This window comes from Phyllobates terribilis, unplaced genomic scaffold, assembly GCF_046119375.1.
Source record: "Phyllobates terribilis strain yellow unplaced genomic scaffold, ASM4611937v1 Scaffold_10__3_contigs__length_209671492, whole genome shotgun sequence".
NCBI lineage: Eukaryota > Metazoa > Chordata > Amphibia > Anura > Dendrobatidae > Phyllobates > Phyllobates terribilis.
Window position 1 is genome coordinate 70,801,983 of NW_027362770.1, and position 288,358 is coordinate 71,090,340.

The window sequence follows — 288,358 nt, forward strand, 5'->3', positions numbered from 1 at the left end:
AGTAAAACACGCCCTTTTACAAATTGGTGATTTAACCCCTCTCAACAAATAGCATGCTGGAGGAAACTTAACGGTTTTAATTCACTGAAGCTAATAGCCTCAGGGAAACATATCTCCCCTCCAGCACTTTACCAGTGACTTTGTCAGAATTGATAGAGACTAGTGATGAGCGAACGTGCTCGTCATTGCTCGGTACTCGCCCGAGCACCTCACTGCTCGAGATGCTCGGCGCTGGCTGAGTATTTCCGGGTTGCTCAGGCGGGAGCTCCGGTCTCCTCCCTGCATGTTTGGCGCTCTTTAGAGAGCCAATGAACATGCAGGGATTGCCTGCTATGCACTGTAATGCTGTAGCCATGTTGGTTGTGGCATTACAGTGATTGGCTGGCCGCACAGCATCATCAGGTCTATATAAGACCTGGCGCCACCATGCTCGTCACAGTCTACCCCAGAAACAGGCAGTGTAGGGAGAAATTTGCTTGTTTATTAGTTAGTGTAGGTGTGGCACCCTGCTGCGCACCGGTACCACAGGACCCAGGGTGCATGGACAGACTTCTCCACAAGAGGCCCTCATTACATACAAACACCTCCACCCTTCCACCTCACACCACCAGAGGGAGCCCGTTAGGGATATATATATGGAAGGTGGAGCGAGGCAGCTCAGTTTAGTGTTCAGTCAGACTGAGAGAGAGTCTGAGAGCGTGCTGACGCTGAGAGCAGCGAAGACGCAGCTCGTCTGCTGCTAAGTTCTGAGGGCCCCGAGTGTGGCCAAAGGCAAGAGGAGAAAGGAGAGAGGAGTTGAGGGGGCAGAGGAGCATCATAGGCTCACCCCGATATAGAAACTGGACACCGGGTCCACGCCTACAGGGTCCCTTTATAACCAGTAGGGATAACCGGCATCCCAGGAGAATTACAAGTCCCTGGCTGACCTGAAACTAGACCCATTACAGGACCAGGAACCACAAGGCCCCAGCGTCCAGGGAGAGTGGTTGCCAACAGAAGGTCCTACTACTGAGCGACAGGTGAAGGAACAGCATGACACATAGCTAGGCCCAGTTGCAGGCTGGCCAGGAGCATACAGACAGGGGGACACGGACCAGGAGGCCTTATACCCGCTCACTGGGGAGAAGCCCTGAAGTGCACCCATCCTACTGAGTACCCTGGACCGTACCTGACATCCGCACCAGTAAAGGTATTGAAGCGAATCCCCTGTCTCTGTCAGTTACTCCTGCTGCGCCATCCCGCCTGCACTACAAGCCCCAACATCACCACCCACCAAACTCCATACTGCCCCGGGGGCCCGCTCACCTGTGGGGAGCAGAAACATCCCAGCTGCCATCCCATCGCCCCCCGGAGGTCTGCAGCAGCGCTGGTAATCCTTACCAGGTACCACAGGTGGCATCACAAACTATTCATTTTATTTTCCTATCCAAGTTACAAATCCTCCTTTTTGGTTGACCGCCCTGGGCCACGGACCGGGCCAGCCACCGTGATTTACCCCACCAGCATCCATAGGCCCGGCTTCCGAGTACCCCATTGCCCCGGGGGCGCGTCATAGGTATACCAGAACATCTATATATATCCATCTGAACTAACAGTCCTTCTGAGGACTAATCCAGCTGCATCTATCAGTGGTGACAGCGGGAGTTAGGCAGGCAGAGTATGTGGCAGACTGCAATGCATATAGCAAGAGGGTCCATTGAACGTCCTGTGAGTCCAGGTATTCCACAACATATATATATATATATCAGAGCTAGGTAGGCAGGCAGTGTATATGCAGACTGCAGTGCATACAGCACAAGAAGCTCCATTCCACTTCTGTCTGCTTCTGCTGTTACAGATATTTCTAGAAATAGCCCCAGGTATCAGGGGACAGGGATAATTTTTTTTTTATCATAATCCTGATTACTTGCTTAAAAAGCAATCCAGAGAACACCGTCTTTCTGCTCCATTTGCTTGTTGCCACTGAAGAATACAGCCAGATCCTTTCCATATTACAGCGATAAAAATCCAGAAATTTGTAGTGAACGTGGAAAATATTGGCCTCCATTTAAATTTTGTTGTAGTGTGTTAGTGAAGTTATTGATACCAGGTCGCTGAGAAAAATAGTAACCCACAGGCCAGCTATTTAAAACTGTGGTTTTCCGTCACATGTATTGCTGAGGAGAGCCATAGGATCAAATAATTAATTAACCTCAAGACATAGGAGATTGAGAGAAAAGACCCATAAAGTGTATTATTTTACCTTAGATAAGCTTGTTAAGATCAAAAAATGGCTGTCATTTCCTGTTTCATTACACCATGCTTTGATATGCAAGATGGCAACTGGGCCTATGATTACATCCTGTTGTACATGTGGCAAAGGTGGAGACTTTATTTATGACTACACCCTATCGTACAAGGAAGTTCCGGGAGGAAGATGAATTCTATAGAAGGGCAAACCAATCACAGAGTGACATATCACTTGGAAACACCTGATCGAGACCACGCCCCCCGATGACCTCATGGACCAACCCTGATGACCTCATGGATCCGCCCATGGACTAACCAATTGCCCGATCCATTAACCAATGAATACATCTAGTTACTCCCATTCTAGGGCTAATTGAGCCCCTTTACAGAGTTTATATAAGTCTATGTTCGGGTTGAATAAAGGCACTTGGAGCTGTGCCATAGCTGATCAAGGAGAGCTTACATCCGACTGTGTGTGTCAGAAAATACTGCCATTTCTGGCCTCCATTAAAAATTTCTTTCAGTGTGTCAGTGAAGCAATTCACAGCAGTTTGCTGTTCAAACTGCTTACCTACAGGCCAGGTATTTCAAACTCTGTTTTCTCCGTCACACGGATCACATATACGTTGTCAGAAAATACTGCCATTTCTGGTCTCCATTAAAAATTTTCTTTAGTGTGTCAGTGAAGCAATTCACACCAATTTGCTCTTCAAACTACTTACCTACAGGCCAGGTATTTAAAACTCAGTTTTCTCCGTCACACGGATCACATATACGTTGTCAGAAAATACTGCCATTTCTGGCCTCCATTAAAAATTTCTTTCAGTGTGTCAGTGAAGCAATTCACCCAAGTTTGCTGTTCAAACTACTTACCTACAGGCCAGGTATTTAAAACTCTGTTTTCTCCGTCACACGGATCACATATAAGTTCGCTCCAAACTCAGTCATTTGTAGTGAGCGTGGAAAATACTGTCCTCCATTTAAAATGGGCAAGGCACGTGGCAATGGACGGGGAACTTGATCCCACACTTGGACACTCTGAAGAGCTATTCACTTTTCCATTTATAGATTCGGGCCTCTCGACTGGTCCACTTGAAGCGGGGCAAGAGGAGATCGCGGGTAGCGATGCCCAAATATTTGAGCAGCCACGGTCACTCGAAGGCGACGGTGGGAAAATGTCACAAGAGGTGGGCGATGAGACACAATTGCCAGAAAGTCAGGAGGAGGACCAGGGTGCGGAAGTGGAAGACGAGGTGGTGGATGATATAGTAACTGACCCAACCTGACAGGAAGACATGCAGAGCGAGGACAGCAGCACACAGGGAGAGGGAGGCAGGGCACCCCAACAGGCAGGAAGAAGCAGTGTGGTGGCCGCAGACAGAAGGCAGGCAACCATTTCCCGTAACACCAACACGAAGGAAGTTGCCAGTACAACTGTTAGGTCTTCCCGAGTCAGGTTGTTTTTTAAAGACTCTGCCGATAACCCCAAAAAGGCCATTTGCACCACCTGCCAGGCCAGCATCAGCAGGGGTGGCAAAATTACCAGCCTGACCACCACCAGCATGATCAGGCACATGACAGCAAAGAACCCAACTTTGTGGGACAAACCCCAGGGTCCAGGAACAGTGTCTGCAGGTGGCACCATTGCTTCTTCCGCTGTTGTGCATGCAAGCCAATCCCCTGTCCATGGTGCATGCGAAGATGCCTCCTGCCTTGCACCTGTCGTTGCGCACTCTCAAGTAGCAGCATAAGGAACTACATCCATTTCCTTGTCCCAGCGCAGCGTTCAGTTGTCCATACTCCAGTCCTTGGAACGCAAGCGCAAATATGCAGCCAACGCCCCACAGGCCACACTATTATATTCTCACATTTCACGACTGCATGCACTCGAAATGTTGCCTTTTAGGCTCGTGGAGACGGAAGCATTCCACAACCTGATGGCGGCAGCTGTCACTCGGTACTCGGTCCCCAGCCGCCACTATTTCTCCCGGTGTGCCGTCCCCACATTACACAAGCACGTGTCCCAAAACATTAGCCGTACCCTCAACAACGCAGTTAGCGGGAAAGTCCACCTAACCACGGACACGTGGACAAGTGATTGTGGGCAGGGACGGTACATCTCGCTGAAGGCACACTGGGTTAACATAGTGGAAGCCTTGACCCAGTCGGGCCTTGGGACGGAACACGTCCTCCCAATGCCAAGGATTGTGGGCCCTAGGTCAATCAGGGTAGCCCCCACAGTCTACAGCTCCTGCACCTCATCCTCCTCAGAATCCTCCTCCTCTTGAGCCTCCATCTCCGAAATGACCACATCAGTCACAAGCTGGAAGCACTGCAGCACTGCCTGGGCCAAGCGGCAACAGGCTGTGCTGAAGCTAATATGCTTAGATGACAAACCGCACAATGCTGAAGAGTTGTGGACAGCTCTGAAAGAGCAGGCAGATCTGTGGCTCATAACCGCTGAACCTACAGCCAGGCATGATCATGTGTGACAATGGCCGAAACCTGGTGGCAGCTCTGAGGCGAGGCGAGCTCACACACGTACCATGCCTGACCGATGTGCTTAACCTCATGGTTCAGCGGTTTCTCAAATCCTACCCGGAGCTGCCGTATCTGCTTGTTAAAGTACGCTGCCTGTGTGCCCATTTTAGCAAGTCAGCTACATCTTCCACCGCCCTTGCCATGTTTCTGCAGCGTTTGCAGCTTCCGGCTCACAGACTGGTGTGTGATGTCCCCACGCATTGGAGCTCTACACTGCTGATGTTGGGAAGGATTTGTGAGCAGAAGAGGGCAGTTGTTGAGTACCGGCATCAACAAGGCCGTCGGTATTCAGTTTAGACTCCACACAGAAGACTTCTGGAGTGGACATGGATGTCAGACATATGTACCATCCTCCAAAACTTTGAGGACTCCACCAAGATGGTGATTGGCGATGACGCCATAATTAGCATCACCATCCTGCTTCTCTGTCTTCTGAAATGCTCTCTGCTCACAATCAAAGAGGATGTATTGCAGGCGGAGCACGATGAGATGGAGCAAGGAAACATACAGGGTGATTACACACAGCCCAGCCTCATCTCATCCCAACGTGGATTGGGTGACAATGAGGAAGAGGAGGAGGAGGAAGGACTGGAGCTAGTTTCATGCACTATAGATGGTACTACCTGCACAGCTGTCATACGTCTGTTCAGCGTGGATGGCCAGAGGACAGAGAGGAGGAGAAGAGCATGGTCAGTCGTCCTCTTGGTGAGGACACGGAAGTCTTGCCTGTTAGTAGTCTGGCACGCATGGCTGAGTTTATGTTACGCTGCCTTTCCCATGACCCTCGCGTTCTAAAAATTTTGGGTGACAGTCATTACTGGTTGGTGACACTTCTAGACCCATGCTACAAGGAGAACTTTATATCTCTTATTCCTGAGGCGGACAGGTCTACAAAAATGGGGCTGTACCAGAAGGCCATTGTTACGGAACTATTAAAAAAGTTCCCATCTGAAAATGCTGGCGGCAGAGTGCACACTTCGTTGGACAACCAAGGAGTACAGGCGAGAGAGACACAACTTCAATCCAGCAGAGGCAGGGGAACACTGTCAAAGTTCTGGGAGAGTTTTCTCAGCCCCTCCCATCGCACAGGCACTGAGGCAAAGTTTGGGAAGATGCTGAGGGATCACCTTGCCAACCGTACCAACATCCTCCATGATTCTTCTGTGCCTTATAATTATTGGGTATCCAAGCTGGATACGTGGAATGAACTGGCTCTCTATGCCTTGGAGGTCCTGGCCTGCCCTGCCGCCAGCGTTTTATCAGAGCGGGTTTTTAGTGCCGCTGGTGGAATTATAACTGATAAGCGCATCCGCCTGTCAACTGAAGATGCTGACAGGCTGTCTCTTATTAAAATGAACAAGGGCTGGATTGGGCCAGACTTCTCAACACCACCGAATGATAGCAGCGCAACATAAACTCAAATCCAGTGTCTTTTTTTGGGAGGTGTATTCCCATGCATCTTTTCACACCCAGACATGGGTATATGCTTCCTGATTTTGGCTATTTGCTCTTGTCCTCCTCCTTCTCCTCATCCACCATATCACCAGGGTGACCGTGGTCCGTGATGCAACACCCACATAATTTTTTTAAAGGGTGTTTATGATGCCCGTAAAAAATTTTTTTTATACAGTATATTCATGTATACCCCCCAGGGGTAAATGTTTGTCAGCCCATACACTTAGTGCATGGGCATTACAAGTATAGGATACCGGCTCCTTTCTAATGGGAACATTTTTTCATGAGGCCCTCTACGTCTCTTCCAATGGGCATTGGAGTGCCTCCCAATTTCTGGCAGCCCTTGCATTCACCGCATAGGCCAACACTATGGGAGACCCACTTCCTAATAATGGGAACATTTTTTCATGAGGCCCTCTACGTCTCTTACAAGGGGCATTGGAGTGCCTCCCCGTTTTTGGCAACCCTTGCATTCACTGCATAGGCAAACACAAAGGAAGACCCACTTCCTAATAATGGGAACATTGGTTTCAGGAGGCCCTCTGACCTCCACGTCTCTTCCAAGGGGCATTGGAGTGCCTCCAAATTTTTGGAAACCCTTGCATTCACTGTATAGGCAAATACAATGGGAGACCCACTTCCTAATAATAGGAACATTTCTTTTCAGGAGGCCCTCCTCTACGTCTCTTCCAAAGGGCATTGGAGTAGGTCCAAACTTTTGGCAGCCCTTTAATTCACTGCATAGGCAAACAGTTTGGGAGACCCACTTCCTAATAATGGGAACATTTATTTCAGGAGACCCTCCTCTAAGTCGCTTCAAAGGGGTATTGGGGTGCGTCCAAATTTTCAAAGGGGTATTGGGGTGCGTCAAAATTTTGGCCAGCCCTGCCATTCACTGCATATCCAATAGCAGTACAGGAGACCCACCCTTTAGTAATGGGAAGAACAAAGCATAGCTGGCTGATGGCTCTCTAAGAATAGCGAGGGCCGACTGCTGGCCTTTTAAGAATAGTAAAGGCCGTCTGATGGCCCTAAAAAAATAGGCTTTGTGACTTTCAGAGTCCCGCCTTCATAAATGAAACAGGATGTGTCTGATGATGTGTTCACCACATTGCCAGATAAGGTTGTAAAATGTTAAAATGACATTTCCCGGTGAATGCATTTGTCACAGTTGAAAGCTCTTTTTATTGTTAGTATTTTTTTATAAATATAATAATATCAATAATTGTGTCTATTTTCTGTAGATCACTTGGCACTCTTTGTTTAGCTAGAGATTTATATCTCTCACACTGCATATTGAACTTTAATTATAATTGTTGCACTTTTTCACTTTTTAATAAACTTAATATTTTGAATTTTCATATATATTTATTTTAGCACTTATGCACTTTAATATTAATGAGACACTTTGTAGCCATTGGGTTATTTATATTTATATGCAAATTGTCTCTTCAGAGAGGAAGAGAACTAGAACTCTAGTGCCACCTACAGGAAGTAGCAATCCTAAAAGTGACCCTTTAACAAGCCTTATCACATGACTTAGGATATAAGCCAGAACCAGAAACTCAATTTGCAAACAAAGTGTTTCGGGGTACTGCCCCTCGTCAGTGCAGAGTGTGAGTTCTGGTTTGGCTGGGTGAGAGGCATCAGACCGGTATGTAAGGGGTAACATTTCTCCTTGCGGAGAGCGACATGGTAAGCATGTCCCAATTACTAGGGAACCGCAACACACCACTATTGAACCCAGAGCTGTGTCAAAATGTTGTTGGTTGGATAGCAGATAATGCTTGCAGTCACTTTGCCACCACCACCACCACCCTTTTTCCCACACGGTCAAGTCTCAGTAGCCATGAGTCTGGACCGCATATTCCTCACCCTGATCCTCCTTCCTAACACCTTGCCGAGTGCCCGGAGACAACTGATCCCACAGTTGGACACTCCAAAGAGCTGTTCACCTTTCCATTTATAGATTTGGGACTCTCGCCCGGCCAGCTTCAAGCAGGACAAGAGGAGATCGCATGTAGCGATGCCCAAATATTTGAGCAACCAAGGTCACACGAAGGAGACGGTGGGAAAGTGCAATTACTATCACAAGAGGTGGATGATGATGAGACACAATTGCCAGAAAGTCAGGAGGAAGACCATGGTGCGGAAATGGAAGACGACGATGAAGTCACTGACCCAACCTGGCAAGGTGACATGTAGAGCGAAGACAGCAGCACACAGGGGGAGGGAGGTGTAGCACCACAACAGGCAGGAACAAGCAGTGTGGTGGCCACAGACACAAGGAGGGCATCTGTTCCCCAGAACACCAAAGCAAAGGAAGTTGCCAGTATAACTGTTAGGTCTTTCTGAGTCTGGCTGTTTTTTAAAGACTCTGCAGATAACCCCAAAAAAGCCATTTGCAACATCTGCCAGGCCAGCATCAGCAGGGGTAGCAAAACAAGCAGCCTGACCACCACCAGCATGATCAGGCACATCACAGCAAAGCACCCGAGTAGGTGGGCCGAATACCAGGGTCCAGAACTAGTGTCTGCGGGTGACGCCACTGCTTGTTTCACTGTTGTGAGTGCACGCCAATCCCCTGTCCACGGCGCATGTGAAGATTACTCCCACCCTGTACCTGTTGTTGCACACTTGCAACTACCACCATCAGCAACCATGTCCACGTCCTTGTCCCACCGTCAGTTTTCCCTACCCCAGTCCTTGGAACACAAGCGCAAATATGCAGCCAACGCCCCACAGGCCACATTACTAAACTTACACATTTTGCGAATGCTTGTGCTCGAAATGTTGCCTTTTAGACTCATGGAGATGGCGGCAGCCATCCCTCAGTGCTCAGTCCCCAGCTGCCACTATTTCTCCCGGTGTGCCGACCCCGCATTATACAAGCACGTGTCCCAGAACATTAGCCGTGCCCTCAACAACGCATTTACTGGGAAGGTCCACCTAAACACTGACACGTGGATGAGTGCTTGTGGGCAGGGATGGTGTATCTTGCTGACAGCACACTGGGTAAATATAGTGGAAGCCAGGACCAGATGTTACATGTCCTCCCGATGCCGAGGATTGCAGGTTATGGGTCAATCAGGGTTGCCTCCACATTCTACACCTCCTGCAACTCCTCGTCCTCTTCAGCCTCCATCTCCAAAATGACTACATCAGTCGGAAGCTGGAAGCACTGCATCACTGCCTCGGCCAAGTGGCAACAGGCTGTGCTGAAGCTAATATGCTTAAGTGACAAACCGCACACAGCTGAAGAGTTGTTAACAGCTCTAAAAGAGATGTGTCTGTCACCGCTGAACCTACAGCCAGGCATGGTCATGTGTGACAATGGCCTGAACCTGGTGGTGGCTCTGAAGCGAGGCGAGCTCACACACGTACCATGTCTGACCCATGTGCTCAACCTAGTGGTTCAGCGGTTTCTCAAACCTACCCGGATCTGCCTGATCTGCTTGTCAAAGTACGCCGCGTGTGTGCCAATTTTAGAAAGCCAGCTACAGCTTCTGCTGCCTGTAACATACCTGGCGGCGTCCTTGCATGGTGGTCCATCTCCCACTGTGCAAGAGAGCGCACTTGATCTCCTGTCCAGAGTGTCTCTCTGGCTTCCCTCCATGCTGTCTGTTTGTGTCTGTCTCTGCTGCTTAAGGGCGGCGCCCGATCACTTCCTGCTTTTTGTACCTGCTGTGGGTCACACCCCTTGTGCGTCCTCAGCCTATTGCTGTCTGACACTTGGTATATAGCTCAGCAGCTCCCTTCTATCCCTGCCTGAGCATAAGTGTTTCCTTCAGTGTGTGCTTGCACTCTGAAGGTGCCAGGTCCCGTCCTTTGTTTCCTTGTCTGCCTTTCCTGGAGGCTGTATTTCCAGGCCTGTCTGAACTTAGTCCTGTATGTCTCCTGCTTTGCGGTATTAGTTCCCGTGTCTGAACTAAGTCCTGTATGTCTCCTGCTTTTCGGTATTAGTTCCCGTGTCTGAACTGAGTCCTGTATGTCTCCTGCTTTGCGGTATCAGCTCCCGTGTCTGAACTGAGTCCTTTCTGTGTTCTCTTGTCTGTCCTGTCTGAACACGCTCCTAGCCTGTTCCTCCTGCCTTCTAGGGGCCGATTACCTAGACCCGTTCCTGTATCTTGTCTGACCTGTCTGAACACGCTCCTAGCCTGTTCCTCCTGCCTTCTAGGGGCCGATTACCTAGACCCGTTCCTGTATCTTGTCTGACCTGTCTGTACTCGCTCCTAGCCTGTTCCTCTCGCCTTCTAGTGGCCGATTTCCTAGACCCGCTCCTGTGTCTGGTCTGTCCTGTCTGAACACGCTCCTTGCCTGTTCGTTCCGCCTTTTAGTGGCCGTTTTCCTAGACCCGCTCCTGTGTCTGGTCTGTCCTGTCTGTACACGCTCCTTGCCTGTTCGTCCCGCCTCTCTGGGGGCCGTATTCCCAGACCCGCTCCTGTATCCCTCTGCAGTGTCGGTCTCCTCCGTACACTCAGTTCCAGTCTGAACTCTCTCCTGTCCTTTACCTGTTTTGCCTCTATGTCCGTTCCCTTCCTTTTTCTGCAGAGTCTGAACTCGTACCTAACTCCTGCTTGTTGTCTCTGCAAGTACTGTGTGAGTATCTGGCTCTGTCTTTCCCTTCCTGTCTGTTCCGTGTGAACAGAGCCCTGTCCTCCCTGCTCAGCCTTGTCTGCACTCTAGCTGTGCTTGCCTTTACCCCCCCTGCCTGCATACCCGCCTGCCTGCATACCAGTCGTGCTTGCCTATACCCACCAGTCTGTGTGCCAGCCTACCAGCCTGTTCCTGTATTCCCCTGTGTGGGTCAACAGCCGTGTCCGGGGTCTGTCCTGGAGTAGCACCTGGTCCCTCTGCTCGGTTCCTCCTTGGTGCACTGGCGTCGTATGCCGTCGTGCGACCCTGGTCGGATCGGGTGAATACTTAGTCACGCCCCTCCAGGCATTCACTCTCCGGCACGGTCCAGTGGAATCACTACCAATCCCACGCACACGCCGCTTAGCCCGGGCGTGTGCATAACAGCATGCTCAGGCCATGGTTCCCGTTGAGCCCCACGGCCTTCGCCCTCTGAGAAGTTTTCCAGCGAATATATGCATTAAAATAAATAAATAAATTTTTTTCCTCTTAGCTGAGTTCCAGGCGAAATTACGCACCGTCCAGATGGATCTATCAGCTCTCGTTCCTGCGGATCCGCCACGTTACTATGGGGATCCAAGACAGTGTCGTGCATTTGTGGAGCAATGCATGCTACACTTTAAGGCCTACCCTCTCTACTTTCCTTCCGATTGGGCTAAAGTGGCCTTTATGATGTCTTACCTGGCGGGTGATGCCTTGGAATGGATCAACCCCCTATATGAAACACAGGATCCGATCCTCCGGGACCTAATGGCCTTCCTGGTGGCCTTTCTAATGGTCTTCGATGATCCTAACCCGGAGGCTCCTGCTGAAGCTTCACTTCCCAATATCCCGGAGCAGCCCCAATGGGTAATGTGTGTGGGTAGCGCAATAGTCCTCCAGCCCAATGAGACTACTGCCCACCCAGAATCCTCACAGGGTGACTACGCTTTCCGGAATACTTCTCTCAACCTCAAGAGGCAGTCCAGACGTGCTAGACTTAGAGGCAAGCCGTCACGCCAGGGTCTGTCCTCCCTGAGACCTCCTGACCCCAACCTTGAAGTCCCTACTGAAGCTTCATCTCCCTGTATCCCGGAGAAACCCCAATGGGTAATGTGCGTGGGTAGTGCACCAGTTCTCCTGCCCGAAGAGACTTCTGCCCATCCAGACTCCACACAGGAGAACTTCCTGCACCCGGCATCAGATGCTTCTCTCTCTTTAACCGGTGTGCATGTCCAAGGATGCTCCAAAGCTGTGGTTACCTCTGAGTCTGTGCACCTCTACTACCAGGCGGAGGATCCCCTGTTGCCTCCTGAATCCTCCGGGATACCACTCGATGACAAATGGAGAGAGACTTCTCTACACCCGGTACTCAATACTTTGTCCGCTTCGTCCTGTGAGCCTGACAATGGGTACCCCAAAGTGGTAGTTACCTCCGAGTCTCTACACCCCTCCGACCAGGCGGAGGATCTCCAGTTGTCTCCTGAACCCTTCGGGGTGCTACCTGGTAACGAAAGGACAGAGACTCTCCTATACTCTGTACCTGATACCTCGCTCGCTTCGTCCAGTGAGTCCAACCTAGTGTACTCCGAAGCAGAAGTTACTCCCGAGTCTCTACACCCCTCCGACCAGGCGGAGGACCTCCAGTTGTGTCCAGAACCCTTCGGGGTGCCACCTGGTGGTGAATGGACAGAGACTTTCCTATACTCGGTACCCGATACCTCGCCTGCTTCCTCCAGTGAGTCCAACCTAGTGTACTCCGAAGCAGAGGTTACTCCCGAGTCTCTACACCCCTCCGACCAGGCGGAGGACCTCCAGTTGTGTTCAGAACCCTTCGGGGTGCCACCTGGTGGTGAATGGACAGAGACTTTCCTATACTCGGTACCCGATACCTCGCCTGCTTCCTCCAGTGAGTCCGACCTAGTGTACTCTGAAGCAGTTGTTTTCTCTGAGCCTCTGCACTCTTCTGACCCGGCGGAGGACCTCCAGTTGTTTCCTGAATCCTCCGGGATACCACCAGATAACAAAGAGACAGTGACTTTTCCTCATTATGTACCTGATAACCCGTCTATTTTTTCCTGTGAGCTTGACAAGATGTACCTCGAAGCAGAGATTACCCTCAAGTCTCTGTCCCCCTCCAACCCAGTGAACGACTGGTCCTCGAATTCCCTGCGGAAGATTCTGGCAGGCCTGAAGAAGAGGGGGCGTAAGGGGGGAGGTACTGTAACATACCTGGCGGCGTCCTTGCATGGTGGTCCATCTCCCACTGTGCAAGAGAGCGCACTTGATCTCCTGTCCAGAGTGTCTCTCTGGCTTCCCTCCATGCTGTCTGTTTGTGTCTGTCTCTGCTGCTTAAGGGCGGCGCCCGATCACTTCCTGCTTTTTGTACCTGCTGTGGGTCACACCCCTTGTGCGTCCTCAGCCTATTGCTGTCTGACACTTGGTATATAGCTCAGCAGCTCCCTTCTATCCCTGCCTGAGCATAAGTGTTTCCTTCAGTGTGTGCTTGCACTCTGAAGGTGCCAGGTCCCGTCCTTTGTTTCCTTGTCTGCCTTTCCTGGAGGCTGTATTTCCAGGCCTGTCTGAACTTAGTCCTGTATGTCTCCTGCTTTGCGGTATTAGTTCCCGTGTCTGAACTAAGTCCTGTATGTCTCCTGCTTTTCGGTATTAGTTCCCGTGTCTGAACTGAGTCCTGTATGTCTCCTGCTTTGCGGTATCAGCTCCCGTGTCTGAACTGAGTCCTTTCTGTGTTCTCTTGTCTGTCCTGTCTGAACACGCTCCTAGCCTGTTCCTCCTGCCTTCTAGGGGCCGATTACCTAGACCCGTTCCTGTATCTTGTCTGACCTGTCTGAACACGCTCCTAGCCTGTTCCTCCTGCCTTCTAGGGGCCGATTACCTAGACCCGTTCCTGTATCTTGTCTGACCTGTCTGTACTCGCTCCTAGCCTGTTCCTCTCGCCTTCTAGTGGCCGATTTCCTAGACCCGCTCCTGTGTCTGGTCTGTCCTGTCTGAACACGCTCCTTGCCTGTTCGTTCCGCCTTTTAGTGGCCGTTTTCCTAGACCCGCTCCTGTGTCTGGTCTGTCCTGTCTGTACACGCTCCTTGCCTGTTCGTCCCGCCTCTCTGGGGGCCGTATTCCCAGACCCGCTCCTGTATCCCTCTGCAGTGTCGGTCTCCTCCGTACACTCAGTTCCAGTCTGAACTCTCTCCTGTCCTTTACCTGTTTTGCCTCTATGTCCGTTCCCTTCCTTTTTCTGCAGAGTCTGAACTCGTACCTAACTCCTGCTTGTTGTCTCTGCAAGTACTGTGTGAGTATCTGGCTCTGTCTTTCCCTTCCTGTCTGTTCCGTGTGAACAGAGCCCTGTCCTCCCTGCTCAGCCTTGTCTGCACTCTAGCTGTGCTTGCCTTTACCCCCCCTGCCTGCATACCCGCCTGCCTGCATACCAGTCGTGCTTGCCTATACCCACCAGTCTGTGTGCCAGCCTACCAGCCTGTTCCTGTATTCCCCTGTGTGGGTCAACAGCCGTGTCCGGGGTCTGTCCTGGAGTAGCACCTGGTCCCTCTGCTCGGTTCCTCCTTGGTGCACTGGCGTCGTATGCCGTCGTGCGACCCTGGTCGGATCGGGTGAATACTTAGTCACGCCCCTCCAGGCATTCACTCTCCGGCACGGTCCAGTGGAATCACTACCAATCCCACGCACACGCCGCTTAGCCCGGGCGTGTGCATAACACTGCCCTTGCCATGCTTCAGCAGTGTTTGCTGCTTCCAGCTCACCGACTGGAGTGTGATGTTCCCACGCGTTGGAACTCAATGTTGCATATGTTGGCAAGGATTTGTGAGCAGCACAGGGCAGTTGTTGAGTACCAATTTCAAAACACCCGTCGGTATTCAGGTCATCCTCTGCACATAAAAGCTCAGGAGTGGGCATGACAGACATCTGTGCCATCCTATAACACACAAAAAGCTCAAGCTCAAGTGGCCCAGCTTCAAAAGGAAGATGGATAAAATTTGTAGATAAAAAATGAATTTTATTTCCAATCTTTAAAATCAACAAATAATTAAAAATAATTAAAAAACAGAGACCTTCGGGTTCCATCCATCAACATCATGCATAGATAACAGGAAGCACAGCTTCTCAAATAAATACAAAATAATTGTATAACATAGTCCCATACAATATCAAAACGTCCTATATCAGCCAAAAGTAGCCAGGTAAATACACCCAAAGCTGCAGACTAAATGACAATACTGGACTCAGTTACTAATCTCAGACATAAAGGTGCAAAGTGCATATATCAGGGAAATTCCTTATTATGAATAGAGACAGCTGGATGTAGATAAACAGAAATGAGTAGATAAGTAGTGAATCAAAACCGGACTAGAGGATATATGTATTAACTCACATGAGGAGGGAAGGAACCTACCCCGATGACGCCGTTTCGCAAAGTGCTTCTTCCAAGGGGGCGTGTGCCATCCTCCAAAACTTTGAGGACTCCACCAAGATGGTGAGCGGCGATGACGCCATAATTAGCATCACCATCCCGCTTCTCTGTCTTCTGAAACGCGATGAGATGGAGCAAGGAACCATACAGGGTGATTCTACACAGCTCAGCCTCATTTCATCCCAACGTGGATTGGGTGACAATGAGGAAGAGGAGGAGGAGGAAGAACAGGAGCTAGTTTCCTGCTCTATAGACGATACTACCCACACAACTGTCATACCATTTGTTCAGCGTGGATGGCCTGAGGAGAGGGAGAACTTTCTATCTCTCATTCTTGCGGTGGACAGGTCTACTAAAATGGTGCAGTACCAGAATGCCCTTGTTGCGGAATTATTAAAAAATTCCCATCTGAAAACGCTGACGGCAGAGGTTACAGCTTCCTGGACAACCAAGGAGTACAGCCGAGAGAGACACAAATACTATCTATCAGAGGCAGGGGAACACTGTCAAGTTCTGGGAGAGTTTTCTCAGACCCTCCCATCGCACAGACCCTGATTCGTGGGGTACTTTCACAAGGAGGGATAATTTTTCAAAGATGCTGAAGGAGTACCTTGCCGACCATACCAACGTCCTCCATGATTCCTCTGTGCCTTATAATTATTGGGCATCCAAGCTGGACACGTGACATGGACTGGCTCTCTACACCTTGGAGGTCCTGGCCTGCCCTGCCACTAGCGTTTTGTAAGAGTGGGTTTTTAGTGCCACCGGGGGAATTATAACTGATAGGCGCATCCGCCTGTCAACTGAAAATGCTGACAGGCTGACTCGGGCTGGATTCGGCCAGACTTCTCAACACCACTGAATGATAGCAGTGGAACATAAACTCATTATCAGTATAGGAGAGCCACTCCTTAACAATGCTAACAATTTTTTGAATGAGGTCCTCCTCTACATCTCTTCAAAGGGGTATTGGAGTACGTCCAATTTTTTGGCAGCCGTTGCATTCACTGCATGGGCATTACCACTATAGGAGACCCACTCCTTTATAATGGGAACATTTTGTTACTGAGGCCCTCTTCTATGTGTCTTCAAAGGGGTATTAGGATGCATCCAAAATTTAGGCAGCCATTTTAGTCACTGCACACGCAATAACTGTATAGCAGAACCGCTTCTTTATAATGGAAACATTTTTTTTAACTGAGGCCCTCCTCTATGTGTCTTCAATTTGGTATTGGGGTTCTTCCAAAATTTAGGCAGCCGTTGCATTCACTGCATACGCAATAACTGAATAGCAGAACCGCTCCTTTATAATGGGAACATTTTTTTTTTAACTGAGGCCCTCCTCTATGTGTCTTCAAATTGGTATTGGGGTTTTTCCAAAATTTAGGCAGCCGTTGCAGTCACTGCATATGCAATAACTGTATAGCAGAACCGCTCCTTTATAATGGGAACATTTTGTTACTGAGGCCCTCCTCTATTTGTCTTCAAAGGGGTATTGAGATGCGTCCAAAATTTAGGCAGCCATTGCAGTCACTGTATATGCAATAACCGTATAGCAGAACCGCTCCTTTATAATGAGAAAAACATTTTTAACTGAGGTCTTCCTCTATGTGTCTTCAAATTGGTATTGGGTTTTTTCCAAAATTTAGGCAGCCATTGCAGCCACTGCATACGCAATAACTGTATAGCAGAACCTCTTCTTTATAATGGGAACATTTTTTTACTGACTCCTTCCTCTATGTGTCTTCAAAGGGGTAGGGAGATTGGGCAGCCATTCATTTTGTTAGATAGGTCAGTTGGCCGGGGGGGGGGTGAATGAGATGGTGGAAAGATGATGCATTCTGTTTTATCCATGTTAATTTTTACAAATCTAGCAGAGAAGAAAGATGTAATATACGACACACATTGTGGGATTCTCTATAGTAAGGAGGTGATATCAGGTCCAGAGAGGTAGATCTATGTGTCATCATCATAGAGGTGATACTGAAAGTCGTGAGACCATGAGCTGTCCCAGGCCGAAGGTGTAGATGGAGAAGAGCCTGGGTCCTACAACTGAACTATCACGGGGTTACCGTGACAGGTTGGAGCCATGAGACCTCTGCGCCGGTGGACTCTTGCTCCAACTCCGAGAAGAAGCACTTCTTCATTTTAAATGTATTTATTTCTTCCAGCAGAACAGGGGTTAAGCGGACATGTTGGATTTCCCTGTGCTCACAGCTGAGCTCAGTTAGCCACTCTCTTTCCCTTTATAACCTGGGCTCTAATACTAAGTCCTTGTCAGAGCTAACATTTGCTGCATGGCTAATGAGAGTGAGTAATTCTATGAGGAGTAAATTGTGACTGTTGTCTGGTTTGTATGCGTGGTTATTCCTTATCCTTCTCCATTTTGTTTTATTCCCCCTTCCTACACACCCCGGTGCTTCCTTCTGTTATATGTCAGAGAATATTTTGTGTGCCTGGAGTTTTCTGTTTATCCCTATCTGTGTTGCCTTGTTTGTCGGAGGGGTGTACTTTAGTGCACACTAGCACCCCTCTTCCCCGGGTGGGGGAGGAGAACAAGCGGAGGGCTAACTCCGCCGAGTTAGGGCGAGGGCGGAGGCCTCAGCATCCTCACCTTCAGAGGTATCCTGGGGAATAGGGCAAGTTAGGGGGTCCCCTAGTGTTAAGGTCAGGGTAGGAGCCCCTAATCCCTGGTCACCCGACAGCTATGTTGTGACATTAGCTTGCCCTAGAAGAGTGAACCGGTAAATATTCTTTAAAAGGGGGTAGTTATGGTGTCTATATGCTCCGATCTGGAAAGAGAGGTTGTTGACGCTCAGGGGGATGCCCCTGCTGCCTGTTCTCTTGGTAAACTGTTTGTTCCTGTAAATCTCCATCTTAGAGTCCTCAGCGAACATCACGATTTGGTGTTAGCTGGACATCCTGGTAATAAAGCCACTGCGGATCTGCTTACTCGGCGGTTCTGGTGGCCAGGTGCTCATAAGGATGTCCAAGAGTATGTAGCCACCTGCAATGTCTGTGCGCATTCAAATACCCCTCATACTCATCCATCGGGGGTCTTCAGCCTTTGGAGTTTCCCAGTAGACCTTGGACTCTACCCGTTTCGGCAGGGAATACTGTAATCCTTGTAGTGGTTGATAGATTCAGTAAAATGTCTCATTTTGTTGCTTTGCCGGCATTACCGAATGCCAAAACTTTGGTGCAAGTCTTCATCAGGGAAATAATTAGATTACATGGGATCCCGACCGACATTGTTCCTGATTGCGGGGTTCAGTTTCTCTCCAAGTTTTGGAGGGCATTTTGCACCCATTTGGGGATCCATTTGTCATTTTCTTCCACTTTTCACCCACAGTCTAATGGGCAGACGGAGCGGGTTAACCAGAATCTGGAGACATATCTCAGGTAAATTGTGTCTGAAAACCAGGAGGACTGGATCACTTATTTACCGTTAGCCAAATTCGCTGTAAATAATCAGTGTCAGGAATTGTCTGGTAAGTTCCTGTTTTTCGGGGAGTATGGGTTCCATCCTCAGATTAGTTCCTTTAATGGTAATCAACCTTCTGGATTACCGGAGGAGGAACAGTTTTCATCTTCTATTTCCACCATATGGTGGGGGGTTACTACTAACTTGAGAAAGATGGGCTCCAAATATAAAAGTGTGGCTGATCGGAGATGTTTGGTGGGTCCGGACCAGTGTGTGGGTGACTTGTTGTGGCTGTCCTCTAGGAACATTAAGTTGAAAGCTCAATCTTGGAAACTGCGTCCCAGGTTTATCGGTCCTTCTTATCAAATCATAGCTGTCGTTAATCCCGTAGCGTTTCGTCTTGCTCTACCATCTATCTTTAAGATCCATAATGTTTTTTATCGTCTCACCTCAAAAAATACAATGCATCTTCTGTATCGTCACCTCTACCTCCATCACCTGTCATTGTCAATGGGAATTTGGGGTTTCAGATTGCTAAGATCTTGAATTCTCGTGTTGTTCATCGGTCGCTTCATTATCTGGTACATTGGAGGGGGTATCGTCCTGAGGAGAGGGTACCAGCATCTGAGGTTCATGCGGCCAGACTGGTCTGGGCTTTTTATGCAGCTCACTCTGATAGGCCTGGTCCTGAGGTTCCGGAGGTCCCAGAGGACCCTCGTAGAAGAGGGGGTATTGTCACGGGGTTACGGCGACAGGTTGGAGCCAGGAGACCTCTGCGCCCGAGGGATCCTGCTCCAACTTCAAGAAGAAGCACTTCTCTTTCATTTTAAATGTATTTATTTCTTCCAGTAGAGCAGGGGTTAAGCGGCCATGTTGGATTTCCCTGTGCTTGAGTTAGCAACTCCCTTTCCCTTTATAACCTGGGCTCTGATACTAAGTCCTTGTCAATGCTAGCATTTACTGCATGGCTAAGGAGAGTGCGGAGTTCTATGGGAAGGAGTTTGGGTAGAATAACTTGTGACTATTGCCTGGTTTGTATGCGTGGTTATTCCTTATCCTTCTCCATTTTGGTTTATTCCCCCTACCTACACACACTGGTGCTTCCCTCTATTATATGTGAGAGAATATTTTGTGTGCCTGAAGTTTTCAGTTTATCCCTGTCCGTGTTGTCTTGTTTGTTGGGTGGGTGTACTTCGGAGCGCCCCTCTTCCCCGGGTGAAGGAGGAAAACAAGTGGAAGGCTAACTCAGGAGTTAGGGTGAGGGCGGAGGTCTCAGCATCCTCACCTTCAGAGGTATCCTGAGGAATAGGGCGAGCTAGGGCGCCCCCTAGTGTTAGGGTCAGGGTAGGAGCCCCTGATCCCTGATCACTGACAGCTGTGTCGTGACATGAACCTTAGGGGACACCGACACATAGGGGGTGAGATGAGGAGGTGGTGTGTGAGTGGGAGACACTGAATGTCCTGTCGATTAGGTATGAAAAGATCCAAGAAAGGGCCAAGTCTGTGATGCCGAGACATAAGAGTTTGTAGTAAGAGGTTATGGTCTACTGTGTCAAAGGCAGATGACAGGTCTAGGAGGAGGGAGACAGAGTAGTCTGGCTTGGATTTGGCAGTTAGTAGGTCGTTGATGACTTTAGTAATGGCAGTTTCAGTGGAATGGTGAGGTCGGAAGCCTGATTGTAAGCGGTCAATGAGGGAGCGGAAGGAGAGGTTGGAGGACAGTTCAAAATAGACGTGTTGATCCAGTAGTTTGGAGGCATAGGGGAGAAGTGAGATGGGGCGATAGCTAAGCATAGGATCGGTCAAGGGAGGGGTTTTGGAGGATGGGTGTGATCGAGGTATGTTTGAATCATGAGGGGAAGACGCCAGTTGTTAGTGCCAGGTAGAAGAGGAGGTTTAGGCTTGGGATGAAGACTGTGGTATAGTTTGGAATGAGGTGGGATGGTATTAGTGTTACATGCACGCCGCTAGGTTCAGATAGGGCGAGACGGGTTTCATGAATTCTTTGGAATTCTGGGGAACCGTTACTCAAGGCGACCATAGGCTGTAGCTTCTCTCAATCACACAATAGATTCATTTGCTAACCAGACACATCTGACAAGATTCTTTTTCAACAGTTTAACAGTGGAATTTAATCTGAAGCACGGCCACTGTAATTCAGGGATATTACAGCACAATCTTCATTACAGTACAGTCTGAGTTTCTTGAGCAACTGGCTCCAGTAACAATACAGTAGTTTCTTCACAAGGCACAGTAATACAGTATAGATTAGATCTCTTAGCAACACACTTCTATGCATACACAATCACAACCACAGACTTTTCCTTCACAAGGACACAATAGTACACAGCATTCTTTATCCTGTATTGAGATGGAGGGGGGAGGGTTTGATGAATGAGATGATCCCTGTGACACAATTCCTTCTAGTCCTTATCTTCCTGCCCGATATTACTCTGCACTGTTAATTCAGGGAGTTTATCTGACCTGTGTTTAGTTTATCTCCTGATCTGAATCCTGTTCAGTTGCCTTCTGTCAGATACAGATAACACACCACCACCTTTCTCTTCGGCTTCAGCCAGACTACAATAACAAGTTCCCCACAATCCCCCTGGGGCTCTGCTAAAACACTCCCTGTCTCCTGTGATTGCATTAACCCCTCTAGTTGCTGGATGCTTCTGAAGCAAAACACTTCCTGTCTTCTGTGCTTGTGTTATTTGTAACAGTTGCTGGATGCTTTGGAAGCAACAGCACTACTTCTGCATGTCACACTCTTCCCTCCTTTTTGAATGTCGTCCTCAACATTCGTCTTTATTGGTCAATCTGACCAACTCTGAGACAGTGTTGAAAGCTTAGTAACTATATATATAAATTTGTCATTGTCAAATTGGTATAACATTTCTAAACATTGATAACAACCTAATCTTACTACCTTTTTCTTGTAGGACTCCTGTAAGAAATAAACAATTAACACGATTAACACAATCAGCGTCTCTTCAGCTGGAGCTTTTCGTATGCCTTCAACCAGTTCTCTCTCTCACTAGGTCTTAACAGTTCTTGGTTTCTACAAAGTCTTTTAAGGAAAATCAAAGCATGAAAACAAGTCTTTCCACCAGGCAACATCTTCCATACTGCCTCTCGATGGTGAATACCACTACAACGGGCTTACCTTGTCAATAGGCAGAGATACCTGTTTCCAATCGACAGTCTTTGTCACTTGACTCGGTTCACCAAGTGTCTCATACGTCAGCATCACGGGCCTCCTCACTTCTCGAGTTGACATCCTCCTGGTGGGTTGTTCCTCAGATAGCACGGGTTCTTCGGGATACAGGAGTTTCTTCCGCACTCATTTCCCATGCTTCCTGTAGCATCGGCGTCTCTGCCTCCTGCCCGGCATAGACGCTGTCCCCCTTACCGCCGCGGTCTTGATCCGGTGTCTTCTGGCCTCCCTGCAGCTGCTGCTGGTGCACTCAGCTTCCCCGGCTCTGTGCTTAGGGCGCGTGTGCTCCCTCCCTCTTAAAGGGGCCACGCGCGTCGTCCTAAAAAGTCCCAGACCAATGGCCGGAGGACTTCCCCTATAGAAGGCACCTGCTCCAATATGGAGGTGCCCGTGCAAGGTTGTAGCTTTGTGTGTTAAACTCTGCTTCAGCCCTCAGGTCCCGCTGCTAGCCTGACTACAAGTCCTGCCTGTCCGCCAGGTTGACTACAAGTCCTGTCCATCAGCTTGACTACCAGTGTCCTCCCAAATGGTAGAAAATTCGCTGACCAGAGACACCGCAGCAGGGTTGTCCACAGCAGCGGAAACGGGAAACGGAATCCGGGGATGTTGACCGTAGACCACAAAGAACGGGGACTTGGAAGAAGATTCGCTCTCATGGTTGTTGTAGGAGAACTCGGCCCATGGTAGAACTGTTTGTTGCTATCTGGACGGTGCAGCACAGGAGCGGAAGAGAAGGCTTGTTTTAAGGAAAGGAAGGCCTCCTCCACTTCGGACGGCCATTCCTTAGGATTTGCTCCCTTTCAGGTGAGCGCAGAGATGGGAGCAGTCCGGGAAGAGAAATGTGGAATGAGGATACGGTAATAGTTAGCAAAGCCCAGGAATCGCTGAATCGCCTTCAACCCCTCCGGACGGGGCCACTTTAAGACAGCAGAGACCTTCTCGGGGTCCATCCGTAGACCAGTCTTAGAGATAATATAGCCCAGGAACGGAAGGGAGGTCTGCTCGAAGAAGCACTTTTCGAATTTAGCATAAAGGTGATTCTGCCTGAGCCTAAGCAGGACCTGACGAACATCCCTTCGGGGTGTGGGAAGATCCGGAGAGAAGACCAAGATGTCGTTCAGGTACACCACCACGCAAGAATATAAGAGGTCACGCAAGATGTCGTTAACTAATTCTTGGAAGACAGCGGGAGCATTACAGAGGCCGAAGGTCATCACACGGTATTCATAGTGACCATCCCGGGAATTGAATACCGTCTTCCACTCGTTTCCTTGGCGGATCCGGACCAAGTTATACGCCCCCCCCGAAGATCGAGCTTGGTGAAGATCTTCGCGCCTTTAAGGCGGTCGAACAGCTCAGAGATGAGCGGCAGGGGGTATTTGTTTTTGATAGTGATCTGGTTGAGACCTCTATAATCGATACATGGACGTAGTGAACCGTCTTTCTTTTTTACGAAGAAAAATCCAGCTCCAGCCGGGGAGGAAGATTTCCGGATGAATCACCTAGCCAGATTTTCTTCGATGTACTCCGACATGGCCCAGGTTTCGGCCAACGACAACGGGTAAATACGCCCACGGGGTGGAGTGGCACCGGGTATCAGGTCGATAGGGCAGTCATATGGCCTATGAGGTGGCAGTGTCTCTGCCTCCTTCTTGTCAAAGACATCAGCATAGGACCAGTAGGGTGCCGGTAGACCGGGTAAATTAGCCGGAGTAGATTGAGGTCGAGCCGGGCGAACCGGAACCAGGCAGGTCTTATGGCAATCCTGCCCCCAATGAAGCACCTCACCGGATTGCCAGTTCAGAACGGGTTCGTGTTTCTGTAGCCAGGGTAGGCCTAGCAAAAGAGGGTGAGAGAGTCCAGAAAGCACATGGAAGGAGATCCTCTCTGAGTGCAGCATTCCCACCTGCAGGGTTACGGGCTCTGTGACGAGCAAGATGGTCACCGGAAGGAGTCTTCCATCCAGGGAAGCGACTGCCAATGGTTCAGCCAGGGATTTGGTAGGAATCTGATATTTCTGTACAAGGGACTGGAAAATGAGATTCCCAGCGGCTCCGGAGTCCAGATGGGCGGTCTCAAAGAAGCGGTTCCCTCCAGAGGAGATAGAGACGGACAAAGTCAAGAACGGAGAGGATTTACTCTTGCCCAGGATGACCTCTCCGAGAGGTCCTAGACACTGGAGTTTCCCGGCTTCACCGGGCAGGAACGGATCAGGTGCTCCTTACTACCACAGTAGAAGCAACTCCCCTCGGCTTGGCGAGTTTCTTGGCGAGACTTGACCATCTTGGTCTGGTCGATCTGCATAGGTTCGGGCGAGCATGCCCGGGGAGTTGCTGGTGGGCTGGTAGGCACGGCAGATAACAGGCAGGTGCTTCTAGGTAAGCGGGCTGGCAGGCACGGCAGGTAACAGGCAAGAGCCTCCAGGTAGGCTGGCTGGTAGGCACGGAAGGTAACAGGCAGGTGCTTCTAGATAAGCCATCTGGCAGGCACGGCAGGTTTCAGGCAGGAGCCTCCAGGTAGGCTGACTGGTAGGCACGGCAGGTAACAGGCAGGTGCTTCTAGATAAGAGAGCTGGCAGGCACGGTCGGTAACAGGCAGGTGCTTCCAGGTAAGCGGGCTGGCAGGCACGGCAGGTAACGGGCAGGTGCTTCCTGGTAAGCAGGCGGACAGAGCCCATAGACAGACTGGCGGACTGGACTGTAGTAAGACTGTCGGGCTGGAGAGTAGACAAGCTGGCGGACTGGACTTGTAGTCAGGCTGGCGAACTGGACTTGTATTCAGGCTGGCGGACTGGACTTGTAGTCAGGCTGGCGGGCTGGACTTGTAGTCAGGCTGGCGGGCTGGACTTGTAGTCAGGCTGGCGGGCTGGACTGGTAGTCAGGCTAGCAGCAGGACCTGAGGGTTGAAACAGAGTAAAACACACAAAGCTACAACCGTGCACGAGCAACTCCATTTTGAAGGAGGTGCCCTTTATATGAGAGGGCCTCCAGCCATTGACCGGTGACTCCTTAGGACGGCGCACGGCCCCTTTAAGAGGGAGCGAGCGCGCGCGCGCCCTAAGAACAGTGCCCGGGAAGCTGCGCATGCCGGCAGCAACAGAGGCAGGAGTGCTGGAGGACACCGGGCAGGGAGCGTGGCGGTAAGTGGGATGGCGTCTCTGCCTGTCAGGGGGCAGAGATGCCGATACTACAGTGCTCTTTTAAAATCATCTTCAGCTGTTGCAAGGTCAATTGACTCTTAATTTGCAGCATACTACGGAGGTTCAGTCCTGGGCTGATCGCTTTCACCACCTCCTCAATGACCTCATTTGGCTGGTAGCCTTTCTATAAGCCTGCATCGATCTGGCGCAACAAGTTCATATAAGACAGTTTCTCTTTCTGTTTACACTCTCCAATCTGTCCCAGGATCTTGAATTTTTTCTTTATGGTGATTTGTGGTGTTAGAGAGGACTGTCTTACTGATTTATCTAACCCGAGCAGGGTAAAGGTTCTGCCTGAGTCTGTCACCCGTTGTGAGGTTTTGGTCGATTCCTGCAGGGCTGTTGTTAGGGCTTTGAATTGTTCTTTCAATTCCTGTAGTTCTTTCTGCGGAGAGAGATTCACGCTTTTGGTAATTGGTGCCGGCGCTCCATCCTCCAACTTCAATCTGGTTAGAAACTGTGTTAGCTCCTGGAGGAACGTCCCCATGACGTCTTCAGCTTCTTTCTCCCCCAGCTCATTTTTGCATTAACGGCAGTTAACAGTTGCCTGCGGTTGTGTGCTTTAGAAATCTGTTCTTCTGACATCTTTATATGTTCTGCTACTGTTCTCAATTCTTCACAGGTTAACTGAAGAAGCAGCTCACTAATTCTGTCCATTTGTATTTCCACATCCATTGCTGCTAGTGAGTTTAGGGCTGCTCCCCTTTAACTGGTGTAGCAGAGTTGAATTGAGGTGCTGTGTTGCTGTGTTTTTCCAGACACATTTCCTCTTCTCCCTCTACATGCTAATTCCTGCTCAGGATTCCCCGTACGGGCCACCAATGTTACACGCATGCCGCTAAGTTCAGATAGTGCGAGACAGCTTTCATGAATTCTTTGGAATCCTGGGGGAACCATTACTCAGGGCGACCATAGGCTGCAGCTTCTCTCAGGCACATGATAGATTTAATTGCTGACCAGACATATCTGACAAGAGTCTTTTTCAATAGTTTTACAGTGGAATTTAATCTGAAGCATGGCCAATGCAATTCAGGGATATTACATCAACAATTTTCATTACAGAACAGTCTGAGATTCATGAGCAACTGGCTCCAGTAACAATATAGTAGTTACCTCACAAGGCACAATATTACAGTCTCTTTAGTAGCATAATTCAGCATAGATTAGATCTCTTAGTAGCACACTTTTATGCATACACAACCACAGGCTTTTCATTCAAAAGGACACAATAGTACACAGCATTCTTTATCCTGCATTGAGATGGAGGGGAGAAGGTTTGATTAGGGAGATGATTCTTGTGTCACAATTCCTTCCAGTCCCTATCTTCCTGCCTGATAATACTCTGCACTGTTAGTTTAGGGAGTTTATCTGACCTGTGTTTAGTTTTTCTTCTGTTCTGAATCCTGTTCAGTTGTCTTCTGTCAGATACAGATAGCACATCACCACCTTTTTCATTGGCTACAGCCAGACTACAATAACAAGTTCCCCACAATCTCCCTGGGGCTCTGCTAAAACACTCCCTGTCTCCTGTGACTGTGTTAACCCCTCTAGTTGCTGGATGCTTCTGAAGCACAACACTTTCTGTCTCCTGTGCTTGTGTTATTTGTAACAGTTTCTGGATGGTTTGGAAGCATCCAGTAGATGACAAGCGCTGCGTCAAGTGGCCTCTGCTCCTCTTCCTCAATATTAACATTACACACAGTACAGTCCTCAGAGATGGCACCCTGATTACCCTTGTTTTTATCCACGTCACAACTCTCCAACCGGCCAACTGACTGTGGAGAAGCACAGATGGGTGAGGATCCCTGGGGATGGGCATGGATTGGTTGGAGAAAGAAATAAATACACACCAGAACATGTAGAACTAAACTAATATACTGTACAACAGGACAACAGGAGTTGGAGAACTAAACTACTAAACAGCTAAGGTTGGAGAATGAAACAAATACACACCAGAAATTGGGGAACTAAACGAATAGAAAATAGGGGTTGTGTAGCAGCGGCGTCTCTGCCCCCTGCTAGGCAGAGACGCCGTTCCACTCACCTCCTCGCTCCCCGCGCTCCCTGCTCTGCGTTCTCCAGTGCTCCTCTTCCTGCTGCCGACGCGCGCAGCTCCCCAGGCACTGTGCTTAGGGCCATGTCGGATTCATCCGGAAATCTACCTCCCCGGTTGGAGCCGGATTCTTCTTCGTTACGAAGAAAGATGGTTCATTACGCCCCTGTATTGACTATAGAGGTCTCAACCAAATCACGGTAAAAAACAAATACCCCCTGCCGCTCATCTCCGAGTTGTTTGTCCGTCTTAAGAGAGCTAGGATCTTTACCAAGCTAGATCTACGTGGGGCGTATAATCTGGTCCAAATCCGTCAAGGAGATGAGTGGAAGATGGCATTCAATATCCGGGACGGTCACTATGAATACCGTGTGATGCCCTTCGGTCTCTGCAATGCTCCCGCCGTCTTCCAAGAATTGGTCAATTACATCTTCCGTGATCTTCTTTACTCTTGCGTGGTGGTGTACCTGGAAGATATCTTGGTCTTCTCTCCGGATCTTCCCACACACCGGAGGGATGTTCGTCAGGTCCTGCTTAGGCTCAGGCAGAATCACCTCTATGCAAAATTCGAGAAGTGCCTCTCTGAGCAGACCTCTCTTCCATTCCTGGGCTATGTTATCTCCCAGACAGGCCTACGGATGGATCCCGAGAAGCTCTCTGCTGTCCTAAAGTGGCCCCGTCTGGTGGGGTTGAAGGTGATTCAGCGATTCCTGGGCTTCGCCAACTACTATCGTCTCTTCATCCCGCACTTCTCTTCCCGGACTGCTCCCAGATCTGCGCTCACCCGTAAGGGAGCAAATCCCAAGGAATGGTCACCCGAAGCTGAGGAGGCCTTCCTTTTCTTAAAGCAAGCCTTCTCCTCTGCCCCAGTGCTGCACCATCCGGACTGCAACAAACAGTTCTACCTGGAGGTTGATGCTTCCTCCTCCGGAGCCCAAAAGTCTTCATCCGGGAGATTGGTAACCTGCGGCTTCTTCTCTAAACTCTTTTCCTCGTCTGAGCGCAACTACTCCATAGGAGACCGAGAACTGTTAGCCGTTAAATTGGCGCTGGAGGAGTGGCGTTACCTGCTTTAAGGGGCTCTATACCTGGTGATCATCTATACGAATCACAAAAACTTGGCATATCTCCAGTATGCCCAAAGACTCAATCCGCGTCAGGCCCGGTGGTCTTTGTTCTTCGCCCGCTTCAACTTCGTCCTACTTTTCCGCCCGGCGGACTAGAATGTCAAAGCTGACGCCTTGTCCCGATCCTTCCTGTCCTCCGATCAAGAGGAGGAGCCTATGCACATCATCGACCCCTCCAAGGTGATGAATGTGGCCCCCTTGGATCTGACTCGTCTTCCACCCGGTAAGACATTTGTAGCGGTACCAGATCGTGAGAGGGTTCTTCACTGGGGTCATTCATCTAAACTAGCCGGCCATGCTGGCCAAAAGAAGACCTTCCTACTCATTACCCGGCATTACTGGTGGCCTACCCTGCGCAAGGGTGTGGTAGACTTCGTCTCGGCATGTTCGTCCTGTGCCCGTAACAAAGTTCCCAGACATCTTCCAGCCGGTCGCCTCCTGCCTCTTCCCGTACCTGCTGCCCCGTGGCAGCACATTGCCATGAATTTTATTACTGATCTCCCTGTTTCTGCCAGTTGTACAGTCATTTGGGTGGTCGCCGACCGCTTCTCTAAGATGGCCCACTTCATCCCTCTGCCTGGTCTCCTGTCTGCATCGGAGCTGGCCAAGGATTTCTTCCGTCATATCTTCCGTCTCCATGGCCTACCCCTCCACATTGTGTCGGATCGAGGGGTTCATTTCACCTCACGTTTCTGGAGAGCTACCTGTAAGCTACTGGATGTCACCCTGGATTTCTCCTCCGCCTACCATCCACAGTCCAATGGCCAAGTGGAGCGTATCAACCAAATCCTTACCAGCTACCTCCGGCACTTTGTTAACGCTCACCATACCGATTGGGTGGAGCTCCTACCATGGGCCGAATTCTCCTACAACAACCATGACAGCGAATCTACTTCTAAATCCCCTTTCTTCGTGTCTACAGTCAACTTCCTCGGATTCCGTTTCCCATCTCCGCCTCGGTGGACAACCCTGCCGCGGAGGCTCTTGTCAGCGAATTCTCCACCATTTGGGAGAATACTAGGTCCGCACTCTTCAGTCCTCCGAGCGGATGAAGAAACATGCTGACAAGAGACTTCTGGATCCGCCTCAATTCCGCCCGGGAGATAAAGTCTGGCTCTCTTCCAAGCATGTCCGACTCAAAATACCCTCCTATAAGTTGGGTCCTCGGTTCATCGGTCCATTTGAAGTTCTCAAACAATTCAACCCAGTGGCCTACAAGTTAAAACTCCTGGCCACCTTACAGATTTCCAACTCCTTCCATGTATCTCTCCTCAAACCAGTTGTGTTTAACTCTTTTTCCAACAATCCAGGTACTCCCCCTGCTCTGGTTTCCGCTGAGGATGTTTTTGAGGTAGAGAACATTCTGGCCACTAAGAGGGTAATAGGAAAAACCTTTTTTCTGGTGGATTGGAAGGGGTTTGGCCCAGAGGAGAGAACTTGGGAACCCAGGGAGAACATTCATGCCCCGCTTCTCCTTGAAAAATTCCTTTCTGGCCTAAAAAAGATGGGGCGTAAAGGGGGGGGGGTACTCTAGCATCGGCGTCTCTGCCCCCTGCTAGGCAGAGATGCCGTCCCACTCAACTCCTTGCTCCCCACGCTCCCCGCTCTGCGTTCTCCAGCGCTCCTCTTCCTGCTGCCGGTGCGCGCAGCTCCCCGGGCACTGTGCTTAGGGCGCGCGCTCCCTCCCTCTTAAAGGGGCCGTGCGAACCGTCCTAAGGAGTTCCCGGCCAATAGCCGAGGATCCTCCCATATATAAGGCATCTCCTCCAAAATGGAGGTGCCCGAGCAAAAGTTGTTGCACAATGTTTCTTACCTCTGCTTCAGCCCTCAGGTCCCGCTGCTAGCCTGACTACCAGTCTTGCCCGCCAGCCTGTTACCTGCCTGTTACCTGCCGTGCCTGCCAGCCCGCTCACCTGGGAGCACTTGCCTGTTGCCTGCCTGTTACCTGCCGTGCCTGCCAGCCCGCTCACCTGGGAGCACTTGCCTGTTGCCTGCCTGTTTCCTGCCGTGCCTGCCAGTCCGCCCGGACCTGTAACAGTTTGGAGAACTAAACTAATAAGACAACAGGGGTTGGAGAAATAAACTACTAAACAGCTAAGGTTGGAGAATGAAACAAATACACACCAGAACATGGAGAACTAAACTAATAGAAAACAGGGGTTGGAGAACTAAACTAATAAGACAACAGGGGTTGGAAAACTAACTGACTAAACAGCTAGGGTTGGAAAACTAAACCACTACACACCAGGGGATGGAGAACTAAACCACTAGACACCAAAGTGTCACTACACAGCAATTGTTGGAATCCCCAAGGCTTTCGGAACAAACCTCTGTATATAACACTTCCTCTAGTGCTTCTGCATCCTGCACCTCCTCCAGGGCCTCCACCAGCTCCCTCAACCCCTGTCTTACTGAGACACATGTTCCAACATTGCAGCGAGAATCCCCCCCACCTCCGTACTGCACAGCCAGGTCTCACCGCAATCAGGCAGTGTTAAAATTAATATGCCTTGGAGATCGCAGTCATACAGCTGAAGTTGTGGACAGCTCTCCAGGCCGAGTTTGAGTAATGGCTGTCTCCACTGAACCTGGAGCAAGGGAAGGCTGTGTGCGATAACGGTACAAACCCGGTGGCGGCCCTACGTTGGGGCAACCTCAGACACGTGACTTGCATGGCTCGCATCCTCAACCTGATGGTACAGAAATTTCTCTGCCATTATCCCGGCCTGGGTGCGCTGCTGCAGAAACCAAGGTCTCTGCGTGCTCACTTAAGACTATACAAATGAGCAGGATCTTTAGTATAAAAGCCAGACTACTAGACAATGAGCAAATGCCTTCATGATGATAGAGGCCACCATCTCCTTAGCTTGCTGGTACTTTTCTGTGAGCTTGTCTCCAACCAGCCAGGAATATCCAGTGAATGGCACGCCACGGTTTGGTATTAGCACCCAGTACCAGAAGCAAAGCCATCCACAATTTCCGTACCTCAGAAATTTTATTTGGTAGACTGGCTGAGCAAACATTAGTTTCTCACAAAGGAGCTGAAGACACTGAGTGGCAGTAGGTGCAAGTTTTTTCCAGCATGACCTGTTTGTTATTGTTAGATATCAGAGGGAGAACATAACTGTGCTTTGCCAAGGTGCCATATTGCATCTTAAGTCTTATAGACCCTGCACTTGCGGCCTTACATACTACAGGATGATGGGGAAGGAGACAGTAGGTCGTGGAATTGCATTAGCTCCGGTGGTGTTGAGGTGTGGTGGCAGAGAGACAATGGCAGGCTGTAGGCTGTCTTGAAGAGATGGGTTTTCAGGTTGTGTCTGAAGGATCCGAATGTGGTGGCTAATCGGCACAGATTGAGGCACAGAATTCCAGAGGATGGGGGATATTTTGTAGAAGTATTGGAGGTGATTGGGTGAGGAACAAATAAGTGTGGAAAGAAGGAGGTCTGGGGAGGACCGGAGATTACGGAAGGGAATATATTGGGAGATTAGTTCAGAGATGTATGGAGAAGAAAGGTTAGGGATGGCTTTGTACGTCAGTGTTAGTAGTTTGAACTGGATACACTGGGCAATTGGGGGCCAGTGAAGGGATCTTATAGATTGCAATCTTATGGATTGCTGAAGCTGGTCCACAGTAAAAAAAAAAGCAGCCATAGAGTGTCTGGAACCTTCCCACACAATTTTCTTAGCCAGAGATTCTTCTCGGCAGGGTTGGACTGGCCCGCCAGAGAACCGGAGACTCCTCCGGTGGGCCATGGCTTCTCCATCAGGAGAGCTCATAGCGCAAACCTTGCAGGTTGTGATGATGACTAGGCCATCCATCTCCTTAGTTGTCAATTACTTGGAATGCAAGCGCAAGTATGCAGCCACCCACCCACCCACAGGTCACAATACTAAACTGCCACATTTATGAACAGCTGCTTGCACTTGAAATGTTGCCTTTTAGGCTTGTGGAGGCGAAAGCTTTTCACAACCTCATGGCAGCGTTGGCCGGGTTTCCATATTCGGTCCCCAGCCGCCACTATTTCTCCCGGTGTCGTCCTTGCCTCCCACAAGCAGGGGTCCCAGAACATTACCCATTCCCTCCCTAGTGCACTTAGTGGGAAGGACCGCCTATCCACAAACATGTGGACAAGTGAATGTGGCCAGGGACGGTACTTCTCACTAGAGCCAGGCCACAGCAAAAAAGCAGCCATAGAGTGTCCAGGAACCTTCCCACACACTTTTCTTAGCCAGGGCTGCTTCTCGGCAGGGTTGGACGGGCCCACCAGAGAACCGGAGAATCCTCCAGTGGGTCCTGGCTTCTCCTTCAGGAGAGTTCATAGCGCAAACCTTGCAGCTGCTATGGGGCTCTTTAGTGGGGGAGAAAGGTGGTCCCTCACAATCAAATCCTCTGGTGGGCCCAATGTTCTTCAGTCTGACACTGCTTCTTGGCGAGAGTTGTATTTCACCACAGCCATATTCTTTAGCTCGGTGAAAGGACTGGCATAGAGGGAAACCGCATCTACTCCAGCTGTCATTTCTCCCAGGAAGTCCTTTAATGCAGCTTGTTGCATAAGCAATGGCAGCCCGTCCAACATCAGCTCACACTTCTCGGTGGTGCTTAGTCGCAGACAAACATCTTTCTTTACGCCTTGAATTTAATCACTACAGAGTTGGACAATGGCTTGATCTGCAATGCATTTAGAGAAATAACGTGCATAAGCAAAGCCATGGTTTAGGCCACTGAAGGTCAGTAAGCGAAACTCATACAGTTTTCCCACAGTCTGAAAGAGGGGTATCAAGACTTCCAAGACAGCCAAGACTTCCCTGTCCTCCCCAAGAGGACGACTGTCTATGTTCTCCTCATCCTCCTCCTCCACCTCATTATCACCCAATCTGCATTGAGATGAGATGAGACTGGGATGCATAGTTCCTTGCTCCACCTGCAATGCCTCCTCTTTAACTGTGAGCACCAAGCATTTCAGTAGACAGAGAAGCGGGATGGTGATGCTAATTATGGCGTCATCGCCGCTCACCATCTTGGTGGAGTCCTCAAAGTTTTTGAGGATGGCACAGATGTCAGACATCCATGCCCACTCTTCAGTTCTTATGTGCGGAGGCTGACCAGAATGCCAATGAGCGTGTTGAAGTTGTTACTCAACAACTGCCTTCTGCTGCTCACAAATCCTTCCCAACATCAGCAACGTTGATTTCCAATGTGTGGTGACATCGCACAACAGTCGGTGAGCAGGAAGCTGCATATGCTGCTGAAGCACTGCCAGGGTGGCGACAGCTATAGTGGACTTTCTGAAATGGTCACACACGCGTTGTACTTTCACAAGCAGCTCTGGCCGATCTGGGTAGGTTTTGAGAAACCGCTGAACCACTAAGTTCAGCACATTTAGTGCTCTTTCAATACTAATGTGTACCCCTGCATGGAGAACAATATCAGCACCGAAAAATTAAAAGATGAAATATAGCCTGCTTTATATACCACGGTACTAAGAAAACCAATTTCGATCATATCTTGTGTACCCCTGTGACAAAAATATCTGCACCAAGGAATTAATTTCACTACAGTAGAACTAGTGTAATGGTGACCAACAACTCTTCCAGCCAACAGCCAAACCAATAGAGAGAGAGACCCAATCAGGATTCTCCACATTTCAAAAACTTAGGGCCTAAACCCACCAAAGTGGCATCAATTTTACCAGGGTAGAAGTAGTTTAATGGAGACATAAACCTCTTCCATTACAGCCAACCCAATAGATGGAGACCCAATCAGGATTCCCCACATTTCCAAAAATAAGTGGCAGACAACAGCAAAGTGGCATCAATTTTAGTACAGTAGAAATTGTAGAATTAGGAATGACATGTCTTCCCCTAAAGCCAACCCAGTAGATGGAGACCCAATCAGGATTCTCCACATTTCCAAAAATTAGTGCCAGACACCACCAAAGTGGCATCAATTTCACTAGAGTTATAGTAGTATAATGGGGACTGACACCGCTTCTACTACAGCCAACCCAGCAGATGGACACACAAGCAGAACTGTTCACATTTAAAAAAAATAAAGCCTAAGACCACCATTTCCTTGGCCTACAGATTGGAGATGGTGGAGTTCAACCTCTTAGCTTGTCATGTGTAGGAGTAAACAATCTTTTACGTGACCACAACTGCGGGACAGAGGGCTGGCTGCAGTGCTGAGAGAGACTGAACCAGGAGAGAAACTGGAGTAGCTTGAATAAAAAATAGTCTTTATTACATACATAAATATGAAAAATAAGTATTCAAGTCATAGCATTAACATAAATGGGGATACAGAAGGAATTAAGTGGTAGCAGCACAAAAGAGCCTGTGACCCCCCATGCATCCGCTTTGTGCAAGTGGTTTGCGGGCTGGGGGCTCCTAAGGTAAGGCACCCATCATATTCAAAGAGAATGGACAGGGGACATTCAATCATACGTGATAATCAGGACCAAGAAGAGTCCATAGTAATATTTAAGAGTCCACAGTCCGAGTAGATATAAATTAAGAGAAAGAACCTTACCAGAGGAGGTAGAACACAGGACTAAAGTGCTGAGTGCAATAAACCCATGGGAGGGAGCGCGGAGTACGGTGAAACGGACAAACTGCTGGACTGTGAGTGAGGTGCAGGCGGAGATGTTACAGTGAATTGAGAAACATGTGGTGTGCTCAGTGAAACAAACAAAGCATGCATGTCAGCTTCTGTTACAGCTGATGGGCTCTCACTCAGCCTGACTGGAGCGAGTATACAACCGTAGATTCTGCGGTCGGAAACCTGCTTGACAATAATTGCAACGGTAACAGAGGAGGAGGAAGAAGCAGCAGATGCGTTTGATGGGGCGGCTGATGGTTGTTTATTGAAAACCAATTTTGAGTTAATCATGTTTGTGTACCCATTTGTGGAGAACAATATCTGCACCAAATAATTAATTTCACTACAGTATAACTATACAAATAGATGGAGACCAAAACCTCTTCCACTACGACACACCCAGGAGATGGAGACCTAACCAGGAGTGTTCACATTTCCCTAAATTAGGGCATAACAACAACAAAGTGGCATCAATTTAATGAGAGTAGATGTAGTTTAATGGAGATAGAAACCTCTTCCACTACAGTCAACCCAATAGATGGAGAGATCCAATCAGGATTCTCCACATTTCCAAAAATTAGGTCCTAAACCCATCAAAATGGCATCAATTTCAGTGCAGTACAAATTGTAGAATTAGGAAGGACACCTCTTCCTCTATAGCAAATCCAGTAGATGGAGACCCTATCAAGATTCCCCATATTTCCAAAAATTAGAGGCAGACACCAGCAAAGTGGCATCAATTTCACCAGAGTAGTAGTTTAATGGAGACAGAAACCTCTTCCACTACAGCTAACCAAACCCAATAGATGGAGACCCAATCATGATTCCCCACATTCCCAAAAATTAGTGGCAGACACCATCAAAGGGGCATCAATTCCAGTACAGTAAAAATTATACAATTAGGAACAACACCTCTTCCCCTACAGCCAACCCAGTAGATGGAGATCCTTTCAGGATTCCCTACATTTCCAAACATTAGTGGCAGACACCAGCAAAGTGGCATCAATTTCACCAGAGTAGAAGTAGTTTAATGAAGACAGAAACCTCTTCCACTACAGCCAAACCCAATAGATGGAGACACAATCAGAAGTGTTTACATTTAAAAAAATGAGGGCCTAAAACCACCAAAGTGGCATGAATTTCACTAGAGTTTAAGTAGTATAATTGGGACCGACACCGCTTCTACTACAGCCAAACCCAATAGATGGAGACCCAATCAGGATTCTCCACATTTCAAAAAATGAGTGGCAGACACCAGCAAAGTGGCATTAATTTCACTACAGTAGATATTGTAGAGTTAGGAACCTACATCTCTTCTACTACAGCCAACCCAGCAGATGGAAACTCAATCAGGAGTGAACCATCCTCTCCAGTTGTTCACCACGTGTCAGACTTGTACTCTGTTGTGCAGGTGCACGGGCTGGTCTAAAAAATGTGTGAAAGGACTCACAGAAATTGCTTCTGCCACTTACTCTACTGCTGCTGCTAATATTTTGGCTTTGACGAATTGACGTGCGGGAGGGTGGAAGTGTAGAGCTGCGATGAACTCTGTGTGCCTCACTGCTGGCTTGGGGAAAACCTATGTTAAGGTTGTGTAAAAGCGTGTTTCGATGCTCCAGAATTTGCGGGTCCCTTTGCAGGGCGGGAAGGATCTGGCAAAATTTACTCTTGTAATGTGGATCTAATAGAGTGGCAACCCAGTCGTCGTATTTTGAATCATACCTATATGGGGATCATGTTGTAGTGCTGCAAGAACGCACTCATATGTTTGCCTCTTTCCTGAGGTTCAAGCCCAGGCTGTGTTGGTGGCTGGGTAATTCTGATGCTTGTTTCCTCCATCCCAAACCGCCAAACACGAACAGAGAGGGGATGATTATCCTCTTCATGTTCTGACTGTTGCTCGCCGATCACCACTTCCTCTTCGATTTGTTCCTCGCCTTCACTAACACCTTCACTAATAGTTTTTCTGGTATAGCCAACCCCCCTCAATCGCAGTGAACCACCCTCCCTTGGCACCCTGAGATGTCCCCTAGTGTATGACGTTAGTAACGAAGAAAGTATTGTTTTAGTGTGGATGAGGCCTTTATAACATAGGAGATATGCTACGAACAATTTCAAACTGAGATGTCCCCTACTGTATCACATTAGTAATACTGTATCATATTAGTAACAGAAGAAAGTATTTTTTTATTGTGGATGAGGCCTGTATAACATGTGAGATATTCTCCAAACTAATTCAAACTGAGATATCCCCAGCTGTATAACGTTAAGAATCAAAGAAAGTATTTTTTGACTGTGGATGAGGCCTGTATAACATAGAATATATGCTCCAAGATATTTCAAACTCAGATCTAGCCTGTTGTATGACGTTAGTCACAGTAAAAAATAGATTTATTTACTCTGCATAAGCTGTGCATACAGCTGAATTTCACCGCCACTAAAATAGTATGTGCCTTTTAGCAAAGTGTATCACGTTTGTGACACCAAAAAATCTTTGGTGGACTCTGACTAGCAACAGAAAAAATAAAATTTTTTACTCTGAAAACAGCAGAATTTCACCGCCACTAAAAGCACTAGGTGGCTTATAGCAGAGTGTAACACGTCTGCGACACAAAAAATCTTTGGTGGACTGTGGCTAGCAACAGCAAAAAAATATTTGCTTTACTGTGCATAAAGTTGAAGTTCGTCTACCAAAAAAATGACAAACTGGGCTCTACAGATAGCTGAATTTTCAACCCCACAAAAACAAAAAGTGGCCTACAAGGGCTTGCTTGCTTTATCACATTAACAAGTGCCAAAATAGATTGAAGGTCAGCATGGAGCACAGTACAACGGACGCACAGCACTGTTCTGAGCCATAGACCCTGCTCTTTCTGTGAGAATCTCAGTAATTGCACAAAAACAAAAAATAAAGGTCGATTGAACAGGTACACAGCACAGTACTGATCTACACTATCTGACTTCCACAGAAGCGCCCATCTATCTAGCTAATATCTCTCATTACACAGGACAGAGCACACTGAGCAGCGTCTATCTCCTTCAGCCCTGAGGGAACATGGCCAGTTTTTTTATGGAGAGGACATGTAATTTCAGCAGCCAATTGCAGAAGCCCTTGTGCCTGGCACACTATGGATTCTTCCTGCGCTCTGATTGGCTAGCCGTGCTTTCCTGACTTAAAGTTACCACCTACAGGAAGGAAAAAAAAACAAAACAGTGCGCCGCTGATCTGACCTGTTTTGAGCTTTCACTAGCCCCCTCATTCATCTGACACATCTCCCCGCTCATCATACGCAGGCACTATGGTAGCAAAATTGTAAAAAACGCAGTAGTTTCCCCTCAATCACGTAACCACGTAAATTCGCCGAACGTTTCCGATTTTCCCAAATTTAACAAATTTTGCTTGCCTTTCCGATCACGAATCCGTATGTGCCACATTCGTGTCGAACTTAACATTTGAGATCGGATTTCGAACATATTCATTCATCACTACTCCTCTATGTGTTTTCAATTTGATATTGGGGTTTTTCCAAAATTTAGGCAGCCGTTGTAGTCACTGCATATGCAATAACTGTATAGCAGAACCGCTCCTTTATAATGGGAACATTTTGTTACTGAGGCCCTCCTCTATGTGTTTTGAAATTGGTATTTGGGTGTTTCCAAAATTTAGGCAGCTGTTGCAGTCACTGCTTATGCAATAACTGTATAGCAGAATTACTCCTTTATAATGGGAACATTTTGTTACTGAGTCCCTCTATGTGTTTTCAAAGGGGTATTGGATTGTGTTCAAAATTTAGGCAGCCGTTGCAGTCACTTTATACACAATAAATGTATAGCAGAACAGCTCCTTTAAAATGGGAACATTTTTTTTAACTGAGGCCCTCCTCTATGTGTCTTTAAAGGGGTATTGGGATGTATGCAAAATTTAGGCTGCTGTTGTAGTCACTGCATACGCAATAACTGTATAGCAGAACCGCTCCTTTATAATGGGAATATTTTTTTTTAGCTGTGGCCCTCCTCTATGTGTCTTCAAATTGGTATTGGGGTTTTTCCAAAATTTAGGCAGCTGTTGTAGTAACTGCTTACTCAATAACTGTATAGCAGAACCGCTCCTTTAAAATGGGAACATTTTGTTACTGAGGCCCTCCTCTGTGTCTTCACAAGGGTATTGGGATGCGTTCAAAATTTCGGCAGCTATTGTAGTCACTGCATACGCAATAACTGTATAGCAGAACTGCTCCTTTATAATGGGAACATTTTGTTACTGATGCCCTCCTCTATATGTGTTTAAATTGGTATTGGAGTTTTGCAAAATTTAGGCTGCCGTTGCAGTCACTGCATACGCAATAACTGTATAGCAGAACTACTCCTTTATAATGGAAACATTTTTTTTTAACTGAAGCCCTTCTCTATATGTTTTCAGTTTGGTATTGGGGTTTTTCCAAAATTTAGGCAACCGTTGCAGTCACTACATACGCAACAACTGTATAGCAGAACCGCTTCTTTAAAATGGGAACATTTTGTTACTGAGGCCCTCCTTTATGTGTCTTTAAATTTGTATTGGGGTTTTTCCAAAATTTAGGCAGCCGTTGCAGTCACTGCATACGCAGTAACTGTATAGCAGAACCGCTCCTTTATAATGGGAACATTTTTTTAACTGAGCCATCCTCTATGTGTCTTTAAAGGGGTATTGGGATGCGTCCAAAATTTAGGCAGCTGTTGTAGTCACTGAATACGCAATAATTGTATAGCAGAACTGCTCCTTTATAATGGGAACATTTTTTTAACCGAGGTTCACCTCTTTGTGTCTTCAAAATGGTATTGAGGTTTTTCCAAAATTTAGGCAGCTGTTGCAGTCACTGCATACGCAATAACTGTATAGCAGAACCACTCCTTTATAATAGGAATATTTTTTTTAACTGAGGCCCTCCTTTATGTGTCTCAAATTGGTATTTGGATGCATCCAAAATTTAGGCAGCTGTTGCAGTCACTTAATACGCAATAACTGTATAGCAGAACCGCTCTTTTATAATGGGAACATTTTGTTAGTGAGGCCCTCCTCAATGTCTCTTCAAAGGGGTATTGATGTGCATCCAAATTTTTGCCAGCCCTGCCACTCACTGAGTACTATATAACAGTATTGAAGACCCACTCCTTAATAATGGGAACAACAAATCATAGCCAGCTGATAGCCCTCTAACAATAGTGAGGGCTGGCTGCTGGCCCTTTAACAATAGTAAGGGCCGTCTGATGGCCCTATAAAAATAGGCTTTGTGACTTTTAGAGTCCATCCTTCATAAATGAAACAGGATGTGTCTGATCATGTCTCACACATCACATGGCCAGATAAGATAGTAAAATGTTAAAATAACATTTACTGGTAAATGTATTTTTCACCTTTTGAAAACAATGCAAAAGTGCAAAACCATATCAAAACACTACTTGTGAACATAGCCCAAGGTGTGGAGGAGCATTTTTGTTTTTGGTTATTTATTTTACCTTATATACAAGTCATTACCATGGAAAGGATGTTCCTCAACATTTTTCCAAGGAAAATCCATTTTGGTTAAGTTTTTGTATGTTTTATTGTGAGCCCGTAAAAGTAGTGTAATACTCTGACAACATTGTTCACAGCAGTGACCTGGGAGTCAGAGATGCTTCCAGGGGTCTTCCCCATGCTGTTCCCATGTCATGTCATTTGAGCACTATTCCCATCGATTAGGGCAATTTTTAGGCCCCCTGCAGACCGCCGGAAAAATGCTTGAGTTTCCCATAGACTTACATTGAGCTTGTTGCTCGGGTCGAGCACCCGAGAATTCCAGTTTACTCGACCCGAGCAATGAGAACCCTAGCATTTAAGTACTCACTCATCCCTAGTTATTATCTTTTAGAGATATTCCCCTTTAAGATCCTGTTATATATACTCACTATTATAATTATTCATAGGCTTAAATTTGCGGGCCCGGTCAAGTTACAGTGTAGTTTCTTCCAAGAGACATCACTCGTTAAATGTATAGTCATGCATAAAATCTCACTATACTGTATTAGGCTGTCAGTGCACATGTGCTGTTTTCCACCCTCACGAAATTCCCATGGTACGCCGATATGATGCCACTTGCGTTCCATGCTTGCGGGTCATGGCGCATATCCGGGAAGTTCCATCACATGGGAGGTGCGGTAGACGCATCACGCGCCACCACATCAGTCCTGATGCAGACAGGGAGCGCAGCGCGATTGGTCATCAGTTAGTATAATTAGGTAACCGCCCCTCACCCCGACACGCCCCCGGAAGAAGCGAGGTGAAATGTGCATCGGGGTGAGAGAGTCCTGTGGTCAATGTTTTTTCTCTTGATCTCCTAAGGTAATCTCTTGTCTTCTAAGGTGTATATATATACCTATAGCAGATTTATATCCTGGGACTTATTGTCACGGGTGTGTCAGGTGAGACAGAGTCGCTCTGGATCTGGCTGTAGAAGGTCACTGCACTTGGCATTGCAGATGCCTTATTGATCCTCTCATCTTTGTAGTGAAGCTTTATCCTACTACCTTAAGGACCCAGCGGCAAACTCCACCTCCTGCTGCTGATTGACAGACACACCCTTGCATAGTAGTTCAAAACTCTCAGCTCCAGTGAGTCTCCGGTAATAGTTCTATATACCTTTGTGCAGGCTTGGAGCACTAACAGTCGGCTAGCTTCTTCTCTGGTGCCCTTAGAGGACAGTTGGCATAGTCTCTCTGGTGTCTGCTCAAGCTAAGTGTATCCCCTTTGTTTGTCTACCTTGTTGTCTTTAGTTTGTAGTGGGGGCTGACCAGTGTTCACCCCGTCTCTTCCCTATGTAGGGCCAAGCTCTTGGGACATTCAGGGCTTAGGGTCTTGCTCGGCGATAGGTGTGGAACCTATATAAGGATGGTAGAGTAGGCAGGGTGATATTAGATCTGCTTAGGAGTCTTCACTACCTCTTTCCCTAATGTTTGGGCTTCTTCCCCCTCTTCCCTTCGTGTTGCACTTAGTGTTTCCCACACCTTACTGCTGTGCATAAATAAGAAAAAAAAAAACCTGACACGTGTTCTTATTTGTGTGTGGTTTTTTTGGGTGTGTTTTTTTTTCTCTCTCCCTTGGTTCATGGATCCCGTTGCAGAGCTGGCAAAGCAGCTGCGCAGGCTGTCTCTGGAGGTGACTGACCTTCGCTGCTATGAGGTTCAGCAGCAGCAACTGTGGGTGCAGGTCCCTAATGTTGGGGTCTCTGCGGGTAGGCCGGCCCAGCTAGAACCCAAGATTGTGCTCCCGATCAGATTATCAGGCGGTAGGGACAAGTTTTTTATGTTCAAGGAAGCTTGCAAACTGTATTTTAAACTTCGTCCTTACTCCTCTGGAAATGAGGAGATCCTCAATCCGGGGCATTCTATTTTCCACAAGGTTCTGTTTGTCTCTAGTCAGTGGAGGGGTATTTCAGGGCTCTAGCCCTCATCTATGATGACCCTGACTGAATCTCCTTGGCTGAGTCCAGCTTGCATCGCCTTCAGCAGGGGAATCAGTCAGTAGAGACATATAGCTCTGAATTCCTCAGATGGGCAACTGATACCAAATGGAATGACATGGCTCTTAGAAGCCAATTTTGTCAGGGCCTTACTGAAAGGTTAAAAGATGCTTTGGCAGTGTATGAAACCCCAGAGTCCTTGGAGGTCTTTGGCTATACGTGTTGATAGACACTTTCGGGATAGGTGGCTGAGACCACCTTCTCCGGAGCCCTATTTGACAGGGAAGAAGTCTGGGGGTGAACCAGTACTTGGGGAGGTGGAAGAAGGTTGAAGTACCCATGCATCCACAAAAAAAATGGCATGTGTTTTTTTTTTTTGGAAAAGAAAGATGGTGGTGTGGCGCCCCTGAGGGTTCGACCGCCACAGGAATGCTGCACTTCTTTAATGGAGTGTGGTGTTCCTCCTCTGAGGTAAGTCCGGTGCGATGGTAGTTACCTAGTTTTGCATCCAACACCACATTTCTCCACCAGAGGGAGCTAGTATGCACTAGGTGCTGCTCCCCTGGTTACAGGGAGACTGGGGAACACAAAGTGGTAGGAACCAGTTAGTGGGTGTGGGTGGAGGAACAGTTAGTTAGTTACACTTCTAATTTCATATTTAATAGTATGCCATCTTTGATCTTGGTTCTTTGGCGGTTCTTGGGCTGTCAAGCGGTCTAAACTACTGTGTGTAATGTGACTTCCCTCCGGGAGCGCAGATCCTGTGTGGGCCTGCATCGGTATGGGACACAGCCCTCGTACCCCGATCTTTGGGACGAGAGGAAGGTTGCAGACAAGGAATGTCTCAACCTGGCCAAGGACCAGGATCAAGAAGGCCCGGGAGCTTTAGAGTGTGGCTCCCTAGCAAATGGGTCCCGGGGAGGATGCAGACGGAGCGGAGCATGCCCCCTGTCCTCACCTACCTGATCTATTCAGAGGGATTCCGGCTGCAAGAGGGGTACCGGCCCCCGACACCCGACCTCGCACTCTATGTCCAGGACGGGAAAGCCCGGTTAGGCCCTGAGGATCCCGCCGGGCTTGGGATGGAGAGGAATTGCCCCCGAGCCATACACCTGAGAGGAGCTCAGAGGGAGACCCGGCCTATCTACACACGCACAGAGGGGAAGGGGTAAAGTCTGTAGTGCAGGAACACTCTGGTGTAGGGACGCTACCAAACACTGGACTTCCTCGGAGGTAGTCGGACCCCCGTCCCTGGTGGCCGCAGGACTCCGCGAGGAGCAGGGAGAAGCCTTGCGCTGCTTATGAGAACTGTGAGTAAAGCCTTGGAAATTCATCCCTATGGCCTCCGGACTGTTCATTACGCGCCATACCACGCGACGCGGTGCCCGCACTCCCCGCGCTACTACTACTACCCCCTTCATCCTGCCTTGCCTGCCCTGAGGCCACGCTCCGCCTGTGGGGAGCAGCGAGAACTTTAGTCGCCATGACATCGGGCCTCAGCGGACTGTAGCGGCGCTGGTGGCGCATCACCAGACACCACAGGTGGAGTAGTCGACAATTACCACTCAACCCGGAAAGCCCTAACATCATTTTCAATGTGACGGCCCTGGGCACGGAACGGGTCCAGGCCACGACTGCATCCCCGTTCTCAACATCTGACCCGGCTCCGAGTACCCCATCTTCCCAGGGCAGGGCTTGCGAGCGTCACAGTGGTCTACGTCCCTGTTTAGATTTCCGGGAATTGAATCAAATTACCATCCAAGATCCATACCTTCTTCCTCTGATTCCAGATTTGTTCATCCAGGTTGTGGAAGCTAAGGTGTTCTTCAAGCTGGATTTAAGTGGAGCCTACAATCTGGTTAGAATCAGTGAGGGGGATGAAAGGAAAACAGCGTTCAATACCCCTGAAGGGCATTTCAAGAGTCTGGTTATGGCTTTCGGTCTGACCAATGCACCTTCAATGTTCCAGCATTTCATAAATGATATTTTCCATCATTTGGTAGGCAGGTTTGTGGTGGTCTATCTGGATGATATCTTGCTTTAGTCACTTGATTTTGAGACACATCGGGGGCACATTAAACAGGTGCTTCAGATATTAAGAGATAAACTATATGCCAAGCTAGAAAAGTGTGTTTTTGGTGTCCAGGAGGTGCAGTTTTTGGGGTACCTTTGTCATCTTCGGGTTTTCGGATGGATCTGGAGAAGATCTGTGCTGTCCTTGATTGGGACAGTCCCAAGAACTTGAAGGCTTTACAGTGTTTTCTTGGCTTTACTAAATTTTTATTATTCGGTAATTGTGAAACCTCTCACTGACATGACAAGGAAAGGGTCTGAGTGGTATTTCTCAAAATTAGCTATCAGTTTTATTCTAATATAAGATTGCCATTTTAGGCACTCTGCTACAAGTGCTAATCTTGAGAAATACCACTCATTGAATACAGGTACAGCCTGAATGTATATCCATAACGACTTAGTACGAGTGATAAAGAAGGACACCTAGCATAAGCACCACCTATACTCTGGCATATACCCAGTGGAAGAGACCACTAATGCTTCTGCCATTTATACAGTTCTTCTGATTAGAACTAAAAATCTCTGAGTGAAGATTAAATACATGTATCACAGAGACTCTGGTCATTAATCTTTGCACCCAGTAAAGAAAAGCTCTCACTTCTACTGAACTCATTGATTGGTGTGCTGAGACCATCTTGTGGCCCAACCTGGGATCACAGTTAACTTAAATTCTCTGCCTTAAAGGGAATCTGTCAGCAGGTTTTGCTACCCCACCTGAGACTAGCCTGATTTAGGCAAATAAGCTTAACCCAATAAATGTATCACATTACTGGGTGCCGCCGTTTTAACACAATCAGATCTTTTAGATTTAGAATGAAGCAGAGCTGAGCTTTCTCAGTCCACACCAGGCTCTCTGTGCACAAAGTCCATAGACAGTGAAGTACTTAGTTGCTGGAAATGTTAAATCTCTGTAAATCTTTCACAGTTAGTAAACAACAGCACACACTTTGACAAGTTACAAATCCCTGAAATCTGTGTTTCAGGGTCTATATACTGCTGTTTTCAGATTACATAGCAAAACCTCCTGACAGATTCCCTTTCAGGCACAGAATTGAAGTTAACTGTAATCACAGGTTTGGCCACAAGATGGCCTCAGCACACCAGTCAATGAGTTCAGTAGGAGTGATCACTTTTTCACTTTTCTTTACTGGGTGCAAAGATTAATGACCAGAGTCTCTGTGATATATGTATTGTATTTAATCTTCAGTCAGAAAGGGATTTTCAGTTCTGATCAGATGAACTGTATACAGTTGTGCTCAAAAGTTTACATACCCCGGCAGAATTTTTCCTTTCTTGGCCTTGTTTCAGAGAATATGAATGATAACAAAAAAACTTTTTCTCCACTCATGGTTATTGGTTGGGTAAAGCCACTTCTTGTCAAACTACTGTTTTTTCTCTTTTTACATCTTAAGGACAACCAAAAACATCCAAATGATCCTGATCAAAAGTTCACATACCCCAGTTCTTAATACCGTGTATTGCCCCCTCTAACATCAATGACAGCTTGAAGTCTTTTGTGGTAGTTGTGGATGAGGTTCTTTAATTTCTCAGATTGTAAAGCTACCCATTCTTCTTGGCAAAAAGCCTCCAGTTCCTGTAAATTCCTGGGCTGTCTAGCATGAACTGCGCGCTTGAGATCTCCTTAGAGTGGCTCAATGATATTGAGGTCAGGAGACTAAGATGGCCACTCCAGAACCTTCACTCTGTTCAGCTGTAGCCAATGACAGGTCGACTTGGCCTTGTGTTTTGGATCGTTGTCATGTTGGAACGTCCAAGTACGTCCCATGCGCAGCTTCCGGGCTGAGGAGTGCAAATTTGCCTCCAGTATTTGTTGTTAATGTGCTGCATTCATCTTTCCTTCAACTTTTACCAAGTTTCCTGTGCCTTTGTAGCTCCCACATCCCCAAAACATCAGCGATCCACCTCTGTGCTTTACTGTAGGAATGGTGTTCCTTTCATCATGGGCCTTGTTGACGTCTCTCCAAATGTAACGTTTATGGTTGTGGCCAAAAAGTTAAATTTTGGTCTCATCACTCCAAATTACCTTGGAGTGAAGTTTTGAGGCTTGTCTCTGTGCTGTTTGACGTATTGTAGGTGAGATACTTTGTGGCATTTACGCAGTAATGACTTTCTTCTGGCGACTCGACCATGCAGCCCATTTTTCTTCAAGTGCCTCCTTATGGTACATCTTGAAACAGCAACACCGCTAGTTTTCATAGAGTCCTGAATTTCAGCTGATGTTATCTGTGGGTTTTTTTTTTGCATCCCAAACAATTTTCAAGGCAGTTGTGGCCGAAATTTTTGTTGGTCTACCTGACCGTGGTTTGGTTTTTCAAGAGCCCCTGATTTTCCATTTGTTAATCACAGTTTGAACGCTGCTCTCATGATCAATTTGTTGGATATTTTTTTGTATCCCTTTCCTGTGTTATACAGTTCAACTACCTTTTCCCGTAGATCTGTTGACAATTCTTTTGCTCTCCCCATGACTCACAATCCAGAAACGTCATGGGGATGAAAGATGCAAGAGTCTGTCTGGATCCCAGAAACTCACTCAGCTTTTATGCACACAAAATGATTACAAGCAACCAGGTCACAGGTGAGGATGTTACCTTTAGTAGCCATTCAAACCCATTTGTGTCAAATTCTGTGCATGTTATCAGGCCAAAATCACCAGGGTATGTGAACTTTTGATCAAGGTCATTTGGATGTTTTTGGTTGTCATTAAGATTTAAAAAGAGAAAGCACAGTAGTCTGACAATAAATGGCTTCACCCAACCAATAACCATGAGTGGAGAATTTTTTTTTTTGTTATCATTCATATTCTCTGAAACAAGGCCAAAAAAGGAAAAATTCTGCTGGGGTTTGTAAACTTTTGAGCAAAACTGTAAATGGTAGAAGCATTAGTGGTCTCTTCCACTGGGTATATGCAAAACTATAGGAGGTACTTATGCTAAGTGTCCTTCTTTATCACTCGGACAAAGCCGATATGGATATAGAAGTTGCCTACTTAAGGGAAACCTAAACATTCAGGCTGTACCTGTATTCAATGAGTGGTATTTCTGAGGATTTGCACTCAGACTTGTAGCAGAGTGCCAAAAATGGCAATCTAATACGAGTCTAAAACTATCTGTCTTCATGCTGTTATCTCCTTTTTATGAGGTCTCCCAAAGTCATACAGAGGAGCGGGAGGGCAGGGGTGTGGTGGTGATGGAATCTCAGCAGGGAAACTGTAAAGACAAGTCTGTGCTGATCCCTGCAGACTAGTGCTTGAAGATGTACAACAGTCGCCACACGTCTGCTAACAAGATGGCGATGGAGGAAGTTGCACAGTTCAGACGGCGCCCGCTACTCACTGGGTGAGAAGTAGCCCAGGCAGGGCTCTCCAGACCGTCGGGCCACTCTGCGCCGCCAACCCATGCAACACCCAAAGCCAGAAAGAGACCTCTCCTCGGTCCACAGCCCCTTATATTTTGATAAAGATAGGAATAGGGGAATATAATCCACACTTTACAATGCTGAATTAAATTAAGGATTACAGACAAAACAATGCAGAGTTCTCTGATATTAAATTATAGTTTACTGGTATATTAATCAATACACAGGCTTCAGTCTTACTAAAGTCACACCTTATTCTGTGTAAAAAGATAAAGTTAAAGGTGTAAATTAAACTATTTCACAACAGAATGTCCAGTATATCCATTAACAATTCAAACTCAACTTGTAACTTCAGATTTCATGCTACATCAGGGAAGAGGAGGAGTCACTCGAACTGGGAGGAGGAGGGGAAAAGAAACGAGAAATCATCATCCAGCAGCAGGAAACTGGCCCAAGTATAACGCCATAGAATTTTCCATTCCTTAAATGGCATGATAGTTAGTCAAAGGAATGCAGGACTTCAAAGGAGAATTGCGTGTACTTCGCTGGACCGCACACTCACCCAAGGGAGACAGCACAACAACTTGGATTTCACAAGAATTTTGATGATATTATGTACTGTATACTGTGGGATATGCAGAGTGTTTGCAATTTTAAGTTGAGAAACATTTTTCTGAAATTTTTCCCCAATTTTTAGACACACTTTGGGCAAACAGATATGGCAAGGAGTGTTCATTTTTAAAAGCTGTAGAATCAAGAACTTCCATAGGAGAATTTGTAATTTGATTAACAAAAAGTTGTTCATCTATTCTGTCTGTCCACCTGATTTGGACTGTGTAGTTATATTTTTTTTATATATTTATAATTTAGCAATTTAAAGTATCATAACCTCAAGTCTATTAGTTTGTTTTTTTCATTGAGAGAAATACATTTATTTTCTGATAATCCATCGTCATCTCTGCCGCTCTCTAGAATGAATTGATCGATGATTTTAGTGTTCGTGATCAGCCCAAGAAAGGGTATGTGAAAAGGAATTTGAAAAGTGGAGCATTTTTCTGTAATAACATTTCTTACAAAAATCTTGTACTATTGATTTAATAGAAGAATTTGTAATTTGTTACAATTCAAGAAATAAAGAAAACTAGTAATTTCCATGCAATCATTCTTTAATAGTTGCATAGTAACAATATTATTTGCCAGAGAAAATAAATAAACTTAGGCCATAGATTCCACACATTCCTAATAGACTTATCCATATGTGCTAAAAAAGGGACAAACTACATAGGGGCCTAAGATGCTGCTGTCACATGCAGCGAAGACTATTCCCACAAGTAGGAATGAATTCTAGCAATTTAGTGTTACCACAAACTCATGTGTTCATTTACTCCCACAATTGGGCATGTGTTACATACATGCATTGTTAAAGTCTCATGTGCATGCTGTGCTTGTCTATCAAGTTTGAAAAGATTCAGGTTTTTCATGTCTAGGGAATATCGGACGCTTGAAGCTCAATACAAGGAAAAAGAAAGATGAGGAACCAAAGACAAATACTAGAACAAAGCTTGCAATAGATAATCATACTGCTTAGACTAGGAAAAAGCAGTTGGGTACACATAATAAATAGAAATAAATTAGTTTAAATTAATGCATGTCAGTAAATAATTTATTGAAAAAAAATTAAACCAAGCTGTAAGACAAAAAGGACAGAATTCTGGCTTTTCAGATGTGTAGATAAATATATATTCATGTTAACATGTCCCAAAGGCAACAACAGCAAAGGGCAGTCCAACAAGCAGTTAAACAGGCATTTTCTCCAGAATCGTCCCTTCTCTCTTCTACAATGTATACTAAGAAAGGAAGAGAAAACAAAAATAGGTTACATTTTCAGAAGCTAAGTAGATTCAATTCTTAATTTACTAAAAAGGTTTCGCCACTTTCTGATTTTTGCACAAATGTGCAACACATTTGTGCAACTAATGTTTTTAAAAAAAATGTGCAGGAAATAGCCAGTAAAGTCTATTACTAATATAACAGTATTACGTGAGCAACATTTGAAAAGTGCTGGCCGTCATTAAAGGGGATATCCGGGACTTAAAAAAAAAAGGCATGTAGTTGCTAACAGAGGCAACTACCCGTCTGTAGTACCCAGCGCCGGTCATTGACCGCTCCTGCCAGAGATTCAGTTGCTTTCTGTCAACAGAGCAGCAGTTTCTCTTCCTGTTGACAGGGCGGGACTACTGGTGTCATGCTGATTGACAGCGGTCTCTTTGCTACCTAATTAGGGGAAGCCAGCTGTCAATCAGCATGACACCAGTAGTCCCGCCCTGTCAACAGGAAGAGAAACTGCTGCTCTTTGACAGGGAGCAGATAAATCTCTGGCAGGAGCGGTCAATGACCGGCACCGGGTACAACAGTCAGGTAGTTGACTCTGTTAGCAACTACAAGCCTTTTTGTTTTTTTTTTGTTTTAAGTCCCAAGATATCCCCTTTAAGTACAGTCTAATTCATTGAGCTTACAGCACTTCTTTCCGGAGTATTGACTGTTCATGGACGGCACATATGACCAGACATAGTCATTAAGTAGAAAACTGAATGAGCTCACAGTTGTAGGCATCCACCATCACAAAGGTTTCGGAGATCCAGCAAGCCCCTCAGCCTGGGCATATGAATCCAATCTACCAGAAAAAAAGCTGGCGTCTCTGGTAAAATCTTGGCAACTTTATTACATTTACATTAAAATCCTGTCAAAAATAGGACAGTGCCCTGGTGTTAGTACCAGATCACTGTCCTCTTTGTGACTGGATTTTAATTTAAATGTAAAAAAGTTGCCAAGATTTTACCGGAAACGTCAGCTTTTTTTCCTGGTATATTAGATAGTCATTAACTACCTTTATTAAACAGCAATGCTCACGGAACTGTGCATACGCTAGTTTCTATACAAAAACAGCTCTTTACAATAAAGGACATTGCTCAGTTAAGTCATTTTATTCTCTTACAACTATGTTATTTTCTGTACAGTTGTAAAAATGATTAAAAAGTGGTCAACCACTTTAATGGATTCAATTGTAATAACAATGGAATATTTAAAATTACATTGCTATACAGTGAAAATTGTAAAGCTTGGTTAAGTATTCTTAAACAGGTATTTTCATACAGTGAGTAAACAGGTTGGACTCTACCACAATTGTCTATCAAAAAGCCTGGTTCTCCAGAGCAACAAGACTAAAGAGTCCTATGTCATTCTAAGAAATTAAAGCACTTTATGGTAGCTAAAGGCAAAAATGACCATTTTTATAATTTTTTTACTTGAATAAAATGGGTTATATGGGACTTTTTTTTTTTACCAGTTGCCTCAGAACTAACAGACAGGTAGTTGCTAACAACCTGCTTGTTGGGTCCAGCGCTGATCTCTGCCAGCACATAGCGGTCATAGCCGGCAATTCTGCGGCTTCCGCTAACGTCACGTCAACAGAGCAGCGGCTCCTCTTCCGCTCTGCTGTTGGCAGGGCATGACTGCCGACGTCATGATTGACAGCTGACTCCCTGCGGCCTAACTGTGCGAAGCTGGCTGTCAATCAGAATGACGCCGGCAGTCATGGCCTATCAACAGCCCAGAAGAACACCTGCTCTGTTGACATGGACCAGCTGAATCACTGGCACCGGGTACAACAGGTAGGTGGTTAGGTTTTAGACCCATAGTAAATAAAATTGTTCTGGACAACCTCTTGAAGTTTAAAAAAAGAACCTGGGACACTTTTGAAAAATGGCTGTACCACCGCTTCCACAACCAAATCAATGCAACCAGAATTGTTAGTGTACGTAACATTAAGAGGTTTTCCAAGTGTTACTGGCCGACACACACGGACGAACTCAAGAGATGAAGGAGTTCAGGATACAATATTTATTGAACGGTTACAAGGTCAATGCGTTTCAAAGTTAACCAACTTCTTCCTGAGGACATAACCATACTGAAAGTTCATCCCAGATCGACAGTTATACTGTATATGCTGACGTTTTTGAAAAAAAAAAACGCCAAAAAGGCACATGACATGTCAAAGTTCAGCCATTGTCTGTTAGTAAAAATGTCCAGACTGAACGATATGTTGAAGTATACATGATTAAAATTATTTTGAACATTTCCAAATAATTCTTTAATTGCCGTAAATATAAGTAAAATAATATTGGATTTTGGTGAATAAAATGTCAGCGATTTGAACTGCTTTGGGGTCGTTATCTGAATCTCTGATTATGTTAATAGTGTGTGGAACCACCATGGTTGGTGGGTATTAGCGCTGAAAGAATGACTCGAGTGAGATTTTAAAGGAGGTGTCGTTGTGTACATTTTGCCTACATGCACTTTAGGAAATATTGCTGTAAACATTTTTAACCATAATGAAAAAGATCCATTGAGCAGTAAAGCTGATCTATATTAAAAAAATAATTTTTTAGCACTGAGATAAGAGCAAATGATAAGTATACTAGAGAATGCTATCAGAATCGATTGCTCAATCCTTTCCGGTACATATATAAAATGCCTAACAGTCCATCTTAAACACATTCAATATGACACTATATAACAGCCTTTTATTACCTCATTAATTGATGCAGTCAATAGCTCTTTGTTGTCTGTACTTTATTCTCGGAGGATATAGTCCACGATCCTCCGCTGGCCGTAATGCGCGCAGATCCACTTCAGTTTCTGCATCTTTGCATAACAACCATCTTACATGTGAGTCTATGATGGGAACTTTCTCACTGTAGTTCTCGTGCTTACGTCACCGCTGACTTACATTCGCAGGCGGTTCTAGGGACTTTAAGGCCAACACAAACATAACAGGATAAGTACTCTCAATGAATGTGTTCTCGTTTGAATTAGAGTAGCAGGTTCAGAGTTTGCGAATATTTAGATTTTAAAAACCAAAAAATATTTTTTAATACATATCAGATTACTGCTCTATGGATCTTTTTCATTATGGTTAAAAATCTTTAAAGCAATTTTTTCCTAAAGAGCATCTGGGCAAAATATACACAATGACACCTCATTTAACCGCTTCCCGACCGCCCATTGTACATAAACGTCGGCGCTGCCTGGGCTCTGTGCAGCGCCGACGTTTATGAACGGTTGGTGGTCTCGCAGCCCTCAGGATCCCCAGGGTCCTGCAAGGGCTACGGTTGCGGTTCAGAGCGACAGCTCTGACAGGGGACATCATCGGTACCTGATTGGATCAGGTCCCAATGATGTTAACCCTTTGGTATCTTCTACATGCCGCGATCTACAGTGATCGCGGCATTTAGAAGATAGTGAGAGGAGAGGGGGTCGTTCACTTACCTCTCCGACGGCCCACTGATGTCTTCCAGGACCTGCCATTGTTATGGCATCTGGAGGTCACATGACTGCCTCCGGATCTGCCATACATGGTGTCCTGATAGGCTCAATATTATAAACTTCTTTGAAGCACCTGGGGGTGCAAGGTGATCACCACACATCTAGATAAGTTCCCTAAGGGGTCTAGTTTCCAAAATGGTGTCACTTGTGGGGGGTTTCCACTGTTTAGGCGGCACATCAGGAGCTCTCCAAACGCAACACGGCGTCGGCTAATTATTCAAACAAATTTTACATTCAAATAGTGTAATGGATCTCCTTCCCTTCCGAACCCTGCAGTGCGCCCAAACAGTGGTTTTCCCTCACATATGGGGTATGAGCGCACTCATGAGAAATTGCAGTACAAATTGTGTATTCCATTTTTTCCTGTTACCCTTGAAAAAATAAAAAAAATTGGGTCTAAAGTAACATTTTTGTGAAAAAAAAGGTCATTGTTTTCTTCCACATTCCAAAAATTCCCGTGAAACACCTTCAACTTCTTGAATGTGGTTTTGAGCACCTTGAGGGGTGCAGTTTTTAGAATGGTGTCACTTTTGGGTATTTTCTGTCATAAAGGCCACTCAAAGTCACTTCAAATAAGATGTGGTCCCTAAAAAAATGTTTTTTGTAAATTTTGTTGGAAAAATGAGAAATCGCTGGTCAACTTTTAACCCTTATAGCTTCCTAACAAAAAAAATTTTTGGTTCCAAAATTGTGCCGATGTAAAGTAGACATGTGGGAAATGTTATTTATTAACTATTTTGTGAAAATTCAAAGTTTGAAGATTGCAAAATTTTACATTTTTTCACAAATAAACGCAAGTGATATCGAAGAAATTTTACCACTATCACGAAGTACAATATGTCACGAAAAAAACAGTCTCAGAATCAGGGGAATCCGTTTAAGCGTTCCAGAGTAATTACTTCATAAAGGGACAGTGGTCAGAATTGAAAAAATTGGCCTGGTCACGAAGGCAAAGACAGGCTCTGGCGCGAAGTGGTTAAAATCTACATGAAGAGTCATTCTTTCAGTGCGAATATCCACCAACCATGGAGGTTCCACACACACTATTAACCCCATTCATGACCGAAGCATTTTTCATTTTTGCGTTTTCGTTTATTGCTCCCCTTCTTCTCAGAGCCTTTTTTATTTTTCAGTCAATATGGCCATGTGAGAGCTTTTTTTTTGCGGAACAAGTTGTACTTTTGAACGACATCAATGGTTTTACCATATCGTGTACTGAAAAATGGGAAAAAAATTCTAAGTACGATTAAATTGCAAAAAAAGTGCAATTCCGCACGCAATTGTTTTTTTTGATTTTTTTTACCATGTTCACTGAATGCTAAAACTGACCTGCCATTATTATTCTCCAGGTCATTACGAGTTCGGAAATACCAAATATATGTAGGTTCTTTTTTTCATTTATGTTGTGAAAAAAAATACTAATTTTTCTTAACCATCCTTCCAAAGATGTTGATCTCTCTATTATGAGGGGTTTTGGGTGCAGAAGCACCAAGTATATGTCCCCGGATCTGCTTGACTTGAAGTCCTCAAACTTGTCCATGATTCCAAACTTGTAAGACACCCCGGAGTCATGAAAACTGAAGAACTATTGCTCCAATCTTTTTGGTGGCCTAATTGTAGGAGAGATGTGAAAAAATACCATATATTCCGGCGTATAAGACGACCCCCCTACTTTCCTGTTAAAATATAGAGTTTAGGATATATTCACCGTATAAGACTACCCCTTTTCCAACGCATACCAAACACCGGTAAAAATTAAAAAAAAACAGATTTGAATTTAACATGGTCCTTTTTTAATTTAAATTCTTATGACATGCAGGTATATAGCAGGAAAACTGTCACTCATAAACATAAGGCATACAACAACAACATTACTATCATCCATTTTCATCAGCGGCATACACCGGTACCCGACAATTTACAAAACAAAGAATAGAGCTTCACACATAGATTAGATAGATAGAAATATGTCAGTCACATATATATGAAGTACAGTGACATTGTTGCTTACTGTACTTGTCATTTAGTGGAAAGGATTTATTAAAAAATATAATAGTGTTTTCGTGCACTGTCTCTTTAAAAAAGCCAGCCGTAAATTCAGCATCTGTACCCGACAATTTAGAATAGAAGGAATAGTGAATCATACATAGATTAGATAGATAGATAGAAACATGTCAGTCACATATATATGAAGTACAGTGACAGTGTTGATTACTGTACTTGTCATTTAGTGTTAAAATAAAGGATTTATTTTAAAAAAAATTGGCGTGGGGTTCCCCTTAATTTTAGTCTCTAGCGGAGGTTAAGCAGACAGCTGGGGCAGATGTTTGAAGCCTGGGAAGGGGGTAATACCCACGGAGCTTCCCAGACTACTAATATCAGTCCCCAGCTGAATACCTAGCCTTTACTAGCTATTAAAATGGGGGACCCCCCCAAAAAAATGACATGGGGTCCCCCCTATTTTAATAGCTAGCAAAGGCTAGGCAGACAGCTGGGGGCTGATATTAATAGCCCAGGAAGGGTGCCATGAATATTGGCCCCCTCCCAGGCTAGAAACACCAGCCGTCAGCCACCCCAGAAATGGCGCATCCATAGGATGCGCCAATTCTGGCACTTTGCCTCACTCTTCCACGCTGCCCTGGTGCGGTGGCAGGGGGTAATAGGGCTGGGGTTCATGTCAGTGCCAGCTGCCATGAAGCCCAGGTTAGTAATGATGGGCGTCTATAAGACACCCCCATTACTAACCTACAAAGTGTTAAAAAGAAAAAACACACACTACACCAAGAAAAAAATAATTTATTTGAAATAAACCACACCATTTTATTTAATTCTTAGTTTACTAAAAAAAAAATAGTTACCTGTCCACGTTCCTGCGCTGATCTCCCATGCACAGCTGTCACATCTGGAGATGGTGACAGCTGTGCATGGCTGCTGTAAGCTCACACTGCCGGGAACACATCCGCTCCCGGCAGCGGGAGCCACTGACTGAGGTCGCCGGAGTGCATTCAGTCAGCGCAGCTCCGGAGACCTCCTTTACAGCACTGCTGTACCGTGGGAATTTCTCACGGTACAGCGGGGACGTAAAGCAGCTAACTGGAGCAGCGCTGCCTGAACTCCGGCGAACCCGCTTATGCAGTGACGGGGCTGCTTTACGGCCCCATCATTCTAGCGGAGGCAGCGGTTCAGAGCGGTCACATTCTATGTGGCTGCTCTGAACTGGAGATCTTCGTGGGACACTCGTGGACTACTACGGAGGGGTAAGGATAAGGTTGTGGTTTATTATTTTATATTTTATTACAGGAGATCGATGGCTTCGGGAAATTAGGTGTCTAGGTGAGTATAGGTGTAGTTTTTTATTTTTTACTTTATTTTAGGTGGCGATCGGCGGGGACAGGTAATGTATGAACTAATTTATTGTAGGTAACCACTGGCCACCAATGACATGTATTTAACATTTATTGGGGACACAGTAGGGCAATTTATATAGCAGGATCAGGCTGATGGGAACTACTGCTCCCATCGAGCTGATCCTGCTGGCAGGAGTGGACGGGGGACAGACATAGGCCGATGGGAGTAGTAGTGTCACATCGGCCTATGTCTGCCTGCACGCACACACCCGCACACATCGCACAGACACCGAGCACACATCGCACAGACACCGCACACACCCCCAGACACCGCGCACACCCGCAGACATCGCACAGACACATCGCACAGACACCGCGCACACCCGCACACACTCGCAGACATCTCACAGACACCGCACACACCCGCAGACATCGCACAGACATCACACACACACACTTGCAGACACACGCACAGACACCCGCACACACCAATCATGACGGGTCTGGGAGGTGAGGCTGACCTGTGAGACCGTGGGAAAGTTCATGTGAGTTCATGCAATGCAGTCAAGCATGAACTCACATGAACCCTCTGAGGGCACCGCGGCGACTTCAAATGAACAGCTGATCGGCATCACCTGATACCTCAGCTGTTCATTTGAAATAACCGGCGGGAAAGCGCAGCACAGAACGGGAAAGCCGGCGGTGAAGTCTTTTCACTGCCGGCTTCCCCGCCCGGGTCCTTCGCTCCCCGCTCCTTTGTGCTGCACTCCCCGCCCGGTCCTAACTTACGATCGGGATGGGAGGTGGCGAGGGGAGCGGAGGATCGGGGTGGGAGGCTGCGGGGAAGCAGTATGGGGCTGTGTGATTGTTTAAAAGCCGGCGGCTTTTTACCGCCCGCCGGCTTTTAAACAATCAGGAGAATTCTCCCACGCTGGGATGGCATTCTGATGACAGGCTGGATCTCAGCTGAGCTCTGCCATCCAGCTTGTCATCCTTCAGAGACACTGCAGAGCGCATGCATTATGGGAACTTCCGATTCCGGTATTCGATATTGTAAAAGTATCGGAATTAAGTATCGGAATTCCGATACCGCGAATATCGGCCGATACCCGATATTACAGTATCGGAATGCTCAACACTACTTGTCACAGAAGCGATGCGAACTTCCCAGCTCCGGACACAGCGCAGCGCTTCTGTGACAAGTGAAAGCTGTCGGCACAGAAGCCCTGCGCTGTGTCCGGAGCTGGGAAGACACTGCGATGTGTCAGAAAAGTTCGCTAGGTTCTGTCTGTCTCCGCTGCTGGGAATACGCTGCGCTGTGTCCCAGGCCTGAGAAGACACAGCGCAGCGATGTGTCAGTTTCAGCACAGAAGCGCTGACTGTCTGGACCTACCGCCGCCGTATTTTAACTCCCTCCACCTTATATTAACTCCCATATGGCAGGGATACGGCCACGGCAGCTTATTAACACCCCCAGAGTATCCCCGCATGTCAATTTCTGAAAGTTCAAAAACATTACCGGCGTATAAGACGACCCCAGACTAGACAGAAGATTTTTCAGTCTTCAAAAGTCGTCTTATACGCCGGAATATACGGTATATGTTTCTTCCTGTTTAACATGTGCATGGAACAAGATGCCATGATCTTTTCATTTTAGGACTCCTTAAACCTCTTCCAGTTCCATCCAGGCCTTGGGGATCAATCTCAATGGATTTTATTGTGGACCTACCTCCATCTAAAGAAATGACTTATCTTTAGTGTGGTGGATCGGCTCACAAAGATGGCCCATTTTATTCCAACTACAGGGACTCCTACCGCTGAACAAACCGCAGAATTAATGGTCAGAGAGATATTCAGGTTGCATGGAATTCCTGACAATGACATTTCTGATAGAGGTGTTCAGTTTACTTCAAAATTTTGGAAAACTTTCTGTATAGCTTTAGGAATTACTGTCAATGTGTCTACTGCTTTTCATCCACAATCCAATGGCCAGACTGAAAGAACTAACCAAACTCTTGAACAATATCTGAGCTGTTTTTTTATTTCTTACTTGCAGGATGACTGGGTGGACTATTTACCAACAGCATAATTCGCCTACAATAATTACAAACACAGTTCTACATCTCAAAGTCCATTTTTTGCTAATTATGGCTTGCATCCATAATTTTTTCCTAATCTTCCATGTAATACTTCTGTCCCTGCTGTTTCTGACAGGTTTACAAAGTTGCAGGAAGCTCAAAAAGAATTAATTGAGCTGTTACAGAAGACCTAAGCAGATTATAAAAAAAAAGTAGATAAACATCGCAAAGCCCCTCCTTCCCTTCAGGTCGGTGACTAGGTTTGGCTATCTACTGTGGGGTTTCTACTCACTTGGGTGCGTCGGGAGGCAAACAGGAGGCATGTTCATTTAAATGTCCATGTCTGTTTATTACGTCATAAACCAGGCAAAAGCAAAAGGAGTATAAACAGCCTTTAGTTCAGGCAAAAACAAAATAAAGAGTCCTTAAAACAAAGTCTCTAGTTAGCCAGTCCTGTGGGCACACACGTAGTATACCGTCCAGTACACTGGCTCAGTGGGGAGGCCACAACACACAGGAGGCCTTCTCCCTCCAAACACACAGACCATGTGCCAAACAATGGCCTCCTTTTTATACTTTAACCACACCCAGAGGTGAGGTATGTGGTAGCAAGACCCGCCCATCTTTCAAACTACCTGTAACCCGGTCCCAGGTACACCAAACAGTCCTCTTAGTGCTTATGTGCACTAGAGCAACACTCCGTGTTACATCAAAGAGAACAGCCATCTCTGTGATACATACCTCCCATCAACTATGCATCCGTTAGCCACCTTACACTACAAAAAACCTGAAAACAAACGTACTGTCGTCGAATTTGGATAAAAAATTCATAGGACCTTTTAAAATTTCTACACAATTAACCAAGTTGCCTTCCGTTTGAAACTTCCTAACAGCATGAAAATTCAATCTGTGTTCCATGTATCCTTGCTCAAACCTTTAAGTGAGAACTCGTTTCCAGGAAGAACTCAGCTACCTCCTCCACCAGAAATAGTCCATGGTGAAGAAAAGTACATTGTGGATAAAATTCTGGAGGAATATTACAGTATTTAGTGCAATGGAAGGGTTACGGACCAGAAGAGAATTCATGGGAACTGGAGTGCAACGTCCATGCACCCAAGCTTACAAGAGATTTTCATCAGAGACTTCCAGAGAAACCAGCACCTGAGATGTCCAGAGGCCATCTCGGAAGGAGAGGATTACTGTCAGGACTCGAACCCAGCAGCTCTTGTACACTAGGTGGCAACTCTTCCCTCTGAGCTATTCAGCTCGCTGGACAGTTCCTGGCTAAAATAGATTCTAGTACCTGTATTGTTGCGGAGCGTCTCCACCCTGTGTTGCTCAATGTTGTGCAATCAGGAACTCACAGGATTAAGCCACTCTATTTAAACCTGGCCTAGCACCTCCTCCTTGCAAGATTATTGAGCCTCTAGTCAAGCTCTCCCTTCTCCTGCTGCTTCATACAAAGATTTTACTGTTCTCCTGTGTACAGATTCCTCGCTTCCCCTGACTACGATACCTGCTAAACCCTTCAAGATTATACTGCTTACCCTGGCATCCCTGACTACGCTACCTACCGATGCTGCCCCTAGTGGTTGCAATACCACTACTCCAATCCAGGTCAGTTCCTAACACCGGAATTGGATGTGACTATCTGAAATTGTTAAGTCATTTATGGAGGTTAGATCCAGGGGCGTCTGCAAAGAAACTGAAGGCACTTTCAGCCTTTGGGCCAGAGAGAAGTCCATAAAATCCTCTGCTGCTCCGGAATCAATACCCGCTTGTCCTGTGAACACAGAGGGACTGTAGGAAACAGATGTAGGCATGAGTAAATTTATCTTTACTGGAGGAAAGCGCTAATCCTATGGCACTACCTCCTTCCACCCCTAGGGTCTGCAATTCTCCCAGTTTAGCCTTCAGTTTTGAACAATTTGTGCGATAATGATTCCATTCACCACAACAACAGTAACGTGACAGGATCTTTCAGCTGGAGATAATCTATTCCAACTGATTTCCATGGGTTTTCACATGTGCTAATTTTCCATCCTTTCTCTCCAAAGAACCCCCCCCAAAGGGTCACAATTCTACATCTGATTTGATAAAAAAATAATTTCCTTTGCTTTTTTTATGATTAATAACTTTTTGTACATAACATTGATCACCATAGTTTTTGGTGTAATACCTCTGGAACTGTTTTTATTATGGTTTTATATTCATTTTAGGAGTCCTTCTACAATTTTTGTTATTTTATGTTGTTAATAACTGTTTTTGATTACAATATTCAGCAAATATTGTATTACTTTCCCTTATTGTATAGTACAGTGGTGGCGAACCTATTCCATGCGTGCCAGAGGTGGCAAGCAGAGCCCTCCCTTTGGGCACGCACGCCATCCCCTCAGCACTAGCGCCGCTGCCGCCACTCTCCTCTGCGCGCGGCGTCCTATGATGCCGCGCATCGTCCCATCACGCAGCGCGTCATCCCATCAGACGGCACACAAGTTGAGGAGGGTGAGGGTGGCGCTAGTGCTGAGGGGATGGCGTGCATGCAGAGGAGAATGGCAGCGGCGCTAGTGCTGAGGAGGGTGAGGGTGGCGGTGGCACTAGTGCTGAGGATATGGCGTGTTTGCCCACAGGGAGGACTGTGATAAAGTACCTATGGACTTCCAAGGGCAATATCTAACTTATCTACTTTAGGTTTCCGGATTAAAATTTTTAGGTGAATGTTGAGGACAGGCTCATGAAGTGCTGTTTTGATACACTATTTATTTTAAAGGGAATCTGTCACCAGAAATAACGCTTTTAACCTGCAGATTAACAACGCTATTATGCTGCCCGACGCCTGCACCCAGCCAAATGCAGGGAAGAGAAAATAAACTGTATTCTCCCCGCCAGCATTCGGTTTCAGTCATGGGGGCGGCATCGGCGCTGGTTCAGTCACCGCTCTGAGAATACTGAGCGGCTGCTGTAACTGCGCCCCCTGCAGTGACTGACAGTCAGCTGCAATGCAGAGCCAGTCAGGACCGGGGGTGTGGTTACAGCGGCTGCTCTGTATTCTTAAAGCAATGAATGAACCAGTGGCACCCCATGTTTGAAACCAAATGCTGGCGGTGGGAGAATAAAGTTAATTTTCTCCCCACTGCATTAGGCTGCATGCAGGCGTCGGGCAGCATAATAACGCTACTAACCGCATATGGAGCATCATGTGGGGCCATTATACTGTATGGCACACTATGTGGGGCCATTATACTTTATGGAGGACTATGTGAGGCCTATTATACTGTATGGAGCACTATGGGGGGCCTATTATACTGTATAGACAGAAAAAACTAACCGGCACATCCAAAACAAGAAATAAGTGTGTACAGGTGCTTACTAGGAGCAGCTACCTCCATATACAACTAACAAATAAAGCAGCACTCTGCAACGCACAGTATGCAAACATGAAATATATGACATTTGAATAGCATTACTGCTGTAGAAAATAGAAATAAATGAGAAATATTAGCACATAAATTGGCTACTTCATGTGTACCTGGTAGCCATGGTAAGGAGTTTCTCGATACCGGGACCCTGCCAATGTGAACTCCTTTCTAAGAGACCAAAGTCTGCATGTGTATGGAAAGGCAAAATAGAGAGGAGTTCACATTGGCAGGCCAATTTATGCGCCAAGACTTCTCAGTTGTTTCTATTTTCTACAGCAGTAATGCTATTCATATTTCATATATTTCATGTTCGCATGCTTAGCGTTGCAGAGTGCTACTTTATTTGTTAGTATTATACTGTATAGAGCACTATGCGAGGCCCATTATACTATATGGAGGACTATGTCAAGCCCATTACACTTTATGGAATATCATGTGGCGCCATTATACTGTATGGAGCACTACGTGGGGCCATTATACTGTACGGAGGACTTTTTGTGGCCATTATACAGTATGGAGCACTATGTGGTGCCCATTATACTATATAGAGTATTTTTTGTGGCCATTATACTGTATGGAGGACTGTGTGGAGCCCATTATACTATATGGAGTATCTTTTGTGGCCATTATACTATATGGGGGGCTGTGTGGAGATTACAGTTGGAGAATCATACTATGATGGAGTCATCATTCTTTGTTGGGGGGATTGAGGGAGAGGGGTACAGTAGGATCATCATACTGTGCACATGGAGGAATTCACTGTGGGGGGAATGATAATAAAGTATGATGCAAACAAAAGTATCTGTTTTATTCAAGATTTTTCATCCTTTGTTATTATATATGTAAATTAGGCCATTGGGCCATATACTTTTTACTGCTCTTACATAAAATATTATATTATTCCACTATTATTTGACATCCTCAATTGTAGACATTTTTTTAACAAATATCAAGGTTGGCCTGCGACTTTGTCCAAGCTTTTAACTTTGGCCCTTTGTGTATTTGAGTTGGTCATCCCTGGCTTAAAGGTTTATTCTCATCATGATAAAGGATTAAAATTGCATAGAGGTTGTAAAAACAAACAACTTTGCAATTTTACTTTTGATCAAAAATCCTCTCCATTCTCAAGAACAGACCTCCTCTGCAATCGGTGGCTAGTATCTTAGGTTCGGAGTGCAGTGCTTACAAGCTCTTTGCTATAGACTCTAGAACGCGCTAATGTACAAGTTGTTTTTCTAAACGAAAACCTCAGGTTCAGTTGCTGTGTTGGGACTTGGCAATAAATGAGTGGGTTTTGGATTGCAGTTTGGGCACTCGGTCTCTAAAAGATTCGCCATCACTGGTACAGTATATCTGTTTCAGTGTATTATCCACAGTTCTATTGTTGTTCACGGTACTCATTTTTACTCACACAACCTCTTATTATAACCCAGTATTATTTCATTGGTTTACAGTAATGTCCATCTACTTTTCTTTGTTTCTTCGCAGTCCTGTGTGTTTTCATTAGTCAACAGCCATGTACATCTGCCTAGATCCCAGTAAAACTTAGATGCCTCCTCGTTTCACAGCTTGGTCAAACACCTAAAACCCCTGTAACTGCCTGGTGCTTTCTCATTGGTTTACGGCCCTATCCATCTTCCCACCCGTCACACAGTTTAGTATTATTCACTGGCTATCAGTCTCTATAACAATTGGTTACTTAGCAACCTCTTTTTTTATACCTCGTACTAACTTAAACAGCTCTCTATTTATGAACAAAAACTATTACCTTGTTTTACTACTTTATGATTCATTGAAGAATAAATATTAGTAATGGTTGTACGCATTCTTTTATTATATTTATACTCTCTGATTTTTACCACATCGCATTATTTGTATGTGTCCTCCCCTTTGTTGTTAGGGTTTCCCCGTATTTTTTTACCTATTGTTAACTGCTTTTGTCTATGGCTGTACATGTGTGGCCTAAGGAAAGTGTTGCTACGAAGCTGATACATGTAGCCTTGCTTGTAACCTGTTTTGTTGATCCAATAAAAATGGTGAACTATACCCTGGAATGATTCTCTACTTCAGCAGTGCTTTTATTCCCATTTTTTACATTTTCCTTAACTAAATTTCTATAAGATGGTGGTGCCCTGCCTAATCCGTGTGTATGAGAACAGCAGCAGCCTTAGATGGGTTTTCCCAAGAATAAAGTTGATTTTAATCAATAAATCTTGGAATGATAAAAAGTTCCACAATTAGAGGTGTTAAAATAAAATGTTCCTGTGCTGAGATAATCTTATAAATGCGTCCCTGGTATGTACTGTGTAATGGCTGTGTCTGACAGTGTAGGAGCATGGTCTGATCATACCACATCTCCTTAAATCTTTGAATCGCAGATATCAAGGCATCAGATTAGTTTATTTAAAGAAAACCTGTCAGCTGATACATGCTGCCGAAACCGTAGGCGTTTCATAGAACAACCTGCTTTTAATACCTGCTGGGAATTGAGAGGCAATGTGTACTAGTCGTACAGGCGGCTTCTCCCTGCCCACTGACAGACTAGCAAGCCTCTGCCTACGTGCGCATATAGGCAAAGGTTTCCCAGTCACTGTCAGCGGGCAGAGAGAAACCGCCGGGAACAGCCTTATATGTCTGTCTCTGAAATGCTGCGGTGTTTCAGAGAAAAACATGCTTTTAATACCCGCTGGGAATCAAGCCACAATGTATACTAGTCATACAGGTGGGTCCCCGGCGGCTTCTCCCTGCCTGCTGACAAAGGCTAGCAAGCCTTTGCTTAAGTGCGCGCATAGGCAAAGGCTTGCCAGTCACTGTCAGTGGGCTTGGTCTCCGGTGGCTATCAACAGCATGTTGAAATGCTGCAGCATTTCAGAGACAAAAATATATGGCTGTGATCATACAGCGAGTGGCTGATACATGCTGCTTGCGGTTTGGGCAACATGTTTCAGCTAACTAGTTCTCTTTAACTTTCTATGACCTACATTACTTGCCTATATATACTGCTTAGGAGGGTTAATTCTTATGACACATTCTCTTTAAATGGTGTCTTGTCCTGATGGTCCGAAATATCTTAGACCTGCACAAAATAAACTTTTGGCTCTTGTCGTCTAAAGCTTAGCTGCAAAATATACAAAGTATATAAAAAACAAACAAACAATTCAAGAGAAACTGTCACCAGGTTTTCCCAATATAAACTACTGCCAACGCCTTTAATGGCACTTTCATAGTAGTCTAGCAAGCTATTGACTCGCTCGGCTCTCACAGAGGTAGACAAGGGAACACTTCTTGGGTTAACCTCCTGCTGGTTTATTAGGACACGGCATAAACCACTGCAGGGTTCCAGAAAATAAACACGGCCTTTCCAGCATAACGAGAAACAAAACAAAAATAATGTATAGCACAGTTCATAAGTGAGCAGGAGTTCGCCTGCTCGGGGTAACACAACAAAGTTCATAAAATATCCTTCTGTGGAGCTCTCTGGCTTCCACACACAGTCTGGAGACTTCCTTCCCCAAACAACACCACAGAGAAAAAAAAAACAGTAGCTGAACATTTGACTCCTCTAGCCACACCTTTGAGATGGAGATATGGTGAGCAGGCGTCCCACCCATCTCACACCTGCTCACAAAAAACCCAAGCCAAGATGGCTGATTAACCTCTTCAACATCTAACATGCTGGAGACAAGCTTCTAGGTTTCACATCACGGAAGATAGCAACCTCTGTGACACATCTCCCCTCACATACATCATCAGTGACCCAGTCACACTGTATATAAGTCCCCAACTCCTCTACATACCCCAAAACATGTTTAAATATCACCCCATACCACGTGGTCTGGTCCGATGGGAATGACTGGTCTTGCTTTGTGGTCTTGCCTCCTCCTGCTTGCTTCATGTAGATAAAGCATCCCATGTCATCCACACAGTGTCCCCAATAGCACTCCTGTGCGGGCGTACTTCGGTCTGCCCTGCTGAGGGCAGAGCAAAGTACTGTAATGCGCATGCGCCGGGAAAAGTCAAAGAGCGCCAATGACCTGGTGGTATAGCCGGCGCATGAACATTACAGTACTGTCCTTAGCAGGGCAGAGCAAAGCATGACTGCACATGAGCATTTAATTCAATATTGTGTCATCTCTGAGTCATTTATGTTATATACTTTTATTTTTTAATCATTCTTCCTGTATAAAATCTTCATTCACTTTCTTTTTTATATGAACGAAAATACATGTGTATTAATCCTAACTGTGAGCACTTGCCTTCATCTCAGACCCTGATGCACGATTCAGCCCTGAGCTCATCTGGAGGAACAGCTCTGAGGATAACTATTGACAGATGTCTATTAAGAATATGGAAATTTCAATAAAGATTTTTTTTTTTTTTTTAATTTAAATGGAGGATATTTATACTGAAATTATACAACAGGACTGCATAGTCGGTATGTTGTTCATGTATGCGCAGAAAAAAAATTAATTAGGGTGATAAAGATAAGTCATTGCTTACTTACCTGTATTTTTTGGAGGTTCCATATACACTGGTGCTGGAGGTTGACCACTTTGCCAGCCATACTGAGGATATCCTTGATAATCTGGTTGCCCTGGCTGATATCCTGGTTGCCCTGGCTGATATCCTGGCTGGCCGGGCTGATATCCTGGCTGGCCGGACTGGTATCCTGGCTGATATTCTGGCTGCCCTGGCTGATTTCCTGGTTGCCCGGGCTGATATCCTGCAGGAACGGGTGGATAACCAGGATACTGAGGTGGGACACCTTGTGGCTGTCCATATGGCGGATAAGATCCAGGTGGATTAACCCCTGTGTATGGTGGAGGATTTTCATAATTCATAGTGAACTGTAATCCAAAAAAATTGAAAATAAGTGTTCAGACAAGGCTGAATAACATTCTACTTTCAAATAATTTTAATAACATGTTATGAAACACCAATCCAGTTTAGAGTAAAGTCACACTGCCCTGTCTGTTTGCCATGTGTGCAGTTTGTGGCACATACTGGATATCAAACGTATCCATAAGACACACTAGTATAGTTCTTTGCCTCTGTCAAGCTGATATAAGTACAAAGGCGTTCTGCAGAAAATAAATGTATACCATGCAGGATAGCTTTGTTTTTTTTTATACATGTGACCATTTAAAGAGAACCTGTTACTAGGTCAAAAGTGTCTAGGCATGGTTTTATTTTTTTCCTGTTGCTCCCATTTGTACTTCACTTTTTTCGCCATATTGTTCTTGAGATATGACCTTTTTATATTGTTTCATCTTTGTAACCATATGGCAGCTTATAAAAAAAACTATGGGGGAGGGGAGGTTGGCAGCGGAAATAAAGTTAGAGCAAACTGTCCACTTTTGACCTGATAACAAGACCTCTTTAAGTGGCGCATATCTCTGTATTAGTATACTGTACATAGAAAATGCCTTGAAATCTTCCCAACACCCTCCCAGCAAACACGGCAATGTTTCGATTTGCAGGGTGTCTATGTAATCATGGAAGATGGGGGACTACCGAAGGACTCTGTGTGTGCTATTTTGGTGCTCCTATGATAAATGTATATATAGTAGATTACAATAGCAAAGCAAAGCTGTAATTGTATTTCTGTAGAATAAAGTTAACAAGTCATTTTTTGTCACACAATATCATAAGAAGAAAACCTAGCAGCAATGACAAAATAGTTTAAAAGTAAATTATATTGCAAAATGTAAGGTGTCATTCAAAACAGCAATGTGTCCTGCAAAAAAACTATCTTAATTGAAAAGTAAAAAAGCTATGGCTCTTGGAGCATGGAGAGAAAATGGAGAAAAAATGCTTGGAGCATGGAGAAACAAAAACTAAAGTGAAAAATAATTTGACCATGGCAGAAAACTTATCAACCATGCTCCCGATGGAAAAATATATTCAGAGCTTCAGAATGTTATGGCAAGCGAAGACTGTTGATTATTTCTTTATTTACTAATGCCCACAGTGCGAATGTGCACCTCCACATTGCACTTATATCAACATGTGTGTCCAGCTCATTTCTTTAGTTTTGCTTTAGTTTTTTTGTACTTTGTACAGGGCTATGGCTCTAAGGACGACAGGGTAGACACCTGCCTAGTGCTCTAGCTCTTGCCTAAGGTGGGCGCACTTTGAAAAAAAAATATTGCTGAATGCCTACGACCGCAGGCATTCAGCGCAGTGACGGCCAGGGTGCAGAGACATAGTCGAGTAGTTTCAGTCACTGACGCCGGTCACCCTCTCTATGCCAGCGCCCTGGCCGTCGCTCCCTCCCTGCACTCAATTGTATTCGTATCCATGACAGGTGATATATTCAGCCTCCTGCTCCACCGGGAACTCCAGCAAGATGCAGGCTACTTCCGGCCTGCACCTTGCTGGAGAAGGCGCACACAGGGGATGTCGCATGGCGTGATGCAGTGACATCAACGCGCAGTCAAGCACTCACTACTGCACTTCATAGAAGAGGAGACAGAGGACAGGTAGCCTGCATTAGGTGAAGCAGCTTTAGCGGGGGTATAGTTATTACCAAGATTAATTATAGCAGAATCTAGCGATTGGTACAGGACGCATAAAAAACACTTAAAAACTAACTTTTAATAAATTCCTTTAAAAAACTTTATAAATCCTAAAGTGCAAAAAATAGTGCTCACACACGTGATGAGACAAATATCTCTGTGTACAGAGACCAGACAAAAGGAAGGTGCCTGTTTGATTCCTCTTTTGCCAAACATAGGGAGACAAACAGTCAAGTATTAACCTTACTCCCAGTTTATGGTATAGTGTTTTTTTATCTCCTCTTATTCATCTGTTTATAAAATACTAACAATCATGTAGCACACAGAGAAGAAAAAGGAATAAATGTATTAGTGCAGGTAATGCATCCACTATTTATCCGACTCAGGACCAACTTAGATTAGTGAGATGGGCCACACCAATGCACTGTAGTTTATCCAAATGCACTTAAACACAAAATACCATGCTAGAAACGGCACAAAATCATACAGGATGTTCACTCTGCATGCTGTTCCATCCAATGATCATTATAGAACGCACTGAAAATATGATAACCACACAGGTTTCTACATATCCTGAAGCATGACATGCTTGTAATGCCCCTAACATTATAATCATAGCACCAGGCAACAGCCCATGCAAACTCTGTGCAAACTTGTATATAAGATAAGGAACAATCTCACCCCTTATTTTATCTTGGCCACTGTCAGAGATCACTACTGTGGAGAAACTCTGTCCATTTACAGGAATTACTGATGGCTAAGTTGCCCTCAAAGCTTACATCCGACGCGTTTCGTCTAGTGTAGACTCATCAGGGGAGAATTAATTAAGGTCTGCCACATATGTAGCACCCTGAGGATTCGGCTGCTACAGGGGTATTGCACCTCAACCCAGAGGTGTGATATTCCACTCTCGGGTAAGGATGGAGTGTGGAACTGAGCTCGGTAGGCTGCATGCACTACACACATCCCATTTCCGAGGAGCAGGCCGACGGTACTCCCACTTAGAAATGTGCAGGTACGACCGAGTCTGTTCCTGGCTGGAGTGGGAGGGGGGTGGTACATCCCAAGTAGTGTAGGGGCAGATAGGGGGAGCAGCCTGGGTAAAGATAGGAGCTCATTGGGTGCTGGTCACCTGAGCTCACACATAGAGGGTGTATATAAGGTGGGCACCATCAGAGAACAGGGTCAGTCTGTCAGAGTAAGAAGCAGAGGTCCAGATGAGCCTGCAGAGAGAGAGTGGAGCAGAGAAGAAAGACCCAGAGAAGACAAAGAGAGGACTCTGAGAACCCAAATTCAATCCCCGGGTGAAGAGTCAGCAAAAGGGTACCGGATCCCAAGCTGGTGGGGGCAAAAGCACACCCTAGCCAGAGACCGGAGGCCGTGGGCAGCGTCTGCCACGGCCACCCACCACATCCACCCCGAAGGCATACCACGTGGAGGGTCAGGGAACCCAAGGCCAAGGGTGTCCCAACAGAAGGCCCGAGGGAGCTGGACCTAGGTGGATCACTAGTGGGGACGGCCAGAGGAAAGGACAGAAGGAGAGCTCAGGGTCACGCTCCGGACTTGCTTGGGGGTTGGCTGAATCAAGGACCTGGTGGACGCAGCACGGCTCGGGTGGTCACTTGAAGCTGGAGTGACCGGAACATCAGCAGTGAGTAAATACCCTAAACTGCACAACCCGACTCTGTCTTCATTTAACAACTATGCTGCACCACCACAACCCCCATCCTCTGCACCTGACCCCCTGAGGCTATACCCCACCCGTTGGGGGTTATACCACCAAAAGCTGCACCAACACCATCAGCCTCAGCGGACCCTGCTGCAGCGGCGGCCATAGTGACCGCAATACAACGGGTGGCGTAGTCGACATTAAGAACTTAATAACATCTGTAGGACTGCCACATACAACTGAGTTTGACACCCTGGGCACGGACCGGGTCACAGCCACTCGGAAGACTACAACTCCCATCTGATCCGGCTCCGGGTATTCCCCTAAAGAATATGGCCCAGGGGGCGCGTCACATACAGACAGCATCTTGAGATCAGTGCTTGCCGCTCAGTGAACTCATTGCATGTGTTTCTTTGAGCAAGACCGCGCCATCTTCGCTCCGCCCTCGGCATGTGATGCAAATCCGGTCTGTGGACCGCATTTCTGGCCAGTGAACCACATATCCGGGCGGTGGAACGCAAGCCATAGCGAAACTTCCAGAATGTGCGCTCCATCGTTCGAAACTTAGCTTACGGTCACCCTGGAAATGATGGGAGTATTCAGTACTCCATGAAAATCGTGCTGGCAGTAAAAAATTTGTATAGGCACAGGGGGGCTGACCACTATATTACAAAAAGAAGAACACTGATTTATCAGCCTTTGACCTAGGTGTTTTATGTTGAAAACCTATGGTCATACCCTCAAATAGCGTTTAGCAGGATAATACCTCTCAGGCAAGTATATTATGGCAATGGTTTTCAGAGGTGGAAACAATTAGGTCAAATTTTCCTCAAAAAAATGAAATGGGGGAAAAAAATAAATAAATAAATGAATAGATAAATAAGGAGCCACATGCATTGGTCAAAGATGTTGGCATTCCTGTTTTTTTAGAGTGATTAGGTGAACAAGCTTTTTTTTTCTTAATTTCTATAATACTTGGGCTTAAAATAAGGCGCTGTGCAGGAGGGGGGCATAAAATGACAGGCTATGCAGGGGGGCATAGAACGAGGGGCAGTATAGGGGGACCGAGTTAAAAGTTAATCATCAATTTTTCATTTTTTTTCAACAAAATTTACAATGTGACAAAATACCTAAAAGTGACACCATTTTAAAAACCACACCGCTCAGTGTGCTCAAAATCACATTTCAGAAGTTTGTTAACCCTTTAGGTGCTGTACAGGAATTAAAGCAATGTTGAAGGAAAAAATGAAAATTTTACCAAGAAAAAAAGGTTGCGTTATCCCAAAATTTTTAATTTTCACAAGGGTGACAGAAGAAAATGGACCATACAATTTGTTGTGCAATTTCTCCTGGAGTACATCGATACTCCATATATGATGAAAAACTACTGTTTGGGTGCATGTCAGGGCTTGGTAGGGAAGCAGCAGCATTTGACTTTTGCTGGAATAGGTAGCAGACGCCATGTCATGTTTGAAGAGCCTTTGCTGTGCCTAAACAGTTGAAAACCCCTACAAGTGACCCCATTTGGGAAACTACACCCCTCAAGGAATTTATTTAGAGGTATGGTGAGCACTTTGAACATACAGGTGTTTCACAGAATTTTATAATGTTGAGCATTTAAAATAAAGAAATAATTTTTTCCCACAAAAATTTTACTTTAGCCCCAAATTTTTCATTTTCATAAGAGTAGCAGGAGAAAATCGACCAAACAATCTGTTTAAAATTTCTACTGAGTACACCGATGTCCTATATGTGGTGGAAAACTACTGTTTGGGGATACGGCAAGACAGAGGGTAAGGAGCGCCAATTGAATTCTGGAGCTCAATTTTGGCTGGAATAGATTGCACATTCTATGCCGCATTTGAAAAGCCAAAACAGGAGAAACTGTATACAGGATATAGATAGAGCTGAACCACCCAAAAATAATTATAATGGCACTGTGCTGAAACCAAGAAAGGAGAGGAAACCGAACAAAACAAGAAGTATTTTCTTGGTAAAAATAGCACCATCCATACGATAAGAGACACTTTGAATATAAATGTAATACTTTATTAATCCAAGTGAACAAACAGCACACTCTTACCACAAAAAGCATTTTAAAAGCAAAACACAGAATAAACTGTTTTTGCAAAACATACAAGGAAATGTAAAGATGTGGACATGTAAGTGACGCGCCCCCTGGGCCATATTCTTTAGGGGGAATACCCGGCACCGGATCAGATGGGGGGTTGTAGTCTCCGAGCGGCTGTGACCCGGCCCCGTGCCCAGGGCGTCAAGCTCAGTGTTATGTGGCAGTCCTACAGATGTTATTAAGAGTTCTTTTGTGTCGACTACGCCACCCGTTGTGATGCGGTCACTGTGGCCGCCGCTGCAGCAGGGTCCGCTGAGGCTGATGGTGGGTGCGCAGCTTGTGATGATAACCCCCAACGGGAGGGGTATAGCCTCAGGGGGAACAGGTGCAGAGGATGGGGGTTGTGGTGGTGCAGCATAGATGTTAAAGGAAGACAGAGTCGGGTTGTGCAGTTTAGGGTATTTACTCACTGCTGATGTTCCGGTCACTCCAGCTTCAAGTGACCTCCCGAGCTGTGCTGCATCCACCAGGTCCTGGATCCAGCCAACCCCCAAGCGAGTCCGGAGCGTGACCCTGAGCTCTCCTTCTGTCCTTTCTCTGGCCGTCCCCACCAGTGATCCACCTAGGTCCAGCTCCCTCGGGCCTTCTGTTGGGACACCCTTGGCCTTGGGTTCCCTGACCCTTCATGTGGTGTGCCTTCGGGGTGGATGTAGTGGGTGACCGTGGCAAACGCTGCCCACGGTCTCCGGTCTCTGGCTGGGGAATGTTTTTACCCCCACCAGCTTGGGTTCCGGTACCCTGATGCCGACTCTTCACCCGGGGTTTTAATTTGGGATCTTAGAGTCCTGTTCTTCTATGCCTCTGGGTCTCTCTCTCTCCTCTCTCACTCTGGGTCTTTCCTTCTCCTCTGCTCCTGACTTGTTCTCTGCATCTGACCCTGTTCTTAGTTGGTGCCCACTTTATATACACCCTCTATGTGTGAGCTCAGGTGACCAGCACCCAATGAGCTCCTAACTTTACCCAGGCTGCTCCCCCTATCTGCCCCTACACTACTTGGGATGTACCACCCCCCTCCCACTCCAGCCAGGAACAGACTCGGTCGTACCTGCACATTTCTAAGTGGGAGTACCGTCGGCCTGTTCCTCGGAAATGGGATGTGTGTAGTGCATGCAGCCTACCGAGCTCAGATCCACACTCCATCCTTACCCGGGAGTGGAATATCACACCTCTGGGTTGAGGTGCAATACCCCTGTAGCAGCCGAATCCTCAGGGTGCTACATTCCCCCCTGGTAAATCACAGCACGTCCTCGGGCTGTAAGACATAACACCAAAAACATACAAATTTTTTTTTTTTTAAACATATAAAACATATACATAATAAAACATCATATAAAACTTTTCAGATAAAACATTCTCGTCGCCTCTGGCTCCTCCTCCGGTCACTGTGCAACTGTTGACCGGGCAAAGTGCGACAGTCTTTCTAGAAAAATGGTTTTCCCATAAAACCGGTAGGGGGCGCTTTAGGACGCGCAACTATATACAAGGATATGGCCGCTCTCAGTCCTCGGCCAGTTAAGGAGGGAAAGGGAATGGCTGCTCACAGTCCTCAGCCTGTGGGATTAAGGGTAAACAGTTCACTCAGCTGGTCCCAACGGGGACTATATTTGCAGTAACAGTTTCAGTTTCTTTATACCCCGATTGGGTAACTTATTTACAGCACCTGCTCTGCCGCACTCAACGGCGTCTTCCTCCTGCTCTTTGCTTATAGCTGGTGGTAACTTCAGACCCGTCCGGGTCCTCTTGCTCCTCCTCCTCGCACCGCAACTCCTCCTCCGTCAGGCGGTGTACGTGGAGGGCGTAAGGTCCTTTGGCACACTTGTGCCGGGTAAAGGTGACCTCGTCCCCGATATAAAGGTCACGACCTCTGTGCGTGACAAAGACGTCGCCGGGGGTGTTGTGGTCTCTGATGAAGCCCCACCCATGCTGCATGTTGAACTTAATTACAGTCCCGGTGGTGCGGGGACTGTGCGCTGCACGGGGGTCCCTCCTGGTTCGGCTCTTCTGCTCGGCGCTCCTTATTTGGGCCTGTTGTTCCCGGACCCGCCTCTCTCTCCGCTCCCTCGCAAACTCCTCGAGCTGCTGTCGGCAGCACTCCGCACGCTCCGCTGCAGCTGCCCTGGTTTCTTGAGTGAACCCCATTAGGTCTTCTCCGGTGGGGTCCCACTCAAACTGCGCTTCTGCTAGCGGGGGCGAGATCCTCTTAACGGGCTTTGGAGCCGGGATCAGGGGTTCACACATGGGCCTTGCCCTCTTTTGGAGCTCTTGTTCGTAGTACTCCCTGGGCCAGACAAAGGGCTGCCCGTCCGGCCATGTGTGTTGGGCGAACAGATCTTCTCCCAGATGCGGCACTTTAGGTTTTATGGGCGCGGTGGTGGTGGCGCCCGGGTTGCCCAGGCCTTGCGGCCAGGCCTGGGGCACCTGGAAGGTGAAGGGCACCGTTAATACGGCGGCGCCCTGGGCTACCTGGCCTTGCGGCCAGGCCGGAGGCTCCGCGGAGGTAGGGGGCGCTGTTGGTATTGCGGCGCCCGGGGGTACTAGGCCTTGCGACCAGGCTGGTGGTACTTCCTGCTTGGTCACGCTCGGGGTCGAGGCGTGTGACGTCACAGGGGTCGCGGCGGCGGCTTCCGGTTGGGGCCTAGTCTGCGTCGGTGACATGGCGTTTTCGGGCACAGCAGGGGGACTTTCGGGCTCTGCGACGGGGAGCTGGGGCAGGTGAGCGGTGTCCCGGCTTGGGGTGTAGACGTCCCCTTTACCTGCCTCCATGCGTTCGGCTCCCTTCTCGGCGCCGTCTCCGGCCTTTGGTCCTCCCGCGCCATCCTCAGAGGCAGTCTGTTTCCTCATCTTGGCTGGCGTGCTCCGGGTCTTGGTTTCAGCTTGCTGGGCCATCTCCCGGCTCCATTCCGCCAACGTCTCTCGCTGCACCCGGGCCATCCTCCGTGCGAGGCCCTCCAGCGCAGTCTGTGCACACTCCCGGTCTCGGGGGAGCTGTGCAAGGACCTCCACTAGGCCTAGAGGGGTCGTGGTGTCTAGCAGGCTCCTGACCAACGGGTCGGTGCTGCTCTGCTCTTCTTCCAGCAGGCTCCTGGCCAGCGGGCCGGTGCTGCTCTGCTCTCTGGACATCTCCGGGTGAGCTTCTTTGCTGCTCCTCTCCAGGCTTCCTGCCTCCGGGTGCGCTCGCTCCAGACTGCTCCAAGCGACACCCATCTTTGTTCTCTCCTTTCGTCTCCTCCCACCTCGAGGGCGGTCCCGGGGCAACTCGGTGACTGTCAGCTCCAGGGGTAGTTCTTTCACGCTGACAGACACCTCCAGCATCACAGTCTCTGTTGGTGGGGGCGGTTTCCACTTTTGGCGCCATTTTCTGTCCCGGCCCACGATGGGAGGCGGCCTCTCGCCCTCCTTTGGCACGCCCATAATGGCGTCCGCTGCTCTTCCAAGGCGGGAAATCTTCGGATTTGGCGGGAAGCGTCGCCCAGTGGCGGGAAACTCTGCAGATGGCGGGAACAAGCTGGAAATGGCGGACAATCGGCGGGACACGACCTGTGATGGGGTCCGATGGTGTGGACCCTCCGGAACCGGCGGGAGACTTCTTTCTGAGGTAAACTTGCACTTTTCTTCAGGCACGCAGTACCCGGGTGTTGCGGGCACGTAATCCTGCCGACTACGCCAAAGTTGACGCGCCCCCTGGGCCATATTCTTTAGGGGGAATACCCGGCACCGGATCAGATGGGGGGTTGTAGTCTCCGAGCGGCTGTGACCCGGCCCCGTGCCCAGGGCGTCAAGCTCAGTGTTATGTGGCAGTCCTACAGATGTTATTAAGAGTTCTTTTGTGTCGACTACGCCACCCGTTGTGATGCGGTCACTGTGGCCGCCGCTGCAGCAGGGTCCGCTGAGGCTGATGGTGCAGGTGCAGCTTGTGATGATAACCCCCAACGGGAGGGGTATAGCCTCAGGGGGAACAGGTGCAGAGGATGGGGGTTGTGGAGGTGCAGCATAGATGTTAAAGGAAGACAGAGTCGGGTTGTGCAGTTTAGGGTATTTACTCACTGCTGATGTTCCGGTCACTCCAGCTTCAAGTGACCTCCCGAGCCGTGCTGCATCCACCAGGTCCTGGATCCAGCCAACCCCCAAGCGAGTCCGGAGCGTGACCCTGAGCTTTCCTTCTGTCCTTTCTCTGGCCGTCCCCACCAGTGATCCACCTAGGTCCAGCTCCCTCGGGCCTTCTGTTGGGACACCCTTGGCCTTGGGTTCCCTGACCCTTCATGTGGTGTGCCTTCGGGGTGGATGTAGTGGGTGACCGTGGCAAACGCTGCCCACGGTCTCCGGTCTCTGGCTGGGGAATGTTTTTACCCCCACCAGCTTGGGTTCCGGTACCCTGATGCCGACTCTTCACCCGGGGTTTTAATTTGGGATCTTAGAGTCCTGTTCTTCTATGCCTCTGGGTCTCTCTCTCTCCTCTCTCACTCTGGGTCTTTCCTTCTCCTCTGCTCCTGACTTGTTCTCTGCATCTGACCCTGTTCTTAGTTGGTGCCCACTTTATATACACCCTCTATGTGTGAGCTCAGGTGACCAGCACCCAATGAGCTCCTAACTTTACCCAGGCTGCTCCCCCTATCTGCCCCTACACTACTTGGGATGTACCACCCCCCTCCCACTCCAGCCAGGAACAGACTCGGTCGTACCTGCACATTTCTAAGTGGGAGTACCGTCGGCCTGTTCCTCGGAAATGGGATGTGTGTAGTGCATGCAGCCTACCGAGCTCAGATCCACACTCCATCCTTACCCGGGAGTGGAATATCACACCTCTGGGTTGAGGTGCAATACCCCTGTAGCAGCCGAATCCTCAGGGTGCTACATAAGCACCCACCCTCCTCCAAAATATGCAATAATGTATAAGGGCAATAAATATTTCTAAAGAAATATCAAGATGTAAAGTGTATCAAGACAAAAGGAGCACCAATATAGAAAAGTTAAAAGAATGCAAAATGTGCAAATATACAATGAAAAGAACCAGATCAAGAATATAAACTTGTGACCTTTTGATATTACCCAAAACAGCAGAACCCCCACAAGTGACCCTATTTTGGAAACTACACCTATCAAGGAATTCATCTAGGAGTGTGGTGAGCATTTTTAACCCTCAGGTGATTCACAGAATTGTTTAACATTGGCCTGAGCAAATGGGAAATTACATTTTTTTCCACTAAGATGTTGCTTTGGCCCCAAGTTTTAAATTTTCAAAAGGGATAATAGGAGAAAATCAATGGCACAATTTGTTACACCATTTTTTCTGAGTACGCAATATCCTACATGAGGTCAAAAACAACTTTTGAGGCACAGTACAAAACTCTGAAAGGAAGAAGCGCCATATTGGAGTTCAGATTTTGCTGGAATGGATGGAAGTTGCTGTGTCACATTGGCAGAGCCCCTAAAGTGCCAGGACAGCAGAATCCCTTGATAAGTGATCCCATTTTAAAAACTACACCCCTCCCAATGAATTAATCTAGGGGTGCAGTGAGCATGTTGACACCCCATATGCATCACAGAATTTTATACCATTGGGCGGTGAGGAAAGAATAATTGCATTTTTACCACTAAAATGTTGTTTTAGCCTCGAGTTTTTAATTTGTATAAGGACTAATAGGAAAAAATGGACCTCACAGTACTTTTTCCATTGGCAGATGACGGACCTGAGTGGGGACTTGCTTTTTTTTTGTGGATTGAGGTGAAGCTTTTATTGGGGACATTTTGGATCACATTTATCTTGTGTTCTACGCTGAGAACTTACATCGGGGTTTCCATCTAAATCTCCGAATGACGTGATTCAGATGAAACCACAGAGGAATCCATGCACTATGAGGACGTAGAGAAGTTACTCTGGACTCCATCTGGCCTCTGTTCAGCGGTGTCCTTCTATTCAAAGGTGCACAAAACTGGTCAACCATGCTTTTATGCACGCTTATAAAGTCGAACACCGCTGGATCACAGGTCAGACAGCGTCCACACTGCCTCATTATAGGGAATTTTCTGACTGAATCACGTATTTCAGAGATTTACATAGAAACCCCGGTGTAAGCATTTAGCGTAAAGCGCAGGATAAATGTGCGACAAGCCTTACTACAATCTTTGGGAGGCAGACTGAACAAATTAACAGCAGGTCAAGAATTTTTCTATATATTTTTTATGTCATTCACCGTGAGGTATAAGTAATCAGACGGCTTTCTTCTTTATGTTGGTGATATTACAGCACTACCAGATTTATACAGTTTTTTTTTATGTTTGGCTACTATGACATGCTAAAAAACATTTTTTTTTTTTTGCAAAACTAAGCTTTTGCATCGTCATTTTTTTGAGAGATATAATTTTTCTATATGTCTGCCGACAGTCATGTGAGGGATTATTTTTTGAGGGACAAGTTGACATTTTGTATTGGTATTATTTTCAGGCCCTTGCAAGGAGAGGGGAAAAAAAAGGAGAATGGATCCTTTTCTATGCTGCCGAACACACCATTAGATGAAAAAAGCAATCCAGGAGGCAATGTGTGGAGAACTGCAGCTTTAATAGTCAACACATTTCAAAGTCTACTGAGTTCTTCATCAGGACAAAACCACATACGTGTCTTTGAACTTTGAAATGCATTGACTATTAAAACCGCAGTTCTCCACACATCGCTTCCTGGATTCCTTTCTTCATCTTATGGTGTCTTTGGCAAAGCAGAAAAAGATTCATTGTCCGTTTTTCCCCCCTCTCCTTAAATGTATACTTAGATCTGCAACAGACATTTTTCTGAGCTTTCTATGGTGTTGTGGTCCCACAAGCTCACCTGGGAGGCTATCGCTGCACCTACCATTCTCCCATCTTCTATCCGAGTAAGACACTATTTTGCGCTGTTGTCTTCTAGTTTTCTCCTACTGGATTCTTGGGCACATAACATTTTCTGATCACTTTCTATTTTGATTTTGGGGAGGCAAAATGAACAAGAAGCAGAAATTCAGGAATTATTTTTGGGGTTTTATTTATGCTGTTCAACATATGGTAAAATTGACAGAATAAGAGACAGCTTTATTCTTTGGGTCAGTAAGATTACAGGGATTCCACACTTAGATAATTTTTTTCATGTTTTGGCACTTTAACACAATGAAAACTATTTTATAGAAAAGATAGTTTTTGAATCTCTATATTGAGAGATATAGTTTTTTAAATTTCTCCACTGATCCCGCACAATCACCAAGACGTAACTGTATATTATTGGGCAAGAAAACCTTCCCGATCATGACGTATAGTCATGTCAAAGATGGTGAGGGGGGCTAAAGGGAGTCAGTAGGTTCAACCTTCCTAAGCCATCTGTATAGGCATGCAGGTCATAGGAAGGTGAATAAAATAATATCTAGATATCTGCGATCCGATATCTTATTCCAGAGATATCCATGTTTTTTTTATATGTAAATGAGTTGTTCCAGGCTATGGGCTGGACACTGATCAGCATGTGAATCTGGCTCCAGGGATTATTTTTAATGAAAGGGGGTGTTCCCAGTGTGAGAAATTTAAGCAACACAAATCAGTGGAAATGAACTTTGTCTTCTTACAAGCACATTTTCTGCAGAATTCACAGCTCTGCTGTATTGGAACAATATTGCCACACTGGCTGCCTGCGAGATTGAGCTATAGCACTGAGAGGACACCTGCAGATATGTCAGTGATAGTCCTACTAAGCAGAGAGCAGCCATTACACATCACACTGGTAACTCCCCATCATTTAAAATAATCTCTGGAGGCAGATTCACATGAAAATTAGTTTCCGTCCCACATCCTGGAATAGCTCATGTACATACACTATAAAAGTAATATGGATTTCTCTGTAATAAAACAACAGATTGCTGCTATCAAGGTATCATTTTATTCAGCTTCCTATGACCTACATGCCCATATTGACGGTGTAGGAGATTCGATTCCTTTAATCTTAATTTATTTTTTAGTCTCCTTATGGGACTTGAACCTGTAATCAACAGTATTGCAGTATAGAGTATAACTGATATGCTCCTATAATGCCCAATCCAATGCTGAGCTGCACAGCCACGGCAAGTTACAGCAGATTCCCAGCTGGCATGGTAATCCATCAGCTCGTTGAAATCAGCAAGAAGGCCATTTAGATTACTTCCCTACGATGAGCTTTTTGGCTATGAGCCCACGATGCAGAAATGCTCTGGATTTTTTCCTGAGCGTTTCTGCATCTCTCTGGCAGAAAAAACGCATGCGGATTGTACATGCGGATTGTACATGCGTTTTTCCTGCCACGGACAAGCGGATGTGAAGCGTTCTATACATGCATTTCCGCATGCGGGTTGACAAGCACTTTCCAAGCGATTTTAGCATCATTTGGAAAGTGCTCGTCAACTTGGTCACACTATATAAATCCATGCAAACGGCATGGATTTATATAGTGTGTCCGAAAGAATGGCAAAAAATAAAAAAGAAATCTATACCTACCTTCTGATGGCCCCCGGAGTCATGATTCGATGAGTCTCGGCTTGCCGGCAGCTCGCGGTACACTGAAGGACCTGCCGTCACATGACTAAATGACGTCAGCGCAGGTCCTTGAGTCCACCGCGATCTGCCGGCAAGCCAAGACAAGCACACTGGGGGCCATCAGAAGGTAAGTATAATATTTATTTTTTATTTTATTCTTTTTTTTACAGGTTCTATGGTACCCGGGTCCGGAGGAGAGTCTGCTCTCCTCCACACCCAGGTACCATCCGCACATTGAAACGCATGGAATCTGCATGTACAGATTAAGTGATGCGTAATCCATGCGTTCCAATGCAAGTCAATGGCGGCGAAAACGTAGCGCTTCCGCAAAATAATTGGTAGTGCTGCGTTTTTTTCCGCAATGATAATCCGCAGCGGAAATTTCCGCAGCATGTGCATAGCACATGCGGATTATCATTGGGGAACATGGCAGGCCTTCCACCAAGCGTTTTTTTAAGCGTTTCTGCAGCGGAATTGCCGCTGCGGAAACGCTTAAAAAACGCATCGTGGGCACACAGCCTTTATGTTGTAGATTTTCTGCAGCATTTCCGCACCTATTAGGTAAATTGGTAAGTTAGTCCAGCATGACCATCCACGTAATAAAACAAAACTTATTATTATTAGAAGACCATTAAAAATTAGTTAAAAGCAACGCCTGACACGTTTCTAGAGCATGAAGCGCCCTTAGTCATAGGATGATTTGCAAAAGTGAAATGACATGTGTAGCGTCCGCGTCCCTGCCTCCTGCTAGGCAGGGACGCCGTTCCCCTCACCTCTCCGCCCCGTCCTCCTCCCGCTCTGCAGGCAGCGCGCGCGCTCCCTCTCTCTTAAAGGGCACTCGCGCGCCGTCCTAAGGAGTCCCCGGCCAATGGCCGGAGGATCTCACCATATATAAGGCACATCCTCCAAAATGGAGGTGCCCGAGCAATGTTGTTGCAAAGCCTTTCAACTCTGCTTCAGCCCTCAGGTCCCGTTGCCAGCTTGTTTTCCAGTGCTGTCTACCTGCTTGCAATCCTGCGGTCCGACAGTCAGCCTACCAGCATCTGCCAGTCTGTCTATGGATCAGTCCGCCTGCGGACCAGGTAGCACCTGCCAGATACCTGTCTACCTGCTTGCAATCCTGCGGTCCGACAGTCTGCCTACCAGCACCTGCCAGTCTGTCTATGGATCAGTCCGCCCGCGGACCAGGAAGCACCTGCCAGATACCTGCCTGCCAGCCTGTCCAGAGACTCTTACCAGCTCACCTGGGAGCGCTCACCTGCTACCCGCCTGCTAGCCTACCTGGAGGCTTAGCCGTCACTTGCTGTGACCACCTGCCTGTCCAGAGACTCTTACCCTGCTGTCACTTGCCGTGACCACCCACCTGTCTAGAGACCCTTATCCTGCTGTCACTTGCCGTGACCACCTGCCTGTCGAGAGACTCTTTCCCTGCTGTCACTTGCCGTGACCACCCGCCTGTCTAGAGACTCTTATCCTGTCACTTGCCGTGACCACCCGCCTGTCAAGAGACTGTCCCCGTCACTCGCCGTGACCTCCTGCCCTTCTACCCAGAGACTATCCCTGTCACTTGACGTGACTGCCTGCCCGCTTTCCCTGGGAGCCACCCGCTTACTTACAAGGACTGCCCCTTTGTATAGTAGCTCAGAGGTTCCACCTCCCAGACCTGTTACAGTTTGCTCGGGCCATGGAACCTGGTGGCACCCAAGCTCCCTCGCTCTCGGACCTATGCCATGAACTATCCCGGCAGAGGTCCCAACAGGAGTCCATCCTGAGCCACCTGCGTAGTGTTAACTCCCGCCTGGACACACTGACTACCTCTTCGGGACCTGCTTCCAGTCGCACGACTCCTACCCCGGCAGCGTCGCTGCCCATCAATACCATGGCATCCCTTCCCGGTCCCCGCCTTTCCGCCCCGCCTCGTTTTAGTGGAGATCCCGGTCAGGCACGGGGCTTCATTAACCAGTGCACCCAGCACTTCGAACTTTTGGCACACCAGTTTTCCACCGACCGAGCCAAAGTGGCCTTCATCATGTCCCATCTCACTGGGGAGGCGCTGGCTTGGCTAAATCCTCTATGGGAGAGAGGAGACCCCCTGGTGTTCAACTTGCCAGTCTTTCTCACGGCCTTCCGGAAAGTCTTTGACGAACCAAGACGAAAGACCTCATCCGCCTCATCTCTGCTACGCCTCCGTCAAGGGAGTCTCACCGTGGGCCAATATGCCATACGGTTCCGTACCCTTGCTTCTGAGCTTGCCTGGGATAACGACGCCCTGGTGTTCGTCTTCTGGGAGGGTCTATCCGGTCGAATTAAAGATGAACTTGCCGGTCGGGACATTCCTACCACTCTCGACGACTTAATAACACTTGCCACCCGGATTGACATCCGGTTCCAGGAGCGTACCAAAGAGGTCACCCGTGAGAGGAGGTTTCCTCGCCTTGCTCCTACCTTCCAGAATCTCGTCACTTCCTCTGTTACTCCCCAGGCGCACTCACCCGAGCCTATGCAGGTCGACCAGACCAAGATGGTCAAAACCCGTCAAGAATCACGCCGTGCCGAGGGGAGCTGCTTCTACTGTGGCAGTAAGGAGCACCGGATCCGTTCCTGCCCGGAGAGGTCGGGAAACGCCTGTGTCTAGGATCGCTCAGAGAGGTCGTCCTAGACAAGAATAAACCCTCTCCATCTCTGATGCTGTCGGTCTCTATCATCTGCGGGGAGAACCGTTACTTCGAACTAGCTCAACTTGATTCTGGAGCTGCCGGAAATCTCATTTCTCAGTCCCTGGTAGAGAAATACCGCATTCCCACCAAACCTCTGGCTGTACCCTTATCTGTCGCCTCCATGGATGGGGGTCTCTTACCGCATCCCATCCAACTCATCACCGAATCCATAACTCTGCAGGTGGGAATGCTGCACTCTGAGAGCATCTTCTTCCATGTTCTGCCTGGACTCTCTCACGCCCTCTTGCTAGGCCTACCTTGGCTACAGAGACATGCACCCGTGCTTGATTGGCAGACTGGAGAAGTCCTTCGTTGGGGGCAGGACTGCCATAAGACTTGTTTAGTTCCCGTTCGTCCTGCCCGTCCTTCTCCTACACCAGCCAATCTACCCGGCCTACCGGTTCCCTATTGGTCTTATGCGGACGTCTTTAACAAAAGAGAAGCAGAGACATTACCCCCTCATAGACCATACGATTGCCCAATCGACCTGATACCCGGCGCTACTCCTCCCCGTGGGCGTATTTACCCTTTGTCCGCTGCTGAAATCCGGTCCATGTCTGAATATATCGAGGAGAATCTGCCCCGGGGATTTATCCGGAAATCTACCTCCCCGGCGGGAGCAGGCTTCTTCTTCGTCAAAAAGAAAGACGGCTCACTCCGTCCCTGTATAGACTATAGAGGCCTTAACCAGATCACGGTGAAAAATAAAATACCCCCTTCCGCTCATTCCTGAATTATTTGACTGTCTGAGGGGTGCTAGAATCTTCACCAAGCTGGATCTCCGTGGGGCGTATAACCTGGTCCGTATCCGTCAGGGAGATGAATGGAAGACGGCATTCAACACCCGGGACGGCAACTATGAATACCTCGTAATGCCCTTCGGTCTCTGTAATGCTCCCGCCGTCTTTCAAGAGTTGGTCAATGACATCTTCCGTGACCTTCTCTACTTCTGCGTGGTGGTGTACCTGGACGACATCTTGGTCTTCTCTCCGGATCTTCCCACACACCGGAGGGACGTTCGTCAGGTCCTGCTCAGGCTCAGGCAGAACCACCTCTACGCAAAATATGAGAAGTGCCTTTTTGAGCAGACCTCGCTTCCGTTTCTGGGCCACATAATCTCTCAGACCGGCCTACGAATGGATCCTGAGAAACTGTCTGCCATCCAGAAGTGGCCCCGACCGGAGGGGTTGAAGGCTATTCAGCGGTTCCTGGGCTTCGCCAACTACTACCGCCTCTTCATTCTGCACTTCTCTTTCCGGACTGCCCCTATCTCTGCGCTCACCCGTAAGGGCGCTAATCCAAAAGAATGGTCGCCCGAAGCAGAGGAGGCCTTCCTTTCCTTGAAACAAGCTTTCTCCTCCGCCCCTGTGCTGCATCTTCCGGACGGCAACAAACAATTCTTCCTAGAAGTAGACGCTTCCTCCTCCGGAGCTGGAGCGGTACTCACCCAAAAGTAGTCTTCCGGAAGAATGGTAACCTGCGGCTTCTTCTCCAAACTCTTCTCCTCTTCTGAGCGCAATTATTCTTTAGGAGACCGAGAATTATTAGCCATTAAGCTGGCACTGGAGGAGTGGCGTTACCTGCTCGAGGGGGCTCTTCACCCGGTAATAATTTACACGGACCACAAGAACTTGGCTTACCTCCAGAGTGCCCAGAGACTTAACCTGCGCCAAGCCCGGTGGTCCTTGTTCTTCGCCCGCTTTGATTTCATTCTTCATTTTCGCCCGGCATACAAAAAACATCAAAGCTGATGCCTTGTCCCGATCCTTTTTGGTCTCTGATCTAGAGGAGGAGCCTAAGCACATCATCGACCCCGCCAAAGTAATGCAGGTGGCCCCCGTGAATCTAAATCATCTTCCACCCGGTAAGACGTTCGTAACAGTACCTGATCGTGAGAAGGTCCTACACTGGGGACATTTGTCTAAGCTAGCTGGCCATGCTGGTCAGAAAAAGACGCTCCAGCTTATTACCCGGCATTACTGGTGGCCTACCCTGCACAAGGACGTAATAGACTTTGTTTCAGCCTGTGCGTCTTGCGCCCGCAACAAGGTTCCTAGACACCTGCCAGCCGGCCGCCTCCTGCCTCTTACTATACCTGCTGCCCCGTGGCAGCATATAACCATGGACTTTATAACGGACCTCCCTGTCTCTGCCGGTTGTACGGTCATTTGGGTGGTCGCTGACCGCTTTTCTAAGATGGCTCACTTCATTCCCCTGCCGGGCCTCCCGTCCGCATCTGAGTTGGCTAAAGACTTTATCCATCATATTTTCCGTCTTCATGGTCTCCCTCTCCACATCGTATCCGACCGAGGAGTTCAGTTCACCTCTCGCTTCTGGCGAGCCATGTGTAAATTGCTGGGGGTCACCTTGGACTTTTCTTCTGCTTATCACCCACAGTCCAATGGTCAAGTAGAGCGGATCAACCAAATTTTAACCAGTTACCTCCGGCACTTTGTTAATGCTCACCATTCCGACTGGGTGGATGTTTTACCGTGGGCCGAATTTTCCTACAATAATCACGAGAGCGAATCTTCCTCCAAATCCCCGTTTTTTATAGTCTACGGTCAGCATCCTCGGATCCCGTTTCCGGTCTCCACCTCGGTGGACAATCCGGCTGCGGAATCTCTTGTTAGCGAATTTTCCTCCATTTGGTAAAGTACCAGATCCGCACTTCTTCAGTCATCCGAGCGGATGAAAAAACAGGCTGACAAAAGACGTCTGGATCCGCCACAATTCCGTCTTGGAGATAAAGTCTGGCTCTCGTCCAAATATGTCCGGCTCAAGATTCCTTCCTACAAGTTAGGGCCTCGGTTCATCGGCCCACTGGAAGTTATCAAACAAATCAACCCGATGGCCTATAAATTGAAACTCCCGGCCAACTTGTGGATCCCTAACTCCTTCCATGCATCTCTACTCAAACCCGTTGTACTTAACTCTTTTTCCAAGTCTACAGGTACGCCTCCTGCTACGGTTTTCGCTGAAAACGAGTTTGAGGTAGAGAACATTCTGGCCACTAAAAGGGCAAGAGGAAAGACCTTTTTTCTAGTGGATTGGAAGGGGTTTGGTCCTGAGGAGAGAACGTGGGAGCCCCGGGAGAACATCCATGCCCCTCTAATCCTTGATAAATTTCTCACTGGCCTAAAAAAGGGGGGGCCTAAAGGGGGGGGTACTGTAGCGTCGGCGTCCCTGCCTCCTGCTAGGCAGGGACGCCGTTCCCCTCACCTCTCCGCTCCGTGCCCGGCGTCCTCCTCCCGCTCTGCTGGCAGCGCGCGCTGCTTCCCGGTCACTGTGCTTAGGGCGCGCGCGCGCTCCCTCTCTCTTAAAGGGGACGCGCGCGCCGTCCTAAGGAGTCCCCGGCCAATGGCCGGAGGATCTCACCATATATAAGGCACCTCCTCCAAAATGGAGGTGCCGGAGCAATGTTGTTGCAAAGCCTTTCAACTCTGCTTCAGCCCTCAGGTCCCGTTGCCAGCTTGTTTTCCAGTGCTGTCAACCTGCTTGCAATCCTCCGGTCCTACAGTCTGCCTACCAGCATCTGCCAGTCTGTCTATGGATCAGTCCGCCCCCGGACCAGGAAGCACCTGCCAGATACCTGCCTGATACCTGTCTACCTGCTTGCAATCCTGCGGTTCCGACAGTCTGCCTACCAGCACCTGCCAGTCTGTCTATGGATCAGTCCGCCCCCGGACCAGGAAGCATCTGCCAGATACCTGCCTGATACCTGCCTGCCTGTCCAGATACTCTTACCCGCTCACCTGGGAGCGCTCACCTGCTACCCGCCTGCTAGCCTACCTGGAGGCTTAGCCGTCACTTGCTGTGACCACCTGCCTGTCCAGAGACTCTTACCCTGCTGTTACTTGCCGTGACCACCTGCCTGTCCAGAGACTCTTACCCGCTCACCTGGGAGCGCTCACCTGCTACCCGCCTGCTAGCCTACCTGGAGGCTTAGCCATCACTGGCCGTGACCACCTGCCTGTCGAGAGACTCTTTCCCTGCTGTCACTTGCCGTGACCACCCGCCTGTCTAGAGACTCTTATCCTGCTGTCACTTGCCGTGACCACCCGCCTGTCAAGAGACTGTCCCCGTCACTCGCCGTGACCTCCTGCCCTTCTACCCAGAGACTATCCCTGTCACTTGACGTGACTGCCTGCCCGCTTTCCCTGGGAGCCACCCGCTTCCTTACAAGGACTGCCCCTTTGTATAGTAGCTCAGAGGTTCCACCTCCCAGACCTGTTACAACATGGTTATATATGGCAAAAGCCAATTGCTAACAAGCTGAAGGTTATTCGATTACATAGACAGAAGCTGTGTGATTCCAAATTGGTTCAAATACAAAGAACAATACTACATAAATTAGAGAAGCAAATAACAGAAATACACAGATCCATAGGATAGCATTTAAGTTGCCAATCATCTTTTTGGACATACTTTCGAACTCGGAGGGGGGGGGGGGGGTTAAAACTTTAGCAAATTGACATTAACCTTGTCTACAGTATGTCAATCTTCAGTTGGTTCAATTTAGTCTCATCATGTGATACAATAAGCTCCATTAATTTTAATGAACATTGGGATAAAATGTGATTCCAAAAAGATAAAAATTCCTCTGAAAAGAAACGTATGTTGGGATTTTTCTTACTCATAGGCCACATGGGATAATTTCTTTTTCTAAATATTTTTTGAGTGTACACCAACGGTAGATGTACTATTTGTGAATTTGCCATTAACAAGAAAAAAAACTTTCTCCCTTCCATAGGGCACAGTGCACACTATCAACTCTTATCAACTGTGATTCCAATCATGTTGTTTATTGCATTGAGTGCTGTCCCTGCAAAGCACGTTATTATATTGATTGTACAATAAGAAAACAAAAAAGAATTGAGGAGCACATTGCAAACATAAATAATAACAGTACATATTCTGGGCCAGTAAAACATTTTACAGTGGGATCTATCACAATTTTCCTTCCTTGGCCTAGGACTCACTGGAAGGGAAAATAAAACTTAGCTTTCATTCTTAAAATAAAAATAACCTAATTGACGTACAACATGGTGCACTCATGTATTTCAATTCCTAGAGTGACATACAGAATTAACAAGACAAAATAAACAAAAAAAATCAACCCAAAACTGCCCAATGTGATCTACTGTGATCATAAAACCAAATTGTCAGTCCCGACACGTTTCGTAGATCTACAGCAACTCATCAGGAGACAAAATTATAGATGATGGAGACTACAAACAATAAAAACATTTAAATATAGTAGACTCCAATCCTCTTATTTGTCTGTCATAAACACATTATGTTTTTCCTATGGATCTGTGTATTACTATTTTTATTTGCTTCTCGAATTCATGTAGTATTGTTCTTTGTACTTGAACCAATTTGGAATCACACAGCTTCAGTCTACGTAATGTAATTACCTTTAGCTTGTTAGTGACAGGCTTTTGCCATATATAATCATGTGATTTCACTTTTGCAACTCATCCTATGACTAAGGGCGCTTCATGAGCCAGAAAAGTTTCAGGTGCTGCTTTTAACTAATTTTCAATGGTCTTCAAATAAAATTTTTTTGTTACCTGGATTGTTGTGCTTAACTAAAATCCACCTCCCCTCCCATTCCTTACTGCAGCTGCCTTCACCAGTGGGATCGGCACCCTACAGTTAACTCCAAAACCGAATGAATATTTTTCTCAGTGTGAGGAGTTGTAACTACTCCTTTTTCCTTATTAGGTAAATTAGGTTACTTTCATTAGTTTCATTGGATTTTTGAGTGTGTTTTTTACATGTGTTTTTATCACAATTTTGATGCTGCATTTTTTGTTTCTTTTTGGTAAGTTGGGCTTTAAAAAAAGCTGCTTTCTGTTTGCTACTTCTTGGTATTTGGCTTTGACAAAACTTCATATGCAAATTAGATGCGTTTTTAGTGCGTTTCCCCCGTATAAAAGCATATGTAATTTTTTAAACTGAAGATTTTCTGCTTCTAATGCAACTGAATGGGGAAAATAAGTTCATACAAAACTTGGCATACTCACAATTGACAAGTTTCCGATTTGAAACACACACAGTAGGTCAGTTTACACTGTGTTAAAAAGAAGCACAGTGGGAATGAGATTTCTATAACTCCCATCCATTTTACTAAAACTGTAAGAGTTTTTGACACAGCAAAAATATGCAGGGTCAAAAACTCACAGAGAAATCAGCCTTAAATGCTGCTGCCATTGACTGGCAAGAGCATTTGAATGGTTAAACAGCAGCGATCAGAGCAAACTATTGGTGGCAGGGCTGGTTCTGAAACTCGGTCGCCATTTGCCCGATTTACTTCAGCTCTTGTCCCTGCTCTATACACTTCGCACGCATCCAGTGATAAAAATGTACATGTGCATAAAGGACTTCACCGAAATGGTGCTGTAGATTTCAATATGTCCCGACGCATGTGCCAATATGCACTTTCTCTTTTCTTCTAGTCCATATGTAATAGACATGCACAGATTGATTTCTAAGACGCCGAACACAGCGCTATACAATCAATATATGATGGGGTAAGTCATTACCTTATGCAATTATGCACATTTCAGTTGTAAATAGCAATCAATATAATTTATACTTTTCATGATTTGTGATGATAATTTAAAGTTGTTAAGCAGTTTATCATGATGTTTATACAATTTCATTATACACGGTCATAGAAAAAAATTAAATATTTAAATTCATAAGACATCTCCAGAGAAGGGAGGAGAGCTTACAATTAAATCTCCTTTTGGAAGCAGGACCTTACATTAAACATATGGGAAAGTGAGAAAAACTAAAACATAGGAAGCGCAAGCTTCAAGCTCCTTTTGAAGCAGTGGCTCCCTGAAGTGTTGAGGTAAATAAACTGGAAAAATCTTTTCTGGGAATCAGATCTGTTTACAAAAAGGTAACTTTTGTTGTCATCAAAGCATCTCTCATAGACACTCCATCTCCACGGTTCAGGTACGAATATTGGGGTTTTTAGTGATCCAATATTTATGGGTTATACATTTTCGGCGTCGTAGCGGACATGACACATTCATTCACATCACCGTGGGGCCACTAGAAACCCTTCAACTTAATATTGGTCAGATACATTATGTGAACCAGGTCATGTTTGGTCTCTATGTAAAGGTAAAATCAAAATATTATGTTAATATCTAATGCCTGGACCTTCAGAGGCGAAGATATCTTGTATGTTGGGGATCTCATTAAATCCTGAAGGGCTGAGAACATCACACAAACAGCCCCCTCATGAGGTCAAGAAGGGGAGGTGTGTGGGCGTAACTTAGAGCAAATAAAAATCAGAAACTGGGTTTGGGTCTGTGTTAGCCATTGGAAGACATAGTTCGCTGTGGAGGTTTTGTCCATTTTCTCAATCAAAGTGCTTCCCTCCGCTAAGCTCTGAGCCCTTTCTGTGACCAGGTTTAGTAAGTTTCTTTCGTTATCCCTTTTTATTTTATGTAATTGTATATATCATATTGTTTTGTTCCCATTTTGTATCATCTTGTATATTTTTAATAAACACTGCCTATTTTTCTGGATTAAATATAAAATGTAATAGCTCTGTTTCTCTTGCTCTGTAAACCGCACCCCTGAAGCCACACGCTACCTGTAACAGGTGTTCAATCGGCCAGTATAAACGATTGGTGGTGGCAGCTAGTGGTTCCTTTTTTGTTATTGCAATTCCATGGGTTGGAATCGGAGGTGTATATACCATAATTATGGATTATTTGTATTTCTGATATGTGAAATTCCATAATGATGTACACTGTGCCGAATTATTAGGCAAGTTGGATTTTAGAGGATTATTTTTATTATTGATCAACAACTATGTTCTCAATCAACCCAAAAGACTCATAAATATCCAAACTTAATATTTTTGGAAGTTGGAGTGTTTTTTTTTTTTAGATTTGGCTATCTTAGGAGGATATCTGTTTGTGCAGGTAACTATTACTGTCCCGAATTATTAGGCAACTTAATAAAAAACAAATATAATCCCATCTCACTTGTTTATTTTCACCAGGTAAACCAATATCAGTGCACAAAATTTAGAAATAAACATTTCTGACATGCAAAAACAAAAACCAAAAAAAATTAGTGATCAATATAGCCACCTTTCTTTATGATGACACTCAACAGCCTTCCATCCATAGATTCTGTCAGTTTCTTGATCTGTTTTCGATCAACATTGCGTGAAGCAGCCTCCACAGCCTCCCAGACACTGTTCCGAGAGGTGTACTGTTTTCCCTCACTGTAGATCTCACATTTTATGATGGACCACAGGTTCTCTATGGGGGTTCAGATCAGGTGAACAAGGGAGCCATGTCATTATTTTTTCTTCTTTTAGACCTTTACTGGCCAGCCAAGCTGTGGAGTAGTTGGATGCATGTGATGGAGCATTGTCCTGCATGAAAATCATGCTTTTCTTGAACGATACCGACTTCTTGCTGTACCACTGCTTGAAGAAGTTGTCTTCCAGAAACTGGCAGTAGGTCTGGGAGTTGAGCTTCACTCCATCCTGAACCCGAAAAGGTCCCACAAGTTCATCTTTGATGATACCAGCCCATACCCACCTCCACCTTGCTGGCGTCTGAGTCGGAGTGGAGCTCTCTGCCCTTTACTGATCCAGCCTCTGGCCCATCCATCTGGCCCATCAAGAGTCACTCTCATTTCATCAGTCCATAAAACCTTTGAAAAATCAGTCTTAAGATATTTCTTGGCCCATTCTTGACGTTTTATTTTATGTTTCTTGTTCAAAGGTGGTCGTTTTTCATCCTTCCTTAACTTGGCCATGTCCCTGAGTATCGCACACCTTATGCTTTTTGATACTCCAGTAATGTTGCAGCTCTGAAATATGGCAAAACTGGTGGCGAATGGCATCTTGGCAGCTTCACTCTTGATTTTCCTCAATTCATGGACAGTTATTTTGCGCCTTTTTTGGCCAACACGCTTCTTGCGACCCTGTTGGCTATTTGCCATGAAACGCTTGATTGTACGGTGATCACGCTTCAAAAGTTTGGAAATTTCAAGACTGGTGCATCCCTCTGCAAGACATCTCACAATTTTGGACTTTTCTGAGCCCGTCAAATCTCTCTTCTGACCCATTTTGCCAAAGGAAAGGAAGTTGCCTAATAATTAAGCACACCTTATATAGGGTGTTGATATCATTAGTCAACGCCCCTCCTCATTACAGAAATGCACATCACCAGATTTACTTAATTGGTAGTTGGCTCTCAAGCCTATGCAGCTTGGAGTAGGACAACATGTATAAAAAGTATCATGTGATCAAAATACTCATTTGCCTAATAATTCTGCACACAGTGTAGACCACTAGGAGGTAATTTTTGACAGAAACAAAATGTTTTAGATAAATGGTACGAATGATATAGCGTCATTGAGACCAGACGGTTTGACATTATTCATCTGAAATATCCATTGTATTTCCTTTCGTAGCACTCTATTGTCAAGGTCACCCTTCCTCACAGATAGCCTCACCATCTCTATGTCTTGAAAACGGAAACATCTTGCATCACCTCCGTGATGTGACCACACGTTTTGCAACAGTCTTATCCTCCCTCCTAATGATGTCACCAACATGTTAAAGAATACGCCTTCGAAAATGGCGTATTGTTTTACCCACGTAATTAGCAGGACAGGGACTTGTAATCAAATAAACCAGGCTCTGGTTGCAGGTGATGAAATCTCTGCACTGATACTTCTGTTTGGTGGACGCACTTAGAAATTTTGATTCACGACCTATATAATCGCATGCTTTACATGTCCCACATCTGTAAGTGCCTTTTAGGAAATTATGATTCAACCATGACATTCTTGGTTTCTCAGGCTTCAGGTGGCTGTGGACAAGATGGTCCTGAAAATTTTGGCCTCATTGATATATAACCAACGCATGCTCGGTGATGATTTTCCCAATGTCTTCATCAGTTTTAAGAATGGGCCAGTAGGTGTCAAGGAGTTTCTTCACTTCCCTCCATTTGTCATTGTATGTACCAATCATTCTAATACACATGTCCCTATCCTTCTCACATGGAGTTAAGAGTCCAGTTCTTGGAGTCTCTGAGGCATGTTGGACGGCATTGTTCAGAACCCATTCAGGGTATCCCAGTCTTCGGAACCTTCCACTAAGTTTATTGGATTGTAGATTTAAATCTTGTAAAGATGAGCAGTTCCTCCTAAGACACAAAAGTTGCCCCTTAGGGATGCCTCTTTTGAGGGGAGTAGGATAGTGACTCTCCCATCTTATGAGGTTGGTGGTCGCAGTTGCTTTTCGGTAGATACTCTGTTGACAGAGTACCATTCTTCTGTTTTATAATCTTTAAAGGAATGATATCTCCCTTTCCTGAATCCCAGAAGTGACCTTTTAAAGCAATATCATTCCTGTTCAATGCCTGCATAAATTCTACAAATTCCTCCACGTTGTCTGTCCAAAGAATGAGGAAATCGTCGATAAAAAGTAGCCATAATAGGGTAGAGTCCATCCATCTGCCAAAGGCCTCAGAGAAGACAATTCTCTCCTCCCACCAGTCCCCGAATAAATTTGCATATGTGGGAGCACATGAATCCCTATAGCAGTACTCCTGAGCTAATAGAAGACACGCCCATCGAATAGAAAAAAATTGTGCCCAAGTACAAAATTAAGCAACTATTATAAAGGTATTGTACAGTCGTAAATGCGTTGCCCTTGTTTCCAAGAAATGTTCGATGGCTAAACATCCCCTGTCATGGGGTACTGAACTGTACAATGCCTTGACATCGAAACTTGACAATAGGGTTTGATCCGGGACCACCACATCCTCCAATCTTCGCAAAACATCCATGGTGTCCCGAATATAGGATGGAAGAGACAGAACGAACAGTTGCAAAATGGATGTCACGATTGAATGTCGAGGCACTGTACAGTTCAATACCCCATGACAGGGGATGTTTGTCCGTCAAACATTTCTTGGGAACAAGGGCAATGCATTTACGTATTCTTGAACATGTTGGTGACATCAATAGGAGGGAGAAGCCTGTTGCAAAACATGTGTGGTCACATCATGGAGGTGATGCAAGCTGTCTTTGTTTTCAAGGCATAGAGATGGTGAGACCATCTGTGAGGAGGGATGACTTTGACAATAGAGTTCTACGAAAAGAGGCACAGGGGATATTTTGGATGAATAGAGTCAAACAGTCTGGTCTCAACGACGCTATATCATTCATACCATTTATCTAATCCATTTTGTTTCTGTCAAAAATTACCTCCTAGTGGTCTAGTTTCAATTTGACACGTTTTGTAACCCATTCGGGTTTATTTGTAACATATATAAACAATACACACTGCCTGGTCTTTTGTTATCCTCTATAACCAAAACTATATCCATTTGGGGATAGCGTAATTCCTTGTCCTATATTACATTATCTATCTGTGGTCAATGCTTTATCTGATCATTAATATCTGTTCCTGGAGTAGTCTGAGGCTGCCTATATTAATATATGCTAATGTAGCGCAGTGATTGACAGATGACCCATGCGCCGCTCTCTCTCGGTACAATTATTGGCCGCCCTTAGTCTTCCTGCTGAGACATTGGCCACCACAATAAATTTAAGGAGCACTTCCCCTTCCCAAAACCCCTTGGAAAAAGTACTTGAGAAACGGTGTCATCGGGGTTATTTCTCCACACGTGGATTCTAATCAGAATTAAACAGTAAGTTCACACAACCTTGGGCTGTGCTGCAGATCAGGAGGTATACATATAAATGCCTTTACCTTAGGCTACTTTCATCATATCTATTTATACTTACCTGGTTATTAACCATATATTGGCTTGTGAGGGTGGATCAAGGTGTATATACTTTATTCAACAATTGGAAAAAAGGTTTACAAAAGTATTACGCACTTTATTTAGTTTAGATTGGCACTTTGTTATTTAGTATCAAGATTCCATTTTTGATTTGAAATATACTTCTGCTGCATTGCACCTTATTTAACCTGTATTGTACTGTGTATATAACCTCTCTACCCCATCATCCCACGCTCCACCTGACGTTTATTTGTATGCACATCAGAATTATACAAATCTTTACCGTTCGGGGAAACCTATTGCCAATTTTTGATATTGCCCATAGCCTTTAGCTACAACATTTTTGGACTGGTTCACATGTGATTTTTTGATACAGACACTCCCTGCTACTTTATGTTTAATAATTGTTTTTAATATATTGTTTGAATAAAATTAATAATTTTAAGACATTTTCAGCATATATCTCTTCGTTAATCCTTGGATCACCCGTATCTTGGGTTGTGTTGTTATATTTAGTATGAAGTGGTATGCATTGATTTTGATATTTGGACATGTGCTAATTGCTAGGTTCTATCTCTGTTGCACAGTGACAAACATGGAGCTCTAGTATATATAAGATAACCTCTATCTAATGCACCTTATAGTATACCACTTAATAAACTACTACTATTTGTGTATTAAATTGAGATGCATCATTCAGGCTGCAGCCAACCATAAATACAGTGCTTACTGTATTTTTCAGACTGTAAGACGCACCGGACCATAAGACAAACCTAAGTTTTAGAGGGGGAAAATAGAAAAAAAAATGTAAGCAAAAAATGTGGTCATGATGCACTGTTATGGGGGAATGGGGGTCTGCTGCTGACACTGTTGTAGGGGTAATGTCCCCCAATTCTGTACTAATATACCCCATCCTGGTATATATACACGTCCCCCATCCTGATATATGATTCCCATTGTGGTATACATTGCCCCCAATCCAGGTAAACATGGCACCCCCCATCCCATCCTGGTATGTATGGCCTCCATCCCATCCCCATCCTGGTATGCATGGCCTCCATCCCATCCCCATCCTGGTATGCATGGCTTCCATCCCATCCCCATCCTGGTATGCATGGCCTCCATCCCATCCCCATCCTGGTATGCATGGCCTCCATCCCATCCCCATCCTGGTATGCATGGCTTCCATCCCATCCCCATCCTGGTATGCATGGCCTCCATCCCATCCCCATCCTGGTATGCATGGCCTCCATCCCATCCCCATCCTGGTATGCATGGCTTCCATCCCATCCCCATCCTGGTATGCATGGCCTCCATCCCATCCCCATCCTGGTATGCATGGCCTCCATCCCATCCCCATCCTGGTAGGCATGGCCTCCATCCCATCCCCATCCTGGTAGGCATGGCCTCCATCAAATCCCCATCCTGGTAGGCATGGCCTCCATCCCATCCCCATCCTGGTAGGCATGGCCTCCATCCCATCCCCATCCTGGTAGACACGGCCCCCATCCCATCCCCATCCGGGTAGACACGGCCCCCATCCCATCCCCATCCTGGTAGAGATGGCCCATCAACCTGATAGACATGGGCCTCCATCCTGATAGACATGGGCCTCCATCCTGATAGACATGGGCCTCCATCCTGATAGACATGGGCCTCCATCCTGATAGACATGGGCCTCCATCCTGATAGACATGGGCCTCCATCCTGATAGACATGGACCTCCATCCTGATAGACATGGGCCTCCATCACGCCGCACACATAAAAAAAATTAATTCTCACCTTACTTCTGCTCCCTTGCAGCGCTGCGTCCTCTCCTGATGCCAGCAGCTGATTTCAGCTTGTAAGCAGCGCATGACGTCACTGCCATGCGCCCCACACACTGACAAAAGCTGCTCGTATATTCACTGCTCCGCACGCGCGGGACTATGGGTGTGTGGAGCAGTGAATATTCATTCTTTTTATTAGCAGGCGCACTGTTAGCCACAGCTGCCGGCTCCTCCAGCGGCTCGGCCAGCACGTGTGCCTGCTATTAAAGAGAATGAATACTCACTGCTCTCCACTTTCATAGTCCAGTGCACCTCTGGGCACTGGCTTTAGTGCATAGATCTGGGCAGGACTATGGGCGTGGGGAGCAGTGAATATTCAGTGTTAGCTGCAGTTACCAACTCCTGCCTCCTGTGATTCACTCCTCCACTGTCACTCCCCTCTTTCCTCCCCACAGCCACAGCAATACTAAAAGGTACATCTGGACTATAAGACCAGTGTGGGGGGGGTCACTTTCCTTCAAAATTTTGGAGGAAAAAAGTGTGTCTTATAGTCCAAAAAATACAGTAATCTCTACCCCCTAGAGTGGATATCCTATATCTGTTATATTTGGGATACAGACATTAAAATAGGGCTGGAATCCACTGCAAATTGTTTTTAGAACCAGGTTGTCTCCAACTTCATTTAGTATGTTTCCTGGTAAGCTGCTCGAATTGGAGTGACGAAACACGTCAAGACAGAGATATTGTGTTTTAATATAGATCACTTAGGGATGGTTACTTGCTTTGTGTTATGTCTAGTCGATTCTATATATCATTCTACGAATTAAAACACATGAGTGCACCATGTTGAATCAAGTATAGGTAATCTAGATTTTATAAAAATTTTAAATAAAGATTATATTTTACTATCCCTTTCAGTGAGTCCAATGTGGTTTATGAGGACTGAAATAAACCAGCCGGACTTTAAATAGAAATGGTTCCTGTGATGCCTCAGATCGCTCCCAAGTGAGTAGCATTATTACAATATTTTATATTATACATATATACACACACACTCTATGATGTAAATATTGTGCAGGCAGTCTGGTTACCTGCAAGATCCTACATGTTGTTCACTCTCACAGGACATGTAAGACATAAGAGCAGCTGGCAAGGAGTTGCAGAAATCTCTATAAAAAAATACAGCACAAACAGGACAAAACAGCTTCCTGGCCCTGCTGTGTTGTCCGCTTTCCATGCTTTGAGCCCTCCCAGATCTTCTACTCTTTGACCTAAAGATGCTGAGGTTCTAGGAGTAAGGCCAAATTCACACGATCAGTATTTGGTAAGTATTTGACATCAGTCTTTGTAAGGCAAAACCAGGAGTGGGTGAAAAATGCAGAAGTGGTGCACGTGTTTCTATTATACTTTTCCTCTGATTGGCTTACAAATACTCATCTAAAAAACTGACCAAATACTGATTGTGTGAACGTACCCTAAGAAGAAGCCAGTGGAGGATACTGTACACGGTCAGTCATGCTGGGCATCCTTTACTTTTCTGTGTCTTTTGGGCTTTGCATCCGAGATTAGTAAGTATATAACACACTCACCATTGGGGCGTGCCCTACAGGAGGACAGATACACCAGAAAGTGAGCGCTTTCATTAGCCTGATGGGGAAGCTTTCATTGGCCAGAGTTCCTCTCTTCTTGAATTACATCCCCTTCTTCAGTGCCCCTCGTCCCGGCTCTGGTCTTCCGTGCACAGAGCAGAGCAAGAGAGCTGAAGAGGCCTGGGGCTAGTAGCGCTGTGACCAAGTACATAAAGTGCAGCACAGATTCATCTCCACTAAAATCTGAAGTCCTTAGATCAGGAATAGAACAGACATTTACAGGACATTTCATAATTTTGTCAAATTCTAATGAAAACATTTACAGCACATTCTGCATTGTACTAAAGAACCCAATTTATTAAATATTTTAGGAGTCGGAGTGGGTCCATTTTATACTGACTCCACGACTCCGACTCCACAGCTGTGAAAAGTCTTTCCTCTTGTGGTGAAAGTACTCACAGGGCATCGACAGCCTGACTTAAATACTATCTATGCATGGGACATGGACACGTTTTTCAAGTCAGAGACAGAGTGACTTGGGTCTCTGTGACTTTAAAAAGGGTTCCTTGTACTCTGAAATGTATTCTTATTTGAGACGAGGGCTGTGGAGTTGGAGTTGGAGTCAGTGTCCATTTTGGTGGAGTCGGTATAAAATGGACCAACTCCAACTCCACATAATAATAATTTGGGTACAGTAGTTCAATGCAGTTTGTGGGGAATATTTTTATCATAAGAATTTGGGAAAGTTATGAAATGTCCTAAAAATGTCTGTCCTATTCCTGATCTAAGGGTCTAGACTTTTAGCTGAGATGAATCTGTGCTACAGTAAATTCATCACTTAAACATGAGCCATGTATGAGGGAGTTGGAGTTGGTGTTGGAGTCATGGAAATTGAGGAGGTTTGGCTTACTGACTCCACAGCCCTGTTTCCAATAAGATCTTCAATATCTTCAATTTCACAACCATCGCCTCAATTGGATATTCCTGGCTACAGAATATCTTTCCTTCATCTGTATCCCGTTTACCTTCCTTCTTGTTGTTTTTGATACAATCAACTAAGGATCCAGGATGAGGCTGCATAACTATCCTAATGCAATTTTATGGTGTTATGCCCACTGAACAAACTTCCCAGATGAGTTTTCAACTTGCCTTTTATTTATATCTTTTGTGTGCATTATCACCTTGTTTGCTTTCTCATGTTTTTTTACATGCCTATTTGTTTATTACAGAACAGTCAATAGAAATGGCTTTTTACCCAACTTGTTATTTACCCAACTTGCTCTTATGACAGCTCACTGATAGTTCACTGATCTGCCTTCTATTTTACATCATGCATCTAGTAGTGAGGGGCTAGGTAAAATAGGAGGCAGGTCAGTAAAGGCACAGTGAGCTGTCATAAGAGCATACAGATGAATATGTAAGCAGAGCCTCAGACAGAGCGCCCCCCACAGACAGCCCCAAAGCACGAGAATATCATTATGTCCAAACTGAAAGTAAAGATTACAGGAGAACCACAGGATGGATTTCATCAACCAAGGCATCATTTTAATCAATGTAATGTTGCCCACATGACAGTGTACGTAGTTTACAGAGTACATTCCTGCTGACAGGTGAGCTTTAACAGGCGCATTCAGCTCTTAAGGCAAGCATGCATGTTGCTTTACCATTCATAATCTTTCTCTAAGAGCAGGTATATTGATTTATTTTAATTACTTATGTAGTGCAATCATATTTCTCAGCACTTTACAGACATCATCATCACTGTCTCCATTGGGGTTGACAATCTAAATTCCCAACCAGTATATCTTTGGAGTGTGGAAGGAAACCAGAGTACCCAAAGGAAACTCACGCAAACATGGGGAGAATCTAGAAAATTCCTAGCACATGTTGTCCTTAGTGGCATTTGAAGTCAGGATCCTAGCGCTGCAAAGCAACAGTGCTAACTACTGAGCCACCAGCGGCTAGCACTAAATTGTAAGCGTTCCTTTTTTGCTATCTAAACAATGGATCAAAAATGTAAGTGTGGACCAACCTATTTACCCCTTCCCTTTCTTTTTATCTTCACCCTTCTTCCTGACCAACATTAAATGTATTGAAAAAAAAGCAAAAAAAAAATTCTGCAGGATGTCATGTTAAAAAACCCCATAGTTGTGCGATTATACTGGTCAGTAGAATAATGTTATATGCAAAAAAGGTGAGAGGTAGGGAGGCACTACCTGATGAAATACAATTAACCCCTTCACCACCTTGCAATTTTCCGTTCTTTTGTGCTTTTGTTTTTTGCTCTCCTTCTTCCCAGAGTCATCATTTTTGTTTATTTTTCCATCATTATGGTGAAATTGCAAAAAATGTGCAATTGCACAATTGTTTTTTTGGGTTTTTATTTACCATGTTCACTAAATGCTAAAACTGACCTGCCAACTCACAACTTGATTCTCCAGGTCAGTACACGTACGCAGATTAAAAAAAGAACCTATAGATGTTTTTTAAGTCAATCTGTCACCCCATGTGACTTTTCAGACCACTAATATGGGCATACAGGTGATAGAAATGTAAATATATACATACAGGTGATTCTCACAAAATTAGAATATCATCAAAAAGTTAATTTATTTCAGTTCTTCAATACAAAAAGTGAAACTCGTGTATTATATAGAGTCATTACAAACAGAGTGATCTATTTCAAGTGTTTATTTCTGTTAAATGTTGATGATTATGGCTTACAGCCAATGAAAACACAAAAATCATTATCTCAGTAAATTAGAATAATTAGCAAAAAACACCTGCAAAAGCTTCCTACGCGTTTAGAAAGGTCCCCCCTCTTCCCCCAACAATCGTGGGGAAGACTTCTGACTTTACAGATGTCCAGAAGGCAGTCATTGACACACTCCACAAGGAGGGTAAGCCACAAAAGGTCATTGCTAAAGAAGCTGGCAGTTCACAGAGTGCTGTATCCAAGCATATTAATGGAAAGTTGAGTGGAAGAAAAAGGTGCACAAGCAACCGGTATAACCGCAGCCTTGAAAGGATTGTTAAGAAAAGGCCATTCAAAAATTTGGGGGAGATTCACAAGGAGTGGACTGCTGCTGGAGTCATTGCTTCAAGAGCCACCACACACAGACGTACCCAGGACGTGGGCTACAAGTGTCGCATTCCTTGTGTCACGCCACTCATGACCAATAGACAACACCAGAAGCGTCTTACCTGGGCCAAGGAGAAAAAGACCTGGACTGTTGCTCAGTGGTCCAAGGTGTTGCTTTCAGATGAAAGTAAATTTTGCATCTCATTTGGAAATCAAGGTCCCAGAGTCTGGAGGAAGAGTGGAGAGGCCACAATCCAAGCTGCTTGAGGTCTAGTGTGAAGTTTCCACAATCAGTGATGGTTTGGGGAGCCATGTCATCTGCTGGTGTAGGTCCACTGTGTTTTATCAAGACCAAAGTCAGCGCAGCCGTCTACCAGGAAATTTTAGAGCACTTCATGCTTCCCTCTGCCGACAAGCTTTTTGGAGATGGAAATTTCATTCTCCAGCAGGACTTGGTACCTGTCCACACTGCCAAAAGTACCAATACCTGATTTAAAAACAACAGTATCGCTGTGCTTGATTGGTCAGCAAACTCGCCTGACCTTAACCCCATAGAGAAACTAAGGGGTATTGTCAGGAGGAAGGTGAGAGACCCCAGACCCAACAATGTAAATGAGCTGAAGGCTACTATCAAAGCAACCTGGGCTTCCATAACACCTCAGCAGTGCCACAGGTTGATCGCCTCCATGCCCACACCAAGTATTGAGTGCATTTACTGAACATACATTTCAGTAGGTCAACATATCAGATTTTAAAATAATTTTTCAAGCTGGTGTTATAAAGTATTCTGATTTACTGAGATAATAACTTTTGTTTTGTCATTGGTTGTAAGCCATAATCATCAACATTAACAGAAATAAACACTTGAAATAGATCCATCTGTTTGTAATGACTCTATATAATATATAAGTGTCACTTTTTGCATTGAAGAACTGAAATAAATTAACTTTTTGATGATATTCTAATTTTGTGAGAAGCACCTGTACTTGTATGGTGAGTCACTCTGCCTTCCCGGCGCCTGCGCACAAGTTACCTGCTTCACAAACGGCAAGGAGTACTGCGCCTTGTGTACAAGGTAAATAGCGCAGGCGCAGGATCCGGCCACGGAAACTACACATCACAGGGAACTATGACGTGCAGGGGAGAGGAAATATGGAAATTAAGTTAATAGGCGGAGATTTCTTCGCATCCCCCGGACAGGAACCATGTCAAAACTAAGTTAATAAAAGCCAATTTCAAAGCAAACAAACCTCTAATATGGGACATATAGGTATGTATAAATTTATATTTCTATCACCTGTATGCCCATATTAGAGGTCTGAAAAGTCCCAGGGGGTGACAGATTCCCTTTAAGTGGTGAAAAAAAATTCCAAAGTTTGTAAGAAAAACCTATAGTTTCTCTATATTTTGGAATCTGGGGCCAGATCAGGGCTTATTTTTTGCGCGCCGAGCTGTCGATTTTATTGATACCATTTTGGGGTAGATACAATGTTTTAATTGCCCGTTATTGCATTTTATTGCAATGTTGCAGCAGCCAAAAAAAGTAATTTTGGAGTTTTGAGTTTTACTTTATATTTTGATAGATTGGACATTTCTACCAAGTATGTATATTTTCAATTATTTTTTTAATCTGTTTTATTTTGAATGGGGCAAAAAGAGAGTGATTTTAACTTTTATGTTTTTTTTTAAATTTTTTTACTGGCTTCAGAGACTTGAAATTGCGATCATCCGATCGTCTGTGCTACACATAGCAGAGCTGATGCCCTGCTATGTGTAGCATAAATCATGATTTCCTATGAACACCGACAACAGGCCGGTGTTCATAGGAGATTTACAATGACAGGCACATTGGTCTTCTGCAGACCCCCGGCTGTCACGACAAACCATCGTCAACCTGTGATCGAGTCACAGGGGTGCCGATGTGTTGGTCTTGTGAAGCGCTTCCGCCTGGTGCATGTTAAATTACGCTGTCAGAGACTGACTGAGGCATTAAACTTTTTAACAGCACTGGTTGGATCTCAGATCCACCCACAGCTGTTAGAGGCATATTACAGCTGATCAGATCAGCTGTCATGTGCAGGGAAAAATGCAGGCTCAGCGCTGGAGCCCGCATCAAATGCAGAGACAAGACCTTGGACGTACCCATGCATCCAAGGTCTTGAAGGGGTTAGGAGCATTCTGCAAACTCCAAATTGATTGACTATATACATATCATGCACAGTGCTCAGCATAAAGGACTACACCACCTATTAAAAGCAAGAATAAAATATTGGAATAACATAATATGCCATGTAAGAGCAGTAAAAAACACATGGCCCAATAGCCTAATTGAAATATGTAATAACAAAGGATAAAAAGCATTGAATAATACAGATAATAAAGTATGATGCTTATAAAAGTGCTCCCAAACACGGTAAGATACCCCCCACAGTGAATTCCTCGATAGTACCCTCCACAAGCACGGAATGCTGACCCAATCATAGTATGATTTCCAAACTGTAATCCCGACACTGCGCTCCACACATTACAAAGGACCCCACATAGTGCTCCAGAGCGTATAATGGGCCCCACATAATGCCCATACAGTATAACGGCCCCCACATAGTGCCCCACACAGTATAATGGCCCCCACATAGTGCATCACACAGTGTAATGGCTCCACATAGTGCACCATACAGTGTAATGGCTCCACATAGTGCTTTATAGAGTATAACAGGGACCTGCATTCTCCTCCATACAGAATAATCGGCCCATATTAAAAAAAATAAAAACTCACCTCTCCCTGTTCCCCCGCTGCTTCAATCTTGGCAGTGAGCGCTCTGAAGCTCTTCTCTGCTTGGCACAGTGGGCGTGTTGTAATGATGCCATCGCGCCAGCTGCACTGAGACGTCAGACTTGCAGCAGTTCATACATCATGGTCCAATGCGCTGGCATTGTAAACTGGGGTGTCTGTTCCCATGGGGTGCACTTGTATAATACCGGGCAGCCAGCCTAATCTAATAGTATGGGCGTAACTAATAGGCTGTAAGCCGGATACTGTGCACTAACCAAGTGTGAACAGCACCCTATCCAAGCTTTTTTGTGTGCAATTCAAATGCTAAGCAGTCACCCCATCCATGAAATGGTAGGTTGAGAATGGCTGTCTCATCAGTATCTTGCACCTGTGTAGCCACCATCTTTATTTAGGTCTGCTGCACCCTGGTAGTACATTTTGGTCTGATAATCTGAGCAGGTAAATACTGCTGATTATTTTGCTGTGTTTTTTTCTTCAATTTTGGGGGAATTTTAATTCCTATTGTGGTTTTGCTTTTTGTATTTATGTACAGTACAGACCAAAAGTTTGGACACACCATCTCATTTAAAGATTTTTCTGTATTTTCATGACAATGAAAATTGTACATTCACACTGAAAGCATCAAAACTATGAATTAACACATGTGGAATTATATACTTAACAAAAAAGTGTGAAACAACTGAAAATATGTCTTATATTCTAGGTTCTTCAAAGTAGCCACCTTTTGCTTTGATGACTGCTTTGCACACTCTTGGCATTCTCTTGAGCTTCAAGAAGTAGTCACCATAAATGGTTTTCACCTCACAAGTGTGCCCTGTCAGTTTTAATAAGTGGGATTTCTTGCCTTATAAATGGGGTTGGGACCATCAGTAGTGTTGTGCAGAAGTCTGGTGGATACACAGATGATAGTCCTACTGAATAGACTGTTAGAATTTGTATTATGGTAAGAAAAAAGCAGCCAAGTAAAGAAAAACGAGTGGTCATCATTACTTTAAGAAATGAAGGTCAGTCAATGCGAAAAATTGGGAAAACTTTGAAAGTGTCCCTAAGTGCAGTTGCAAAAACCATCAAGCGCTACAAAGAAACTGGCTTACATGAGGACCGCCCCAGGAAAGGAAGACCAAGAGTCACCTCTGCTTCTAAGGATAAGTTTATCCGAGTCACCAGCCTCAGAAATCGCAGGTTAACAGCAGCTCAGATTAGAGACCAGGTCAATGCCACACAGAGTTCTAGCAGCAGACAAATCTCTTCAACAACTGTTAAAAGAAGACTTTGTGCAGCAGGCCTTCATTGTAAAATAGCTGCTAGGAAACCACTTCTAAGGACAGGCAATAAGCAGAAGAGACTTGTTTGGGCTAAATAACACAGGGAATGGACATTAGACCAGTCGAAATCTCTGCTTTGGTCTGAGGAGTCCAAATTTGAGATCTTTGGTTCCAACCACCGTGTCTTTTTGCGACGCAGAAAAGGTGAACGGATGGACTCTACATGCCTGGTTCCCACTGTGAAGCATGGAGGAGGAGGTGTGATGGTGTGGGGGTGCTTTGCTGGTGACACTGTTGGGGATTTATTCAAAATTGAAGGCATACTGAACCAGCATGGCTACCACAGCATCTTGCAGCGGCATGCTATTCCATCCAGTTTGCGTTTAGTTGGACCATCATTTATTTTTCAACAGGATAATGACCACAAACACACCTCCAGGCTGTGTAAGGGCTACTTGACCAAGAAGGAGAGTGATGGGGTGCTACGCCAGATGACCTGACCTCCACAGTCACCAGACCTGAACCCAATCGAGATGGTTTGGGGTGAGCTGGACCGCAGAGTGAAGGCAAAAGGGCCAACAAGTGCTAAGCATCTCTGGGAACTCCTTCAAGATTGTTGGAAGACCATTTCCGGTGACTACCTCTTGAAGCTCATCAAGAGAATGCCAAGAGTGTGCAAAGCAGTCATCAAAGCAAAAGGTGGCTACTTTGAAGAACCTAGAATATAAGACATATTTTCAGTTGTTTCACACTTTTTTGTTAAGTATATAATCCCACATGTGTTAATTCATAGTTTTGATGCTTTCAGTGTGAATGTACAATTTTCATAGTCATGAAAATACAGAAAAATCTTTAAATGAGAAGGTGTGTCCAAACTTTTGGTCTGTACTGTATATGGTCCATACTTGTACAACAAATGGATTATAAACAGACTTAATTCAGATTAATGATTTAAAAGACAATCAAAAGTCATAATTCAATTTAAAATAAAAGTCACAGCATGCACAATCGGATTCATATTTTTTGAAAAAAAATTATCAATAAAGATGAGAAAAATGGATTTGTTAAAATGACCCAAAAGCGTCCGTTTTTGATCCATTTAATAGATCCATTATAAACTAATGAGTTTCAGCATCAGAAACTCATGTAATAAGAATAAGATAAAGGAACCCAAGCAGGACATAGGGACCTAAAACACGTATACGGAAAAAAAATACACTCAAAATTGACATCAAGATGTCCAATTTTCAGAACAAAAATTTTACAATTTTCGGTCCTGTGATTAAGGCCTGAAACCATCCAATTAAACAATGCATGGAAAGGCTCCATCTGTGGTATAGAACTAAACATTTCTAGGTGACTAGGTTACATCCATTCACTCAACATGGCTAAACTAGTATAATACTTGCTAGTTCTTTCTAGTCGGACAGGTCCAGAACTCCAAATCAACTTTATCATGGAGAGCAAAATAAATCCATATCCTTCATTCATACGTCTGCTCTACACAGAACACTTATTCATGATAATCTACGGCGCTGTTCCCATGTCTGTAATTATTTACAGACCGAGTGTGCACAGTTATAATATAGTAGACTCTAGAATTTAGAATTTACCAACTGTCATTTGCACGGTATATGACTAAATCTTAAAGGGATAAATCACTACTATCATATATCAAAACCAAAGAAACAAAAAAACGATCAGGCATCCAAAATATTCATATAATGTAGAAAACTTTATTCAAAATGATCAAATACAAGGAAAGGGCGAAGGACTAAAGATGCACACATGCAAAAAAATGGGCGTACGTACAGATAAACACCACTGATATAATCCCATATTGAAGACGCCATATAGTCAATGTAAATACAAATCATGACTTAACACATTCATATTGCAACATCCCATATGGCCCAAATAAATATCCCATATTAAGCATTAGGAATACATGAATTGCAGGTACAACCTTCAAATCTGGTCAGATGGAGCAGTGGGATCACTGAGTGCACGCACGGTCACCCCGATGCGTGTTTCGGCAGAAGCTTTCGTCAGGGGGTGGAATAGACATTGACAGACAGATTTAAAAGGGGGTTGTGGGCCAATGGTGTTGCAGCGTTCACCGGATATGACGCATGCGACGCCATAGTGACCGCGATGCCCGCCAGGTGTCTGTCTGAATCACATACTTCAGAGATTTACGAGGAAGCCCTGGTGTAAGCACTCAGCGCAGGATAAATGTGAGCTGAGCCTTACTACGATCTTTGTGAGGCAGAATGAACAAATTAACAGCAGGCGAAGAGTTAGTTTTATTTATTTTTTGCGAAGTTCCTTGTGTGGTATAAGTGATTAGACAGCTTTATTCTTCGGGATGGTGCAATTACAGCAATACCAGATTTATATCAGTTTTTATGTTTTGCAACTGTCACACACTAAAAGATGCTTTTTCTTGTTGCAAAAGCTAGTTTTTGCATCGCCATATTTTGAGAGCTACAATTTTCTTATATTTCTGCCGACAGAGTCATGTGATGGCTTGTTTTTTGCGGGACAAGTTGCCATTTTTATTGGTACTATTTTCATGCCCGTGACATTTTTTGATCGCTTTCTATTCCGATTTTTGGGAGGCAGAATGAACAAAAAAACAATTCAGGAATTGTTTTTTTTTTATGCTGTTCCGCATGTGGTAAAATTGATTGGGAAGGTTTATTCTTTGGATCAGTACGATTACAGCGATACTACATTTATGTAATTTTTTTTATGTTTTGGCAGTTTTACACAATAAAAACTTTTATAAAAAAATTATTATTTTTGCACCGTTGTATTCTGAGAGCTGTAGCTTTTTAATATTTTTGATTGAGCTGTATGGCGGCTTGTTTTTTGTGGAACAAGATGACATTTTCAGCATTACCATTTTTATTTACATTCGTCTTTTTGATTTATCGCGTTTTATTCCACTTTTTTTTTTCCAGTGGTATGAAGAGAAAGCATAGTTTGCCACTTTTTTTAAATTTTTCTTAAGTCTTTCACTGAAGGGTTTAACTAGTGTGACAGTTTTATAGATCTGGTTGTTCCGGATGCGGTGATGCCAAATATGTGTACTTTTTTTGTTTATTTTTTTCACATAAAAATGTGCATTCATTGGCATATATATTTTTATTATTAGCTTTTTTTATATATATATATATTTTTTTACTTAGTCCCTCTATGGGACTTTCACTTTTTTCACTGGTATAAAGCATTGTAATGTTTTATACATGTCAGTTCTTCACTGACAGAAGCTTCTTAGATCATGCTCTAAGCATGGTCCAAGAGGCATCCCATACCTTGGTGACCTGGGTGTCGTCATGATGGCCTTGGCGCCGATCTGAAGTGAGAGGGAGGGCCTCCTAAATGTTGCAATCACTCTAGACGGCAGCATTTAGGGAGTTAAGGGGCAGTACTGGCACCATCCCTGGCTGTTAAAGGGGTTTTCCCACAAACAAAAGTTCATTTTAATCAATAGTTCTTGGAATAATATTTTTTTCCACAATTGAATGTATTTAAATAAAATGTTCCTGTGCTGAGATAATCTTATAAATGTGCCCCTGCTGTGTACTGTGTAATGGCTGTGTCTAACCGTGCAGGAACATGGTCTGATCATACCACATCTCCTGGGCAGGGGAGGAAGCAAAAGAATATATAGATATTTCAGCATCGGACCGCAGCTGATTCTTTCTTTGAAGTAAAACATTTCTTAAAAACAGGCAGGGAAATGTTTTACCTCACAGAAAGAATCAGCTGTGATCCCCTGCTGTAATGTCTGTATGCTCTCTTGCTTCCTCCCCTGCCCAGGAGCTGTGGTATGATCAGACCATGTTCCTGCACGGTCAGACACAGCCATTACACAGTACACAGCAGGGGAACATTTATAAGATTATCTCAGCACAGGAACATTTTATTTAAACACCCAATTGTGTAAGTTATTATTATTCCAAGATTAATTGAATAAAATTAACTTTTGTTCACGGGAAACCCCTTTAATGCAGTCATTTGGCCATTAGCTTCGGTGAGCTCCATCTGTGATCGTGCGGGAGGTGCTGATATTTCAGCACCTTTTGCACGATCATGCTGTGATTGGTCAGTCTGAGTGCGGGGACCGATGCCATGGGTCCTCGCACCTCTTCCCATGTCGCTCAGCTGTCAGTGACAGCTGTCGGCACGGAACGGTCACCGCGTGTTTACAGTTTAAATGCATGATGGACATAGCACGTCATGGTGCAGGAACTGACACCCACTCATGATGTGCGATGTCTGTCATTGGTTGTAAAGCGGTTAAACAAGGACAACACACGGACTGTACACTGATGCCATCCATGTGCTGTACGTGTTTTTCATGGACCCATAGACTTGTCCCTTGCCCTTGTCATCAGTGCTGCCGGAAAAAAACGGACATGTCTTGCATGGACACACGGTCTGTGAAAAAACACAAACATGTGAATAGCACAATAGATTGTAATGGGTATGCGTTCTATCCGTGGAAAAAAATGGATACAACACATATATGCAACACAGACGTGTAAATGACTCCTTACAATGATAAATGGATCTTCTACTACTCATACAACCACTTTTCAAATACTGTATCCCCCCATATGAGCTCTGACTTCTTCCAGATGTCATTTTTGTCTGAAGGAAGTGAGAGTGAAGCGGCCCATTGCTGCAGGACTCAATGTGACATAACACCACATGAGCCCAGGGGGCCCCATGCTGACATTGTTAGAACGGCGCCGACACCAGTAGTGAGTATAAGCTGTTTTGTTTTTTCACATGGGGGAATATAGTAATATAGCCCTTTAACGCCTTGGATTTTTCCATTTTTGCGTTTTCGTTTTTTGCTCCCCTTGTTCCCAGAGCCATAACTTTTTTATTTTTTGGTCAATATGGCCATGTGAGGGGTTGTTTTTTTGCGGGACGAGTTGCACTTTTGAAAGACAAGACTGGTTTTTCCATATCGTGTACTGGAAAACAGGAAAAAAATTCCAAGTGTGGTGAAATTCCCCCAAAAAATTCCACAGGCTTTTTTTTTTTTTTAAATATTCACTAAATGCTAAAACCTGCCAATCTGTCAATATGATTCTCCAGGTCATTACAAGTTTGCAGATACCAAACATGTACAGGTTCTTTTTTATTTAGGTGGTGAAAAAAAAAATCCAAAGTTAGTAAAAAAAAAAAAAAATGGCGCCATTTTCAGAGACCCGTAGTGTCTCCATTTTTTAAAATCTGGGGCTGGGTGAGGGCTTATGTTTTGCACGTAGAGCTGATGTTTTTATTGATACCATTTTCGTGAAGAAACAATGGTTTGATTGCCCGTTATTGCATTTTATTGTAATGTCGCGGCGACCAAAAAAAATAAAAAAAATCGGGCGATTCATAACACGGCGATATCAAAGAAGTGTATTTTTGATTTTTTTTTTTATGGTTTTATTTTGAATTGGGGGAAAGGGGGGTGATTTGAACTTTTATGTTTATTTTTTTTTAAAAAAAACTTGTTTTTTTCCCACTGGTATCAATAGTCTGCTTAGGAGAATTTAAGCTGCAATCACCTGATCGCTTGTGTTACAAATAGCAAGGCTATGTGTAACAAAAGTACTCATTTGCAATGAGCGCTCATAGCAGATCGGCTATGACAACCACAGGGGTCTCCTGAAGACCCCAAGTTGTCATGCCAACCCATCGGCGGCTGGCAATCATGTGACAGGTGCGCCGATGGGTGGGTCTTACGAAAATCTTCCGGCGCGGCCATGTTAAATGCCACTGTTGGAATTTGTCAGCAGTGTTTAACATGTTAACAGCTGCGGGTGGATTACGAACTGTTAGGGGCACATGACAGCTGTCATGTGCAGGAAAACATGCAGGCTCATCGCTGGAGTCTACATCAAACAGGGGGACGTGACCTTTAACGTACCCATACGTCTAATGTCGTGAAGGGGTTAATTATGGGCTGCACATGGACTGCTCACTGGTGTCACTCATGTGCTTGAGTGTCACAGACTCATCGACTTGTATGGGTGATTTTAATCTGTATCTAGGATCAAAAACAGACATGTGTCAGTGATTTTTTGTGAACCACTCAGACATGTGAACGTCCCCTACAGACTATTAGGCCACGTTCACACTTTCAGTATTTGGTCAGTATTTTACCTCAGTATTTGTAAGCCAAAATCAGCAGTGGAACAATCAGAGGAAAAGTATAACAGAAACGTCACCACTTCTGTATTTATCACCCACTCCTGGTTTTGGCTCAGAAATACTCAACGTGTGCACATGAACTAAGGCGGAGTTCCCACAGTGAACTTTTGGTCAGTTTTTGATGTTGCAAATTTTCTGCAGCATTTTTACACCCATTAAGCAAGGTAGATTACTTGCATTTGTCAAAAATACACAGTGTCAAAAACTCCCCGAACACTTACCATGGGAACGTAGCCTTAGGCTGTGTTCCCGCAATGAGCTTTTGTTGAACTTTAGACGCTGCAGAATTTTTGTACCTATCATTTCATTTAGGTTACTTACGGCTTTCATTGCGTTTTTGGGTGCGATTTTTAAACATGCATTTTTATCGTGTTTTTTGATTCGTTTTGATGTGCCATGTACTTCCTGGTATTCGGCTTTGACAAATTTTAATTGCTAAACTTAGGTGCGGATTACACGCGTTTTTGATGCGTTTCCGCTGCGGAAATACACTAAAAATGCACATGTGTTTTACCTGCAAGTCTTTGGGGAAGATCCGCACAGATTGACATGTTGTGGATGTAAAACCCGCACCGCAGGTCAGTTTACGCTGAGTAAAAAAGAAGCACCGTGGGCAGGAGATTTCTAGAAATCCCATCCATTGGTGCACCTGTAAGACAGTGTGGTTTTGACCCAGCAAAAATACAAAAACACACCAAAAGCTCATCCTGGGAATGGAGCCTAATGGTTGTATGTTCTGTGCATTAGAAATAGAGAGAACAAGTCCAAGACTGCCGGACGTCCGGCCCCAGCCCTTTAGGAAAAAGACAAGTGACTTCAACTACAATATGGCCTCCCACGTTAGATCTCTTGCTGGCATTGTGTGACTTCTTCCTTACAGATCATAACCAACCAGAAGAGAATGCTACCATGTACAAATTGTAAAGTAGCTAAAGGGAAGGGTCTTGACCACTAGAGCTCTCATTATGTATATGCAAAGTGATGCAGAAAGAAAACAGTGCTGTCACCATGGCAACTAATAGTTCAGGGCCGGACCAATAAAGGACCTATACATTCTGGAAACGAGCCAATGTCACGTGAACTGCCTATTCCTGCAGAACCTGACCACAAGGGGGCAAACAGGCAGACATGGGAGCTGGACTGCAGTGGACAGAATGGAGCCCATGCATCTGGGTGTAGGTGAGCGCAGAGCTGCCTCCTCCTTACCTGCTCCTCTGTGACCTGCTGCAGAACCTCACCTCTCCCCACACAGACCTCCACTCACTGACAGCCCCGTCCGTACATACCTCCCGAGCAAGGAACGCACAGCCCCCTCCTCCATGCAGCGCACTAGTGGGAGCGTCCGGATTGGAGCAGCTCCTGGGAAGTCTCCTGACGTAACGAGTCTCGTGGTATAACCAGTCACGTGGCTTGTGTTTGCAGTTTCTTCCTATTTAGTGCATAGCTTTGCCGGGAGCGCGTCCAGCAATATCTCTGCCCTCACTGCGCGGGTGTGTGGAGCTCCTTACCCGGCTGAGAGGGCTGTGCGTGCTGCAGTGTGGGGGCATGGAGAGCTGGGTGAGGAGCAGGGCTATGTGGGCTCATGTACTGCAGAGAATTGCTGCACCATGTGTAGAGTCTATGGAGTCCACTGTGGATAGAAGAAATGTCAGGCTGCTGTCTGCTCATTAGCTGTGACTTCCTGGTACCACTTGCTGCTTCCAATAGGTGGCGCTGTAGAGTTCACGTCCTCTTCTTCTCTGAAGAGGCAATGTGTAGTGATGAGCCGGCCAGCTGGTCACTGCTTCTTACTTGATCGAGCTTCAGTGTGCACAAGGTGCTCATCACTTCCAGAGTCCCCACCCTGCGTCTTTGGCACTGTTCAGGGTATACTCACACGCAGGGCTGTGGAGTCAGTAAAAAGTGGACAGACTCTGATGCCTAAAATATATAATAAATTGGGTACAGTAGTTCAATGCAGTTTGTGGGGAATATTTTTTCATAACAATTTGGGAAGGTTATGAAATGTCCTATTCCTGATCTAAGGGTCTAGACTTTTAGCTGAGATGAATCTGTGCTACAGTAAATTTATCACTTAAAGGGAATGTGTCACACCCTGGGCGATATCAGACCTCTGCTATAGCCATACATGTGATAGAAAAGTAAATCTATACTTACCTGTATGGCCCATAGCAGAGGTCTGATTGCAGAGAAATCTGGTTTTATAAAGTCTTTTCCAGAGGCTTGGTGTCGGGGGGGACGCCAAGCAAACCCCTCCTATCTGCTTACTTTTCCCCTAAATCGCCGCCTCTGTGCTAAATTACCATATCCCCCCTCCCCTGCACGTCACAGGGCCCTGCTCTAAACTAAATTTTCTCTGCATTTGGTTGCCACAAATAATAAAGGCTGTGTCTGAGAGCAGGAGGGAGGTTCCCTGGTTAGGGACAATTAGCATACAGCACCTCCTGTCCCAGGCCAGTAGGGGGAGCAGGCTGCCCCTATAAAAGATTGAACTGGGGGCAGGGTTAGGGAGAACTGGACGACCTAGCTCAGGACTGAGACTAGTCCCAGAGAAGGAGGGACAGTTCAGCTGTAGCCGAAGAGTCCGTGAGGCAGAGGAGGAACTGCAAGCCAGGGACAGAGGCGACGAGAGCCGGTCCTGGCTGAGAGAATCACCCAACCGGACATTGGGGTCCAAGGCTGTCAGGGTTGTAAGCCCAGCGGCAGAGAACCAACTCGCAAGGGATTGCAGGTCCCTTGGCCTAAGAAGCCTGGAGGCTCCGCCACACAGAGGGACCAGTACAGCGAGGATAAAGCAAAAGGTACCCAAGGCCCAAGTCGCAAGCCATACAGGCGAGAAGTACACGGCCAGCTCAGGGACGTGGGCTATTACACCACGAAGAGGGGGATAGTCAGAAAGAGCATAGAGAGAACGGTAGGCCTACACACTCACCCTGACCAGTGGGGCTCGCCCGAATGCTCTCAGACACCCAGGCCCATTCCTAACTGGTACCACTGTTGGGTCATTAATAATATCTACAATAAAAGCCCAGAACTGTTTGAAGCGGACTCTGAACTCTTACTATTGCGGCCTGCACTATCACCCCCACCATCCACCTACACTACCCTGGGGCTACACTCCTCCCGTGGGGAGTTATTCTATCTCTGTGCTGCACACCAACACCAGCCCCAGTGGCCTGCCCTGCAGCGGCGGTTATCCCTGACCGCAATCCACTGGTGGCGTAGTCGGACATTTAAAGCACTGATTGATAGACTGCCACAATTTGGTCTGACCACCCTGAGCCACTGGATCGGGTTGCCACTACTACCCCCAGCGTCGTACAGAAGCCCGGTTCCTGGTACCCCACGGCCCAGGGGGCGAGTCACAATCAGACCTCTGCTATGGTATAGGTATAGATTTCCTTTGGCATTACAATGCACAAACCATACCTTAACCCCTTTAAAGCCCATGACGTACTAATACGCCTCTGTGCCCTGGGACTTAAGAGCCTGACCCGTATTAGTACGTCATCGCGATCGAGCGCGCACACAGGATGTGCGGGCGCAATCGCCGCCAGGTGTCAGCTGATTGTCACTGCTGACACCCGGTACTATGTGCAGAGAGCGGTCCCGCACCGCTGCCGGCACATTAACCTCCGCAATGCTGCGATCGAAGTTGATCGCAGCATTGCGGTGGCTAAGGGGAGGTGATCGGAATACTCACCTCCTCTTCCGGCCTCCAGCGCTGTCTGCCGCGGCTTCCCGGGTGTTGCCATGACGACCCTATGTCGTCATGACAACATCCGGGTCACCAGACAGCAGGAAGATTGTTTGGTCATGCGCAGTGCATGACCAAACAATCTTCTCACTGTGCAGTGCTGACTGCCTGCATGGCACAGGGTGCTCCATCCCTATGCTATGCAGGCGATCAGAATAAAAAAAGTGAAAGTCCCAGAGTGGGACAAAGTAAAAAAGTAAAAAAAACTTTCAGAAAGTGAAAAAAAAAAATTGTAAAAATATATTAAAAAAAAAATAATCCACCAAAAATAAAAATATAATGTACCCATCAATAAATATTATGAAAAAAAACCAAAAACAATAAAAGTACACATATTTGGTATCGCCGCGTCCGTAAAGACCTGACCTATAAAACTCTCCCACTAGTTAACCCCTTCAGTGAACACGGTAAAAAAAAAAAAAAAACGAAGCAAAAAACAATGCTTTATCATCATACCGCCAAACAAAAAATGGAATAACACGCGATCAAAAAGACGAATATAAATAAAAATGGTATCGCTGAAAACGTCATCTTGTCCCGCAAAAAACAAGCCGCCATACAGCTACATCATCCGAAAAATCAAAAAGTTATAGCTCTCAGAATAAAGTGATGCAGAAAAATTTTTTTTTCTATAAAATAGCTTTTATTGTGTAAAAGCGCCAAAACATAGAAAAACGATATAAATGTGGTATCACTGTAAACGTACTGACTCGAAGAATAAAGCTACCTTATCAATTTTACCATACGCGGAGTAGAATAAAAATAAAAAATAAAAAATTCCTGAATTGTTGGTTTTTGTTTATTCTGCCTCCCAAAAGCTGTAATAGAAAGCGATCAAAAAATGTCACGTGCCTGAAAATGGCACCAATAAAAACGTCAACTCATCCCGCAAAAAAACAAACCGTCACATGACTCTGTCGGCCAAAATATGGAAAAATTATAGCTCTCAAAATATGGCGATGCAAAAACTAGATTTTACAAAATGTCTTTTAGTGTGTGACAGCTGTCAATCATAAAAACCCGATATTATTCTGGTATCTCTGTAGTAGCACCGACCCGAAGAATAAGGTCGTCTAATCACTTATACCGCACTAGGAACGGCGTAAAAAATAAACGCTAGGGTTGGGGTTAGGGTTGTGCTAATGTTAGGGTTGGGGTTAGGGTTGTTTTTTTTTCAAAAGTAAAAAAAAAAAAAGATGACGATATGGCAACTAGTGTTAAACGCGAGTATCGTGGGTGCTCGAGTCTCCACCCCATATACTTTGCGGGCAAAAAAAACTCGCGGGGATTGCCTGCCATGCACGAGCGATCCCCGCATGTTTCTTTTGGGGTGTCTAATAACCGTGAAACATGCGGGCGGGGACTCGAGCATTTCACTCGAGCACGCGCGATACATGGTGCATACCTGAGTACCCGATGCAAACTCAAGTAGCGAGCACTTGCGCTCAAGACTAATGACAACTTATTCAATATGATGACCTAATGTCGTACCTCTGGGTTCAAAATGTTCACTATACCCCTTGATAAAATCCTTGAGGGGTGTAGTTTCCAAAATGGGGTCACTTGTGGGGGGTTTCAACTATTTAGGCACATCAGGAGCTCTCCAAACGCGACATGGCGTCCGCTCTCTATTCCAGCCGATTTTGCGTTCAAAAAGTCACACAGTTCTCTTTCCCTTCTGAACTCTGCCGTGCGCCCAAACACTGTATTTTAGCCACATATTGGGTACTGGCGTACTCAAGAGAAATTGCACAAAAGGTTTTTGGGTTCATTTTCTCATCTTACCCTTGTGAAAATAAAAAAATTGGGGCTAAAACATCATTTTTGTGGAAAAAGTTAGATTTTTTTTTTTTATTTTCACGGCTCCATGTTATAAACTTCTGTAAAGGACTTGGGGGTTCAAGGTGCTCACCACACATCTAGATAAGCTCCCTGAGGGGTGTAGTTTCCAAAATGGTGTCACTTGTGGGGGGTTTCTACTGTTTAGGCACATCAGGTGCTCCCCAAATGCAACATGGCGTCCGCTAATTATTCAAGCAAATTTTACATTCAAAAAGTCAAATGACGCTCCTTCCCTTCCGAACCCTGCCGTGCGCCCAAACAGTGGTTTTCCCCCAGATATGGGGTATCTGCTTACTCAACAAATTTTGGGGTCCATTTTTTCCTGTTACCCCTGCGAAAATAAAAAAAATTGGGTCTAAAGTAACATTTTTGTGAAAAAAGTTAAATGTTAATTTTTTTCTTCCACATTCCAAAAATTCTTGTGAAGCACCTGAAGGGTTAATAAAGTTCTTGAATGTGGTTTTGAGCACCTTGAGGGGTGCAGTTTTTAGAACGGTGTCACTTTTGGGTATTTTCTGTCATAAAGACCCCTCAAAGTGACTTTAAATATGATGTGGTCCCTAAAAAAAAATGGTTTTGTAAATTTTGTTGGAAAAATGAGAAATCGCTGGTCAACTTTTAACCCTTATAGCTCCCCAATAAAAAAAAATTTTGGTTCTAAAATTGTGCTGATGTAAAGTAGACATGTGGGAAATGTTATTTATTAACTATTTTGTGTGACATAGCTCTCTGATTTAAGGGCATAAAAATTCTAAATTTTTGCCAAATTTCCGTTTTTTTTCACAAATAAACGCAAGTGATATCGAAGAAATTTTACCACTGTCGTGAAGTACAATATGTCACGAAAAAACAGTCTCAGAATCAGTGGGATCCGTTAAAGCGTTTCAGAGTTATTACTTCATAAAGTGACAGTGGTCAGAATTGTAAAAATTGGCCTGGTCATTAACATGCAAACCACCTTGGGTTGTAAAGGGGTTAAACTTATCTCTGATTAAACAAAATTACACCGACACACTTGACTTGCTTGGAAGATTAATTGGCCACGGCCTTTATTAAAAACATATAATACAGGTAACTTCAATTAATAACGTAATAATTATAAACAACTGCAGCTTAGCCAAAGCTTATGCCCGTTTACATTACCTATAACTTATTGTCCATTCGGTTCTCCGAACAACTAACCCACCCGGCCATCTTGCCTGGATTAAGCAGGCAAGCATGGCCCCGCCCCACCCATGGCCAACTCTACCATCTCCTGTAGATCTAAATTAAAAATGTCGTTACCCACTTCAGACAAATGGGTCCACTCACTTCTGAATAGGCCTGGCAAGCCTCCCTCCAAGTCAGTGTGCCGAAAAGAAAAACCTCCAATAGATGGCATAAATTTATTCATGCACCTATTTACCCTTCTGCGAATTTTCTCACAAAATTTGAGATCCATAGATTTCACCCACACTAAACGGGGAACAATCTCAGAAAATATAATTTTGACACCAAAAAACAATTTCTTTAGCTCTATTAAACTTTTTTTCATTTGGAATAGTAAATCCACTGTACCTAATTTACCAAGATCATTCCCTCCTAAGTGCACAATGATTATAGCCGGAGACGGAGATCCTTCACTCATCATGGCAGCTTGCTCCAATAGTCCTTCCCATCTTTGCCCCCTGATTCCAAACCAGAAGATTCTTACGTTATCGGCAGACAAAGATAGATTCGGACCATAGCACCGCTGCTGCGCTCTCCACTCCGCCCAGTGCACGAAAGAATGACCTAAGATCTATACTGTTATACCTACAAAAACTTCAAACAAAAAGAAACATTAGTATACATCACTTCCGGATATACACCCGATAACATCCTGAACTCCATCTTCCCAATTTTTTGATTAAGCCCTCACTCAAACCCAGTCTGGCAGCCTCTGTCGCAGCTCCAATCCTAAAAGAATGAGTAGAGAAATATTTATTACCCATATTCAATTTTGACAAACATTTACTCAAAATGCTTCTGAATTGGTACTGAGTCAAAGGCTTGCCAGACTGGTGAATTAAAAACTTCTCACCTCCCAGGGGACGTAACCTTAAATAACGTTGCACCACGCAAACTGGACAAATACCTTTACCCGCTAAACATTGTAATTTTAAAGACATACCCTTACCGGCTTGATCCGTTTTGGATTTAGCAAGAAAAATTATTAATATCCCCCTCTTCAATGTAATATGTTGAAAAGCCAAACCTTCAATACCGTCTCTGCCCCTCGGCAATAGCTCGATTATACGCAGAGCTCCAAAAACAATAGTGCAGTTGCTGTGGAGAATAAAAGGGCTTCATAGTTATCGTAACAGCAAGAGAATGACACTGTACATAAATTTACCAACATTCCTGGAGAAATGGGGCATCTGCCATCCCGAACTACCTTCTCTTTCTTGTAACCCTTTAGCACCTGCTTTATTAAAAAATAATCGTTGCATGCCTTCTGGCCCATAACCTTCATAAAAAATGACACACCAGATAATGTTTTCATTACCGTGGAATAAGCGAGCCCTCTGTCAAAAAGCGATAATACAAAATGCAACACGGACTGCTCTGAACACCTATTAGCATCCATTTTCATTCTCCTACAAAATTTAACCCAAGAAACCCAAGCCGACGAATAACCTTTCCGTGTAGAAATGGCCATAGACCGCTGTAACAGCTCCATTAACCTAACTAAATCAATGCCCAGAGATACTCCGGACACTCCACTCCCCTCTCCTGGGTGCCTAGGGCGATACTGAAGAAACTGTTGAACTGCAAATGAGAAAGCAAAACAGCCACTGAAGGATCACTATTATCAACCTGTACCGCCTTCAGCCAAATATTCCACTTTAAACACAAGCACTAGATGCCTAAAAACTCTAATAACTTAACCACATTTGCATGACAAATGGTTCATGCAAGGACTACTCCTTTTCTACTAGATTTAATGATGATATTTCTATTAGCTAGCTGACTGCCCCAAACTACTTTAACCACTAAAATAGAAAATAGTTCTAACAAAACTTCATTCTTCAACACCCCTGTAGAAGAACAGGGCTGACGCCACAAGGCCTGGCCATTAAATGACTCTAAAAACTCCAACCAAACTTGTAGGTCCTCCTTAACTTCCTTTGTGACTCTAACATGAAATACAGGATTCCTGATTCCTGCAATATGTGCTCACAGGCATCTACAAAATGCTCTGCCCATAGGCATTATTATAGACGCAAAAGCTAAAAGTCCTAGCAACGGCTCAACCTCCTTCACTGTCACTTTCTTCCTACTCATCACTGCTAACAACGCTTCTCTACATTTAACAATCTTAGCTATTGGCAACCTAAGTTCCCCTTTACCTGTATCAATCACTATACCTAGATACTCTAAACAATTGGTTGGATGAATGTTTTTCCCTCCGCTAGCGGAATACCAAACTGCTTGCAAATTAATTGAAATGACACCAGTGAGTCGCCCGAAGTAGTGCGCTATACTGCCTTTCATGCACTGGCATGCTGTCACCCATTCTATAAAAGATGAAAAGGCCTCAAAATAAAAGCAAGATACCTAGCACCCCATGGGCCAACATTTATCAACATAAAAGAAACCGTTGAAATGAAAACCTAATGAATTAAAACCGCTAAGATGCAAAGGCAATAACCTAAAGGCTGATTCTATATTGGCCTTGGCCATTAATGCCCCGGGACCGAAACTTCTAACTATTTCAGCAGCCTTATCAAAAGACGTATATGTAACAGTACTTATACTGCTATCGTTCAAAGAGGTACCATATGGATAAGACAAGTGATGAATCAATCTGAAAGCATTCATCTCTTTCTTCGGAACTACACCCAGACGAGATAGCCGAAAATCTTTAAATGGCTGCTCCTTAAAGGGGCCCGCTACTCTTCCTTCAGCTAGTTCCTTTAACAATTTTTCTTCTACCACCTCTGGGTGCGGCTCTGCTTATTTCAAATTATTTACCCATATGCACCCTTTGCCTGAAAAATGTGCAAACCCATCAATTATTAACTTGGCCATCTTGCTGTTTGAGTACTGCTCTAACCATGGCCGCATTCTCTCCAGATTTACCGGTGTCACTGCTTTTACCCAAGTACTCCTTTGTGAAAGGTTGCCCACTTGCTTTTTTAAAGCATCTGGACATAGCGTGCGACCCTCCACAAAAGGAGCACTTGTGCTTGTATTTACACTTATTCGGCCACTTACATTGTGCCTCATTAAACGTAAAACATGTTCCTTTCCTAAAGGTACTAGTCTGAGCTGGTACATTATGCTGAACATTATTAGGTTTACTTGGCAGCATTAAATTAAGCCATAAACCTACATCTTTAACTCCTCATTTCAAGGATGGATATACTGCCTTCTTCTGGCGAAAGTTTTTGTCATAAAAATACCAGCTTAAGCTACCAAAATGTTTGTAAGCTTCTAACACTATCTCGACATGCTGGAAAAGGCCAGAGCACTTGCTGGGAAACTTTTCGCCCATCACACTGGCGTAAATACAAAAAGCCTGCAACCAGTTATTAAAGGACCAAGGTACCGGCCTACACCTATCCTCGTCTTTGTCCAGCCTTGCCAAAAATTCCTTGGAGGCTGGTAACAATGAATTCATTACGCCATATTTTTTCTTTAACTGTCATGGACAAATGATATCCCAGCGGCGAGACTGGACATACCAGAATCTCCTTGTAACATTCCTCACCCACCCCATTGACACCTGATGCCAATGGGGTTGCTATGGAATCATGCTCCCCCCCCCCCCCCCCCGCCAGTCTCTGGGCCACTGTCTAGGTGCCTCCAAACTCCGGCTACTCCTGTGGCCCCAGAGCACTGGCTGGCTGACATGACATAGAAGTGACAGCAGGGGGTTGCAATATATCCCTAAGAGATGACAACACTTGTGATAGCTGTTCTAATGTGTGATGTGCGACAGGTGGGCTATACTCACCACAAAACACAGGTAGGATCTAATTATATTAAATGTTATAAAATCATTATAGCTGCACCAATTTTGATTAAAACAGCTTGTTAGTGTTGCACATTGCATCACTAACAATGCTATGGGGGCAGTCTAGAGGGCAGCTAGGATGTGACAGGTTCCCTTTAACCATTAGCCATGTATGAGGGAGTCGCTGTCATAGAAATTGAGGAGTTAGAAGTTGGAGGTTTACCGACTCCACAGCCCTGCTCACACGATCCATAGTGCCAGCTGTTTGGATACAGCTCACCTGCACTGCGTCCAAACCGCTGTGTTGTACAGTAGAATCACAGTGGATGGGATTTCTAGAAATCCCATGCCTACTGTGCTTCTATTTGCTGCTGTGTAAACTCACTGGCAGCGAGGCTTTAGAAGGCGCAGCATGTCCATTTCTGTTGCGCAGATGCTAGTCTTCGCTACAGAAACTTCCACAATAAAATGGAAAGGATGCGTTAAATTCTCACGGTTCAGTGAACACATGCGGATTTAACTGTGTGATTAAAACACTGCTCTTTGGATGCAGCGAATGTACACTGCGTCCAAAGTGCTGCTACTTCCTGATAATGGGAACGTAGCCTTAGACAGCCAATAAACATGAGGGATTACTTGCCACTCACTGTAATGCGATAGCCATGTTGGTCGCATTGCGTCATCGGGTCTATATAAGACCCAGGACTCTATGCTCGTCACAGTCTACCCCGGAAACAGAGTAGGGAGAGGTGCTGCAGAACAAGAGACAGTTTTAGCTGCGGATAGGCCGAAGTTTGACACACAATTTTATTTCCTTAATTGACAACAACAGCCCTCATTAGGGCCAATTCTAATCAATATTAATACTGCTGTTAGCAGTAGTTAGGGAGAGATTGTGCCAGAGGCAGAGTGTAGGATAGGGTAGGGTTCATTGCACGTCCTTTCTGCTGCTGGAACTCATATCAATAGCCCTTCTCAGGGCTGCTAATGTTCTTTTTGCTCTTGATCCTGCAAATTGTTATGAAAAGAGATATTATACGCCATTTATACCGCTCAAGTTGTGCATTAAAAGCATACAGCCAGAGTTGGTTGATTGGAATAGCATTGCTATATAGTGCAAACAGTGTAAAAGTCCATCTGAGGTGTGCTAAATTTGCTGCGATACATTTACTGCAAAGTTTTCTCAACCTCAAAATACTATACGCCATTTAAACTGCGCCAGTTGTGAGTTGAAAACATACATCCAGACTTGGCCAGTATCCAGGGCTGTGGCGTTGGAGTCGGTGTCCATTTTGGTCGGAGTTGGTATAAAATGGACTGACTCCGACTCCTAAAATATATAATAAATTGGGTACAGTAGTTCAATGCAGTTTGTGGGGAAAATTGTTTGTAAGAATTTGGGAAAGTTATGAAATGTGCTATAAATGTCTGTCCTATTCTTGATCTAAGGGTCTAGACTTTTAGCTGAGATGAATCTGTGCTGCAGTTTATGTATATGATATGTAGTGAAGCTCCTCCTGTTCAGATAAGGAGGAAAAAAAACAGGGAAAGAATGCCTGCACTCATCTCAGAACTGCTGGAGTGAACAGGAAAGCAGGAGTAAGGTAAGTGCTTCTTAAAGCATATCTAAATTTTCAATAAACTGTGCCTAAATCAATAGTCCAGTGCATGTTGTCTCCATATGCTTGATGTTTTAGTTTTTTTTTCCTCTTAGCTCATGTTTGGAGAAATTAGCTGCTCTGATGACTTACAGTGCCTACAAGTAGTATTCAACCCCCTGCAGATTTAGCTGGTTGACACATGCGGAATTAACTTGGCATTGTGACATTTGTACTGTAGATCAGCCTGGAAGTGGGAAATGCACTGCAGCAAATTATTTTTATTTTTTTTTAAAACGTAAAAAGTTAATTCAGAGTGTCATTTATTATTCAACCCCTCAAACCACAAGAATTCTGTTTGGTCCCCCTAAAGTATTAAGAAGTAGTTCAGGAACCAAGAATAATGAGCTTCACATGTGTGGATTAAAGATCTCTTTTGCCAGCCTTTTCTGACTATTTAAGACCCTCCCCAAACTTGTGAACAGCACTCAGACATGGTCAACATGGGAAAGACAAAGGAGCATTCCAAGGCCATCAGAGACAAGATCGTGGAGGGTCACAAGGCTGGCAAGGGGTACAAAACCCTTTCCAAGGAGTTGGGCCTACCTGTCTCCACTGTTGGGAGCATCATCCGTAAGTGGAAGGCTTATGGAACTACTGTTAGCCTTCCACGGCCAGGACAGCCTTTGAAAGTGTCCTCCCGTGCCGAGGCCAGGCTTGTCCGAAGAGTCAAGGCTAACCCAAGGACAACAAGGAAGGAGCTCCGGGAAGATCTCATGGCAGTGGGGACATTGGTTTCAGTCAATACCATAAGTAACGTACTCCACCGCAATGGTCTCCGTTCCAGACGAGCCCGTAAGGTACCTTTACTTTCAAAGCGTCATGTCAAGGCTCGTTTACAGTTTGCTCATGATCACTTGGAGGACTCTGAGACAGACTGGTTCAAGGTTCTATGGTCTGATGAGACCAAGATCGAGATCTTTGGTGCCAACCACACACGTGACGTTTGGAGACTGGATGGCACTGCATACGACCCCAAGAATACCATCCCTACAGTCAAGCATGGTGGTGGCAGCATCATGCTGTGGGGCTGTTTCTCTGCCAAGGGGCCTGGCCATCTGGTCCGCATCCATGGGAAGATGGATAGCACGGCCTACCTGGAGATTTTGGCCAAGAACCTCCGCTCCTCCATCAAGGATCTTAAGATGGGTCGTAATTTCATCTTCCAACAAGAAAACGACCCAAAGCACACAGCCAAGAAAACCAAGGCCTGGTTCAATAGGGAAAAAGTCAAGGTGTTGGAGTGGCCTAGTCAGTCTCCTGACCTTAACCCAATTGAAAACTTGTGGAAGGAGCTCAAGAATAAAGTCCACATGAGACACCCAAAGAACCTAGATAACTTGGAGAAGATCTGCATGGAGGAGTGGGCCAAGATAACTCCACAGACCTGTGCCGGCCTGATCAGGTCTTATAAAAGACGATTATTAGCTGTAATTGCAAACAAGGGTTATTCCACAAAATATTAAACATAGGGGTTGTATAATAATTGACCCACACTTTTATGTTTAAAATTTAATAAAATTCAACTGAGCAATATAACTTTTTGGTTTGTAAGATTTATGCTTCTGTTCATAAAACCTACTCTCGTTTGCAGTTTGAAGGCGCTAACTTATTTGCATCTTATCAAACCAGCTAAATCTGCAGGGGGTTGAATACTACTTGTAGGCACTGTATATACTCTATACATAGAAAACAGTTTTTCCCCCTTATATTCTAACATCTCAAATTCGGAAATGCAGCAACAGGATCGATGAGGACATATATATTTTTGTGTGTGTTTTTTCTGGAATATGATTCAGCACAAACTTGCTCCCTCCCTCCTCCCCTCTTCATAGACTATGAAGAAATATGATGTGAAGCATTTGGTGAGCTGTACCCTGAGACAAGCCTGACATTGAAAGTTCAGAGTAAAGCTATCTAATAACATATTTGACAAACTTTATACTCATCACAGCAACCAGTTTCTTCAGGCCTTAGTGGAAAAAGTTCTGCACGATTATGAAATAATCCTGCTATTATAACTGATGCTTCAAACATGTGTAATGCATTACTGTAATGGTCCAGGGTGTGTTTTGGCTGACCATGTACCCCCCCCCTCAGGTGACTGATCACATGACTGTGACATCAGCACAGGTCCTGTGCGCACAGAAGGACTGATCACATGACTGTGATATCAGCACAGGTCCTGTGTGCACTGGAAGATATATAAACCGTGGTAGTTTTGAGACAGGGTGTGAAAGGCGTGAGGCCTGTGCCCTGTGTGGGACACCGTTAGAGTGTGAGGCCTAGTGAAGCCTGAAAGGCAGAGGCTGGATGTTATGTGTATAAACATACCAGTAGCCTTGGAAGGCAAGAGTCCTGGAAGGCAGAGGCTGGATGTTAGGTGTGAAAACATACCAGTAGCCTTTGAAGGTACGAGGGCTGGAGACCCCCATCTGGGAAGCCGTAAAGCCACAGCGGTGGCAGAACAAATCTGACTGAAGCAGCTAAAACCCGGCAAATGTAAAATACTGCTTTATATGGACCTTGATATAAGTGACTTTGCTGAAGGCTGTAACTGGAGCCAAGTGGGCCTGTCTGCCACTTGAAAGGCTCCTGGACACTATATGTATAATATGTCAGCGAGCCACTGAGTTGGACTTGGTTATAAGCAGTTATGAAGAGTAATAAACTGCTGGATTGTGAAATACTGGAAAAAGTGGCTGGAGTGCTTTAATTGACCCGGTGCAGCGAGTGTCCCCCAGCATGATGACTAGCACTGCCTTACACTAGAGATGAGCGTCAAATTCGAGCTGTTTTGGGCGGTGTTCGAGCCGTTCGGCAAACACGAACGATTTGAAAAAAATTCGCCTGTTCGATAACTGTTCGTGTACCAAAATCATAACTGGATTTTTTCTCAGTAATGATGAAAATTAATGTTAATACGCAGTTTGAGTGTACAGCGGGGCGGGGGGAGGGGCAGGGGATGGATCTCTGCAGGAATAATAAAGATCTCCATTTTTTTTTTTTCTCTTTCCCGCATTTACAGTGGGGAGGTGCAATCTGTCAGCCTATCAGCAGCGCACACACGGAGTGAAGTGCTTTTTTTCACACAAGCAAGGGCATGTGTCATTGGCAGTGTATGTCACATGTCCTTGCCCAGCCATTTTCCCCATCGCCACCATTTTCTCACTGCTGCAGCTGCGTGTTAGACGGCACCGCTGTTGCTGTGTGCGCTATACCTTGTTAATTTCAAGCCAATTTTCGCACAAATCTACAGATAGCTTGGGAGTAGGGAATAGTTGTGATTGCAGTCCTAGGTTACAGCATTTCCTACGACTTTTATCAGGCAGGTCAGTGCTCTTAAATAGATAGGTTGGGAGTAAAGACTAATTGTAATTGCAGTCCTTTTCAGGACTAAGTTACATCAGTTCCTATCAGTTTTTGCCAGGCAGGTCTGTGCCAGTGCTGTGCAAATTTTTTTTCACAGCATTTGGCTAAATCTAGCAAAGCTAATCCTTTTTGGCCTATTGCAGAGTGTGTTAGTCAGTGGAGTAGCCTATCTGTGTTGCAAGCTACACCACCTGTGTATAGAATACCAATTTTTTTACTGCACCTAGTGAAGTAAAACCTTTTGGGCATAGCATCATTCTATTAGTACATCTATACTGACCTCCATCAGGTTGCAAATTGAATATAATTTTAATCTGCATCTAGCTCTGAAAAAATATTTGGGCTTCTAGCAGTGTGTGGGACTTGGTCTATTAGTCCATCTATACTGACCTCCATCAGGTTGCAAATTAAAAATAATTTTTATCTGCATCTAGCTCTGAAAAAATATTTGGGCTTCTAGCAGTGTGTGGGACTTGTTCTATTAGTCCATCTATACTGACCTCCACCAGGTTGCAAATTGAATATAATTTTTTTCTGCATCTAGCTCTGAAAAAATATTTGGGCTTCTAGCAGTGTGTGGGACTTGTTCTATTAGTCCATCTATACTGACCTCCATCAGGTTGCAAATTAAAAATATTTTTTTTCTGCATCTAACCCAGCCAATAGTTTTGGCCTAATACCACAGTTTGGCCACTCAGCTCTGCTCGGTTCCCATCCATTGTTTTTTTGTGCAAACAACTCCAGAGTTGTGAATTAGTTAACCACCAAAATGAGTGGAAAAAGGCCTGCTGCTGGTGGAAAGGGGAATAGGCGTGTTGGGAAGGGGAAAAAAGGTTGTGTCCGTGGGGTAGGTGTTAAAGCAACAGTAACATCTGCAGAAGAAAGACCATCTTCCAGCCAAACTAAAATGTCTACTTCTTTTAGCGGACAATGTGATAAGATCCCTTTCTTACGGCCATGCCAATCGCTACAAATTCCAGATGAGGCACAAAAACAGCAGGTGCTTCAACGGATATCAAGTGCTCCTTTAAGTGGGCTCTCCTCCACATCAACTTCAACATCACAAATACTCCAGTCCTCAAAGGTGTCACCCCAATCGCACTTGCTTCCTCACAGCTCCCAAATCTCCAGCTGCCCGTCTGAGTATGAGGTAGAACAGATGGTTGAGTCTGCAGAGCTGTTTACTCATACTATAGCCTGGGAATCAGAGATCGGCTCCAGCGCTTCTGTGAATCCAGACGAGGAAATGATCTGCACTGATGCCCAGAATCTTTATGAGTCGGATCCAGGACCAGACGCAGAAGGTTCTGACCATAATGTAGACCCTCATTCCCAAACTGTAACTCCTGTTGGTGGAGACTATGAGGAAGACGATGATGAGACTCAAATACCTGATTGGAGCGACAACTTTAGTTTTTTGTCAGGGCAGGAACAGGTTGGCTCTGAGGACGACGGGTGTGATAACACACAGGGTGATGATGATGAGGTTGGAGATCCCACTTACTGTCAACCCTCAGTCAGCCAAGAGATGAGGTCAGCAGAGGAGGTGGAGGAGAATGCTAGTGACGACGAGGTCAGGTTGCGCCTTCCTGGACAGAGACGTAGTACTGGAAGCACGTCAACAACTGCATCCTCAAACACAACTCTGCCTCTCACCACAAGTCGTGGTGGCTCTTCAGGTCGCATGGGTGCTAAGCCTTGCATAGCCTGGGCATTTTTTCAGATCGATAAACATGACCCAACTCGTGTTATCTGTAACATTTGTCAGCAAAAGCTAAGTAGAGGCCAAAAAATACATAGTTTGAGTACTTCATGCATGAACCGGCACATGGACATGAAGCATAAGTTGCAGTGGGAAGCTCACTGTGCTACAATGCGGCCTAGCCGGCCGGGCCAACCACCGTCTGCCACATCTTGTGCATCCGCGGCCTCTTCATCCTCTGTGACTGGGGGGACAGCAGTCACACCTGTTTTGGGACGCAGACCTGCCACCTCTTTACCCGCAACAGCCAGCGTGATTGGCAGGTCATCATTTTCTTGGAGGTGGTAACACCAGCTGGTGTTGAGCGCTGTCCGACATCGATAGCACCACCTTAGGATCAAGGCAACCTAACATGTCCGCCAACATCTTCCTCACAGACCGGCAGTTTGCCGGGGACACCCTTATCAACCCCATCTAAGCACAACAGCCCGCCCTCGGTCCCTCAGATGTGGACAAGTAAAAGACCATTTCCTCCTAGCCATGAGAAAGCTAAGAGGTTGAATTTCACCATCTGCAAGCTCTTGGCTACAGAAATGCTGCGTTTCCGCCTGGTGGACACAGAGGATTTTCGAGACCTTATGCCCGTCGCAGTGCCCCAGTACCAGATGCCCAGTCGGCACTACTTCTCAAAGAAAGGTGTGCCTGCGCTCCACCAGCATGTCGCACACAACATCACCGCTTCTTTGAGAAACTCTGTGTGTGACAGGGTGCATTTCACCACAGACACTTGGACGAGTAGGCATGGACAGGGGCGTTACATGTCGCTGACTGGGCACTGGGTAACTATGGTGACAGCAGGACAAGGGGCTGCTGTCCAAGTCTTGCCGTCCCCATGAGTTGTGCGTCAATCCTCTTTATCTCAAAGTTCCTCCACTGCTTCTGCCTCCTCAACCTCCTCTCGGTCCTCCACCTGCACCCAAAGCCTGTCTGGTCATGCCACAAGCTTTCGAACTGCGCAGAAGGGATCCTGCACATCTCCTTACTATGCTGGCAGTAGGGCTCAACGTCATCAGGCGGTTTTTACTTTGAAATGTCTGGGAAATGTGAGTCACACAGCTGAGGAGTTGTGGTCAGCTCTGGAGAACCAATTTCATGAATGGTTGTCTCCACTGGACCTGAAACCAGGGATGGCCGTGTGCGACAATGCTGCAAACCTGGGTGCGGCCCTTCGCCGGGGCAATGTCACACACGTGCCTTGTATGGCTCACGTGTTGAACCTGGTTGTCCAGCAATTTTTAGCCCACTATCCCGAACTAGATGGCCTTCTGCAGAGGGCACTTTCGCTGTGTGCTCACTTCCGCCGTTCGCATCCCGCAGCTCAGCGACTTACATCTCTACAGAAGTCGTTGGGCCTGCCACTTCACCGGCTAAAATGCTATGTGCCTACCCGGTGGAATTCAACTCTGCACATGTTGCAGCGACTGTGGCAGCACCGACAAGCCCTGGTGCAATACGTTCTGACGTATAGCCTGGGCCAACGAGATCCAGAGGTGGTGCAAATCACGCTGGAGGAGTGGTCTCGGATCAGGGACCTATGCACCCTTCTGCACAGCTTTGAAATGGCGACGAAGATGTTTAGTGCTGACGATGCCATTATCAGCATGACTATTCCAGTGATTTACATGCTGGAGCATATGTTAAACAGAATTCGGAGTCAGGTGGTGGCAGAAGAGGAGGTGGAGGAAGTAGAGGATCAGGAGTTGTATGCGGAAGGGCTAACATCTGCGAGGTCCAGACGGTCGGCAGCACCAAGGTGGCAGGCATGTGAGGGTGGGGGAGATGGTTTTACCAGGGCGCATGGTAGCAGCCAAACTAGTGAGGAAGGTGCAGGAGCCCAGGAAGAAGTGGAAGACTCATCAGATGAGGGAGACCTTGATCACATTTCTGTTGTGCGAGGTTGGGGGGAGAGGACAGAGGAAGAAAGCATGATTGTTACCTCGCCACCAACACAACAGGGACTTGGTGCTCCTGGATGCGCAAGACACATGAGTGCCTTCTTACTGCACTACCTGCAACATGACCCTCGAATTGTGAGAATTAGAAATAATCCTGACTGCTGGGTTGCCACACTGTTAGATCCCCGGTACAAAAGTAAATTTGCAGAAATTATTCCTGCCATAGAAAGGGATGCACGCATGCAGGAGTATCAGCAGAGACTGTTGCAGAATCTTACATGTGCTTTTCCACAAAACACCAGTGGTGCACGTAGTGAATCTCACAGTTCCAACTTGCCAACCGTGGGACCGTCGAGTGTTCAGCACTCAAACCGTAACAGAACCACAGTATCTGCTGGTAACATCAATTTTGCGGAATCATTTCACCACTTTTTTAGCCCATCCTTTGCAAGGCCACAGGAGACAAGAAGTCTGACACATAGTCAACGCCTAGAGACGATGGTACAGGAGTATCTCCAAGTAAACATTGAAGCCATGACTGTGTCACTGGACCCTTGCTCTTTTTGGGCTTCCAATCTGGATAAATGGCCGGAGCTAGCCACTTACGCCTTGGAGATCTTGTTATGCCCCGCAGCCAGCGTTCTGTCTGAACGCGTGTTCAGCGCTGCTGGTGGTGTGCTGACAGATAAGCGCACGCGGCTCTCCACTGACAATGTAGACAGACTCACGTTCATAAAGATGAACAAATCATGGATCCGAAACGACTTTTCTACCCCTGTGTCATCCTGGGGAGAGTAAAAGCTTGATGATTGGTTAAAATCATCTCACCAACCGTTTTAAGCTTTCAAATTACTAATCATGTTTATCTGTATCTTGGCTGGAAAATAATTTGGGCTTTGTAGCAGTGTGCAGTACTGATTCTATTAGGCCATCTATACTAAGCTCCATCAGATTTAAAATTACTAATCATGTTTATCTGTATCTTGGCTGGAAAATAATTTGGGCTTTGTAGCAGTGTGCAGTACTGATTCTATTAGGCCATCTATACTAAGCTCCATCAGATTTAAAATTACTAATCATGTTTATCTGTATCTTGGCTGGAAAATAATTTGGGCTTTGTAGCAGTGTGCAGTACTGATTCTATTAGGCCATCTATATTAAGCTCCACCAGATTTAAAATGAATAATAATTTTTAGCTGCATCTTGCCTGGAAAATAATTTTGGGGCTCCAAGATGCGCAAGACACATAAGTGCCTTCTTGCTGCACTGCCTGCAACATGACCCTCAGATTGTCAGAATTCGAAGTAATCCTGACTACTGGGTTGCCACACTCTTAGATCCCCCACACTCTTCAATCAACCTTTTCATTTTAATAAAGACCAAAAAAATTGTCATTTTTGAAATTATAAGCATTAGCAGGTTATTACAAACTGAAATCAAACAGTTTTCAACTCAAAACTTTATTCTAGGTGATGTTACATTTGCACATAGGACCCCTTGTTCGAAAGGAGCTTCTGAACTCTCTCGTCCATTGAATTTGTCAGGTTTTGGATGGTTTCTGCTTCAATTGTTTTGCATGAGGACAGAATACCCTCCCAGAGCTGTTGCTTAGATGTGAACTGCCTCCCGCCATCATAGACTCTCCTTTTGATGATGCTCCAGAGATTCTGAATGGGGTTGAGGTCAGGGGAGCATGGGGGTCACACCATAAGTTTGTCCCCTTTTATGCCCATATCAGCCAGAGATGCAGATGTGTTATGTGCAGCATGAGACGGTGCATTATCATGCATGAAAATTATCTTGCTGTGGAATACACGGTTCTTCTTCTTGAACCATGGCAGGAAGTGCTGTTTGAGAAACTCCACATACATTATGGAGTTCATCTTTACCCCTTCAGGGATCCTAAAGGGGCCGACAATCTCTCTCCCCATGATTCCAGCCCAAAACATTACTCCACCTCCTCCTTGTTGGCGCTGTAGCCGTTTTTGCGTGGGGTGTCCATCAACCAGCCATCCTCCACTCCATCCATTTGGACCATCGAGCGTTGCACGGCACTCATCCGTAAACAAAACAGTTTTGAAATCAGTCTTCATGTATTGTTTGGCCCACTGGAGCCGTTTCTGCTTGTGTGCAGTGGATAGAGGAGGTCGACAGGATGGCGTACTCACAGCTGCAAACCTCTGAAGGACCCTGCATCTTGTTGTTCAGGGGACGTTGGAGGCACCAGCAGCTTCAAAAACTTGTCTGCTGCTATGACAAGGCTTTTTTGCCGCTGCTCTTTTAACCTGACGTAATTGCCTGTAGGAAAGAGTCCTCAATTTGCCCTTATCAGCACGCACACATGTGTACTGTGAATCAGCTACATACTTCTTGATTGCCAAGACACTTCATCCTGATCATCGCACAATGTTGATTGTAGTCATGCCTTGACCTAAACACTCCACAATTTGTTGCTTCTCAGCAGCCGACACATCCTTTTTCTTTCCCATTTTGGCAGAAAATGTAGGCTGATTAATGATGTGGGACAGCCTTCTTAAGTAGTCTTGCCTTTCATTGGACACACCTGCCAAACTAATTAGCACAGGTGTCTGCAATTGCTTACAGTGATATAAAGAGCCCTGACACACATCACCATGAATGAGTTTAACTGACAAACAAACAAATTCTTCCCTTATCACTCCTAAACACTTTTTGCATAATAATTTGGAACACAGTGTACATGTGCTTTTCCACAAAACACCAGTGGTTCACCTTGTGAATCTTACAGTTCTAACTTGCCAACCGTGGTCTGCATGGAGTTGTTCAATAAAGGGCCCAAAATTAAGATAACATAGACGGGAGAGGTCTCTATGAATAGGAATTCCTAAGTATTTGATACCCTGTGAGGGCCAGGCAAAGGGAAAGTTGGACTGGATGGAATCCTGTATGGATTTGGGGAGGGAGACATCGAGGGCCTCAGACTTCGCTGCATTGATTTTAAAATTTGACCATGTAACAAAGTGATCTATTTCAGCCATAACAGCAGGGATGGATATATGTGATTGAGTGATATATACTAGGACATCATCAGCAAATAGAGAGCACTTGTACTCGGTGCCTCCCACCTCAATCCACCTAATATTGGGGTTATGGTGAATTGATGAGAGCAGGTGCTCCGTCACTAGGATGTATAAGAGAGGGGACAGAGGACATCCCTGCCTTGTCCCATTGGTGATTATGAAAGGTGATGAAAATGTTCTGACGCGCCCCCTGGGCCTTGGGACACCCGGAGCCGGACCCTTTTTTGGTGGATGCTGGTGGTTGTAGTCTCCGTGGCGGCGACCCGGTTCCGTGGCTCAGGGTGGTCAAACCAGTGGCGGAACTATTTATGTGGTTTTGATGTTTAAACGTCCGACTACGCCACCCGTGGATTGCGGTCAGAGTGAACCGCCGCTGCAGGGCAGACCGCTGAGGCTGATGTTGTGGGTGCAGTAGAGCGTAGCATAACTCCCCACGGGAGGAGTATAGCCTCAGGGCAGTGTATGCGGAGGATGGGGGTGATGGTGCAGGGCAGCAGCAGTAATGACACGGAGTCAGTGATGCAGTCCAGGGCCTTTACTCACAGTTCTTATTATCCAGACCACTTCTGCAGGTAACGTCTGCCCACGTCGTACTGTGCTCACCAGATGAGGGGCTCAGACAACTCCCAGATAACTTTGGAGCGCTTCACAGGACCCCCTTTGTGTGTCCTTTGTCTGGCCTTTCTTACCAACCCTTCTGTCCGGCTGCCTCGGGCCTCCTCTTGGTAAACTTGGCGCCAGTTTCCCTGACCCTATGTGGTGCCTTCCTAGCGGGTGTAGCGAGGGGCTGCACCACATAAAATGTCACAGCCTCCGGTTTCTAGCTGAGGGTCGTTTCCCGCCTCCACTAGTTTCGGGGACCGGTCTCCCCCTTTGGCCTGACCCCTCCACGCAGGTGGATTCGGGCGTGCGGTGGCGACTCGCCCGTCCGCACCCCTGGGATCCCTTCGTTCCTCGTTCCTGGAGCCTTCTCCGCTCCTCTTCCTTCCTTCTCCCTCTTCCAGGCCTGGGCCTCTGTTACTAGGCCCGCCTCCGGAGCAGAGCTCATGCAGAGCCCCTGCTCCCTGTCACTTCTGCTCAGACTTCTCTGCACTGAACTAAGATAGTGCCCACCTTTTTATACTCCCTTCTCAATGCACCCAGGAACTGCTTCCTCCCTGCTCCTGCACTACAGGGTTCCCCTTCCTCAGTGTTCCCTCCCCCCACTCCAGCCAGGGACAGGGACTGTCGTGCCCAACTCAGGGGCATATTGGTCGCCCTGCCCCATGGCAATGTGGTGTAATGCATGCAGGTGTCGGGTCCTGATCCACACTCCATCCTTACCTGAGAGTGAGATATCACACCTCTGGGTGAGGTGCAATACCTCTGTAGCAACCGAGCCCTCAGGGTGCTACAGTTCCATTTATCTTCAGCCTAGGTGACGTATTGTGATACAGGGCCGTGATTTTGGCTATAAAAGGGTCCCCTAGACCCCTACCCCAAGCTTTTTAAGAGAATCATATATGGCGTGCCAGGAGACTCTATGGAATGCTTTCTCAGCATCCAACGAGAGTATCTAATTACAAATTTTTAACTGCATCTAGCCCAGGAAATACTTTGTGCCTAGTAGCAGTGTCTGCTAGTCAGCGGATTATCCCGGCTGTTAAGCAAGCTACACCACCTGTAGTTTGGACACTTAATTTTTTCAAAGGAAATGCTTCGGGACCACGGGATACTCAGTGAAGAGCATCAGGAGGCACCCCAAGGCATAGGGGCTGGGACTGGCGGTAGGATGCCTTGCTGCGGACAGCCGAGCTTGATCCTTATAAAAGCTTTTTAACTGCAGCAGCTTTAGTGGGACGCTACTGGAGCTGGAATTACGCGGCTGCTGGCATGAGACTTGCCCTCCAATAGATCCTTGTAAAAGGATTTAAAGTGTATTCATTCAAATTAGAGAGACAATTTAAATTAAAAAGCTTAGAGCTGCCTCCACCACAGGGGGGCTCGCTCGACCCACCAGCGGACAGACACCAGTATTGGGAGAGGGGGGCTGGCCGTCAGGGTCCACCGCGGCTCTGGCACAAACCCGGCAACACGGAGGTGGCACGGGCAGGAATGGACTGGCCGTGTCGGCTTCTCACTTTTTGGATTTTAGAAGGGCATGACATGCCTATATCTGTGTCTCCCCCTCCTTTTACTCCTCCACCTCTTTTCTTTTCGCATGACTATATGTACTTGTCACCTTTTCCATGTGTTAGTTATGTCTTCTGAGCAGTTTGTCAGCTTTTGGACACCTTTGAAGGTGTTTTCTATGTGCTTCTATGTGTTTTTGTTTGCCTGCCATTGGTTTTAACGGTGTTCGAAGGTGTTCGACGAACAGTTCGACGAACAGTTCGGTGAACACACGGGTGTTCGACGAACCGAACCGAACTCGAACACTACGGGGGTGGCTCAACACTACCTTACACATGATAAGTAAAATTAAACTGATGACTGAGAATAATGAAGGTAAACAGCAGCTAGAAGAACATTTTAGTTTCAATATGTTGGAGATGAAAGGCCACAGTCCTGTTCCCTTAACGGAGGAACAAACAGATATTACTACAGAAGAACAGCAAAATAATTCTTTCCAATTAGATGATCTTGTTGAAGCTGCTTCACACCTCTCTCCTATTCATCACATGCGCTGTGTTGTGCACACGCTGCAGCTGGCAATAAGAGATAGTCTGCAAGAGGGACATTCTGCAGCTCTGATTAGCAAAGTGAGGAAATTGGTTATTGCCGCCAGAACCCCTAAAATTGATTCCATCTTGAAGAGACGTGCTGGAAAAGAGGCAATTGCGGATCAAGCCACTCGGTGGGGCAGCAGCCTATTTAATGATTGAGCGATTGCTTGAGCTGAAACCATTTCTTGATGATATAGCCAACCCTCAGGTAAAACTAAATGAAGGTCAATGGACACAGGTGGCTGAATAGAAGGAATTGCTTCACCACCCATTTACCCTGACTAAAAAATTACAATCTGAGGATTTAATTCCTGGCATTTTTATAAATGAGTGGAAGAACTTGTTTTGCCTGTCTCAAAGAGGAGGTTTATCGCAGGTGGCATTGCTGCTTCAATGAAAGAGAGAGACACTGCTATCTAATATATACTTACCTTGTAATGTCTTCACATCCTGTTCCATCCAGATCCCAGAATTCCAAACAAGGAAATTTCGCCGACCGCCATATTGGGACTCCCAAGTGATGGGTGTCTCAATATGGAAACCGCTGATGGTACCGCGCAAGAGACACACACACACACACACACACACACACTCTGTATACACCGTACGCACCACCACACACACACACTGTCTACTCTGTCTACGCCGTACGCACCACACACACTGTATATGCAGTATGCGCCACACACACTTTATACGCTGTGCGCATCACATACACACTATATACGCCGTACGCATCACACACACAGACACACACACACTATATACGCCGTACGCATCACACACCCACTATATACGCCGTGCGCAGAACACACACACTATATACGCCGTACGGAGAACACACACTATATACACTGTACGCACCACACACACACACTGTATACGCCGTACGCACCACCACACACACTCACTATATAGGCCGTACGCAACACACACACACACTTTGTATACACAGTACACACATACACACTGTATATGCAGTATGAACCACACGCGCTCGCTGTATACGCCGTACGCACCACACACGCACGCTGTATACGCCGTACGTATCACACACGCGCACGCTGTATACGCTGTACGCACCACACGCGCACGCTGTATACGCCGTACGCACCACACACGCACACGCTGTATACGCCGTACGCACCACACACGTATACGCCGTACGCACCTCACGCACACTGTATACGCCGTACGCACCGCACACACACACACTGTATACGCCGTACTCCCTACAGAGTGTATATGACGTACACATACTCACTGTATACACCGTATGCATGACACACACTCTATACGCCATATGTACCACACACACACACACACACACACTGTATACACTGTACACACCACACACTCACTATATACGCCATATGCAACACACACACTCTGTACAGTATACACCGTACACACTGTATAACGCAGTATGCACTACACACACACGCTGTATACGCCGTACGCACCACACACACACATACGCTGTATACGCCGCACGCACCACACACGCTGTATACGCCGTACGCACCACACACACACACACACTGTATACGCCGTACGCACCACACACACGCTGTATACGCCGTACGCACCACACACACGCTGTATACGCCGTACGCACCACACACACGCTGTATACGCCGTACGCACCACACACACGCTGTATACGCCGTACGCACCACACACACGCTGTATACGCCGTACGCACCACACACACGCTGTATACGCCGTACGCACCACACACACGCTGTATACGCCGTACGCACCACACACACGCTGTATACGCCGTATGCACCACACACACGCTGTATACTCCGTACGCACCACACACACACACACAAACACACACTGTATACGCCGTATACACCACACACACACTGTATACGCCTTACACACCACACACGCACACACTGTATACGCCGTACGCATCACACACACACTGTATACGCCGTACACACCACACACACACTGTATACGCCATACACACCACACACACACACTGTATACGCCGTACACACTACACACACACTGTATACGCCGTACACACCACACACACACTGTATACGCCGTACACACCACACACACACTGTATACGCCGTACACACCACACACACACACACACACACTGTATATGCCGTACGCACCACACACACACACACTGTATACGCCGTACGCACCACACACACACACACACTGTATACGCCGTACGCACCACACATACACACTGTATACGCCGTACGCACCACACACACGCTGTATACGCCGTACGCACCACACACACGCTGTATACGCCGTACGCACCACACACACGCTGTATACGCCGTATGCACCACACACACGCTGTATACTCCGTACGCACCCCACACACACACACACACACACACTGTGTACGCCGTACGCACCACTTACACTTTATACGCTGTACGCACCACACACACTCTATATGCCGTGCGCACCACACACTGTATACGCCGTACGCACCACCACACACACACACACACACACACACACACTCTGTATACGCCGTACTCATTACACACACACTCTGTATACACCGTACGCAGCCTCTTGCACGGTACCACCAGCGGAACACCTTCGTGAACACGCCGCACACTCCGCTGTCGGGATCAGCTGAATGATTCACTGACCGCCGCTATCTTTGTACAGGTGGAGCGCATGTTTTAATGTGACCGCCACTATCTGCCTGCACAGAGATGGCGGTGGTCTGATTTACTGCGCGGGGAGACAGCTCAAATGAGAGAACACATGAGGGAAGAAGACAGCACAGGGGTGGCGAGAGAAAGAGAGCAGACAAAGGGGAGAGCACATGGGGTACACAGGTCAAAGAAGAGATCACATGATAGGAGAAGACAGCAGATGGGGGAGAGAGACAGAGCACAGGGGGGAGACAACTCAAACGGGACAGCACATGAGGGGAGAACACAGCACAGGAAGTGGAGAGACAGCAGACAAGGGGGATAGCACATTGGGTAGACAGGTCAAAGAAGAGAGCACAAACGGGATCAGTCAGCACATGGGGGGGAAAGAGAGAGTGGAGAGGTGGGTGAGCACATGGGGGGGAGAGATTCTCAACGCTGCAAAGCCTGCCCCCATCGTGACATTACCACCCTCCAGTTGCGATAGCATCGGGCCCCCATCTAGTTAGAATATTAAATTCTTCTGGCAGCTGTTTGTGGACCCCAGTCATCGTATATTGCTAGATGATCAACAGCTTATTAAAGGAAAAAAAGCTCTGTTTGAGGTAGCAGTTAGGATGAGTGGGCTCCAGGATGGCCAAGAGAAAGAGGACTTGGGACCTGCTGCTGAAGTTTCTTCAGCCTCATCAAATGAGGAGTTTAATTTTGAAAAGTATTTGGATGACATGGAGCATGAAAGCTCCCATCGAAAACTGACCATATTTCAGCTAAATTTGTCACTTGCTCTAGAAGTAGAAGAGTTCAATCGTTCATCAAAACTGAATGTGCACGAGGCAATTCCTTTATACACGGAAATTGTTAGAGATGTTGCCCATGTGGTTACTGCTTTGCCACCAACCCAAGTTAGTGTAGAGTTCTCCAGCCTTAAAATAATTAGGTCAGATTTGAGGTCATCTATGGAGGAAGATCTGATGGAGGCGATACTATTTCTCAGAACAAATTCATAGACTGCACAAATGTTATTCATTTAAGTTTTTTTTTAAAACTGTTTTCTCCTTCCCCCAAGATGACACCACAGAGAGAGGGAATCCGCCCTTCAAGGACAGGAAACCTACAGATAAAAGGGCGGTGCCTCTCTCCCGCATCAGTTGGTTTCCTATCCTTGTCTGGAGGAGGCATACCTGCGGGGTGCCAGAAGATGGATGTCGTGGGATGCCAGGCCCGGCCAGTCCGATCCAGGCAGCGGGGGTCCCCCTGCCTCGGCTGGTGCGGTGTCCTGAAGCGCCACCGCTGAGGTCAGTGGGCCTTTAGGGTGTGCGGAGGGGGGTCTGTACGAAGAGGAGGCCGCCAGGACTGTGCTAGACCCCCCCGGTTGCGGAGGTGAGAGCGTGCGCGGCCCGGCAGCATGCATTTAAGCTTCTGGGTTCACCGCGCATGCGCGGGCACCCCCGGATGACGCGGCGCCGCAATGCATGACTGGGTAGCCAGTCTGCGCAGGCGAACTCCCCCGCACGCATGCGCGGGGGCGTCCCCGGATGACACGGCGCCGCAATGCATGACTGGGTAACCAGTCTGCGCAGGCATGGGCGTCCCCCCACAGGTGCGGGGGAGGAAGGGGGGGTGCCGGGTCACTACAGGCACTATGGGAGGGACTCCCAGTGCCTTAAAACACAGTAGAGGACGCCAGTATTTGCTCTTCTGGGCTCTGGCACGCTGTGTGAAAATAAATAAATAAATAAATATATACATATATAATAATAATAATGAGTTACCAGGACCTACCTGAGGAGCAGCAGCTACATCCTCAGTCGCCACCACCACCGCCAACCCAACGGAAAAAGGGACCGGAAGAGACGGGCGCCAGGACCGGAGTGGAAGCGGGCGCTCTGGCAGATCGTCGCAGCGCAGCAAGGACTCCACCTCGGCATCTTCCAGGAGGACTCTGGCTGCAAAGATGGCTCCACCTCCTGAACTGGTACCTGCTCTTCCGTCTGGTTGGTAAGTGAGCTTCCTGAAAGTCCACTTTGTAACTAGGGGCCCTTGCTCTCTCTCTCTTTTGTTTCCCGTAGGGAAAAAAGAGTAAAGGGAAAACAAAAAATAGGACTTGTGCATTATGCACTGAGGCCTTGCCCACTACTTGGGAAAAGAGACTCTGCAACTCCTGCATTGAGCAGACTATATGCGAGGGAACCCCGAGATTTGCCTCTGAACTTAGAGACCTAATTAAGTCGCAAGTCAAAAACACTATTAAATCTTTTCAGGGCAAAAGATTAAAGAAAACTAAAAACATATCCCCCGAGCCCACGACTAGTAGTTCTGAGGATGACGGGGATTCGGACACTTCCACCTCTTCCACCTCTTCCTCGTCTAAAGATAGAGGAGGTCGGAGCTGTTTTCCCGTTGAGGAAACAGATAGACCCATGGTAGACCTGACTGCCTTGATGAGGCTAACAGATCCCCGGCCCAAAAAATCCATACAAGACATGATGTTCAGTGGCCTAGAACAGAAAAAGAGGAGATCTTTTCCACTCAACGAACATGTTCATTCGCTGATTATGAAAGAGTGGAAAAGACCGGAGAGGAAGGGCTTCCTTTCCCCTAAACGAAAGTACCTGTTTGAGGACCCCGTATGTTCCTTTTGGGAGAAATCACCGAAGCTGGATGTCGCCATAGCCAAAGCCTCAAAAAAATACTCCCTTCCATTTGAGGACATGGGTGTCTTAAAAGACCCCATGGATAAAAAGGCAGACACCTTCTTAAAGGGTTCCTGGGAAGCCGCTGGGGGGTTAAAACCTGCGATAGCTGCCACGTGTACAGGCAGATCTCTAATGGTCTGGTTGGACCAACTAGAATCACAGCTGAGGCAGAAGACATCCAGAGACACAATCCTTGAAGCCATCCCGATAATGAAAGGGGCAGCGGCCTTCCTGGCAGACGCCTCGGCGGACTCCGTCAGGTTAAGTGCTAGAGCGGCAGGGCTTGCTAACGCGGCTAGACGAGCTCTCTGGCTCAAATGTTGGCCCGGGGACCTACAAACTAAATCCAGATTGTGCTCCATCCCCTGTGAGGGCGAGTTTCTATTTGGTCCTGCCCTTGATGACATCCTGGATAAAGCAGGGGATAATAAGAAACGGTTTCCTGTCCCGTCTAATACTGCTTACAGGAAACCTTTTCGGAGTAGAAGATTTATGCTTAGGAAACCCCCTAAAGAGCAGGATAGGTGGGAAGACAGGAGAAGGAAGACCAAAGGATTCCTATTTAACAAGCCCTCCAGTGATAACAGAAAGGCCCCCCAAGGGTCTTCACCAAAGTGGTTGCAGAGGTGATGGCTCATCTAAGGGAGTAGAACACCCAGGTCGTCCCATACCTAGACGACTTCCTGATAATAGGCTGCTCCTTCCTAGACTGAAAATCCCATCTGGAAAAGGTCATGGATTCCTTGACTCGCTTAGGGTGGCTTTTGAATCTGGAAAAGTCCAAGACAGAACCATGCCAGATACCGGAGTACCTAGGCGTCATACTGGATTCAAAAATTCAGGAGTGTCATCTCCCCTCAGCGAAAATTCAAAAAATCTTAAACCTGATATCACGGGCAAAATCCCACCCGTCTATGTCCCTTCGGAAGGCCATGTCCCTGCTAGGTTCCCTGACAGCGTGCTTTCCGGCCGTTCAATGGGCTCAAATACATACCAGGACCCTTCAGTGGGAAATCCTAGAGGCAGAAAAAGCACTAAAAGGGCGTTTAGAAGGGCTGTTAACGCTATCTGTAAAAACCACACTTTCCCTAGAGTGGTGGGGGAACATACACAATCTGGCCCGGGGGATTCCTTGGACAATCCCGACACCGCAAGTCCTGACGATGGATGCAAGCCCCGGGGACTGGGGGGCCCACCTCAACAACCTGGTAGCTCAGGGGGTCTGGACAGAACGCCTGAAACTAATGTCCTCAAATATGAAGGAGCTCCTAGCAGTAGAGCAGGCACTCCGGGAGTTCATGCACACACTACAAGGACATCACGTGAGGGTCTTCTCAGACAACCGAGTAGTAGTGGCATACCTGAACCACCAGGGGGGTACACGGTCCCATTCCCTAATGCGGACGACAGAGGTCATCTTTCACTTAGCCGAGGAGAACTTGCAATACCTATCCGCTCTACACATAAAAGGGGTAGAAAACCGCACCGCAGACTTTCTGAGTCGGACTCAGTTGAAGCAGGGCGAGTGGGAATTAACTCAAGCAGTTTTTCGGCAGATTGTACAAAGGTGGGGCGGGCCCTCCATAGATCTGTTTGCCAACAATCAGAACAAAAAAACACGCTCTTTTTGCTCCCTAGATCCCAAAGGGAACCCGGTAGCCGTGGATGCCTTTATGATCCCATGGAATTACCCTCTAGCTTACCCTTTTCCTCCGACCGCTCTGATTCCAGCTGTTCTGAGGAAAATCAGAGAAGAGGAAGCGAGGGTAATCCTAATAGCCCCCTTTTGGCCAAAGAGAGCTGGTTTTCATGGCTGAGGAGGTTGCCAATCTCCGATCCATGGGTTCTCCCGGAGCTTCCGGACCTTCTTTCTCAGGGTCCGGTCCTCCATCCTCAGGTGTCAAGCTTACACTTGACAGCCTGGAATTTGAGAGGGCTCTTCTGAAAGACAAAGGTTTCTCCCCAAATTTGATCACCACACTACTTCAAAGTAGAAAACCAGTCACCACTAAACTATACGGGAAAACCTGGAAGAAATTCCTTTCAGTCTGAGGTTCCAGGTTGGGTGGGGAGGTTCCATTGACAGCTATCCAGGAATTTTTACAGAGGGGTTTGGAGCAGGGCCTGGCCACAAGTACCTTTAAAAGTTCAAGTTGCGGCCCTGGGAGCGCTCTATAATTTCGACCTAGCCAGGGATAGATGGGTATCTAGGTTTATTAAGGCATCAGCTAGATCCCGTCCTATCCCATCCCGAAATATTACACCCTGGGATTTAAACTTGGTCCTTTCAGCCCTAACGGAGGCACCTTTTGAATCCCTGTCAGAAGCATCCCTACAAACTGACCCTGCCTATCTACAAAAAGTGGCGTCAAGATTTCACAGGTCCCAGGAAATCACCCTCCCTTCTTTCTGCCCTAACCCTAGGAACACGAAAGAGAAGGTCTTGCATACACTAGATGTCAGAAAGTGCCTAATCCAGTATCTAGAGGCAACACAAGAGTGTAGGCAGGATAGTTCTCTCTTTGTCTGCTTTCAGGGTCCTCGTAAGGGGAAGAAAGCTTCTAAGGGCACGTTGGCCAGATGGATAAGGGAGGCCATCACATTATCTTACTCCTCACGTGGAGAAGCTGCCCTGGAGAAACTGAAGGCCCAATCAACAAGAGCGGTGGCAGCCTCCTGGGCGGAGAAGGCCAGTGCTACGATAGAGCAGATATGTAGAGCGGCAACCTGGTCTTCCCCCTCTACCTTCTTTAATCACTACCGGCTAGACTTAACTTCTTCTTCAGACCTTACTTTTGGGAGAAGGGTTCTGGAAGCTGTGGTCCCCCCCTAATGTAACAGGTCCGGGTGGTGGAACCTCTGTGCCGAGGTGCAAGGAGGGACCCAGAGGGGCGTGACTAAGTATCAACCTGAACCGACCCTGGTTGGACGGCAGCAAACGACACCGTGAACAGGGAGGATCCGGGCTGAGGGACCAGGTGCTACTCTGGGGACGACCTTGTAAGAGAGCAGGTGGCTCCCACGGGTCAGAAGGCTGGGACTGACCGGTATGACGGATGGACCCGGCAAGCAGGCAGAAGTCTCTGGTAGCTGACAGGTGGTCACGGTACGTGACAGCAGAGCAGGTAGTAGTCTCTAGGTTTACCAGGCAGGTGGTCACAGCAAGTGACGGCAGAGCCTCCAGGCAGGCTGGCAGGAAACAGGCGGGTGCTCCCAGGTGAGCGGGCAGACCGACAAGGCAGGTAACAGGCAGGTAACAGGTGGCGCTCCCAGGTGAGTGGGCTGACGGACACAGCAGGTAACAGGCGGGTGCTCCCAGGTGAGCGGTATGACAGACACAGCACGTAACAGGTGAGCGCTCCCAGGTGAACGGGCTGACGGACTCTGCAGGTAACAGACGGATGCTCCCAGGTGAGCGGACAGACAGACAGGGCAGGTAACAGGCAGGTAACAGGTGAGCGCTCCAGGTGAGCAGGCTGGCAGGCTCGGCAGGTAACGGGCAGATAACAGGCTGGCAGGCAGGGCGAGGAGTCAGGCGAGCAGCGGAACCTGAGGGCTGTAGCAGAGATCAGAAACTGTGCAACAACTTTGCTCGGGCACCTCCATTTTGGAGGAGGTGCTTTATATATGGAAGGTCCTCCGGCCATTGGCCGGGGACTGCTTAGGACGGCGCGCGCGGTCCCTTTAAGAGAGGGGGAGCGCACGCGCCCTAAGCACAGAGCCCGGGAAGGAACGCGCGCCGGCAGCAGCGAGGAGGGGAGCGCAGAAGGACGCCGCGCCAGGAGCGGGAAGGTGAGAGGGACGGCGTCTCTGCCTGGCAGTGGGCAGAGACGCCAATGCTACAGTACCCCCCCCCCTTTAGGCCCCCCCTTTTTTAGGCTAGAGAGAAATTTCTCAAGAAGAAGCGGGGCGTTGATGTTTTCCCTGGGTTCCCACGTTCTCTCCTCAGGACCAAACCCCTTCCAATCCACCAGAAAAAAAGTTCTCCCCCTTACCCTTTTGGTGGCCAGAATACTCTCTACCTCAAAGACGTCCTCAGCAGAAACCGGAGCAGGAGGAGTACCTGGATTGTTGGAAAAAGTGTTAAGGATAACGGGTTTGAGGAGAGATACGTGGAAGGAGTTGGGAATGCGTAGGGTGGCCGGGAGTTTTAATTTGTAGGCTACTGGATTAATTTGCCTGAGGACTTCGAAAGGACCGATGAATCGAGGACCCAACTTGTAGGAGGGTACTTTGAGCCGCACATGTTTGGAGGAGAGCCAGACCTTGTCTCCTGGACGAAATAGAGGCGGACCCAGACGTCTCTTCTCAGCATATCTCTTCATCCGCTCAGAGGAGAGAAGAAGAGCGGACCTAGTACTCTCCCAAATGGTAGAAAATTCGCTGACAAGAGACTCCGCAGCAGGGTTGTCCACAGAAGTGGAGATGGGAACCGGAATCCGGGGATGTTGGCCACATACTATAAAGAACGGGGACTTGGAGGAGGATTCGCTCTCATGGTTATTATAAGAGAACTCGGCCCAAGGTAGGAGGTCCACCCAATCGGAATGGTGGGCATTAACGAAGTGCCGGAGGTAGCTGGTAAGGATCTGATTGATCCGCTCCACTTGGCCATTGGACTGTGGGTGGTAAGCGGAGGAAAAATCCAGGGTAACGTCCAGCAGCTTACATGTGGCTCTCCAGAAGCGTGAGGTGAACTGAACCCCACGATCCGACACGATGTGGAGGGGTAGGCCATGGAGACGGAAAATGTGGCGGATAAAGTCCTTAGCCAGCTCGGGTGCAGATGGGAGACCAGGCAGGGGAATGAAGTGGGCCATTTTAGAAAAGCGGTCAGCGACCACCCAAATGACTGTACACCCGGAAGAAACAGGAAGGTCGGTGATAAAGTCCATAGCAATGTGCTGCCATGGAGCAGCGGGTATGGGAAGGGGCAGAAGATGACCGGCTGGTAGATGTCTGGTAACTTTGTTGCGGGCACAAGACGAACAGGCCGTGACGAAGTCTGCAACATCCTTACGCAGGGTAGGCCACCAGTAATGCCGGGTAATGAGCAGTAAGGTCTTCTTTTGGCCAGCATGGCCAGCTAGTTTAGAAGAATGACCCCAGCAAAGAACCTACTCACGATCTGGTACAGCTACAAACTTCTTACCGGGTGGAAGACGAGTCAGATCCAAGGGGGCCACATTCATCACCTTGGAGGGGTCGATGATGTGCATAGGCTCCTCCTCTTGATCGGAAGACAGGAAGGATCGGGACAAGGCATCAGCTTTGACATTCTTGTCCGCCGGGCGGAAATGTAAGATGAAGTCGAAGCGGGCAAAAAACAAAGACCACCGGGCCTGACGCGGATTAAGTCTCTGGGCATTTTGGAGATATGCCAGATTCTTGTGATCCGTGTAGATGATCACCGGGTATAGAGCCCCTTCAAGCAGGTAGCGCCACTCCTCCAGCGCCAATTTGACGGCTAGCAATTCTCGGTCTCCTATAGAGTAGTTGCGCTCAGACGAGGAGAAGATTTTGGAGAAGAAGCCGCAGGTTACCATTCTCCCGGTAGAAGATTTTTGGGTGAGTACCGCTCCGGCTCCGGAGGAGGAGGCATAAACCTCCAGGTAGAATTGTTTATTACAGTCCGGACGGTGCAGGACTGGGGCAGAGGCGAAGGCTTTCTTTAAGGAAAGAAAGGCCTCCTCGGCTTCGGGCGACCATACCTTGGGATTAGCCCCCTTACGGGTGAGCGCAGATATAGGAGTAGTCCGGGACGAGAAGTGTGGGATGAAGAGACGATAGTAATTGGCGAAGCCCAGGAATCGCTGTATCGCCTTCAACCCCTCCGGACGGGGCCACCTCAGGACAGCAGAGAGCTTCTCGGGATCCATTCGCAAGCCTGTCTGGGAGATAACATAGCCCAAGAATGGAAGGGAGGTCTGGTCGAAGAGGCACTTCTCGTACTTGGCATAGAGGTGGTTCTGCCTGAGCCTAAGCAGGACCTGACGAACATCCCTCCGGTGTGTGGGGAGATCCGGAGAGAAGACCAAGATATCGTCCAGGTATACCACCACGCAGGAGTACAGGAGATCGCAGAAGATGTCGTTGACCAGTTCTTGAAAGATGGCGGGAGCATTGCAGAGACTGAAGGGCATCACACGGTACTCATAGTGACCGTCCCGGGTATTGAATGCTGCCTTCCACTCGTCTCCTTGACGGATACGGACCAGGTTATATGCTCCCCGAAGATCCAGCTTGGAGAAGATCCTGGCGCCTTTGAGGCAATCAAACAACTCGGAGATGAGCGGCAGGGGGTATTTGTTTTTTATCGTGATTTGATTGAGTCCTCTATAGTCAATACAGGGACGTAGCGAGCCGTCTTTCTTTTTGACAAAGAAGAATCTGGCTCCAGCCGGGGAGGTAGATTTTCGAATAAATCCCCTAGCCAGATTCTCTTCAATGTATTCAGACATGGCCCGGGTTTCGGCCGCAGACAATGGGTAGATACGCCCACGGGGCGAAAGTGGCGCCTGGTACCAGGTCGATCGGGCAATCATATGGCCTATGGGGTGACAACGTCTCTGCTTACTTTTTACCGAAGACGTTCGCATAGGGCCAGTATGGAGCCGGGAGACCGGGTAGATTAGCTGGAGTAGGCGGAGGGCGAGCTGGGCGGACCGGAACCAGGCCGGTCTTATGGCAGTCTGGTCCCCACCGGAGTACTTCACCGGATCGCCAGTTCAATACGGGTTCATGTATCTGTAGCCAGGGTAGACCAAGCAATAGGGAGTGAGAGAGTCCGGACAGCACATGAAATGAGATTTCCTCAGAGTGCAGCATTCCCACCTGCAGGGTTATGGGTTCCGTGACGAGCAGGATGGTCACCGGGAGAAGTCTTCCATCCACGGAGGCGACTGACTATGGTTCAGCCAGGGGCTTGGTGGGAATACGGTATCTCTCTACCAAGGACTGGGAGATGAGGTTTCCAGCAGCTCCAGAGTCCAGGTGGGCGATTTCAAAGTGGCGATTCTCTCCCCAGGAGATAGAGACAGACAAGGTTAGAGATGGAGAGGGCTTACTTTCGTCTAGGACGACCTCTCCTAGTGGACCTAGACACTGGAGTTTTCCGGCTTCTCCGGGCAGGAACGGATCAGGTGCTTTTTACTGCCACAATAGAAACAGCTCCCCTCGGCTCGGCGTGACTCTTGGCGAGATTTGACCATCTTGGTCTGGTCGATCTGCATGGGCTCGGGTGAGTGCACCCGGGGAGTGGCAGATGAAGAGACAGGTCTCTGGAAAGTAGGAGCAAGGCGGGGAAACCTCTTCTCACGGGTGGTCTCTTTGGTACGTTCCTGGAACCGGATGTCAATCTGGGTAGCTAGTGTCACCAAGTCATCCAGGGTGGTTGGAATGTCCCGACCGGCAAGTTGGTCTTTAATCTGACCGGAGAGGCCCTCCCAGAAGACTGACACCAGGGCCTCGTTATCCCAGGCAAGCTCAGAGGCGAGGGTACGGAACCGTATGGCATATTGGCCCACGGTGAGACTCCCTTGGCGGAGACGTAGCAGAGAGGAGGCTGACGAGGTCTTTCGTCCTGGTTCATCGAAGACTTTCCGGAAAGCAGTGAGGAAAGCTGACAAGTTGGATACCAGGGGATCCCCTCTCTCCCACAGGGGATTTAGCCAAGCCAGTGCTTCCCCAGTGAGATGGGACATGATGAAGGCCACTTTGGCCCGGTCGGTGGTAAAGTGATGTGCCAAGAGTTCAAAGTGCACTGGTTAATGAAGCCTCGAGCCAAGGCGGGGTCTCCACCAAAACGAGGCGGTGCAGAGAGCCGGGGACCCGGACCGGGTACCATGGTAATGATGGGCAGCGGCGCTGCCGGGGCGTGAGTCGTACGACTGGAGGCAGGACCTGGTGGAGCAGTCAGTGTGTCCAGGCGGGAGTTGACATTACGCAGGTGGTTCAGGATGGATTCCTGTTGGGATCTCTGACGGGAGACTTCGTGGAACAGGTCAGAGAGCGAGGGAGCTTGGGTGCCACCGGGTTCCATGGCCCGAGCAAACTGTAACGGGTCCGGGTGGTGGAACCTCTGTGCCGAGGTGCAAGGAGGGACCCAGAGGGGCGTGACTAAGTATCAACCCGAACCGACCCTGGTTGGACGGCAGCAAACGACACCGTGATCAGGGAGGATCCGGGCTGAGGGACCAGGTGCTACTCTGGGGACGACCTTGTAAGAGAGCAGGTGGCTCCCACGGGTCAGAAGGCTGGGACTGACCGGTATGACGGATGGACCCGGCAAGCAGGCAGAAGTCTCTGGTAGCTGACAGGTGGTTACAGTACGTTACAGCAGAGCAGGTAGTAGTCTCTAGGTTTACCAGGCAGGTGGTCACAGCAAGTGACGGCAGAGCCTCCAGGCAGGCTGGCAGGAAACAGGCGGGTGCTCCCAGGTGAGCGGGCAGACCGACAAGGCAGTTAACAGGCAGGTAACAGGTGGCGCTCCCAGGTGAGTGGGCTGACGGACACAGCAGGTAACAGGCGGGTGCTCCCAGGTGAGCGGTATGACAGACACAGTAGGTAACAGGTGAGCGCTCCCAGGTGAGCGGGCTGACGGACTCTGGAGGTAACAAACGGATGCTCCCAGGTGAGCAGACAGACAGACAGGGCAGGTAACAGGCAGGTAACAGGTGAGCGCTCCAGGTGAGCAGGCTGGCAGGCTCGGCAGGTAACGGGCAGATAACAGGCTGGCAGGCAGGGCGAGGAGTCAGGCTAGCAGCGAAACCTGAGGGCTGAAGCAGAGATCAGAAACTGTGCAACAACTTTGCTCGGGCACCTCCATTTTGGAGGAGGTGCTTTATATATGGAAGGTCCTCCGGCCATTGGCCGGGGACTGCTTAGGACGGCACGTGCGGTCCCTTTAAGAGAGGGGGAGCGCGCGCGCCCTAAGCACAGAGCCCGGGAAGGAGCGCGCGCCGGCAGCAGCGAGGAGGGGAGCGCAGGAGGACGCCGCGCCAGGAGCGGGAAGGTAAGAGGGATGGCGTCTCTGCCTAGCAGTGGGCAGAGACGCCGATGCTACACCTAATGAGTCACTTCTCTGCAATTCTCTCCATGGTACCGTCATGGGGGAAGGAGAAAGACGTAGTTACTTAACGGTGACAGGATTTCTTAGAGCCCATGACGGCACCCGTACATTCCCTCTCTTCACGTGTGGGTGCGCACGCTTATTAGTTAATTGTTGTAGCCACGTGGTGTGTCTAGCGAGGTCTTAAATTGTAACATTTTGTGTTACTAACCTGGGGGTCCTCTCATGCTCTGTAAACAACTGATGCGGGAGAGAGGCACCGCCCTTTTATCTGTAGGTTTCCTGTCCTTGAAGGGCGGATCCCCTCTTTCCGTGGTGCCGTCATGGGCTCTGAGAAATCCTGTTACCGGTAAGTAACTACTTCTTTTTTGCACTTACTGCATGGTGTATAATAAATTGTAAATATGCAAAAGTTTTTCGTTGTTCTGAAGTTATATTCCAATAAATAGAACATTAAATATATCTAAATAGCTTGATTATTTAATCATAATAATGTTTAATAGCCTTATGTTACCATTTTACTGCAGTAAATTTATCACTTAAACATGAGCCATGTATGAGGGAGTTGGAGTCGGTGTCATGGAAATTGAGGAGTCGGAGGTTTGGCTTACCTACTCCACAGCCCTGCCGGTAACCAAAAGCGTCACTATATTGCTACTGCAGTGTAAGAAGGTCTATCTGAGGTGGGCAAATTTTACTGCGATGATAATCCTGCAATTTTTTTGAAAAAGGGAAGTATACATAATTTAAATGGGGGAAGGAACATGGTAAGGGACGGGGAAGTGAACATGATGCTGATGGTGAGCGCAGAGGCCGTGGGCAAGGTGAAACTGCCTGCTGAGGAAGCACAACAAATGCACACATTATGTCAACCTAGCTTCTTGTCGCACTTTTTAGGGGGGTGCGGAACACCACTCTTGAAGCCAGACCAGTGTGAAAAGGTTGTTGGTTGGATAGCCGATAATGCTTCTAGTCAATTTGCCAGCACCACCCTGTCTTCCACACAGTCCAGTCTCAGTAGACGTGATTCTGGACCACATAGTCCTCATCCTGATCCTCCTTCCTCCTGCCCTTCCAAGTGCCCAGAGACAAGTGATCTCACACTTGGGCACTCCAAATAGCTGTTCATATTTCAATTTATGAACTCTGGCCCCTCACTCTATCTGTTTTAAGCAGGACATAAGGAGATTACAGGTAGCAATGCCCAAATATTTGAGCAGCCATGCTCACAAGAAGGTGGCAGTGGAAAACTGCAATTACTGTCACAAGTGGTGAATGATGATAAGACACAATTGCCAACAAGTGATGTTGTTAAGTCAGGAGGAGGACCAGGGTGTGGAAGTTATGGACCAAGAAGACACTGACGCAACCATGGAAGGTGACCTGCAGAGCGAGGGCAGCAGCGCAGAGGGAGAGGGATCCATAGCACCACAACAGGCAGGAAGGGGCGGCGGGGTGGCCAGAGACACAAGGCGGGCAACGGTTCTCCAGAACACCAACAGAAAGGAAGTTGCCAGTCCAAGGGTTAGGTCTTCCTGAGTCTGGTGCTTTTTTAAAGACTGTCCAGTTAACCCAAAAAAGGCCATTTCCAACATCTGCCATGCCAGCATAAGCAGGGGCAGCACAACTACAAGCCTGATCACCACCAGAATGCTCAGGCACATGATAGCAAAGCACCTGACTAGTTGGTCTGAACACCCAGGTCCAGAAACAGGGTGACACCACTGCCTCTTCCCCTGTTCTACATGCATGCCAATCCCCTGTCCATGACGCAGACAAAGTTGCATCCCACCCTGCACACTTGCAACCACGTCCTTATCCCAGCGCAGGGTTTAGTTGCCTCTACCCCAGTCCTTGGAGCGCAAGCATAAATATGCAGCCACCCTCCCACAGGCCACAATACTAAATGGCCACATTTCCAGACTTTGCACTGGAAATGTTGCAGTTTAGGATTGTAAAGACAGAAGTTTTCCGCAACCTCATGGTGGTGGCAGTCCTTCGGTACTCGGTCCCCAGCTGACATTATTTCTTCCAGTGTGCCGTCCCCGCCTTAGACGAGCACGTGTTCCATAACATCAGCCATGTCCCGACCAACACTGTTACTGGGAAGGTCCACTTAACCACAGACAAGTGCTTGTGGTCAGGGACGCTACATTTTCCTGACGTCACATTGGGTGAATATTATGGAAGCAGGGACCCAGTCAGACCCTGTGACAGAACATGTGCTACCAACACCGAGGATTGCAGGTCCTGGTTCATTCACGGTTTCCCCCACCTTCTACAGCAGTTCCTGCACCTCCTACTCATCCTCCATCTCCGAAACGACCACATCAGTCGCAAGCTGGAAGCACTGCATCACTGCCTCGGCCAAACTGCAACAGGCTCTGCTGAAGCTCACCTGCTTAGGTGACAAATCGCACACTGCCGCAGAATTGTTGAAAGGTCTAACAGACCAGACTGATCTGTGGCTCTCTCCCCTGAACCTACAGTCAGGCATGGTCACGTGTGACAATGTTTGTCACTCGACCAAGATGCCATAATCAGTGTAACCATCCTGCTTCTCTGTCTACGGAAATGCTTGCTGCTCACAAAGAGGAGGCTTTGCAGGCAGAGCCAGTTGAGATAGAGCAAGAAACTACACAGAGTGATGTTACACAGCCCAGCCTTATCTCATCTTCTCAACACGGATTGGGTGATAATGAGGAGGAGGAACAGGAGCTGGTTACCTGCGCTACAGACGGTACTACCCACACCACCTTAATCCCGTCTGTTCAGAGTAGATGGCCTGAAGACAAGGAGGAGAGGTAGGAGGAGGAGTCAAATTTCCATTAACTTTGGGCTTGAGATAGTGCAATTGTGAGATAAAATCTGTGTTAATTGTTCAAAAAGAATAGTGTTGAGCGAGCACTAAAATGCTCGGGTGCTCGAAGCTCGGGCCGTGATACTCGGGTGCTCGACCCGAGGAACGAGCCCAATGTTAGTCTATGGGAGACTCGAGCATTTTTGCGGTGGCACCCCCGGCAGTCTTTTAAAAGCCTAACAAGTGCCCAAAACGATAGTGACAGTGCTCAAATGACATGGGGACAGCATTGGGATTGCCCCAGGAAGCATTTCTGACCCCCAGGTCACTACCGTCAACAACGTGGTCAGAGGTATTAAGCCACTTTTACGGGCTCACAATAAAACGTTCAAAAACGAAAGTGAAACTTTTTTCCTGTGAAATATGTTAAGAAACATCCTTTCCAGGGAAAAGACTTGTGTATAAGTTAAAATAAATGACCAAAAACAAAAATACTCCTCCACACCTTCGGCTATGTTCACAAGTAGCATTTTTTATGCGTTTTTGCACTTTTGTATTGCTTTCAACTATGACAAATGCATTCACCGGGAAATGTCATTTTAACATTTTACAACCTTATCTGGCCATGTGCTGTGTGACACATGCATAAAGTGCTGAAAAGACATGGGAACAGCATGGGGAAGACCCCTGGAAGCATCTCTGACTCCCAGGTCACTGTCTAAAAGTGTGCCCATCATAAGTGATCCTTGCCGCATCAGAAGATGCAGACTTGCAACTATCGCCATGCAAGTTCTAGTCCCAGGGCAGTGTTCAATTGTACCTCCCCCATTCCTTGCAATACAAGCGCAAGTATGCAGACTGCCACCCACCCACCCCCAGGCTGCAATTGTTATGTTCTGCTACCAGAGCTAAGGAAAGAGAGGAGATCTGTCCCTATGATAGAACTCAGCTGAATCCCTACGATGTAACAGGGAACCTGATCCTGCGATCAGACCTGCTAAAGTCCTAAGCTAGTCTGTACGGAGACCTATAGATGTGGGGAAGGAATCCCTACAAGTACTAAGGACTGGGAGGAAAATGGGACACCTCCTAACAGAAATAGTAGCAGACAGACGAACAAACAAAATATATAGAACATAGAGGTCCGTAGACCAAGCAAACTAACAGAGTTAGATACAGAGCACAGGCTAGCTAGAATGTAGTTATACAATGAAGTCCAGCAAAGCCAGAAGGACGGAGCAGGATTAAATAGGCCAACAAGGTCATGTGACCAGCAAAGGAAAAAACCTAAGAGCAAGGTTCTAACAGCAATACCATACTGCTTGCTTGCTTGAACTTGAAATTGGGCCTTTTAGGCATGTGGAGGCAGAATCTGGCCACCACGTCATGGCTGTGTTGGCGGCCTGGAATCCATACTCAGTCCCCAGCCGCCCGGCAGCCGGGTGTCCATACTCGGTCCCCAGCCGCCCCGCGGCCGGGTGTCCACACATGGTCCCCAGCCGCCTGGGGGCAGCCGGGTGTCCATAAACGGTCCCCAGCCGCCCTATTTCTCCTTGGAACATCCCCCCACACACTTTTCTTAGCCCGGCCTGCTTTAGGCAGCATTGGACGAGCCCACCAGAGAACCAGACTCCTCCGGTGGGCCCTGACTTCTCCATCGGTGGAGTTGAGAGTGCCAAGGTGAGGAGCATGATGATGATGACAGAAGTTAGCATCTGCTATGTTTTCTTTTAATGCAAGTGTAAGTGTGCAGCCTGCCACCCACCCACCCCCAGACTGCAATTCCATACTGCTAGCTTGCACTTGAAATGGGGCCTTTTAGTTTGGAGGCGGCCGAAGCTGGCCACTACCTCATGGCTGCTTCGGCAGCGAGGTATCCATACTCAGTCCCCAGCCGCCCCTATTTGTCCTGGTGTGCCTTATACATAAGATTAAGCGCGTATACCAAAACATTACCTGTGCCCTCCCCAGTGCATATAGTGGGAAGGAGAGCCTATTCCGCTGTAGTGTGTGCATGCCAAACCCCTGATCATGGTACATGCGAAGATGCCTCCCACCTTGCACCTGTCGTTGCAGACTTGCAACTATCCCCATTCAAGTCCTTGTCCCAGGGCAGTGTTCAATTGTACCTCTCCCATTCCTTGCAATGCAAGCTCAAGTATGCAGCCTGCCACCCACCCACCCCCAGGCTGCAATACCATACTGCTTGCTTGCTTGCACTTTAAATTGGGCCTTTTAGGCATGTGGAGGCGGAATCTGGCCACCACGCCATGGCTGTGTCGGCGGCCTGGTATCCATACTCAGTCCCCAGCCGCCTGGTGGCCGGGTGTCCCCGCTTGCTCCCCAGCCTCCAGGGGGTGGCCGGGTGTCCATACTCGGTCCCCAGCCACCCCTATTTGTCCCGGTAACCTTTCCCACACTTTTCTTAGCCTGGCCTGCTTTAGGGCAGCATTGGCCGAGCCCACCGGACTATCAGACTCCTCCGGTGGGCCCTGGCATCTCCATCAGGGGAGTTGAGAGTGCCAAGGTGAGGAGCATGATGAGGATGATAGAAGTTAGCATCTGCTTTGTTTTGTTGTAATGCAAGCGCATGTATGTAGTAGCGGCTAGGCCTGAGGTGGTCCGCGTTTTGGCGCATATCCTACCTCCTCCGAGGATTGCTGGATGTTTTCCTGCTACTATCCAAGTTCTATGACTCCCATTAAAACAAAGCTTCAGGTGATAAATGATGGGTGAGGTAGTGGCAAAGGAGAAAGAGCAGGAGGAACAGGGACCATTCACATCAATATCAGGCCAGTCAACCAGATATGTCTTGTAGGATATGTTTCTGTAACAAAAGGAGCGGTTCGGCTACACAGTTATAGGGCATACAGTGAGTGCAATGCCTACCAAAAATGCCCCTTGGAAATGACATGGAGGTCAGAGGGCGTTAACTAAACCTTTTTATCCATTTATAGCAACTGGGTCTCCTGTGCACTGTTGGCCTAAGCAGTGAATGGAAGGCTTTCCAAAAATTATGAGGAACTGCAATGCCCCTTACAAGAGCCATGTGTGGCACCCCAGGGGTCTGGTCACCACAGTAATAGAGATATTACGTCTGAGAGCAAGTGGGAGGTTTCCTGGTCAGGATCCCTTAAACATGCAACATCCTCCTGCCCCAGTCCTGGGAGGGGAGAATTCTGCCCTTATAAACTGGATCTGGGGCGGGGTTTAGTGAGTCAGAGAACAGTCAGAGTCAGAGTGAGAGCAAGGGAAAGTAACAGCAAGGAGTTCTGTAGGAGCTAGGAGCTAAAGACCAGGGTCTGGAAGCTGAGCAGAGCTTGCCCTGGCAGAAGACAATAGGAACCGGACACAGGAGTCCGAGGCTGTGAGGACTTATATATCCAGCAGCAGAAACCAGCCGGCAGGGGATTTCAGGTCCTCTGGCCATAGAAGCCCGGAGGCTCAGTCACAAGCAAGGGACCAGCACCGCCATCGTGGAGCGGAGGCTAACAGAAGGCCCCAAGTCACCAGCCATACGGGTGAGCACTACACGGTACACTCAGGGACGTGGGCTACTTCAACTCGCTTACAGCAATGTAGCCAGGAAGAGTGCAGACAGACGGGGAGGCCTACAACTCCACCTGGCCAGGGGAACTCCTGATTTCTCACAGACTGACCAGGCCTCTTATGCTAGCCAGTACTCCCGGGAGGGTCTACCTTATAATCATCAGTAAAGACCCTGAACTGCACTGCAAAGACTCTGAGTCGTTCCTGCTGCGCTCGTGCACCATCACCTCCATCATCCACACTCACTGCCCTGAGGCTATACTCCTCCCGTGGGGAGTTATCCCATTCTATGCTGCGCACACAACACCAGCCTCAGCGGTCTGCCTCGTAGCGGTGGTACTCCCTGACCGCAATCCACGGGTGGCGCAGTCGGACAATTAACCTCAAAATCTAAGAAAGACTGCCACTGGTTTGACCAGCCTGAGCCACGGGACCGGGTCACCGCCACGGAGACTACAGACCCCAGAGACCCGGCACCGGGTATCCCACACACGTGTACACACGGCCCAGGGGGCGCGTCACATGCAGTACAGCATATTACAAACATAAGTCCCATTATTGGGGAGTGGGTCTCCCATAGTATTTGCTTATGCCTTGCAAGCAAAAGCTGCCAAAAATTAGGACGGAGCAACTTGCAATGCCCCTTACAAGAGCCATGCAGTACAGCATATTACAAACATAAGTCTCATTATTGGGGTGTGGGTGTCCCATAGTATTTGCTTATGCCTTGCAAGCAAAAGCTGCCAAAAATTAGGACGGAGCAACTTGCAATTAGTGTTGAGCCACCCCCGTAGTGTTCGAGTTCGGTTCGGTTCGTCGAACACCCATGTGTTCGCCGAACTGTTCGTCGAACTGTTCGTCGAACACCTTCGAACACCGTTAAAACCAATGGCAGGCAAACAAAAACACATAGAAACACATAGAAAACACCTTCAAAGGTGTCCAAAAGCTGACAAACTGCTCAGAAGACACAACTAACACATGGAAAAGTGACAAGTACATATAGTCATGCGAAAAGAAAAGAGGTGGAGGAGTAAAAGTAGGGGGAGACACAGATATAGGCATGTCATGCCCTTCTAAAATCCAAAAAGTGAGAAGCCGACACGTTCAGTCCGCTCCTGCCCGTGCCACCTCCGCGTCGCCGGGTTTGTGCCAGAGCCGCGGTGAACCCTGACGGCCAGCCCCCCTCTCCCAATACTGGTGCCTGTCCGCTGGTGGGTCAAGCGAGCCCCCCTGTGGTGGAGGCAGCTCTAAGCTTTTTAATTTAAATTGTCTCTCTAATTTGAATGAATACACTTTAAATCCATTTATAAGGATCTATTGGAGGGCAAGTCTCATGCCAGCAGCCGCGTAATTCCAGCTCCAGTAGCGTCCACTAAAGCTGCTGCAGTTAAAAAGCTTTTATAAGGATCGAGGTCGGCTGTCCACCGCAAGGCATCCTACTGCCAGTCCCAGCCCCTATGCCTTGGGGTGCCTCCTGATGCTCTTCACTGAGTATCCCGTGGTCCCGAAGCATTTCCTTTGAAAAAATTAAGTGTCCAAACTACAGGTGGTGTAGCTTGCTTAACAGCCGGGATAATCCGCTGACTAGCAGACACTGCTACTAGGCACAAAGTATTTCCTGGGCTAGATGCAGTTAAAAATTTGTAATTAGATACTCTCGTTGGATGCTGAGAAAGCATTCCATAGAGTCTCCTGGCACGCCATATATGATTCTCTTAAAAAGCTTGGGGTAGGGGTCTAGGGGACCCTTTTATAGCCAAAATCACGGCCCTGTATCGCAATACGTCACCTAGGCTGAAGATAAATGGAACTGTAGCACCCTGAGGGCTCGGTTGCTACAGAGGTATTGCACCTCACCCAGAGGTGTGATATCTCACTCTCAGGTAAGGATGTAGTGTGGATCAGGACCCGACACCTGCATGCATTACACCACATTGCCGTGGGGCAGGGCGACCAATATGCCCCTGAGATGGGCACGACAGTCCCTGTCCCTGGCTGGAGTGGGGGGAGGGAACACTGAGGAAGGGGAACCCTGTAGTGCAGGAGCAGGGAGGAAGCAGTTCCTGGGTGCATTGAGAAGGGAGTATAAAAGGTGGGCACTATCTTAGTTCAGTGCAGAGAAGTCTGAGCAGAAGTGGCAGGGAGCAGGGGCTCTGCATGAGCTCTGCTCCGGAGGCGGGCCTAGTAACAGAGGCCCAGGCCTGGAAGAGGGAGAAGGAAGGAAGAGGAGCGGAGAAGGCTCCAGGAACGAGGAACGAAGGGATCCCAGGGGTGCGGACGGGCGAGTCGCCACCGCACGCCCGAATCCACCTGCGTGGAGGGGTCAGGCCAAAGGGGGAGACCGGTCCCCGAAACTAGTGGAGGCAGGAAACGACCCTCAGCTAGAAACAGGAGGCTGTGACATTTTATGTGGCGCAGCCCCTCGCTACACCCGCTAGGAAGGCACCACATAGGGTCAGGGAAACTGGCGCCAAGTTTACCAAGAGGAGGCCCGAGGCAGCCGGACAGAAGGGTTGGTAAGAAAGGCCAGACAAAGGACACACAAAGGGGGTCCTGTGAAGCGCTCCAAAGTTATCTGGGAGTTGTCTGAGCCTCTCACCTGGTGAGCACAGTACGACGTGGGCAGCCGTTACCTGCAGACGTGGTCTGGATAATAAGAACTGTGAGTAAAGGCCCTGGACTGCATCACTGACTCCGTGTCGTTACTGCTGCTGCCCTGCACCATCACCCCCATCCTCCGCATACACTGCCCTGAGGCTATACTCCTCCCGTGGGGAGTTATGCTACGCTCTGCTGCACCCACAACACCAGCCTCAGCGGTCTGCCCTGGAGCGGCGGTTCACTCTGACCGCAATCCACGGGTGGCGTAGTCGGACATTTAAACATCAAAACCACATAAATAGTTCCGTCACTGGTTTGACCGCCCTGAGCCACGGAACCGGGTCGCCGCCACGGAGACTACAACCACCAGCATCCACCAAAAAGGGTCCGGCTCCGGGTGTCTCAAGGCCCAGGGGGCGCGTCAGAACATTTTCATCACCTTTCACAATCACCAATGGGACAAGGCAGGGATGTTCTCTGTCCCCTCTCTTATACATCCTAGTGACGGAGCACCTGCTCTCATCAATTCGCCATAACCCCAATATTAGGTGGATTGAGGTGGGAGGCACCGAGTACAAGTGCTCTCTATTTGCTGATGATGTCCTAGTATATATCACTCAATCACATATATCCATCCATGCTGTTATGGCTGAAATAGATCACTTTGTTACATGGTCAAATTTTAAAATCAATGCAGCGAAGTCTGAGGCCCTTGATGTCTCCCTCCCCAAATCCATATAGGATTCCATCCAGTCCAACTTTCCCTTTGCCTGGCCCTCACAGGGTATCAAATACTTAGGAATTCCTATTCATAGAGACCTCTCCCATCTATGTTATCTTAATTTTGGGCCCTTTATTGAACAACTCCATACAGACCACGGTTGGCAAGTTAGAACTGTAAGATTCACTACGTGAACCACTGGTGTTTTGTGGAAAAGCACATGTACACTGTGTTCCAAATTATTATGCAAAAAGTGTTTAGGAGTGATAAGGGAAGAATTTGTTTGTTTGTCAGTTAAACTCATTGATGGTGATGTGTGTCAGGGCTCTTTATATCACTGTAAGCAATTGCAGACACCTGTGCTAATTAGTTTGGCAGGTGTGTCCAATGAAAGGCAAGACTACTTAAGAAGGCTGTCTCACATTATTAAGCAGCCTACATTTTCTGCCAAAATGGGAAAGAAAAAGGATGTGTCGGCTGCTGAGAAGCAACAAATTGTGGAGTGTTTAGGTCAAGGCATGACTACAATCAACATTGTGCGATGATCAGGATGAAGTGTCTTGGCAATCAAGAAGTATGTAGCTGATTCACAGTACACACGTGTGCGTGCTGATAAGGGCAAATTGAGGACTCTTTCCTACAGGCAATTACGTCAGGTTGAAAGAGCAGCGGCAAAAAAGCCTTGTCATAGCAGCAGACAAGTTTTTGAAGCTGCTGGTGCCTCCAACGTCCCCCGAACAACAAGATGCAGGGTCCTTCAGAGGTTTGCAGCTGTGCATACGCCATCCTGTCGACCTCCTCTATCCACTTCACACAAGCAGAAACGGCTCCGGTGGGCCAAACATTACATGAAGACTGATTTCAAAACTGTTTTATTCACGGATGAGTGCCGTGCAGCGCTCGATGGTCCAGATGGATGGAGTGGAGGATGGCTGGTTGATGGACACCCCACGCAAACACGGCTACAGCGCCAACAAGGAGGAGGTGGAGTAATGTTTTGGGCTGGAATCATGGGGAGAGAGATTGTCGTCCCCTTTAGGATCCCTGAAGGCGCTAAAGATGAACTCCATAATGTATGTGGATTTTCTCAAACAGCACTTCCTGCCATGGTTCAAGAAGAAGAACCGTGTATTTCACAGCAAGATCATTTTTTTGCATGATAATGCACCATCTCATGCTGCACATAAAACATCTGCATCTCTGGCTGATATGGGCATAAAAGGGGACAAACTTATGGTGTGACCCCCATGCTCCCCTGACCTCTACCCCATTCAGAACCTTTGGAGCATCATTAAAAGGAGTGTCTATGATGGCGGGAGGCAGTTCACATCTAAGCAACAGCTCTGGGAGGGTATTCTGTCCTCATGCAAAACAATTGAAGCAGAAACCATCCAAAACCTGACAAATTCAATGGACGAGAGAGTTCAGAAGCTCCTTTCGAACAAGGGGTCCTATGTGAAAATGTAACATCACCTAGAATAAAGTTTTGAGTTGAAAACTGTTTGATTTCAGTTTCTAACAACCTGCTAATGCTTATAATTTCAAAAATGACCATTTTTTTGGTCTTTATTAAAATGAAAAGGTTGATCGAAAAGTTTGGGGGATCTAAGAGTGTGGCAACCCAGTAGTCATGATTACTTCGAATTCTGACAATATGAGGGTCATGCTGCAGGTAGTGCAGCAAGAAGGCACTTATGTGTCTTGCGCATCACGGAGCCCCAAAATTATTTTCCGGGCTAGATGCAGCTAAAAATTATTATTAATTTTAAATCTGGTGAAGCTTTAGTATAGATGGCCTAATAGGATCAGTGCTGCACACTGCTACAAAGCCCAAATTATTTTCCAGTTAAGATACAGATAAACATGATTAGTAATTTTAAATCTGGTGGAGCTTATTATAGATGGCCTAATAGAATCAGTGCTGCACACTGCTACAAAGCCCAAATTATTTTCCAGCCAAGATACAGATAAACATGATTAGTAATTTGAAAGCTTAAAACGGTTGGTAGGGTGATTTTAACCGATCATCAAGCTTTTACTCTCCCCAGGATGACACAGGGGTAGAAAAGTCGTTTCGGATCCATGATTTGTTCATCTTTATGAACGTGAGTCTGTCTACATTATCAGTGGAGAGCCGCGTGCGCTTATCTGTCAGCACACCACCAGCAGCGCTGAACACACGTTCAGACAGAACGCTGGCTGCGGGGCATGACAAGATCTCCAAGGCGTAAGTGGCTAGCTCCGGCCATTTATCCAGATTGGAAGCCCAAAAAGAGCAAGGGTCCAGTGACACAGTCATGGCTTCAATGTTTACTTGGAGATACTCCTGTACCATCGTCTCTAGGCGTTGACTATGTGTCAGACTTCTTGTCTCCTGTGGCCTTGCAAAGGATGGGCTAAAAAAGTGGTGAAATGATTCCGCAAAATTGATGTTACCAGCAGATACTGTGGTTCTGTTACGGTTTGAGTGCTGAACACTTGACGGTCCCACGGTTGGCAAGTTGGAACTGTGAGATTCACTACGTGCACCACTGGTATTTGGTGGAAAAGCACATGTAAGATTCTGCAACAGTCTCTGCTGATACTCCTGCATGCGTGCATCCCTTTCTATGGCAGGAATAATTTCTGCAAATTTACTTTTGTACCGGGGATATAACAGTGTGGCAACCCAGTAGTCAGGATTATTTCTAATTCTCACAATTCGAGGGTCATGTTGCAGGTAGTGCAGCAAGAAGGCACTCATGTGTGTTGCGCATCCAGGAGCACCAAGTCCCTGTTGTGTTGGTGGCGAGGTAACAATCATGCTTCCTTCCTCTGTCCTCTCCCCCCAACCTCGCACAACAGAAATGTGATCAAGGTCTCCCTCATCTGATGAGTCTTCCATCAGTTCGTCCTCCACTTCTTCCTGGGCTCCTGCACCTTCCTCACTAGTTTGGCTGCTACCATGCGCCCTGGTAAAACCATCTCCCCCACCCTCACATGCCTGCCGCCTTGGTGCTGCCGACCGTCTGGACCTTGCAGATGTTAGCCCTTCCGCATACAACTCCTCCTCCTCTACTTCCTCCACCTCCTCTTGTGCCACCACCTGACTCCGAATTCTGTTTAACATGTGCTCCAGCATGTAAATCACCGGAATAGTCATGCTGATAATGGCATCGTCAGCACTAAACATCTTCGTCGCCATTTCAAAACTGTGCAGAAGGGTGCATAGGTCCCTGATCTGAGACCACTCCTCCAGCGTGATTTGCCCCACCTCTGGATCTCGTTGGCCCAGGCTATACGTCAGAACGTATTGCACCAGGGCTTGTCGGTGCTGCCACAGTCGCTGCAACATGTGCAGAGTTGAATTCCACCGGGTAGGCACATCGCATTTTAGCCGGTGAAGTGGCAGACCCAACGACTTCTGTAGAGATGTAAGTCGCTGAGCTGCGGGATGCGAACGGCGGAAGTGAGCACACAGCGACCGTGCCCTCTGCAGAAGGCCATCTAGTCTGGGATAATGGGCTAAAAATTGCTGGACAACCAGGTTCAACACGTGAGCCATACAAGGCACGTGTGTGACATTGCCCCGGCGAAGGGCCGCACCCAGGTTTGCAGCATTGTCGCACACGGCCTTCCCTGGTTTCAGGTCCAGTGGAGACAACCATTCATGAAATTGGTTCTCCAGAGCTGACCACAACTCCTCAGCTGTGTGACTCACATTTCCCAGACATTTCAATGTAAAAACCGCCTGATGACGTTGAGCCCTACTGCCAGCATAGTAAGGAGGTGTGCAGGATCCCTTCTGCGCAGTTAGAAAGCTTGTGGCATGACCAGACAGGCTTTGGGTGCAGGTGGAAGACCGAGAGGAGGTTGAGGAGGCAGAAGCAGTGGAGGAACTTTGACATAAAGAGGATTGACGCACAACTCGTGGGGACGGCAAGACTTGGACAGCAGCCCCTTGTCCTGCTGTCACCATAGTTACCCAGTGCCCAGTCAGCGACATGTAACGCCCCTGTCCTTGCCTACTCGTCCAAGTGTCTGTGGTGAAATGCACCCTGTCACACACAGAGTTTCTCAAAGAAGCGGTGATGTTGTGTGCGACATGCTGGTGGAGCGCAGGCACACCTTTCTTTGAGAAGTAGTGCCGACTGGGCATCTGGTACTGGGGCACTGCGACGGACATAAGGTTTCGAAAATCCTCTGTGTCCACCAGGCGGAAAGGCAGCATTTCTGTAGCCAAGAGCTTGCAGATGGTGAAATTCAACCTCTTAGCTTTCTCATGGCTAGGAGGAAATGGTCTTTTACTTGTCCACATCTGAGGGACCGAGGGCTGGCTATTGTGCTTAGACGGGGTTGATAAGGGTGTCCCCGGCAAACTGCCGGTCTGTGAGGAAGATGCAGGCGGACATGTTAGGTTGCCTTGATCCAAAGGTGGTGCTATCGATGTCGGACAGCGCTCAACACCAGCTGGTGTTACCACCTCCAAAGAAAATGATGACCTGCCAATCACGCTGGCTGTTGCGGGTAAAGAGGTGGCAGGTCTGCGCCCCAAAACAGGTGTGACTGCTGTCCCCCCAGTCACAGAGGATGAAGAGGCCGCGGATGCACAAGATATGGCAGACGGTGGTTGGCCCGGCCGGCATTGTAGCACACTGAGCTTCCCACTGCAACTTATGCTTCATGTCCATGTGCCGGTTCATGCATGAAGTACTCAAACTATGTATTTTTTGGCCTCTACTTAGCTTTTGCTGACAAATGTTACAGATAACACGAGTTGGGTCATCTTTATCGATCTGAAAAAATGCCCAGGCTATGCAAGGCTTAGCACCCATGCGACCTGAAGAGCCACCACGACTTGTGGTGAGAGGCAGAGTTGTGTTTGAGGATGCAGTTGTTGACGTGCTTCCAGTACTACGTCTCTGTCCAGGAAGGCGCAACCTGACCTCGTCGTCACTAGCATCTTCCTCCACCTCCTCTGCTGACCTCATCTCTTGGCTGACTGTGGGTTGACAGTAAGTGGGATCTCCAACCTCATCATCATCACCCTGTGCGTTATCACACCCGTCGTCCTCAGAGCCAACCTGTTCCTGCCCTGACAAAAAACTAAAGTTGTCGCTCCAATCAGGTATTTGAGTCTTATCATCGTCTTCCTCATTGTCTCCACCAACAGGAGTTACAGTTTGGGAATGAGGGTCTACATTATGGTCAGAACCTTCTGCGTCTGGTCCTGGATCCGACTCATAAAGATTCTGGGCATCAGTGCAGATCATTTCCTCGTCTGCATTCACAGAAGCGCTGGAGTCGACCTCTGATTCCCAGGCTATAGTATGAGTAAACAGCTCTGCAGACTCAACCATCTGTTCTACCTCATACTCAGACGGGCAGCTGGAGATTTGGGAGCTGTGAGGAAGCAAGTGCGTTTGGGGTGACACCTTTGAGGACTGGAGTATTTGTGATGTTGAAGTTGATGTGGAGGAGAGACCACTTAAAGGAGCACTTGATATCCGTTGAAGCACCTGCTGTTTTTGTGCCTCATCTGGAATTTGTAGCGATTGGCGTGGCCGTAAGAAAGGGATCTTATCACATTGTCCGCTAAAAGAAGTAGACATTTTAGTTTGGCTGGAAGATGGTCTTTCTTCTGCAGAGGTTACTGTTGCTTTAACACCTACCCCACGGACACAACCTTTTTTCCCCTTCCCAACACGCCTATTCCCCTTTCCACCAGCAGCAGGCCTTTTTCCACTCATTTTGGTGGTTAACTAATTCACAACTCTGGAGTTGTTTGCACAAAAAAACAATGGATGGGAACCGAGCAGAGCTGAGTGGCCAAACTGTGGTATTAGGCCAAAACTATTGGCTGGGTTAGATGCAGAAAAAAATTATATTCAATTTGCAACCTGATGGAGGTCAGTATAGATGGACTAATAGAACAAGTCCCACACACAGCTAGAAGCCCAAATATTTTTTCAGAGGTACTGTGGATGCAGATAAAAATTATTTTTAATTTGCAACCTGATGGAGGTCAGTATAGATGGACTAATACAACAAGTCCCACACACAGCTAGAAGCCCAATATTTTTTCAGAGGTAGATGCAGAAAAAAATATATTCAGTTTGCAACCTGATGGAGGTCAGTATAGATGGAGTAATAGAACAAGTCCCACACACAGCTAGAAGCCCAAATATTTTTTCAGAGGTAGATGCAGATAAAAATTATTTTTAATTTGCAACCTGATGGAGGTCAGTATAGATGGACTAATAGAGAAAGTCCCACACACTGCTAGAAGGCCAAATATTTTTTCAGAGCTAGATGCAGATAAAAATTATATTCAATTTGCAACCTGATGGAGGTCAGTATAGATGGACTAATAGAGAAAGTCCCACACACTGCTAGAAGGCCAAATATTTTTTCAGATCTAGATGCAGATAAAAATTATATTCAATTTGCAACCTGATGGAGGTCAGTATAGATGGACTAATAGAACAAGTCCCACACACAGCTAGAAGCCCAAATATTTTTTCAGAGGTACTGTAGATGCAGATAAAAATTATTTTTAATTTGCAACCTGATGGAGGTCAGTACAGATGGACTAATAGAGAAAGTCCCACACACTGGTAGAAGGCCAAATATTTTTTCAGAGCTAGATGCGGAAAAAAATTATATTCAGTTTGCAACCTGATGGAGGTCAGTATAGATGGACTAATAGAGAAAGTCCCACACACTGCTAGAAGGCCACATATTTTTTCAGAGGTAGATGCAGAAAAAAATATATTCAGTTTGCAACCTGATGGAGGTCTGTATAGATGGATTAATAGAACAAGTCCCACACACAGCTAGAAGACCAATATTTTTTCAGAGGTAGATGCAGAAAAAAATATATTCAGTTTGCAACCTGATGGAGGTCAGTATAGATGGACTAATACAACAAGTCCCACACACAGCTAGAAGCCCAATATTTTTTCAGAGGTAGATGCAGAAAAAAATATATTCAGTTTGCAACCTGATGAAGGTCTGTATAGATGGATTAATAGAACAAGTCCCACACACAGCTAGAAGCCCAATATTTTTTCAGAGGTAGATGCAGAAAAAAATATATTCAGTTTGCAACCTGATGGAGGTCAGTATAGATGGACTAATACAACAAGTCCCACACACAGCTAGAAGCCCAATATTTTTTCAGAGGTAGATGCAGAAAAATATATATTCAGTTTGCAACCTGATGGAGGTCAGTATAGATGGACTAATACAACAAGTCCCACACACAGCTAGAAGCCCAATATTTTTTCAGAGCTAGATGCAGAAAAAAATTATATTCAATTTGCAACCTGATGGAGGTCAGTATAGATGGACTAATAGAATGATGCTATGCCCAAAAGATTTTACTTCACTAGGTGCAGTAAAAAAATTGGTATTCTATACACAGGTGGTATATCTTGCAACACAGATAGGCTACTCCACTGACTAACACACTGTGCAATAGGCCAAAAAGGATTAGCTTTGCTAGATTCAGCCAAATGCTGTGAAAAAAACTTGCACAGCACTGGCACAGACCTGCCTGGCAAAAACTGATAGGAACTGATGTAACCTAGTCCTGAAAAGGACTCCAATTACAATTAGTCTTTACTCCCACAATCTATCTCTTTAAGAGCACAGACCTGCCTGATAAAAGTCGTAGGAAATGCTGTAACCTAGTCCTTAAAAGGACTGCAATCACAACTATTCCCTACTCCCAAGCTATCTGTAGATTTGTGCGAAAATTGGCTTGAAATTAACAAGGTATAGCGCACACAGCAACAGCGGTGCCGTCTAACACGCAGCTGCAGCAGTGAGAAAATGGTGGCGACGGGGAAAATGGCTTGGTCTTATAGGGCAAGGACATGTGACATACACTGCCAATGACACATGCCCTTGCTTGTGTGAAAAAAAGGACTTCGCTCCATGTGTGCGCTGCTAGAAGGCCAAATATTTTTTCAGAGCTAGATGCAGATAAAAATTATATTCAATTTGCAACCTGATGGAGGTCAGTATAGATGGACTAATAGAGAAAGTCCCACACACTGCTAGAAGGCCACATATTTTTTCAGAGGTAGATGCAGAAAAAAATATATTCAGTTTGCAACCTGATGGAGGTCTGTATAGATGGATTAATAGAACAAGTCCCACACACAGCTAGAAGACCAATATTTTTTCAGAGGTAGATGCAGAAAAAAATATATTCAGTTTGCAACCTGATGGAGGTCAGTATAGATGGACTAATACAACAAGTCCCACACACAGCTAGAAGCCCAATATTTTTTCAGAGGTAGATGCAGAAAAAAATATATTCAGTTTGCAACCTGATGAAGGTCTGTATAGATGGATTAATAGAACAAGTCCCACACACAGCTAGAAGCCCAATATTTTTTCAGAGGTAGATGCAGAAAAAAATATATTCAGTTTGCAACCTGATGGAGGTCAGTATAGATGGACTAATACAACAAGTCCCACACACAGCTAGAAGCCCAATATTTTTTCAGAGGTAGATGCAGAAAAATATATATTCAGTTTGCAACCTGATGGAGGTCAGTATAGATGGACTAATACAACAAGTCCCACACACAGCTAGAAGCCCAATATTTTTTCAGAGCTAGATGCAGAAAAAAATTATATTCAATTTGCAACCTGATGGAGGTCAGTATAGATGGACTAATAGAATGATGCTATGCCCAAAAGATTTTACTTCACTAGGTGCAGTAAAAAAATTGGTATTCTATACACAGGTGGTATATCTTGCAACACAGATAGGCTACTCCACTGACTAACACACTGTGCAATAGGCCAAAAAGGATTAGCTTTGCTAGATTCAGCCAAATGCTGTGAAAAAAACTTGCACAGCACTGGCACAGACCTGCCTGGCAAAAACTGATAGGAACTGATGTAACCTAGTCCTGAAAAGGACTCCAATTACAATTAGTCTTTACTCCCACAATCTATCTCTTTAAGAGCACAGACCTGCCTGATAAAAGTCGTAGGAAATGCTGTAACCTAGTCCTTAAAAGGACTGCAATCACAACTATTCCCTACTCCCAAGCTATCTGTAGATTTGTGCGAAAATTGGCTTGAAATTAACAAGGTATAGCGCACACAGCAACAGCGGTGCCGTCTAACACGCAGCTGCAGCAGTGAGAAAATGGTGGCGACGGGGAAAATGGCTTGGTCTTATAGGGCAAGGACATGTGACATACACTGCCAATGACACATGCCCTTGCTTGTGTGAAAAAAAGGACTTCGCTCCGTGTGTGCGCTGCTGATAGGCTGACAGATTGCACCTCCCCACTGTAAATGCGGGAAAGAGAAAAAAAAAATGGAGATCTTCATTGTTCCTGCAGAGATCCATCCCCTGCCCCTCCCCCCACCCCGCTGTACACTCAAACTGTGTATTAACATTAATTTTCATCATTACTGAGAAAAAATCCAGTTATGATTTTGGTGCACGAACAGTTATCGAACATAACCTCGAACAGCCGAATTTTTCTCAAATTGTTCGTGTTCGCCGAACGGCTCGAACACCGCCCAAAACAGCTCGAATTTGAGATTGGCGAACAGTTCGAGTAGAACAACGCTCATCTCTACTTGCAATGCCCCTTACAAGAGCCATGCAGTACAGCATATTACAAAGATAAGTCCCATTATTGGGTAGTGGGTCTCCCATAGTATTTGCTTATGCCTTGGAAGCAAAAGCTGCCAAAAATTAGGACGGAGCAACTTGCAATGCCCCTTACAAGAGCCATGCAGTACAGCATATTACAAACATAAGTCCCATTATTGGGAAGTGGGTGTCCCATAGTATTTGCTTATGCCTTGCAAGCAAAAGCTGCCAAAAATAAGGACGGAGGAACTTGCAATGCTGGCACCCTGGTGGTATAGTGGTGGTGGAGGCTGAGGATAAGGAGAAGAAGATAAAACAGCCGAAACGAGGAAGCGTATACCCATGTGTGGGTGTGAAGCGGTGCATGTGAAGACACCTCCCGAAATAACACAGTGGATTTGACTTTATGTTACTCTGCTGTCATTTGGTGGTGATGAGAAGTCTGGCCCAATCCAGCCTTTGTTCATTTTGATAAGGGTCAGCTTGTCAGCATTGTCAGTTGACAGGCGAGTGCGCTTATCAGTTATAATTCCCCCAGCGGCACTAAAAACACGCTCCGATAACACGCTAGCAGCAGGGCAGGCCAGTACCTCCAAGGCGTACAGAGCGAGTTCATTCCAAATGTCCAGCTTGGATACCCAATAATTAAAAGGCACAGAGGAATCACGGAGGACGCTGGTACAGTCGGCAAGGTACTCCCTCACCATCTTTTGAAACTTTCCACTCCTTGTGAGAGTACCCCGCGCCTCAGGGCCTGTAAGCTGGGCGGGTGTCAGAAAACTGTCCCAGAATGTTGACAGTGTTCCCCTGCCTCTGCTGGATTGGAGTTGCATCTCTCTCGCCTGTACGCCTTGGTTGGGCAACGAACTGTGACCTCTGCCGCTAGCGTGTTCAGATGGGAATTTTTTTTATGAGTTCTGCAGCATGGGCCTTCTGGTACTGCCCCATTTTTGTAGACCTCTCCACCTCAGGAATAAGAGAGTGAAAGTTCTCCTTGTAGCGGGGATCTACAAGTGTCACCAACCAGTAATGACTGTCACCCAACATTTTGACAACGCGAGTGTCACGGTTAAGGCAGCGTAACATAAAGTCAGCCATGTGTGCCAGACTGGTAACGGGCAAGATTTACGTGTCCTCACCAAGATGACGACTGACCATGCTCTCCTCCTCCTCATCCTCTTCCACCTCCCCCCTGTCCTCAGGCCACCCATGCTGAACCGACGGTATGACACTTGTACAGGTACTACCGTCTACAACGCATTATGGCAGCTCCTGTTCTTCCTCCTCCTCCTCCTCCTCTCCCTCATTGTCCCCCAATGCACATTGGGATGAGATGAGGCTGGGCTGTGTGTAATCGCCAGCTACGGGTTCTTGATCCATCTCATCATACTCTGGCTGCAATGCCTCCACTTTAATTCTCTGCAGAGAGCGTTGCAAAAGACAGACAAGTGGGATGCTGACACTAATGATGGCGTCATCGCCACTCACCATCTTGGTGGCCTCCTCAAAGTTTGTCAGGATGGTACATATGTCAGACATCCAGGTCCACTCCTTAGGTCTTATGTGTGGAGTCTGACCTGAATATCGACGGCCTTGTTGCAGCTGGTACTCCACAACTGCTCTCTTCTGCTCACAAATCCTTTGCAACATGTGGAGGGTAGAGTTCCAACGTGTGGGGACATCACACACCAGTCGGTGTGCCGGAAGCTGCAAACGCTGCTGCAACACAGCAAGGGCGGCGGAAGCTGTAGCCGACTTGCGAAAATGAGCTGACAGGCGGCGTACTTTCACGAGCAGATCTGGCAACTCGGGGTACGATTTAAGAAACCGCTGAACCACGAGGTTAAGCACATGAGCCAGGCATGGTACGTGTGTGATCTCACCTCGCCTCAGAGCTGCCACCAGGTTACGGCCATTGTCACACACGACCATGCCGGGATGTTGGTTCAGCGGTCTTAGCCACAGATCTGCCTGCTCTTTCACAGCTGTCCACAACTCACAAGCAGTGTGAGGTTTATCACCTAAGCTTATGAGTTTCAGCACAGCCTGTTGCCGCTTGGCGGAGGCAGTACTGCAATGCTTCCAGCTTGTAACTGATGTGGTGATATCTGAGATGGAGGCTGAACATGAGGAGGAGGAGGATGCACAGGAGCTGTACACTGTGGGGGCAACTCTGACTGACATAGGGCCCGCAATCCTCGGTGTGGGGAGGATGTGCTCCGTCCCAAGGTCCGACTGGGTCCCGGCTTCCACTATGTTTACCCAGTGTGCCGTCAGAGAGATGTACCGTCCCTGGCCACAAGCACTTGTCCACGTGTCCGTTGTCAGGTGGACTCTCCCAGTAACTGCGTTGTTGAGGGCACGGCAGATGCTTTGGGACACGTGCTTGTGTAGTGCGGGGATGGCACACCTGGCAAAATAGTGTCGGCTGGGGACCGAGTACCGAGGGACCGCCACCGCCATGAGATTGCGGAAGGATTCCGTCTCCACCAGCCTAAAAGGCAGCATTTCCAACGCAAGCAGTCGTGAAATGTGCGAATTTAGGACTGTGGCCTGTGGGGCGTTAGCTGCGAATTTCCGCTTTCGTTCAAAGGTCTGGGATATGGACAATTGAACGCTGCGGTGGGACGTGGACGTGGACGTTGATGCTGTTTCTTGAGAAACTGCAATAACAAGTGAAGACTGAGAGAAGGGGGCATCTTTACATGCAGTATGGACAGGGGATTGCCTTGCACACACAACAGGGGGTTCTATTGCACGCACAACAGTGGAAGAAGAAGTGGTGACACCCGCTGACACTGGTTGTGGACCCTGGGTTTCGCCCCACAAAGTCTGGTGCTTTGCTGCCATGTGCCTGATCATGCTGGTGGTGGTCAAGCTGGTAGTTTTGTCACCCCTGCTGATGCTGGCATGGCAGGTGGAACATATGGCCTTTTTGGGGCTATCAGCAGAGTCTTTAAAAAAATTCCAGACTCTGGAAGACCTACCGATTGTACTGGCAACGTCCCTCGTGTTGGTGTTACGGAGAACGGTTGCCTGCCTTCTGTCTGCGGCCACCACACTGCTTCTTCCTGCTTGTTGGGGTACTCTGCCTCCCTCCCCCTGTGTGCTGCTGGCCTCACTCCTCATTGGGTCAGTTACTAGATCATCCACCACCTCCTCCTCTTCCACTTGCGCACCCCGATCCTCCTCCTCACTTCCTGGCAATTGTGTCTCGTCATCGTCCACCTCTTGTGACAGATTGCCAACGTCGACTTCGTGTGGCCGTGGTTGTTCAAATATTTGGGCATCGCAACATGGGATCTCCTCTTCCACCACTTCAAGCGTATCAGGCGAGGGGCCCAAATATGGAAATGGACCAGTGAACAGCTCTTCAGAGTGTCCAAGTGTGGGATCAGTTGCTGTCTGACGACACTTGGCATGGTGGGAGGAAGGAGCATCAGGGTGAGGAGGAGTATGCGGTCGAGACTCACGGCTACTAAGAGTTGACCGTGTGGAAGACAGACCAGAGGTGGTGGTGCCCAGGTAACTGGAAGTATTATCTGCTATTCAATTAATAACCTGTTCACACTGATCAGTTCTCAATACTGGTGTTGTTCTGTGCTTCCCTAGTAATTCGGTCAAGAAGTGGGAGCGAGAAGATGTGGCTGTTGGTTGTGGCACATTTTCACCTTGGCCACGGCCCCGTCCTCTGCACGAACCATCACCAGAACGTCCACTTCCACGTCCCTTGCCACGCGCCTTGCCCATTGTAAATGAAGTAAAATACCTTACACTTGCACTATCAATGGAAAAAGGGTAATAAAGAGTAGATTAGAACCGTGGAAGAGGAAAACCACATTTATTGTTTACTGGGGTATACCACACTTTTTTAAATAGAGATATTTGCGGCTGAACAGTGAGCGACACACTCAAACTGTTTTTTTTTTAGATACCAAAGGCCCAAAACTGGATAGTACAGCGATTTGACCCGTGGAACTGCGAAACCACACTGGGATGTCGGGCCTACACAAGACTATTTTCAACAGATATATTTTTGTGTCACAACAGTCAGGAGACACTACTGTTTTTCTTTACGGAAAAAACTACCAAAAGCTGAATAATAGAGATTTTTTACCGTGGGATGGCAAAACCACAGTTATTGTTTACTGGGGTATACCACACTTTTTTAAATAGAGATATTTGCGGCTGAACAGTGAGCGACACACTCAAACTGCTTTTTTTTTTAGATACCAAAGGCCCAAAACTGGATAGTACAGCGATTTGACCCGTGGAACTGCGAAACCACACTGGGATGTCGGGCCTACACAAGGCTATTTTCAACAGATATATTTTTGTGTCACAACAGTCAGGAGACACTACTGTTTTTCTTTACGGAAAATATACCAAAACCTGAATAATAGAGATTTTTTACCGTGGGATGGCAAAACCACAGTTATTGTTTACTGGGGTATACCACACTTTTTTAAATAGAGATATTTGCGGCTGAACAGTGAGCGACACACTCAAACTGCTTTTTTTTTAGATACCAAAGGCCCAAAACTGGATAGTACAGCGATTTGACCCATGGAACTGCGAAACCACACTGGGATGTCGGGCCTACACAAGACTATTTTCAGCAGATATATTTTTGTGTCAAAACAGTCAGGAGACACTACTGTTTTTCTTTACGGAAAATATACCAAAACCTGAATAATAGAGATTTTTTACCGTGGGATGGCAAAACCACAGTTATTGTTTACTGGGGTATACCAGACTTTTTTAAATATATAGATTTGCGGCTGAACAGTGAGCGACACACTCAAACTGTTTTTTTTTTTTAGATACAAATGGCCCAAAATGGATAATACAGAGGTTTGAACCGTGGAAGTGCAAAACAACACTTCTGTTTCTCTAGCCTACACCAGACTATTTTCAACAGTTATATTTGTGTCTGAAAAATCCGAGACACGCTTTTTTTTTGGGTGGGGGGGACACACCAAAAGGTTAATAAGACGGGTATTTGTACAGTGTGAAGGAGGGAAAAAAAAGGAGGATTTAGATGAAAAAAAAAGGATTTTTCCTGGCCCCCGAAACCTGGTGCTAAGTCCAGCAATTTCAGCAACAGGAGCACACAGGACTGTAATGCAGCATTTGCTAGTATAACCACTGTCTCCTATACAGCCTGCCTGCCTGGTATCTGGGATGGATATTAGTCCTGAAAAGGAGTGTTTGTTTGTTCTGGCAGCCTTTACAGACCCGACACTAACTATTTCGCAGTTTATATCTCTCCCTAAATCAGCAGCGCTGTCCCTACACTGTCTAATCCGGAGCGACTGTGTCGAAGATGGCGGCGCCCGGTTTTAAATACTCGAGGTGACGCTGTGCGGCCAGCCAATCACTGTAATGCCCACAACCAACATGGCTGCAGCATTACAGTGACTGGCTGGCAATCCCTGCATGTTCATTGGCTCTGTAAAGAGCGCCAAACATGCAGGGCGGAGACCCGAGCTCCTGCCTGAGTAACCCGGAAATGCTCGGTGCTCGCCGAACATCCCGAGTAGCGTGATGCTCGGGCGAGTACCGAGCAGTGTCGAGCATGTACGCTCAACACTAATAAAGAACAAAATGTCATCATACGCTGTATAGATTGGCATTAAGAATGACATAGTAAATCCAATAGATTTCTTTTTGAACCTACCTATTAGCAATTCAATGTTCACTGCCCTCCTTGACAACTCTTTGACTCTTCTATGTTCCTGTGGCTTACTGGGTTAAGGCCCCTTGTAAGTAGTGTTGGGCATTCCGATACTGAAATATCGGGTATCGACCGATATTCGCGGTATCGGAGTTCCGATACTTTTAGAATATCGAATACCGGAATCGGAAGTTCCCATAATGACTGCGCTCTGCAGTGTCTCTGAAGGATGACAAGCTGGATGGCAGCGCTCAGCTTACTGTACTTGTCATTTAGTGTTAAAGGATTTATTAAAAAAAATAATAGTGTTTTCATGCACCGTCTCCCCTTTCGCAACCTTGGGTTTTGTCGTTTTTGCTTTTTCGTTTTTTGCTCCCCTTGTTCCCAGAGCCATAGCGTTTTTATTTTTTGGACAATATGGCCGTGTGAGGGCTTATTTTTTGCGGGGCAAGGTGTACTTTTGAACGCCATTACTAGTTTTACCATATCGTGTACGGGAAAACGGGAAAAAAATTCCAAGTGCCGTAAAATTGCAAAAAAAGTGCAATACCACAGTTGTTTTTTATTTATTTTTTTTACCACGCTCACCGAATGCTAAAACTGACCTGCCATTCTTATTCTCCAGGTCATTATGAGTTTGTAGACACCAAACATGTATAGGTTATTTTATATTTAAGTGGTGAAAAAAAATTCCAAAATTTGGTAATTTTTTTTTTTTAAAAATAAAGCCATTTTCCGAGATCTGTAGCGTCTTCATTTTTCATGATCTGGGGCTGGGTGAGGGCTTATTTTTTGCGCGCCGGGCTGACGTTTTCATTGATAACATTTTGGGGTAGATCCGATGTTTTGATCGCCCGTTATTGCAATTTTGCAGCGACCAAAAAACGTAATTCTGGCGTTTAGAATTTTTTTCATGTTACACCGTTTACCGATCGGATTAATTCTTTTTTTATATTGATAGATGGGGGATTCTGAACACGGCGATACCAAATATGTCTATGTAGTTTTTTTTTTTATATTTTATTTTGAATGGGGTGAAAGGGGGGTAATTTAAACTTTTATATTTTTTTTATTTTTTTTATATTTTTAAAAACGTTTTTTTTTTCACTTACTGCATGCTTCAATAGTCTCCATAGGAGACTAGAAGCAGCAGTTGTCTGATCGGCTCTGCTACATACAGGGGACCAGCAGATCCCATGCATGCAGCAGAAATGGTCCTGTGCTATGAGCGCCGACCACTAGGTGGCGCTCATAGCGACCAGATCATGACAACCACAGGCGTCTGCTGCAGACCCTGGGTTGTCATGCCCACCCATCGGTGACCCGCGATCACGTGACGGGGTCGCCGATGGGCGGGGCTTATGACGCGCAACCCGGAAGCCCGCGTTAAATGCCGCTGTCGGAGATTGACAGCGGCATTTAACATGTTAACAGCCGTGGGTGGATCGCTATTCCACCCGCGGCTGTTGCGGGCACATGTCAGCTGTAAGAATCAGCTGACATGTGCTCGGTTCAGTGAGGGCTCAGCGCAGCAGCCCTCACTGAACGGGGGGTACGCAAATGTGCGTACTAATACGGCATGGGCTGTAAAGGGGTTAAAAAAGCCGGCCGGCAATTCAGCATCGGTACCCGACAATTTAGAATAGAAAGAATAGAGCATTACACATAGATTAGATAGATAGAAACATGTCAGTCACATATATAAGAAATACAGTGATAGTGTTGATTACTGTACTTGTCATTTAGTGTTAAAATAAAGGATTTATTAAAAAAAAAAAATTTGGCGTGGGGTTCCCCGTAATTTTAGTCTCTAGCGGAGGTTAAGCAGATGGCTGGGGCAGATATTTGAAGCCTGGGAAGGGGGTAATACCCACGGAGCTTCCCAGGCAACTAATATCAGCCCCCAGCTGAATATCTAGCCTTTACTAGCTATTAAAATGGGGGACCCCCAAAAAAATGACGTGGGGTCCCCCCTATTTTAATAGCTAGCAAAGGCTAGGCAGACACTGGGGGCTGATATTAATAGCCCAGGAAGGGTGCCATGAATATTGGCCCCCTCCAAGGCTAGAAACACCAGCTGTCAGCCGCCCCAGAAATGGCGCATCCATAGGATGTGCCAATTCTGGCACTTAGCCTCGCTCTTCCCACTGCCCTGTAGCGGTGGCAGTGGGGTAATAGGGCTGGGGTTGATGTCAGCTTATAATGCCAGCTGACATCAAGCCCAGGTTAGTAATCAAGAGGCGTCTATAAGACACCCCCATTACTAACCCCATAGTCAAAGTTAAAAAAAACCCACAAACACCCAGAATAAAGTCCTTTAATTGAAATAAACACACAATTCTTTATTGTTCTAAATTAAACCATACTTACCATCACGCCCATTCCAGCTGAAGCCAATGTCTTCTGCAATAAAAGTAAAATAATAAACCAACATCATCCTTACCTTTCCATGGTTCCCACCACGGCTCCAGCTCTGCTACATTCACATGACAGGCTGGATCGCAGCCGAAAGCTGCCATCCAGCTTGCCATGCCGCAGACACTGAGAAGCGCAGGCATGCTTGCGCTCCTCCTTTCCATGGTTCCCACGACGGCTCCAGCTCTGCTACATTGACATGACAGGCTGGATCGTAGCCGAAAGCTGCCATCCAGCTTGCCATGCCGCAGACACTGAGAAGCACAGGCATGCTTGCGCTCTGCAGTGTCTGGCTGTGACGGCATCCAGATGAGCCGAGGTCATGTCCAATGAACTCAGCTCACCTCATGCACGTCACTGACAGTGTGGGAGAATTCTCCTGCGTTCAGCGCTTCAGCAGGAGAATTCTCCCACGCTGGGATGGCATTGAGATGACAGGCTGGATCGCAGCTGAGCGCTGCCATCCAGCATGCCATCCTTCATAGACACTGCAGAGCGCAGGCATGCTAGCGCTCTGCAGTGTCTCCATCGCCAGACTGAAGCCACACCAAGGCCAGACCATCGCCAGATATCCCAATGCTGTTTTGCTTATCTAGACACCTGCGTGTGTCAAGTGTATTTTCCCTGCCTGCATTCTGAACTGTTCTGCCACATACCTCTGAATAAACTTCATTCTCTGCTTTGAAGAATTATCGACACTGTTTTCCAAGGCTCTTTCAGCTCCTAGTAAGGACTTTCTTACAATTGGCACAGCCAGCCAAGAGGAGCGGCTCAGTGGAGCTGCCTTCAGAAGAACCAAAAGGAGAGGATTGTAGATGAGGAGCTAGAGACTGGAAGGGCAGAAAAGGCGTGGCGCCACGTGTAAATCGCTCAAAGTAAGCCAGCCGGATAGAGGACATCTCGTGGAGCGCTTCAAGCCTGCCCGATTTTATAAGAAAACTATAAAAGCGAACAACTATAAAAATATATGTGCAACCAAGAAGAAACCTCTATGTGAGTTATTTACAGGGACGTGAAGAAGACGTTGTGAACCCGGTAGCATTGAGGCTTTAAAAGGCGGAGGGAGACGCCTGGCAAGCGTAGCGAGAGAGGCTTGGAACGCGGCCACACCTCTTTTGGTCGACTCAAGCCGGCAAAGGGTCTTCCAGACAGAGAGGTGTGAGTATCTAACTTTTGCTTAAATTGCACTTGTTAATACCAGAACAGAGAAAACACGTCCTTGTAGTCCTCCAGTATGGAGTGGTTACAGAAAGCAGGCAGATAAGCAAACGGGCACACCCTAGCTGGAGGGGGTTAATGTTAAATCCACTTGGCTAAATTTTTTGCAGTGGTTAACAAAACAAAGCAGGGAACTAGATGAAAAAGGGGTGTTAGGAAAAGATAGCCAAACAGTGGCTTTGTGTAAGAGAGTTATTGCTTTCTTCAGTCCATTGATAGATTTCCTGCAAGACAGCATGTTAATGTGATCACCCAGGGAGGGGCAGTGTTCAGAGAGAGAGTAGAAAAGCTGGATGAAACTCTAAAGCTAGCAGAGATAGTAGAAAGATGGGTATGAATACTGGGCTTTACAAATAGTCATTGATGAGATGGGAGGGGTAGCAGAGATTGACAGGAATAAGATTGAGGACAGGAGACATAGAATAGAATAGAATAGAATAGAATAGAGAAACAGAATGTGGTGATGAGACATCTTGAAAGCATTGAGGAACAGTTTAGAAAAGAGTTCATGTAATTTTTTTTAGAAAATACCCTTAGAGGGAGCTTTCAAGTCAGGAGTCTTGCAGAATGCGGAATCTATTGATGATATTGTAAAGACTTTGTTAACCAGTGATCACCTTATCCTGCTGTGAATGATCCTAGGCAATATCAGCAGTATAGGGGTCTTCAAATGGTTAACCCTGTCTCTCAGGAGCCTTCTGCTCTTGCTTTCTCTCCAGCAGCCCCCAGTTGTCCAGCACGGAGATCAATGTTATTCATGGAGGAACCACCCCTCCTCATCTCCATGCTCTTTTAATGAAGGAGCTGTGGGATCATGAGGACTGGTTTCTTGCTGAAGATCTTTTTGGGGTGGAGGTGGGAGCTGCAGGATCGAAAACTTTCTCAGATGAGGATGATGGATTTTTCGGGCTTCCCACTGCAGGTAACACCGACTGATAATGTGCTGCCCCTGTTCCCCTTGCCTTCCTTGTCCCTTTTTCCCTGGGCAATGATGGAAGACCTTATGTCAGGGGGAGAATAGAGCGACTGCTGTGGGAAGACATCCTCATCGATACAGGAGCCTCAGTTTCAGTAACAGGACACAAATTGCAGTCACCCCCTGGACTGCCTGAAACTACCACTTTGGTAGGATTTGAGGGCTTCTGTATTCAAGCAGTAAAAAGTCGTCCAGTGAACCTGAGATTTCAGGATGCAGGGAGATCGAAGAAAAGGGGTCTTCGATGCACTTTTTGGGTAAATCCACAATTATGGTCCACTATTCTGGGTACCAATGTTTTGGGACCAATGGGAATTGTTGTTGATTTATGTAACAAAGTTCTGTGGTGGAACAAAGAACCAAATATTTGTTCTGTAACTGTGCCTGTGGAGGAGGAGTTGGAGAGTCACAAATTACCCATTGCCAGTCTAAGTTCATGTACTGATGAAAATGATGAAAATGTTGATAATGATGTTCTTAAAAATGAATTGAAACAAAGGTTCCCTGAATTATGAATCTCAAAGAAAACTGATTATGTGTTAATGCAAACTCAAGTTAAAATTGATAATGAAGAGCTACCACCTGTCCAGCATCAGCACCAAATTCCTGAGGATGCAATGCCTTACATAAGGGTTGCATTCAGTGAATTAGAAAAACAAGGTTTTGTTGTAAAAGGTAATTCGCCATGTAACAAGTCCAATTTTACTTGTAAAAAAAAAAAAAAGGAAGATGGTAGCTTTCGAATGGTTGTAGACTTGAAATTTGTAAATAAGTACACTCCCTCAGCAGCCCACCTTGTTGCATCTGTCCCTGAAGTTATGTCACAGCTGAGGAGTGATTGTAAAGTGTTTTCTTGTTTGGACATTGCAAATGGCTTTTTCTCAGTACCCCTAACACCTGAATCTCCCTTCCACTTTGCATTCATGTTTGAGAATGTGCAGTACTTGTTCACGCGGTTGCCCATGGGAGTCCACAGTTCCCCTGTGTATTTCCATCAGGCATTGGCTCAGGTTTTAGAACCCCTTGGTTAAGGAGACAAAGTCTTACAATATGTTGATAATTTGTTAATTCAAACTGTTGATGAATATGAACACAAAGAGACCCTTGAAACTTGACGCGGGACTCAAAGTGAGCCTGACAAAGTACAATTGATGAAGTCAGAGGTTATATTTTTTGGTGTGTCAGTTTCAGCAGAAGATAAAAAAAAAAAATGCATGACAGGGTTAATGATATTGAACCTATTCTCATATCAACTAATATTATTGAGCTTAGAAAATTTTGGGGTCTTATTCATTTTTCCAGAGAATTTGACTTTGCTCATCTGGCTAAACCATTGTATGATTTGTTAAAAGAAGTTGATAACGATCACGCCCCTGTCATTGTAGAGGGAGAAGCCTTACAGGCTTTTGAAGGTATGAAGCAAGCCCTTACGGCAGCTACTGCGTTAATCAGCCCTGACTCTTTCCAGCCCTTTTACATTCAAGCCCACACCGGAGATGTATCTATCTCCTCAGTGCTTTTACAAAAATGGCCCAAAGATAGTCCTGAAGTGTCCAGTCAATTGTATGACCTGGGTTACTCTCCAGGTTGCTCACCCCGTGGAGAAAAGGTTTTACTCCGTGCATGAAGCACTTACTGCGTCACTGGACAATGAATCAAGTAAGACACATAGTGGAATTTGCTCCGTTAATTCTACAAACCCCACGTCAGTCTAAAAACTGTTGAAAGGAAAAGCCTTGGGGTAAATTCACAGAGAATGGCTCAATGGACAATTGACTTTGAGACCAGAGACTTACAAGTTGAAGTGGGTGAAAAATATCATTTAGCCCAGATGATGCAGTATGCAGGAAATTGTCACGATTGTCAAGTTGAACAGGCTAATGTCACTCCCTCCCCCTTTTGAGCAGACTTTCAGTTGGGCGTCCCTTGTGCCTGTATTGACGGAGCTTGATACTGGTATAATGGATGCTACGCCACAGGTTATGCTGTATGGTTTCCCGATAAACAGTATTTGCTGCAGTACAGACTCCCCGGTCACTTTTGTGCCCAAAGAGCTGAATTAGAAGCAGCTCTACAAGTTATTCTAGTGTTCACCGAACCTATGAATATTTTCAGTGACAGTGCCTATGTTTCCTCCCTCACTTTGTATCTAAATGTTACGGCCCTGAGGAGGATGGTTGATTCACAGAACAAGCCCTTACAACATGCAGAGATTCTCAGACAAATTGCGCAGTGGAGCAAAGAATTCCCAAATTTATGGTCCCTTTTGTAAAATCAAAGGTCACCAAAAACTAACTCCTGACCCCCACACCCTTGGCAATGCATATGTAGAACAAGCAGCCGAGGAAGCCGCCCTTACAGGTGAGGAAAATACCTTCATTAAGTGCTGCTGTTACTAAAAAGCCTCAAGATCCCCCTCCCTTCTTTTTTCTCCTTGTCAGGACCTTATACAGGCGCAGGAGAAGGATGGAGACTCATCCTTGTTTAATTCCCTCGAGTCTCTGTCCATGGAAAAAGGGGAGTGTCTGTACTACAAAAGGGTTAATGACAAGCTTGTGCCTTAAATACCAACGACAATGATCAAGCCCCTGATTAAATGTAATCATTCAGGACCAGAGGCTTTGATAGAGCTTGTACAACACAAAATGTGGCATCCCTACCTGAGAGCTTTGTGTCATGAGATACATGATGAATGCCTTATCTGTTTAAAGAATAATCCCAAAGGAAAAAACAAGCCCCATCTCCGAAGAATACAAGTAGCAGAGGGTCCTTGGCAGTCTATTCAAATTGATTTTATTGGTCCGTTCCCTCCAGCAAAAGGAGGTTTTACATATGCCCTTGTGTTAGTCAACGTCTTTTCTAAATGGTTAGAGGCACTTCCAGCCACAAACAATACTGCCCTGACTACAGCTTGACTTTTGAGGAAAAATGTCTTCTCACATTGGGGTTTCCCTAAAATAATTGAAAGTGTAATTGGCCCCATGGGTTTAAGAGTGAGCAGGGTTAACAAATCAAGGTACAAAGGTGTTAAATTGTTCATATTGATCCGTGTAGACTTTTAATTGGCTTACTGAGATTTCTGGTAAGGATTGATACTCCACTTTTTTTTCTCCCCAGGTCAGTCGAAGATTTTCATATTCGACTCCTGTGACCATGAACCTACCAGATGATCAGGAGAAGGTGTTTCACACTATACAGTGGGGATCTTATAGTGTGACAGGGGGAGAAGACCAGGAAAATCCGGAATCCAAAGAATAAGAAGAAAAAAGGAAGACACGGATCAAAAGACATAACTATTAGAGGACTTATTATCTTGAGACTAATACTGTAATGACTTTGTATTATTTTTTTTGCTTTTTTTAGGGAATTTTGCCGCTCCAGACACTAGTTTATAAAATGATGAATTACCGTAATAATCATGTTTATAATAATTCACCTTTGCATATTACATCAATGTAAGGTTGTACTCTGGAAAGAGTACAAGAGGGGGACTTGTAAGAGAATGAGAAGTCCTAATATTCTGAGCAGCCATGTTAAACCTAGCAGCCATCTTGTTCAGAAGTTCGAGTAAAGAGTTTTGCAGCTAATGAGATGCATGTCCTACACATGTCCTAATCACAATGAAGCGTTAAAATGATGTCACTGCCATTAGCAGGTATAGTGGTATACACAAAGGTTAATAGCAGCAGCTGCAGGTCAATGTGAGAGTAAATAAGTGGTGTTATAGGGTACTAAATAATGTTATTGTAATTGTGGTATAGAAATTAGGACAATATAGTTGTCAATATGTCATTTCTTAAGTAAGGACATGGTGATTTATGGATTTAATGGAGTTTGGTAAAAATACTCATGAATATTGTCATTTTGCATTATCACATTGTTGTTCTAAAATGCACGTCCTCCCTGCAGTATGATGTTATCATGTATACGCCTTTTGCCGCAATATGTAGTTCCTTTGTTTAAGCTATGCATAAAAAGGCTCTGATACTGTTGTTCGGGGTCATTCCACCGCAATGCTATCGCCAGTCTACAGGCGGTCCACCGCCAAGGCCACACCATTGCCAGACTGAAGCCACACCATGGCCAGACCATCGACAGATATCCCAATGCTGTTTTGCTTATCTAGACACCTGTGAGTGTCAAGTGTATTTTCCCTGCCTGCATTCTGAACTGTTCTGCCGCGTACCTCTGAATAAACTTCATTCTCTGCTTTGAAGAATTATCTACACTGTTTTCCAAGGCTCTTTCAGCTCCTAGTAAGGACTTTCTTACACCCCTCTCTTATAAACAGGAGATCATGAGTTCAAATCTACAGAGTAACTTTGGATACGCTGTATAGATTGACATTAAGAATGACATAGTAAATCCAATGTATGTCTTTTTGAACTTACCTATCAGCGATTCAATGTTCAATGAACTTCTTGACAGCACTTTGTATCTGTGATGTTCTGGTGGCCTAGTGGGTTAATTGTAAATAGGAGGTCATGAGTTCTAATCCACACAGTGATTTTTTTCATTTTCTCACAATGAAATTTCCATTAACTTCGATCTTGAGTTGAATTGTGAGATATAAAATCTGTATTAATTGTTCATAACGAACAAAATGTCATCATACGTTGTATAGATTGGTATTAAGAATGACATTGTAAATCCAATGGATTCCTTTTTGAACTTACCTATTAGCGATTCAATGTACACTGCCCTTCTTGACAGCCTTTAGCATCTAGAATGTTCCAGTGGCTTGCTGGGTTAATGCCTCTGTCTTATAAACAGGATGTCATGAGTTCAAATCTGCAGAGTAACTTCTTCCATTTTCTCACAGTAAAGCTTTCTATCAAGCCAATGGATCCAGTAGATTTCTTTTTGAACTTACCTATTAGCGATTCAATGCTCACTGCCCTTCTTGACAACAATTGTCATCTAAGATGTTCCAGTGGCTTACTGGGTTAATGTTTCTGTCTTATAAACAGGGGGTCATGAGTTTGAATCCACTGAGTGATTTTTTCCATTTTCTCACAATAAAGCATTTTATCCAGCCAATGGAAATTTCCATTAACTTTGGGCTTCAGATAGTGCAATTGTTAGATATAGAATCTGTATTAATTGTTCATAAAGAGCAAAATGTCATAATATGCTGTATAGATTGACATTAAGAATGACATAGTAAATCCAATGGATTTCTTTTTGAACTTACCTGTTAGCGATTCAATGTTCACTGCCCTTCTTGACAACCTTTTGCACCAGTCATGTTCCAGTGGCTTAGTGGGTAAATGTCCCTGTCTTATTAACAGGAGGTCATGAGTACAAAGCCACAGAGTGACCTTTTTCCATTTTCTCACAATAAAGCTTTTTATCCAGCCAATGGAAATTTCCATTAACTCCGGGATTGAGAAAGTGCAATTGTGAGATAAAAAATCTGTATTAATTGTTCATAAAAAATAAAATGTCATCATACGCTGTTTAAATCGGCATTAAGAATGACATAGTAAATCCAATGGATTTCTTTTTCAACTTACCTATTAGCAATTCAATGTTCACTGCCCATCTTGACAACCTTTTGAACCTGTGATGTTTCAGTGGCTTACTGGGTTACTGTCCCTGTCTTATAAACAGGAGTTAATAAGTTTGAATCCACAGAGTGACATTTTACATTTTCTCACAATAAAGCTTTCTATCCAGCCAATAAAAATTTCCATTAACTCTGGGATTGAGAAAGTGCAATTGTGAGATAAAGAATCTGTATTAATTGTTCATAAAGAACAAAATGTCATCATACACTGTATAGATTGGCATTAAGAATTACATACTAAATCCAATGGATTTCTTTTTGATCTTACCTATTGGCGTTTCAATGTTCACTGAACTTCTTGACTGCACTTTGTATTTGTGATGTTCTGGTGTATTATTGGGTTAATGTGCTTTTATCATAAATAGGGGTCATGAGTTCTAATCCACAAGCTGACTTTATCCATTTTCTCACAATAAAGATTTCTATTCAGCCAATGAAAATTTCCATTAACTTCGGGCTTGAGATAGCGCAATTGTTAGATATAGAATCTGTATTAATTTTTCATAAAGAACAAAATGTCATCATACGCTGTATAGATTGGCATTATGAATGACATAGTAAATCCAATAGATTTCTTTTTGAATTTACCTATTAGCAATTCAATGTTCATTGAACTTCTTGAGAGCTCTTTGTTTCTGTGATTTTCTGATGGCTTATTGGGTTAATGCGCCTTTATTGTGAATAGGAGGTCATGAGTTATCATCCACACAATGAATTTAACCATGTTCTCACAATAAAGCTTTCTCTCCACCCAATGGAAATTTCCATAAACTTCAGGCTTGAGATAGTGCATTTGTGTTATAAAAAATCTGTATTATTTGTTCATAAAGAACAAAATGTCTTCATGCGCTGTATAGATTGGCATTAAGAATGACATAGTAAATCCAATGGATTTCTTTTTGAACTTACCTGTTAGCGATTCAATGTTCACTGCCCTTCTTGACAACCTTTTGCACCAGTCATGTTCCAGTGGCTTAGTGGGTTAATGTTCCTGTCTTATAAACAGGAGGGCTTGAGTACGAATCCACACAGTGACTTTTTTTTCCACTTTCTCACAATAAAGCATTTTATCCTGCCAATTGAAATTTCCATTAACTTCCTGCTTGAGATAGTGCATTTGTGTTATAAAAAATCTGTATTAATTGTTCATAAAGAACAAAATGTCATCATACGCTGTTTAAATTGGCATTAAGAATGACATAGTAAATCCAATGGATTTCTTTTTCAACTTACCTATTAGTGATTCAATGTTTACTGCCCTTCTTGACAACCTTTTGCACCTGTGTTTTTCAGTGGCTTACTGGGTTAAAATTCCTGTCTTATAAACGGGGGGTTATGAGTTTGAATCTACAGAGTGCTTTTTTTTTCCATTTTCTCACAATAAAGCATTTTATCCAGCTAATGGAAATTTCCATTAACTCCGGGATTGAGAAAGTGCAATTGTGAGATAAAGAATCTGTATTAATCTAATACATAAAGCTGAATGTGTGTGTGTATGTATGTATGTATGTATGTATGTATGTGTATGTATGTATGTATGTATGTGTGTATGTCCGGGATTGGCAGCTGCACCGTCGCAGCTACAGCCACAAAATTTTGCACAGTCACACGTCTGGACCCCGAGAGCGTCATAGGCTATTTTGTGAGGCGAAATTTTGACCCCGCGCGTTCCAATTCACCAAACCATTTTGCCCCTATCTACATAATAAAAGTGTTGGAGGCAAATTGACAGCTGCCACATGTGAACAGGGGAGAATTAAAGAATGAGAGCGATGGCGCCAGAGAGTATATATCGTACAATTGCTAAGGTGGGGCCCCGACATGGGATACTCATACTCACCACACATGGGGATATGAACACACACACACAAAATGTGCCACACACTACCACGTGCTTGAACACATATACCACCCTCAGCACACACAAAACTCATCTCACAAAGATTTATCAGGCTGCCAATAGCAACCAATCACAGCTCAGCTTCTATTTTGCTACAGTTAATTAATCTGAGCTGTGATTGGTTAATATAGGCAACAAAGGACATTCTCAGTATAACAAAGCGTGTGTAAGGTAATAAGATGTCAGTTAGGGTGTGTTGGTGAAAAGGCTGATGTCAGTCACATTACTTCTATGTGAGAGGATATAGAAACTGGCAGTTACAGACTATTTTTACCACAATAATGCCTCATAAGAAAAGGAATTTCATGGCACAAATGTCAGCTGATGCGAAAAGAAAAGCTGCATTACGGGCCAATGAAAAATGTGAAGACCAAGAAACAAGGCTGACACACATGAGAACAGCAGCTGCTTCCTCAAGAGCCAATGAACTATCTGAGCAGAGGGAAGCGAAGCTTGCAGACAAGAGAACAAGAGCTGCTTCCTCAAGGGTCAATGAACTTTCTGAGGAGAGGGAAGCGAGGCTTGCAGACATGAAAACAAGAGCTGCTTCCTCAAGAGCCAATGAACTTTCTGAGGAGAGGAAAGCGAGGCTTGCAGACATGAAAACAAGGGCTGCTTCCTCAAGAGCCAATGAACTTTCTGAGGAGAGGGAAGCGAGGCTTGCAGACATGAAAGCAAGAGCTGCTTCCTCAAGGGCCAATGAACTTTCTGAGGAGAGGGAAGCGAGGCTTGCAGACATGAAAACGAGAGCTGCTTCCTCAAGGGCCAATGAACTTTCTGAGGAGAGGGAAGCGAGGCTTGCAGACATGAAAACAAGAGCTGCTTCCTCAAGAGCCAATGAACTTTCTGAGGAGAGGGAAGCGAGGCTTGCAGACATGAAAACAAGAGCTGCTTCCTCAACAGCCAATGAACTTTCTGAGGAGAGGGAAGCGAGGCTTGCAGACATGAAAACAAGAGCTGCTTCCTCAAGAGCCAATGAACTTTCTGAGGAGAGGGAAGCGAGGCTTGCAGACAAGAGAACAAGAACTGCTTCCTCAAGAGCCAATGAACTTTCTGAGGAGAGGGAAGCGAGGCTTGCAGATAAGAGAAGAAGAGCTGCTTCCTCAAGGGCCAATGAGTCATCTCAGCAGAGAGAAGGCCAACTTGCCACTAAGAGAATTGCTATTTCTTCCACCAGGGCACAGGAAATGGTTGGAGATTTGAAACATGCTGCCTTTTGTTACCAGTCAGACATAAACTATCAGGATAATCCTAAAGTTCAGATAGGAAAAATGAATGTGGTCTGCATGTACTGCAGTGCCCTGAAATGGAAAGATGAACCACCAGGTTTATGCTGTGCAAATGGCAAGATAAAACTTCCACCTCTCCTGTCACCACTAGATCCCCTAAAGTCTCTGATGACAGGTACCAGTACAATATCAAAGCATTTTTTGGACATTAGGAAGTACAACTCCTGCTTCCAAATTACATCATTTGGTGCAACAAAAGAAATGTTTACAACAAGATTTATGCCGACATTTAAAGTTCAAGGACAGGTTTACCACTCAATTGGCTCACTGCTTCCATTACAAGGAGAAGAACCTCAATTTCTTCAACTCTTCTTTATGGGAAATGCAGAAGCAGAGGCTTAGCGGAGATGCTCTTTAATTCCTAACACTCGCCTTGATATTGTCACTATTTTGCAGCAGTTCCTTCACTCCAACAATCTATATGTTCAACTTTTCAAGACTGCACTTGAATGCATGACAAATGACGATTACAAGGTTGTCATTCGAGCTGACAAAACACCACAAGGTGAACATCAGCAACGTTTTATTGCTCCCTCATTTGATGAGGTAGCCAGCTTGATTGTAGGTAATGATTTTCAAAGCCCTGACATTGTGCTTCAGAAAAGGAACAATAGTTTGTAACGAGTAGCAGAAACTCACAGTTCCTATGATGCTCTGCAATATCCAATCATCTTTTGGCAGGGACAGGATGGCTATCACTTTGGAATACCTCAGATAGATCCTACAACAGGCAACTCTTCAGGAAAAAAAGTGTCTGCCATGGACTTCTATGCATATAGGATCATGACAAGATTTGCAGAGGAGAATCACATCTTGAAATGCAAACACCTCTTCCACCAATTTATTGTTGACATGTATGCAAAGATTTTATATATCCGACTAAATCAAAAGACGCTCAGGGCAGAGGAATATATTCACCTTAGAGATGCTGTTGCAAATGATGCTGATCCAAAAGAGTTGGGGAAAATGGTTATTCTTCCATCAACTGTCACTGGAAGCCCACGACATATGCATGAATACACACAGTGAATAACACAGAAATTGTAAAAGAAGGCAGCCGTGCTGAAACGCGCGTCGGGGCGAGCATGAGTGAGTAGCATATCTTTAACCACTGTGGTTGTAAGTATACTTTCACGATGTATGACATACTGTGTATGCTGCCATTTGGAATTCTTCCTACGTATGTGAGCATTCCAATCTGTAGTTGAGGTGTCATGGCAATATCTCGGGCACATGCTTCTATATTAGAATCCCTACAGGGCAGAAATCTTTATTGATCATACCTCCCATTGATCTTTCCATGACTTACTTTCTTAGTAATTCCACTCTACTCTAATGCTCTATCATTTTGATATTGAACATACTTTGGTTTGGCAGCCTATTTTCTTTGATTGACAAATGTTTTTTGCTCCACACTAGTGCTCCTCCATTGTTTTATTTTTGATGTCTGAGTTTGTGATTCTCATTGCCGATTTATTTTCACCAATAAAATTTTGTAATTTTATGATTCAGGATGTTTTTCGAAGTTTTTTGCACTCTTTTTTTCCATGAATACACACAGGATGCAATGACTTATGAGAGAAAGTATGGCCGTCCAGATCTTTTCATCACCTTTACTTGAAATCCTGCCTGGGAGGAAATTGGAGGGCACCTGTTGCCGGGCCAAAAAACAGTGAATCGCCATAACCTTATTGCACGGGTTTTCAAACAGAAACTTTCAAAAATGACTAATCTTATCACCAAATCACATATTTATATTGAGACGCAGTGCTGGATGTATTCAGTTGAATGGCAAAAAAGAGGCCTTCCTCACGCCCACATCTTGATTTGGCTGAAGCAAAAAATACAGCCTACCGAAATTGACAATATCAACAGTGCCGAATTGGCTGACCCTCAGATTGACCCATTGCTGTTTGACACCATCACAAAAAACATGAGCCATAGTCCGTGTGGGAGTCTGAACAAAAATTCTCCCTGTATGATTGATGGCAGGTGTTCAAAGCATTACCCACGATCCCTGGTCCAATAAACCCAAACAGGACAAGATGGATATCCAGTCTACCGAAGAAGAAAGCCAGGGGATGGTGGTTTCATAGCAAAGCTCAAAATGCGTGTTGGATCATCACTCCAAGAGATAGAAATTGACAACAGGTGGGTAGTGCCTTACAACCCTTTTCTCTCAAAAATCTTCCAGGCCCACATAAATGTCGAATCTTGCCACTCTGAGAAATCAATCAAGTATATCTGCAAATATGTCCACAAAGGAAGTGATCAAGCAGTTTTTGAACTCCAGAAAAATGGACCTATTATTGATGAAGTGGAGGCATTCCAGATGGGCAGGTACATAAGCAGCAATGAAGCTATTTGGAGAATACTAGGATTCTCCATTCATGAGCGCTACCCACCAGTTGTGCATCTGAGTGTGCACTTGGAAAATGGACAGAGAATTTACTTTAACCCAGCAAACTTGCAGCAGCAGCTCCTAACACCACCTAAGACCACCCTCTTGGCATTTTTTGAGCTGTGTCAACAAGACCCTTTTGCAAAAACAATTCTCTACTGTGATTTACCAAAGTACCACACTTGGAATGCCTCCAGAAAAACACTGGAACGGAGGAAACGGGGGCTTGATATTGAAGGCTAACCAGGGGTGAAAGCAACTGATACTCTTGGTCGCGCCTACACTGTTCATCCGTCAAATGCAGAGTGCTTCTACCTGCGCATGTTACTTCATGTTGTCAAATTCCCTACATCATTTTCTGACCTGAAGACCGTCGGAGGCCATGTGTGTGAAACATTCAGGGAAACTTGCCAAAGAAAAGGACTTTTGGAAAATGATGGACACTGGGACATGACCCTCAGTGAAGCAGCAGCCACACAAACCCCAAAGCGACTAAGACACCTCTTTGCTATTATTCTAAAAACCTGTAGCATTTCAAATCCTCTTGAGATTTGGACAAAGTACAAAACTGATCTCAGTGAGGACATCCTCATGCAGATTAGAAGGGAAAATCCTCAGAAACTCATCAACTTAACTGAGGAAATGTTCAATGAAACTTTAATGCTCCTTGAAGATCAGTGCATAGCAATGTCAGGAAAAGCCTTACAGTTGCTTGGTTTGCCTGCTCCAATAAGAAATCCTGAAGGCATCCAAATGTGTAGGGAGATTTTCCTAGAAACAAACTACAATATTGATGAACTGACAGCATTTGTGTCTCAGAACGAACCAATATTGGTACCAGATCAAAGGGACGCCTATAACTACATTTTAAGTTTCAGTGAAACCAACAAAGGTGGGATTGTCTTCTTTGATGCTCCAGGTGGAACAGGAAAGACATTTGTAATCAACTTGCTCCTGGCAAAATTTCGACAACAAAAAAAGATTGCACTTGCAGTGGCATCTTCTGGAATTGCAGCTACGCTTTTAAAAGTTGGCAGGACAGCACATTTGACATTCAAACTACCACTTAACCTGTCTCATAGTGACAGCCCCGTGTGTAATATTGCCAAGGGATCAGGACTGGCCAAATTGCTTCAAAAATGCAGTGCCATCATTTGGGATGAATGCACCATGTCAGACAAACGGGCTCTGGAAGCAGTGGACAGACTGCTGCAAGACCTGCGTAGCAACAAATACAGTTAGGTCCATATATATTTGGACAGAGACAACATTTTTCTAATTTTTGTTCTAGACATTACCACAATGAATTTTAAACAAAACAATTCAAATGCAGTTGAAGTTCAGACTTTCAGCTTTCATTTGAGGGTATCCACATTAAAATTGGATGAAGGGTTTAGGAGTTTCAGCTCCTTAACATGTGCCACCCTGCTTTTAAAGGGACCAAAAGTAATTGGACAAGGCTATTTCATGGACAGGTGTGGGCAATCCCTTCGTTATGTCATTCTCAATTAAGCAGATAATAGGCCTGGAGTTGATTTGAGGTGTGGTGCTTGCATTTGGAAGGTTTTGCTGTGAAGTAAACATGCGGTCAAAGGAGCTCTCCATGCAGGTGAAACAAGCCATCCTTAAGCTGCAAAAACAGAAAAAAAACATCCGAGAAATTGCTACAATATTAGGAGTGGCAAATTCTACAGTTTGGTACATCCTGAGAAAGAAAGAAAGCACTGGTGAACTCATCAATGCAAAAAGACCTGGGCGCCAACGGAAGACAACAGTGGTGGATGATGGCAGAATAATCTCCATGGTGAAGAGAAACCCCTTCACAACAGCCAACCAAGTGAACAACACTCTCCAGGAGATAGGCGTATCAATATCCAAATCTACCATAAAGAGAAGACTGCATGAAAGTAAATACAGAGGGTTCACTGCACGGTGCAAGCCACTCATAAGCATCAAGAATAAAAAGGCTAGACTGGACTTTGCTAAAAAACATCTAAAAAAGCCGGCACAGTTCTGGAAGAACATTCTTTGGACAGATGAATCCAAGATCAACTTCTACCAGAATGACGGAAAGAGAAAAGTATGGCGAAGGCGTGGTACAGCTCATGATCCAAAGCATACCACATCATCTGTAAAACACGGCGAGGGCAGTGTGATGGCTTGGGCATGCATGGCTGCCAGTGGCACTGGGTCACTAGTGTTTATTGATGATGTGATACAGGACAAAAGCAGCCGAATGAATTCTGATGTATTCAGAGCCATACTGTGTGCTCAGATCCAGCCAAATGCAGCCAAACTGATTAGTCGTGGTTTCATACTACAGATGGACAATGACCCAAAACATAAAGCCAAAGCAACCCAGGAGTTTATTAAAGCAAAGAAGTGGAATATTCTTGAATGGCCAAGTCAGTCGCCTGATCTCAACCCAATTGAGCATGCATTTCACTTGTTAAAGACTAAACTTCAGACAGAAAGGCCCACAAACAAACAGCAACTGAAAACCACTGCAGTGAAGGCCTGGCAGAGCATCAAAAAGGAGGAAACACAGCGTCTGGTGATGTCCATGAGTTCAAGACTTCAGGCAGTCATTGCCAACAAAGGGTTTTCAACCAAGTATTAGAAATGAACATTTTATTTACAATTATTTAATCTGTCCAATTACTTTTGGTCCCTTTAAAAACAGGGTGGCACATGTTAAGGAGCTGAAACTCCTAAACCCTTCATCCAATTTTAATGTGGATACCCTCAAATGAAAGCTGAAAGTCTGAACGTCAACTGCATCTGAATTGTTTTGTTTAAAATTCATTGTGGTAATGTCTAGAACCAAAATTAGAAAAATTTTGTCTCTGTCCAAATATATATGGACCTAACTGTATATCATGGGAGGAGTAATTGTTGTTTTGGCAGGTGACTTCCGCCAATCACTACCTGTTATTCCAAGTTCAACCCCTGCAGACGAACTGAATGCCTGTCTCAAAGCATCGTACCTTTGGAGAAAAGTAAAGAAAATGTCACTGAACACAAACATGAGGGTCTACATGACAGGCGATGTTTCTGCTGGACTGTTTTCAAGACAGCTGTTGACTATTGGAGATGGCAAGGAACCAGTAAACTCAACCACTGGACAGATCACCTTCCCAAGCAACTTTTGTTGCATTGTGACTTCCATTGAGGAGTTGAAAGCAAAGGTTTTTCCAAACATTCAACTCCACTTCAAAAATTCTACCTGGCTGTGTGAAAGGGCTATTCTAGCTTCCAAAAATGACAGTATCAACAAGATCAATCTTCAAATTCTAAATCTCCTTCCAGGTGTGTGAACAACCTGCAAGTCAGTGGATACAGTAATAGACCCTGCTCAAGCATTATTTTATCCAACTGAGTTCCTCAATTCCTTGGAGCCACAAGGACTTCCTCCTCACAACCTCTTTCTAAAACCTGGAGCGCCTATTCTGCTATTGAGAAATTTGGATCCACCAAAGCTGTGTAATGGAACAAGACTCTTGATGAAGAACCTGTTTCCACATGTAATTGAGGCAACCAATTTGACAGGATGTGCCACAGGAGAAGATGTTTTTATTCCAACAATTCCTCTCATTCCATCTGATTTGCCTTTTGATTTTAAGCGCCTCCAGTTTCCTGTTCGACTGGCATTTGCTATGTCCATCAACAAGGCTCAGGGACAGTCCTTGAAAGTAGTTGGAATCGATTTACAATCTCCATGCTTTTCTCATGGTCAACTTTATGTGGCCTGTTCAAGAGTTGGAACAGCCAAAAATCTGTTCGTGTTTGCACCTGAAGAAAGAACTAAGAATGTCATTTATCAAAAGGCTCTCGAATAAGGAGTAGAAGATTACTTCACATTACTTGGCCAATTTAGTTAAATCTGTGTGGAATATCTTTGGTGTTGAAATATATGTTGTGAAATGCTTTTGTGTGATGCTGGAAGCTCTACCCTGGGAGATAGGGGACTCAGAGCCGGGTCTTATGTTGTCGATGGGGTGCAGCCATGGCCCGGACCCGCTCCGTGCCCAGGGCCGTCACATTAAAAAGGATGGTACGGGCTTATCCGGGTTGAGTGGCTGATCTCGACTACGCCACCTGGTGAAGGCCACCTGCGATGCTGCAGTCCGCTGAGGCAGGATGTTATGGCAGTCGTCGTTGGTACTACTCCCCACAGGCGGAGCAGGGCCTCAGGGCAGAGAGGCAGGATGGAGGGGGTTGTAGTTTAGGATGTCTGGTGCTGCGTAGTGCGGTGTAATGCAGAATAAAGAGTCCAGAGGTCATAGGGGTTAACTTCCAGGGTTTTTACTCACGGTGGATATTGCAGTTGAAAGGCTTCTCCCTGCTCCTTGCTGAGTTCTGCGGTCACCAGGGACGGGGGGGTCCGACAACCTCCGAGTAAGTCCAGTGTTCAATCAGGACCCCACACCAGAGTGTTCCTAAACTTCAGACCGAGTCCTTTCCTGTCTGTGTGTGTGTAGATAGGCCGGGTCTCCCTCTGAACTTCACTCAGAAAAAGGGTACGGGTGGCAGCTCCTCTCCTTCCGTTACCCGGTGGGATCCTCAGGGCCTACCGGGCTTCCCTGACCAGGACATAGAGTAGCATGGTCAGGTGTCGGTGGCCGGTACCCCTCTTGCAGCCGGAATCCCTCTGAATAGATCAGGTTGGCGAGGACAGGTGGCGTATACCGCTCCGTCTGCATCCCCCCCCCTCCCGGGATCCATTTGCGGTGGAGCTACACTCCTAAGCTCCAGGCCTTCTTGGTCATGGTCCTTGACCGGGCTGAGACATACATTATCTGCAACCTGCCCCTCAACCCAAGGCCAGGATACGAGGGCCGTGTCTCCATCCTCTGCAGGTCCACACAGGATCCACGCTCAGGGAGGGAGATCACGACCAAAGAACCAAGAGCCAAGACGGCTGTGTATTAAATATGAAATTTAAAGTGTCACTAAAATGTGAATTCTCCACCCTCACCCACTAATTGGTTCCCCCATCTCTTGGTTCCCCAGTCTCCCAACTTCCAGTAGGGGCAGCACCTAGTGCCTAATAGCCCCCTCTGGTGGGAGAAGTGTGGTGTTGGATGTGGAGGTGGGGTCCTGACCATCGCACTGTTTTTACCTCAAAGGAGGAACACTACACCCCATTAAAGAGGTGCAGCATCCCTGTGGCGGTCGAACCCTCAGGGGCGCCACACTTCTATTAGATTAGTTTTTGCCTTTTAATAATTACATTTCTATCTATTTCTTTTGTGGTTTTTGTGTGGAGAATACATTTTTGTTAACACATTCTATTTTGCTAACAGCAGTTATTAACCCGGGTGAAGCCGGGTAGTACAGCTAGTTGTTCATAAAGAAGAAAATGTCATCATACGCTGTATAGATTGGCATTAAGAATGACATAGTAAATCCAATGGGTTTCTTTTTGAACTTACCTGTTAGCGATTCAATGTTCACTGCCCTTCTTGAAAACTCTTGGCACCTATCATGTTCCATTGGCTTACTGGGTTAATGTCCGTGTTTTATAACCAGGAGGTCATGAGTTCGAAACCACAGAGTGATATTTTTCCATTTTCTCACAATAAAGCATTTTATCCAGCCAATGGAAATTTTCATTAACTTCCTGCATTTGTGTTATAAAAAATCTGTATTAATTGTTCATAAACAACAAAATGTCATCATACGCTGTATAGATTGGCATTAAGAATGACATAGTAAATCCAATGGATTTCTTCTTGAACTTACTATTAGTGATTCAGTGTTCACTGCCTTTCTTGACAACACTTTGTGTCTGTGGTGTTGTGGTGGCTTACTGGGTTGCTTTGCCTTTGTTGTAAACAGGATGTCATGAGTTCAAATTTATGTATTTCCTTTTTCCATTTCCTCACAAGAAAGCTTTCTATCCAGCCAATTGATATTCCCATTAACTTCGGGCTTGAGATAATGCAATTGTGAGATATAGAATCTGTACTAAGTGTTCATAGAGAACAAAATGTCATCCTATGCTGTATAGATTGGCATTAAGAATGACATAGTAAATCCAATGGATTTCCTTTTGAACTTACCTATTAGCGATTCAATGTTCATTTCCCTTCTTGACATCACATTGTATCTGTGATGCTCTGTTGGCTTACTTGGTTAATGCACATTTGTTGTAAATAGGACATCATGTGCTCTAATCCACACAGTGACTTTTTCCAATGAACATGCAGTGATTTCCTGCCACTTATTATAATGCTGTAGCCATGTTGGTTGTGGCATTACAGTGATTGGCTGGCTGCACAGCATCATCAGGTCTATATCAGACCTGGTGCCGCTATGCTCGTCAAAGTCACTCTGGAATCAGTCAGTGTAGGGAGAGCTGCTGCTGAGCTAAGGAGAGATTTGCTTGTTTATTAGGTAGTGTAGGTATCACAGAAGTATGTTACTAGTGATGAGCAAGTATGTTCTGTTAACCCTTTCGGCGAGTATGCTCAAGCCGAGCACCGAGTAGTTACAGCTGCTCGGTGTTATGTTTGAATCACTCCCGTGTGCATGATTTGCGACTGTTTGACAGGTTTAGTACATGTAAGGATTGTCTATTTCTCACACATTCCTCACATGTATTAAAGTTGTCAAACAGTCGCAAATCATGCACACGGGAGTGATTCAAACATAACACCGAGCAGCTGTAACTACTCGGTGCTCGGTCCGAGCATACTCGACGAAAGGGTTAACAGAACATACTCGCTCATCACTATATGTTACACATATCTGTGGCACCCCAGGGGTCTGGTTTTCCACAGTAATGTAATGTTATGTCTGAGAGCAGGTGGGAGGTCCTTTGGTCAGGGATCCTGTGCATGCCACACCTCCTGCCCAGTCTTGGGAGGGGAAGAACTTCCCCTGTATAAACCCGGGGCTGAGGCAGGGTGAGTCAGACAAGGAGAGTGGAGACAAGAAGCAGCATAGGAAACAGCAGAGTTCCAAGGAGTCAGGGGCTGGCAGCTGCAGCGCTCGCCCTGACTAAGAAGATTCTTTACCGGACCCGGAGTCCGAGGCTGTGGGGACTAACTTCTACCCAGCAGCAGAATCCGTCAGGCAGGGGATTTCAGGTCCTCTGGCCCAGAAGCCCGAAGGCACGGTCACACGCGTGGGACCAGCACCGCCATCGTGGAGCAGAAGCCATTAGAAGGCCCCGAGTCACCGGCCATACGGGTGAGCACCACACGGTACACTCAGGGACGTGGGCTACTTACATCAGCTTCTAGCAAGGTAGCCAGAAGAGTACAGTCAGTTTGTGAGGCCTACAACTACGCCTGGCCAGGGGAGATCCCATCTGCTCAAAGACTGACCAGGCCCCGTTTGCTAGCAAGTACTCCGGGAGGGTCTATTGTTGTTACCAGTAAAGACCCTGAACTACACCGTACCGTCTCTGAGTGGTTCCTGCTACCCCATCATCCACGTCGGCTGCCCTGAGGCCATACCCCTCCCGTTGGGGGTTATACTATCACGCTGCACAATCCTACCACCGGCCTCAGCGGTCTGCCCTGCAGCAGCAGCTCCCTGGCTGCACTCAACGGGTGGCGTAGTCATCAACTATTTACTACTAATAGACTGCCGTCTAGTTTGACTCCCTGGGCACGGACCGGGTCACCGCCACGAGACTACAACCCTCCACTGATCCGGCTCCGGGTAGGCTCCCGCATGCGCAACGCAGCGCGACACAGGCCCAGGGGCGCGTCAACTTTGGCGTAGTCGGCAGGATTTCGTGCCCGCAACCACCGGGTACTGCGTGCCTGAAAAGCAAAGACTGTTCAAACTTACCAGTGGTGAAGGTTTCCCGCCATCCGGCGCCATCTTCTACCTTCTTCCCGCCATCCGCGAAGTTTTCCCGCCATCCGGCGCCATCTTCGACCTTCTTCCCGCCATCCGTGGAGTTTTCCCGCCATTGGACGCCATCTTGAGGACGCCGCGCGGGAAGAAGAGGGGCGTGGACTCCGAAAGCGCGCGAGAACTGAAGCCCCGCCTCACGTCCGGACGTTGCGTAAGGTCCTGGAAGGAGCCCAGCAGACGCCGACGTCACAGGAGCGCGACGGAAGGTCCTCAACCCTGACGATCCACTGCGGAGCCGCGGCCTACGGAAGAGGATCATCGCAAGGTAGGCCACGGTCCACTAGGGGGGAGGAAGATGTCGGATACGGAGGAGAGCTTCACTGCCTCAACCCCCGCCAGCGCTACCGCTGCTGCAGTTATGCCCTTCACCATGCCCTATATCCCGGGAGCAGCTTGGCTACCCCAGTACTCAGGGGAGTCACATACCCTGCATGACTTTAGAGAAAAGCTGGATAGCCTCTTCCAGGTGTACCCCCTCACAGAAGAGCAAAAAGTGAGCATCCTGGTGGCCCAACTAACCGGGGCAGCCAAAAGGGAAGTAAAATCCTGGCCACCTGGGAGGAAGACTGTCGCAGGGATACTAACCCGGCTGAAGGACACCTTTGATACCCGCACCTCAGCCGAGATTAAGCTTAGATTCTACGGGTGCAAGCAGCGAGCGCATGAGAGTATAAGGGACTATGCACTAAACCTACAAGAGGCCCTGAGGGCCATAAAGCAGACCGACCCTGATGGGGTGGGAAACGAGGACAGGCTGTTGACTGAACAATTTATAGAGGGTTTATATTGCAATGCCGAACCCAGTTGCGGGCAATGGCCTTACAGGATCCCCATCTGGACTTTGCACAGTTCAAGGACAGAACCGGCACCAGGTGGCGTTGTGACCCACAGACGCCCCACTACCACTTACTACCAGGAGGCGGCGCCCTTGTCAGCAGGGCCTGTGGGAGCTGATGCGCAGGCTTTGGACAATGACCCGGCTCCAGACCTACACCATCAGGTCCAAGAGCTAGCTAAGAGCGTTGCTGCGCTAACCCGAACTGTGCAGTCTTTACAGGTTTCCACCCCAGGGAAGATCCAGCTGGCATCCGGACCGGAGGACATCCCGTGGCGTCGACCAAGGAGGACCCCACCGGCCAGAGGAAGACCCAGTGACCGATACAGTGAGGACGGACGACCCATCTGCCACCGCTGCAATCAACCCGGACATATGGCAAGGTACTGTTCTTTAAACGGGCACAACCTGGGGTAGAGGGCCAACCCCCAGGAAAAAGATCACCAGGCCCATCGAACTGGCGCGACAGATATGTGGGAGGACGTCCAGTCTTGCATGTGGTACTGGATGGCATTCCCATGAGTGCCCTACTGGACACCGGGTCACAGGTCACCACCATCCCGTACGTGCTCTTCAAGCAGTACTGGAATGACTCGGATATTACCCGCTACCCCGACGACGACTTGAGTATCATCGCCAGCAATGGTCAGCCAGTGCCACAGATCGGATTTAAAGAGGTGACCATCAAAATTGGTAGAGTCGAACTGGCCGCACAGGGACTGATCATTGTAGATATCGATAAACATGAGAGTCACCCAAAAATAACTCTAGGAACTAATGTAATTGAAAATTGTCTTGCAGAGGTGATTTTCCTTTTACAGCAGGTTGCCAAGAATGCCAGCTCCGGCGAGCAGCGGGTGCTCCAGAAAGAGATCCGGGCACTGATGCAACGGCAACAAGTGGAACTCTCCGGCGGTGAGATTGGTAGCGTAAGAATGTGTGACCCTTTTCCTATTGCCATGCCCCCAAAAAGTGAAATGATGATTTGGTGCCGGGCAGCTATTGGTCTGAGAGGTAGAGATTACCAGGCAATGGTAGAACCAGTTTACTCAGACAGTAGGCCCACCATTTTGACAGCACGGGGGGTGGTCAATGTACGCCATGGGAGGGTGCCCATTCGCATAATAAATATCGGGGAGAGGGAAGTGTACCTGCCCCGGTATGCCACGCTAGCCAAATTATATACCACTAATCAAAGTTCTATACAATCTGTGGAACCCTTGCCTCCATCTCACCCGGAGGAAGGTAACGGCTCTAAGAAAGACATGGAGGACTGGTGTCAGCAACTACATTTGGGTACTGACTCCACTCCCTCACATCAGAAACAAGGAGTCTATCGGGTGGTTCAAGAGTATGAGAGAGTGTTTAGTAAACACCCGTTAGACTTCGGGCGAGTCAAGGGGGTAGAACATCGCATCCCCACGGGAGATCATCCTCCCATAAAAGAGAGGTATCGACCCGTACCCCCTGCACATTACCAACACGCCAAGGGGATGCTTAGAGATATGAAGGAGGCTGGGGTAATCCGGGATAGTTGTAGCCCCTGGGCAGCCCCATTAGTTTTAGTCAAAAAGAAAGACAACACCATGAGGATGTGTGTAGATTACCGGAAAATCAACCGTATCACACACAAGGATGCGTACCCCTTACCAAGGATAGAGGAGTCATTGGCTGCTTTAAGATCTGCTAACTTCTTCTCTACCTTGGATCTCACTAGCGGGTACTGGCAGGTTCCTGTAGCAGAGGCGGACCGGGAGAAGACCGCATTCACCACCCCGATGGGACTTAGCGAGTTCACCTGCATGCCGTTCGGACTCTGCAACGCACCAGGAACCTTCCAACGCCTAATGGAGTGTTGTCTGGGCCACAGAAACTTCGAGACGGTCCTGTTGTACCTGGACGATGTCATCGTATATTCCAAGACGTATGAGGACCACCTGAAACACCTGGCGGAAGTGTTCGAGGCTCTGGCGAGTTACGGCCTAAAGGTGAAACCCTCCAAGTGTCACCTCCTGAAACCAAAGGTGCAGTACCTGGGACACGTGGTGAGCGCTGACGGAGTGGCTCCCGACCCCGATAAGATCACCGCAATTAAGGGATGGCCAAGCCCCTCCAGCGTAAAAGAAGTGCGGCAGTTCCTCGGGTTGGTAGGCTACTACCGAAGGTTTATTCCCGGTTTCACCAAAAAGGCAGCACCTATGCAGGACCTCCTGATAGGCCAGTCCCGGAAGGCCAAGAACCAGAAGCCGCCCTTCAAATGGGAAGAGCTGGAAGAAGAGTCCTTCCGCCAGCTGAAGATGGCCCTCACGGGGGACGAAATCCTGGCGTACCCGGATTATAGCCAGCCCTTTATCCTCTACACCGACGCCAGTAACATCGGGCTAGGAGCCGTACTGTCCCAGATCCAGCAGGGGAAAGAACGAGTAATCGCCTACGCCAGCCGAAAACTGCGACCCACCGAAAGGAACCCCGAGAATTACAGCTCATTTAAGTTAGAGTTCCTGGCCGTAGTATGGGCAATCACTGAGCGCTTTAAGCATTACCTCGCTTCTTCCCGGTTCACCGTGTACACGGATAACAACCCGCTGACACACCTGGACACGGCAAGACTCGGTGCCCTGGAGCAGAGGTGGATGGCCCGTCTGTCCAACTACGAGTTCACAATTAAATACCGGGCAGGACGCTCCAATACCAACGCGGACGCCCTGTCCAGAATGCCCAACATGCCGGACGGAGGAGAAGATCCGGAGGGACTGGAAGAAGTTGAACTCCCTGCGTTCCACCGTCATGGGACTATTCAGTATTCCCACCGGGTAAGGAGTAAGCAGGCTGCTACGTTGAACCCCTTACCCCACTACAACTGGGCGGAAACGCAAGACAGCGACCCTGCCGTCCGACTGGTGAAGGAGATGCTGACTCGGCCGGAGGCTCGCCTTGAACCAGACGCTCCGGAGGAAGCCAAACAACTATGGGCAGAGAAGAGTCGACTGTTCCTTTACAAAGGGAAGTTGTGCCGCAGAATGGTTAACTCCCGGACGCATGAATTACTCTGGCAAGTAGTGGTGCCCCGAAGAGACGCAGCCATGGTGATGGAGGCATACCACGACGGAGCTGGACACTTTGGGTGGAAAAAGCTGGAGTTCCTGCTGCGCGAGCGGTTCCACTGGGTAGGCATGAGGGGAACCATCGAGAAGTGGTGCAGAGATTGTGGCCCGTGCAACCTGAGAAGGAAGGACCGAGCCAGCCAGAAGACTCCCCTGCAGTCCATCGTCACCCGGCAACCGTTGGAACTGGTAGCCTTGGATCATGTAAAACTGACCCCAAGCAGAAGTGGCTACGTCTACGCGTTAACCATCGTGGATCATTACTCCCGGTTCTTGGTTGTCGTCCCCGTCAAGGACTTAACGGCTCAAACAGCAGCTAGAGCCTTCCAGCAGCACTTCTGCCGTCCACACGGGTACCCGGACCAAGTGCTGACGGACCAGGGACCTGCCTTTGAAGCGGAGGTCTTTCAGGAATTCTGCAATCTGTATGGCTGCCGGAAGATAAGGACGACACCCTACCATCCGCAGACTAATGGACTTTGTGAAAAAATGAACCAGGTGGTAATGGATCTTCTAAAAACGTTGCCCCTGGAAGAACGCAGTCTGTGGCCTGAAAAGTTGCCCGATCTGGTGGACCTATACAACCACATCCCGGTAGGTTCCACCAACTGTACCCCGGCTTACCTAATGAGGGCGAGACCTGGTAAGTTACCTGTTGACCTGGAAATGGGAGTCCTGACCCCCGAGGACACTTCACCAGAAACAGACTGGGACACAGAGAGGCAGCAGCAGTACCGGAGAGTACAGGAGAGCGTGGAGCGAAGTCTCTGTCAGGCTAGGGAAAGACAAGAGAAAACTTACAACCAGTATGCTCCCGCTGTTCCCCTGGTACCCGGAGAGCAGGTCTTGAAGAGGAAGAGACGGCTCCACAAGTTGGACGACCAGTGGGAGAAGGACCCGTACACCGTACTGCCCTCAAGCCACGAGAACCCGAAGGTCTGTACCATCAGTAAAGACGGAGGGGAAACCACAGCCATTGTATCCCGGGACCACCTGAAGAAGTGTCCCGAACAACTGAGGAACCCTGAAGAGGAACAAGAAGACCATCGACCCGTGGAAGAAAGGGAAGATATGGTTAGTACCGTGCTCGGGGACTTTCCTCAGTCTTGGACTCAAGTCAATGGTGCAGTTGTGGTACCCGTACTCACCTTCCTCCAACCATCATCCCAAGAACCTACGGAGCAACGGGTAGAGCTGGAAGAACAGCCGGTCCAGGAGGCAGAAGACTCCACACAAGCAGAACAGGAGAATCAACCCTCTGCTTATAGTGAGCCTGCCGTACCCCTAGTGAGACAAAGAGCCGGTAGACAGCTGCCCAGTTTACCCTTGACAGCTCCTACACCCTGTAGTTCAGGGCCAGACAGTCAGCTCCGTAGGTCCACTCGGGCCACTAGAGGCCAGTTACCCGCACGCTGGAGAATTTAAAGTGTATAAATTGTTTTATTTATGTTTTTCTGTGTATTGTTGCTTGTGAATAATTTTGTGTTTCCAGTTGTTTTTAGGAAACCTTGGTGGATTTACCGGGAATCCTTGTATATAGTTGGAGCGTAACCCAGGATGGACTAGAGACTGTTAAGGACTCGGGGTAGGACAGACCCCTACCTGGTTACGTCTCCCTGTGTTGGTGAAATGGACACCTTTGCTTTTCTTCAAAGACTGCACCCGGTTGCGGACACGCCGCAACCATCTTATGTGTTTTTCTTATTGTGTTGTTATTGTTATACTTTGTTATGTTTTTCTAAATGTGTTTAGTCCCGGAGTACTAAATTTCACTAGGGGGGAATGTGGCACCCCAGGGGTCTGGTTTTCCACAGTAATGTAATGTTATGTCTGAGAGCAGGTGGGAGGTCCTTTGGTCAGGGATCCTGTGCATGCCACACCTCCTGCCCAGTCTTGGGAGGGGAAGAACTTCCCCTGTATAAACCCGGGGCTGAGGCAGGGTGAGTCAGACAAGGAGAGTGGAGACAAGAAGCAGCATAGGAAACAGCAGAGTTCCAAGGAGTCAGGGGCTGGCAGCTGCAGCGCTCGCCCTGACTAAGAAGATTCTTTACCGGACCCGGAGTCCGAGGCTGTGGGGACTAACTTCTACCCAGCAGCAGAATCCGTCAGGCAGGGGATTTCAGGTCCTCTGGCCCAGAAGCCCGAAGGCACGGTCACACGCGTGGGACCAGCACCGCCATCGTGGAGCGGAAGCCATTAGAAGGCCCCGAGTCACCGGCCATACGGGTGAGCACCACACGGTACACTCAGGGACGTGGGCTACTTACATCAGCTTCTAGCAAGGTAGCCAGAAGAGTACAGTCAGTTTGTGAGGCCTACAACTACGCCTGGCCAGGGGAGATCCCATCTGCTCAAAGACTGACCAGGCCCCGTTTGCTAGCAAGTACTCCGGGAGGGTCTATTGTTGTTACCAGTAAAGACCCTGAACTACACCGTACCGTCTCTGAGTGGTTCCTGCTACCCCATCATCCACGTCGGCTGCCCTGAGGCCATACCCCTCCCGTTGGGGGTTATACTATCACGCTGCACAATCCTACCACCGGCCTCAGCGGTCTGCCCTGCAGCAGCAGCTCCCTGGCTGCACTCAACGGGTGGCGTAGTCATCAACTATTTACTACTAATAGACTGCCGTCTAGTTTGACTCCCTGGGCACGGACCGGGTCACCGCCACGAGACTACAACCCTCCACTGATCCGGCTCCGGGTAGGCTCCCGCATGCGCAACGCAGCGCGACACAGGCCCAGGGGCGCGTCATATCCATCTCAACAAACAGTCCTTCTGAGGACTAATCCATCTGCAAAGATATCAGGCAGGAATTGTATATAGCAGACTGCAGTGCATATAGCACAAGAGGCTCCATTCCAGTTCTGTCTGCTGCTGTTAGATATTTCTAGAAATAGGCCCAGGTCCTTTTGCTTGTTGGCACTGCAGAATACAGCCAGGTCCTTTCCATATTACAGCGCTAAAAATCCAGCTATTTAAAACCGTGGTTTGTCCGTCACACGGATCACATATAATTGTGCTGAAAATACTTCAATTTCTGGCCTCCATTAAAATCTTTTCAGTGTGTCAGTTAAGCAATTGACACCAGTTTGCTGTTCAAAATAGTTACCTACATGCCACGTGTTTAAAACTGTGTTTTCTCAGTCACACGGATCACATATACATTTTCAGAAAATACTGCCATTTCTGGCTTCCATTAATTTTTTTCTTCAGTGTGTCAGCAAAGTTTTTGACACCGGTTTGCTGTTCAAAATAGTTACCTACAGGCCAGGTATTTAAAACTGTGTTTTCTCCGTCACACGGCTCACATATATGCTTTCAGAAAATACTGCCATTTCTGACCTCCATTAAAAATTTGTTTCAGTGTGTCAGTGAACAAATTATTATTATTATCATTATTATTTATTATTATAGCGCCATTTATTCCATGGCGCTTTACATGTGAAAAAGGGGGTATAATACAAGAACAATTTCAATAATCTTGAACACAATGTGACAGCGACTGTTACAGGCGGAGCGAGGACCCTGCCCGCGAGGGCTCACAATCTACGAGGGATGGGTGAGGATACAGTAGGTGAGGGTAGAGCTGGTCGTGCAGCGGTATGGTGGAGCGGTGGTTACTGCAGGTTGTAGGCTTGTCGGAAGAGGTGGGTCTTCAGGTTCCTTTTGAAGGTTTCCACGGTAGGCGAGAGTCTGATACGTTGGGGTAGAGAGTTCCAGAGTAGGGCAGAAGCACGGGAGAAATCTTGTATACGGTTGTGGGAGGAGGAGATAAGAGAGGAGTAGAGCAGGAGATCTTGTGAGGATCGGAGGTTGCATGCAGGTATGTAACGGGAGACTAGGTCGGAGATATATGGAGGAGACAGGTTGTGAATGGCTTTGTATGTCATGGTTAGGGTTTTGAACTGGAGTCTCTGAGCAATGGGGAGCCAGTGAAGAGATTTACAGAGAGGAGAGCCCGGGGAATAGCGGGGGGACAGGTTGATTAGTCGAGCAGCAGAGTTTAAGATAGATTGGAGGGGTGCGAGAGTGTTAGAGGGGAGGCCACAGAGCAGGAGGTTGCAGTAGTCAAGGCGGGAGATGATGAGGGCGTGCACTAGTGTTTTTGCAGATTCATGGTTTAGGAATGTGCGGATCCGGGAGATATTTTTGAGTTGGAGTCGGCAGGAAGTGGAAAGGGCTTGGATATGTGGTTTGAAGGAGAGTTCCGAGTCTAGGGTTACCCCGAGGCAGCGAGCTTGAGGGACTGGGGAGAGTGGGCAGCCATTGACTATGATGGATAGGTCAGTTGGGAGGGTTGAATGAGATGGCGGAAAGATGATGAATTCTGTTTTGTCCATGTTAAGTTTTAGAAATCTAGCAGAGAAGAAGGATGAAATAGCAGACAGACATTGTGGGATTTTGGTTAATACGGAGGTGATATCGGGTCCAGAGAGGTAGATCTGTGTGTCATCAGCATAGAGGTGATAATGAAAGCCATGAGACTCTATGAGCTGTCCCAGGCCTAAGGTGTAGATGGAGAAGAGCAGGGGTCCTAGAACTGAACCTTGGGGGACACCGACAGATAGGGGGCGAGATGAAGAGGTGGTGTGTGAGTGGGAGACACTGAATGTCCGGTCTGTTAGGTATGAGGAGATCCAGGATAGGGCCAAGTCTGTGATGCCGAGAGATGAGAGAGTCTGTAGTAAGAGGGAATTGACACCAGATTGCTGTTCAAAATAGTTACCTACAGGCCAGATATTTAAAACTGTGTTTTCTCTGTCACACGAAGCACATATACGTTTTCAGAAAATACTGCCATTTCTGACCTCTATTAAAAAAAAATTGTATCAGTGTGTCAATGAAGCAATTGCCACCAGATTGCTGTTCAAAATAGTTACCTACAGGCCAGATATTGAAAACTGTGTTTTCTCCGTCACACGGATCACATATGTGTTTTCAAAAATACTGCCATTTCTGGCCTCCATTAAATTTTTTTTCAGTGTGTCAGCAAAGTTTTTGACACCGGTTTGCTGTTCAAAATAGTTACCTACAGGCCAGGTATTTAAAACTGTGTTTTGACCATCACACGGATCACATATATGTTTTCAGAAAATACTGCCATTTCTGACCTGCATTAAAAATTTGTTTCAGTGTGTCCATGAACAAATTGATACCAGATTGCTGTTCAAAATAGTTACCTACAGGCCAGATATTTAAAACTGTGTTTTCTCCGTCACATGGATCACGTATACTTTTTCAGAAAATACTGCCCTTTCAGGCCTCCATTAAATTTTTTTTTCAGTGTGTCAGCAAAATTTTTGACACCGGTTTGTTATTCAAAATAGTTACCTACAAGCAAGGTATTCAAAACTGTGTTTTCTCCATCACACGGATCACATATACGTTTTCAGAAAATACTGCATTTTTCTGACCTCCATTAAAAATTTGTTTCAGTGTGTCAGTGAAGCAATTGACACCAGATTGCTGTTTAAGATAGTTACCTACAGGCCACATATTTAAGACTGTGTTTTCTCCGTCACATGGATCACATATACGTTTTCAGAAAATACTGCCATTTCTGGCCTCCATTAAAAAAATTTTTCAGTGTGTTAGCAAAGTTTTTGACACCAGTTTGCTGTTCAAAATAGTTACCCTCAGGCCAGGTATTTAAAACTGTGTTTTCTCCATCAAACGTCTCACATATATGTTTTCAGAAAATACTGCTATTTCTGGCCTCCATTAAAAATTTGTTTCAGTGTGTCAGTGAACAAATTGACACAAGATTGCTGTTCAAAATAGTTACATACAGGCCAAATATTTAAAACTGTGTTTTCTCCGTCACACAGAGCACATATACGTTTTCAGAAAATACTGCCATTTCTGACCTCCATTAAATTTTTTTTTCAGTGTGTCAGCAAAGTTTTTGACACAGGTTTTGTGCTCAAAATAGTTACCTACAGGCCAGATATTGAAAACTGTATTTTCTCCGTCACACGGATCACATATACGTTTTCAGAAAATACTGCCATTTCTGACCTCCATTAAATTTTTTTTTCAGTGTGTCAGCAAAGTTTTTGACACCAGTTTGCTGTTCAAAATAGTTACCTACAGGCCAGGTATTTAAAACCATGTTTTCTCCGCCACATGGCTCACATATACGTTTTCAGAAAATACTGCCATTTCTGACCTCCATTAAAAATTTGTTTCAGTGTGTCAGTGAACAAATTGACTCCAGATTGCTGTTCAAAATAGTTACTTACAGGCCAGATATTTGAAACTGTGTTTTCTCCGTTACACGGAGCACATATACGTTTTCAGAAAATATTGCCATTTCTGACCTCCATTAAAAATTTGTTTCAGTGTGTCAGTGAAGTAATTGACACCAGATTGCTGTTCAAAATAGTTACCTACAGGACAGATATTCAAAACTGTGTTTTCTCCGTCACACGGATCTCATATATGTTTTCAGAAAATACTGCCATTTCTGACCTCCATTAAAAATTTGTTTCAGTGTGTCAGTGAACAAATTGACACCAGATTGCTGTTCAAAATAGTTACCTACAGGCCAGATATTCGAAACTGTGTTTTCTCCGTCACACGGATCACAAATACGTTTTCAGAAAATACTGAAATTTCTGGCCTCTATTAAAATTTTTTTTCCGTGTGTCAGCAAAGTTTTTAACACCAGTTTGCTGTTCAAAATAGTTACCTACAGGCCAGGTATTTAAAACTGTGTTTTCTCCATCACACGGATCACATATATGTTTTCAGAAAATACTGCCATTTCTGACCTCCATTAAAAATTTGGTTCAGTGTGTCAGTGAAGCAATTGACACCAGTTTGCTGTTTAAAATAGTTACCAAGAGGCCACGTATTTAAAACTGTGTTTTCTCCATCACACAGAGCACATATACGTTTTCAGAAAATACTGCCATTTCTGACCTCCATTAAAAATTTGTTTCAGTGTGTCAGTGAAGCAATTGACACCAGATTGCTGTTCAAAATAATTACCTACAGGCCAGATATTTAAAACTGTGTTTTCCCCATCACACGCATCACATATACGTTTTCAGAAAATACTGCCATTTCTGGCCTCCATTAAATTTTTTTTCAGTATGTCAGCAAAGTATTTGACATCTGGTTGCTGTTCAAAATAGTTACCTACAGGCCAGGTATTTAAAACTGTGTTTTCTCCGTCAAACAGATCACATATACGTTTTTAGAAAATGCTGCCATTTCTGACCTCCATTAAAAATTTGTTTCAGTGTGTCAGTGAAGCCAGAGCATTTTTCAGGCGGTTTCCCCTGACGGTCTGCAGAGGACCTAAAAATTGGCAAAATCGATGGGAACAGTGCTCAAATGACATGGGAACAGTATGGGGAAGACCTCTGGAAGCATTTCTGACTCCCAGGTCACTGCTGTGAACAATGTTGTCAGAGTTATTACACCAGTTTTACGGACTCACAATAAATAGTGTTGAGCGAGCACTAAAATGCTCGGGTGCTCGAAGCTCGGGCCGAGCTCACCGTGATACTCGGGTGCTCGACCCGAGCAACGAGCCCAATGTTAGTCTATGGGAGACCCGAGCATTTTTGCGGCGGCACCCCTGGCAGTCTTTTAAAAGCCTAACAAGTGCCCAAAACAATAGTGACAGTGCTCAAATGACATGGGGACAGCATGGGGATCGCCCCAGGAAGCATTTCTGACCCCCAGGTCACTGCTGTCAACAACGTGGTCAGAGGTATTAAGCCACGTTTAAGGGCTCACAATAAGATGTTCAAAAACGAAACTGAAACTGCTTTCCTGTGAAATATGTTAAGGAAGTTCCTTTCCTGGGTAAAGACTTGTGTATAAGGTAAAATAAATAATCCCCAAAAAAATACTCCTCCACACATTGGGCTATGTTCACAAGAAGCATTTTTTGCACTTTTGTATTGCTTTCAACCGTGACAAATGCATTCACCGGGAAATGTCATTTTAACATTTTACAGCCTTGTCTGGCCATGTGCTGTGTGACACATGCATACAGTGCTGAAAAGACATGGGAACAGCATGGGGAAGACCCCTTGAAGCATCTCTGACACCAAGGTCACTGCCTAAAAGTGTTCCCATCAGAAGTCATCCTTGCCGCATCAGAAGATGCAGACTTGCAACTATCCCCGTGCAAGTCCTTGTCCCAGGGCAGTGTTCAATTGTACCTCCCCCATTCCTTGCAATGCAAGCGCAAATATGCAGCCAACCACCCACCCACCCACCTGCAGGCTGCAATACCATACTGCTAGCTTACACTTGAAATGGGGCCTTTTAGTTTGGAGGAGGCCGAAGCTGGCCACTATCTCATGGCTGCTTCGGCAGCGAGGTATCCATACTCAGTCCCCAGCCGCCCGGCAGCCGGGTGTCCACGCTCGTTCCCCAGCCGCCAGGGGTAGGCCGGATGTCCATACTCGGTCCCCAGCCGCCCCGCGGCCGGGTGTCCACACACGGTCCCCAGCCGCCTGGGGGCAGCCGGGTGTCCATAAACGGTACCCAGCCGCCCCTATTTCTCCTGTCAACTTCCCCCCCACACACTTTTCTTAGCCCGGCCTGCTTTAGGGCAGCATTGGACGAGCCCACCAGAGAACCAGACTCCTCCGGTGTGCCCTGGCTTCTCCATCAGGGGAGTTGAGAGTGCCAAGGTGAGGAGCATGATGATGATGATTGAAGAGACGTGGAGGTCACAGTAGCTTAACAAGACGGTTTTAATGCCCCTCGGAAGAGACGTGGAGGTCACAGTAGCTTAACAAGACAGTTTTAATGCCCCTCGGAAGAGACGTGGAGGTCCCAGTAGCTTAACAAGACGGTTTGAATGCCCCTTGGAAGAGACGAGGAGGTCACAGTAGCTTAACAAGACGGTTTGAATGCCCCTCGAAAGAGACGTGGAGGTCACAGTAGCTTAACAAGACGGTTTTAATGCCCTTCGGAAAAGTGGTGGAGGTCACAGTAGCTTAACAAGATGGTTTTAATGCCCCTTGGAAAAGTGGTGGAGGTCACAGTAGCTTAACAAGACGGTTTTATTGCCGCTTGGAAAAGTGGTGGAGGTCGCAGTAGCTTAACAAGACGGTTTTAATGCCCCTCAAAAGAGACATGGAGGTAACAGTAGCTTAACCAGACGGTTTTAATGCCCCTTGGAAAAGTGGTGGAGGTCGCAGTAGCTTAACAAGTCGGTCTTAATGCCCCTTACAAGAGCCATACAGTGCAACATCTTAAAAACGTTATTCCCTTTATTGGAGAGTGGGTCTCCCATAGTCTTTGCTTATGCCTTCCAAGCAAAAGCTGCCAAAAATTAGGACGGAGGAACTTGCAATGCCCCTTACAAGAGCCATGCAGTACAGCATATTACAAACATTATTCCCATTATTGGGGAGTGGGTCTCCCATAGTCTTTGCTTATGCCTTCCAAGCAAAAGCTGCCAAAAATTAGGACGGAGGAACTTGCAATGCCCCTTACAAGAGCCATGCAGTACAGCATATTACAAACATTATTCCCATTATTGGGGAGTGGGTCTCCCATAGTCTTTGCTTATGCCTTCCAAGCAAAAGCTGCCAAAAATTAGGAGCAAATGCAATGCCCGTTCGAAGAGTCGTGGAGGTTACAGTTAATTAAAAACATTTCAAAGCCCTTTGGAAGAGCTGTGGAGTTCAGAGTGGTTTAACAAGACGCTTTTAATGCCCCTCAGAAGAGATGTGGAGGTCCCAGTAGCTTAATAAGACGGTTTTAATGCCCCTTGGAAAAGTGGTGGAGGTCACAGTAGCTTAACAAGACGGTTTTAATGCCCCTCGGAAGAGACGTGGAGGTCCCAGTAGCTTAACAAGACGGTTTTAATGCCCCTTGGAAAAGTGGTGGAGGTCGCAGTAACTTAACAAGATGGATTTAATGCCCCTCGGAAAAGTGGTGGAGGTCGCAGTAGCTTAACAAGACGGTTTTAATGCCCCTTGGAAAAGTGGTGGAGGTCGCAGTAGCTTAACAAGACGGTTTGAATGTCCCTTGGAAGAGACGTGGAGGTCCCAGTAGCTTAACAAGACGGTTTTAATGCCCCTTGGAAAAGTGGTGGAGGTCACAGTAGCTTAGCAACGACGGTTTTAATGCCCCTCGGAAGAGACGTAGAGGTCCCAGTAGCTTAACAAGACGGTTTTTTATTGCCCCTCGGAAAAGTGGTAGAGGTCGCAGTAGCTTAACAAGACGGTTTTAATGCCCCTCGGAAAAGTCTTGGAGGTCACAGTAGGTTAACAAGACGGTTTTAATGCCCCTTGGAAAAGTGGTGGAGGTTGCAGTAGCTTAACAAGACGGTTTGAATACCCCTTGGAAGAGACATGGAGATCCCAGTAGCTTAACAAGACGGTTTTAATGCCCCTTACAAGAGCTATAGGGTACAGCATCTTATAAATATTATTCCCATTATTGGGGAGTGGGTCTCCCACAGTCTTTGCTTATGCCTTCCAAGCAAAAGCTGCCAAAAATTAGGACGGAGGAACTTGCAATGCCCCTTACAAGAGCCATGCTGTACAGCATATTGCAAACATTATTCCCATTAATGGGGAGTGGGTCTCCCATAGTGTTTGCTTATGCCTTCCAAGCAAAAGCTGACAAAAATTAGAACGGAGGAACTTGCAATGCCCCTTACAAGAGCCATGCAGTACAGCATATTACAAACATTATTCCCATTATTGGGGAGTGGGTCTCCCATAGTCTTTGCATATGGCTTCCAAGCAAAAGCTGCCAAAAATTAGGAGGAAATGCAATGCCCGTTCGAAGAGTCGTGGAGGTTAGAGTTAATTAAAAACAACATTTCAATGCCCCTTGGAAGAGCTGTGGAGTTCAGATTGGTTTAACAAGATGCTTTAAATGCCCCTCGGAAGAGACGTGGAGGTCCCAGTAGCTTAACAAGACGTTTTTAATGCCCCTTGGAAAAGTTGTGGAGGTCGCAGTAGCTTAACAAGACGGTTTTAATGCCCCTTGGAAAAGTGGTGGAGGTCACAGTAGCTTAACAAGATGGTTTTAATGCCCCTTGGAAAAGTAGTGGAGGTCACATTAGCTTAACAAGATGGTTTTAATGCCCCTCGGAAGAGACGTGGAGGTCACAGTAGCATAACAAGATGGTTTTAATGCCCCTTGGAAAAGGGGTGGAGGTCACAGTAGCTTAACAAGACGGTTTTAATGCCCCGCGGAAGAGACGTGGAGGTCACAGTAGCTTAACAAGATGGTTTTAATGCCCCTGGGAAGAGAAGTTGAGGTCCCAGTAGCTTAAAAAGACAGTTTTAATGCCCCTTGGAAAAGTGGTGGAGGTCACAGTAGTTTAACAAGACGGTTTGACTGCCCCAAGGAAGAGATGTGGAGGTCACAGTAGCTTAACAAGACGCTTTTAATGCCTCTTATAAAAGTGGTGGAGGTCACAGTAGCTTAACAAGATGGTTTCAATGTCCCTCAGAAGAGACGTGGAGGTCAATGTAGCTTAACAAGATGGTTTTAATGCCCCTCGGAAGAGACGTGGAGGTCCCAGTAGCTTAACAAGACGGTTTTAATGCCCCTCGGAAGAGACGTGGAGGTCACATTAGCTTAAAAAGACGGTTTTAATGCCCCTTGGTAAAGAGGTGGAGGTCACAGTAGCTTAACAAGATGGTTTTAATGCCCCTTGGAAAAGTGGTGGAGGTCACAGTAGCTTACCAAGATGGTTTTAATGCACCTTAGAAGAGCCATACAGTACAGCATATTACAAACATTATTCCCATTATTGAGGAGTGGGTCTCCCTTAGTCTTTGCCTATGTCTTCCAAGCAAAAGCTGCCAAAAATTAGGACGGAGGAACTTGCAATGCCCCTTACAAGAGCCATGCAGTACAGCATATTACAAACATTATTCCCATTATTGGGCAGTGGGTCTCCCATAGTCTTTGCCTATGCCTTCCAAGCAAAAGCTGCCAAAAATTAGGATGGAGGAACTTGCAATGCCCCTTACAAGAGCCATGCAGTACAGCATATTAAAAACATTATTCCCATTATTGGGGAGCGTGTCTCCCATAGTCTTTGCTTATGCCTTCCAAGCAAAAGCTGCCAAAAATTAGGAGGAAATGCAATGCCCGTTCGAAGAGTCGTGGAGGTTAGAGTTAATTAAAAACAACATTTCAATGCCCCTTGGAAGAGCTGTGGAGTTCGGAGTGGTTTAACAAGACGCTTTTAATGCCCCTCGGAAGAGACGTGGACGTCCCAGTAGCTTAACAAGACGTTTTTAATGCCCCTTGGAAAAGTGGTGGAGGTCGCAGTAGCTTAACAAGATGGTTTTAATGCCCCTTACAAGAGCCATACAGTACAGCATCTTAAAAATATTATTCCCAGTCTTTGCTTATGCCTTCCAAGCAAAAGCTGACAAAAATAATGGATGGAGGAACTTTCAATAATGGCAACATGGACCACGGTCACCCTGGTGGTATAGTGGTGGTGGAGGCTGAGGATCAGGAGAAGAACATAAAACAGCCGAAATGAGTAGGCGTATACCCATGTGTGGGTGTGAAGCAGAGCATGTGAATACACCTCCTGAAATAACACAGTGGACTTGACTTTATGTTACTCTGCTGTCATTTGGTGGTGATGAGAATTCTGGCCCAATCCAACCCTTGTTCATTTTGATAAGGGTCAGCTTGTCAGCATTGTCAGTTGACAGGCGAGTGCGCTTTTCAGTTATAATTCCCCCAGCGGCACTAAAAACACGCTCCGATAACATGCTAGCGGCAGGGCAGGCCAGGACCTCCAGGCGTACAGAGTGAGTTCATTCCAAGTGTCCAGCTTGGATACCCAATAATTAAAAGGCACAGAGGAATCACGGAGGACGCTGGTACGGTCGGCAAGGTACTCCCTCACCATCTTTTGAAACTTTCCACTCCTTGTGAGTGGACCCCACGCCTCAGGGTCTGTCCGAAGGGAGGATCTGAGAAAACTGTCCCAGAACGTTGACAGTGTTCCCCTGCCTCTGCTGGATTGGAGTTGCGTCTCTCTCGCATGTACGCCTTGGTTGGGCAACGAACTGTGATCTCTGCCGCTAGCGTGTTCAGATGGGAATTTTTTTAACAGTTCTGCAGCAAGGGCCTTCTGTTACTGCCCCATTTTTGTAGACCTCTCCACCTCAGGAATAAGAGAGTGAAAGTTCTCCTTGTAGCGGGGATCTACAAGTGTCACCAACCAGTAATGACTGTCACCCAACATTTTGACAACGCGAGGGTCACGGTTAAGGCAGCGTAACATAAAGTCAGCCATGCGTGCCAGACTTCCGTGTCCTCACAAAGATGACGACTGACCATGCTCTGCTCCTCCTCCTCCTCCTCCCCCCTGTCCTCAGGCCACCCATGCTGAACCCACGGTATGACATTTGTACAGGTACTACCATCTACAGCGCATGATACAAGCTCCTGTTCTTCCTCCTCCTCTCCCTCATTGTCCCCCAATGCACGTTGGGATGAGATGAGGCTGGGCTGTGTGTAATCGACCGCTATGGCTTCTTGATCCATCTCATCATACTCTGGCTGCAATGCCTCCTCTTTAATTCTCTGCAGAGAGCGTTGCAAAAGACAGACAAGTGGAATGCTGACGCTAATGATGGCGTCATCGCCCCTCACCATCTTGGTGGACTCCTCAAAGTTTGTCAAGATGGTACATATGTCAGACATCCAGGTCCACTCCTGAGGTCTTTTGTGTGGAATCTGACCTGAATATCGACGACCGTGTTGCAGCTGGAACTCCACAACTGCTCTCTTCTGCTCACAAATCCTTTGCAACATGTGGAGGGTAGAGTTCCAACGTCTGGGGACATCACACACCAGTCGGTGTGATGGAAGCTGCAAACACTGCTGCAACACAGCAAGGGCGATGGAAGCTGTAGCCGACTTGCGAAAATGAACTGACAGGCGGCGTACTTTGACAAGCAGATCTGGCAACTCGGGGTACGATTTAAGAAACCGCTGAACCACGAGGTTAAGCACATGAGCCAGGCATGGTACGTGTGTGATCTCGCCTCGCCTCATTGCCGCCACCAGGTTACGGCTATTGTCACACACGACCATGCCTGGATGTAGGTTCACGGTCTCAGCCACAGATCTGCCTGCTCTTTCACAGCTGTTCACAACTCACAAGCAGTGTGAGGTTTCTCACCTAAGCTTATGAGTTTCAGCACAGCCTGTTGCCGCTTGGCGGAGGCAGTACTGCAATGCTTCCAGCTTGTAACTGATGTGGTGATATCTGAGATGGAGGCTGAACATGAGGAGGAGGATGCGCAGGTCCTGTACACTGTGGAGCAACGCTGACGGACATAGGGCCCGCAATTCTCGGTATGGGGAGGATGTGTTCCGTCCCAAGGTCCGACTGGGTCCCGGCTTCCACTATGTTTACCCAGTGTGCCGTCAGGGAGATGTACCGTCCCTGGCCACAAGCACTTGTCCACGTGTCCGTTGTCAGGTGGATTCTCCCAGTAACTGCGTTGTTGAGGGCACGGCAGATGTTTTGGGACACATGCTTGTGTAATGCGGGGGTGGCATACCGGGCAAAATAGTGTCGGCTGGGGACCGAGTACAGAGGGACGGCCACCGCCATAAGGTTGCAGAAGGATTCCGTCTCCACCAGTCTAAAAGGCAGCATTTCCAACGCAAGCAGTCGTGAAATGTGCGAATTTAGGACTGTGGCCTGTGGGGCATTAGCTGCGAATTTCCGCTTTCGTTCAAGGGTCTGAGATATGGACAATTTAACGCTGCGGTGGGACGTGGACATGGACGTTGATGCTGTTTCTTGAGAAACTGCCATAACAAGTGAAGACTGAGAGGAGGGGGCATCTTTGCATGCAGTATGGACAGGGGATTGCCTTGCACACACAACAGGGGGTTCTATTGCACACCCAACAGCGGAAGAAGCAGTGGTGACACCCGCTGACACTGGTCGTGAACCCTGGGGTTCGCCCCATAAAGTCGGGTGCTTTGCTGCCATGTGCCTGATCATGCTGGTGGTGGTCAGGCTGGTAGTTTTGTCACCCCTGCTGATGCTGGCATGGCAGGTGGTACAAATGGCCTTTTTGGGGTTATCAGCAGAGTCTTTAAAAAAATTCCAGACTCTGGAAGACCTACAGGTTGTTCTGGCAACGTCCCTCATGTTGGTGTTACGGGGAACTGTTGCCTGCCTTCTGTGTGCGGCCACCACACTGCTTCTTCCTGCCTGTTGGGGTACTCTGCCTCCCTCACCCTGTGTGCTGCTGGCCTCGCTCTGCATGTCCTCCTGCCACGTTGGGTCAGTTACTAGATTATCCACCACCTCCTCCTCTTCCACTTGCGCACCACGATCCTCCTCCTCACTTCCTGGCAATTGTGTCTCGTCATCGTCCACCTCTTGTGACAAATTGCCAGTGTCGACTTCCTGTGACCGTGGCTGTTCAAATATTTGGGCATCGCTACATGGGATCTCCTCTTCCACCACTTCAAGCGGAGCAGGCGAGGGGCACAAATCTGGAAATGGACAAGTGAACAGCTCTTCAGAGTGTCCAAGTCTGGGATCAGTTGCTGTCTGACAACACTCGGCATGGTGGGAGGAAGGAGCATCAGGGTGAGGAGGAGTATGCGGTCGAGACTCACGGCTACTAAGATTTGACCGTGTGGAAGACAGACCGGAGGTGGTGGTGCCCAGGTAACTGGAAGTATTACCTGCTATCCAATTAATAACCTGTTCACACTGATCAGTTCGCAATACTGGTGTTGTTCTGTGCTTCCCTAGTAATTCAGACAAGAAGTGGGAGCGAGAAGATGTGGCTGTTGGTTGTGGCACATTTTCACCTTGGCCACGGCCCCATCCTCTGCACGCACCATCACCAGAACGTTCAGTTCCACATCCCTTGCCTCGCGCCTTGCCCATTGTAAAGGAAGTAAAATAGCTTACACTCGCACTATCAATGGAAAAAGGGTAATAAAGAGTAGATTAGAACCGTGGAAGAGGAAAACCACAGTTCTATTTCTCTGGCCTACACCCGACTCTTTTAAACAATCTGAACAATCAGGGAGAAACTATTACTGTTTTTCTTTACGGAAAAAATAACAAAATCTGGATAATAGAGATTTTTTACCGTGGAACGGCAAAACCACAGTTATAATTTACTGGTGTATACCAGACTTTTTAGTATATATATTTGCGGGTGAACAGTGAGCGACACACTCAAACTGTTTTTTTTTTAGATACAAATGGCCCAAAAGTGGATAATACAGAGGTTTGAACCGTGGAACTGCAAAACCACACTTCTGTTTCTCTGGCCTACACCAGACTATTTTCAACAGATATATTTGTGTATGAAAAATCAGGGAGACACTATTAGTTTTTTTTACGGCAAAAAATGGCAAAAGCAGGATAATAGAGATTTTTAACCGTTGAACAGCAAAACCACAGTTATAATTTACTGGTGTATACCAGACTTTTTTAAATATATATATTTGCGGCTGAACAGTAAGCGACACTCTCAAACTGTTTTTTTTTTTAGATACAAATGGCCCAAAAGTGGAAAATACAGAGGTTTGAACAGTGGAACTGCAAAACCACACTTCTGTTTCTCTGGCCTACACCAGACTATTTTCAACAGATATATTTGTGTCTGAACTGTCACAGACACACTTTTTTTTTTTTTGTGGGGGGTGGGGGTGGGGCACCAAAAGATTGATAAGACAGGTATTTGTACAGTGTGAAGGAGGAAAAAAAAAGAGGATTTTTCCTGGCCCCCGAGACCTGGAGCTAAGTCCAGCAATTTCAGCAACAGGAGCACACAGGACTGTAATGCAGCGTTTGCTGATATAACCACTGCGTCTCCTATACAGCCAGCCTGCCTGATATCTGGGATGGATATTAGTCCTGAGAGGGACTGTTTGTTTGATCTGGCAGCCTTTACAGACCCTACACTAACTATTTCGCAGTATATATCTCTCCCTAAATCAGCAGCGCTGTCCCTACACTGTCTGATCCCAGCCGTCTGTGTCCAAGATGGCGGCGCCCGGTTTTAAATACTCGAGGTGACGCTGTGCGGCCAGCCAATCAATGTAATGCCCACAACCAACATGGCTGCGGCATTACAGTGACTGACTGGCAAACCCTACATGTTCATTGGCTCTGTAAAGAGCGCCAAACATGCAGGGCGGAGACCCGAGCTCCCGCCCGAGTAACCCGGAAATGCTCGGTGCTCGCCGAACATCCCGAGTAGCGTAATGCTCGGGCGAATGCCGAGCAGTGTCGAGCATGTTCGCTCAACACTAAAGAATAACAATCAGGTGATGCATTTCTCCCAGTCATGTCCAGGGAGCCACTCCCTTCTCACCTGTACAGCAGGGTGCACACATTCTCACCACTGGCTAACACCAGGTAAGGCAGCGTCCTGCATTGCCTGGCAACCAGGAGACACACCGTTCCATATCTACTGGGCCGCGAAACAAGTGGGAAGCATAGCGTCCTATGTTTCCGCATCGATCACAACTTCCACACATGAGGCACCAATGTGTGTAGTTGCACCACCCAAGTGCGTGCAATAGCTCCACCCCAGTGCAGACAGATCAGCGGAGCAGTCTGGAAACCATAGGAGGACGATTGTGTCCAGAGCAGGTATTCCTAACAGGATACAGCAGTATTGGAAATGTTACAAAAGACAGCGTAGCGAGACCGACTGCGACTTGGGAGAGCAGAGCAGTGGCCACAGTGAGTAGGTGGCGTTTACCGCCCATGCGAGTCGCTGGCGTGACACCTATCATGGGCCTCTTTCTGGTATTTATGTCCCTCATCCTGGCATGTCTTCCATCCTAGAATATATGCCCCCTATCCAGGTATATATATGCAGAGGCAGACCGGAGGACATATATACCAAAAAGGGGCCCAGGATGGGCGACATTCTTCTCCCTTTCCTCCAATCCTACTTCATGTGGTGTCCTCTTCTGCAGTGAGTGCAGAGGTCGGTAGCAGACATCAGAGCACCTACCATGGCGACGCATTACATCACTGTCATGCAACGCCAATGCTTGGCATGCTGATCAGCTGTCGGCCTCTGATTGGCCGGTGGCATGTATTGCAGTGCAGGGAGTCGGAGGGTCCTGCAATGCAATACACTTCAACTAGACGTCTGAGGAAGTAGGAACTGAAGTAGGCGCTGGCGTCGTTATGCAGCTGCATTTGCTATATACAAGTTATTTTCTCAATTTGCTATATCAAAAGTTGCCAGCAGATGTCAGTGATAAACCAGAAATAGTTAAGAAATGTTTATAAATTGTGTGCAGTTAGAAGAAAATTACACTTTTTTTTTAGCTGACTTATATAAATGATTTTTTTTCAAGGTAAATTATTCCATAATTCTTTAATAATTTATTTGATTACATAAGTTTAAAAGCGTTAGAGCTTTGATAGCATCTTACAGAGTTCCAATACCTTGTTTCTTTGACGTAGTCTTTGAGTCTTTGTTATATGATAAAATAAACAAATGTCAATGTTGCCTTATGAGAGATTGTCATTTTCTAGGATGTCTTATATTTAAACGACACAATTTTGGTGTCCATAAACTGTATTTAATAACTTTTTTTATTTGTTTAGATGGGAATAAAACAAACTAACAAAAAAACAGAAACCATCTTTATTTTAGGATTAAATTTTTACAGCACTGCTCACTATTAATAATTAGTGATGAGCGAACGTGCTCGGCACTGCTCGGTACTCGCCTGAGCATCACGGTGCTTGGCGAGTATTTCTGGATTGCTCGGGCGGGAACTCGGGTCCCCTCCCTGCATGTTTGGCGCTCTTTAGAGAGCCAATGAACATGCAGGGATTGCATGCCACACACCATGTTGGTTGTGGGTATTACAGTGATTGGCCGGCCGCACTGCATCATCAGGTCTATATAAGACCTGGTGCCGCTATGCTCGTCACAGTCTACCCAGAAACAGGCAGAGTAGTGAGAGGTGCTGCTGAGCTAGGGAAAGATTTGCTTGTTTATAGTTAGTATAAGTATTCCACAACATATATATATCCAACTGAACTAACAGTTCTTCTGAGGACTAATCCAGCTGCACATATGCAGTGGTGATAGCAGTAGTTAGGCAGGCAGCCAGTGTATGTGGCAGACTGCAGTGCATGATACAGCACAAGAGGGTCCATTGAATGGCCTGCTAGTATAGGTATTCCACAACATATTTATATATATCCATCTGAACTTACAGTCCTTCTGAGGACTAATCCAGCTGCATATAATCAGTGCTAGGCAGGCAGGCTGTGTATGTAGCAGACTGCAGTGTATGATACAGCACTAGAGGGTCCATTGAACGTCCTGTCTGCTGCTGTAATATTTACAGGTATTTGTAGACATAGCCCCAGATATCAGCGGACAGGGCAATTTTTTATCTTAATCCTGGTTATTTGCTTAAAAAGCAATCCAGAGTACACCATTTTTCTGCTTCCTTTGCTTGTTAGCACTGCAGAATAAAGCCAGATCTGTTCCATATTTCAGCGATAAAAATCCAGAAATTTAAACTGAACGTGGAAGATATTGGCCTCCTTTTCCATTATGTTGCAGTGTGTCAGTCAATCTATTCACACTAGGTGTCTGTGATGAATAGTATTAGTAAATTACAGGCCTGCTATTTAAAATCGTGGTTCTCTGTCAGAGATATCACCTATAAGACTGTTCCAAAATCAGACATTTCTTCCATTTCCAGTCTGTTGCAGTGTGTCGGTCAAGATATTCACACTAGCTGTCTGTGAAGAAGAGTATTAGTTAGTGATGGGCGAGCACTAGTGTTGAGCTAGCAAGCTCGACACTGCTCAGTACTCGCCTGAGCATCTCACTACTCGGGATATTCGGCGAGCACCGAGCATTCTCAGGTTACTCGGGCGGGAGCTCAGGTCTCCACCCTGCATGTTTGGGGCTCTTTACAGAGCCAATGAACATGCAGGGATTGCCAGCCAGTCACTGTAATGCCGCAGCCATGTTGGTTGTGGGCATTACAGTGATTGGCTGGCCGCACAGCGTCACCTCGAGTATTTAAAACCGGGCGCCGCTATCTTGGACACAGTCGCTCCAGATCAGACAGTGTAGGGAGAGTGCTGCTGAGCTAGGGGGAGATTTATACTGCAAAATAGGTAGTGTAGGGTCTCTAAAGCCTGCAAAATCAAATGAACAGTCCTTCTGAGGACTAATATCCATCCCAGATATCAGGCAGGCAGGCTGGATAGGAGACACAGTGGTTATACCAACATACACTGCATTACAGTCCTGTGTGCTGCTGCTGCTCAAATTGCTAGACTTAGCCCCAGGTCTCAGGGGCCAGGAAAAATCCTTTTTTTTCATCTAAATCCTCTTTTTTTTTTTTTCCCTCAGTCAGACTGTACAAATACCCGTCTTATTAAACTTTTGGTATTTTCCCCCTCCCCCCTCCAAAAATTTTTTTAATGTGTCTGTGAGTGTTCAGACACAAATATATCTGTTTAAAAGAGTCTGGTTTCGGCCAGATAGCTAGAACTGTAGTTTTGCAGTTCGACGGTTCAAATCTCTGTATTATCTACCTTTTTGCCTTTTTTCCATAAAAAAAACAGTTTGAGTGTCTCGCTAACTGTTCAGACACAAATATATCTGTTTAAAAGATTCTGGTGTAGGCCAGAGAAATAAAACTGTGATTTTCCTCTTCCACGGTTCAAATCTGGGAGTTATCCACCTTTTTGCCTTTTTTCCATAAAAAAACCCAGTTTGAGTGTATGTCTGACTGTTCAGACACAAATATATCTGTTTAGAAGATTCTGGTGTAGGCCAGAGAACTAGAACTGTGGTTTTCCTCTTCCACGGTTCAAATCTGGGTGTAATCCACCTTTTTGCCTTTTTTTACATAAAAAAAAAACAGTTTGAGTGTCTCGCTGACTGTTCAGACACAAATATATCTGTTTAAAAGATTCTGGTGTAGGCCAGAGAAATAGAACTGTGGTTTTCCTCTTCCACGGTTCTAATCTCCTTTTTATTACCCTTTTGCCATTGATAGTGCGAGTGTAAGCTATTTTACTTCATTTACAATGGGCAAGGTACGTGGCAAGGGACGTGGAACTGGACGTTCTGGTGATGGTGCGCACAGAGGACGGGGCTGTGGCCAAGGTGAAAATGTGCCACAACCAACAGCCACAGCTTCTCGCTTCCAGTTCTTGACCGAATTACTAGGGAAGCACAGAACAACACCACTATTGGGAACTGATCAGTGTGAACAGGTTATTAATTGGATAGCAGATAATACTTCCAGTCACCTGGGCACCATCACCTCCGGTCTGTCTTCCACACGGTCAAGTCTTAGTAGCCGTGAGTCTCGACCACATACTCCTCCTCACCCTGATGCTACTTCCTCACACCATGCCGAGTGTCGTCAGACAGCAACTGATCCCACAGTTGGACACTCTGAAGAGCTGTTCACTTGTCCATTTCCATATTTGGGCCCCTCACCTTCTCCGCTTGAAGTGGTGGAAGAGGAGATCCCATGTAGCGATGGCCAAATAATTGAACAGCCACGGCCACAGGAAGGCGACGCTGGCAATTTGTCACAAGAGCTGGACAATGACGAGATACAATTGCCACGAAGTGAGGAGGAGGACCGTGGTGCGGAAGTGGAAGAGGAGGAGGTGTTGGATGATCTAGTAACTGACCCAACGTGGCAGGAGGACACACAGAGCGAGGCCAGCAGCACACAGGGGGAGGGAGGCAGAGTACCCCAACAGGCAGGAAGAAGCAGTGTGGTGGCCACAGATAGAAGGCGGGCAACCATTCCCCGTAACATCAACATGAGGGACGTTGTCAGTACAACTGGTAGGTCTTCCAGAGTCTGGAATTTTTTTAAAGACTCTGCTGATAACCCCAAAAAGGCCATTTGTACCACCTGCCATGCCAGCATCAGCAGGGGTGACAAAACTACCAGCCTGACCACCACCAGCATGATCAGGCACATGTCAGCAAAGCACCCGACTTTGTGGGGCGTACCCCAGGGTCCACAACCAGTGTCAGCGGGTGTCACCACTGCTTCTTCCGCTGTTGTGCGTGTAAGAGAACCCCCTGTTGTGCGTGCAAGGCAATCCCCTGTCCATACTGCATGCAAAGATGCCCCCTCCTCTCATTCTTCACTTGTTATGGCAGTTTCTCAAGAAACAGCATCAACGTCCACGTCCCACCGCAGCGTTCAATTGTCCATATCCCAGACCTTTGAACGAAAGCGCAATTTCGCAGCCAACGCCCCACAGGCCACAGGCCTAAATTCGCACATTTCATGACTGCTTGCGTTGGAAATGCTGCCTTTTAGGCTGGTGGAGACGTAATCCTTCCGCAACCTTATGGCAGTGGCCGTCCCTCGGTACTCGGTCCCCAGCCGACACTATTTTGCCCGATGTGCCATCCCCGCACTACACAAGCACGTGTCCCACAACATCTGCCGTGCCTTCAACAACACAGTTACTGGGAGAGACCACCTGACAACGGACACGTGGACAAGTGCTTTTGGTCAGGGACTTTACATCTCCCTGACGTAAACGTCCCTGGGTAAACATAGTGGAAGCTGGGACCCAGTCGGACCTTGGGACAGAACACATCCTCCCCACACCAAGGATTGCGGGCCCTATGTCAGTCAGAGTTGCCCCCACGTGTACAGCTCCTGCGCATCATCCTCCTTCTCATGTTCAGCCTCCATCTCAGATATCACCACATCAATTACAAGCTGGAAGCACTGCAGTACTGCCTCCGCCAAGCGGCAACAGGCTGTGCTGAAACTCATAAGCTTAGGTGATAAACCTCACACTGCTTGTGAGTTGTGGACAGCTGTGACAGAGCATGCAGATCTGTGGCTGAGACCGCTGAACCTACATCCGGGCATGGTCGTGTGTGACAATGGCCGTAAACTGGTGGCGGCTCTGAGGCAAGGCGAGATCACACACGTACCATGCCTGGCTCATGTGCTTAACCTTGTGGTTCAGCGGTTTCTTGAATCGTACCCCGAGTTGCCAGATCTGCTCGTGAAAGTATGCCGCCTGTCTGCTCAATTTCTGAAGTCGGCTACAGCTTCCGCCGCCCTTGCTGTGTTGCATCAGCGTTTGCAGCTTCCCGCACACCGACTGGTGTGTGATGTCCCCACTCGTTGGAACTCTACCCTCCACATGTTGTAAAGGATTTGTGAGCACAAGAGAGCAGTTGTGGAGTACCAGCTGCAACAAGGCCATCGATATTCAGGTCAGACTCCACACATAAGACCTCAGGAGTGGACCTGGTTGTCTGACATATGTACCATCCTGACAAACTTTGAGGAGTCCACCAAGATGGTGAGTGGCGATGACGCCATCATTAGCGTCAGCATCCCACTTGTTTGTCTTTTGCAACGCTCTCTGCAGAGAATTAAAGAGGAGGCATTGCAGCCAGAGTATGATGAGATGGATCAAGAAGCCGTAGCGGGCGATTACACACAGCCCAGCCTCATCTCATCCCAACGTGCATTGGGGGACAATGAGGGAGAGGAGTGAGAGGAGGAGGAGGAAGAACAGGCGCTGGTATCATGCGCTGTAGACGGTAGTACCTGTACAACTGTCATACTGTCGGTTCAGCGTGGGTGGCCTGAGGTCAGGGGGGAGGAGGAGGAGGAGGAGCAGAACATGGTCAGTCGTCATCTTGGTGAGGACACGGAAGTCTTGCCCATTACCAGTCTGGCACACATGGCTGACTTTATGTTACGCTGCCTTAACCGTGACCCTCGCGTTGTCAAAATGTTGGGTGACAGTCATTACTGGTTGGTGACACTTTTAGACCCCTGCTACAAGGAGAACTTTCACTCTCTTATTCCTGAGAGGTGGAGCGGTCTACAAAAATGGGGCAGTACCAGAAGGCCCTTGCTGCAGAACTGTTAAAAAAATTCCCATCTGAACACGCTAGCGGCAGAGGTCACAGTTCGTTGCCCAACCAAGGCGTAGAGGCGAGAGAGACGCAACTCGAATCCAGCAGAGGCAGGGGAACACTGTCAACGTTCTGGGACAGTTTCTGAGACCGCCCAGCTTACAGGCCCTGAGGCGTGGGGTACTCTCACAAGGAGTGGAAAGTTTCAAAAGATGGTGAGGGAGTACCTTGCCGACCGTACCAGCATCCTCCGTGATTCCTCTGTGCCTTTTAATTATTGGGTATCCAAGCTGGACACTTGGAATGAACTCGCTCTGTACGCCTTGGAGGTCCTGGCCTGCCCTGCTGCTAGCGTGTTATCGGAGCGTGTTTTTAGTGCCGCTGGGGGAATTATAACTGAAAAGTGCACTCGCCTGTCAACTGACAATGCTGACAAAATGACTCTTATCAAAATGAACAAGGGCTGGATTGGGCCAGACTTCTCATCACCACCAAATGACAGCAGAGTAACATAAAGTCAAATCCACTGTGTTATTTCTGGAGGTGTATTCCCATGCACCGCTTCACACACACACATTGGTATACGCTTCCTCATTTCAGCTGTTTTTTGCTCTTCTCCTTATCCTCAGCCTCCTCCACCACTATACCACCAGGGTAACCGTGGTCCATGTTGCCAGCATTGCAAGCTCCTCCATCCTAATTTTTGGCAGCTTTTGCTTGGAAAGCATAGGCAAAGACTATGGGAGACCCACTCCCCAATAATGGGAATAATGTTTTTAATATGCTGTACTGCATGGCTCTTGTAAGGGGCATTGGAAGTTCCTCCGTCCTAATTTTTGGCAGCTTTTGCTTGGAAGGCATAGGCAAAGACTATGGGAGACCCACTCCCCAATAATGGGAATAATGTTTTTAATATGCTGTACTGCATGGCTCTTGTAAGGGGCATTGCAAGTTCATCCATCCTAATTTTTGGCAGCTTTTGCTTGGAAGGCATAGGCAAAGACTTTGGGAGACCCACTCCCCAATAATGGGAATAATGTTTGTAATATGCTGTACTGCATGGCTCTTGTAAGGGGCATTGCTAGTTCCTCCGTCCTAATTTTTGGCAGCTTTTGCTTGGATGGCATAGGCAAAGGCTATGGGAGACCCACTCCCCAATAATGGGAATAATGTTTTTAATATGCTATACTGCATGGCTCTTGTAAGGGGCATTGCAAGTTCCTCCGTCATAATTTTTGGCAGCTTTTGCTGGGAAGGCATAGGCAAAGACTATGGGAGACCGACTCCCCAATAATGGGAATAATGTTTTTAATATGCTGTACTGCATGACTCTTGTAAGGGGCATTGCAAGTTCCTCCGTCCTAATTTTTGGCAGCTTTTGCTTGGAAGGCATAGGCAAAGACTATGGGAGACTCACTCCCCAATAATGGGAAGAATGTTTTTAATATGCTGTACTGCATGGCTCTTGTAAGGGGCATTACAAGTTCCTCCGTCCTAATTTTTGGCAGCTTTTGCTTGGAAGGCATAGGCAAAACTATGGGAGACCCACTCCCCAATAATGGGAATAATGTTTTTAATATGCTGTACTGCATGGCTCTTGTAAGGGGCATTGCAATTTCCTCCGTCCTAATTTTTGGCAGCTTTTGCTTGGAAGGCATAGGCAAAGATTATGGGAGACCCACCCCCCAATAATGGGAATAATGTTTTTAATATGCTGTACTGCATGGCTCTTATAAGGGGCATTGCAAGTTCCTCCGTCCTAATTTTTGGCAGCTTTTGCTTGGAAGGCATAGGCAAAGACTATGGGAGACCTACTCCCCAATAATGGGAATAATGTTTTTAATATGCTGTACTGCATGGCTCTTGTAAGGGGCATTGCAAGTTCCTCCGTCCTATTTTTGGCAGCTTTTGCTTGGAAGGCATAGGCAAAGACTATGGGAGACCCACTCCCAAATAATGGGAATGATGTTTTTAATATGCTGTACTGCATGGCTCTTGTAAGGGGCATTAAAATTGTCTTGTTAAACTACTGTGACCTCCACATCTCTTCCAAGGGTCATTGATATTGTCTTTTTATTCCACTGGGACCTTCACGTCTATTCCAAGGGGCATTGACATTGTCTTTTTATTCCACTGTGACCTCCAAGTCTCTTCCAAGGGCCATTAAAACCGTCTTGTTAAGCTACTGTGACCTCCACGTCTCTTCCAAGGGGCATTAAAACTGTCTTGTTAAACCTCTCTGAACTCCACGTCTCTTCCAAGGGGCATTAAAATTGTCTTGTTAAGCTACTGTGACCTCCACGTCTCTTCCAAGGGGCATTAGAACCGTCTTGTTAAACCACTCTGAACTCCACGTCTCTTCCAAGGGGCATTAAAACTGTCTTGTTAAGCTACTGTGACCTCCACGTCTCTTCCAAGGGGCATTAAAACTGTCTTGTTAAACCTCTCTGAACTCCACGTCTCTTCCAAGGGGCATTAAAATCGTCTTGTTAAGCTACTGTGACCTCCACGTCTCTTCCAAGGGGCATTTAAACCGTCTTGTTAAGCTACTGTGACCTCCACGTTGTAATGCACACGCCCAGATTGACTGGCATGTGCGTGTTTAGTGTTTCCACTGTGCCATGAACCGGAGAGTGCCTGGAGGGGCGTAAGTAAGTATCTGCCCGATCCGACCAAGGTCGCACGACGGCATACGACACCAGTGCACCAGGGAGGAACCGAGTAGAGTGACCAGGGTCTACTCCAGGTCAGACTCCGGACACGGCTGTTGACCCACACCGGGGAATACAGGAACAGGCAGGCTAGAGCGCAGGCTGGGTAGGGTCCAGTACAGACTGGGAGACGAGTTCAGAGGCGCAGATGCGGTAATCAAACAGAGTAAAGCGAAACCGCAGGTGCGGTGGACAAGGCTGAGCAGAGCGAAACTGCAGACGTGGTGGACAAGGCTGAGCAGAGCGAAACCGCAGACGCGGTAGACAAGGCTGAGCAGAGCGAAACCGCAGATGCGGTAGACAAGGCTGAGCAGAGCGAAACCGCAGACGCGGTAGACAAGGCTGAGCAGAGCGAAACCGCAGATGCGGTAGACAAGGCTGAGCAGAGCGAAACCGCAGACGCGGTAGACAAGGCTGAGCAGAGCGAAACCACAGATGCGGTAGACAAGGCTGAGCAGAGCGAAACCGCAGATGCGGTGGACAAGGCTGAGCAGAGCGAAACCGCAGATGCGGTGGACAAGGCTGAGCAGAGCGAAACCGCAGACGTGGTGGGCAAGGCTGAGCAGAGCGAAACCGCAGACGTGGTGGACAAGGCTGAGCAGAGCGAAACCGCAGACGCGGTGGACAAGGCTGAGCAGAGCGAAACCGCAGACGCGGTGGACAAGGCTGAGCAGAGCAAAAACGCAGACGCGGTGGACAAGGCTGAGCAGAGCGAAACCGCAGACGCGGTGGACAAGGCTGAGCAGAGCGAAACCGCAGACGCGGTGGACAAGGCTGAGCAGAGCGAAACCGCAGACGCGGTGGACAAGGCTGAGCAGAGCGAAACCGCAGACGCGGTGGACAAGGCTGAGATAAATCGCCGAAGAGGTAAACAAAGACAAAGCAAAAGGGATAGGGCTCTGTTCACACGGAACAGACTGGAAAAGAAAAGCAGAACCAGATACACACAAGGTACTTGCAAAGAAGTAGCGAAAGGACTCCAACTCACAAACGGAAGTACAATGACAACGAGTAGAAGTTAGGTGCAGGTTCAGACTCTACAGAAAAAGGGAGCAAACGGACATAAAGACAAAACAGGTAAGAAGCTAGGAGACAGTTCAGACAAGAACAGTTACTGCAACAAAATGCAGGAACGAGCCTAGGTAAAGCCAAGCACTGGTTCAGACACTGCAGAAAAAGGGAACAAACGGACATAAAGACAAAACAGGTAGGAAGCTAGGAGACAGTTCAGACAGGAACTGTACTGCAACAAATACAGGAGCGAGTCTGGGTATACGGCCCCCAGAGGGCAAGACAAACAGGCTAGGAGCGTGTTCAGACAGGCCTGGAAATACAGCCTCCAGGAAGGCAGAGAGACAGCTGGCTAGAGTGCACAGACAGGACACAGTTCAGACACGGGAACTGATACCGTAAGGCAGGAAACATAGACAGGACCTGGCATGTCAGCGACCAAAAGCCAACTGACAGAATAAGATGCTCAAGCATGGATTCCAGGGAGGAGCTGGGTTAAATACCAGGTGACAGACAGCAATAGGCTAAGGACGCATTAGGGGTGTGTCTGCAGCAGCTACAAGAATCAGGAAGTTCGGCGGGCGTCGCCCTAAACAGCAAGAGCAAAGCAAAGCAGACAACATGGAAAGAAGCCAAAGTGGCAGTCTGGACTGGAGATCAAGTCCGCGCTCTTGCACAGTGGGAGATGGACCACTCTGCAAGGACGCCACCAGATATGTTACACACGTCTCTTCCAAGGGGCATTAAAACCGTCTTGTTAAACCACTCTTAACTCCACATCTCTTCCAAGGGGCATTAAAATTGTCTTGTTAAGCTACTGTGACCTCCACGTCTCTTCCAAGGGTCATTGATATTGTCTTTTTATTCCACTGGGACCTCCACGTCTCTTCCAAGGGGCATTGATATTGTCTTTTTATTCCACTGTGACCTCCACGTCTCTTCCAAGGGGTATTAAAACTGTCTTGTTAAGCTACTGTGACCTCCACGTCTCTTCCAAGGGGCATTAAAACCGTCTTGTTAAACCACTCTGAACTCCACGTCTCTTCCAAGGGGCATTAAAATTGTCTTGTTAAGCTACTGTGACCTCCACGTCTCTTCCAAGGGGCATTAAAACCGTCTTGTTAAACCACTCTGAACTCCACGTCTCTTCCAAGGGGCATTAAAATTGTCTTGTTAAGCTACTGTGACCTCCACGTCTCTTCCAAGGGGCATTAAAACTGTCTTGTTAAACTACTCTGAACTCCACGTCGCTTCCAAGGGGCATTAAAATCGTCTTGTTAAGCTACTGTGACCTCCACGTCTCTTCCAAGGGGCATTAAAACCGTCTTGTTAAACCACTCTGAACTCCACGTCTCTTCCAAGGGGCATTAAAATCGTCTTGTTAAGCTACTGTGACCTCCACGACTCTTCCAAGGGTCATTGATATTGTCTTTTTATTCCACTTTGACCTCCACCACTCTTCCAAGGGGCATTGAAATTGTCTTTTTATTCCACTGCGACCTCCACCACTCTTCCAAGGGGCATTGATATTGTATTTTTATTCCACTGGGACCTCCACATCTCTTCCAAGGGGCATTAAAGCCATCTTGTTAAACCACTCTGAACTCCACGTCTCTTCCAAGGGGCATTAAAACCATCTTGTTAAGCTACTGTGACCTCCACGTCTCTTCCAAGGGGCATTAAAACCATCTTGTTAAACCACTCTGAACTCCACAGCTCTTCCAATGGGCATTGAAATGTTGTTTTTAATTACCTCTATCCTCCACGACTCTTCCAACGGGCATTGCATTTCTGCCTAATTTTAGTCAGCTTTTGCTTTTCAATGCATACGCGAACACTAAGGGAGACCCACTCCCCAATAATGGGTAGAAGGTTTTTAGTACGCTGTAATCCATGTCTGTTTCAAGGGGCATTGCAGTTCCTGCTTAGGCCAACAGTGTACAGGAGACCCAGTTGCTATAAATGGAAAAAACGGTTTAGTTAAGGCCCTCTGACCTCCATGTCACTTCCAAGGGGCATTGGAGTGCCTCGAAATTTTTGGTAGGCATTGCAGTCACTGTATGCCCTATAACTGTGTAGCCAAACCGCTCCTTTTGGTACAGAAACATATCCTACAAGACATGTGTGGTTGACTGGCCTGATATTGATGTGAATGGTCCCTGTTCCTCCTGCTCTTTCTCCTTTGCCACCACCTCATCCATCATTCATCACCTGAAGCTTTGTTTTAATGGGAGTCATAGAACTGGGATAGTAGCAGGAAAACATCGGCTAGGCCTGAGGAGGTAGGATATGCGCCAAAACGCTGACCACCTCAGGCCTAGCCTCTTCTACATACATGCGCTTGCATTCCAAGGAATAGAAAGCTAAGAAGATGGATGGTCTCATGATCATGAATAATTTACTCGTTGTGTAGGAGCCTGACCACTGCTGCTGTCTACCTTCTGAACTTTGTGTTGAAGCCTGATTGACCCAGGACCCGCAATCCTCTATGTCTGGAGGACATGTTGCATCCCAGTGTCCAACTGTGTCCCGGCTTCCACAATATTAACCCTGTATGAAGGCGTCAGTGAGATGGACCATCCCTGGCCACATTCACTTGTCCATGTGTTTGTGGTTAGGCTGTCCTTCCCACTAAAAGCACTGGGGAGGGCACAGGTAATGTTTTGGTATGCGCGCTTGTGTATAAGGCGCAGCGGGACAAATAGGGGCGGCTGGGGACCGTTTATAGACACCCGGCCGCCCTCAGGCGGCTGGGGACCGTGTGTGGGCACCCGGCCGTGGGGTGGCTGGGGACCGAGTATGGACACCCGGCCGCCCCCTGGCGGCTGGGGACCGAGCGTGGACACCCGGCCACCGGGCGGCTCGGGACTGAGTATGGATACCAGGCCGCCGACGCAGCCATGACATGGTGACCGGCGTCTGCCTCCACAAGCCTAAAAGGCCTCATTTCAAGTGCAAGCAAGCTAGCACTATGGTATTGCAGCCTGGGGGTGGCTGGGTGGCAGGCTGCACACTTACGCTTGCATTCCAAGAAAACAAAGCAGATGCTAACTTCTATCATCATCATGCTCCTCACCTTGGCACTCTCAACTTCCCTGATGGAGAAGCCGGGGCCCACCAGAGGAGTCTGGTTGTCTGGTGGGCTCATCCAATGCTGCCCTAAAGCAGGCCAGGCTAAGAAAAGTGTGGGGAAGGTTACCGGGACAAATAGTGGCGGCTGGGGACTGAGTATGGAGACCTCGCTGCCGAAGCAGCCATGAGGTAGTGGTCTGCTTCGGCACCTTTCTAACTAAAAGGCCCCATTTCAAGTGCAAGCTAGCAGTATGGTGTTGCAGCCTTGGGGTAGGTGGGTGGCAGACTGCACACTTACGCTTGCATTCCAAGAAAACAAAGCAGATGCTAACTTCTATCATCATCATCATGCTCCTCACCTTGGCACTTTCAACTCCCCTGATGGAGAAGCCAGGGCCCACCAGAGGAGTCTGGTTGTCTGGTGGGCTCGTCCAATGCTGCCCTAAAGCAGGCCAGGCTAAGAAAAGTGTGGGGAAGGTTACCGGGACAAATAGTGGCGGCTGGGGACTGAGTATGGAGACCTCGCTGCCGAAGCAGCCATGAGGTAGTGGCCTGCTTCGGCCCCTTCCAAACTAAAAGGCCCCATTTCAAGTGCAAGCTAGCAGTATGGTGTTGCAGCCTTGGGGTGGGTGGGTGGCAGACTGCACACTTACGCGTGCATTCCAAGAAAACAAAGCAGATGCTAACTTCTATCATCATCATGCTCCTCACCTTGGCACTCTCAACTCCCCTGATGGAGAAGCCAGGGCCCACCGGAGGAGTCTCTGGTTGTCTGGTGGGCTCGTCCAATGCTGCCCTAAAGTAGGTCAGGCTAAGAAAAGTGTGGGGAAGGTTCCTGGGACAAATAGTGGCGGCTGGGGACTGAGTATGGAGACCTCACTGCTGACGCAGCCATGAGGTAGTGGCCAGCTTCGGCCTCCTCCAAACTAAAAGGCCCCATTTCAAGTGCAAGCTAGCAGTATAGTATTGCAGCCTGCGGGTGCGTGGTTGGCTGCATATTTGCGCTTGCATTGCAAGGAATGGGGGAGGTACAATTGAACACTGCCCTGGGACAAGGACTTGCACGGGGATAGTTGCAAGTCCTTGTCCCAGGGCAGTGTTCAATAGTCTGCATCTTCTGATGCGGCAAGGATCACTTCTGATGGGCAACTTTTAGGCAGTGACCTGGGTGTCAGAGATGCTTCCAGGGGTCTTCCCCATGCTGTTCCCATGTCTTTTCAGCACTGTATGCATGTATCACACAGCACATGGCCAGATAAGGTTGTAAAATGTTAAAATGACATTTCCCAGTGAATGCATTTGTCACGGTTGAAAGCAATACAAAAGTGCAAAAACATTAAAAAAAAATGCTACTTGTGAACATAGCCCAAGGTGTGGAGGAGTATTTTTGTTTTTGGTTATTTATTTAACCTTATACACAAGTCTTTACCCTGGAAAGGATGTTCCTTAACATATTTCACAGGAAAACAGTTTCAGTTTAGTTTTTGAACGTTTTATTGTGAGTCCGTAAAAGTGGCTTAATACCTCTGACCACGTTGTTGACAGCAGTGACCTTGGGGTCAGAAATGCTTCCAGGGGTGATCCCCATGCTACCCCATGTCATTTGAGCACTGTCACTATCGTTTTGGGCACTTTTTAGGCTTTCTACAGACTGCCGGGGGTGCCGCCGCAAAAATACTCGGGTCTCCCATAGACTAACATTGGGCTTGTTGCTCGGGTCGAGCAACCGAGTATCACGGTGAGCTCGGCCCGAGCTTCGAGCACTCGAGCATTTTAGTGCTCGATCAACACTAGCGAGCACTAAAATGCTCGGGTTCTCGTTGCTCGGGTCGTGCACATTGGAATACTTGGGTGCTCGACCCGAGCAACAAGCCCAATGTAAGTCTATGGGAAACTCAAGCATTTTTCAGATGGCTCCCTCCAGTATTCTGCAGAGGGCCTAAAAATTGCCCAAATCGATGGGAACAGTGCTCAATTGGCATAGCAACAGCATGAGGAAGACCCCTAGAAGCATTTCTGACTCCCAGGTCACTGCTGTCAACAATTTTGTCAGAGGTATTACGCCACTTTTACGGACTCACAATGAAACATACTAAAACGAAAGCAAAATGGATCTTCCTGGGAAATATGTTAAGGAATATCCTTTCCAGGGCAATGACTTGTATATAAGTTAAAATAAATGACCAAAAACAAAAATTCTCCTCCACACCTTGGGCTATGTTCACACGTAGCGTTTTTGATGCGTTTTTGCACTTTTGCATTGCTTTCAACCATGACAAATGCATTCACTGGGAAATGTCATTTTAACATTTTACAACCTTATCTGGCCATGTGGTGTGTGACACATCATCAGACACATCCTGTTTCATTTATGAAGGAGGGACATTGAAAGTCTCAAAGCCTATTTTTATAGGGCCATCAGGCAGCCTTTACTATTATAAAAGAGCCAGCAGTCGGCCCTCCCTATTCTCAGAGAACCATCAGCCGGCTATGCTTTGTTGTTCCCATTACTAAAGATTGGGTCTCCTATACTGTTATTGTGTATGCAGTGAGTGGAAGGTCTGCCCAAAATTTGGACGCACCGCAATACCCCTTTGAAAATTTGGACTCACCTCAATACCCCTTTGAAGAAACTTAGGGAGACACTCAAGTGCCCCTTGGAAGAGACATAGAGGGCATCATGAAAAAATGTTCCCATTATTAGGAAGTGGGTCTCCCATAGTGTTGGCCTATGCAGTTAATGCAAGTGTTGCCAAAAATTGTGAGGCACTCCAATGCCCCTTAGAAGAGACATAGAGGGCTTCATGAAAAAATGTTCCCCTTATTAGGAAGTGGGTCTCCCATAATGTTGGCCTATGCAGTGAATGCAAGGGTTGCCAAAAATTGGGAGGCACTCCAATGCCCCTTGGAAGAGACGTAGAGGGCCTCATGAAAAAATGTTCCCACTATTAGGAAGTGAGTCTCCCATAGTGTTGGCCTATGCAGTGAAGGCAAGAGATGCCAAAAATTGGGAGGCACTCCAATGCCCATTGGAAGAGATGTGGAGGTCAGAGGGCCTCATGAAATTTTTTTCCCATTATTAGGAAGTGGGTCTCCCATAGTGTTGACCTATGCAGTTAATGCAAGGGCTGAAAAAAAAATTGGGAGGCACTCCAATGCCCCTTGGAAGAGACATAGAGAGCCTCATGAAAACATGTTCCCATTATTAGGAAGTGGGTCTCCCATAGTGTGGGCCTATGCAGTGAATGCAAGGGTTGCAAAAAATTGGGAGGCACTCCAATGCCCCTTGGAAGAGACATAGAGGGCCTCATGAAACAATGTTCCCATTATTAGGAAGTGGGTCTCCCATAGTGTTGGCCTATGCAGTGAATGCAAGGGATGCCAAAGATTGGGAGGCACTCCAATGCCCCTTGGAAGAGACGTGGAGGTCAGAGGGCCTCATGAAAAAATGTTCCCATTATTAGGAAGTCGGTCTCCCATAGTGTTGGCCTATGCAGTGAATGCAAGGGCTGAAAAAAAATTGGGAGGCACTCCAATGCCCCTTGGAAGAGACATAGAGGGCCTCATGAAAAAATGTTCCCATTATTAGGAAGTGGGTCTCCCATAGTGTTGGTCTATGCAGTGAATGCAAGGACTTCCAAAAATTGGGAGGCACTCCAATGCCCCTTGGACGAGATGTGAAGAAGGGCCTCATAAAAAAATGTTCCCATTAGAAAGGAGCGGGTCTCCTATACTTGTAATGCCCATGCACTAAGTGTATGGGCTGACAAACATATACCCCTGAGGGGTATACATGAACATACTGCATAAAAAGCATCATGAACACTCTTTATAAAAATGATGTGGGTGTTGCATCACGAACCTCGGTCACCCTGTGATATAGTGGTGGAGGATGAGGATGAGGAGAAGGAGGAGGACAAGAGCAAATATCCAAAATCATGAAGCGTATACAAATGTGTGGGTGTGAAAAGGTGCATAGGAATATACCTCCCAAAAAAGAAACTGGATTTGAGTTTATGTTACGCGGCTATCATTCGGTGGTGTTGAGAAGTCTGGCCCAATCCAGCCCTTGTTCATTTTTATAAGAGTCAGCCTGTCAGCATTTTCAGTTGACAGGCGGATATGCTTATCAGTTGTAATTCCACCAGCGGCACTAAAAGCCCGCTCTGATAAAACACTAGCGGCAGGACCTCCAAGGTGTAGAGAGCCAGTTCATTCCACGTATCCATCTTGGATACCCAATAATTATAAGGCACAGAGGAATCACGGAGGACGTTGGTACAGTTGGCAAGGTACTCCCTCAGCATCTTCCCAAACTTTGCACTCCTTGTGAGAGTACCCCGCGCCTCAGGGCCTGTGCGATGGGAGGGGCTGAGAAAATTCTCCCAGAACTTTGACCTTGTTTCCCTGCCTCTGCTGGATTGGAGTTGTGTCTCTCTCGCCTGTATTCCTTGGTTGTCTAACGAAATGTGACCTCTGCCGCCATAGTTTTAGATGGGAATTTTTTTAATAATTCCGCAACAAGGGCCTTCTGGTACTGCCCCATTTTTGTAGACCAATCTGCCTCAGGAATAAGAGATAGAAAGTTCTCCTTGTAGCGTGGGTCTAGAAGTGTCACTAACCAGTAATGACTGTCACCCAAAATTTTGAGAATGCGAGGGTTATGGGAAAGACAGCGTAACATACTCAGCCATGTGTGCCAGACTCCTAACAGGAAAGACTTCCGTGTCCTCACCAAGTGGACGAGTGACCATGATCTCCTCCTCCTCCTCTTCTTTGTCCTCAGGCCATCCACGCTGAACAGACGGTATGACAGTGGTGAAGGTAGTACTGTCTATAGCACATGAAACTAGCTTCTGTTCTTCCTCCTCCTCCTCTTCTTCATTGTCACCCAATTGACGTTGGGATGAGATGAGGCTGGGCTGTATGTAATCTCCCTGTATGGTTCCTTGCTCCATCTCATCGTGCTCCATCTGCAATGCATCCTCTTTGATTGTGAGCAGAGAGTGTTTCAGAAGACAGAGAAGCGGGATGGTGATGCTAATTATGGCGTCATCGCCACTCACCATCTTGGTGGAGTCCTCAAAGTTTTGGAGGATGGTACATATGTCAGAGATCCATGTCCACTCCTGAGGTCTTATGCGTGGAGTCTAAACTGAATACAAATGACCTTTTTCATGCTGGTACTCAACAACTGCCATTTTCTGCTCACAAATCCTTCCCAACACCTGCAGTGTAGACTTCCAATGCATGGGAACATCACACACACCTGTGAGCTGGAAGCTGCAAATGCTGCTGAAACACAGCAAGGGTGACGGAAGCTGTAGCTGACTTTCTAAAATGGGCACACAGGCGGCGTACTTTAACAAGCAGATCCAGCAGCTCCGGGTAGGATTTGAGAAACTGCTGAACCAAGAGGTTAAGCACATGGGCCAGGCATGGTATGTGTGTGAGCTTGCCTCGCCTCAGAGCCGCCATCAGGTTCTGGCCATTGTCACACATGACCATGCCTGGCTGTAGGTTCAGCAGTGTGAGCCACAGATCTGCCTGCTCTTTCAGAGCTGCCCACATTGTGAGGTTTGTCACCTAAGCATATTACCTTCAGCACAGCCTGTTGCCACTTGACCGAGGCAGTACTGCAGTGCTTCCAGCTTGTGACTGATGTGGTCATTTCGGAGATGGAGGCTGAAAAGGAGAAGTAGGCTGAGGAGGATGAGGTGCAGGAGCTGTAGACAGTGGGGGCAACCCTGATTGACCTAGGGCCTGCAATCCTTGGCGTCTGGAGGACATGTTCCGTCCCAAGGTCCAACTGGGTCCCGGCTTCCACTATGTTAACCCAGTGTGCCGGCAGCGAGATGTACCGTCCCTGCCCACAAGCACTTGTCCACGTGTCCATGGTTAGGTGGACTTTCTTGGTAACTGCGTTGTTGAGTGCACGGCTAATGTTTTGGAACACATGCTTGTGTAATGCGGGGACGGCACACCGGGAGAAATAGTAGCAGCTGGGGACCAAGTACCGAGGGACGGCCGCTGCCATCAGGTTGTGGAATGCTTCCATCTCCACAAGCCTAAAAGGCAACATTTCGAGCGCAAGCAGTCGCGAAATATGGGAATTTAGTAGTGTGGCCTGTGGGGCGTTGGCAGCGTATTTGCGCTTGAGTTCCAAGGACTGGGGTATGGACAACTGAACGCTGTGCTGGGACAAGGACGTGGACGTGCTTCCTGATGCTGCTACTTGAGAGTGTGCAATGATAGGTGCAGGGCAGGAGGCATCTTTGCATGCACCATGGACAGGGGAATGGCTTGCATGCACAACAGCTGAAGAAGCAGTGGTGCTACCCGCAGACAGTTGCTGGACCCTGGGGTTCAGCCCACAAAGTCGGGTGCTGTGCTGACATGTGCCTGATCATGCTGGTGGTGGTCAGGCTGCTAGTTTTGCCACCCCTGCTGATGCTGGCCTGGCAGGTGGTGCAAATGGCCTTTTTGGGGTTATTGGCAGAGTCTTTAAAAAATAACCGGACTCTGGAAGACCTAACAGTTGTACTGGCAACTACTTTCGTGTTGGTATTACGGGGAACGGTTGCCTGCCTTCTGTCTGCGGCCACCACACTGCTTCTTCCTGCCTGTTGGGGTGCTCTGCCTCCCTCCCCCTGTGTGCTGCTGTCCTTGCTCTGCATGTCCTCCTGCCAGGTTGGGTCAGTTACTATATCATCCACCACCTCGTCTTCCACTTCCGCATCCTGGTCCTCCTCCTGACTTTCTGGCAATTGTGTCTCATCATCGTCCACCTCTTGTGACACTTTACCACCGTCGCCTTCGTGTGACCGTGGCTGCTCAAATATTTGGGCATCGCTACATGTGATCTCCTCTTGCCCCGCTTCAAGTGGACCAGGCGAGAGGCCCGAATCTATAAATGGAAAAGTGAACAGCTATTCCAAGTGTCCAAGTGTGGGATCAGTTGTCTCTGGGCACTCAGCATGGTGGGAGGAAGGAGGTTCAGGGTGAGGAATATGCGGTCCAGACTCACGGCTACTGAGACTTGACCGTGTGGAAGACAGGGTGGTGGTGGTGGCTAAGTGACTGGATGCATTATCTACTATCCAACCAATAACCTTTTCACACTGCTCAGTGTTCAATAGTGGTGTTCTGTGGTCCCCTATTAATTGGGCAGGAAGGTCGAGCGAGAAGATATGGGTGTTTGTTGTGGAACAATTTCAGCTTGCCCACGGCCTTGGCCTCTGCATGCACCATCACCATCACTTCCAGTTCCCCTTCCCTTGCCATGTGCCTTGCCCATTTTAAATGGGGAACAATATCTTCCACGCTCACTACAAATGGCTGAATTTGGAGAGAACTTATATGTGGTCCGTGTGATGAACAAACCATAGTTTAAAATAGCTGGCGTCTAGGTGACTATTTTGTACAACAAACTGGTGTCTATAGCTTCACTGACACATTGAAACAAATTTTTAATAAAGGGCAGAAATGGCGGTATTTTCTGAAAACCTATATGTGATCCGTGTGACGGAGAAAACACAGTTTTAAATACTTGGCCTGTAGGTAACTATTTTGAACAGCAAACTGGTGTCAATAGTTTCACTGACACACTGAAACAAATTTTTAATGGAGGCCAGAGATCGCAGTATTTTCAGCGCAATTATATGTGATCCATGTGACGGACAAACCACATTTTTAAATAGTTGGATTTTTAGCGCTGTAATATGGAAAGGACCTGGCTGTATTCTGCAGTGCCAACAAGCAAAAACAATGTTCTCTGGATTGCTTTTTAAGGAAATAATGAGGATTAAGATCCCAAAAAAAATTATTCCTGACCCCGAGACCTGGGCCTATGTCTAGAAATATCTAACAGCAGCAGCAGACAAAACTGAAATGGAGCCTCTTGTGCTATATGCACTGCAGTCTGCTATATACACTGCCTGACTGCCTATATACACTGCCTGCCTGATATCTCTGCAGATGGATTAGTCCTCAGAAGGACTGTTTGTTGAGATGGATATGTGTCTCTAATATAGTTTGGTACACCTACACTAACTAGAAACAAGCAAATCTCTCCCTAGCTCAGCACCACCTCTCCCTACACTGTCTGATTACGGAGTGACTGTGAAGAGCACTACGACCCCAGGTCTGATATAGATCTGATGGTGCTGTGCTGCCAGCCAGTCATTGTAATGCCACAACCAACATGGCTACCGAATTACAGTGAGTGGCAGACAATTCTTGCATGTTTATTGGCTTCCGAGCACCGAGCAGTAGCGAGCATGCTCGCTCAACACTAGTATTAGTAAATTACAGGCCTGCTATGGTTCTCTGTCAGACATATCACCTTTAAGACTGTTCCAAAATCAGACATTTCTTCCATTTCCATTATGTTGCAGTGTGTCGGTCAAGCTATCAAGCTATTCACATTAGGTGTTTGTGAAGAATAGTATTAGTAAATTACAGGCCTGCTATTTTAAGACTGTTCCAAAATCAGACATTTCTTTCATTTCATTCTGTTGCAGTGTGTCGGTCAAGCTATTCACACTAGGTCTCTGTGTAGAATAATATTAGTAAATTACAGGCCTGCAATTTACAGGCCAGCTTCAAGCTATGCAAGTAGCAATGCCCAAGTATTGGAGCATCCACGGTCACACGAAGGCGACGGTGGGAAAGTGCAATTACTGTCGCAAGAGGTGGATGATGATGGTGAGACACAATTGCCAGAAAGTCAGGAGGAGGACCAGGGTGCGGAAGTGGAAGACGAGGTAGTGGATGATATAGTAACTGACCCAACCTGGCAGGGGGACATACAAAGCGAGGACAGCAGCACACAGGGGGAGGGAGGAGTAGCACCACAACAGGCAGGAAGAAGCAGTGTGGTGGCCGCAGACACATGGCAGGGAAGCGTTCTTCGTAACGCCAACATGATGGAAGTTGCCATTACAGCTTTTAGGTCTTCCCGAGTCTGGTTATTTTTTAAAGACACTGCAGATAACCCCAAAAAGGCCATTTGCATCACCTGCCAGGCGAGCATCAGCAGGGGTAGCAAAACAAGCAGCCTGACCACCACCAGCATGATCAGGCACATGGCAGCAAAGCACCCGACTAATTGGACCGAACCCCAGCATCCAGCAACAGTGTCTGCGGGTGACACCACTGCTTGTTCCGCTTTTGTGCGTGCTCACCAATCCCCTGTCCATGGTGCATGCCAAGATGCCTCCCACCCTGCACCTGTCGTTGCACACTCTCAAGTAGCACCATCAGCAAGCACATCCATGTCTTTGTCCTTTTTCTAGAGATGACAATATTTATAAACCTTTTTCGGATAGTAGAATTACCTACAAGAGCCAACGCGAGATGTCCTTTCTTGTATACAATGGACACTACCTCTTTAAGATGAAGTGCAAAAACCTTATTGTGTGCTTTTGTTTTTTTATGTTTTGATGGTAGCGTTCAGTTGTCCCTACCCCAGTCCTTGGAACGCAAGTGCAAATACACAGCCAACGCCCCACAGGTCACACTACTAAATTCACACATTTTGCGAAAGCCTGTGCTCAAAATGTTGCCTTTTAGGCTCGTGGAGACGGTACTCGGTCCCCAGCCAGCACTATTTCTCCCGCTGTGCCATCCCCGCATTACATGAGAATGTGTCCCACAACATTAGCCGTGCCCTTAACAATTCAGTTACTCGGAAAGTCCACCTAATCATGGACACGTGGACAAATGTTTTTGGCAGGGACGGTACGTCTCGCTGACGGCACACTGGGTTAATATAGTGGAAGCCGGGACCCAGTTGGACCTTGGGACGGAACATGTCCTCCCGACGCTGAGGATTGTGGGCCCTGGGTCAATCAGGGTTGCCCCCACATTCTACAGCTCCTGCACCTCCTCCTTCTCCTCTTCAGCCTCCATCTCCGAAATGACCACATCAGTCACAAGCTGGAAGCACTGCAGCACTGACTCGGCCAAGCGGCAACAGGCTGTGCTGAAGCTAATATGCTTAGGTGACAAACCACACAACGCTGAAGAGTTGTGGACAGCTCTGAAAGAGCAGGCAGATCTGTGGCTCACACCACTGACAGCCAGGCATGGTCATGTGTGACAATGGCCAGAACCTGGTGGCGGCTCTGAGGCGAGGCAAGCTCACACACGTACCATGCCTGGCCCATGTGCTTAACCTTTCTCAAAACCTACCCGGATCTCCTTGTCAAAGTACGCCGCCTGTGTGCCCATTTTAGAAAGTCAGCTACAGCTTCCACCTCCCTTGCCGTGCTTCAGCACCGTTTGCAGCTTCCAGCTCACAGACTGATCTGCGATGTCCCCATGCATTGGAACTCCATATTGCAGATGTTGGGAAGGATTTGTGAGCAGAAAAGGGCAGTTGTTGACTACCGGCATCAACAAGGCCGTCGGTATTCAGTTCAGACTCCACACATATGACCTCAGGAGTGGACATGGATGTCAGACATATGTACCATCCTCCAAAACTTTGAGGACTCCACCAAGATGGTGAGCGGCGATGACGCCATAATTAGCGTCACCATCCCGCTTCTCTGTCTTCTGAAACGCTCTCTGCTCACAATTAAAGAGGATGCATTGCAGGCAGAGCACGGTGAGATGGAGCAAGGAACCATACAGGGTAATTACATACAGCCCAGACTCATCTCATCCCAATGTGGATTGGGTGACAATGAGGAAGAGGAGGAGGAGGAAGAACAGGAGCTAGTTTCCTGCGCTATAGACCGTACTACCTGCACAACTGTCAAACTCTCTGTTCAGCGTGGATGGCCTGAGGATAGGGAGCACAAGAAAGAGGAGGAAGATGAGGAGGAGAGCATGGTCAGTCATCCTCTTGGTGAGTACACGGAAGTATTGCCTCTTTGCAGTCTAGCACAAATGGCTGAGTTTATGTTATGCTGCCTTTCCCTCGCGGGTCACGGGTATTTTGGGTGACATTCATTATTGGTTGGTGATATTTCTAGACCCACGACACAAGGAGAACTTTCTATCTCTTATTCCTGCGCATGACAGGCCTAATAAAATGGGGCAGTACGAGAAGGCCCTTGTTGCGGAATTATTTAAAAAATTCCCATCTGAAAACGCGGCCGCAGACGTCACGGTTCGTTGGACGACCAAGGAGTACAGGCAAGAGAGACACAAATGCAATCCAGCAGAGGCAGGGAAACACTGTTAAAGCTTGGGAACAGTTTTCTCAGACCCACTCATTGCACAGGCCCTGATGCGTGGGGTACTTTCACAAGGAGGGAAAAGTTTTGGAAGATGCTGAGGGAGTACCTTGCCGACCGTACCAACGTCCTCCGTGATTCCTCTGTGCCTTATAATTATGGGGTATCCAAGCTGGACACGTGGCCTGAAAGGGCTCTCTACGCCTTGGAGGTCCTGGCCTGCCCTTCCGCTAGCGTTTTGTCAGAGCAGGTTTTTAGTGCCACTGGTGGAATTTTAACCGATAAGTGCATCCACCTGTCAACTGAAAATGCTGACAGGCTGACTCTTATAAAAATGAACAAAGGCTGGATTGGGCCAGACTTCTCAACACCACCGAATGATAGCAGCGTAACATAAACTTAAATACATAAACTTAAATACAGTGTATTTTTTTGGGGAGGTCTAACTCTATTCCCATGCACCTCTCTCTTCACACCCAGACATGGGTATAGGCTTCCTGATTTTGTCTATTTGCTCTTGTCCTCCTCTTTCTCCACATCCTCATCCTCCACCATCATATCACCACCATATGTACCATGTCAACATATCTACGTCTCTTGCAAGGGACATTGGAGTTTCTCCAAATTTTTGGCAGCCGTTGCATTCACTGCATAGGCAAATAGTATGAGAGACACACTTCCTAATAATGGGAACGTTTTTTTCAGGAGGCCCTCCGACCTCTATGTCTCTTGCATTGGGCATTGGAGTTCTTCCAAATTTTTGGCAGCCGTTGCATTCACTGGATAGGCAAACAGTATGGGAGACCCACTACCTAATAATGGGAGCATTTTTTTCAGGAGACCATCCGACCTCTACATCTCTTGCAAGGGATATTGGAGCTCCTCCAAATTTTTGGCAGTCGTTGCTTCACTGCATAGGCAAACAGTAGGGGAGACCCACTGTGAAGAATTTGCACCGGGGGGGGCCTCGCAGAATCCCACTGTCGCCACTTCTTCAGGTGGATCCACACTCCGCCACCCGCCTGACGTCACACTATGTCAGGCGGAGCATGTGATACGGATCTACCCTTTGCACCAATGTGAAGTTCCGCACCCCCTCAAGGACACTTAAGGTCAGATCGGCACAGTTTCATACCGTCACCTACTGTCCACACGAGTACAGAGAGGCCCCAGGGAGTGGTCAGAGTTACAAATACAAAAGCATTGTTCATGAAGCATAACAGATCTTAAAGTCAGTTACCAGTAGATGGAAAGCATGGCTCGGTGGATGGGCGGCCACATGGGGTAGGTATGCTTGGTTTCTGGACTTCTCCCACACGTCTTGATGTCACCAGCTTCCCCAGGAAAAGACAATAGACTTTTGGCTACAGAGACCTTCAAACTCTCTGGAACTCAGACTCCCGCCCCCCCCCGGCTCAACCGCAAGTCTCCACCCCTGTTCCTTCCTAGCTAAGAGACTCCAAAAACTAAAGGGGCCCATACCTCCATACTGGAAGGTCCCCGGGAACCAGTTCTGGTGTCAATGGACCCGGCTGAGCCCCTGCTACGTGTGGAAACCAAACACACTGGTTTTAGGAGGTTTCAAAAGGCTGGGACGTGTATCTCCTCATCCCTACATGCTAGATTGGGCGAGGATGCAGTCTGGCATTTGCTATCTCCCCCTGAGCTAAACATCTATTTTGTGAAGAGCTGGGACATATAGTTCTCCCACAACTCGGTATTGAAATATAGTACCTTAACAAAACAGCACATGTTAGTGAACAAAGGAAAGGATCACGGCAGGGAGGCTGCCTGTCAGCTCAGCTCACAGCTACAGAGGGACACTTGCACTGAAGCTGGGAGTCGGGTTACACTGTGCCTGGAAACGTGACAGTCAGGGAACATGTGATTATTCTATAATATTCTTCACAACCACTCCCTAATAATGGGAGCATTTTTTCAGGACGCCCTCCGACCTCTATGTCTCTTACAATTGGCATTGGAGTTCCTCAAAATTTTTGGCAGCCATTGCTTTACTGCATAGGCAAACAGTATGGGAGACCCACTTCCTAATAATGGGAACATTGTTTTCAGGAGCCCTCCAACCTCTATGTCTCTTGCAAGGGGCATTGGAGTGCCTCCAAATTTTTGACAGCCATTGCAGTCACTGCATAGGCAAACAGTATGGGAGACCAGCTCCTTTCTAATGGGACCATTTCATTACTTTGGCTCAGCTCTATGTGTCTTTAAATTGTTCGTAGGATTTTTCCTAAATATTGGCAGCCGTTGGACTCACTGCATACCCTATAACTCAATAGCAGACCCGCTCCTTTCTAATGGGAACTTGTCTTTACTCTGGCCCTGCTCTGTGTGTCTTTAAATTGTTAGTGGGGTTTTTCCTAAATTTCGGCAGCCGTTGGACTCATAGAATCATAGAATGGTAGAGTTGGAAGGGACCTCCTGGGTCATCTGGTCCAACCCCCTGCTCAAAGCAGGATTCTTGAATCATCTCAGACAGATGTCTGTCCAGCCTCTGTTTGAAGACATCCATTGAAGGAGAACTCACCACCTCTCGTGGCAGCGTGTTCCACTCATTGATCACCCTAACTGTCAAAAAGTTTTTTCTAATATCTAATCTGTGTCTCCTCCCATTCAGTTTCATCCCATTGCTTCTAGTCTTTCCTTGTGCAAATGAGAATAAAGATGATCCTTCTACAATGTGACAGCCCTTGAGATATTTGTAGACTGCTATTAAGTCTCCTCTCAGTCTTCTTTTTTGTAAGCTAAACATTCCAAAATCCTGCAACCGTTATTATAGGACATGGTTTGCAGACCGGTCACCATTCTGGTCGCTGTTCTCTGAACTTGGTCCAGTTTGTCAATGTCTTTTTTAAAATGTGGTGCCCAAAACTGGACACAGTATTCCAGATGATGTCTGACCAAAGAGGAGTCAAGTGCGATAATGACTTCACATGATCTAGACCAGGGGTCTCAAACACGCGGCCCGCGGGCCGCATGCGGCCCCTGAGGCTGCTTTATGCGGCCCGCAGGCACAGACCCCTTGACGATCCCGACCAGGTCCAGGAGGAGCCGCCGACAGCAGCGCTGAATTGCCGCACAGAGACTGTTTCCCAGCACTGCATTTTCAATGTCAGCCGCCGGCCAATCAGAGGCCAGCAGCTGATATCTGCGTGTCGGCGCAGCGAGTATGACGTCATTGCCATATGCAGATGCCAGCTGCTGGCCTCTGATTGGCCGGCGGCTGACATTGAAAATGCTGTGCTGGGAGACAGTCTCTGTGCGGCAATGCAGCGCTGCTGTCGGCGGCTCCTCCTGGACCAGGTCGGGATCGTCAAGGGGTCGGACTCTGTGGTGCCTGCGGGCCACATCTGCAGGAAGGCCGCCGAGGGAACGGAGGACAGGTGAGAATCATCTTTTTTTTTTTCTATTTTATGTGTGTGAAGAACAGCACAGGGGGCACAGAGCCACAACATGGGGACCTGGATGGGGCACAGAGCCACAAGAGGGGACCTGGATGGGGCACATAGCCACAGGATGGGGACCTGGATGGGGCACATAGCCACAGGATGGGGACCTGGATGGGGCACAGAGCCACAACATGGGGACCTGGATGGGGCACAGAGCCACAACATGGGGACCTGGATGGGGCACATAGCCACAGGAGGGGACCTGGATGGGGCACATAGCCACAGGATGGGGACCTGGATGGGGCACAGAGCCACAACATGGGGACCTGGATGGGGCACAGAGCCACAACATGGGGACCTGGATGGGGCACATAGCCACAGGATGGGGACCTGGATGGGGCACATAGCCACAGGATGGGGACCTGGATGGGGCACATAGCCACAGGATGGGGACCTGGATGGGGCACATAGCCACAGGATGGGGACCTTGATGGGGCACATAGCCACAATATGTGGACCTGGATGGGGCACAGAGCCACAAGATGGGGACCAGAGCCACAAGATGGGGACCTGGATGGGGCACATAGCCACAAGATGGGGACCTGGATGGGGCACATAGCCACAAGATGGGGACCTGGATGGGGCACATAGCCACAAGATGGGGACCTGGATGGGGCACATAGCCACAAGATGGGGACCTGGATGGGGCACATAGCCACAAGATGGGGACCTGGATGGGGCACATAGCCACAAGATGGGGACCTGGATGGGGCACATAGCCACAAGATGGGGACCTGGATGGGGAACATTGCCACAGGATGGGGACCTGGATGGGGCACATAGCCCCAAGATGGGGACCTGGATGAGGCACATTAGTACAAGATGGGCGCCAGGATGGGGAACGTTGCCACAGGATGGGGACCTGGATGGGGCACATAGCCACAGGATGGGGACCTGGATGGGGCACATTAGTACAAGATGGGGACTTGGATGGGGAACATTACTACAAGATGTTTTCCATTATTACTATATGATGCTAATTGTAAGACAATATTACTGTATGTGGCCAATTGGGGGAAATAAAATTGTAAAAAAAATAAAAAATAAAATAAAGCATGAAAAAATATTGGGCACTAAAAATGCTGTTTTATATGTAAACCAAAGTAAACACAAAAAAGTGCACATTTATTATCGACACATCCATAACGACCCAAGCCATAAAAAACACGGCAAAAATGTTCAAAAGGTGTATACAAAAAAAATGGTATCACTAAAAATGTCACATTGAACAAAGAATGCGGCCCCCCAAATTCAAATTTTTTCCATGTGCGGCCCATATACCCAGCCGAGTTTGAGACCCCTGATCTAGACTGTATACTTCTGTTAATACATCCCAGAATTGTATTTGCCTTTTTTGCTGCTGCATCACACTGTTGACTCATGTTCAGTCTATGATCTATTAGTATACCTAAGTCTTTTTCACATGTGCTGTTGCTTAGCTCTATTCCTCCCATTTTGTATATGCTTTTTTCATTTTATTGCCCAGATGTAGTACTTTGCATTTTTCTCTGTTAAAAAACACTCTGTTAGTTGCTGCCCACTGCTCTAGTTTATTTAGGTCTTTTTGAAGCCTCTCTCTCTCTTCTCTAGTGTTAGCTATCCCTCCTAGCTTTGTGTCATCAGGAAATTTAATCAGTTTACCCTCAATTCCTTCATCTAAATCATTGATAAAGATGTTGAACAATACAGGTCCCACGACAGAGCCCTGTGGTACCCCACTTGAGACATTCATCCAACTAGATGTGAAGCCATTTATGACCACTCTTTGAGTCTGATCACTAAGCCAGTTATGAATCCACCTAACAGCTGCCTTGTCCATTCCATACTTGGTCATTTTTTCAATAAGGATGGTGCGAGATACTTTGTCAAATGCTTTGCTGAAGTCAAGATATACTATATCTACAGCATTTCCCTGATCCACCCAGTCAGTGATTCTGTCATAGAAGGAAATTAAGTTAGTCTGACATGTCTTGTTAGTTACAAACCCATGCTGACTCTGGTTAATCACTTCATTCTTATCCAGGTACTTACATACATGTTGTTTAATAATTTGTTCAAAGATCTTTCCTGGTATAGAAGTCAGACTCACCGGCCTATAGTTCCCTGGGTCCACCTTCTTCCCCTTTTTGAAAATAGGAACAACATTAGCTCTTCTCCAGTCTTCTGGGACTTCTCCTGTTCTCCAAGAATTTTCAAAGATTATGGAGAGTGGTTCTAAAATTTCTTCTACTATCTCCTTCAGTGCTCTGGGGTGTAATTCATCTGGACCTGGAGACTTGAACTCATTTATGTTAGCTAAATATTCCCTCACAGTCTTTCTGTTTACAGATAACCTGGATTCTTCTATTCCTTTAATAGGACAGTGAAGATCAGTTGATGTTACATTTTCTTTCTGAGAGAAAACTGATGCAAAATAGGAATTAAAAAGTTCGGCCTTCTCAACATCCTTTCTTACCATTTCACCGTTTTCATCCTGTAAAAATCTTATAGCATCTTTGACTTTTCTTTTACTTTTGACATACCCCCAAAATCCTTTTTTATTGCTTTTGACATCTCTTGCAAGCCTTAATTCATTGTCAGCTTTAGCTAACCTGATACGTGCCCTACAGGTTCTGCAGACTGCATTAGAATCTTCTTTAGATATGCCTCTCTCTTTCCATTTGATAAACATTTCTTTCTTTCTTTTTAGCATGTGTTTAAGTTCAGTGTTCATCCATCCTGGTTTCCTTAAATGCTTCCCATTCTTCCTAATTTTCGGGATTGTGAACGATTGTGCTTTGAGAATCTCATTTTTAAAAATTTCCCATCCTTCCTGGACATCTTTGTCCTTAAGGACATCCAGCCTTTAGATCCCTCCTACTCTTTTTCTGAGTCGCTTAAAAAACTGCCTTTCTGAAATCTAACCTTGAAGTTTGAGTCTTCACATGTCTTCCTCCTCTAGTTATCCAAAATGCTATAATAACATGATCGCTGTCTAATAGGGTCCCAGCCACTTTTACCTCCTCAACCATTTCCTCCTTGTTTATAAGGATTAGATCCAAAGTAGCAGATCCCCTTGTTTTCTCCCCTACCTTTTGGAAGATAAAGTTATCAGCAAGAGAGGATAAGAATTTGCTTGACCTGTTAGTTTTACTTGAGAGAGATTCCCAACAAATGTCTGGATAGTTGAAATCTCCCATGACCACTACATCATATTTTTTGGAGAACTTGGTCATTTGATACATATAGAGTTCATCCATATCTTCAGTTTGCCCAGGTGGCCTGTAGTAAATGCCTACAATGGTGTCCTTTCTGTTGTTCTCTCCTTGTATTCTTACCCAAACAGTTTCCACAGAACTCCTAGTCTCTGAAGCTTCAATCTCTGTGCAGATATACGATTTTCTAACATACAAAGCGACATCTCCTCCTTGTTTATCAAGTCTGTTTCTTGCAAATAAGTTGTATCCTTTTAGTCTTGTATTCCAATCATGTGTATCGTCTCACCAAGTTTCAGTGATTCCAATGATATCATATCTTTCCTGCGTTAGTAGTTCTAATTCTCCTTGTTTGTTGCCCATGCTTTGTGCATTTGTATAAAAAAGTTTGTGATTGGTTTCTCTTCCTCCCATATTTTTATTAGTTAGATTTTTTTGTCTTTGTTCTTTCTTTCCACTTCCAATAGCAGAGATCTCAATAGTATTTGTCAGCTGTATAGATTTTTCTGGCCTTCTGTTTCCCTTCCCACATTGTTCTAGTTTAAAGCTCTCCTGATGAGTGTAGCAAGGCGACTTCCAAATACACGTTTTCCAGTCTTCGTAAGATGCACCACATCTCCAGCAAGTAGTCCATCATATAGGTAATTCATTCCGTGATCCAGAAATCCAAATCCTTGTTGACGGCACCATCGACGTAGCCAGTTGTTCACCTGTAGAATCTTATTCCACCTCATTGTTCCATGGCCATCCACTGGGAGGATGGATGAGAAGACCACCTGCGCTCCCAATTCTTTCACTTTCTTGCCTAAGTTTTCAATGCCACTGCAGATGGTTTCCAGGTCCTTTCTTGCAGTGCCATTTGTCCCCACATGTATTAGCAGGAATGGATAGTGATCTTTAGGTCTGAAGAGTCTTGATATCCTGTCAGACACATCTTTAATTTTTGCACCAGGAAGACAGCACATTTCTCTTGAGGTTATGTCTGGTCTGCAGATAGCGGCCTCTATTCCTCTCAACAGGGAATCCCCTGTGACACCCCAGGGGTCTGGTTGCCACAGTGATAGAGATATTACGTCTGAGAGCAGGTGGGAGGTCTCTTGGTCAGGGATCCTATGCATGCCACACCTCCTGCCCAGTCCTGGGAGGGGAAGAACTTCCCCTATATAAACCTAGGGCTGAGGCAGGGTTAGTGAGTAGAGAAGAAGTAGAGAAGAGAAGCAGCATAGGAAGAAACAACAGGAGCTCTGTGGGAGCAGTGCTACAAGGAGTCAGGGGCTGGCAGCTGCAGAGCTCGCCCTGACTGAGAAGTTATCACCGGACCCGGAGTCCGAGGCTGAGGGGACTAACTCCTATCCAGCAGCAGAAACCGACCGGCAGGGGATTGCAGGTCCTCTGGCCCAGAAACCCGAAGGCACGGTCACACGCGTGGGACCAGCACCGCCGTCGTGGAGCGAAAGCTACTAGAAGGCCCCGAGTCACCGGCCATACGGGTGAGCACCACACGGTACACTCAGGGACGTGGGCTACTTATACCCGCCTCTAGCAAGGTAGCCAGAAGAGTATCGTTAGTTTGGGAGGCCTACAACTCCGCCTGGCCAGGGGAGATCCCATCTGCTCAAGGACTGACCAGGCCCCAATCGCTGGCCAGTACTCCAGGAGGGTCTATCTTTGTCACCAGTAAAGACCCTGAACTACACCGTACCGTCTCCGAGTGGTTCCTGCTACCCCCATCATCCACGTCGGCTGCCGTGAGGCCATACCCCTCCCGTTGGGGGTTATACTATCACGCTGCACAATCCTACCACCGGCCTCAGCGGTCTGCCCTGCAGCAGCAGCTCCTTAGCTGTACTCAACGGGTGGCGTAGTCGTTCAACATCTACCGCTGATACAGCGCCACTTAGTCTGACTCCCTGGGCACGGACCGGATCACCGCCACGAGACTACAACCCTCAACAGATCCGGCTCCGGGTAAGCTCTCGCGTGCGCAACGCTGCGCGACACAGGCCCAGGGGCGCGTCAACTTTTGGCGTAGTCGGCAGGATCTCGTGCCCGCAACCACCGGGTACTGCGTGCCTGAAAAAGACTGTTCAAACTTACCTGTGGTGAAGATTCCCGCCATCCGGCGCCATCTTCCGCTTCCTTCCCGCCATCGGTGGAGTTTTCCCGCCATCCGGCGCCATCTTCAGCCTTCTTCCCGCCACACGTGGAGTTTTCCCGCCATTGGACGCCATCTTGAGGACGCCGCGCGGCAAGAAGAGGGGCGTGGACTCCGAAAGCGCGCGAGAACTGAAGCCCCGCCTCACGTCCGGACGTTGCGTAAGGTCCTGGAAGGAGCCCAGCAGACGCCGTCACAGGAGCGCGACGGAAGGTCCTCAACCCTGACGATCCACTGCGGAGCCGCGGCCTACGGAAAAGGATCATCGCAAGGTAGGCCACGGTCCACTAGGGGGGAGAAGGATGTCGGATACGGAGGAGAGCTTCACCGCTTCAACCCCCGCCAGCGCCACCGCTGTTGCGGTCATGCCTTTCACCATGCCCTATATCCCGGGGGCAGCCTGGCTACCCCAGTACTCAGGGGAGTCACATACCCTGCATGACTTTAGAGAAAAGCTGGATAGCCTCTTCCAGGTGTACCCCCTCACAGAGGAGCAAAAAGTGAGCATCCTGGTGGCCCAATTAACCGGGGCAGCCCAAAGGGAGGTAAAGTCCTGGCCACCTGGGGGGAGGACTGTCGCAGGGATACTAACCCGGCTGAGGGACACCTTTGATACCCGCACCTCAGCCGAGATCAAGCTTAGATTCTACGGGTGCAAACAGCGGGCACATGAGAGTATAAGGGACTATGCCCTGAACCTACAAGAGGCCCTGAGAGCCATTAAGCAGACCGACCCTGACGGCGTGGGAGACGAGGACAGGCTGTTGACTGAACAATTTATAGAGGGTTTATATTGCAATGCCCACCGAACCCAGTTGCGGGCAATGGCCTTACAGGACCCTCATCTGGGATTTGCACATTTCAAGGACAGAGCCATCCGGGTGCTTCGAGAACCGGCACCAGGTGGCGTTGTGACCCACAGACGCCCCACTACCACTTACCACCAGGAGGCGGCGCCCTTGTCGGCAGGGCCTGTGGGAGCTGATGCGCAGGCTTTGAACAATGAACCGGCTCCAGACCTGCACCATCAGGTCCAAGAGCTAGCTAAAAGCGTTACTGCGCTAACCCGAACTGTGCAGTCTTTACAGGTTTCCACTCCAGGGAAGATCCAGCTGGCATCCGGACCGGAGGACATCCCGTGGCGTCGACCAAGGAGGACCCCACCGGCCAGAGGAAGACCCAGCGACCGATACAACGAGGACGGACGACCCATCTGCCGCCGCTGCAATCAACCCGGACATATGGCAAGGTACTGTCCTTTAAACTGGCACAACCTGGGGTAGAGGGCCAACCCCCAGGAAAAAGATCACCAGGCCCATCGAACTGGCGCGACAAATATGTGGGAGGACGTCCAGTCTTACCCGTGGTACTGGATGGCATTCCTATGAGTGCCCTACTGGACACCGGGTCACAGGTCACCACCATCCCGTACGTGCTCTTCAAGCAGTACTGGAATGACTCGGATATCACCCGCTACCCTGACGACGACTTGAGTATCATCGCCAGCAATGGTCAGCCCGTGCCACAGATTGGATTTAAAGAGGTGACCATTAAAATCGATAGAGTCGAATTGGCAGCACAGGGACTGATCATTGTAGACATTGACAAACACGAGAGTCACCCAAAGATAACTCTAGGAACTAATGTAATTGAAAATTGTCTTGCAGAGGTGATTTTCCTTTTACAGCAGGTTGCCAAGAACGCCAGCTCCGGCCAGCAGCGAGTGCTCCAGAAAGAGATCCGGGCACTGATGCAACGGCAACAGCTAGAACTCTCCGGTGGTGAGATTGGTAGCGTGCGAATGTGTGACCCTTTCCCTATTGCCATGCCCCCGAAAAGTGAAATGATGATTTGGTGCCGGGCAGCTATTGGTCTGAGAGGTAGAGATTACCAGGCAATGGTAGAACCAGTTTACTCAGACAGTAGGCCCACCATTTTGACAGCACGGGGGGTGGTCAATGTACGCCATGGGAGGGTGCCCGTTCGCATAATAAATATCGGGAAGAGGGAAGTGTACCTGCCCCGGTATGCCACGCTAGCCAAATTGTATACCATCAATCAAGATTCCATACAGTCCGTAGAACCCTTGCCTCCATCTTCCCCGGAGGAAGGTAACGGCTCTAAGAAAACAATGGAGGACTGGTGTCAGCAACTACATTTGGGTACTGACTCCACTCCCTCACACCAGAAACAGGGAGTCTATCGGGTGGTTCGAGAGTACGAGAGAGTGTTTAGTAAACACCCGTTAGACATCGGGCGAGTCAAGGGGGTAGAACACCATATCCCCACGGGAGACCATCCTCCCATAAAAGAGAGGTATCGACCCGTACCCCCTGCACACTACCAACACGCCAAGGGGATGCTTAGAGACATGAAGGAAGCTGGGGTGATCAGGGATAGCTGTAGCCCCTGGGCAGCTCCACTAGTCTTAGTCAAAAAGAAAGACAACACCATGAGGATGTGTGTAGATTACCGGAAAATCAACCGTATCACACACAAGGATGCGTACCCCTTACCAAGGATAGAGGAGTCTTTGGCTGCTTTAAGATCTGCTAACTTCTTCTCTACCTTGGATCTCACTAGTGGGTACTGGCAGGTTCCTGTAGCAGAGGCGGACCGGGAGAAGACTGCATTCACCACCCCGATGGGACTTAGCGAGTTTACCTGCATGCCGTTCGGACTCTGCAACGCACCAGGGACCTTCCAACGATTAATGGAGTGCTGTCTGGGCCACAGAAACTTCGAGACGGTCTTGTTGTACCTGGACGATGTCATCGTATATTCCAAGACGTATGAGGACCACCTGAAACACCTGGCGGAAGTGTTCGAAGCTCTGGCAAGCTACGGCCTAAAGGTGAAACCCTCCAAGTGTCACCTCCTGAAACCAAAGGTGCAGTACCTGGGACACGTGGTGAGCGCTGATGGAGTGGCTCCCGACCCTGATAAGATCACCGCAATTAAGGAATGGCCAAGTCCCTCCAGTGTAAAGGAAGTGCGGCAGTTCCTCGGGTTGGTAGGCTATTACCGCAGATTCATCCCCGGTTTCACCAAAAAGGCAGCTCCTATGCAGGACCTCCTGATAGGCCAGTCCCGGAAGGCCAAGAACCAGAAGCCACCCTTCAGATGGGAGAAGTTAGAAGAAGAGTCCTTCCGCCAGCTGAAGATGGCCCTCACGGGGGATGAAATCCTGGCGTACCCTGATTACAGCCAGCCCTTTATCCTCTACACCGACGCAAGTAACATCGGGCTAGGAGCCGTGCTGTCCCAGATCCAGCAGGGGAAAGTAATCGCTTACGCCAGCCGAAAACTGCGACCCACCGAGAGAAACCCTGAGAATTACAGCTCATTTAAGCTAGAGTTCCTGGCAGTGGTGTGGGCTGTCACCGAACGCTTTAAGCACTACCTCGCTTCTTCCCGGTTCACCGTGTACACGGATGACAACCCGTTGACACACCTGGACACGGCAAGACTCGGTGCCCTAGAGCAGAGATGGATGGCCCGTCTGTCCAACTACGAGTTCACAATCAAATACCGGGCAGGATGCTCCAATACCCACGCGGACGCCCTGTCCAGGATGCCAAACCTACCGGATGTAGGAGAAGATCCAGAGGGACTGGAAGAAGTTGAACTCCCCGCGTTCCACCGTCATGGGACTATCCAGTATTCCCATCGGGTAAGGAGTAAGCAAGCCGCTACGTTTAACCCCTTGCCTCACTACAACTGGGAGGAAACGCAAGACAGTGACCCTGCCGTCCGACTGGTGAAGGAGATGCTGACTCGGCCAGAGGCTCGCCTTGACCCAGACGCTCCGGAGGAAGCCAAGCAACTGTGGGCTGAGAAGAGTCGATTGTTCCTTTACAAGGGGAAGTTGTGCCGCAGAATGGTTAACTCCCGGACGCATGAACTAATCTGGCAAGTAGTGGTGCCACGGAGAGACGCAGCCATGGTGATGGAGGCATACCACGACGGGGCTGGACACTTCGGATGGAAGAAGCTGGAGTTCCTGCTGCGCGGGCGGTTCCACTGGGTAGGCATGAGGGGAACCATCGAGAGGTGGTGCAGAGACTGTGGCCCGTGCAACCTAAGAAGGAAGGACCGTGCCAGCCAGAAGACTCCCCTGCAGTCCATCGTCACCCAGCAGCCGTTGGAACTGGTAGCCTTGGATCATGTAAAACTGACCCCAAGCAGAAGTGGCTATGTTTACGCACTAACCATCGTGGATCACTACTCCCGGTTCTTGGTTGTCGTCCCCGTCAAGGACTTAACAGCTCGAACAGAAGCTAGAGCCTTACAGCAGCACTTCTGCCATCCACACGGGTACCCGGACCAAGTGCTGACGGACCAGGGACCTGCCTTTGAAGCGGAGGTCTTCCAGGAATTCTGCATTCTGTATGGCTGCCGGAAGATAAGGACGACACCCTATCATCCGCAAACTAATGGACTTTGTGAGAAAATGAACCAGGTGGTAATGGATCTTCTGAAAACGTTGCCCCTGGAAGAACGCAGTCTGTGGCCTGAGAAGCTGCCCGATCTGGTGGACCTATACAACCACATCCCGGTAGGTTCCACCAACTGTACCCCGGCTTACCTGATGAGGGCAAGGCCTGGTAAGCTACCTGTTGACCTGGAGATGGGAGTCCTGACACCCGAGGACACTTCACCAGAAGCAGACTGGGACACAGAGAGGCAGCAGCAGTACCGGAAAGTACAGGAGAGCGTGGAGCGAAGTCTCTGTCAAGCTAGGGAAAGACAAGAGAAAACTTACAACCAGTATGCTCCCGCTGTTCCCCTGGTACCCGGAGAGCAGGTCTTGAAGAGGAAAAGGCGGCTCCACAAGTTGGACGACCAGTGGGAGAAGGACCCGTACATCGTACTGCCCTCAAGCCACGACAACCCAAAGGTCTGTACCATCAGTAAAGACGGAGGGGAAACCACAACCATTGTATCCCGGGATCACCTGAAGAAGTGTCCCGAACAGCTACGGAACCCTGAAGAGGAACAAGAAGACCCTCGACCCGTAGAGGAAAGGGAAGACATGGTTAGTACTGTGCTCGGAGACTTCCCTCGGTCTTGGACTCAAGTCAATGGCGCAGTTGTGGTACCCGTACTCACCTTGCTCCAACCAGCATCCCAAGCACCTACGGAGCAACAGGTAGAGCTGGAAGAACAGCCGGTCCAGGAGGCAGAAGACTGCACACAAGCAGAACAGGAGGATCAACCCTCTGCTTATAGTGAGCCTGCCGTACCCCTAGTGAGCCAAAGTGCCGGTAGACAGCTGCCCAGTTTACCCTTGACAGCTCCTACACCCTGTAGTTCAGGGCTAGACAGTCAGCTCCGTAGGTCCACTAGGGCCACTAGAGGCCAGTTACCCGCACGTTGGAGGATTTGAAATGTATAAATTGTTTTATTTGTGGTTACCTGTTTTTCTTGTTGCTTGTAAATAATTATGTGTTTCTAGTTATTTTTAGGAGTCCTTGGTGGATTTACCGGGAATCCTTGTACAATTAGTTGGAGCGTAACCCAGGATGGACTAAAAGACTGATAAGGACTCGGGGCAGGACAGACCCCTACCTGGTTACGTCTCCCTGTTTTGGTGAAATGGACACCTTTGTTTTCTTCAAAACTGCACCCGGTTGCGGACACGCCGTAACCATCTTTATGTGTTTTTCTTATTGTATTATTATTGTTTATACCTTGTTATGTTTTTCTAAAAATATGTTTAGTCCCGGAGTACTAAATTTCACTAGGGGGGAATGTGACACCCCAGGGGTCTGGTTGCCACAGTGATAGAGATATTACGTCTGAGAGCAGGTGGGAGGTCTCTTGGTCAGGGATCCTATGCATGCCACACCTCCTGCCCAGTCCTATAATAATAATAATAATAGTTTATTTTTATAGCGCCAACATATTCCGCAGCACTTTACAAATTTTAGGGGGGACTTATACAGACAATACAGAATAAGCATATCTCATATCGAACGGAGTGAGGGCCCTGCTCGCGAGCTTACAGTCTATGAGGAAGTGGGGGAGACACAAAAGGTAAAAAGTACATATATTGAATAATGCAGCCTTGATATACTGAATAGGATAAATAATAATACATGGACTTGTCGCCAGCCAGTATGTGTGCAGTCCTGACAGAGGCTATTATGTGCATGGTTGGTTTGAACCCGAAGTTGAAGAAGATTTTAATATGGGGGAAAGCTGGGATGGACAGAGTGTGTTTAGGTGATACGCCAGTCTAAAGAAATGTGTTTTTAGGGTTCGCTTGAAACTGTGGGTATTGGGAATTAATCGAACTGTCCTGGGTAGTGCATTCCAGAGAATTGGCGCAGCACGCGAGAAATCTTGGAGACGGGAGTGGGAAGTTCGGATTATGGAGGATTTTAGTTTCAAGTCATTTGCAGAACGGAGGGCACGTGTAGGGTGGTAGACTGAGACAAGGGAGGAGATGTAGGGGGGTACTGAAGCATGGAGCGCTTTGTGGGTAAGCGTGATAAGTTTAAAACGAACTCTATATTGGATGGGCAACCAATGCAATGACTGGCACAGGGAAGAGGCATCTGAGTAGCGGTTGGCGAGGAATATGATCCTGGCTGCTGCGTTCAGGACGGATTGGAGAGGGGAGAGTTTAGTAAGAGGGAGACCGATTAGTAGAGCGTTGCAATAGTCAAGACGAGAATGAATAAGAGCGACAGTAAGAGTTTTTGCCGAGTCAAAGGTGAGAAAAGTCCTGATTCTTGAGATGTTTTTGAGGTGTAGATGACATGAACGAGCGAGTGATTTGATGTGAGGAGTGAAAGAAAGATCTGAATCAAAAATGACCCCAAGACAGCGGGCTTGTAGCTGGGGAGTAATGGTTGAGCCACAAACGGAGATGGCAATATCGGGCACAGGTAGATTAATGGAGGGAGGAAAGACGAGTAGTTCAGTTTTTGACAGATTCAGTTTTAGGTAGAGGGAGGACATAATGTTAGACACAGCAGAAAGACAATCACTGGTCTTTTGTAGTAATGCAGGGGTGATGTCCGGAGCAGAGGTGTATAATTGGGTGTCATCAGCATAGAGATGGTACTGAAAACCGAATCTACTGATTGTTTGTCCAATAGGAGCGGTGTATAAGGAGAAAAGAAGGGGGCCTAGGACTGATCCTTGAGGAACCCCGACAGTAAGAGGAAGTAGGGAGGAGGAGGAGCCGGCAAAAGACACAGAGAAGGAGCGGTCAGAGAGATAAGAGGAGAACCAGGAGAGAACGGTGTCCTTGAGGCCAATAGTACGGAGCATAGTGAGGAGGAGCTGATGATCCACAGTGTCGAATGCTGCAGAGAGATCCAGGAGAATCAGCAGGGAGTAGTGACCATTAGATTTAGCTGTTAGTAGATCATTAGAGACTTTAGTGAGGGCAGTTTCAGTAGAATGTAAAGAGCGGAAACCAGATTGTAAAGGGTCAAGAAGAGAGTTGTCTGAGAGATAGCGGATTAGACGGGAGTGGACCAGGCGTTCCAGGAGTTTAGAGATAAAGGGAAGATTGGAAACAGGTCTGTAGTTGGCCGTGCAGTTCTGGTCGAGGGATGGTTTTTTAAGTAATGGTTGTATGCTGGCGTGTTTAAAAGAAGAGGGAAAGATACCAGATGAGAGGGAAAGGTTGAAAATTTTAGTTAGGTGAGAGGTGACAGCTGGAGCAAGGAACTGAAGGAGATGTGAGGGAATAGGGTCGCTGGTGCAGGTGGTAGGGCGAGAAGATGCAAGGAGCCTGATCACTTCATCTTCCGTGACTGGTTCGAAGTCTGAAAATGAGCAAGATACAATGTGGCGGGGGGGAGCATGCATAACATTTGGGGATTGGGAGAAAATTTCCTGTCGGATGTGGTCAATTTTTTCTTTGAAATAGTTAGCCAGATCGTCAGCGCTGAGGTCGGTGGTCGGGGCCTGTGCTGTTTGATTGAGGAGAGAATGAAACGTGTCAAAGAGTCGTTTAGGATTATTGGAAAGTGAGATGATGAGGTTGTTAAAGTAGGTTTGTTTGGATAGGTGAAGGGCAGAGTTATATGTTTTCAGCATAAATTTATAGTGGAGGAAATCTTCGGGCAGATTTGATTTTCTCCACAGCCGTTCAGCGCACCTGGAGTACCTCTGGAGAAGACGTGTTTGAGGCGTGTGCCAGGGTTGTCGCCGTCTATGCCGAATTGTTCTTTGTGTAGGAGGTGCGGCTTCATCCAGGGTGCATAGCATTATTTTGTTATAATGCTTCAATGCAGAGTCGGGACATGAGAGGGAGGAGATTGGGGCCAATGATGATTGCAACCTTTTTATAAATTTCTGGGTGTTAATGGCGCGTAAATTTCTATAAGTGTGGACGGTGGGAGTGTCTTGAGTAGAGTCACAGTTCTTGACAGAGAATGAAAGAAGATTATGGTCAGAGAGTGGAAGGGGAGAGTTAGTAAAGTCATGTACTGAGCAAAGCCGGGAGAAGATCAGGTCCAATGTGTTCCCGTCCTCATGTGTAGGAGAATTAGCAAGCTGTGAAAGGCCGAAGGAGGAGGTTAATGATAAAAGATGCGTGGCAGATGGGGAAAGAGGATCGCCAATTGGGATGTTAAAGTCTCCCATGATTATCGTGGGGATGTCGCAGGATAGAAAATTTGTAAGCCAGGCAGCAAAGTGATCCAGGAATTGACGGGGGGGACCTGGGGGGCGATAGACAACCGCCACTCGCAGGGAGAAGGGCCGGTAGAGTCTGACTGTGTGGGCCTCAAAGGACGGGAAGATAAGGGAGGGTACAGGGGGGATAACCTGAAAAGTACATTTTGTTGAAAGAAGCAGACCAACACCTCCACCTGATCTGTTGTCAGGTCGCGGGGTATGAGAGAAATGTAGGCCACCATAGGAGAGAGCTGCAGCGGCGGTGGTGTCCGACTGCTGGATCCAGGTTTCAGTGAGAGCCAGAAGGTTGAGGGAATTAGAGAGGAAAAAGTCATGGATGTAAGAGAGTTTATTACAAGCTGAGCGTGCATTCCAAAGGGCACAGTTGAATGAGACAGAAGATATGCAGGGAATATTAATGAGATTAGCAGGGTTTCTGAATGCAACAGGGAAAGAGTTAGTATTATTATTACTGGAGGGTCCTAGGTTGGGAGAAATATCACCTGCGACTTCCCAGTCCTGGGAGGGGAAGAACTTCCCCTATATAAACCTAGGGCTGAGGCAGGGTTAGTGAGTAGAGAAGAAGTAGAGAAGAGAAGCAGCATAGGAAGAAACAACAGGAGCTCTGTGGGAGCAGTGCTACAAGGAGTCAGGGGCTGGCAGCTGCAGAGCTCGCCCTGACTGAGAAGTTATCACCGGACCCGGAGTCCGAGGCTGAGGGGACTAACTCCTATCCAGCAGCAGAAACCGACCGGCAGGGGATTGCAGGTCCTCTGGCCCAGAAACCCGAAGGCACGGTCACACGCGTGGGACCAGCACCGCCGTCGTGGAGCGAAAGCTACTAGAAGGCCCCGAGTCACCGGCCATACGGGTGAGCACCACACGGTACACTCAGGGACGTGGGCTACTTATACCCGCCTCTAGCAAGGTAGCCAGAAGAGTATCGTTAGTTTGGGAGGCCTACAACTCCGCCTGGCCAGGGGAGATCCCATCTGCTCAAGGACTGACCAGGCCCCAATCGCTGGCCAGTACTCCGGGAGGGTCTATCTTTGTCACCAGTAAAGACCCTGAACTACACCGTACCGTCTCCGAGTGGTTCCTGCTACCCCCATCATCCACGTCGGCTGCCCTGAGGCCATACCCCTCCCGTTGGGGGTTATACTATCACGCTGCACAATCCTACCACCGGCCTCAGCGGTCTGCCCTGCAGCAGCAGCTCCTTAGCTGTACTCAACGGGTGGCGTAGTCGTTCAACATCTACCGCTGATACAGCGCCACTTAGTCTGACTCCCTGGGCACGGACCGGATCACCGCCACGAGACTACAACCCTCAACAGATCCGGCTCCGGGTAAGCTCTCGCGTGCGCAACGCTGCGCGACACAGGCCCAGGGGCGCGTCATCCCCCACGACCACCACTCTCCGTTTTTTCTTCACAACATTTTTCTTTCTCCATCCAGGAGGATTCTGAGGGCTTACAAGGTTATTCATTGTGGGCAAAGTCTTATCTTGCTGTATTTCTTCATGGTTCTCCTGCGTGAGAGCCTGGTATTGGTTCCTGAGCAGTATGGGTGCTGACTGCCTCTCGATCCTCCTGCTTCTCTGAGTCACATGCTTCCATTCCTCTATTTCGTCAGGTGCAGTTCAAATTTCTTCTCTTTCTGTATCATGAAGAGATAATTCTGCTCTAAGAACTCTTCACCTTCCTTAATGATTTTCAAGGTAGTTAACCTCTCTTGTAGATTTCGCAACTTTTCCTCCAACAGGGACACAAGCTTGCATTTCTGGCATGTGAAGTCTGGCTTTTCCACTGGCAAGTATGTGAACATGTAGCAGGATATGCAGCTCACCAAATGGCTCCTGGACTCTTCCATGTTCTTATTGTTAATGTGTTTTAAAAACAGTGAAAATCAGTTTACCGATGTCCTCCCTTCAGCTCCAACGGCCAAAATCCAGTGTTCTTTGAGCTCACGGAGACTCTTCACTTATCCCAAAATGCAGTGGGAATATGCAAATTATCACCTCAGGACTCCTCCCCTGGTTTACCAGTGTCCTCCCTTCAGCTCCAATGGCCAAAATCCAGTGTTCTTTGAGCTCACGAAGACTATTCATTTATCCCAAAATGCAGTGGGAATATGCAAATTATCACCTCTGGACTCCTCCCCTGGTTTACCAATGTCCTCCCTTCAACTCCAACAGCCAAAATCCAGTGTTCTTTGAGCTCACGGAGACTCTTCACTTATCCCAAAATGCATTGGGAATATGCAAATTATCTCCTCAGGACTCCTCCCCTGGTTTACCGATGTCCTCCCTTCAGCTCCAATGGCCAAAATCCAATGCCCCACTGCAACTAAAGACAAACAAGGTAAAGCGACAAGGGGAAACACTTGGCTTGAGAAGACATCAGAAAGATCACCACAATTATCCACCAAGGAACTCCAAGAAGAAACTAGCCGACTGCTAGCACTCCAGACCAGGACAGAGGAAAATAGAACTATCACTGGCTACTCTCTGGAGACACTAAGGGTTTTTAAATATCAAGCAACAGTGTGTCAATTAGCAGTCAAAGATGGAGATCACTGCAAGGTCATAGTGAGAGAAGGATATAACTACACTACAAAGATGAAAGGATCAAGAAGGTGCCTGAAAAGCCAAGCACAGCGACCTTCTACTACTGGATCCAGAACGACTGTCTGTCAAACTTGATAGACCCGTGACAGTACCCTCCCTTCTACTAGTGGTCTCCGGACGCTCAGGATCAGGTTTCTCAGGATGAGAAATGACGGCGGTTATTTTATAGGGACCAATAAATCTAGGTCCCAGCTTCCAGGAAGTAACCTTCAACTTGATATTCCTGGTAGACAACCGCACAAAGTCATTCACACTTAGTTCAGGACCTGGCGAGCGTTTCCTGTCAGCCATACTTTTGTACCTGTCTCCCATGTTCTTCAAATTACTCTGAACCCCCTGCCACACAGAAGATAGTGACGAAACAAAACGTTTCTCCTCAGGAACTTCCTAAGACCCTCCCCCACTAGAAGTACCAAACGTACCAAATTGTGGATGGAAGCCATATGCACCAAAGAAAGGTGGCCTGTCAGTAGACTCTTGGCGATGATTTTCGGCCAATGGTAAGTAGGATGCCCAATCCTCCTGGTTCTCGGAGACAAAACACCTGCGGTAAGTCTCTAAATTCTGATTAATGTGCTCAGTCTGTCCACTAGAGTGAGGATGGAAGGCAGAGGAAAAAGACAACTGTACCCCCAGTCAAGTACAGAAAACTTTCCAGAACTTAGAAACAAACTGGGTTCCCCGATCTGACACCACATCGAAGGGAACCCCGTGAAGCTTCACAATCTCATTAATAAATGCTTGTGCAAGAGTCTTGCCAAAAGGAAGTGCCGGTAATGCGATGAAATGAACCATTATACTGAACCTATCTACAACCACCAGAACCACAGTTTTTCCTGCAGATACAGGTAGATCAGTAATAAAATCCATGGACAAGTGTGTCCATTGCCTGCTAGGAATAGGCAGTGAAAGAAGAGGACCAGACGGACAGGTATGCAATACTTTAGAACGCACAAATACTGCAAGTCGACACATGTTCAACCACATCATGATGCAACCCCGGCCACCAAAAACGACGAGAAAGGAGGTCCACAGTTGCTTTACCACCTGGATGACCAGCAAACACCGAGTTGTGATTTTCCCTAATTACTTTACAGTGCTGATAAGATGGTACAAATAACCTCCCCCTGAGCCTCCAACACCTCACCCTCCAGGTCAGGGTACAAAGCTGAAATGACTACCCCCTTCTGCAAAATTGGGGCAGGGTTCTCATGGTCATCACCACCAGGGAAGCTCCGGGACAAAGCATCATCCTTGATATTTTTAACACCTGGACGGATGGTGACAAAAAAATTGAACATAGTAAAAAAGAGGGACCATCTAGCTTTCCTAGGGTTGACACATTTAGCAGACTGAAAATTTGACAGATTCTTATGGTCCGTGATAACAGTAATAGGATGGACTGAACCCTTCAACCAATGTCGCCATTCTTCGAACACCAATTTAATCGACAAATACTCTTTATTACCCACGTCATAATTTCTCTGAGCTGAAGATAATTTTTTGGAAAAGAAAATGCATGGACGACATTTACCAGGGGACGAACCCTGAGACAAAACAGCACCAACCCCACACCTCTGAACCATCAACTTCTATGATAAAAGATTGAGAAACATTGGGTTGACTGAGTATAGATGCTGTTGTCAAAACATCTCTTTAAGAAGAAAAATGTCACGGATGTGTCAGAAGTGACAGTCAGTCGCCCTGCAGTTGGTTGCAGGAGGTCTCTATGTTTGGTATTGACCGACACCTTCTTATAAGCTGTCTCTAAGACCCAGAGACTACCTTCCTCTGGCTAATTAACCCTTCAGCCTGGGTGTATAAATACCTGCTGTGTTCCAAAGGGAGGTACCAGCGATATTCATTACTCCTTGTGAAGGCTTGAGCAAGAGCAGTACTTCTTCCTTTCTGGTGTTGAGGACGTGTGCGCAGTTGTCTGGAGTCTTCTAAAGCTAAGCAATTTCCCTTTGTTTTTCCTCCCTTGTTGTCTTTAGTGTCAGTGTGGATTGACTAGTGCTCATCTACTCCCTTCTCTAGCCTTAGCCAAATGCCAGGTAAAGAAAGGGTGAGGAACATGTGCAGCTATTGGTGAAGAACCAATATAGGGACGTTAGGGGAGAGAGAGTGATATTCTATCAGCAAGGAGATCTCCACTCCCCCCTTTCCCTAGAGTCTGGGCTTCCCTTCCCTCTTCCCTTTTTGTTGCACTAAGTCTTTCCCACACTTTGCGTGACATTATCGCTGGCCGAGTACATTTTGAAAAGGAAAAAAAAAATAACTGACACTTTGTTTTTTTTTTCTCTGTGTGTTTTTGGGCATGTACCTTTTTTCCTTTCTCCCTTGGTATGGGTTCAGTTGCAGAGCTCGCAGGGTGGCTCCACAGGCTGTCTCTGGAGGTGAATGATCTCCGCTGTGAGGTTCAGCAGCAGCATCAGCGGCTACAGGTCGCCAATGTGGGGGTCTCTGCAGGTAGGCCTGTCCAGCCTGAACCCAAGGTTGCCTACCCGGACAGGTTTACAGGAGGTAGGGACAAGTTTTTTGTATTCAAGGAGGCCTGCAAACTATATTTTAAACTTTGTCCTTACTCCTCCGGAAATGAGGAGCAACAGGTTGGAATTGTGATCTCTCTACTGCAGGGGGATCCTCAGTCATGGGCGTTTTCTTTATCACACGACTCTGTGTGTCTCCAGTCTGTGGAGGGTTTTTTCGGGGCACTGGCCCTCATCTATGATGACCCTGGTCACCTTGGCTGAGTCTAGGCTATGTCACCTTCAGCAGGGTAATCGCTCAGTGGAGACGTACAGTTCAAAATTCCGTAGATGGGCAATGGATTCCAAATGGAATGACTCAGCCCTTAGAAGTCAATTGTGTGAGGGGCTTACTGAAAGGATGAAAGATGCCTTGGCAGTATATGAAACCCCTCAGTCCTTGGAGGCGGCCATGTCGTTGGCCATACGTCTTAATAGACGCCCTCAGGATAGACGGGTGAGACCACCTCTCTGGGGTCTTCTTGTGGGGGTTGTGTATCTCTATCGGGGGAGCGGTCTGGGGGTGAACCAGTACTGGGGGAGATGGAGGAACCCATGCAGTCAGGGGGTGTATCTGTGTAATGCAGGTGCCAGAATGCACAGAGACACAAGGCGAGAACAGTCAGAAATGTTTGTAAACAGTTTTATACAACAGGTATACTGAAACAAGGGATTAGCAACAAGGGTAATGAACAGTGGTTTGAAATATCAGAAAAATACGAAATTTCTCAAAATAAGGCGCAGTCTCTTAAAATAAGGCGCAGTCTCTTAAAGTAAGGCGCAGTCTCTTAAAGTAAGGCGATGCCCTCAAGCATGAGAAGCACCACACAAGTTCTTTAACCGTGAATTTGGCCCTAGCGGGGGTCACCGGTTATTCCCGCTAGGCCGTGAGTCTCTTTCCGGATGAATTCAATTAAATTACGTTGTGCTACTTTAGCCCCAACCGTCCCCCTCCCAACCTGAGTACTTAAACCCAATTGTCCCCGGTACCGTGGGTGAGCAGTGGAAGTGACGGCCCTGCTCACGTATGCAGCTCCTCTCTGCTTGGCTGTTGGGGGCAGTCTCTCGAGCCTTGGATAGGGGGGTCCAGGCCTCGTCTGTCGGCGGCCGACGTCGGGTTCCGCGAACTCACTCAGCACAGCGATCAGGTTCCTAGTATCCTCAGCAGGCACAGCACTCGAGTCACAACTGTGAGGGATCCGGAGCTCTTTTACCGGTGCCCGGCTGGAGCACCTCTCAGGCCTCTGGATTTGGCCTGTCACACGGGGTTTCTCAGGACGCAGGGAGCACGTCTGCTCCTCTCTGCTGCTTGGCGCCAAAGACCCCTCAGGTTTGGCGCGCTGGCCTCTTATCTCTCTGAACTCCTTCCTGGAAGTCACCTGATCGGGTCCAGCCTCTGAATCTCCCCTGCCTGCAACTTCCTTTGTGTATTTTGGTTCCGCTTGACTGTCTCTGGCCAGTAGATGGCAGTCTCGCTCCATCCTTGAAACGTCATGTTGAAGTTCTGTTACAAGCTTTTTAGCTCGTTCTACATCTGTATCATACATCTCCCCGGAGATTCGCAAGAAAAAAGGCATATGTTTTTTTGTGGAAAGAAGGGACATTTTGTTGGGACCTGTCCTTTAATTCCTAAACAAAAGGAGACTCGATTAACTCTTGATAGTCTGGAGTTTGATAAACAAGGGGTGCTTTGTTGCCAACCTGCAGTTCCCGCTTTGTACTGACAGCAGAGGTGGTGCTAGGGAGCAAAACTGAGAAAATTTCTGTGTTTGTTGACAGTGGAGCCGGAGTCAGCATAGTTGATGCTGAGTTTGTGAAAACTCATGGTCTTGCTTGCTGTAATTTAGATAAACCTATTTCCATCTTCGCCATCGACTCGGTGCCATTGCACAGAAAGCATTTACTCAGATTGTAAATAATGTATAACTGAGAGTGGGGTCATTTCATTGTGAAATAATCCCTTGCTATGTCCTTGACAATCTTCCCACACCTATTGTTTTGGGTATTCCTTGGCTTGTTAAACATAATCCTTTGGTGGATTGGCAAACCGGGGAGATTTTTGAATGGGGAGATTACTGCCATGAGAACTGTTTAGATATTTCCCTTGCTACTGTCTCTATGGAAATATTACCTGCTTTTCTGTCTGGTTTTGTGGATGTTTTTTCTGAGAGGGGATGTCAGGATTTGCCTCCTCATCGTGCTTATGACTGTCCTATTAACCTGACCCCCTGGAGCTAAACTACCTAAATCCAGACTGTATAATCTTTCTGGCCCTGAGAGACAAGCCATGAAGGATTTCATTGCGGAAAGTCTGTAGAAGGGACATATCAGACCCTCATCTTCGCCCGTGGCGGCAGGGTTCTTCTTTGTGAAGAAAAAAGATGGCGGTCTACGTTCCTGTTTAGATATCCAGGCATTAAATCAAATTACAATCCGTGATCCATACCCTCTTATCTGATTCCTGATTTGTTCAGCCAGTTTGTAGAAGCTAAGCTATTCTCCAAGTTTGATTTAAGGGGAGCCTACAATCTGGTTAGAATCAGAGCAGGGGATGAATGGAAATCAGCGCTCAATACCCTGGAAGGACATTTCCAGAGTCTGGTTATGCCAGCAGGTTTGGCTGGTGTGTAGATAGGCAGCCAGGTACTAGCGGGCACGGCTGACATACAGGCGGGCAGGTACTGGCAGGTACGGCTGGTATACAGACAGACTGGTAGACAGGCTGGATAGGGACCAGTACAGACTGGGATACAGGAGCCGAGCCTCAGGTGCGGACGGGAAGTGGAGCAGAGCAGGGCAGAGCCGCAGGTGCGGACGGGAAGCGGAGCAGAGCAGGACAGAGCCACAGGTGCGGACGGGAAGATGGGAAGTGGAGCAGAGCAGGGCAGAGCCACAGGTGTGGACGGGAAGCGGAGCAGAGCAGATCAGAGCTGCAGGTGCAGAGCGGGGCAGAGCCAGACGGAAATGCCGCAGAGCAAAGCCGGGCGGGAATGCCACAGAGCGCGGCCAGGCAGGAATGCCGCAGAGCGTGACCAGGCGGGAATGCCGCAGAGCGCGGCCAGGCGGGACAGGGCTCTGTTCACAGGGAATAGACAGTCTGGAAAACACAGGAAGATAGCAAGAACCCAGGTGCTACTCCAGGGCAGACCTCAGTCACACAGCTGTTGACCCACACCGGGGTATGCAGGAATGGGAGGGTTTGGCTGGTGTGTAGATAGGCATGCAGGTACGAGCAGGCACGACTGATATACAGGTGGGCAGGTACTGGCAGGTACAGCTGGTATACAGACAGGCGGATAGACAGGCTGGATAGGGACCAGTACAGACTGGGATACAGGAGCAGAGCCACAGGTGCGGATGGGAGGTGGAGCAGAGCAGAGCCGCAGGTGCGAACGGGAAGCGGAGCAGAGCAGAGCCGCAGATGCGGACGGGAAGCGGAACAGAGCAGAGCCGAGCCACAGGTGCAGACGGGAAGCGCAGCAGAGCAGGGCAGAGCTGCAGGTGCGGAAGGAAGCGGTGCAGAGAAGGGCAGAGCCACAGGTGCAGATGGGAAGTGGAGCAGAGCAGGGCAGAGCAGCATGTGTGGACGGGAAGCGGAACAGGGCAGATCAGAGCCGCAGATGCAGAGCGTGGCAGAGCCAGGCGGAAATGCACCAGACCAAAGCCAGGCAGGAATGTCACAGAGCGCTGCCAGGCGGGAATGCCATAGAGCGAGGTCAGGCAGGAGTGCCGCAGAGCGCGGCCAGGCGGGAATGTTGCAGAGCGGGCCAGGCGGGACAGGACTCTGTTCACAAGGAACAGACAGTCGGGAAAACGCAGGAAGATAGTAAGAACACAGGAGGTAGGTACAGAGGCAGGGAAGGGGAATAAGCAGAGCCAGATACACACAAGGTACTTGCTATGAAGTAGCGAGTGGACACAGAACTCACAAATAGAAGTACAAAGACAACGAGTTGGAGTTAGCTACTGGTTCAGACACAGCAGGATATGAGAAGGAATGGACAAAGAGGCTATCAGGTAAGGGGCTAGGACAATGTTCAGACAGCAACGGGGTACAGGAACAAGATACAGGTACGGGCCTGGGTACTCAGCCCCAGGGTGGTGGAAACAGACTAGAAGTCTCAGGTACAGGACACAGGCCTCGGTATACAGCCCCGAGGGTGGCAGAAACAAGCAAGATACGAGACAGGACCTGCCAACTCACAGTTGCACAGAACACACTGTAAGAAAGTGTTGCTCAGGCACCTCCCACTGGGTGGAGGTGGTTTAAGTATCCAGTGACTCACAGCAATAGGCTAGGGATGCATTAGGACTGCGCACACTGTAACTTTAAGAATCAGGAAGTTCCAGCGCCGCTGTCCTAAGCCAGCAGACAAGAGACATGCACACAGCAAGTAGAGGAGCATGCTGCGCAGACTGGATTGGTAGGTAAGTTGGCGGTCCTGCATGGTGTGAGATGGTAAGCCATGGCAGCACGCCGCCAGGGATGTTACATTCATAAATGAGATCGTGAAGCGTCACAGGGTTCCCTCCGATGTGGTGTCAGATTGGGGAACCCAGTTTGTTTCCAAGTTCTGGAAGGCATTCTGTTCTTGACTAGGGGTGCAGCTGTCCTTTTCCTCTGCCTTCCACCCTCAAACGAATGGACAGACCAAGCGTGTCAATCAGAATTTGGAGACCTCCTTCAAGTTTTTTGTGTCCGAAAATCAGGAGGATTGGGCATCCTACTTACCGTTGGCGGAATGATTAATAATCATCATCAAGAATTCACTGGCAGGTCACCGTTCTTTGGTGCATATGGTTATCACCCACAGTTTGGTACCTTCAGTGGGGGAGGAGTTTCAGGAGTTCATGAGGAGGAACGGTTTGCTTCATCGCTCTCCTCGGTATGGCAGGGTGTTCTGAATAATTTAAAGATCATGGGTGACAGGTATAAACATATGGCTGGCAGAAAACGCTTGCCAGATCCGGACATGAATGTGAATGACTTTGTGTGGCTGTCTACCAGGAATATAAGATTGAAAGTTCCGTCTTGGAAGCTGGGACCTAGGTTTATTGATCCCTATAAAATAACCGCCGTCATTAACCCAGCAGCTTTTCGTCTTGAACTTCCTCAGGTCCTTAAGGTCCACAATGTGTTCCACAGGTCCTTACTCAAAAAGTATGTGGAACCTCTTGAGACTTCATCTCTACCACTGCCCCCAGTAATGGTTGATGGTAATCTGGAGTTCCGGATTTCAAGGATTGTAGATTCTCGTCTCCAACGTCGTTCTCTACAATACTTGGTGCATGGGAAAGGCTATGGTCCAGAGTAGAGGATGTGGGTTTCAGCATCAGAGGTGAACGCTTTCAGGTTTGTTCATTCTTTCCACACCTCTTATCCTGAGAAACCCGGTCCTGAGTGTATGTAGGCCACTCGTAGAGGCGCGGTACTGTCACGAGTGTGTTAGAAGTGACAGACAGTCGCCCTGCAGTTGGTTGCAGGAGATCTCTACGTTTGGTATTACAGACAACTTCTTAGGGGGTATCTCTTGGACCCAGCGGCCACCTTACTTTGGCTAATTAACACTTCAACCTGGGTGTATAAAAACCTGTTGTGTTCCAGAGGGAGGTGCCAGTAATATTCATTACTTCTTGTGAAGGCTTGAGCAAGAGCAGTACTTCTTCCTCTCTGGTGTTGAGTACATGTGTGCAGTTGTCTGGAGTCATCTAAATCTAAGCAATTCTCCTTTGTTTGTCCACTCTTGTTGTCTTTAGTGTCAGTGGGGATTGACTAGTGCTCATCTCCTTCCTTCTCTAGCCTTAGCCAAATGCCAGGGAAAGACAGTAATGCGTGCAGCAATTGGTGAAGACTAAGAGCCAATATAGGGACGTTAGAAGAGACAGGGTGATATTCTATCAGCCAGGAGGTTTCCACTCCCCCCTTTCCCTAGAGTCTTGGCTTCCTTTCCCTCTTCCCTTGGTGTTGCACAAAGTTTTCCCACACCTTGCGTAATAGAAAAAGCCTGCTGGGCGGCATTCGGCCTTTTAGAAATATCAGACCCCTTCCTTGTCATGTCAGTGAGGGGTTTCACAATTACAGAATAATGTTGGATAAATTTCAGGTAAAAATTAGTAAATCCCAGAAAGCGCTGTAATGCCTTCAGGTTCTCGGGATGGTATCAATAAAGTAAAGCACAGATCTTCTCTGGATCCATATTAAAACCCAAAGATGACAACATGTACCCCAAAAACTGCACCTCCTGGATGGCAAAAACACATTTCTCTAGTTTAGCATATAGTTTGTTATCCCTTAATATCTGTAGTGCCTATTTAATATGCCCCTGATGTGTCTTAAAATCAGGTGAATAAATCAAAATATCATCCAGATAGGCCACCACAAACCTGCCCACCAAATGATGGAATATATTGTTTTTGAAATGCTGAAACACCGCAGGTGCATTGATCAGACCAAAAGGCATAACTAGACTCTCGAAATGCACCTCAGGGGTATTGAATGCTATTTTCCATTCATCTTTCTCTCTGATTCTAAGCAGTTTGTAGGCTTCCCTTCAATTCAACTTGGAGAACACCTTAGCGCCCACAACCTGATTGAATAAATCTGGAATCAGAGGAAGAGGGTACGGATCTCGGACAGTAGTTTGAATAAATTCCCGGAAATCTAAACAGGGACGGAGACTGCTATCTTGCTTCTTCACGAAGAAGAATCCTGCCACCATGGCCGAAGATGAGGGTCTGATATGTCCCTTCTCCAGACTCTCAGCAATGAAATCCTGCATGACTTGTCTCTCAGGGCCAGAGAAATTATACAGTCTGGACTTTGGTAGTTTAGCTCCGGGAGTCAGGTTAATAGGACAGTCATATGCACAATGAGGAGGCAAATCCTGACACCCCCTCTCAGAAAAAACATCCACAAAACCAGACAGAAAAGCAGGTAATATTTCCGTAGAGACTGTAGCAAGAGAAATATCTAAACAGTTCTCATGGCAGTAGTCTCCCCATTCAATAATCTCCCTGGCTTGCCAATCCACCAACAGATTATGTTTAACAAGCCAAGGACTACCCAAAACAATCGGTGTGGGAAGACACACCTTCTCATAAAATGCATCCTCAAAACCAGACAAAAACACAGGTAAGGTCTCCGTAGAGACTGCAGAGATGGAAATGTTTAAGCAGTTCTCATGACAGTAATCTCTCCATTCAATAATCTCTCTGTATTGTCAATCCACTAACGGATTATGTTTCACCAAACAAGGGTAGACCAAGTACAATAGTGTGAGTGGGAAGGCCCTCCAGGAAAAAACAGGGAATTACCTAATAATGAAAAGACCCCACCCTCAGTCTTATATTATGTACAATCTGAGTCAGAACTCTCTGTGCAAGAGGTGCTGAGTCGATGTAATAAATAGGAATGGGCTTAGCTAATGTACAGCTTGCAAGGCTAAGAGTTCTCACAAACCTGGCATCAACCATGCTGACACCAGCTCCACAGTCTACAAAAACAGAAATTTTCTCAGTCCTGCTCTCTAGTACCACCTCTGCTGTAAGTACAAATCAAGAGCTGCATGTTGAAGACAAACACACCCTCTGATTATCCAACTCCAGACTACCAAGGGATAATCAAGTTTATTTTTGCTTATTAATAGAGAGACAGGCCCCAATAAAATGTCATTTTTACCACACAAAAAAACACACGCCTTTTTTCTTGCGGATCTCAGGGGAAACATACGATGCAGAAGCACTCCCTAACTGCATGAGTTTCTCCAACTCCACAAGTACAGGTTCACCCCCAGACTGCTCCCCCAGCAAAGGGGCATTGCCCCAAAAAGAAGGCCCAGGAGAAGGTGGTCTCACCCATCTATCCCAAAGACGTCTATCCATACGTATAGCCAATGACATGGCAGCCTCCTAAGACTCCAGGGTTTTGTACACTGCCAAGGCATCCTTCAACCTTTCAGTAAGGCCCTGACAAAATTGGCTACTAAGAACTGTGTCATTCCATTTGGTATCGGTTGCCCATCTACGGAGTTTTGAACTGTAAATCTCCACTGACCGATTCCCCTGCTCAGAGTGACGCAGTCACAATCCCCACTCACTGCTCCTCATCTCCAGAGGAGTATGGTCGAAGTTTAAGATACAACTTACAAACTTCTTTAAATACAAAAAACTTGTCTCTACTTCCAGAAAACCTGTCTGAGAGGGCAATTTTGGGTTCAAGCTGGACCGGCCTACCCACAGAATTCCCAACATTAGGAGTCTGCAGCCACTGCCGTTGCTGCTGAACCTCAGATCGAAGGTCAGTTACCTCCAGTGACATCCTCTGAAGCTGCTCTGCCAGCACTGAAACAAGATCCATGAACCAGAAGAGGAAAGAAAAATACACCAAAAAAACACACACAAAAAAACCCAAAAACACATGTCAGTTTTTTTTTAAACGGACAGTGATAATGTCACACTAGGTGAGGGAAGGACCAAGTGTTCGACGATGGGAAAATGGGGGGAAGGCCAACAACTAGGGAAAGGCAGAGTGGAGACCCCTAGGCAAATCTTACAACACCCTGATTCCACTATCGTCCTTAAATAGGTTCTGCACCTATCACCGTGCAGGATACCTAAACCCTGACTGGCCCTAAAGCTTGACCTTAGGTAGGGAGGGGGAGGGGTGAGCCCTAGTCAGCCGCACTGCAACTAAAGACAAATAAGGTAAACAGACAAGGGGAAACACTTAGCTTGAGAAGACACCAGAGAGATCACGACAACTATCCTTCAAGGAACTCCAAGAAGAAACTAACAAACTGTTAACACTTCAGACAAGGACAGAGGAAAATCTATATATATAATCGTCTTATCCCGTCTGTCTGTCTTTCTGTCTGTCTGTCTGTCTGTCCAGGAAATCCCGCGTCACTCATTGGTCCGGCGGCGGCCAATCAGCGACGCGGGATTTCAGAAAAAAGATGGCGACCGTTAGCGGCTCATCTGCCGGACGGAGGTCAGCGGCGATGCAGCGGGGAGATGAGTGGTGCTAGTAGCAGAACTACCCCGACCGGCGCCACTGACCTCCATGCGGCTAACATCGGAAGATCAGCGGTTTGGCCCGCTGATCTCCCGACAGCAAGTGTGAACTGAGGACCGGGGAGCGGCGCCGCTGGTCGGGATGCTTCTGCTGCGAGCAGCCGCTCATCTCCCGGCTTCTCGCAGCAGAAGGAGCCGCACAGGCAGCGCCGCTCCCGGGCCGACACTAATACGGAGCCGCACAAGCAGTGCCACTCCCGGGCCCACACTAAGACGATGCTGATTGGTCGCGGTGGCCGGCCGCAACCAATCAGCGAGATGGGCGGAAAATTTAAACGCCGCTCTGTTGATTGGTCGCGGTGGTCGGTACGCGACCAATCAGCGAGATGGGCGGAAAATTTAAACGCTGCTCTGCTGATTGGTCGCGGTGGTCGGCCGCGACCAATCAACGAGATGGGCTGCAAATTTAAACGCCGCTCTGCTGATTGGTCGCGGTGGCCGGCCGTGACCAATCAGCGAGATTGGCGCCAAATTTAAACACCGCTGTGCTAATTGGTAGTGATGGCTGGCCGCGACCAATCAGCGAGATTGGCGCCAAATTTAAACAACGCTCTGCTGATTGGTCGCGTCTGCCGACCGACCGCGACCAGTCAGCGAGATTGGCGCCAAATTTAAACACTGCTCTGCTGATTGGTCGCGGCTGCCGGCCGACCGCGACCAATCAGCGAGATTGGCACCAAATTTAAACGCCGCTCTGCTGATTGGTCGCGGTGGCCAGCCGCGACCAATCAGCAATATGGACGACAAATTTAAACGCCGCTCTGCTGATTGGTCGTGGTGGCTGGCCGCGAACAATCAGCGATATAGGCGGCAAATTTAAACGCCACTCTGCTGATTGGTCGCGGTGGCCGGCCGACCGCGACCAATCAGCGAGATTGGCGCCAAACTTAAACACCGCTGTGCTGATTGGTCGCGGTGGCCGGCCGACCGCGACCAATCAGAGAGATTGGCGCCAAATTTAAACAACGTTCTGCTCATTGCGCCCGGTCGGCCGCATACATATTCTAGAATACCCGATGCGTTCGAATCGGGCCACCATCTAGTAGAACTATAACCGCTGACTCTCTTGAGACACTGAGGGTTTTTAAATATCAAGCAACGGTGTGTCAATTAGTGTCAGAAGGTAGAGATCACTGCTAGGTCCTAGAGAGAATAAGGATATCACTACACTACAGAGATGAAAGGATCAAGAAGGTGTCTGCAAAGCCAAGCGCAGCCACCTTCTACAACCGGATCCAGAACGATTGTCTGTCAAACTTGATACACCCATGACACTTGCAAAGCAATAGGAGGCGGATGTGTAGCACCCGGCGGGGTCAGAAGACGGCAAGCTGTGCAATGAGTATTTCTGCCTGGCGGCTGCCAGCGACGCATCCAGTAGCAACTGATCTGCGGCGATACTGGGTGTCAGACCCCAGTCGATCAGACATTGATGACCTATCCTAAGGATAGGTCATCAATGAAAAAGTAGTGGACAACCTCTTTAAGTTCTCCATCTTCTCTTACTTCAGAGAATCTATGCCAGTATACCCTCAGACTCACAGGCATAGTGGTTCAGCAGGGAGCTGATGACTTTTTCATGCACCATTCTATTCAATGTTATCTGCTTCCCTTGGCTGCAGATACCATTGACAAAGGAGTGGGAGATAATGGGGCAGTGACAGTCCCCACTGAGCCCCCACAGCTCACAAGCCCCATAGCGGCCATATAGTTTGCTGCTATGGATGGTACGCCCCTGCAACAAGGCCAGAAAGAGACACAGGGTAACAGTGCTTCATTGTCAGCAACAATATAATTATACTTCTTATGCCAGATAAAATTGATCAGTGCTTTTTGTTTTTTATCCGATATTCATCCATTTTTTTAATCCATGTATCCATTTTTAACATTAGTGTGGCATGTATTTTTCTTTTGAGAAAATAAATGAAGTTTTCCAAACTTTTTATACAACAGAACAGCATACCCAAAGTGAAGCATGGTGGAGGCAGCATTATGCAGTCGGGTTGTATTTTGGCAACTGGAAATGGGGCTTTAATTAAGGTGAAAGGAATTATGAACATTTCCAAATATCAGTCAATATTGCATTAAAACCTTCAGGCCTCTGTTAAAAAGATGAAGCTGAAGACCTAGGTTCCGTTGTTAGGCCCCTGCTAACATGGTAAACCATCAGCACCCTACCAACATGTCGCAGAATAGCTGATAGGCTGAAAAAAAAGCCTTCTTCCTCGCTAAAAAAACGTTAAATTCAGCGGTTGCTATTGACTATGGCATTTAAGGAATTATACTACCAGCATATATATGCTGATGGATATTCAGAGATTAAATTAGATTTAATCTGTTTGAGGTACAGAGAAGAAGAATCTAAGTTTACTCTGTGGAAATTGTTAACATGATATGGTTAATGAATCTGTCCTCTGTCTCTGTTTAGAGCTGTCAATGGACAATGAGGTAGTGCTTAGGATTTGCTGTGGGTCTCACTGAATGATTCAGTACCATGTACTGCCAAGTTCTTTAACCAAGATGGTCAAAAACATCTAGAAATTGCAAGATATGATGGGAGAAAATAATCTAATTTGTCTGTCTCCTATCAGCAGTTTAGCTGTCAAGGCCACAGAGATGATTCATTTGTAATGTATTTATATAACAGTCCTTTATACTAAGTGGTCATGGGGCAATATGACAATATGGACATAATGTTACAGCAACCTTGTTATGAAATGGAGCCAACGTATACAGGTGTCAGGGGAAGAACTGGGAAGCCTATCGAAAAGGCAAAGGCTATGATACTTATCTACTATATGGTAAAGCTTCATTTTAGACAACCTTTTGGGGTCTATCAGGAACCTACTGTAATCTTCTTTCTTATCCATCCACATCTACAGCTATATTTTACAATATACCACAAACATACCCACATTTACAGAGAATGACAAAAGACATACCGGCAGTTAGTGCAGGTGTTCCAAAGCTTTACCACAAAAAATCCAATTGTTCTCAAAGTTCATATGAAGTTTTCTCAAGATTTGAAAACGTGTCTTGAGATTATATTTCTGTTTAATTTTCATGGTATTGGGTTTCTAGAATTCATGGCATCTTATATTAAAATGGTTGCTTAAGCTTTGAAAGAACAGGCTATTTTTCCTTTTTGCCCTTTTGCTTGATACTCCTGTTCTTTCAAGAGCAATAACTTTTTTCAATTACTTTTTAAAATTTTTCCATCTACATAGATGAGTTAGGACTTTTTTGCAGGAAAGGTTGTAGTCGCAAATGAAAAACTCCAAGTGGGGTAAAACCGTAAAAAATAAAACACAATTCCACTATTGGTTTTTGGAGTTTACATTTCTGTGAATGAATCTGTGTGAAAGTTTGCTTTTCGCAAAGCAAACTGACAATTTTTTAGATACAATTTTTGGATACATAGGACATTTTGATTGCTTTTTTATTGCATTTTTTGGTTTGGAACTGCAGCGATCAAAAAACAGCAAATCTGGAATTTCGTTTTTTCCTTTTTGATGTTTAACATACGGTTTAAATAATTTTATATTTTGATAGATCGCACATGACCATACCAAGTAAATTTATTAGTTTTTATGCTTTTTTAACAGGAAACCCTACAACCCTGTAAGAACCACTCTTTACATCGGTCATTAAGATACCTTATTTCTCAGTTCCTCTATTTTATATCACTGAGGAATAAGAGAATAACAACTCCTGAAGGGCTAAAATGCCTTGAGAGTTGGCTGCATAAGACAGCTTACACTCTGCGCCATCATTTCCAATCAGTTTTTGCAATCGAGGCTGTGTAGTCCCTTTAGGGTATGTGCCCACGATGCAGAAATGAAGCAGAAAATTTCTGCAGCGTTTCTGCATGTTCTTGACAGTAAAAAACGCTTGCAGATTTTACACGCGTTTTTGACGCGTTTTTGAAGCGTTTTTACATGCGGATTTGACGCGTTTTTCAAATGCATTGGGACCTTAAATCCGCATGCAGAAATGCACAAATAATGGACATGCTGCAGATTTTTCCGCAAGGAAAATCCGCTGCGGAAAATTTCGCAGCATGGGCACAAAACATGTAGATTTTCATTGGGGGTCATGGGGCACGGATTACCAAGCGTTTTGGAAGCATTTACGCTGCGGAAATTCCGCATCAAAAACGCTTGAAAAACGCATAGTGGGTACACAGCCTTAAATGATGCTGTCATTCATGACAGTGGCTCCTACATGGTCAGAAGAGGGAGAGAGCTCCCTCTCTAATCCTACATGTACCAATTGATCACCATTGCAGGTGCTGATAGTTGCTATCATAACCCAAGATCATGTAATGACAGGCCTTGCCATCAACATAGTCTAATGGGCTGTGTCAGTGTCAAATTGACAAGTCTCATTCTATGCAATACAAGAGTACTGCAGTGCATGAGATTACTGATCAAACTGAAAAACTATGATATATACACTACCGTTCAAAAGTTTGGGGTCACCCCGACAATTTTGTGTTTTCCATGAAAACTCATACTTTTATTTATCAAATGAGTTGCAAAATGATTAGAAAATATAGTCCAGACATTGACAAGGTTAGAAATAATGATTTTTAGACCTTTGGCATTCTAGCTGGTAATTTGCTGAGGTAATCTAGAGAAATTTCACCCCATACTTCCTGAAGCCCCTCCCACAAGTAGGATTGGCTTGATGGGCACTTTTTGCACACCATATGGTCAAGCTGCTCCCACAACAGCTCAATGGGGTTGAGATCTGGTGACTGCGCTGGCCACTCCATTACAGATAGAATACCAGCTGCCTGCTTCTTCCCTAAATAGTTCATGCATAATTTGGAGGTGTGCTTTGGGTCATTGTCCTGTTGTAGGATGAAATTGGCTCCAATCAAGCGCTGTCCACTGGGTATGGCATGGCGTTGCAAAATGGAGTGATAGCCTTCCTTATTCAAAATCCCTTTTATCTTGTACAAATCTACCACTTTACCAGCACCAAAGCAACCCCAGACCATCACATTACCTCCACCATGCTTGACAGATGGCGTCAGGCACTCTTCCAGCATCTTTTCAGTTGTTCTGCGTCTCACAAATGTTCTTCTGTGTGATCCAAACACCTCAAACTTTGATTCGTCTGTCCATAAAACTTTTTTTCCAATCTTCCTCTGTCCAATGTCTGTGTTCTTTGGGTAATGGGCAATATTTCTTTTTATTTGCCAGTCTCAGATATGGCTTTTTCTTTGCCCTGAAGGCCAGCATCCCAGAGTCGCCTCTTCACTGTAGACGTTGACACTGGCGTTTTGCGTGTACTATTTAATGAAGCTACCAGTTGAGGAGCTGTGAGGCATCGATTTCTCAAACTAGAGACTCTAATGTACTTGTCTTGTTGCTCAGTTGTGCAGCGGGGCCCCCCACTTCTCTTTCTACTCTGGTTAGAGCCTGTTTGTGCTTTCCTCTGAAGGGAGTAGTACACCATCTTAAGAAATCTCCAGTTTCTTGGCAATCTCTCGCATGGAATAGCCTTCATTTCTAAGAACAAGAATAGATTGTCGAGTTTCACATGAAAGTTCTCTTTTTCTGTCCATTTTGAGAGTTTCATAGAACAAACAAATGTAATGCTCCAGATTCTCAAATCAGCCAAACCATTTTCAGCTGGGCTAACATACTTGTGCAAGGGTTTTCTAAACATCCATTAGCCTTCTTACACAGTTAGCAAACACAATGTACCATTAAAACACTGGAGTGGTCATTGTTAGAAATGGGCCTCTATACACCTATGTAGATATTGCATTAAAAACAAGACGCTTGCAGCTAGAATAGTCATTTACCACAATAACAACGTATAGCGTGTATTTCTGATTCATTTAATGTTAGCTTCATTGAAAAAAATATGCTTTTCTTTCAAAAATAATGACATTTCTAAATGACCCCAAACTTTTGAACGGTAGTATATTTATAATAATAAATTTAGTCCCATAGTACGATTAAATAAAAAAGTTAAAAAAATGCAAACTTTTTAAAATTGACAAAAACAAAAGCACAAAGGCATGAAACAATCATGGAAAGCTGTTTGGCTACTAAAATGCAGCTTTTATGTAAAATAAACAAAAGAAAATATGCATTATTGGTATCACCACTTCTAGGGCAACTCGAATTATAAAACTGTCATACAATTTACCCCTTATGGCAAACATGGTAAAAAATGCCATAAATGTAGCATTTTCATCATACTGACAGAAAAAAATTGACTAAATTGCGATCAAAACCTTTATGTAAAAAAAAATGGCATAAATGAAAATGTTATTTTTTGTACTGTGAAAAAGCAAGCTATTATATTGTTTGTGAAAAAAATGTTGGTGAAAACATAAAAAAGATTATGGCCATGCAAAAACAAATTATTTTTTGGAAAATATTGTTTTTAGTGTGCAAAAGTAGCAAAGAACAAAAATTATATATAGTGGCTTGCAAAAGTATTCACCCCTCCCCCCACCTTGGTTTTTTACCTATTTTGTTACATTAGAACCTGTGTTGGTGAAGTGAAGTGAGAAAAATATAGGCAAAAATTTAATTTATGGGATCAAATAACTAAAAATTGGCAGGTGCATATGTATTTACCCTTTTGTTACTAAGAACTAGTGTTGAGCCACCCCCGTAGTGTTCGAGTTTGGTTCGGTTCGTCGAACACCCGTGTGTTCGCCGAACTGTTCGTCGAACTGTTCGTCGAACACCTTCGAACACCGTTAAAACCAATGGCAGGCAAACAAAAACACATAGAAACACATAGAAAACACCTTCAAAGGTGTCCAAAAGCTGACAAACTGCTCAGAAGACACAACTAACACATGGAAAAGTGACAAGTACATATAGTCATGCGAAAAGAAAAGAGGTGGAGGAGTAAAAGGAGGGGGAGACACAGATATAGGCATGTCATGCCCTTCTAAAATCCAAAAAGTGAGAAGCCGACACGGCCAGTCCGCTCCTGCCCGTGCCACCTCCGTGTCGCCGGGTTTGTGCCAGAGCCGCGGTGAACCCTGACGGCCAGCCCCCCTCTCCCAATACTGGTGCCTGTCCGCTGGTGGGTCGAGCGAGCCCCCTTGTGGTGGAGGCAGCTCTAAGCTTTTTAATTTAAATTGTCTCTCTAATTTGAATGAATACACTTTAAATCCATTTACAAGGATCTATTGGAGGGCAAGTCTCATGCCAGCAGCCGCGTAATTCCAGCTCCAGTAGCGTCCACTAAAGCTGCTGCAGTTAAAAAGCTTTTATAAGGATCGAGCTCGGCTGTCCACCGCAAGGCATCCTACTGCCAGTCCCAGCCCCTATGCCTTGGGGTGCCTCCTGATGCTCTTCATTGAGTATCCCGTGGTCCCGAAGCATTTCCTTTGAAAAAATTAAGTGTCCAAACTACAGGTGGTGTAGCTTGCTTAACAGCTGGGATAATCCGCTGACTAGCAGACACTGCTACTAGGCACAAAGTGTTTCCTGGGCTAGATGCAGTTAAAAATTTGTAATTAGATACTCTCGTTGGATGCTGAGAAAGCATTCCATAGAGTCTCCTGGCACGCCATATATGATTCTCTTAAAAAGCTTGGGGTAGGGGTCTAGGGGACCCTTTTATAGCCAAAATCACGGCCCTGTATCACAATACGTCACCTAGGCTGAAGATAAATGGAACTGTAGCACCCTGAGGGCTCGGTTGCTACAGAGGTATTGCACCTCACCCAGAGGTGTGATATCTCACTCTCAGGTAAGGATGGAGTGTGGATCAGGACCCGACACCTGCATGCATTACACCACATTGCCGTGGGGCAGGGCGACCAATATGCCTCTGAGATGGGCACGACAGTCCCTGTCCCTGGCTGGAGTGGGGGGAGGGAACACTGAGGAAGGGGAACCCTGTAGTGCAGGAGCAGGGAGGAAGCAGTTCCTGGGTGCATTGAGAAGGGAGTATAAAAGGTGGGCACCATCTTAGTTCAGTGCAGAGAAGTCTGAGCAGAAGTGGCAGGGAGCAGGGGCTCTGCATGAGCTCTGCTCCGGAGGCGGGCCTAGTAACAGAGGCCCAGGCCTGGAAGAGGGAGAAGGAAGGAAGAGGAGCGGAGAAGGCTAGAAACCGGAGGCTGTGACATTTTATGTGGCGCAGCCCCTCGCTACACCCGCTAGGAAGGCACCACATAGGGTCAGGGAAACTGGCGCCAAGTTTACCAAGAGGAGGCCCGAGGCAGCCGGACAGAAGGGTTGGTAAGAAAGGCCAGACAAAGGACACACAAAGGGGGTCCTGTGAAGCGCTCCAAAGTTATCTGGGAGTTGTCTGAGCCCCTCACCTGGTGAGCACAGTACGACGTGGGCAGCCGTTACCTGCAGACGTGGTCTGGATAATAAGAACTGTGAGTAAAGGCCCTGGACTGCATCACTGACTCCGTGTCGTTACTGCTGCTGCCCTGCACCATCACCCCCATCCTCCGCATACACTGCCCTGAGGCTATACTCCTCCCGTGGGGAGTTATGCTACGCTCTGCTGCACCCACAACACCAGCCTCAGCGGTCTGCCCTGCAGCGGCGGTTCACTCTGACCGCAATCCACGGGTGGCGTAGTCGGACATTTAAACATCAAAACCACATAAATAGTTCCGCCACTGGTTTGACCACCCTGAGCCACGGAACCGGGTCGCCGCCACGAAGACTACAACCACCAGCATCCACCAAAAAGGGCCCGGCTCCGGGTGTCCCAAGGCCCAGGGGGTGCATCAGAACATTTTCATCACCTTTCACAATCACCAATGGGACAAGGCAGGGATGTCCTCTGTCCCCTCTCTTATACATCCTAGTGACGGAGCACCTGCTCTCATCAATTCGCCATAACCCCAATATTAGGTGGATTGAGGTGGGAGGCACCGAGTACAAGTGCTCTCTATTTGCTGATGATGTCCTAGTATATATCACTCAATCACATATATCCATCCATGCTGTTATGGCTGAAATAGATCACTTTGTTACATGGTCAAATTTTAAAATCAATGCAGCGAAGTCTGAGGCCCTTGATGTCTCCCTCCCCAAATCCATATAGGATTCCATCCAGTCCAACTTTCCCTTTGCCTGGCCCTCACAGGGTATCAAATACTTAGGAATTCCTATTCATAGAGACCTCTCCCATCTATGTTATCTTAATTTTGGGCCCTTTATTAAACAACTCCATACAGACCATGGTTGGCAAGTTAGAACTGTAAGATTCACTACGTGAACCACTGGTGTTTTGTGGAAAAGCACATGTACACTGTGTTCCAAATTATTATGCAAAAAGTGTTTAGGAGTGATAAGGGAAGAATTTGTTTGTTTGTCAGTTAAACTCATTGATGGTGATGTGTGTCAGGGCTCTTTATATCACTGTAAGCAATTGCAGACACCTGTGCTAATTAGTTTGGCAGGTGTGTCCAATGAAAGGCAAGACTACTTAAGAAGGCTGTCTCACATTATTAAGCAGCCTACATTTTCTGCCAAAATGGGAAAGAAAAAGGATGTTTCGGCTGCTGAGAAGCAACAAATTGTGGAGTGTTTAGGTCAAGGCATGACTACAATCAACATTGTGCGATGATCAGGATGAAGTGTCTTGGCAATCAAGAAGTATGTAGCTGATTCACAGTACACACGTGTGTGTGCTGATAAGGGCAAATTGAGGACTCTTTCCTACAGGCAATTACGTCAGGTTAAAAGAGCAGCGGCAAAAAAGCCTTGTCATAGCAGCAGACAAGTTTTTGAAGCTGCTGGTGCCTCCAACGTCCCCCGAACAACAAGATGCAGGGTCCTTCAGAGGTTTGCAGCTGTGCATATGCCATCCTGTCGACCTCCTCTATCCACTTCACACAAGCAGAAACGGCTCCAGTGGGCCAAACATTACATGAAGACTGATTTCAAAACTGTTTTGTTCACGGATGAGTGCCGTGCAGCGCTCGATGGTCCAGATGGATGGAGTGGAGGATGGCTGGTTGATGGACACCCCACGCAAATACGGCTACAGCGCCAACAAGGAGGAGGTGGAGTAATGTTTTGGGCTGGAATCATGGGGAGAGAGATTGTCGGCCCCTTTAGGATCCCTGAAGGCGCTAAAGATGAACTCCATAATGTATGTGGATTTTCTCAAACAGCACTTCCTGCCATGGTTCAAGAAGAAGAACCGTGTATTTCACAGCAAGATCATTTTTTTGCATGATAATGCACCATCTCATGCTGCACATAAAACATCTGCATCTCTGGCTGATATGGGCATAAAAGGGGACAAACTTATGGTGTGACCCCCATGCTCCCCTGACCTCTACCCCATTCAGAACCTCTGGAGCATCATCAAAAGGAGTGTCTATGATGGCGGGAGGCAGTTCACATCTAAGCAACAGCTCTGGGAGGGTATTCTGTCCTCATGCAAAACAATTGAAGCAGAAACCATCCAAAACCTGACAAATTCAATGGACGAGAGAGTTCAGAAGCTCCTTTCGAACAAGGGGTCCTATGTGAAAATGTAACATCACCTAGAATAAAGTTTTGAGTTGAAAACTGTTTCATTTCAGTTTCTAATAACCTGCTAATGCTTATAATTTCAAAAATGACCATTTTTTTGGTCTTTATTAAAATGAAAAGGTTGATCGAAAAGTTTGGGGGATCTAAGAGTGTGG

The 288,358-nt window shown here is 46.8% G+C and overlaps 2 long non-coding RNA genes across 2 annotated transcripts; one reads left to right on the forward strand and one right to left on the reverse strand.

Annotated features, from left to right (window-relative positions):
- The first annotated feature begins 59,985 nt into the window (after positions 1 to 59,985).
- Positions 59,986 to 185,226, forward strand: LOC141164400 (uncharacterized). Its single transcript, XR_012250900.1, has 3 exons — positions 59,986 to 60,253; positions 98,112 to 98,198; positions 184,287 to 185,226. It is a non-coding gene; the product is annotated as an uncharacterized lncRNA (long non-coding RNA).
- On the reverse strand, positions 66,770 to 113,812 carry LOC141164399 (uncharacterized). Its single transcript, XR_012250899.1, has 3 exons — positions 113,355 to 113,812; positions 79,218 to 79,318; positions 66,770 to 66,902 (listed from the first exon to the last, which is right to left on the reverse strand). It is a non-coding gene; the product is annotated as an uncharacterized lncRNA (long non-coding RNA).
- Positions 185,227 to 288,358: the final 103,132 nt, after the last annotated feature.